Here is a 263,435-nt window from a genome sequence, read left to right as displayed (position 1 = left end):
TCAGGAGTGAGGGAGGGAGGGAGGGAGGCAGGGTGATCAAAGTACTTCAACACTGTTGGTTCAGGCAAGGATATTCCTTAGATACGGATCTTCCGGTATCTTCAGCTTCAGCTTAGACTGGTTCAACTTGATCAGGAAATGCGATGAGTTTTCTGTCACGATCCAACTCTGCTTCTGAGTCTGTCGATAGACTCCTCGGACATCTTTTAGTCGCTGTAGCTTCATTCATTTTTGGTTGTAACACTACAGGAGCTAGAGATATGCCAAACATCTTTCTTAGCCACAGATATCTGCCTAAGTGGGTTTTCAGTGTTCTTAAAAGAACTGCTTTGTTCATCCAAATGTACATGCCATAACCGGTTCTTAGCATCAACAATTGTAAAACACTTTTCCTTGAAGTTCGTAAGTGCTGGCAATATAGCATCAATGATTGGCAAGGAATAGTGGTTCCTCTTTCAGGCTTTGTTCAATGGCTTAGGCCCAGGATCTTCCCATTGGGTTTTACCACTATCAACATAGAAGAAATCCAGTCAGTAGGCACTGTGACAGGTGTTACGATCCCCATTTAAGTTAGTCTTTCAAGTTTCTCTTTTAATTATTGTTTCATTGCAACTGTTACTTTGTGACAAGGTATCTCAAAAGGTTGGTATTTTATCAACTTCCTGATGACGTTTAAAATCAAGCATGCCTTATCCTTCAAACACATCCTTATCTTCTGTTATGGTCTCATCTACTGTGGCCATAGTTGGGACCCGTGAAGATCCGGGGTAGAACAGGTCTTCAGCAACCCATGCTAGCCGCAAAATGCAACTATGCTTGTCGTAAGAGGCGACTAACGGGAACGGGTGGTCAGGCTCGCTGACTTGGTTGATGCATGTCATCGACCCCAATTGTGTGGATCGATGCTCATGATATTAATCACTGGATTGTCTTGTCCAGACTTGATTACTTACAGCCGCAGTCATATAGCTGGAATATTGCTGAGTGCGGCGTGAAACATTAAACCAAACCAAAACAAACCATATTTGGGTTTACCTTTTTACATGCATTTGCATCTTTTGATGAGTTAACAGGCATGATTAACGGTTATTAGTTCCATCTTATTTTGTACAGCTCTGGACACTAGAGAGTCCCCATTTAGTACGATCAGGATCATTTCCACATTGTTTTTCCGTCCATTGTTAAAATTCCTGGCCGAAACACCTCTCTTCCCTACTCTACTCACTCTACTCACTCAGACTTATTGTTGTTGACACATCTTACAGCTCTTTCTCTGAATATCTTTTTATGCAGTGACTCGGGTAAAAAGTTAACTTATGCCCCACAGTCCAAATGCAACTTGTATCACCTATTTTCATCTTTGCAAAGATCTTCTTTGGACACCGTTTGCCGTCTGCACTGATTAGCTGTTCCTTGGTGTCCATGGCTAATATATATATATTGCTCAGCCTCTTGACCACCTGAGTATTTCTGTTCCATCATCATTTGCATGCACCATTTTCTTTTTGTCGATTGCGTTTTTTAGGGAATTGTACAGCAAAGTGGGTTTCCTATCCACATTTAGAACATTTGCAGGACACCGATCTCTTCCAAACACATGTTTTGTTCCACAGAACCTACATACCCACAACCCTTTTGACTGTACTTGTATGCAGTCCTATTCTTTTTTGCAGGTATCACGCCTTGCTTTAGAATCGTATGGTTCTTTGATGGAGCTTTAACCTCCTCAGTTGTGCTGATGGTTTTCAACTGTTGAGCTGCAGTTGCGTGTGCGCGGCACATGTCTATGCAGGACTTCAGTTGTGTATCTTGTAACAAACGCTTCCTTGTGTTGTTGCCACAGATCCCCATTACTGTTTGAACCCCGACGAAGCTTTCTTCACGGTCTTGTTTCACAAGTTTTTGCGAGTGTCCAAAGAACTGTTGCATGGGCGTCCATAGTCTCTCAGAAGACTTCTCTGGATGGTAACAAGTGTACGATTCCGACTATATCATGAGCATTTGAGTGAATTTGGGGTTGAAAACTAAAAGAATATAATACTAGCAATTATAAAACGCGCAAGGTTATTTCGAAGTTTATTTCAGGCCCAACGTTATTGATGATAAATATGATGAGGGTACTGTGGATTAACCTGGTGGCATTTTACTTGCGTTTTCTCTGAACTTAATAACTTCCACAATTCCATAAAAATCCTTACAAAGACAGATATATTGCCGGGCCCAGCAAATGTACCACAAGATCCCCGTCTAAAAGATTAAGCAAGATTTTGAATACCTTAAACGAAGAACTTTCATCTCATTCACATAAAGTCAGTTAATACAAGTGGAGTGAACACCATATGGATTCTCAAAAACTTGATTTTTCTGAAATCTCAGAAAGGAACCAAGTTCATTTATAACAAGAACTTTGATTTTTCTACATTTTCCTCTACTATACCACACGCAAATGTAAGGACAAACTCAATTCCTTGATTCATGGAGCATTTTGACCCTGATCGTGGTGACCATAGGTACAGTTACATCTTCAACGGTTCATGAAAATTTGTCAGATGTGAAAGAAAATGTCATGTGAAGTTTATTGAGAAAACAATAAGTAAAACGATGGACTTCCACAAAGATAAGATCTTCTAGGAAAAATAGACGTTAAAAGATGGTTGTTACCCTGTCTGGCTAAAACAAGGACTGGTCGGCTCGGAGTCAGTGTACTGTGTCAGTGAGGTATTCATGTTAAACTGCAGAATGGTATCTTAGTGAGCTGGCACTATTGATCAGCATAAGTCAGGACAAGTACAAGCAGCCACACACACACAGACACACACACACACGCACGCACACGCACGCACGCACGCACGCACGCACGCACACACATTCAAGCACGTTGCTATATAAGTGCAATAATCTTGGATTAATTTCACCTCACCTCACTCTTAAAATGTCTTGTACATGGTTGCATTCGGGACGTATTCTTACCATAGTATGGAAACGCCATACTGTCAAAGGTTTGCGCAATGAATCTATTGAGAGTGGCTAACAGTGGCTATAGGAGCGTAAATAATTTTTTGCGACGCCCTTGAGATCACCAAAAGATCAAAGCAACCTTTTCAAATGTTATTTTTCTTTAGTTGGAAGAGGCTTGTTGAAATTCTCGGTGTCAGTCAGTGCTGTTTAAACTAAAGGTGCATGTGTTCTTGTTGACAAGGGAGTAGCGTGTTTATTTAACAGTACATAGACTGCCTGGCGCCTAAACTACTCAATGTTATGTAATCAACTTTATGAGAGTGTCTGGTCCTGATACAACGATTGACGCTCTGTGACAATGTGTATTTAAGAGTGAGTGAGTGAGTGAGTATGGTTTTACGCCGCTTTTAGCAATATTCAAGCAATATTACGGCGGGGGACACCAGAAATGGGCTTCACACATTGTACCCATGTCGGGAATCGAACCGGGGTCTTCGGCGTGACGAGCGAACGCTTTAACCACTAGGCTACCCGACCTCCCCTGTGTATTTAAGGAAACATGATGTGAAGGCTTATTAATTTAATCACGCATTTGTTGGTTTGACAGCGTGTGGAAGCTACTTAAAGTGATTATTTTTGTTTATTGTTCGTCTGCAACGTTGAACTCTCATTTGATTGGATGACGTTGAAGGTCAAGGTCACTTGGTGTATAATAGTCAGCCCCAAAGGATTGTATACAAAATATATTGAACATCTGTGATTTGAATTTTATGAAACTGTATATGCATCTGTGTCTGAGAGTGAAGGTCAAGGTCAGTACACCGAAAATGTGTCTAACTTTGTTATGAATGTAGCCTTATATACGGGACTTTCTGGTTCAATGTTGTACAGCTTTGGACACGTGTTTTCCCAAACCGGAAGTGACGTGTAGGTCTGCTGTCACCTGATGTAGTATAGTCCAAACGATTCAAGATGTATGTTGCTGATGGGAAATTTTGGCGAATTCAAGAAAATGTGAGGTTTGGGATGCTTCTGCTTCTGCAAACACTTTCTCGTTATGATTCATCCGTGCATCCCTTCTTAGGCGGCGCCTTGATAGGATCAAGTTTCGGGTTATCTCCATATAACATCAAGCTAACTAGAAGCCAAATTATGAAACATAGTTAAAGTTTCACGAAATTCCGGATTACTTCGTGAATAATGAAACGATTAAGAACTGTTAGTATGGTCTAGATATTCATATTTATAACACAGCCATACTTTGCAACAGGTATGTTTTCGTGTCTGACTGGATAACGTTGAATATCAAGGTCACTCAATGTGAAGTAAACGTCCCAAAACATCTGTGTACACAACATCTTGAATTATTATAATCTCTACGCAGTTCATAGCCAAGACTGAAGGTCAAGGTAACTGAACCGGAAGTGCTTATAAAATTGTTATTGGATTAGCTACATCCATGGGAATTTCTGTGGCCTGGTCAAGTTTTATGTATTTGAATAGAGCAGGCAGATTTTTCAGATGTTTCATTTTAGCTTTCAGTTTTACAGACAGTACTCAGTAGAGTTACACAATCACCAATATACGCCCACTCACATAATAGCACTAGCACCAAATACAGTCACATGCCACAATATGGTCACTGACTAACGTATCACCACATGACATGGTTTCTCATCCGGTATCTGTCCCGGGGGACGCGTCTCACTCTAGCTGTCATTCCTCACTGGGGGTTCCAAAATGTAGTAGCGGGTATGAGAGAGATTGCGATTTTGGATTTGGAATATTATGTATATTCTTGGAACTCAGTGTTTTTGTTTGGAGGATTTCATTATCCAGGTTAGTTTATCTGATTTGTTTTTTTTTATATATTGTATATGGTCTTGTATATATTGTAAGATATATTATGTGGAATTTAATTCATTGAAATGAAAAATGTATCGTATATCATCAATACGGTATGTTATTTAGTTAAATACGGTATTACCAGAATAAACTTTACTCAGGTCACGCCATTCTTTAAAAAGTTGAAATAAAACGTTGAAAAGTTGAAACTGTTCCCATGTGGCCAAACGCCATTACTTCACTGTTTTCATTCTTTTGTGGATACAGTAGATGTTCTGCTTTGGTTGTGCAAAGGGCGAACAACACTTCTCCCAAAGAAAGGTGATTTGACTGACCCTGAAAACTCCCGCCCAATGACTTTTTTGAAAACACAGTTCAAAATATTTACAGAGGGTCTTGCAGATCTTGTGTCATTGACTGCGCTTCCAACATCTTCCCGAGGCAAGTGTGTTAACTGACTATAAAAGTCCAGTTTCCACCCTTGCCGAACTAGGCCGGTATCATGGAGTTACATTTTGGCTGGACTAACGAGTCTATGCATAGTCCAATCAAAATCGCGCAACGAAATCGAAATCCTGTTCGTAAACTCTCATGCAGATTTCGGTCGACTGCAGGATTTGCAAAGCATGTGCACCGCCAACTCGTTGTCAACAAATATTTTCAAAATCTTTTCATGTTCTTAATCAAGTAGCTCACGTGATTTGATGCATATTGTGATGTAAGACCCGTTTTAACACAATGTAGATCTTGATTATCGAGCAGATCGTCCTGACTTGGCGCCGCCATTTTGTTTGAAGCAAATGCAAGTGATATGAGAGGTGGAATCTGATTGGCCCATAGGAGAGGCTTAGAAGGGACATAACTGGTAATAGCCATTGGTGGCGGTACGATCGAGCCCAGGAATTCCAGCCTAGTTCGGCAAGGGTGGAAACTGGACTTTTAAAGTCAGTTAACTCTCTTGCCTCGGGAAGATGGCTTTCAATGACATTTTTTACATGGAGCAGAAAGGAGCCAGAAAGGGATCTTAGGATTGTAATGATCCACTGCTGGTTAAAACAAATGATCCCTGAAGAGACTAAAACTCACCACCATAACCTCTCAGTGTGCTGGATAGACTACAGAAAAGCTTATGATTCTGTATCTCACAAATGGATTTTGAAGTCACTGAAATGTATTGACCTCCCCGAACGGCTACTTGTTTTACTCAAGTCTTTAATGAATTGCTGGTCAACTCAACTTGAGATGTATTCGCAGGGGTAGGTGTTGACTTCGGAACCCATTTCTATTAGATGAAGAATATTTCAGGGCGATTCTTTTTGTCCTTTGTTTTTCTGTTTGTCCCTGAATTCTTTAAGCTTTCTGCTTTGCACAGAGGAAGGTTATCATCCTGGACCTACCCAGTACAGATCTCAACACCTCTTACTCACCTCCTTTACATGGATGACCTTGAACTTCCCGCCAAAAGAGAATCCACACTAGAACAGAGGTTCTCCTTGTCGAGTCCTTTTCTAATGATGTTGGCATGTCCTTTAGACTCGACAGTCTGAAACTTGACAGGGTGCATTTAGAATGGAGAGGATCAGTTGGGGGAGGCTGACTGACTTGTTAAATGTCAGTGTATCCAAATTGTGTAGATCGAGGCTCATGATATCAATCACTGGATTTTCTGGTCCAAACTCGAGTCAAGTTTCAACCTTTGTTATCTTATTACTTTGTTGTTCTTACAGGTACATAGTGTTCCCTGCTTCATAGCATTTATTCACCTAAATATACTTCGAAACGTTGATCCTCATAACAAAGAAGTTGACATCCATAATTTCTCCGCTTAGTGAGCATTTGACGTAGGAAATAGAGAACTATATGCGTAAAGAAATTCTTAGCATTAAACTCCCTGGGCCAAGAGTAACTACTATTCGCCATACACCATACGACCCTGGTCCAAAGGCACTTTCGGTTATCATGGCCCAGCTTAAAAAAACTTTATCTTAATAGAATATTTATACAAGGTATGTAAGGTATGAATACAAACCAAAACAACGCACAATGAATTTTGACAGGCTGTCGTCTGTTCACCAGTGGGAATGTAGGCGTGTAGTTCGCAAGGAGGCTTAGACTGTCTTCGCCTGTGGTGGGCATATGGGAACTACAACAAATTCAGACGTATTTTACGTAACTTTTACACATGCACAGCCATAGGATACTAAATTAAGACTTATTAGCTGAAATATCTTGGGGGGGGGCTGTCGGGAAGCCTAGTGGTTAAAGCGTTCGCTGGTCACGCCGGAGACCCGGGTTCGATTCCCGACATGGGTACAATGTGTGAAGCCCATTTCTGGTGTCCCCCGCCGTGATATTGCTGGAATATTGCTAAAAGCGGCGTAAAACCAAACTCACTCACTGAAATATCTTGGAAATCTGTACCAACGCATGCTGCAGAATTGGGGTCGCATTCATCAATGCCTGTTCCTCAGGGTCTACTGGAATCACTACCGATCAGCAGAATGTGTGCAGACTCTCTGTTCAGCTGTCACATCAACCTGCTCACCGGCATATTGGCCTTGCTGCTATTGTGTACTGATAACATGAACACTCATATCTACATCTCGTAACCTCATTTGTCATTTACACGCGACATGTCCTTGTGTAACTATACCAGATCGTGTGGTTACCCCTCAACTGAATAATGCAATGCTCCACAAAATCTACAAAGTGAACTAATACTTGGATTTCACATTCAACTGACAGTTCGCACTGGGATAGTCCACGGACGTATATTCTATATACGTCTTTGGATAGTCGTATCAACAGATTCCCTTGTCAATTTAAGGTAAGTGTTTGTGAGTGACTTCGGTGAAACCCACGAGCACGGGTATGGTGCTGACAAACCTAGAAACATAATCAGGGCAAACCGGGATTCGAACCCACCATCAAAGGTTTCTGGCGTACCCAAGGGACGCAACTCTGCACACGGCGCCTGAGGGAGAGAACAATTGTTTATCCCCTGATTATCTGATTATCATACACATCAGATACGTTTGTGCGTGTGTTTGCTTATGCGTCTGCGTGTGCGTTTGCGTGTGCGTGACTGCGTGTGCGAACGTGCAATCTTAGGTGAGTGTGAGTGTGACTTCGCTGTACAGAGTTAGGCCCCTTAGTTGTGCTTGGATCTGCAAATTGTGTGGTTTCAAGCAACAGATTTGCTCTGATTTGCTTGGATCTGCTAATTGTGGGGTTTCAAGCTATAGATTGCTCTTATGAACCTTCTGTTTTGTAAACACCATACCCGTGCTCGTGGCTTTCACCAAAGCCGCGAACGCCTCAAACTTGCATCACTTTGGGCTTTCCACCTACATTCAGCTGACACGCCCTGATTTAACTGAAATACTGATCATAAACCCCAGCTAGCCCCACAAAACAATCCGACATCTTTACTGGAAAATGCTTTTTGTCAAAAGTAACATCATCAAGAAGAGACTTCTCAACGCTGCTGTGTTTTAAAAATGTGTACAGGGACCAGACGCCAAACATCGACTCGATCTTGTTTTCTGTTTGACAACTTTTGAAAAAAATCAGCCGCGGACTCAATAAGAAGGATGTTGTTTTAAATTCAAATCTCTCCTACTGTGGGTCACAATAGTCACTGTGTCCTTGAAATGACATGACATAATCTATTATTATATTATCATAACACGTATAGATCGTTATTTCAGACTGAATATTAGGGTCATATTCCACACCTACCACCTGAAACCCATGCTTTCGACCTCATATTGCCCTGTACTTACTACCACGGCACAACGTGCACATGCACGTTACTGTACACGCCCCACGTGTAGGGCACCGATATCTCTACCCGATTACACGAGGACACTGAGTCGGATTGTCAAGTGTACGTTCCACCTAGCACACATATAATAGGATTAAGCCAGGTGTACAGTAAACATGGCACACACGTAAAGCAAACAACATATACACCTGATATCCATACAATTTTTTGTCCATTACCTGTTTACTTTGTATTTGCGTTGAAACCTCCAATCAAGTAAACAACATTACAAACTGAACGACCGCCTCCGTGGTCTAGTGGAGTCGGTTGGTTTGAAAGTCCGGGGCTCGATCATCGGTCGCGTCACACCAAAAGACGTTTAAAGATGGTACTTGTTGTTACCCTATCTGGCCCTATTAAGGGGCTCTAGCGGTAGAACGTCCGTCCGTAGAGTGGAAGGTCCGGGGTTCGATCCCCGGTCCAGTTTACATTTCATACACTGCAAAGTTTCTGGCTTGACAACGCGAGCAACGCGTGCCATAGCCTCATGGCACTCCGTCATATCACATCTTCCCTTGGCAAATGAGTTAACTGACTATAAAAGTCCAGTTTCCACCCTTGCCGAACTAGGCTGGTATTATGGAATTACATTTTGGTTGTGCTAACGAGTCTATGCATAGTCCAATCAAAATCGCGCAACGAAATCGAAATCCGGTTCGTAAACTGTCGTGCTGATTTCGATCGATTGCAGGATTTGCAAAGCATGTGCACCGCCAACTCGTTGTTAACAGATGTTTTCAAAATCTTTTCATGATTTTAATCAAGGTGCTCACGTAATGTGATGCACTTTGCGATGTAAGACCCGTTTTAACACAATATAGATCTTGATTATTGATCAGATTGTATTGACTGGGCGCCGCCATGCACTTTGAATCAAATGCAAGTGATACGAGCGGTGGAATCTGATTGGTCATTGGGAGAGGTTTAGAAGGGACATAACTCGTAATAACCACTGGTGGCGCTCCGATCTAGCCCAGGAATTCCAGCCTAGTTCGGCAAGGGTGAAAAACTGGACTTTTAAAGTCATTTAACTCTCTTACCTCGGGAAGATGTCATAATATCATGAACCTGTCATTAAACTTAACATGTCCAGAAATTAGCACTAATATGTTGTCGAAATGCAGGGTCCAATATAAATCCTTTGTGTTTATCATTGATACCTAAAAACCCATCACAACCTGAACGTCAGAAGTGATGCATTTGGAATTTATTACTTTCAAACTTTCGAGTCGAGAGAACTTCTATATAATTTCGATCTACATCCAGCTATAATCAATGCAGATGATAGGCGACAAAATGCGCCGTTTTTAAGAAGGAATTGTTTGAAAATCATAGTTGAATACTCTAATTTAATCACACGTTGATGTAAAACGTGTGCTTAAAGTACCATTAGTTAATGCTAGTTTGATGGCCTGCCGTCATTAATTCATCAAACAATAAGACTTGAATGAACTATTAGTGTTCAGCGTCCCCATTAGTTAATGAAGGCTTGATGAATCCGGGTCCAGACAAAAAACGGCCAGCTTACATGTCATAGACGGCAACGACGTTTCTCGCTTGACAACGTAACGTGTGCAGCTCTTGGCATTCCGCCACCTCTCGATTTTTTCCGTAACCTACAAGAAGACGAGATGATCACGAAGGAGCCTCGTGGCTTTCTGCTCTACACATTGGTCTAATGGCGGGGAAGGTTCACACGTGGAGTACCGTTCAATTGTCCATCAATGAGTTTTAAACGGCCTCCTTTCAATAATTTACTGAAAATAGACACGGTCACAACTGCAGGGACAGAGCGGACGTATGTATTCACAGGTGATTGATAAACGACAGACAGACTAACAGTATTAGATCACTGGCCTAAACTACAATCATACAAAAGTTTACCTGCATAATCATACTGTACTATTTAACTCTCAAAGAGATTGACTAACGTAATGTGTACACACAACGACAATGTATTGACAATGATTTACCCTATACAAGATCTAGAAGGTACTTTGCTACAGAATGGTCACTCGTTGGGGCAAATGGTGAAGGAATGTTTTCAGAGTTTCTCAGATTGACGTAAGATTTTCCCCAAAGGTGTCAGACATAACATTATTTAGATCAAAAGATTCCCATCAAATCAAAACTTCAATGATGATTTTTGTCCTTATATATATATATATATGTGATTTTACAAAACAACAGGACATAATATAGATGAGTTAAAGTTAATTTTCTCGATGAACAAAATTCAAACATATTACAAAGGAAATTATGTCCTTATCTTAGTTTACAAATTCAAAAAAAAAAAAATCAAAACGTAAAAATGAGCTTCATTAGCTTTGCACAATTTACAAACCAACATAACTATAATTAAAACGTAAAGATGGGCTCCATTAGCTGTCCACACATCCCGCTTCGTGAGTATCTGATATAGAAAACACAGTAATATATTCTTTAAATAGAAAAATACTGCCTTTACTCCCTGAGCCAAGAGTAACCACTGTCCGCCATTTACTATAAGCCCCTCTTCCAAAGATACTTTCGTTATTATGACACATCGTAAAAACATTATCCTAAATATTATATGAATATATGTAAGATATGAATACAACACCCCCAAAACATCATAAAAAACAAAACAAAACACAACTAACTTAAGTGAATGTAGGCGTGTAGTTCCTGTGGAGGCTCAGTACGGCTATGGTGGTCATATTGGAACAACAACAACAACAACAACAACAACAACAACAACAACAACAACAAAAACAACAACTCCATTATTTTGTAAACTCATAGCTCTTTAGACACAACTTCTACATGTGCACAGCTATGAGATACTAAGTTAAGACTTTTTAGCCGAAATGTCTTGGAAATGTTTAAGAACCCATGCTGCAGAAATGGGGCCACAATCGGTTCTGAGAATGCCTAGAATGCTTCGAAGTTCTTCAGGGTCTACTGGAATCACTACCCGATCAGCAGAATGTGTGTGGACTCTCTGATAACCTGTCACAATAACCTGCTCACCGGCATAAAGGCCCCATTGTAGTGTACTGATAACATGGACACACATATCTACATCTCGTAACCTCATTTGTGAGTTACAAGCGACGTGTCCTTGTGTAGCTACACCAGATTGTAACGTTACCCCTTAACTGAATAATGCACTGCTCCACAAAAAAAAACTACAACGCGAACTACAATTTGGATTTCACATTCGACACACAGGTGGCACTGACACTGGGACAGTTGTATGAATAGATTCCCTTATGAAACGACAATTTTAGGTAAGTGTGAATTTGTGAGAGAGAGACATTAGATATATATGTACGTGTGTGAACGTGTAATTGAAAGTACGTGTGGCTGACTTCGTTGTTGTGGCTCCTTAGTTGAAAATCTGTCAATTGTGGGGCTTCAAGCAACAGATTTTCTTTGGTTTGCTTGGATCTGCAAATTGTGTTTTCAAACAACAGACTTGCTCTGATGGTCCTTTTGTTATGTGAACACCATACCCGTGCTCGTGACTTTCACCAAAGTCGCGAACGTTCAAACTTGCATCACTTCGGGCTTTCCACCTACATTAAGCTGACACGCCCTGATTTAACTGAAATACTGTTTAGATCATAAACCCTAGCTCGCTTCACATTACTATCCGACATCTTGATAGAAAATGCTTTTTGTCAAAAGTTACACCATCGAGTAGAGCCTCGGACTCAATAAGAACGATGTTGTTTTAAATCAAACCTCTCCGACTGTGGGTCACAATAGTCACTGCGTCGTATGACCTTGAAATGACATGATATAACCTTTTATTATATTATCATAACTAGTATCGATCGTTATCGCAGACTGCATATTAGGGTCATATTCCACACCTACCACCTGAAGCCCATGCCTTTGACGTCATATTGCCCTGTATCGTGCATGTTAGTGTACAAGTCCCATGTGTAGGGCACCGGTATCTGGACCCGATTACACGAGGACACTGAGTCGATTTGTCAAGTGCGCGTTCCACCTAGCACACAGAATAACCCACAATAGGATGAGGCGAGGTGAAAATGGGTTTAAAGTCGCGTCCAAGATTATTGCGCTTATAGAGCGACGTGCATGCACGTGTATGTGTGTGTGTGGCTGCTTGTACTAGTCAAGACTGATGCCGATTTATAGTGCTAGCACAGATATATATTAGATAAGATATTATGCCGCAGTTTAACATGGATACCCCACTCAGACACAGTATACTGACTCCGAACCGACCAGTCCTTGTTTTAGCCCCTTAATGCCGAATGCCAGACAGGGTAACAACAAGTACCCCGGACCTTCCGCTCTCCGGGCGGACGCTCTACCACTAGACCACGGAGGCGGCCCATAATAGGATGAAGCCAGTGTAGAGTAAAAGTAACAAATGGTACACATGTAGTGAAACCACATATACAGCTGATATCCATACTATTTGTTATCCATTACTTGTTTACTTTGTGTTTTTTTGCGTTGAAACCCCCAATCAAGTAAAGTACACAACCTGAACGTCAGAAGTGATGCACTTGGTATTATTACTTATTGTACCTTTGAGGTGAGAGAACGGTTATTTCCATGTACATCCAGCTTACTCAATGCAGATGACGTGAAACAAAAAAATCGTTTGCTAAAACGGATTTGTGTGAACATTATAATGAAATACCCTTATGAAATGATACGTTGATAAAAAATCGTAAAGTGAAAGTTACATTAGTTAATGATAGTTAAATGATTTGATTGCCGCTGTTAACTAATGAAACAATAAGATCAACCATTAGGGTTCAATAAATCCAACACGAGAACACTGAGTGTTCCGTCAGATTGTCAAGTGCGCGTTCAGCTTAGCACACAGAAGAGCGCACAGATAATTAAATAAAGCCAGGTGTACAGTAAAAATGTCAAATGTCACACAGGTAATGAGTGAGTGAGTGAGTTGGGTTTTACGCCGCTTTTAACAGTAGTCCAGTTACATCACGGCGTGTCAGCTTAATGTGGGAGGAAAGCCCCAAGTGATGCAGGTCTAAGATGTTTACCACTTCGCTGAAATCCACGAGCACGGGTATGGTGCTGACAAACCTAGAAACATAATCGGGGCGAACCTGGATTCGAACCCACAATCATAGGTTTCTGGCGTGCCCAAGGGACGCAACTCTGCACAGCGAATCGTGGCGCCTCAGACGACTTGGCCACCCGTGCCATATATACAGTTGTTATCCCTACTATTTGTTATCTATTACCTGTTGTTGTTGATGTCTGCTGCGTATCACAACATATCATGTTTACACGTCTCATTACATGGTTGTGGGCACTCAAGGTTGATAACGGAGTAAGAACATAAGTTTTTATCCATACAGGTGTAGGTTTTCTTATGGACGTCAGAAGTGATACATGTGGCAGTTATGTTAACAAAACGTTCGAGTCAAGAGAACTGAAACAGTAAACTACGGTTATAACGAACTCAAAGGGACTACTAATTTTAGTTCGTTATAACCGTAGTTCGTTATAAGTACATATACAGCATGACTACAGCAAGTAGTCGGGACCAAAAAGTAAGTTCGTTATATCCGTCAGTTCGTTATAAGCGGGTTCGTTATAACCGTAGTTAACTGTATTTCCATCTACATCTAGAACTGAATGCAGATGACAGCAAACAAAATATGACAAGGATTGGGAATGTTGGGAAATACCCTAATGTAATGGCACGTTGATGGAAATCGTATACTGAAAGAACCGTTTGTTTAAAATAGTTTAATACCAAATTTGTAAACCAATTTTAATGCCGCCATTAACTGATGAAACATTAACGATGTAATGAACCATTTGGGTTTTATGATCCATTAGTTAATGAGGGCTGGAAACAACCGGGTCCAGACAGAAGTCAAAGCTTACATTTCGTTTTCTATCATGTGCATTGAGTTGAACTGGATGTAGATTGAAATAGCTTTTCTCTCGACTCGACTATGTTTCTCGCTCGACAACGTGTGTCGCGTGTGCTACTTGTGCCTTGTGTCATTAACCTTAACATTTCAAGAAATATGAACTTATATGTTGATGAAATACAGGCTCCAACAAAACACTTTGTGTTTATCATGGATACGCCAACAACACGTTTCTCGCTCGACAACGTGTGTCGCGTGTGCTACTTGTGCCTTGTGTCATTAACCTTAACATTTCAAGAAATATGAACTTATATGTTGATGAAATACAGGCTCCAACAAAACACTTTGTGTTTATCATGGATACGCCAACAACACGTTTGTACATCATATACTGAACGTCAGAAGTGATGCATTTGGCATTTGGTACTTTCAAACTTTCGAGTCGAGAGAAAAGCTATTTCAATCTACATCCAGTTCAACTCAATGCACATGATAGAAAACGAAACGTGCCGTTTTCTAAGAAGGAATTGTTTGAAAATTTTAGTGGAATTCTCTAATTTAATCACACATTGACGCTTTACCATTTTTAATGCTTTTTACTGCTTCTCTCACTCCTTGTTCCGTCATCTCACGAGATAACAGTTCTTCCGTGAATGGAAGTTCAGTACATTCATTACACATATGAGTATCTAAAAATCAGATATTGAAATTCTTTTTTTGCCGTCATGCACGCCGGATTAAATACATTCTGAAAACAGGAAAGCCATACAATAGGAGTTATAGAACTGTCTGGTGATTGTTTACGTAACGACTTCTTAAGTATTTTCCAAAACGTTTAACAATCTCCATAATGCGCTGCTAGCTTAATTTCTTCACTCAATTTTATGTCATACAGTTTTTTCTTAAGTTCACAAATCTTTTCAAATTCTGATCTTGCACTTACATATTTGTGTAAGTTCAAATCACACTTGTGATTTCTGAAGTTGTTAAGACATAAATTCTTTCTAGATTTCATATGCTGACACTCACTGTCAAACCAGGCTGGGTGAGATACATGTCGCTTACTGAACCAAGTACAAACAGCACCAGCACTTGTCGCACAACATATCACAATGTCAGTGAGCTTAGTAACTGCTGTGTTAAGGTTATCCTTCAAAATGACTTCAAACTCATTAAACATTTCTCCACTTAATGTATTACCGAGATGGAGGTGGTAGGAAACAACCTGCTCAGGAGGAAGTCTATATTTTGGTACAGGGGTTAATGAGGCAGATACAGTGTTGACATTATTATTTTGTTGAAAAAAGATTACAATCAAATAAAATAGTAATGATGATTTTTGTCCTTATAAATACATGAAGATGTTTGTCCTTATAAATATATGAATATTTTTATCCTTACAAAACAACAGGACACAACATAGATAAGTTAAAGTTAATTTTCTCGATGAACAAAATTAAAATGTATTACAAAGAAAATTATGTCCTTATCTTAATTTACAAACCATCGCTACTATTATCAAACGTAAAGATGGGTTCCATTACCTTTGCACACGTCCCACTTTGTGAGTATCTGATGTAGAAAATACGGTAATATGTTTTTTTCAATAAAGCAATTTGTCCTTTACTCCCTGATCCAAGTGTAACGACTGTCCGCCATTTACTATAAGCCCCTGTTCCAAAGGTACTTTCGTGTATTATGACACATCGTAAAAAAATTACGAGCCATATGTCCTTGTGTAACTATTCCAGATTGTTATCCCTCAACTGAATAATGCACTGCTCCACCAAAAAACTACAACGCGCGCGCGCGAGAGAGAGATGGCATTTCATGTGTCGAGTGAAATATTACGTTTCTCTCATCGAGTGACGTGAGGAAAGGAGATAATTTATCTCCTTTTCTCCCGTCACGAGTAACTATTAATCATATACTTTCTTTGTCGTTATATTCTGGAAAATTAAATTATTTCATAACAAATGGAGAAATGCCCCCGACACAAAGTTCCCCAAGTTCCCCCGAGTGGCTTTTTCAAAATGTCCCCCATTAAAGTTCCAGTAAAGTAAAGTGAAGGTATATACAATTAGCTTTCTACGAATTTGTTTTTCAGGTTTGTTGTTAATCTGTGTCTAATGCTCTTGGCCCAGTTAAAAAAAAAAGAGAGAGAGAGAGAGAGAGAGAGAGAGAGAGAGAGAGAGAGAGAGAGAGAGAGAGAGAGAGAGAGAGAGAATTGTGGGTTCAAACAACAAACTTGCTTTGATGATCCCATTGTTTAGTAAGCAACATACTCGTGGCTTTCACCAACACCATGAACGTCTAAGACTTGCATCTACACGGAGCTGACCTGATTTAACAGAAATACTGATTAGACCATAAAATCTGGCCAGCTCAGCTTTACTGTCCGACTTCTTGATTTTAAATTCATTTTGTCAAAAGTTACACGATCGAGTAGAGATCTAAGTCTTGTTTTCTGTATCATAACTTTTGACTAAAAGAGAACGTCACTTTTTTAAACTCAACTCACCCCTCCTGTGGGTCACAAAGGTCACAGTGACCTACACCTTACCTACAAATGATGTAACTCAGTAATATATTATCATGACGCGTGTTAATCGCTATCGCAGACTGTATATGTGGGTCATACGCCACGCCTACCGCCTGAGACCCATGTGTTCCATCTCATATTGCTCTGTACTTACCAAGGCACGACGTGTACCATACATATTACAGTACAAGTCCCATGTGTAGGGCACAGGTATCTGAACCTGATTACACGATCGCGAGGACACTGAGTGTTTGGTCGGATTGTCAAGTGCACGTTCCTCTTTGATCGTCATCTCTTTGATGGAACTGTGTTCATCTTATACTGGTACACAGTAATGTGGACACCGTTAATACTGCACAGAGGCAAGCCTTATACAGGCTTGGCCTGTATTCGACGATCAACGATTCCCTCCAGTTTAACCGGGACAGGCCCATTTTGACTTACCATTTTCCTTTAATCCATGAGTTAATGAGGGTTTGATACAGGCAATATCAGGGAAAAGTAATAGTCACTTCTGGGACCATAGATGTTTTCTTGCCATGCAATTTAAATTATCAGTAATGTAAGGTAATAGGAAGGGGTTAATGCCTGAGCCTTGTGGAACATCCGGTTGCCGACGCAACACAAAAGCAAGCCCTTTGAGTCACACTCGATCAAAGCTTTAAATATGTCACAGAAAACTACACAAATGAGTTTGTTTTTGAATGCTTCATACACGCGGGTATGTCACCCAAACCCCTTTCATATCACGAGGGCTAAAGCATGGCAAAACATGATGATACAAGTATCGTTAATTCAGTTATTGTTCACAGAATAAGGTCAATCATTCTTGAAGGATGGAGAACACGACTACCCCGTCGTCCAATGGCACAGACGTGGACGACATTCCCCAGTATATCGGCTTCATCTGCTGTGGGATAGCATCCATCATGTTCGGCACTAACTTCGTACCAGTCAAGAAGTTCGAGACTGGTGATGGTAAGCGGGTGGGTGATGTGGACGGATTGGTGGTGGTAAGCGGCTTGGTGATGAGGACGGATCGGTGATGGTAAACGGTTGGGTAGTGAGGACGGTTGAGTGATAGTGAACATATTGGTGATGAGGAAGCGGTTGTGTAATGGTAACCGGATTGGGAGGGGGTGGGTGAAAGTAAGTAATAATGTGGTAAGCGGGTGGGTGATGAGGACGGATCGGTGATGGTAAACGGGTGGGTGGTGAGGACGGATGGGTGATGGTAAGCGGGTGGGTGATGAGGACGGATCGGTGATGGTAAACGGTTTGGTTTTGAGGACGGATGGGTGATGGTAAGCGGGTGGGTGATGAGGACGGATCGGTGATGGTAAACGGGTGGGTGGTGAGGACGGATGGGTGATGGTAAGCGGGTGGGTGATGAGGACGGATCGGTGATGGTAAACGGTTGGGTAGTGAGGACGGATGGGTGATGGTAAGCGGATGTGTGTGAGGCCGGCTGGGTGGTGGTAAGCGGGTGGGTGATGAGGCCGGGTGGGTGATGGTAAGCGGGTGGGTGGTGAGGACGGATGGGTGATAGTAAGTAGTAATGTGGCGAGGATGAGTGGGTGGTGGTTAGCGGATGTGTGTGAGGCCAGGTGGGTGGTGGTTAGCGGATGTGTGTGAGGCGAGGTGGGTGGTGGTTAGCGGGTGAGTGGTGAGGACGGATGGATGATAGTAAATAGTAATGTGGCGAGGATGAGTGGGTGGTGGTTAGCAGATGTGTGTGAGGCCGGGTGGGTGGTGGTAAGCGGGTGAGTGGTGAGGACGGATGGATGATGGTTACTGGATGGGTGGTGAGGACGTGTGGCAGATGGTAAGTAGTAATGTGGTGTGGCCGGGTTGGTGGTGGTTATCTGTTGGGTGTATCAACGTGGCCTAGTTAAGAAACATTACAGCTTATTCAGTGACATCATATTTTATTATTTCAGGAATGTTTTTCCAGTGGGTATTGAGTAATGCCATCATCATCTCGGCTATAGTGGTACAGACGATACGACTGTCACGATTTTACCCCTTCGTCATGATCGGGGGCATCTTATGGGCCACAGGTGAGTGAAGTCCCCAGGCTTACATGTCCCCTCCCTTCGTCATGGTTGATTGTTCCATCTAGCCCACGTTAGAGTAACAGGTTGTTTAATCCGGGTCACGGCTGAGTGACAGACTAACATCAAATCACTGCTTCAGTACAGGGCCAGAAACACGTCTGATTATTTGTTAATTAAAGCTACATGCAATCTCATATTAAAATGAAATCTCAACTCTCGCTTCAGGTACACAAAGATCTGAAGATGTCCCATTTTAGGTCACGACCAACCAATGAAATTATTAACATGAAGTCGACGATAGCAAATGAGAAAGCAGCTTTCTCGAGCTTTAGGCACTGGCTTCACACTGACGAATTTCACTCCAGACTGGGCTAAGAAAACTTCTCGATTCAAAATTTTAAAACTGAACAAAGAAACCTCTGGTATGTCAAATAGATGACCGAGGTTGTATGTCGGTACTTTCGACGAGCTATGGAAATTCTCCTCCGTTTGAAATGTTTATCCCATTGAAGCGAAAGTTAGACGATGATTTTGACGGAATTAGTTGTACAGCCCGTAACAGTCGTTCGGAATGCCTCGTGTTAATCTTTGGGTGGTTGCACGATTAGAAAACACACTTGGACTTTCACTCCCGCGATCTTGTTAGCGAAGCTCTGATTGGTCGGATTGGACGTGGCCTTTGATGGGATGTCCGAAGATTTATGTGTAGCGGTAGACAGAATTAATATATGATTGAAATGAGACTGTGCTAAATATATGCAGGTTATACTAGAACCGCGTACTATATACATTCCCATACCAATTCGTGTCATATCTGGGCTAAATGGAGTATTCCAACTGTTGGATCTGGAATTCCAAATGACTTACTTTGTTGCATGATGGTCAGTACTCTTAAATATATATTCTCCCCCACCCAATGGCGGTGGGGCAAGCTAGTGGTAGCAGTTTGGGCCCATTGCGCGGAAGAACCGGGTTCACTTCCCAACGAGGATACAATGTGTGAATACAAAATTATTAAATTGTCAATGCAAGAGGATAACCAGTGTAAATTCTCCGCCGAAAGAGAATCATTTGGGCGTAAAGGGCAAAATAGCTATGAAAATTAAATACATGGGCCACTGAAAATCAATGATGACATCAGGTGTTCTCGAAGCCCATTGCTGGTGTCCCATTGCCGTGATGTTGCAAAAGGCGACGTGAAACTCTACTCACGCCCTCTCTTCCGCCAGGAAACATCTGTGTCGTCCCCATCGTGAAGACCATCGGTCTTGGTCTCGGTATCTGTGTCTGGGGCTCTGTGCAGTTGCTCGTCGGCTGGGCCAATGGCAGGTGCGTTGTATCTGGAATGGTGCGTCTGGCCGGATACATTTACATTAAATGCTATTTGATCGATAATGACCATGGGTGGCTCAGTGACCAAAGGCGAAGACTCTTGTGCAGAGATGGGTTGGTTAGCAAGCTTCTTGTAAGATATCCCAAGGCGGCTTGTTGAGCATCATACCAAAGGGTTTCACCAGAATGGTAATCGTCCAATGCCGACGTCAATTTGAGCTTCACCCACACGTGATACACCTATAAAAATACTTTCAAAACATTTCTTAACTAGGTGTTGATTTAGGTATGTTTAAACGGTCATAGTCATAGACATCTTTATATAATTTAAACCCTGACATGAACATGTTGCAGGTTCGGGCTGGTGGGCGTCGACGCACAGATCCCCAACAACCTCGTCATGAACTACATCGGGGTGTCTATCTCTCTTGTCAGGTAAAACAGGCAACTCTTGTCTGTATCTACTGCGTGTATAATATATGCATCTCACTATTCTATGGTAAAGAATATCTAAATTATTAATTTATTATAATTGTGTTGATAGAAATGTGGCATCTCATGATCTACTTTATCTAACTGGCGTGGCGTGGCGTGGCGTGGCGTGGCGTGGTATGGCTTGGTGTGATGGTTGGAATCCAGGCCATTCCGTGGTGTTGGTAGGAAGGCAATGGCATGGCGTGGCGTTGCTGTGACGGATGGTAGGTTGTTGTATTGTGTGGGTGTGGATGGAGATGACGACATGGGTGTGTTCTCTGTTGATGCAGGTGGATTTGGGGACATGAATAGGTGTCGAATGTCGGGCAGTAATCGAAGTGGTGGGAACATATCTGTTCATACCGCTGTGGTAATAATAACATTTTTCTCTGCAGTACAGTGATGTACGCTTTTGTCAAGCCAGATATTAAACCTATCACCATGGAAATTACAATACCAGAACCTGACACTGAGTCGGCAGACAGTAAGGTCAGTACATGTGTCGCAGTGAGTGAGTGAGTATTGTTTAGCAATATTCCATCATTATTATTGCAGGGGACACCAGAAATGGGGTTCTCACATCGAACCCATGTGGGCAATCGAGCCCGGGCCTTCAGCGTGACGAGCGAACGCTGTTACCACTATGCTACCCCTCGTGTACTACATGGGTAAAGATACTGCTCCGGTACGATGGGTGGAAAAGTAAAGGGGACTTATCCTCTAAACTACATTTCTTTTCCCATGCGACCCGTGAAGATCCGGGGTAAAATAGGTCTTCAGCAACTTATGCTTGCCGTAAAAGGCGACCATGCTTGTCATAAGAGACGACTAACGGGATCGGATGGTCAGGCTCGCTGATTTGGTTGATGCATGTCATCGTATCCTAATTGCGTGGATCGATGCTCATGATGTTAATCACTGGATTGTCTGGTCCAGGCTCGATTATTTACAGAGCGCCGTCATATAGCTGGAATATTGCTGCGTGCGTCGTTAAACAGCAAAAAGAAAGAAAGAGAAACAAAATTTCCCTATGCGCATGTTTTGTTCTCCTTTGTATCCTAATCGACGTTAATGAATGCTACTCACTGGATTGTCTGGTTGAGAATCGATTATTCACTGGCCACTGTAATACAGCTAGAACATTGCTGAATGCGACATTAGACAACAAATGAAAAAAAGCCTATTGAAACTAAACTGATACGTTCCAGCCAATGATGTGTCGCCAATGAAAACTATTGTATTACTCTTACGATTGTAAGGGTTTTGTGGTTTCCCTTTCAGCTTTTAAAAGGAATCCACGTTACCTCCTTAAATAAATATCTAGCTCAACAAATGATAAATTACGAAGTAATAAGTGTCTCCAAATTACACGTCCTTCAGGGGATCCGAATGGCTCAGCCCAAAGTCGTTGGACTGAATGACATGGAAGAAAATCCACCCGTGAAACCGTCCCCCGGACAGTTATTCTTAGAAAGATGGTCGCCTGCCAAGAAGAAGATCATGTATGTCGAATATTTCCTTTTCGAAACCGTGCACAGTTATAACATATGTATCAGTTTCAAAATATTCAAATAATGATTAATGTATTTACTTGATATTGACGAATCCTTAATTGAGTTCCAGGATGAACAATAAGTGTCCCACTTTCAATAATTTCATACTTAGAATATCAAATCGCAGGACAACATTCAGTTCCCATCTGGATTAATAGGGATAACGCTATCAAAATTTGAGCGGTATATTTCGTCATGTTTCAGAGGGATTATTCTCGCTGCGTTCTCTGGGGTGATGTACGCCTTTCAGTTCATCCCGGCCAGATACACGCAGGAGCATGACAGAGACAACGGCGCCAGCCAGAACTGTGAGGATACCACATGATAAATTCATTGGCATTATTTCTGTTACTCTCAATACGGACTGTTCTTTGCATGACATTAACTGTTGCGTGGATGCTGCTGCTCCAACACTGGAGGAACTCTAGAAGTTTCCAAAGACATTGAACCACAAAGGGGAAATAAACCAAATCCTCAAAAGAAAAACCGGTTCCATATAAACTAAATGAAACAAGGAAAGATATATCATTGATAGAAGTCATTTTGAAATTACGTTACTGAAGGAACAACACGCCCAAAATCAATTTGGAAAAAAAAAAAATACACCACCACGAAACAACAAATTCTAAATTCTAAATCAAATTCTTGATTCTCTGAAGGAAAAGTTAATGGTTTGGCAGAAAAAAGAAAGTTCGACAAGAAACATAATTTCATGAAACAAAATAAACTGTTCAAATCTTACAAAAGCAATTTTACAGGCAATTAAATGGCAGTGATGAAAAAAGACCCACCATTGATTCCAGTGAAAGGTTTTGGAAACAGTTGTGGTTTATACACGGCAACCTCGCGGAACCATGGGTAGAGGATCTTAATGATATTGTACATGAAAAAATAAGGTCACCATTGTTGTGTTTCATTACAAAATGTAAGTCCAAAGCTTGTACGGAGCCAAGGCCTGATGGTATTCGAAACCAGTACTGGAAACTGTTTCTTTGTATCCAAACACCATCACTTCACTGCTTAAATTCTCTTGTGGGTGCAGGGGATGTTCTGCCTTGGTTGTGCAAAGGTCGAACAATGCTTCTCCCAAAGAAAGGTGATTTGACTGTTCCCCAAAACTTCCGCCCTATTAATTGTCTGAATACACAATACAACATATTTATAGGATGTCTTATGATCCTGTATCGTCGTTGATTTTAATGTCACTGGAATGTATTGACCTCCCTTAGCGATTACTAGTTTTACTCAAGTCTTTAATGACTTGCTGGTCAACTCAACTTGAGATGTATTCGCAGGGGCAGGTGATGACTTCGGAACTCATTACTTTTAGAAGAGGAATATTTCAGGGCGATTCATTTAGTCCTTTGCTTTTCTGTTTGTCACTTAATTCTTTAAGCTTTTTTCTTAGTAGAGAGGAAGGTTATCATCCTGGACCTCCTCGGCACAGATCCCAAACACCCCTTACTCACCTCCTTTACATGGATGACTTTAAAGTTATTACCAATGGAGTATCTACACTAAAAACGATTCTCCTTGTCGAGTCCTTTTCTAATGATATTGGCATGTCCTTTGGACTCGACAAATGCAACATTCTTCATCTGAAACGTGACAAGGCAGAAGAGGGAGGATCAGTCAGTTAACTTGGGTGAGGAGTTATTGACCATCTCGTGGAGGGTGAGGCCCATACCTGCTTAAGGTTGCAGGTTAGGGACAAACTCCAGAATGCCCATATCAAAGAAAAACTTTGGGCAGAGTAAAAATGTAGACTTAGAAAATCTGGAGTTCGGGACAGAACGCTCCCTATAAAGTTAAAGCCGCAAATACTTATGCTGTACCCGTCCTTTCATATTCATTTGGTGTTGTGTATTGGACGAGACAAGAAATGCAGGGTAGTGACATCTTCACAGGAAGAATCATGTCCGACAATAGATTCCACCACCCTCGCTCTTCCCTTAATCACTTATATTTCCTAATCGTAATGGTCAGTAATCGTAATGTTGACTGACATTTGGAGAGTACCCGGGTTTGCTGCCAGGAATACAGCCCTTCTGACAATATGTATTATACAGAAGGCTGCAGTGTGGGGAGTAAAAATTATCTCGGTGGGTTTGACAAGGCAGCGCCTACGGTGAGTGGTCCCATTCGTTGTCTGGGCTGCGTGTAGAGGGGGCAAGGGCCTTGAGCTGATGATGAGCCTAACCAGCCTGACTGTGCCAGGATCACCCAAACCCTCTTTGCTACTTTTTAAATTATAGTTTATATTTGTGTCATATGTATATTTGATTATACATCCTTTATTTCTATTTTTGAAGATATTTTTCACCTGGCCTTTTAGAAATTCACATGATATAAGTACGGCGTAAGATATGTACAGTGAACCTCCATCAGTCTGGAAACACTGCCTACCGGACAAATACTGTTAGGAACGTCTAGATATAATTGATTTGTCATTACTACGGACCATTGATATGGAAATGAGATTTCTTTTTAATTACACGGGGATTGTGCAGTGAAGATGAACGGGGTTTCTTAAGAATTGACCTTCACTTTGTGTGAGTTCATTGGAGTATGAACCTTCATGCGTGAGGGCCAAACTGTATGAACGTCGGAGCTTGTGAAAGAACGCACACAAAGTGAAAGTCAATTCTTATATAAAAAAAATTATCACAATTTCATACCTCAAAGGATGTGTTCAAATAATAACACCATTAGATGAGAAAGGTCTGTAAAGAACTACCTCAGTAAGTCAGTCACAATGACAGCGCGTCGTAATACATTTACATCAAGAACAAGACGTCAAAATGGCTGACACGATAAACGTGACGGGAGAATTTCCGAAGTTGTTAATGAACCTGTGGCGGTTACATGTGTTAGTCATCATTGATCAACTGACCGATTATTGAAAGGTGATTAAAGATGCGTCAAACAGACACCAAGGTAAATTCGTAGATTGCTGGACACGGTCACTGTCAGCCTAAACACAGATCGAGTCGATAGTTTGGATGTGCATTGTTTCGTTTGTTGATTAGGATGGGCCGTAGCGAGGAAATTCGTGAACAATCATGCAGTCAAGCTCTCTTACGTTTCTCAATGTATACTGAAATGCTGAGACCAAGATTAAAGGGTCTACATGATCAGAAATAATGCTTATGTATGCTTTCGTGCTAGGGAAATCCCAGGGGTTTCTCCGGGAATGTGGAAGTAGTCCGTCAGTGTTTACGTCATTTCAAGAACACGGTCTCGTGAAAAACGTATGAACGTCAAATTGTGTCGTTCATACACTTATGAACGTCAATTTCGCGGTCATGTGACCGACCTCTTGTCCAATGGAAAAGCCGTATATCGTGTAAACTTCTAATTAAAAAAATATATCGTATTAAAACGAATGATTAACCAGATTTAGACGCAACTCCACCACATGTGTATCGATACCTGTTGGTATAACTCAATACAGTTTGTGACACACCCTTATGTTGGACCCCGTGAGTCCGAAAACCCAGGATCGCGGAGGATTGCCTATGGAAATGGCTTTTATTAACACAATTATACTGTATTAGTATTAAATTCAGTGTGAAAAAGAGGCGGTGTGGTAGCCTAATGGTTAGTGAAAGCGTGAGCTCGTCCTGACATGGGAACAAGGTGTTAAACCAATTTCTGGTGTTCCCCCACAGTGATATTGCTGGATTATTGCTTAAAGCAGCATAAAACCGTACTCACTCACTCAGTGTGAAAGACTAAATTTTCTGAAGTTGAGAAAAGTGATATTTTCATTGCAGTACACTTAACACTTGATATTTCATTGCAGTGAACATAACACTTCATATTTCACTGCAGTGAACATAACACTTTGACGGAACTGTCGTCATACAAGTGCTATCCTCCCCGCAAGTTGTCTCCCTTATCGTTAGTGCCTGGGCCGTACACAAACTGTTGACAAGACAAAATAATGACAGATGGTCATTTATGGATTTTATATCGCTTCTTACTGTTTGTTGTTCTATTCAAAATGTTTCGTTATAAACTGTAAATTTCTCATTCAACTCGTCATTTAGTAAAGCACCATTTTGTTACTTGACCAGTGTGTATTCCTTCGCTTCCAGCAGCGGTCTCGTAGCTTTCAAGAATATTTTTGTAAATTGATCTTGTATATAATCATCTCCAAATGTATAATAAGTAATTTTAGTAACCTCATATATGTTTATTACTTTCGTTTATATTTTGCTTTTGCTTTTTAAGTAGCAATTAAAAGGGGTGTTGAAACGTCCCTGCGTTTTAGGTGGGGAGAATTTACGCATTAAATTTTACATTTTTAATGTAACTACACAAAAGGTATAGGATAAATAGGATATTCTATGTGTCTCGTGAAATATCATATTTCTCTCATCTCATGACGGGAAAAAGGTGAAAATATCTGCTTTCCCCCGTCACTCGAGAGAAACGTGATATTTCACTTGATACATGAAATATACTCTTTAACCTCGACCGCCGTTCGTTACTCCGGACGATTTCATTGGTAACGAGACAGTCCGGATTAACCGGGTTTCACTGTATCGATGTTGTTCACTTACAGCAATCGACTATGTATTCGCTCACTACTGCGGTATCTACCTTACCTCCACCCTCTACTTCATCATCTACACTCTCTTCCGGCGCAACCGGCCCAAGGTGTTCCCCCAGGTGATCGTCCCGGGCATAGTGTCGGGCTTGATGTGGGGGGTTGGCACGGCCTCGTGGTTCATCGCTAACAAGGCTCTGTCAGACCCCGTCTCCTTCCCCATCATCTCTACCGTCCCTATGGGAATCTCTCTTCTGATTGGAATAGTGGCCTTCAAGGAGATCAAGGTGGGTTGATTGACCACAGTCAATAATGTACCTGCTGTGACACGTCGGCTTGTACATAATCGAGTCTGGGCCAGACGAACGAGTGATCGACAGCATCAACCATTAAATTACTCAGATAACAGACCCCCTTGATGGTCACGAAGCCTGACCAGCCTATCCTCTTTTTATGAGATTTTTATGACATGCTGGGGTTACTGGGGGCCTGATCTTCCCCGAAATACGCACGATGCGGGTCGTTTATGTGATTCATAAAGTGAAGATATGCATATAGAAATATATTCACTTGTTATTGATGTTTTTTTAACAATAATAAACATTTACTCATTTCTTTCTCAATATTTGGGATGTACATAAAAATTCAGGCATTTATTTCACAATACTTGAGACGTTCATATACACCTACCCATTTATTCCACAATATTTGAGATGTACATAAACATTCGCACATTTATTTAATAATATTTGGCATGTAGATACTCATCAATAAATTTATTTCACAATAGTTTAGATGAACATAACCATAGCTACAATTTATTTCATTACGTTCGTGATGTACATAAACATTCACACATTTCTTTTACGATACTTCGGATGTACATAGATATTCACAATTTATTTCACAAGGCTTAGGGTTTACATACACATTGATACATTTAATCACAATACTTAGGATGTACATAAACATTCACTCATTTAAATCACAATACATGGGATTTATGTACGAGGGCCATTCAATATATAACCAGCCTAACCTATTTGCTACTGCTCCTCACTTCTTCTTTTTCCACATAATCACCATTGAGGTCTATGCACTTTGTCCAGCGATGTGTGAGAGCTAAAAGCCCGTTGTGATAGAAACCAAGGGGTTGTTCGTGTAACCACCCCTCCACTGCTGTCGTGAGTTCATCATCGGACCGGAAATGACGTCCACGCAGTTCTTTCTTCAAGTTTGGGAAGAAAAAGTCGCTTGGTGCCAGGTCTGGTGAGTAAGGTGGATGAGGCAATACTTTGAGCCCGTTCCGCTTCACTGCGGCAACCGCAAGTCGACAGGTGTGCACTCTGACATTATCATGTTGGAGCAGCACACCTTTTGTGATCTTTCCACGACGTTTGGCAAGAATAGCAGTCCGCAAACGGTCCAGGAGATCGGAGTAGTACTCTCCAGTAATAGTCAGGCCACGTGGCAAGTAGTCAATGAGCAAGACCCCTTTTGTATCCCAAAAGATGGTTGCGATGACTTGCGATGCCAGCCGATGGTTGAGTCTTAAACTTTTTGGGACGGGGTGAAGCAAAGACAGTCCACTGCTTACTCTGTTCTTTGGTTTCTGGGACATAGTGGTGTACCCAGGTTTCATCACCAAGAACAATTCTCTCAATAAAGTTGTCTGCATCCCGACTGCATTGCGTCAAAAGTGCCTGACACATTAACGCACGTACAGCCTTCTGATCATCACTGAGACATTTCGGGACCCATCGGGCAGACAGCTTCCTCATACCCAGATGATCATGCAAAATGGTATGGACACTTCCCTCTGAAATGTCCAAGGCCTTGGCCATTTCTGACACCTTCATTCGCCTGTCTTTGTCTCACAGCTTCACTGGTTTGGTCGTTGGTCACCTCTACGGGCCTGCCAGGGCGTGGCTCATCTTCCAGGTTCACCTGACTCCTCTTAAGTTCTGCAACCCAGAATTTGACCTGTGCATACGAAGGTGCACTGTCACCATAAACATCTGACAATTCATCATGTATCTCCTTTCCCGGTTTCCCTTTTAAGTAGAGGTACCTAATAACAGCCCTGTATTCAACCTTTGACGAAAATTTGGCAGAAATCTACCCTTCCCATCTTTATAGATCACGTGTGTGACTTCAAATACAATTTCCTCAGTGAAACTTTGTCTATGCACGTGACATACATTGGTGCACAGCACGTGACAAGCATGCAACCGTTAAGATCTGATAAATAGCTTAGGCTGGTTATATATTGAATGGCCCTCATAATCATTGATACATATATTTCACAATACTTGGGCTTAATGTAAATATTCACACATATATTTCAGAATACTTGGGATTATATACTCATTGATACATTTATACCACAATACTTGGGATTTATATAATCATTAACACGTTTATTTCACAATACATGGGTTTTATATAAACATGCACACATTTATTTAAGAATACTTGATTTTTATATAATCACTGGCACATTTATTACGCAATACTCAGGCTTTATGTTAACATCCACAGATTTATTTCACAATACTTTGGCTTTATATAAACATTGATACATTTATATCACAATACTTGGGATGTGCATAAACATTCACACATTTAAATCACAATACCTGGGATCGATAGAATCTTTGACACATTTATTTCACAAAACCAAGGCTTTATATAAACATTCACACATTTATTTCACAATACTTGATGTGTACATAAACATTTTTACAGAATACTTTGGATAACATTAACATCCATACATTTCTTTCACAATACTTGGGATGTACATATTAATCATTCACACATTTTGTTCACAGAACTTGTGATAAACATATCACACATAATATACTCAAATCCCAAACTCTCAATGCGACTGTCAGCTGATAGTACATTCTCCACCACTTAGGGGCACACTGTCATGTCTCCTGTTCCAAAATCTGGACAAGGTTGTAGATTCTTCATGGTGAACAGCTGAACAACGATATTTGGGTGGGAGTTCACGAAGGGCAGAGTTATGTCTTGTAACATTAGGGGTCAGAGGGGCTGTAAAGAACAGAGGGGGTGATCCCATGGAACTGCACATCCTGATGGGGGCTACTGGTACTCAATCCTGTAACCATGGGGACATGTGAGACGGGGGCTACATGGATGATGCCATCACGTTTAATGACGTTACACTAGTTACGCAGTAATAGCATGTCAGTCATGACGTCATATTAACTTCTCAATATGGTTCGAATACAGGATTTTCAACTATAACTAAAAATGAAGTGTGATGAAAACCCAAGAAATCCAAACAAAGCAAACAACAAAAAGAAATACAAAACCCAATACCCGAACAATGCAAATACAATCAACGACTCCAAAACCAATAATATCTTGGCATTTACTTCCAAGCATTTAAACCCTATTTGGGTTGTCTTTTTAATTACTTCCAATGGAAATGGCAGTTCTCTTGACTCGAACGTTTTGTTAACATTACTGCCACATCTATCACTTCTGACGTTCATAGAGGCGGTCGGGTAGCCTAGTGGTTAAAGCGTTCGCTCGTCACGCCGAAGACCCGGGTTCGAATCCCGACATGGGTACAATGTGTGAAGCCAATTCCTGGTGTCCCCCGCCGTGACATTGCTGGAATATTGCTAAAACGGCGTAAAACCATGCTCACTCACTCACTACTTCCAAGAGCACCATAAGTGCGAAATGGTGCGATCCCGGCGAAGCGCTCGTAAAAATCTCCAACTTATGCAGCATTCATCTGAATGCCACAAGTTTTACAATAAATGAAAGTCTCCCTTTATCATCACAAAACACACATAGTAACAATATAAGCTTAGCGGGGCAAAAAGCCTCTTTTTGAGACTCGACGTCACTATGTTGGCAAGTGTACATGCTGCGATGTTTTTAATAAACAGAAGTTTAAGTTGCGAAAATACATTTGCTACATCTCTGCCAGAAAGAAGTCCTTTGTACGATTCCGAATATACCATGAGCATGTTTTTGAGTCACTATCAAATAGTGACGATTGTTTGTAAAAAGGTAAGCTTATCCTGCCCCACTGGTGGCTCCCGTCACAAATACAATTGTTCACCTGCAAAATAGGGAATTTTTCTGCAAGATTCGTATGCCGCTCTTAGAAATGGTTTGTTGTGTGTTTTCGATCAATAAAGAGATGGTACATTCAATGAAATAGATCACCTTCTTAGTTTGACCTGACATGTCTTAAAACAACTCGAACAGCATACGTTGTCATTATTATCCCATTCCGTGTTTTGTAGGGTTGTCGCAACATCAGCATCGTTGCCTTCGCAATGACGCTCACCATAGCTGGGGCAGTAGTGGCAGGCCTCTCAAAGACGTGATCCCCAGACAGCCACGTCTGATGTTGGAAGGCATGAATACTCGGACTACAACGAATGACGTGACGCTGCCTGAAGGGGCTGTACGCTCAACACGTTGACAACATTCGGCACATTCTATTACCATTTACACAATCTCATTAAAATCAGATATTAAGATGCTCGGTACCACTATACAAAGATGTGAGGACATCCTATTACAGGTCACATCAGAACCCTCTTTCCCGCTTTGATTACTCAGTGAATTGACTGACAGGAACTCGACATTAGCCAATCAGAGAGAAGCTCTCTCTTCGGCACTAGTTACAAAATGGCGACTTCCATTCCAGACTACACTTATTTTCAGAACTAAATATTTTGACAATTTCAAAATTTGAAAACAGAACAATAGAAAATTCTGGAATGTCTAAGGGATGGCAGAGATTGTATAGCAGAATTTTATGGCTATGGAAAGTCCCTTCCGTTCCAAATGTTTGTCCCATTACAGCTAGTAAATGTCGTTCGGAATGTCTCGAGTTAACCTTTTCAAGGTGGTTACATGACCAGAAAACATATTCTGACTTTAAATTGTTTGATAGGCATTACTTAGAAGTTGACGGATGACAAGATAGACACAATTTTTATGGATAACAACTTCTTTAATACTGTAAAAGGCGACGTTTCGGTATAGATCCTTATACCGTTGTCAAGCAAGACTGAATGAGGGACATAGTGCAGAATATATATAGCAAGTGGAGGATTAACAGTAGAGCATTAACAGTAACAACGAGGGCATACATGAGTGGGATAACATAGGTAGGTGTGACAACAAAGGGATTATGCTATCACAAAACGATGGACAGAAAACACATAGCTAAAAGCCAATGGGGGAATAAAGCCAATAAACAGGTGATTATTGGTTGATGAGTTCATAGTAGGCGGATGGGATGAAATAGCCTTGATCTCTGTTGATTGATGGCTTGTGGCGGCGAATATGGACTGCTTCTGTTAGTTTTCTTTTGGTGAAGTCATGGAGGTTGTTGGCGAGGATTTGGACGTTGTCCCAGTTGATGATGTGATTGGGACAGTTGATGATATGGTCCGAGATGGCTGATTTGCTGTCGGATTTGATGGTGGAGGTTTTATGCTCTTTGATTCTGGTGTTGATTGGGCGGGATGTTTCACCTACGTAAGATTGCCCACAGTTGCAGTCAATTTTGTAAACTACACCTTTAGCCTCTTGGGGTTTAGATGTGTTCCTGCCGTTGGCTCTTAGGAGGGTGTTGAGGGGGTTGGAGCTGGTGAAGTGGGTGTCGATGTTGGCTTGCTGTTTGAGGTGGCGGCTGATGATGTGGGAGGCTTTTCCTGTGAACGGGAGGGCGATGCGGAAGGGCGCTGATTCGGGTTTAAGGGTTGCAGGTCTGGGTGTGGGGTAGAGTACAGAGGCGATGACTTTGTCGACTAGTTTGGCTGGATAATTGTTGAGGTGGGTGAAGACTTGGCGGAGGTGAACGATCTCAGGTTTGGGGTCAGCAGAGGAAAGGTTGATGGCACGTTTGGTAAGGGTGGAGATGATGCCAGTCTTGGTTCTAAGAGGGTGGTTTGAGTTTGTCATCCTCAAACAAGACCAAGACCCAACCCTGCTACTACAACATCTTAACCAACAACACCCCCGAGTACAGTTCACCATCGAAACAGAAAAGGACAACCAACTACCCTTCCTAGATGTCCTCGTCTGTAGAAACTCAGCTAACAGAATCCAAACCAGTGTCTACCGGAAGCCCACCCACACCGACCAGTATATCCACTTCAACTCAAACCACCCTCTTAGAACCAAGACTGGCATCATCTCCACCCTTACCAAACGTGCCATCAACCTTTCCTCTGCTGACCCCAAACCTGAGATCGCTCACCTCCGCCAAGTCTTCACCCACCTCAACAATTATCCAGCCAAACTAGTCGACAAAGTCATCGCCTCTGTACTCTACCCCACACCCAGACCTGCAACCCTTAAACCCGAATCAGCGCCCTTCCGCATCGCCCTCCCGTTCACAGGAAAAGCCTCCCACATCATCAGCCGCCTCCTCAAACAGCAAGCCAACATCGACACCCACTTCACCAGCTCCAACTCCCTCAACACCCTGCTAAGAGCCAACGGCAGGAACACATCTAAACCCCAAGAGGCTAAAGGTGTAGTTTACAAAATTGACTGCAACTGTGGGCAATCTTACGTAGGTGAAACATCCCGCCCAATCAACACCAGAATCAAAGAGCATAAAACCTCCACCATCAAATCCGACAGCAAATCAGCCATCTCGGACCATATCATCAACTGTCCCAATCACATCATCAACTGGGACAACGTCCAAATCCTCGCCAACAACCTCTATGACTTCACCAAAAGAAAACTAACAGAAGCAGTCCATATTCGCCGCCACAAGCCATCAATCAACAGAGATCAAGGCTATTTCATCCCATCCGCCTACTATGAACTCATCAACCAATAATCACCTGTTTATTGGCTTTATTCCCCCATTGGCTTTTAGCTATGTGTTTTCTGTCCATCGTTTTGTGATAGCATAATCCCTTTGTTGTCTCCTCTACCTATGTTATCCCACTCATGTATGCCCTTGTTGTTACTGTTAATCCTCTACTGTTAATCCTAACTTGCTATACATATTCTGCACTATGTCCCTCATTCAGTCTTGCTTGACAACGGTATAAGGATCTATACCGAAACGTCGCCTTTTACAGTATTAAAGAAGTTGTTATCCATAAAAATTGTGTCTATCTTGATATTCTGACTTTCACGTTCGCGATCTCTTAAGCGACGCTCTGATTGGTTGGCTGAAAGGTCATTTTGATCTGACCTGAACACACTGGGATTTCCTCAGATCTTTGCGTAGCGGCAGCGAGAGTGAGTGAGTGAGTGAGTATGGTTTTACGCCGCTTTTAGCAATATTCCAGCAATATCAGAAATGGGCTTCACACATTGTACCTATGTCGGGAATCGAACTCGGGTCTTCGACTTGACGAGCGAACGCTTTAGACACTAGGCTACTCGACCGCCACGCGGTAGCGAGAACTGAGATCTCAGTTTAATGAGATTGCTGTTAATAAGACAATGCAAATAGTGGGAAACTTTCATTTAAAATATAATATCGTGGGCTTCAGAGCAGTTTGTTGTTAAATCGTATGCGAATTTTTATTGAGTCATAAACAGAAAGTTGTTAAATTACTGACAAACTCTTGTTACATCATAAACAGATTGTTATTAAATCGTAAGAGGACTTGTTGCATCACGAAAATATTGATGTTACAGATTGTTGTTACATCACTATCAGTATGTTGTTAAATCACTATCTGTATGTTGTTAAATCACGAACGGACTGTTGTTAAATCGTAATCAGACGCCGAGACGCCGAGACAATGGATTGTTCAAAAGATTCATTGCCTTATATGGTTGTATTTCTCAGTAATGTTGTATTGTTAGAACATTATTCTAACAGTCAGTTTTGAAATCACGATTGATGTTTTATGTATAATACCTCATTGGTTGTGTTAGTGTCAGTGTGATTAATTATTGTTTTCCTTAATATTAGTGTTGCGTTATCCCAGTAATAGAGAGCAATTTATATAACATCTTGACGTCGGACAATTATGATTAAGAAAGTATACTATAGCGTAGGATTATAGCGCCCTTGATCTGCATCTTAACATGCAGACGAATGTAAAATGATACTGGTGTTGAATTTGTGGTTGAATGAATCAAAGGATAATTGTTGAATATGTCAAATGAATAAATATAAGGGATGCTACCTTTTTGTGACGCTTGATTATGAAGACGCCCCCTAACTAATCCCTAAAAGGTTTGACTACAATCTTCTCAAGGAATAGGTGCACGTCCTCAGGGAATAACAAATCCTAAAATGCAACGAAAGGCTCCGATCTTGATAGGTAAGTGGATGTCTTTGTGAGTGAGTGAATATGGTTTTACGCAGTTTTTAGAAATATTCCAGCAATATCACGGCGGGGGACACCAGAAATGGGCTTCACACATTGTCCCCATGTTGGGAATCGAGCCCGGGTCTTCGGCGTGACGAGCGAACGCTTTAACCACTAGGCTACCCGACCGCATCGGATGTCTTTGAGAGGACCTTGAGTAATTCAATGTGCACATGTAATTGTTGTGGTGATAAGTGGTACGCGTTAATGAATGAAGTTGGTTTGCTCTGCCTTTGTAAGTGCTGGCTAAGCCTAACAAACAAGACCAACAATTGTGAAAGTGTTTTTAAGTATTTTTTTTCAACATAGTCTCCTTGCTTTTTGATACACATCTCATGTCGATAGTGAAGCTTTTCCATTGTAGCCAGGGAGACGTTTTCTAAAGTAACCCTAAAAAACCCATTCACAGCAGCTTTGAGGTCATCGTTGTCGTCATAACGCTTTTCCTGAAGGTGTTCTTTCAGTTGAGGAAACAGGTGGAAAACACTTGGTGCCAGATCTGGCGATTACGGAGGGTTAGGAAGCTCTTCGAACCCACATTGTCACAGAGCAGCCTTTGCAAGTCGAGAGGTGTGAGAAGAGGCATTGTCATGAACTCCAGCAGTCAGCATTCCTCGCTGCTTTTCTTTGACATAATTTCTCAGGCTATGAAGCAAATCAGTAGGCACTGGTAATCCTTTGACTTTCTAAGTAATCAAAAAGGATCACATCCTTTGCATCCCAGAATACACTGGCCATGACTTTCTTCACTGATCTTGAAGACTTGAATTTTTTTGGTGTCCATGGACTGACGTTTTGACTCGGGATCATAGTGGTAGACGACCCATGTTTCATCACCCATTACTAATTTCTTTGTGCATTTGACGAAATCCTCCTCAATTAGCTCTCGGTGGATCCATGGCTTAGATATGTGTCTTCCTCAAGTGCAGCAATGGTAATACGTCTATCTGACAATATAAGTTTTTCTGTCCCCTTGATCAAATTATTATTGATAGAAGTTGAGGGACATCCAGACCTAGGGTCATCATCAAGCCTTAACCACAGATGCCCAATGTTCAACAGTGGAATAGCTAGGTGTATTCGTTGGCAATGGTTGTGCCATAAGGCTCATTTGCTCCAGTTAAGTCATCGGGTTAATGATGAACATAACTACAAATCAGAATTGTCCTCTGGGTCCACGCAATCAGTAAATAGTACCGTCACCGTGAACAACTAGTTTGGACCCCAAGGCCTGGCAGGTCCAGGGACAAAGTTGAAGTTGAGGCATAGTCATTCTAAATAAGGAGTTGGTGTCCTAAGTTGGATAACTTGTTTCTAATCCTTTTCCATTTGTGAATATAATATGTTTAAACTAAACTAGTTCTTGATATTTATTACCATTGGTGTGTGTGTGTGTGTGTGTGTGTGTGTGTGTGTGTGTGTGTGTGTGTGTGTGTGTGTGTTTCAAACCAATTGATACATAAGTACAACTTCAAAATAACTAAGTTCCTGTGCACAAAGTTTGTCGGAGAAAAAATGAGTTTAGCATTCTTTTTTTCACATACAACTGTAGAAGGGTCCGGCAGTCTAGACACGCTCCATCCATGAAGCTTCAGCTTCTTCTTTTCTTCTCCTGTTTTAACAATATAGGTGTGAAATTAATATCATGATGGTTGACATATTACACGGTTTTCATATGCATAAACTTTCAATATTTAGTTCTTAGATGTGCAATTATAATACAAAGAATAAAGTGGTAGCACGTGTAGTTTTCACACGTAGACTGTCTGGTATTCCGACTAGATCTACAGCCGCAACTATGACACGAGTATGGATAGCTGTTCGATTTACAATTGTATTTGTTTATCTTATTTCATATATGAGATATCAACATTATGTACAGCCTCTTTAACTACGTTGATAAAGCTTTATCATCCAAAACTGGCTCCTACAGGAGATATCGCTTGCATGAGATGAAATTGCATCACCATGCTTTGTAGACCATTGTGACGTGTTGATATATTTGATATCAAAAGACACTTGGGTGAGATTCTCTATTTAACTACTTTTTGCAGTTTCAATGCTGCTTCTGATTTTCCGCCGTTGAGTGATTGTGGTGTTGAAACCTGAAAGAATATTATACACACTAAACACGCATGGTTTTTTTAAAAGTTTATTTCAGGACCAACGTTATTGATGATATACACTCTTAAAAAAAAAGGTGTTTTGAGAATTCCAATTATCCCCCCCCAGCAACCGTCTTAAAGACAATTCTTATGTTTGATTGCCGTTAATCATGTCATATTTGTTGTGCATTGCGTGAAAACACATCTCAAAATGTTTTTTGTCACCGTTTATCAGCAAAAATGCAAAGGATGCACGGAAATTGCTTTCAGAAAAAGTTTTCAGCACAATGCACGTACAAAGTGTTGGAAACAAGAGTAGAGACACTGACTATAAAAGACCGTACAAAATTCATCAGTTCATTACGAATTTTCTGCCGTGAACGGAGATCGAAAAATGCCTAGATTAACAGCAGCTGACCGAAATATCGCCATTAGACGTTTGGAAGCAGGGGCCCCAGTCTGCCGTTGCAAGACACTTCAACTTCACCAAAGCTCCATATCTCGACTATGGGATCGATATACCCGCACTAATTCGACTCAAGATCATCCCAGAAGTGAAAGGCCAAGAGTGACCACCCCTGCTCAGGATCGGTGCATCCGGTTGCATCACCTTCGTAATCGATTTGCTACAGCAACGGACACTGCAGGACAAGTGCCTGGTATGCGAAGAATTTCCGACCAAACCATCAGAAATCGTCTGAGGGAAGTGGGAATTCGAGCGAGACGACCAAAAGTTGGACCTGTCTTGCGACGTCTACATCGTCAACGACGTGTCCAGTGGTGCAACAGAGTACAGGCATGGGATTTCAGGAACTGGCGACGGGTTTGTTTCAGCGATGAGTCACGATTTCTTCTTCATCGACGGGACGGACGCGTGTCGACGACGTCGACATGAAGGTTTTGCGCCGAACTGCGTTCGACGTGTGGACCTTTTTGGTGGAGGGAGTGTCATGGTATGGGGAGCCATATCCTACATGGGTAGATCACAGTTAGTGGTTGTCCAGGGCAATCTTACAGCAAACCGATACATAGACCAAATTCTGTGTCCTCACCTCCTCCCAACTTTGGACCGCCAGAGGGAGCTGTTCCAACATGACAACGCTCGGCCCCACACAACACGTGCAACAGTCAATTTCTTTGTTAATGAGAACATCAATGTCCTTCCATGGTTGTCCAAATCGCATGATCTCAACCCGATAGAACATTTTTAGGACGAACTTGATCGACGCGTCCGTCAACATCACCACAATCTGGCACAACTCGCCAACGCCTTACAGGAGGAATGGCGAAGAATTCACCACGAAAAAATCCGACGACTTGTGCAATCTGTACCAAAGAGGTGTCGAGCAGTGACAGCTGCAAGAGGTGGTGTGACCAGGTACTGACCATGACGCCCCCTTGTGGCTACACATGTGCAATGACTGAACTGAATTAATGCTGACAATGATGACAATGCTTTTGTCGATCACTTTGTATAATTTCATTTGATTGTGTTCACGCATATTCTGTGTAGATACTTTTACATCCGCTTAATAAGTATCCTTATTTTTTAACTATGCGTTTCTTGATGTATATGATGTATGCGTGTATATGATGAGGGTATTGTGGATGAACCTGATGGCGTTTTACATATATTTTCAACTTTCAAAGCTCCTTAAAAAACGTACACAGAGAGATATATTGCTGGGTCCAGCAAAGGTACCACAACATCCCAGTCAAAAACATTAACCAAGATTTTTAATACAATCAATGAAGGACTTTCTTTACATTCACGTATCAAAGTACTTAATAAACGTGGAATAAACATCAGATGGAGTCTCAAAAACTTGATTTTTCTGAAATCCCAGAAAGGAACCAAGTTCATTCAATGACAACAAATTTGATATTTCAACATTTTACTCGAGTACTATCGCACTCGCAAACTTTAGGACAAACTTCATTCCTCGATTCGTGGGGCATTTTGACCCTCATCGTGGAAGCCAGGTACAGTTACATCTCTATCTTCAAGGGTTCTTGAAAATGTGTCAAATGTGAAAGAAATGTTATGTGTTATGTTTACTGAGAAAACAAGTAGTGAAACGCTGGACTTTTGACAATACAAGATACGATAAACCCAATCCTCTCAAATTAATTCAAACAACGCAAATATACAAGCATTTTAGACACACAAATGTATTACAGCAATTAAAAAGGAGAGGAGCGAAAACACTTTGGCAAGAGACGGACCAGATGCGTAGACTGCCAATCAAGTCGGTTGCAACCAATTAACATCAAGGGTGAATAAACACCGAGAGTGTATCACTAAAATATATGACGTTTAGACTACAATATAGATGATAACATCAAATTATCAACTTGTCTAAATCCACTAAAGTTTTTGTCACTTATGACTGAACTAGGAAATACTGGTTGATCACGGGAAGGTTGGTTATCCACGGAATACTAGAAAAACAGAGTATTGGAATCACTAGTTACTAAGTGCCTAGTCAATCACGTGGAGGTTGGTTATCTACAGATTACTAGCAAAAATAGTTTCACAAACCCTAGCCAGACGAAGTCAGAATCTAGATCGACATAGCCCCGAACCCACTTGCTGACGAAACCTAAGTTTCGACCACGACCACTCCAGTAGCGAGACAATCTTGAACGATTTTACGAAGTCTGGAGGGTGATGATACGAGATCTAGAAAGTCTTTAAATACATTGCGCGCGGACGTCGGAGGTCACATCCTCTCCTAGACAAATACAAATGACGGGGGCGCCTAGCTAACGTAGGCTTCTAAACACGGGGAAATTACAAAGAGAAAACTAACTACTATCTCTACGCTGGAGATGTAGACAGCAAAATAAACCGCTAAACATAAGCTAATCAACGGTATCATGAACATAAATACATGAGACATATCTGAATATAAATATAAATTCACCTAAGTTTGCAAATCATAATTACAAAAACATTTTCAATACAAGAATATGCCAGCAAACATGTAAGAGATAACATGTATCCAGTCAATACATCATTTTCGAGTGTCATTAGAACACAAGAGAATGAAATAGTCGGGCCATTAATTCTCTAACACAAAACGATCTGACTCTATAAGATAGTGAGCAGTGATTGAAATACAGTCGGGAACATAGCGGCACAGGACCGTGACATGGGTAACCACGAACAATGGTGACACTGTGCAAATGTTATTTTTCATAAGTTGGAAGAGGCTTGATGAAATTGTAACTCGGTCAGTTGGTGATAGAAGGAAGGTATATATTTCTTTATTTCACATACTGAAGAGGCCACAGGCCTATAGTACAAGTTGAAGTTGGAAGAGGCTTGATGAAATTGTAACTCGGTCAGTTGGTGATTTCTTAACTTGTAGGTGCATGTGTTGCTGTTGACAAGGGACTTTGGGACAAGGGAGTAGCGTGTTTATCTAACAGTATAGACTGGCTGGCGTCTGGACTACTCGGTGTTATGTAATCAACTTTATGAGAGTGTCAGGTTTGTGAACTTTAATGATTAGACTATTGACACTCTGATATGAGGAAACATGATATGAGGGCTTATTCATTTAATCACGCACTTGTTGGTTTGACAACGTGTGGAAGCATCAAAAAGTGATTATGTTTGTTTATTGTTGGTCTGCAACTCTCATTTGATTGGATGACGTTGAAGTTCAAGGTCACTTGGTTATAATAGACAGCCCCAAAGGGTTGTGTACACAATATATTGAACATCTGTAATTTGAATTTGATGAAACTGTCTGTAGATCTCGTCAACTTTGTTTTCAATGTAGCCTTATATACGGGACTTTCTGGTTCAATGTTGTACAGCATTGGACACGTATTTTTCTCCAGCCGGAAGTGACGTTTAAGGTCTACTGTTACCTGATGTAGTGTAGTCTAAACGATTTAAGATGTATGTTGCTGATGGGAAAGTTTGGGGCATTCAAGAAAACTGTGCGGTTTAGGATGCCTCTGCTTCTGCAAATACCTTCTTGTTATGATTCGTCCATGCAGAGTCTTGGTCAGATCAAATTTTAGGTCACCTAACCAAATCTGATAAAACCAATGAAATCATTTATGTCATTGAATTTTCTGTCCCTTTCGACACTTATGTGATTGACAAGATCTGTACCAACACGTGCTGCAGAATTGGGGCCGCATTAATCAATGCCTGTTCCTCAGGGTCTACTGGAATCAGTACCGATCAGCAGAACGTGTGCAGACTCTCTGTTCAGCTGTCACATCAACCTGCACATTGGCCTTGCTGCTATTGTGTACTGATAACATGGACACTCATATCTATATCTCGTAACCTCGCGACATGCACTTGGGTAACTCTACCAGATTATATGGTTACCCCTCAACTGAATAATGCACTGCTCTACAAAAACTACAAAGTGAACTAACCGACAGGTTGCACAGGGATAGTCGTATGAATAGATTTCCTTGTGAAACGACAATTGTAGGTAAGTGTAAGTGTATGTGTGTTTGTGTGTGTGTGTGTGTGTGTGTGTGTGTGTGTGTGTGTGTGTGAGAGAGAGAGAGAGAGAGAGAGAGAGAGAGAGAGAGAGAGAGAGAGAGAGAGAGAGAGATTGATTATCTAATTATCTGATTATCATACACATAAGGGATGTATGTGCGTGCGTGTTCGAGCGTGCAATCTTAGGTGAGTGTGAGTGACTTCGCTGTACAGAGTGAACACCCTTAGTTGTGCTTGGATCTGTAAATTGTGGGGTTTCAAGCAACAGATTTGCTCTTGTGATCCTTCTGTTTTGTAAACACTATACCCGTGCTCGCGGCTTTCACCAAAATCGCGAGACACCTCATATTCTGTACAATGTTCCTCATTCAGTCTTGCTCGACAACGTTATAAGGATCTATACCTAAACGTCGCCTTTACAATATTGCTTTCCATAAATCGTGTCTACTTTGTCCCTTAGTTGCTTAGACTTGCTTTGATGATCCTTTTGTTTTGTAAGCACAATACTCGTGGCTTTCACCAAAATCGCGAGCGTCTAAAACGTGCATCACTGCGGGCTTTCCACCTACATTAAGCTGACACGCCCTGATTTAACCGAAAGACTGTTAAGATCATAAACCCCAGCTAGCTCAACAAAACTATCCAACATACTTGAAAATGCATTTTGTCACGATCGAATAGAGATTTCTCAATGCTGTTGTGTTCTAAAAACATCAACTCGATCTTGTTTTCTGTTTCATAACTTTTGACAAAAATGAACATCTAGACTCAATAAGAACGCTGTTGTTTTAAACCATAATCACTCCTACTGTGGGTCACAATGGTGACTGCGTCGTATGACCTTAAAATGACATGATATATAGAGGATATTTCATGTGTCGACTGAAATATCATGTTTCTTTCATCGAGTGACTGGGAAAAGGAGATATTTTAAAAATATATATCCTTTTCTCCAATCACGAGGTGAGATAAACATAATATTTAATGAGACACATGGAATATCTTATTTATTAAATACTTTGTGTGTAGCTGTCCACCGGAAAATCTAATTATTTTATTACAAATGTAACACTTTGAAACGTAAATTCTACCTACATAACACAGGGACGGTTCAACAACTCTTGTATTTGTGACTTAAAAAGTTTTTTGGTGTTTGCAAAATTTAAAAAAATATAAATACAAGTATAATAAAATACTTAGGTCACGAAAAATATTTATCATGCATTTAGATATGATTATATAAAAAAATCAACTTTAACAAAAAATATCCTTGAAAACTAGGTGACATGAGGTGAAATGGGGTTTAACATCGCGTCCAAGATTATTGCACTTATATAGCGACGTGCTTGTACGTGTGTGTGTTTGGGTGGCTGCTTGTACTAGTCCGGGCTGATGCCGATTTATAGTGCTAGCTCACTGAGACTCCATGCCGCTGTTTAACATGAATACCCAGACACAGTATACTGACTCCGAGCCGACCAGTCCTCGTTTTAGGCCCTTCATGCCTAGCGCCAGACAGGGTAATAACAAGTACCATCTTTTAACGTCTTTTGGTATGACGCAGCTGGGGATCGAACCCAGGACCTTCCGCTCTCCGGGCGGACGCTCTACCACTAGACCACAGAGGCGTTCTTGAAAACTTAGGAGACCGCTGTTGGAAGCGAAAGAATACACGCTGGTCAAGTAAAAAAAATGGCGCTTTGCCAAACGAACAATCTCGATTGACAAGTTAAATGCGAATTTTACAGTTTATAACGAAAACTTTTCAAACCTTAACAAACGGCAAGATGTGATTTTTATTTAAATAACCATTTGTCATTATTTTGCCTGTGGAACTAACTTAAAAAGGACGTCAACAGTTTGTGTATTGGCTTGACACTTGCGATAAAGGGAGACAATTTAAGGGGAATTTACTCTTGCATGACGATAGTTCCGGCAAATTGTTATGTTCACTGCAGTGAAATATCAAGTGTTATGTTCACTGCAACGAAAATATCACTTTTCTCAACTTCAGAAAACACAGTCTTTCACACTGAAGTATATTATTGTATTCTCATAACTATTATCAATTGTTATCGCATTTATCGACCGTATTTTTGGGTCATATACCATGCTTTCCGCCTTAGGCCCATGTGTTCTACCTAATATTTCCCTGGGCCCCGCTCCACGAAGCAATCTTAGCAAAGGTTATCGTAACTCCCATACTTTAACACTGGCAAACTCAATGCAGATGGCAGGAAACAGAAAGTGCCGTTTGCTTACAAGGAATTGTATGAAAACTATAGTGAAACACCCTTATTTAATGGCAAGCGGATGAAAATCGTATACTGAGTGTACCATCAGTTTAAGATAGTTTCATAACGACTTTGTAAACCAATTTTATGCAGCCATTTAACTAATGAAACATTAACAATGTAATGAACCATTGGGGTTTCGTGAACCAATAAGTTAATGATGGTTTAAAACAACCGGGTCCAGACAAAAGACAAAGCTCATATTAAAACCGCCAGTACATCATAAACTGAAAGTCAGAAGTGATGCATTACTTACTTTCAAACTTTCGAGTCGAGGGAACTGCTATATCAATCTACATTCAGCTCAACTCAATGCAGATGATAGCAAACAGCTGACAAGGAAGTATCTGAAAACAACAGTGGAATATCCTACTTTTATCACACGTTGATGTAAAACATATACTTAAAGGACCACTGGTTAATGAAAGTTTAATGACCTGCCGCCATAAACTAATAAAACACTTGGACGAACCAGTCGTGTTCAATGTTCCCATTAGTTAATGGAGGTTTGGTGTATCCGGGTACAGACAAAATACGGTACACCGACGTTTCTCGCTTGACAACATATGTAACGTGTGCATCTTGTGGCATTCTGTCACCTCTCGCTTATTTCCGTAACCTAAAAGAAGACGAGTTGATCACGAAGGAGCCTCGTGGGTTTCCGCTCCACACATTGCTTGAATGGCAGGTAATGTTCACACGTAGAATATGATGTATTTGTCTATCCATGAGTTATATACGACCTCCTTTCAATAACTTACTGAAGGCTGACACGTATCACAACTACAGAGACAGAGCAAACATGTATTCACAGGTGATTGAAAAACATAGACAGACAAACAATATTTGACCACTGGCCCAAAATACAATCATACAAAAGTTTTCCTGCATGAGCACATTATAATATTTAACTCTGAAAGAGATTGACTTAAGTAATGTGTACACAAAAATGACAATGATTTGCTCCTAGGGCAATGTGTTCCAATACAAAAGGAAACTTGATACTGAATGTTTACTCGTCTGGGCAAATGGTGAAGGAATGTTTCAGAGTTTCTCAGACAGATGTAAAATTTTCCACAAAGGTGTCAGACATAAAATTATTTAGATAAAAAGATTCCCATCAAATAAAAAGGACAATGTCCTTATAAATGTATGATGATTTTACTAAACAACAGCACATAGTACCAAACCACAAGAGCTTAAAGGTGTAGTTTATAAAACTGACTGCAACTATGGACAATCCTACGTAGGTGAAACATGCCGCCCCGTCAACACCAGAATCAAAGAGCACAAAACCTCAACCATCAAATCAGACAGCAAATCAGCCATCACGGACCTTATCATCAACTGCCCCAATCACAACATCAACTGGGAAACGTTCAAGTCCTCTCCAAAAGCCTCCATGACTTCACTGAAAGAAAACTAACAGAAGCAGTCCACATTCGCAGGCCATCAATCAACAGAGATCAAGGCTATTTCATCCCACCCGCCTACTATGAACTCATTGACTTCCCATACTCACCACACCTATGTAAACACATCCTGTACAAATTGCTTCATGTCTCATTGGCTTCCACCTACGTTTTCTCTGTCCATCATATTCTGTACAATGTTCCTCATTCAGTCTTGTTCGACAACGATATAAGGATCTATACCCAAACGTCGCCTTTACAATATTAAAGAAGTTGCTTTCCATAAATCGTGTCTACTTTGTCCCATAGTTGTGCTTGGATCTGCAAATTGTGGATTCAAACAACAGACTTGCTTTCATGATCCTTTTATTTTGTAAGCACCATACTCGTGGCTTTAACCAAAATCGCGAACGTCTAAAACGTGCATCACCGCGGGCTTTCCATCTACATTAAGCTGATACCTCCTGATTTAACAGAAATACTGATTAGACCATAAAACCTAGCCAGCACAGCTTTACTGTCCGACTTCTTGATTACAAAAATACATTTTGTCAAAAGTTACATGATCTAGTTGAGATGCAAGACTTGATTTCTGTTTCATAACTTTATAAGTCTCTAAAAGAACCCCACTCTTTTAAACTCAACTCACCCCTCCAGTGAGTCACAATACTCACAGCGTCGTATGACCTTGCCTACAAATGATGTAACCTGGTAGTATATTATCATGATGCGTATTAATCGTTATCGCAGACTGTATATGTGGGTAATAACCCACGCCTACCGCCTGAGACCCATGTTTTCCACCTCATATTGCCCTGTACTTACCAAGGCACGTTGTGTACACGAGGTCACTGAGTGCATGGTCGGATTGTAAAGTGCACGTTCCACCTTCATCGCCATCTTTTTGATTGAACTGTACAGGTACTCAGTAATGTGGACACCATTAATACTGCATTTAGGCCTTTGAAAGGCTTGTGTCTGTATACGACAATGACAATCAATGTTAACGTGACCTCTCCTTGTACTGTCCAGAGTGTGTCCAGAAATTCTTCGATAATGCCTGTGCTAATATAAAAGAAAAATAAACAGTTTGGATGACAGCTGCCATCGGGTTGAGACGTTCTTTTATACATAGCTATTGGATGTACTTTGCGTGTATTGTAACTGTTTGTTGGCAATTGGAACATCCACAGTATTCGATCTGTTTAAAAGACGGTCGTACAATATTTATGTTACATGAATGGTTATTTGATATTTGACCATGCACATTGAAACATACTGTTTTAAACTTGTCCCCCCTTGAGCATGCCTATTTTTTTATGTTGTGTTAATTACACATAGAGATACTTGATTACCTTTGTATTATACATTGTCGTGTTTGCTACATAAAATTTCCTTTCAAATTGTCCGGCACATGGGAATTTTTTTTTCAGGTAAAACAAGTGAGTGAGTGAATGAGTGAGTTGGCGTCACATTGTCAATATTTCAGTCATATCGTGACAAGACCAAATTTGACATTAATCATATATATTTAAACTGTATACAATTCTATCGTCGAAGGACAGTAAAATGACCAGAAAATCACAGATTTACGTCAAAATAGTTTGAGAGCATGAAAAAATAATGTCACACTAGATCAAAGCTTTAAATATGTCACAGAAAACTACACAAATGAGTTTGTTTTTAAATGCTTCATACACGCGGGTATGTCACCCAAACCCGTTTCATATCACGAGGGCTAAAGCATGGCAAATCATGATGATACAAGTATCGTTAATTCAGTTATTGTTCACAGAATAAGGTCAATCATTCTTGAAGGATGGAGAACACGACTTCCCCGTGGTCCAATGGCACAGACGTGGACGACATTCCCCAGTATGCCGGCTTCATCTGCTGTGGGATAGCGTCCATCTTGTTCGGCACCGAACTCATACCAGTCAAGAAGTTCGAGACGGGTGATGGTAAGCGGGTGGGTGATGAGGACGGATGGGTGATAGTAAGTAGTAATGTGGTGAGGACGGGTGGGTGGTGGTTAGCAGATGTGTGTGAGGCCGGGTGGGTGGTGGTTAGCGGATGTGTGTGAGGCCGGGTGGGTGGTGGTTAGCGGATGTGTGTGAGGCCGGGTGGGTGGTGGTTAGCGGATGTGTGTGAGGCCGGGTGGGTGGTGGTAAGCGGATGTGTGTGAGGCCGGGTGGGTGGTGGTAAGCGGGTGAGTGGTGAGGACGGATGGATGATGGTTTGCGGGTGGGTAGTGAGGACGGATGGGTGGTGGTTAGCGGGTGAGTGGTGAGGACGGATGGATGATGGTTAGCGGGTGGGTAGTGAGGACGGATGGTTGATAGTAAATAGTAATGTGGTGAGGCCGGGTGGGTGGTGGTTAGCGGATGTGTGTGAGGCCGGGTGGGTGGTGGTTAGCGGATGTGTGTGAGGCCGGGTGGGTGGTGGTTAGCGGATGTGTGTGAGGCCGGGTGGGTGGTGGTAAGCGGATGTGTGTGAGGACGGGTGGGTGGTGGTTAGCGGATGTGTGTGTGTGAGGCCGGGTGGGTGGTGGTTAGCGGATGTGTGTGAGGCCGGGTGGGTGGTGGTAAGCGGATGTGTGTGAGGCCGGGTGGGTGGTGGTAAGCGGGTGGGTGATGAGGACGGGTGGGTGATAGTAAGTAGTAATGTGGTGAGGACGGGTGGATGGATGTAACCGAATTGGCAGTGAGGACAGATGAGTGATGGTAAGCTGTTGGTGTATCAACTTAGCCTAGTTCAGAAGCATTACAGCTAATTCAGTGGTTTATTCTTTAACTGATGACATCCTATTTTATTATTTCAGGAATGTTTTTCCAGTGGGTGTTTAGTACTTCCATCATCATCTCGGCTATAGTGATACAGACGATACGGCTGTCACGATTTTACCCCTTCGTCATGATCGGGGGCATCTTATGGGCTACAGGTGAGTGATGTCCCCAGGCTTACATGCCCCTCTCTTCGTCATGGTCGGGGGCATGTTATGGACCACAGGTGAGTGATGTCCCCAGGCTTACATGCCACCTCTCTTCGTCATGGTCGGGGGCATGTTATGGGCTACAGGTGAGTGATGTCACCAGGCTTACATGCCCCCTCTCTTCGTCATGGTCGGAAGCGAAAGTTTGACGATAATTTTGACGGAATCAATCGTACAGCCTGTAACTGTCGTTCGAGATGCCTCGTGTTAACCTTTTGGAGGTTGCACTATTATTCATTTCCGCGATCTTGTTCGCGACGCTCGGATAAAAGGTCGATCGGACGTGACCTGCGATGGGATGTCCTGAGGTCTATGTGTAGCCGAAGCGAGAATGAATATACGATTTTGATGAGACTGAGCTACATGTATCATTTATGCCAAAGCATACATTGCTGTAAATAATTGTTAGGCGAACATGTACATTGGGTATGATTGGTTACTAAGTTCTGCCAAAAATATGCAGGGTATACTAGAACCGCGTACTACATACATTTCTATACCTGTCATATCTGGGCTAAATGGCGAATTCCAGCAGTTCTATCCGGAATTTCAAAATGACTTACTTTTTTGCAAAATGGTCAGTACTCTTAAATACATATTCTGTCCAACCCAATGGCGGTGGGGTAAGCTAGTGGTAACAGTTTGGGCCCATTGCGTGGAAGAACCGGGTTTACTTCCCAACGTTGGTACGATGTGTGAATATAAAGGATTTAATTGTCAATGCAAGAGAATAATCAGTCTAGATTATCCGCTGAAACAGTCTGAAACAATAATGACAGGTGTTCTCGAAGCCCATTGCTGATGTCCCATTGCCGTGATGTTGCAAAAGGCGACGTGAAACTCTACTCACGCCCTCTCTTCCGCCAGGAAACATCTGTGTCGTCCCCATCGTGAAGACCATCGGCCTTGGTCTCGGCATCTGTGTCTGGAGCTCTGTGCAGTTGCTCGTCGGCTGGGCCAATGGCAGGTGCGTTGTATCTGGAATGGTGCGTCTGGCCGGATACATTTACATTAAATGCTATTTGATCGATAATGACCATGGGTGGCTCAGTAACCAAAGGCGACGACTCTTGCTGAGCAGAGATGGGGTGGTTAGTAAACTGCTGGCTTGTACACTATACCCGTGCTCGTGGGATTCACCAGAATAGTACACGTCAAATGCCGTCGTCACTTTGATCTTCACTCCCACAGGATACACCTATAAAACTATATTCAAAACAGTTTTAAACTAGGTGTTGATTTATCGGTATGTTTAAACGGTCATAGCTATCGGTATATAATTTAAACATTCAGATGAACATGTTGCAGGTTCGGGCTGGTGGGCGTCGATGCAGAGATCCCTAACAACCTCGTCATGAACTACGTCGGGGTGGCTATCTCTCTCGTCAGGTAAAGCAGGCAACTCTTGTCTGTATCTACTCCGTGTAAAATATATGTATCAAACTTTTCTATAGTGAAGCATATCTAAATGCATTTATTAATTTATTATAACTGTGATAATAGAAAAGTTGCAACTCGTGATGTAAATTTATCTATGGGTGTGGCGTGCGGTGCGGTGCGGTGCGTGGCGTGGCGTGGCGTGGCGTGGCGTGGCGTGGCGTGGCGTGGCGTGGCGAGATGTAATGATTGGAATCCAGGCAAAGCCGGGGAGTAGGTAGATAGGCAATGGCATGGCGTGGCGTTGCTTTGGTGTGACGGAGTGTAAATAAAGCGACAAAACCCTTTCCGTATCCAATGGAAATCTCTGCTTAAAGCAGAGTCGATTGTACTATTCCGACTATAACATGGGCATGTGTTAATGAATCACTATCAAAATTATACCAGGTGAGCGTATCCTACCCCATCGGTGGCACCCGTCGTTAACACATGCAAAGTCAAGTCAATTGCTCACAACAAATTACGAGAACCTATGGTAAACCGCGGTCTTGTGGAAGGCAGGATGGTTGCATTGGTTGGATGGAGATGACGATGCAGGAGATGGAGATGAGTGTTGAGTGTTGGTTTTGGTGGGTGTTAAGTGTCGATATGGGGGTAGGGTAGGTTGTTGATGTGGTTGTGTACTTCGAATTTATTTATTTCACATACTGAAGAGGCCACAGGCCTATAGTACAAGTTGAAGAATATACAGTTTTATACAATTTATGTACATATCTCACCAGATCACCTCACGTCATTCCCTCTCGCATTTCAACGCAGTCACATAATTTCACACATTCAGTACAATACCATGCCCTGTAATTTCATAATTTCTATATTACCATATCACATCTTGTTATATCATACAACATATTCTATAACATCATATCATATTGTATCATTATTATAAGATCATATTATATAGTATTATTTCATATAACATTATCATAACATACTATACATACCATCGTATCATAAATCACAACTATATTGTATCACATTTCAACATGTCATATCACACAACACATTAGCAATGTCATAGCTTGTCCCATCTTATCTTATCATATCATACCATACAATGCCATGTCATTCCATGCCAATTTATTTCATATCAATCAATCAATATTTATTCAACACTGGAAGACCGCAAGCCATATAATATGTACACTAAAAAAACAGTATTTACACAATTTCTATAATACACATAATATATTGCATCATATCCCCTCATGCTTTATATCACACCACATCAATTCATATCATATCACATCATGTCATGTCACATCATATCATTTCATATACATATAACTATACTTAACCATTTGTAATATCACGTCCCACAATATCATATGACAGCCTAGTAGTTTAATACCATTTCTAACTCTTTTGTTTGTAGTTTATTCAGATGGCAAATATCTATAAATATGTACTTAATGTATATACACAATAGTTTCCTAGTACCAAGCAGCTAAGATTATTCTTTCATAAGGTTCTGTCGGTATAAAGAGGCATAATATATGAACATGGACACATTTTGTAAGATACTTCTTTTTGTGTTTGACAGCAATGTAACAAATTTAATAATATTAGGGTACCTGTAATAATAAGCTTGCAGGTATTTTTCTCTAAGGTGTAAATACACTGGACATACAAGTAAGAAATGAAATTCATCTTCTACTGAGTTTAAACTACTAACGAATGTTTACATAGCGCCCTGTTTCTATTAAAAGGTCGTGAGAAGAACATCTAAAACGTGAAAGAGCCGTTCGAAATTTTTTAACATTAACTTTTGATAAATAATCTTCCATAATTATTTCTGATTTAAACATTTTGTAATAAAAGCATTTGTTTGTTAGAGTCAATGATGCAGTCCAAGATTGTAAATAAATATCCTTTAATCTCTGGGTTAATGAAAGTATAAACATTGGTTTGGAAGCCACAACTGAAAAGTAATTCTCTAACACCTGTAACCCAGTTTCTTTTTCCATTATTATCATAAACTTTCATCATATTATAACACTTTTTTGGCAATCTATATGAGGGCATGTCAATAAGTCTCAGCCAGTATTTAATAACTTTTATATTTCAATATACATAGAGAGGGAATCTTCCACATTCTCAATACACCACCAAGCTTGAAGTGTTTATTTTAACACCTAAATACTTTTTGCAAACATATAAATGAATCCTTTCTATGGCATCAAAGTGCTGTAAACCCCAGACTTCTGCCCCATACAACAAAATGGGGAGTATCTTTATATCAAATATTTAAAAAAAAGATTGATGAGAAATGTTTTCTAAAACTTTCAAACTCTTATGGATACTTACAAAGACCTTTCTTGCTTGTAAAGCAGCTTGATACAAATGTTTATACCATAACAAGTTTCTACTGAAGTAAACACCAAGATATTTATAAAATCCTGTAGTTTCTATTTTTTGTCCCTTGAAGGACCAATATTCTTTACTTGCTAAATGACCTCCATTCTTAAATACCAAAACTTTTGTTTTACTCATGTTAACTGTTAGCTTCCATTTATTGCAGTAACTTTCAAGTTCATTAATTTGACACTGCAGTCCTTTGATTGTTGATGAAAAGAGAGCAATATCATCTGCAAATAAAAGTAAAAATATCTGTGTAATATCTGGATGGAGGTGAACACCATAATTACAGTTGGTATTTATTTGCACAGCCAGTTCATTTATGAAAAAAGTAAAAAGAAATGGGCTTAAGATGCATCCTTGTCTTACTCCTAACTGACTAATAAATGTTTCTGAAATCTCATTATTGTTTCGCACACACACCTTAATATTCTCGTAAATGCTACCCAATAGTTTGTTCATCTTAAAGCTGAGGCCATGTGATCTTAAAAGGTTCCATAGTTTATGTCTCTGCACTGAGTCAAATGCCTTGGCAAAGTCAACGAAGAGCACATAAAGTTTCCCACCCTTGACACTGAGGTATTTGTTAACTAAAACTTGGAGGATAAAAATGTTGTCAATAGTTGAATAGCCCTCTCTAAATCCAGCTTGTTCTTCATTGATTTTGTTGAGGGCATCTGCCCAAAATACTAACCTTTTATTTATTATGTTTGTGAATAGTTTACCAAATATACTTAGCAGTGAAATACCTCTGTAATTGTTTATATTATTTAGATCACCTTGTTTATGTATTGGCACAATTATCCCTATTGACCATGCATCTGGAAATGTTCCATTTTCTAATATAACATTAAATATAAGTTCGAGGTAAGGTACAATGATATCTGAGGAATGTTTAAAAAACTCGGGAATAATCTGATCCTTTCCTGGTGATTTGTTGCATTTAAGATGGTGTATACTCTCTAAAATCTCATCTCTGGTAATATGGGAATCCAGTATATCATTTGCAAACTGAGTATCTGTTTGAGTCTGAGTATTATCTTGTGACTCCTGGAACCGATTTTCAGGGCTCTGATCAGTATCTGTGAAAGTAAATAATTCTTTAAAGTAAATGTACCAATCCTTAATGTTGATATTATTTGTCTTTTGATGTTTGCTTAGACTTTTCAGTTCTGACCAAAATAGTTTAGAGTCATGAATGTTATTTTCTAAGGATTGTTGCTTATCATGTAAATATTCTTGTTTCTTTTCTTTGCACATAGCTATATATTTGTTCCTTATGTTATGATATTCTCTAAGTGAGTCCTTATCTTTACATCTCCTGAATTTATTGCGTGCCCTACATCTTTTCTTTTTAAGACCCTCACATTCTGCATCATACCATTTACACAATTGACTACGCTTTGGATTTCTAACCTTTTTTTGCATGTCTGAGCCCGCTAATTTCAAGGCATCCACTAAGTAATTAATACTTACATCAATATTGGACAATGCTGTATTTACTGATTTATCAAGTAAAACTTGGTCAGAAAAGAGTTGATCTCTAAAATTTTGCGATTTGTCAATATTCCAGACAAACTTGAAAGATTTAGTAGCCTGATCATTCCTTGGGTTTAAGGGTTGGTGTGTTTCAGGTACTTTTAATGTCATAATAACTGGAAGGTGAAATGAATCTGATCGAGATTCTACACCAAAGTCTGCAACATTGTCAAATAATGGAGAAGAGGCTATAATATAGTCAATTACACTGGTACCATTTACACCGATAAAAGTAAAGTCACCGACATTTTTATCTCTACCACATCTTCCATTCATGATATGAATATTCAGAACTGAACATAAATCAGTTAAACATTTTCCAAAGCTGTTTAACACTCTATCTAGAGAAAAGCGTTCAAGATTGAAGTAATCCGATATAAGATCAGCCATGAAGTAATTATGATTTTCAGTATACTCTATTATGTCATCTTCAACAAAGTCATATTTAGTTCCAGTTCTTGCATTGAAGTCACCACCACATAATACATGTACATCATCAAATTCTGATAATATTGTAAGTAGTTTCTCTTGAAAAAGAGTGACACCATTTTTGCAATTAGGACTAAACTTATCATACCATGAGGAACTCTCTGGGTGTATGTACACACAAGCATAAAGCAAATCTAATTCTGTTCCCAAAAGTTGTTTGTCAAACAGTAGGAAAATTGCATTTTCAGAATTTTTTGTCCATTTTACATATTTAGACAATTCTTTCCTAGTCATAACTAAAATGCTACCAGAAAGTCTGCCATAAGATGATAATTTATCTGCCTCTTTGTTAATGATTTCATAATTTTGAAAAACATTACCTAAATTGAGATCCTTACACCATGTTTCCATAATTCCAATGATGTAAAAGTTTTGTACATAGCTACAGAAGTCAGAGTCACTTAATTTACTCCAAATTCCAGAAATATTCCAAAATATAAATTTCACAAGATTTTCCTTATTTACAGGGTGATTGTCAAATAAGTCCACTGATTCTTGATGAAACGTCCTACAATCACTAGAAGTATGTACATTGTCTCTTACTCGGCCCTGACCACACCCCTAGCTCGACTGTCCCCTAGAGGCAGCGTGAGAGTAGGATCTAAGCTGTCGCCTGGGAGGCTTGTTCTGCTGGGTGATATTATCTTGTGAATTCTGTACACTGTCCTCCTCAGGTTCCTCGACGAGCTTATTCCCTTTATAGTAGTATCTAGTGTTTGGGTTCTCACTACGAAGCTTGTACAGTTCCTGTCTCTGTTGGTTTGACAGGTCATTAGCGATTCCTATCCCATTCTGTTTCAGTACACTCCTAAGTTTCACTGAGTGCCACTTGTCTTCCCAGTGACACATGCGCACGATTATAGGCCTGGTTTTATTGGAGTTTTTTGAGGAAATACGGTCTCTCGCCACAAGCGTGGTCAGACCCTTTGTTCTCCTTGCGTCGTTCAAGATTTCCAGCACCTGGTTCTTACTTTCTGTGTAGGTTTCCTTGTGTCCCTCGACCTCAGGTACTCCGTACAACACCATGTTGTTACGTCGACCTCTTCGCTCCTGGTCCTCGACACGAGATTCAAGAACACCAACATACCCCTCCAAATGATCAGTTCTTTCTACGAGTGTATCGATGTCCAGTCGTAAAATCTCTTGTTCCGCTGTACTGTTCTTGACCTCTTTCTTCAGATCTGTTACTTCCGACATCAGATATTCTATATCCTTCTTCATCGAGTGTATATCTTTTGACAGTCTTTCCTCTGATTCCTTTATTTGTCTAATGATAGCCGATTTCATATCCTCTAATTCCTTACCAGCTGGACCTGGGTTCAATTCGACGTCTCCGGCTAGGTGAATCACTGATGGAAAGATAGTCATACCTGGGACGGTAAACAAGTCGAGTGTCTCCTGAATTCGCCATGTAAACAATGCTGACGTCACACATGCTGATTGATCACACACAATTCCTTTCGGACACATAGACGCTGGTGGAATCCATGAAAACTCCAAATTATGCACAATACATCCTAAGAACGATCCAGCACATGCTACTGTGAAAATTAGCCATCCACATAGTAGAATCCTGTAAGCTGTGTCCATGGTCGGTGTCCACTCACAAGTCGGGTCGTAGGGTAACACAGTTCCGATCTGTCTCACACCTTTCGGGGGCACAAATCTTCCGATCCTGGCTCTCCAAACGTCGACTGGGATGCCCATGATGTTCTTATGCAAGTTTCGTCACAGTGTGTCTGTTATTTTTGTAGTAAATATCAATTCTCGGGTGAGCGTGAAATGAGCGTGTATGCTTATCAAGGGAGGTAAAAGTGGTTGTGTACTCTAGAGATGCAGGTGTATTTGGGGACCTGAATAGGTGTCGAGTGTCGGGCAGTAATCGGAGTGTTGGCGTCGTTTGAGGTGTTATTGAAATAGTAAGCAGCTGTACACTATATATACATCACTGTGGTGGGAACAAACCTGTCAATGCCGCTGTTGTAATAATAACATTTTTCTCTGCAGTACAGTGCTGTACGCTTTTGTCAAGCCAGATATTAAACCTATCACCATGGACATAGCAATACCAGCACCTGACGCTGAGTCGGCGGACAGTAAGGTCAGTACATGTGTCGCAGTGAGTGAGTATGGTTTAGTAATATTCCATCAATATTATGGCGGAGGACACCAGAAATTGGCTTCTCAAATTGTACCCATGTGGGGAATCGAAAGGGGCCTTTGGCGTGACGAGTAAACGGTGTTCCCACTATGATACCGCCCGGCCCCAGGTCTTATACATCTATTACGATACTGCTCCTGTACGATGGGTTGAAAAGTAAAGGGGACTTCATCCTCTCAACCACATTACTTTCCCCATGCACCCCCCTATGATTGTTGTAAAAGGCGACTGAATCGATGGTCTGATTTGATGACTTTGATGTTTGCATGCCTTCATATCCCAATCGATTATTATCGATTCTATTCACTGGAATGTCTGGTTGAGAATCGACTTTTCGCAGACCACTTCATATTGCATGAACATTGCTGAATGCGGCATTAGACAACAAAAGAAAACGAATGCCTAATGAAACTACACTGATACGTTACAGCCAATGGTGTGTTGCCGTCCATGATAGGCCCATCAAAACTATTGCATTACTCTTACGACTGTTTGGGTTTTGTGGTTTCCCTTTTAGCTTTTCAAAATAATCCATGTTGCCTCTTTAAATAAATATCTACTTCGAACAAAACATAAATTACGAAATGATATGTGTCTCCAAATTTCACGTCCTTCAGGGGATCCGAATGGCTCAGCTCAAAGTCGTTGAACTGAATGACATGGGAGAAAATCCACCCATGAAACCGTCCCCCGGAGAGTTATTTCTAGAAAGATGGTCGCCTGCCAAGAAGAAGATCATGTATGTTGAATATTTCCTTTTCAAAACCGTGGACATTTATAACATATGTATCAGTTTCAAAATGTTCAAATTATGATTAATGTATTTACCTGATATTGACGAATCTGTAATTGCGTTCCGTGATGAAAAATGGGTGTCCAACTTTAAATAAGGGTAAATTGCGTACTTGGATTATCAAATCGCAGGACAACATTCAGCTCCCATCTGGATTAATAGGGATAACGCTATAATATTTTGATCATGTGCGGTATGTTTTGCCATGTTTCAGTGGGATTATACTCTCTGTGGTTTCCGGGGTGATGTCCGCAGTTCAGTTCATCCCGGCCAGATACACACAGGAGCATTACAGAGACAAAGGCGCCAGTCAGAACTGTGAGGATACCACATGATAAATTCATTGGCATTATTTCTGTTATTCTCAATACGGACTGTTCTTTGCATGACATTAACTGTTGCGTGGATGCTGCTGATCCAACACTGGAGGAACTCTGTAAGTTTCCAAAGGCGTTGAACCACAAAGGGGAAATAATTCAAATCCTCGAAAGAAAAACCGGTTCAATATCAACTAAATGAAACAAGGAAAGATATATCATTGATAGAACTCCTTTTGAAATTACGTTCCTGAGGGAAAATCAATTTGGAAAAACTAAAATCGGAATACACCTCCACAAGACAAGCAAAAAAGAAAATTCTAACAAATTCCCGATTCTCTGAAGGCAAATCTACAGGTTGGACAGAAAGAAAAAGAAGTGGGACAAGAAACACAGTTTCATAAAACAAAATAAACTGTTCCAATCTAACAAAAAGCAATTTTACAGAAAATTAAATGCAGCAAGTGGCAGTGATGAGAAAAAGACCCACCATGGATTCCAATAAAAGGTTTTAGAAACAGTTGTGGTATATACATAAAACAAATAAGGTCACCATTGGTGTGTTTCATTACACCTGATCGCCTGAAAAAAAGTATTTAAGAAGTCCAACTCTACTACGGCGCCAGGGCCAAACGGTATTCGAAACCGGTATTGGAAACTATTTCCTTGTATCAAAACTGCTTAAATTCTCTTTTGGTTTTGGGATGTCCCTCCATGGTTGCGCAAAGGTCGAACAATTCTTATCCCAAAGAAAAGTGATTTGACTGATCCTATTAATTGTCTGAATACACATTGACAAATATTTACGGGGTGTCTTACAGATCTTGTGGCATCGTACTGTGCTTCCAATGACATTATTTACATGGAGCAGAAAGGAGCCAGAGAGGGATGTTGGGGTTGTGAGGATCAATTGCTTGTTCAGAAAATGATCCTTGAAGAGGCTAACATTTACAACTGTAACATCTCGATGTGCTGGATAGACTACAGAAAAGCTTATAATGCTGTACCTCTCAAGTGGAAGTCACGGGAATGAATTGACCTCCCCAAGCGACTACTTGTTTTACACAAGTCTTTAATGTATAGCTGGTCAAATCAACTTGAGATGTAATCGAGGCGGCAGGTGATGACTTCGGAACCCATTTCGACTAGAGGAGGAATATGTCAGGGCGATTCTCTTAGCACTTTGCTTTTCTGTTTGTTACCAAATCCTGTTAAAGGATTTTGCTTAGCAAAGAGGAAAGTTATCATCCTGGACTTCCTCAGCACAGATCCCCGACACCTCTTACTCACCGCCTTTACATGGATGACCTTGAAGTTATTGCCAAAGGGCAATCCACACTGGAAAAAAAATATTTTCCTTCTCAAGTCCTTTTAAAATGATATTGGCATGCCCTTTGGGCTCGACAAATGCAACATTCTTCATCTGAAACAACACACCTGTTCTGGTCCTTTTTGATAAATCCAATTCCAGATTCAGGATAAACATGGTAAATAAGCGGACTTCGCTTTCGAAATGTCACACTTGCATCCCAAGTACCAAGTTGTCCCTATTGTTCTCGGTGCCTTGGGTTTGGTACCTCCCAATCTGTTGACTGACATTGGGAAGTACCCGGGTTTGCTGCCAGGAATACAGCCCTTCTGACAATCTGGGTAATGCAGAAGGCTGCAATGATAGTGGGTCTTCACATTCTCCGAAAAGTTCTGGGTGGGTTTGAGTAAGCAGCGCTTCCTGGGAGAATTCCCATTCGCTGTTCAGGCTGCTTGAAGAGGAGGCAAGGGCCCTGAGCTGATGATGAGCGCCTTACCAGCCTGACTGTGCCAGGATCACCCAAACTCTTTTTGCTGCATTTTTTTATTTGAATCTGTACATAATATACTTTATATTTGTGTCACGTGTATATTTGATTATACATCCTTTGTTTCCATTTTTTAATATACTAGACACCTGGTCTTTTTTAAATTAGAATGATATAAATACGGCATAAGATATATACAGATATACAAACACATAAAGTTAATGCAGTGAAACCCCCGCCAGTCCGGAAACCCTGCCTGTCGGACAAAAACTCTTCAGAATGTTTAGGTAGAATTGATTTGGGATTATTACGGACCAGTGATTCGTTTATAGGACAATAAGATTTCTTTCTAACTACACAGTGACGATGATAACAAGATCTAGACGCAACACTACCACATGTGTCTTGATACCTATTTGTATTACAGACTCAATACACTTTGTGACTACGGTGACACGAGATTATGTTTGACCCCGTTAGAACCCAGGATTGTGCATGATTACCTTTGTAAAGGGCTATTTTACCTCAAATATACTCTATTATTACATGCTTCAGGACCCATGAAGATCCGGGGTAGATCAGGTTTTCAGCAACCCATGCTTGCCGTAAAAGGCGACTATGCTTGTCGTAAAAGGCGACTAACATGTGCAATGAAATCAACAACCGAATTCCGATAAACAAACTACACAAAAGGTATATAATAAATAGGATGTTCCATGTGTCTCGTGAAATATCATGTTCCCCCCCCCCCCCCCCCCCCCCCCCCCCCACTTCCCGCCACTCGAGGAGAGCAATGTGAAATTTCACTCGACACATGGTGGTTCGTTAAACCAGAAATATAACAATCCGGACGAGACAGTCCGGATTAACCGGGTTTCACTTTATCGATGTTGTTCACTTCCAGCAATCGACTATGTGTTCGCTCACTACTGCGGTATCTACCTCACCTCCACCCTCTACTTCATCATCTACGCTCTCTTCCGGCGAAACCGGCCCAAGGTGTTCCCCCGGGTGATCGTCCCTGGCATAGTGTCTAGCTTGATGTGGGGGGTTGGCACGGCCTCGTGGTTCATCGCTAACAAGGCTCTGTCAGACCCCGTCTCCTTCCCCATCATCTCTACCATGTCTATGGGAATCTCTCTTCTGATTGGAATAGTGGCCTTCAAGGAGATCAAGGTGGGTTGATGATGTGAATGAAGTGAATCTTGCTCACCACACACTGTCCTGTTTCCAGTTGCAAAATCTGAGAGAGAGAGAGAGAGAGAGAGAGAGAGAGAGAGAGAGAGAGAGAGAGAGAGTTTGGTGATCCTATGGAACAGTACATCCTGATGGGGGTCTACAGGTATTCAAGGTCAACACAGGGACAAGTGGGACGGGGGTACAGGGATGATGCCGTCATATATAGTGACGATACATTGGTTACGCCGTCGTATCATTTACTTCTCAATATGGTTTTCAATTCAGGCTCTTCCACTGTAACTAAAAAAAGTGTTGATGAAAGGACATTTATTCAGTCGTTTGCGTATACAATTTATTTTACAAAACAAAACTGAAACAACCCAAGAAATCCAAACAAAACAGAACAAAAAGAAACAAAAAAAATCTCAAATCCAAAGAAAGCAAGTACAATCAACGACTCCGAAATCAATACTATCTTGGCATTCCCACCAGGTAAACACCTCCGCATAATTTTATTGTCCACATTACACTGACAGTTTTGTTTGTAATTACTTTCAAGGAGCAACATAAGTGCGAAATCGGTTCCGTCGAAGTGCTCAATGTTACCTCAGCAAGACAAAAAGCCTCCTTTTGAGACACGACGCCATTATTTGGCAAGGGACGTGCACATGTTGCGAGATGTTTTTATTGAACAGAAGTATAAGTTGCGAAAATACATTGTAACTACATCTTTGCTATAAGAACAGTCCTTTGTCCGATTCCGACTATATCATGAGCATGTTTATGAATTACTATCAATGAGTGAGGACACCAGGTGTTTGTAAAAAGGTGTGCGTATCCTGCCCAACCGGTGGCTCGCTTCACAAACACATGCAAATGCAATTATTCATCTGAACAAAAAACCACGGGAACATTTGGTTAAAGTCAAAATAGGGAATTCTCCTGCAGGATTCGTATGCTGCTCTTTGAAAAGTTCTGTTGTGTGTCTCCAAAATAAATCCATCCACAAAGGTACATTTAATGCAATAGATCCCTTATTTTGTTTGACATGACATTCTTAAAAAAACTCAAACAGTATACGTTATTATCAATCTGATCAAAATCAGATATTAGTTCTCGCTACCGCTAAACAAAGATCTGATGACATCCTATTAGGGGTCACGTCAGACCGACCTTGCACGAACTTTGACCGACCAATGGAATAACTGACAAGAAGTCGACATTTGCCAATAAGAAGGCAGTTTTCTCGTGCTTTACGGCACTAGTTTCCAATTGGCGACTACGCTTCGAAACATATTTTGACAAATTATCGATAAAAAAATTGAAACCTTAACAAAAGAACATTCTGGAATGGCTAATAAATGGTCTGGATTGTATTGATTCAGTCGTTAAGCCCGTATCCATCGTTCGACTGTCACTTTCATGATCTGGTAAGCGACGCTCTGATTGGTCGGATGAAAGGTTGTTCTGACGTGACCCCTAATGGGATGTCCTCAGATCCTTGTTTAGCGGTAGCGATAACTAAGATCTGATTTTAATGAGATTGACGTTGTCATAATTGTCACATTACGTGTTTTGTAGGGTCGTCGCAATATCAGCATTGCTGCCTTCGCTATGATGTTCACCATAGCTGGGGCAGTAGTGACAGGCCTCTCAAAGACGTGATCCCCAGACAGCCACGTCTGATGTTGAAAGGCATGAATACTCGGACTACCACAAATGACGTGACGCCGCCTGGGGGGACTGTGGGCTCAATACGCTGACAACATCCGGCACTTTCTACTGACGTTAACACAATCTCATTAAAATCAGTGCTCGGTGCCAGTGTTCAGATCTGGGGACGTTGCAGTTCATGTCACATTAGAACGATCTTTCCAGAACTTTGACCGATCAATGGAATGACGAACAGGAAGTCGACAGTAGCCAGTCTGAAAACAGCTCTTTCTAGCTTTACGGCACTAGTTACAAAATGGCGACTTTCTTTCCAGACTGCTTATTTTACAGTACTACATATTGTGTCCTTTCCGAAATTTGAAAAGTGACCAAAAGAAAATGCTGGAATGTCTAAGGAAAGTCTCTTCCGTTCCAAATGTTTGACCTATTACAGCCCGTAACTGTCGTTCGGAATGTCTCCTGTTAACAATTTCAAGGTTGCATGACTAGAAAACATATTCGGACTTTCACTTTCGCGATCTCATAAGCGACGCTCTGATCGGTTGGCTCAATAGGCGTTCTGATGTGACCTGCATATACTGGCATTTCCTCAGATCTTTGTGTAGCGGCAGTGAGAACTATGATCTTAGTATATTAAGATTGCTGTTTACAAGACAATGTAAATAATAACTTTAATTTAAGTATAATATCGTGGCGTAAAGAAAATGTGGGTCGTTAGAGCAGTTTGTTGTTATATCACGAGCGATTGTTTAATTACTGACAAACTCTTGTTACATCATAAACAGATTGTTGTTAAGTCGGAAGAGGACTTGTTGCATCACGAAAATATGGCTGTTACATCTTGAACTGATGTTACATCACTATCATTATCTTGTTGATGATAAATCACAAACTGGCTGTTGTTAAATCGTAATCACACGCCGAGACGCCGAGACAATGGACTGTTCAAAAGATTAATTGCCTGATATGTTTGTATGTCTCAGTAATGTTGTATTGTTAGAACATTACTCTAACAGTCAGTTTTGAAATCACGACTGATAGCTGTCATTTGTGATGTTTTATGTATAATACCTTATTTACTAGTGTCAGTGTGAATAATTGTTGTGTTTCTTTATATAAGTGGTGCATTATCCCAGGAATATAGAGCAATCTAAGTGACACCATGACGTCAGACCATTATGACGTAACTCAGAAAGAGTACTTTGTCGTAGGATTTTATCGCCTTTGATCTGCATCTTAGCAAGTAGACGAATTTAAAATGATACTGGTGTTAAAGTTGTGGTTGAATGAGTCAAACGATAATTGTGGAATATGTCAAATGAATAAATATAAATGATGCTACTTTTTGTTACGCTTGATTATGAAGCCGACCCCTAATTAGTCCCCAATACGGCTGACTTCATCGATGGTCTCAAGGATTAAATGCATGCACTCGGGGAATCACCCTTCGAAGCTCACCATGAGTCGGGGGCCTGTTTGTATAACAAATACTAGAATACAACGAAAGCTGCGATGTTGTTAGGTAATTGGATGTCTTTGTGAGGTCCTTGGGGAATTCAGTGTGCACATATAATTGTGGTGATCAGTGGTTCGCGTGAGTCAATGTAGTTGTTTTGTTCCGCGAAACATAATGGCCGATCGTGTTGAAGAAAAGAAATATTTGTAGAGGCCGATAAGCCGAAATGATTTTTCTCTGATTTTGTAGAAATAAATAAATGAAAAATGATGACGTTTTTTAATAATTCGCCCCAAACACGAAAATAATCAAATTGTCTTTGCACATGTACCGCGCTTGTCCCCAAGAAGACTAAGGGAGATAACTCTCAGTTTCCCTCAAGCGGAAGTGAAGTACTAATTTCCTAACACATCAAATATAATCAAATGATTACATTGCCAAACAAATTCTTGAAATACCCCTAGCTACTATTGGCAATACGTCAGGTAAGCAAACTACTTTCACCCCCAATGTGTGGTAGAGCGATGGATGTGAGGAGACAAACAAGGGAAGGAGGCAGACCTACAGTAGTTAACTTCACTTCCATGTCTTGCTGTATTCAGAAAAGAAACGTTCCGACTTCCAACGCGTCGTTCGTGGGGCAATACGCTCTAGCTGGGGTAACTTCAAATATAAATAAATTTACTCCAGTTTCCTCTATAGATGACGTATGAGCTGTTTCAGCATATTCAAAATCTGCTCTTTTTATTATCCGTGATTTTCTAAATATTTGTTGGAGTTCTTGGAAGATTCCTAAACGTTGGACACATGCCATTATTGTACTTGTACCAAAACCAGGGAAGGATTCAACTATGCCTTTTTCATATAGACAAATTTCACTAACTTCAACTCTATGTCAAATTATGCCTCTTTGAAAATTGTAGCCCAGGAGGTAGTGCTATTTAGTCCTTTCCTTTTCAATATTGTAACAAATGACTTTTTACCTGATTTACTATTTGCTGATGATAGGTCATTTAGCAGATCGTTTGGAAATTTCAAGTTTTGTCACTGAATCAATTCAGAAATGTTTAGGCATCATTACTGTGTTGTGTTCTCATTAAGGTTCTCAGTCCAAATATGTTGCAATACGGATAACCCGACTTAAAAAACCTTCTGATATAGTACTAACTCTTGGTGACCACAAAACAAAAAATGTACTCTACTTTAAGGCTTAGTGTTTATTTCAACAAAAGACCAACATCCTGTTCTCGCATATCTCTTGTGAACAAATGTATTGAGGTAATAAATACTTTGAGTTCCTTTGTATTTATTTCTTTATAAGTAGCAACTCAAATTTAACATAACTGCACAAATGGTGTACAATTACACTCAGATATGGTTCAATTATTTCTTCCATTATTTGCCAAATATACTGTGTTAATTTCAAGTATTATTGTTGGACTAAAGAAACAAGTTACAGAACTAGAAAATTATTGTGAACAGTGGTAATCAACGGTAATTATGGACAAAACAAAGGTACTTGTTTCCTTGGGGAAATTATTAGAAAATTAAATATGGTTCTATAAACCTCTTTGAGAGGCATTTAGACGTTTGAGTATTAAGCAAGGATAAGATATATGGATGAACCACTTCTTTATTACAATTAGGAGCGACGTTTCGATGTAGGTTCTAACACCATTATGTTGCATGGTTCTATCGACTCTAATTTATGCATATAATTCTGTTGGATGTGGAAAGGGTTTTGTCGCTTTATTTAGCTAAGAATGCTCTACTTCAGAAAGTATCACCTCATACAAACATTGGAGAGTGTATGTTACCAATCACCTCTGTTGGGCAGAGGTAAAAAAAGTATTGACAGGAATACTAAGGTATATCAATATTCCTGGAGATCTAAACCATACTTATACTTTAGAATGTTTGATGTTAAGATAAATCCAATACTTCTATATGGTGCAGAAATCTAGAGACTAAATAATTTTAAACAAATAGAAGGAGTACACTCATTTGCATGTAAGAAATTCTTTGGTGTATAAGCAAATACACGTAACAGCATGATATATGGTGAATGTGGCAGATATGTTTTATAGATTTCACAATATATTGATGTTACTAAATACTGGTTAATAAATATGCCATCCTAAGAGTTACCTGAGGAATACATATATATGATGTTACTATACGAAGAAAAGTGGCGAAGAAATGTGGCAACAAGTTTAAAAGGTATATTGTTTAGGTTGGATATGGTCAAAAACATAATGTAGAATTCTATGTTGAATTTATAAAAGCATTTACTGAAAGATTAATATGTAAATGCTTTTATAAATTCAACCTGGAATTCTACATTCTGTTTTTGACCATATCCAACCTAAACAATATACTTTTTAAACTTGTTGCCACATTTCTTTGCCAATTTATATATATGTACAAAGTTGGTGAAAAGCCCTTCTGCATCAAGTAAATGTAATTACTATGCAATGTTTAAAGTTATTTTTGTACCGATCTCTCTTTAGCTGAGGTGAAAGTAAAGACATTTTGGATAAACTCAACACATTTTCGATGTTCATCGCAAGACTTATTAATTGAAAAAGGAAAGTATATAAATATTAAAAGAGAACTGAGAATTTGCCCACTGTGTAATTTGAAGGCAGTCTAAAATGAGTACCACTTCCTTCTTGCTTGTATGTCCATCTTTTACAATGCTAAGAAATACACACATCAAACAAAATTATTATGTCCACCCATAATATTCATTGTTTGTTAACTAAGCAGTACACACCTCGAAGAAGAATATGTCCATGTTTATTCATTATGCAATGTTACATAGAAAACATATCGCACTTTAGAAAATGTATAACTTTTATATTATTTTGTCTGTAATGTACTATAGGTCTGTGGCCTCTTGAGTACCGAAATAAATGCTTGAAATCTGTAGAAGTATCTTGCCAGAATGATGTTGGGTGTTGAAAGATCATATATGTTATAGCTTTATAAAACATTGATACTATCAAGGCTTGACTATGGCTGTCAGGTATTTATCATGTCTGGCTCAAAATGTCATTATTCTAAACTTGAACACATTCACTCTTCGGCTTATTTGCAAGGGTGCCTTTGCAACGACCCCCACTTTTAGATTTCCAATTTAACTGTAGAAATGCCACAAGGCCTTCGTTGTGAACTCATGTCTCTAAGATATCTGAAACTGAAATCTAAAACCAACTATGATTTAGCTAATTATGTTGTTAATGATTGTTTGTAGTATGTGATTTGCGATTGCCCCTTGGTTAGAACATTCAGAAACTTCCTGCTAGCATGAAGTAATACAGTGCAATCGAGTTGATTCCTCTACATCTTCTGATTCTGCTCATTGGCTGCTGCTGAAATCTGGCTTTGTTATGATCTGAATTGGCTGTATCTCAGGATCCACACATATTTGTACTGGTGCCTCAAAGGATTCGGACGTGGTTCGTATTGCTGGGGCATATTGGATTTCACATGTTGACATTTTAAGTATATTTTGGCTAAATGACCACATCACAGTATTTACTGCTGAAAGTAAAGCTATTCTTCAAGCTCTAAGCTGGGTTAATGAATATGATCATGGGGCAGTTATATTTTCTGACTCCAATGCAGCTGTTGAAGCCATTGAATCTAGTAGCAATGGTTCACGAAGCGACTTTGTTTATGAAATATTTATAAAGTACTCCTGATACAGTGAATCATTGTTTTATTGAATTTCCAGATCACGATTATATTAGACTAAATTTAAGAAATCAACATATTTTACCGTTCAATGTAGTGGGCTGTATTTGACTTAGTGTTTGCATCGGGAACATTTGATATGTCATAGAAGACAAATCATATTTGAACCATATTTCCTATTGCATATTTATGGAAGGAGTACTTACTTTTCAGAAATCAAATAGTCTTTACTTGCAATACTTGAAGCAGATTGGTAAAAAATAATTTTCACCTCACCTCACCTATCATATTTTTATATGGCTGTGTATCTTATTATTAATTGTGTTACATTTTTGTTTCTGTTGAGATTCCGTAGACGCTCAATGCATTGTATTTGGGCAGTGATTTGTCGTCAAGAATGTAGTGGCATTTAATCTTCGCCAGGAAGTTTCTATATTTAGATGCTAGTGCGGTGTGTAAACTTCCGGAGACGGCGAGACTGGTCCCACATTGTTCTATTAGAGCCTTACAGCATTGTCTGGAAAGTTCTGGTGGTTAGTTAGACTGTATATATAGTGGGACAAGTGCGTGCCTGCCTCATCTCTCATACATTTGGTCTCTCACTCACACCCATTTTCATCGCTTTGAAGGTTTCATGTGAGGATCGCTCATCATCCCTGATTCCCTGCGTATCCCATCTTGGAAACTTGACCACTGTCGCTGCTTGGTGAATATATATATTATTGTCACTGTATTTGTGTATTTCATACTGACCACTGCCATCATATTATTTATTGCCATTGAATATTGTACTACCACTCTATTGCTTACTGCCATTGTAATTGCTGTGCAGTAATTTGCGCTGATTTGTAAGCTTAATGAATTTTGTAATATAGTTGTTGATTGTATACCATTTGTTGTTTGTTTGTTGGTTTCCAACAAGGTTCTTTTTCCAGATTAAAATATTGTTTCAATTATGGAATCGACAAGTAACAATATCATATCATATCGTACCATATCATATCCAATCATATTACTTGGAATCAGCATATGTGTAAATAATTTGATTTTACGACTGCTGCGTCTCTACCAATCAAATCACAACTACTGATTACCGTCGTCTGCACATTTGAGCATTACTGAAAATGGCGCCAACAGGAGGCGGGTGGCAGTTTGTGGATTTGTTTTTGTTGGCGTTTTTCGACCGGTATTCCCCAATGTCGACAAAGTGATGTATACCAACGGTCACAACGCAGAACAGCTTTCTAAATGAGGAAATATAGATGAAACGGAGCTATTAGATGTTTATTTCTCATTGAATGTCATGGCCACAAGCCCTGCCGAGTCTGATTAACGGCTTCAAGAATTTTTGCTTCTTGGCAATTAAAGCAGTCATTATTTTTCCTTGTTCCTAGTACACAAAGTGATGCTTGATTGAAGAAACGACGAGGATTTGATGGATAATGTAGCCGCCGACCCTCATCTGTAATGATATCTTACCCAGTCTGTCGACCCTCAAGTTCGTAAGTTCTAATGACATGATGCTGTTTTTAACGGGACTTTTACCTCCACACAATATTGTTAGATTAAGTGGGTTCGTACCCCATTCAGACTGTCTACATGCTGTTTTTCAGAGCTTCTTATCTTGTAGATGTGACACGCGTGACGTTAGGTTATCTCCCCTGCCTGATTGTCGACATATGCGTTGACAGTATGTTAAGATAAGCCATTTATTTTTTAAGCTTTTCTTGAAAATGAGTCAATTTGCGTGTGTTAAAATTGGGTTCTCACGAACTGCTAAACTGATACATATTCATAACAAGGAGCATTGTTCAACTTCTTTATCATTCATACACAACGTTTCAGGATTACTTCTTACCACTTTACCATTATAAATGCTGAAGTTTACAGACAATCAACATAGGTTTTGAATGACTTGATTCAAACTTGCCATGAGTGCCAATTGAGTGAGCTATTCTCCCAATAAGGTACAATGCAAAGCTGTTACGAATAAAGCGAAAAAATGTTATGACAATCATCAGGCATTAGGATGACAACAAAGTAGTCACGGATTAACTAGGATGCTTTATTATATTGTGGCATTTTGTAGAGGTAATGTGTTTTGACACTGATAAATATGTTGAGACACATGTTGATTGAAAAAGGTAATAACAGAAATATCATCTTCTGTTGCATTCCCTTGGATTTGTTTAACAGGAACAGGTACTGATTACGTCAAATATGACTCATCAAAATTATAATAGGATTTTGTTAACGAAAATTGCGCTAAATAAGCTTCGATTCTTGTGTAATGTGTAACGGGGTTATTTCATTTGAATTAGACATTGTATTATTTGGGGCGGTCGGGTAGCCTTGTGGTTAAAGCGTTCGCCCATCACGGCGAAGACCCGGGTTCGATTCCGACATGGGTAAAATGTGTGAAGCCTATTTCTGGTGTCCCCCGCCGTGATATTGCTGGAATATTGCTAACAGCGGCGTAAAACCATACTCACTACCCACTCGTGTATTATTTGAGATGACTGCAAATAAACAGAACCAACTAAGTTGAACCTATTCTAATAGGTTGGCAATATCTTGTTTCCTGATCACACATATTGTCAGCGTCCTGTCACATTACCCACTGAACACATTTTTGGCGGTCCTCGGGGTGACCACGAGTCGAAGCATGATATTTCATCACTTCCAAAGCCGGTCTGAATATCATTCCCTACTTGTGTAATTGTGTTCTTTCTTCTATAGATCACATAAATTTATTGATTAATTTCTGTTAAAGTACATGATATCATAATGCCGTATGCCATCTGTTGCGAAAGTCAAGTGAACACACAGGTCACAAACTATCGGTGGACAAACGTGTCCTTATCAATACAAACTTGTCCAGGAATTGTGTCATGGCTATTTATGTATGAGAGGAAAGACATAACATTAACATAGGCACACAAACTGACATCTAACTCGGTGACCGTTTCCATGTACTCACGTGTGACCTATTGACCTTTCACCTTAACCGTATACTCACGTGTGACCTCTGACCTGGTCACCGAAACCATGTCCTCAAATGTGACCTCTCACCCGGTCAGCGGAGCAATGTCCTTTTGCGTGACCTCTAACCCTGTAGGTTTGGCCTCATGGAGATAATACCAGTGTAACCACCCTCTCCCGATTTCACTCGACTCTACTTCAAGCATTATTTACTTGGAACCAACTGTTCGAGGACCCAACAATAAGAGTATTTATGGAAAAAAGCTTCGGTAAGTCTTATTCGCCTAAAATCTCAGTCTCTGTGATATTGATATACCACAAAAATAAGAGTAATTATGGAAAAAATCTTCGGTAAGTCTTATTCGATATTGATATACCACATACCTCGACAACATACCGTAAAAGGCATTACAATCATACCAAAACATACCACTGACATACATATCATCAGACCAAATACCACTGTCAAACCACACATAACCTTCAGGCTATATGGTACTGACATGTCACAAACAGTCGTCAGACAAAATCTCACTGACATATGACATACACTCATCAGACTACTTGCCACTGACATATAACATACACTCATCAGACTACATACCACTGACATATCACATACAATAATCAGACTACATACCACTGACATATCACATACACTCATCAGACTACATACCACTGACGTATGACATACACTCATCAGACAACATACCCCTGACATATCACATACACTCATCAGACTACATACCACTGACATATCACATACACTCATCAGACTACATACCACTGCCATATCACATACAATAATCAGACTACATGCCACTGACATATCACATACAATAATCAGACTACATGCCACTGACATATCACATACACTCATCAGACTACATGCCACTGACATATCACATACACTCATCAGACTACATACCACTGACATATCACATACACTCATCAGACTACATGCCACTGACATATCACATACACTCATCAGACTACATACCACTGACGTATGACATACACTCATCAGACTACATGCCACTGACATATCACATACACTCATCAGACTACATGCCACTGACATATCACATACACTCATCAGACTACATGCCACTGACATATCACATACACTCATCAGACTACATGCCACTGACATATCACATACACTCATCAGACTACATGCCACTGACATATCACATACAATAATCAGACTACATGCCACTGACATATCACATACAATAATCAGACTACATACCACTGACATATCACATACAATAATCAGACTACATACCACTGACGTATGACATACACTCATCAGACTACATACCACTGACATATCACATACACTCATCAGACTACATGCCACTGACATATCACATACAATAATCAGACTTCATGCCACTGACATATCACATACACTCATCAGACTACATACCACTGACATATCACATACAATAATCAGACTTCATGCCACTGACATATCACATACACTCATCAGACTACATGCCACTGACATATCACATACACTCATCAGACTACATGCCACTGACATATCACATACAATAATCAGAACAAATGCTAATTTGGGGATCAGAACAGCCGTATGCAAAGATGATGTATCGGCTGCTGTTTGTAAACTTCCGGTGTGTAATGTCATGTGACTGATCATGTTGTGCTTTTTCACTTGACTGTAAATGAGGGGCCCGAAATCATGTAACGGTTACAAAAAGGCGCCTGATCGACTAGTCTCGCCCGGCGAGGCATTTATCACTATAATATTAACAAGACTTCGTCATTTGACCATTCAAGTGTTAACAGAAATAAATGTTCTAAAAGGTAAGACTTAATTTGTGTGTATTGGAATTTATATAAGACACGAAATCAGAAATACACCTGAGGGGCTCCAAAACACAGTACACGAGGAAAAATACAATCGGTATATCCTATTGAATCGCCATGCTACATATCACTGTCAATTGACATGTTGTCAACATAACACCTCATACAATTGACAAACCACATACATGTAATCACATAGAGCATCGACATACCAAATTCAACCTTGGAAACTCAAAACTCGCCATGACATCTCTGAAGCCGGGACATAAGTGCAGATATGCATCTATAAAAATGTTTAAGGTATGTGCGCGAAGAATGGGAAATGGGCAGAAATAATGTCTATGTTATGACTTCTAGTTCGGCAACACAGGCCTCAAAGAAACAATTCTGAACACTGTTGTACCGATGTGGTGAGACACGTTTTAAATAACGATACATTATTTCCTTGACAGGTTTCCGTAGTTTCCAGCTGATACATCTACGCACCCAAATCTAACACTGTAATATTTAGGAGCGTCTAGTGTACGAGTTTCAGTCGAGAGAACAAGGGTGCAGCAACGCGTGTGGTAGGAGTGTTGTTTCCCTGTCAGTGCTATACAGCTACTCCATAACCTTCTATTCCACAAGAACCAAGGTCCATAGAAGCAAGAGTGACTCATTCCATTCTCCAGGTGTCTGGGTTGTGGTTGTGTCAGCATTACCACCAGGATGACATTGCGGTTCCTAATACTCTGTGCAGGTAAAGCCGAGTGTCTTCGTCTTATTGAATTATGTTGAGGCAGTCTACAGAAACACAAATTTGCAAGGACATTCACTTACAATATTCCAAACTTTATTCACACCAGGAATGCTTATGATTTAGTTATACTATATACAAGACATAATATTTTCTCCCTGTCACCTACTTTTTGCAATCAACATACGCCACACAGAATCTGCTTTAATACTAAAGACACAACCGTCTTTCCACATACCATCATCATACTATAGAGAATCTGCATTCTACATTCCATCAATACACCACACACAATCGGAATTCCACATACCGTCAACATACTATAGAGAATCTGCATTTTACATTCCATCAACACACCAAACACAATCGGCATACCACATACCATCAACATACTATAAAGAATCTGCATTCTACATTCCATCGATACACCACACACAATCGCCATTCCACAAACCGTCAACATACTATGGAGAATCTGCATATTACATTCCTTCAACACACAATCGCTATTCCACAAACTATCAATATACCAAAAAAGAATCATCGTTCTATCATCAAACAACACACAATCGGCATTCCACATACCATAGACGTACCTTACAGAATGGCCATTCCAAATACTATCAACTTGCTATCGACACACCAATCACAATCGGAGTCTACATACCATCAACATACCAAACAGAATCAACATTATCCTTGCGATCTACACACCAATCACAATCGCCAGTTTACATACCATCAACATACCATACAGAATCGACATTATCCATGACATCAACACACCAATCACAACCGCCAGTTTACATACCATCAACATACCATACAGAATCGACATTATCCATGACATCAACACACCAATCACAATCGCCAGTTTACATACCATCAACATACCTAACGGAATCGACATTATCCATGACATCAACACACCAATCACAGTCGCCAGTTTACATACCATCAACATACCATACAGAATCGACATTATCCATGACATCAACACACCAATCACAATCGCCAGTTTACATACCATCAACATACCTGACGGAATCGACATTATCCATGACATCAACACACCAATCACAATCGCCAGTTTACATACCATCAACATACCTAACGGAATCGACATTATCCATGACATCAACACACCAATCACAATCGCTAGTTTACATACCATGCTTTCAACATGCAACACACGACCGACAAGCTTCGTTCCACCAACATTCTGCATACCATACTCATGGACTCAAACTACAAAGATCAATATTTCAGTGCTCTGTGTGTACAAGGCGTCAGCGGAGGCCAATGCAGCACCCTTGACATGCGGAACATGCAGAGAGGGTAAGGGACTGATGCTCACCTTCTCTTCTCCAGCTTAGTTTCAGGTATACTTGGACACAGGCATAAAGAGCGGCCATTTCCAGTCCATGTCCTACCGTTATAACTGATATGAAATGAATTGTATTGAACTGACAAATTATGTAATTATTCTAATTATGAATAGGAGTGTAACATTTGATCGAATTATCGTTGCATCACAACTGTCCATTACCCAATTGCAACACATCAATGTCAAATCTAAGTTTCAACAGGTGTCATCGATGTCGAACTACACTATCGATAGTATCGAGAGAATATAAACAATATATACATATAATCATGATATTTTCAATTTGTTTTGATCCAGACTACATATTGCTTGAAGAAAGTTCTTATTCATTCAACAAATGTTCATAAATGAGGTCAATAATAGGTGGTACCTACCTTAAAACAGTCATCCTCATTTTGAATGACTTAATAAAACCTGCTTGGAAAGCCAACTGTCGCTAGCCACGTCTCCTTGAAACGTTCAATCATCTGTTCATATGGTTATATTTGATTTTATATGGAAGCGGACTTGGCCAAGTCATCTGAGGAGCCTCAATTCGCAATGCAGAGTTGTATCCCTGAGGCGTAACCTATGATCAAGGGTTCGAATCCCGGTTTACCAAAATGTGTTTCTAGGGTATACGGAACATTGCTCGTGCTCGTGGTTTCACCAGCGTCGAAAACGGCAAAGACTTCCCTGCATACCAAACTAACAGCATGTGACCGTATTTTTTTCAGCCCGGCTCAATGAAAACTTTCCAAAGTATTTGTGTTACGACATTGAAAATAGATATTCAAGTGAGTAGCCACATTTAATTCATCAATTCGTTTTCATTGTTAACATTTTGTTACATTCTGCCATAACTAAAAAAGTAAATACAGTAAACTGCGGTTATAACGAACTCTAATTTTAGTTCGTTAGAACCATAATTCGTTATATGCATAAATAGAGCATAACTACAGCATTTAGTCGGGACTAAAAAGTTAGTTCGTTATATCCGTTAGTTCGTTATAAGCGTGTTCGTTATAACCGTAGTTTACGGTAACTAGAATAGTATTGCAATGAGTATAATGTAAAGTATTCCTTTTGGAATATCTACAAATCTAATTTACTTACATTTTCAGATTTTATAATAATTTGGTTAGAATGATTGTTATTTTTATATTGTAAAGTGAATTATATGTATGATCCATAATTTTATGGAGTTACATTTGACAGTGATCATGTCATCCTTTACTAGCTAGTATTTATAAAGACATACATTTATCTATAAAACGATACCGTGTTACAAACAATATAAACGTGTAATCGATAACGTTACCGTGTCCTGAGACGTCCTTGCAAACAATATAAACATGTTTTCTATAACGGTTCCGTGTCCTGAGACGTCCTTGCAAACAATATAAACATGTTTTCTATAACGGTTCCGTGTCCTGAGACGTCCTTACAAACAATATAAACATGTTTTCTATAACGGTTCCGTGTCCTGAGACGTCCTTACAAACAATATAAACATGTTTTCTATAACGGTTCCGTGTCCAGAGACGTCCTTACAAACAATATAAACATGTTTTCTATAACGGTTCCGTGTCCTGAGACGCCCTTACAAACAATATAAACATGTTTTCTATAACGGTTCCGTGTCCTGAGACGTCCTTACAAACAATATAAACATGTTTTCTATAACGGTTCCGTGTCCTGAGACGCCCTTACAAACAATATAAACATGTTTTCTATAACGGTTCCGTGTCCTGAGACGCCCTTACAAACAATATAAACATGTTTTCTATAACGGTTCCGTGTCCTGAGACGTCCTTACAAACCATATAAACATGTTTTCTATAACGGTTCCGTGTCCTGAGACGTCCTTACAAACAATGGAAAGAAAGTGTTATTTATAACAGTGTCAGGCCTGAAACGTTAACATAAACAATGAAAAAATGTCATACATAACGGTTCCATGTCCTGGTTGTTTATTTCTTCTTTAATGCCAAACTCAGCAATATTCCAGTTATATGACGGCGGTCTGTAAATAATCGAGTTTGGACCAGACAATTCAGCGATTGATATCATGAGCATTCATCTACGCAATTGGGATACAATGACATGCATCAACCACTCGATCCTGTTAGTCGCCTCTTACAACAAGCATGGTCGCCTTTTATGGCAAGCATGGGTTGCTGAAGACCTATTTAACACGCTTCTTCACGGGTCGCTCCATGTCCTGAAATGTCCTGACAAACTATATAAACGTGTTATCCATAACAGTGCCATGCTTTGAAACATCGTTACGAAGGATAAATAGAAGCATAAAATGCTTTCCATAAACATGCGAAATCTCTACTTAAAGGAGATTCCGTTTTACGATTCTGACTATATCATAAGCAAGACATCAATAGTATGTTAGTACAAGTAGTACAACTCCTAGCCAGGTTTGTGACAAGATCAGCTTCGCTTCATTGTAAAATGATGTAATTATCCCTTCTATTGCCATTGTTGTACTGAAATAAATTGTTAGTCATGGCAATGTTGCAATATTGTTAAAAGAGTTGAGAATCATATTTTGGCGTTATCGAGCTGGATTCTGAGTAAGAATATAGGCCCCAATGACCTCACGCTCAGTGACTTGGTTGATTGACTTGGTTGATTGACTTGTTTGATTGACTTGGTTGATTGACTTGGTTGACTGCATGTTATTATATCTCAATTTCGGTGGTCGATACTTATGATGTCAATCACTGGATTTTCCGGTCCAGACTCGATTATTTACATATCGCCGTCATATAACTAGAATATTGCTGAGTGTGGCGTTAAAAAACAATCTTACATTGTTAAAAATCTTTCAGCACTTCGTCAACGGATGTATGTCCTGAGCTCAACAAATCAGTTTGAGGGTAGGTAGACCTCACACAATATACTGATTGTGAAAACATTCATATCAGCAGACACTAGCTCGAATAAATGATACCTTTCATATGAACTGATGACAAAGATACCGATGTGTAAGTGGAAAACATTGCTGACCTGGTGACATTGGTTGTTTGGGCACAAATTCAGTGCTGAGACCGAAAGTTATATGTGAGCACATCCTCGATAACCTAGGGTATAATATTTCCATTCGTTATGATAAAAAGCTTGGACACATTCGCTACCAGTTTCGTTTGGGTAGTTTAGTCATCAGTCCAAACTGCTTTTCAGTGAATGAGTGAGTATGGTTTTACACCACTTTTAGCAATATTTCAGCTATTTCACGGCGTGGGACACCTGAAAATGGGCTTCACACATTGTACCCATGTGGGGAATCGAACCCGGGTCTTCGGCGTGACGAGCCAACGCTTTAACCACTAGGCTACTCCACGGCCTTTCTGCTTTTCAGTATTTTTGGCACAAAATATCTCTCGCAGATGAAAGTTTACATGGATGATTTCTTTTATCGGACTCAAATAAGCTGTCATTGCTGTACAGGTTTTTTGTGTGAAAAATAACACACTGAATATGATCGAGGATCCTGAAAGCCCCGAAACATGTTTTTGTTTGTCTTGTTGCAGCTATATCGAGAGTTTTGGTGAAAGCTTACAAAGAAGTACACAAGTGCCAAAGTAAGTTGTCATGCCAACATTAGAAGCATTAGCAGATAGGGATATTTAACACTTTGATTCGGGGCAGTGTGGTAGACGAACTACGTGATTGTGAGTTTTTAATTCACAAAAAGTTTTCTGGGTTGTAAGACATTGAAACAACTAAACTTAGCAGCCTTTTCAGTTCCCATTCACCTATTACAACAGGTTAGACTGAGATAATTTATGACAGAAGCAGTAAATTATGATGCTTATCACATCGCAGAATGTGTGAGCTTAAGGCCACGTTGTTCAAGCTAGCTTATATGTCAGTGGTCGTAGAATGCACAAACTTGTAAGATGATCTTTCTGAGACCAAAACCATCCTACAAGAGTCTTGTAATAAGGACTTCTTACCTACCAAATCCACATGTGAGGAAACGTCCTTTGGCACACTTGGTGGAACAATTACTTCTTTTGTCGTTGACCTCTTTCGTTTTCAATGACACTCAAATCACAATCATGCGGCCAGAGATCGAACCACCGACCTTGGGCATTAGGTGGTGACATCTACTGATTTTGAATTGTAGCGGATGTATGCGCCTACACGTTGCTGTTCCAAGAAAAACTTCCATTTATATTTGCCAACGTCACCAACAAGGAGGAAATGGAGATCCTATGTAAGTTTACATTGAAGAATGTCTGTTGCCTTCCACTGAAGTAAGTCCTTATTGTGTTGATTGAATTATGTTGCCTTCCACTGAAGTAAGTCCATGTTGTGTTGATTGAATTATGTTGCCTTCCACTGAAGTAAGTCCTTGTTGTGCTGATTGAATTATGTTGCCTTCCACTGAAGTAAGTCCATGTTGTGTTGATTGAATTATGTTGCCTTCCATTGAAGTAAGCCCTTGTTGTGTTGACTGAGTAATCTGCCTTCAAATGTAGAAAGTCTTTTTTGTGCTGAAAGATGTTTTTGTTGAAAGCCGCACTCAGCAATATTCCAGTTATGCGACGGCGGTCTGTAAATAATCGAGTCTGGACCAGACAACCCAGTAATTGACAACACGAGCATCGATATTCGCAATAGGGATACGATGACATGCATGAACATGCATGTGGTGCTGTGGATCAATTCTAACACGGGTCTTGATGGATGCCTGTTGTTTTACACTGCAGTAAATCTGTGTTGTGTTGATGGATGTGTATTGCCTTCCACTGCAGTAAGTCTTTCTTGTGTTGATGGATGCCTGTTGTTTTACACCGAAGTAAATCTGTGTTGTGTTGATGGATGTGTATTGCCTTCCACTGCAGTAAGTCTTTCTTGTGTTGATGGATGCCTGTTGTTTTACACCGTAGTAAATCTGTATTGTGTTGATTGAATTATGTTGCCTTCCACTGAAGTAAGTCCATGTTGTGTTGATTGAATTATGTTGCCTTCCACTGAAGTAAGTCCTTGTTGTGCTGATTGAATTATGTTGCCTTCCACTGAAGTAAGTCCATGTTGTGTTGATTGAATTATGTTGCCTTCCATTGAAGTAAGCCCTTGTTGTGTTGACTGAGTAATCTGCCTTCAAATGTAGAAAGTCTTTTTTGTGCTGAAAGATGTTTTTGTTGAAAGCCGCACTCAGCAATATTCCAGTTATGCGACGGCGGTCTGTAAATAATCGAGTCTGGACCAGACAACCCAGTAATTGACAACACGAGCATCGATATTCGCAATAGGGATACGATGACATGCATGAACATGCATGTGGTGCTGTGGATCAATTCTAACACGGGTCTTGATGGATGCCTGTTGTTTTACACTGCAGTAAATCTGTGTTGTGTTGATGGATGTGTATTGCCTTCCACTGCAGTAAGTCTTTCTTGTGTTGATGGATGCCTGTTGTTTTACACCGAAGTAAATCTGTGTTGTGTTGATGGATGTGTATTGCCTTCCACTGCAGTAAGTCTTTCTTGTGTTGATGGATGCCTGTTGTTTTACACCGTAGTAAATCTGTATTGTGTTGATTGAATTATGTTGCCTTCCACTGAAGTAAGTCCATGTTGTGTTGATTGAATTATGTTGCCTTCCACTGAAGTAAGTCCTTGTTGTGCTGATTGAATTATGTTGCCTTCCACTGAAGTAAGTCCATGTTGTGTTGATTGAATTATGTTGCCTTCCATTGAAGTAAGCCCTTGTTGTGTTGACTGAGTAATCTGCCTTCAAATGTAGAAAGTCTTTTTTGTGCTGAAAGATGTTTTTGTTGAAAGCCGCACTCAGCAATATTCCAGTTATGCGACGGCGGTCTGTAAATAATCGAGTCTGGACCAGACAACCCAGTAATTGACAACACGAGCATCGATATTCGCAATAGGGATACGATGACATGCATGAACATGCATGTGGTGCTGTGGATCAATTCTAACACGGGTCTTGATGGATGCCTGTTGTTTTACACTGCAGTAAATCTGTGTTGTGTTGATGGATGTGTATTGCCTTCCACTGCAGTAAGTCTTTCTTGTGTTGATGGATGCCTGTTGTTTTACACCGAAGTAAATCTGTGTTGTGTTGATGGATGTGTATTGCCTTCCACTGCAGTAAGTCTTTCTTGTGTTGATGGATGCCTGTTGTTTTACACCGTAGTAAATCTGTATTGTGTTGATGGATGTGTATTGCCCTCCACTGCAGTAAGTCTTTCTTGTGTCGATGGATGCCTATTGTTTTACACCGTAGTAAATCTGAGTTGTGTTGATGGATGTGTATTGCCTTCCACTGTAGTAAATCTGTGTTGTGTCGGTGAATGTCTGTTGTCTTCTACTTTATTCAGTTTTTTGTTGTATTCATGAATGCCTGTTGCCTTCCACTGTAGAATGACGTCGTGGTATCGGAGAAAGTCTCTGTGTAATACATGGATATACTGTTGAAAGAGGCATAAAACACAACTCATTCACAACTAAATACTTGATCTTTTCAGGTTTGTCTTACCATAATGCATTCTGCAAGCATTACTTCAACAGTGACAAGCGGGACGCAAGCTCCGATGGTGCGTATATTTGTATGTCAACGTCGTAACTCGGTCCATACTGAACAGGTTTATTAGTCAACGTCGTAGCTCTGTTCACGCTGAACATTTCAAGTAGTGAGCATTGAAGCTCTGTCTATACTGACCTTGTCTATTAGTAAAGGTACAAGCTTTCTCCATGCTGAACTTGTCTATTTGTAAACTTCGTAGCACACACACACACACACACACACACACACACACGCACGCACGCACGCACGCACGCACGCACGCACGCACGCACGCACGCACGCACGCACGCACGCACGCACGCACGCACGCACGCACGCACGCACGAACACACAAGCGCTCACACAATATATATCATAAATATTGCCTTCTTTTTCACTGTATATAAAAGGAGACGAGTGGTCTAAGCCACAAATAGTTGTGTCTATCAGTTACCTCTTCGCAATTAAGCTGTTTAGTCGTGATAATACGTAAAGAAACGCTTAACACCTAATCAATCATTACTTCATTTTCTATTGTGCAGTGAAGGAGATAATTGCGTTTGTCAGTGGACATCCCCCGGAATGTTTACAGAGCATGATAGACTATCATATCCGTAAGTGTTTGTTTCAGCTTGCCTTCTTTGAACTAATGGTAGACGAGTGGCTAAGTCTTCAAAGACTTTGCAATCCACTCTGAGTTACGCCCCTTAGGCGTTCCTGAAGCCTATGGGTTCGAATCCCTGATGATGTATCAAGGTTTGTCAACACCATGTCCTTGCTCGAACCTTTCACCAAACCTGTATCACCTCGGGCTTCTTCCTTTATCAAGATGGACCCGTGAAGATTCCGGGTTAGAATAGGTCTTCAGCAACCCATGCTTGCCGTAAAAGGTGTCTATGCTTGTCGTAAAAGGCGACTAACGGGATCGGGTGGTCAGGATCGCTGACATGGTTGATGCATGTCATCGATCCCAATTGCGTGGATCGATGCTCATGATATTAATCACTGGATTGTCTGGTTCAGACTCGATTATTTACAGACCGCCGTCATATAGCTGGAATATTGCTGAGTGCGGCGTTAAACAACAAACCAACCAATTTATCAAGATGCAAGACGTAACTTAAACCCTGTCCAAAGTGGCATCTAACAAACTCCCTCACTAACACACTTTTACCCTGGCCCCATCACTGTGGTGCTCGTCACGTCGAAAGCCTGGAATCGATTCCTGACGTGGGTTATACTGTGTGAAGCCAAGTCTTGTTATCACCAACCAGAACATGGCTGTCTATATTGCTACACCATACTTACTCATTAATTTGTTGTGGAAACCTACTTTCACGGATGATGTTAAGTTCAAGGATATATTTGGTTTCAATATTATAAATTATGAAATTGACCTTGAACTGTTACAGTATCTTCAATAGCCGTGCAGAACTAGCCATTGTATGTGAATCATTAGAGATGTTTGTTTGTTTGTTGTTTTACGCCGCACTCAGAAATATTCCAGCTAATTGACGCCGGTCTGTAAATAATCGAGTCTGAATCAGACAATCAAGTGATTGACATCATGAGCATCAGTCCACGCAATTGGGATACGATGACATGAATCGACCAAGTCAGCGAGTCTGACCACCCGATCCCGTTAGTCGCCTCTTACGACAAGCATTGGTTGCTGAAGAGCAATTCTAAACCGTCTCTTCACGGGTCATTACAGATGTAATGAATGTTTAGGCACACTGACGTTTTTTTTATACAGCCTCATCAGAGGCAATAATCATGTCAGGATTGTTTTGTGCCCGAGACGAAACCCTATAGAATAAATATGATACTTTGCATTCCTAGCCGAGGTACTTGCAAACATGCAGTTTACCCCGCCACCGACGTATACAACAAAACCAACAGAACATACAACAGACAACGGTCACTTGCCACTAGGGTCCTCTTCAGCAACGCCTCGCACACCAACATCAACAGCTAAAGTGACAGATACGATAACGTCAAATGCACCAACAGCAAAAGCGACAGATGCGGTAACGTCGACTACACCAACAGCAAAAGCGACAGATGCGGTAACGTCGACTACACCAACAGCAAAAGCGACAGATGCGGTAACGTCGACTACACCAACAGCAAAAGCGACAGATGCGGTAACGTCGACTACACCAACAGCAAAAGCGACAGATGCGGTAACGTCGACTGCACCAACAGCAAAACCGACAGATGCGGTAACGTCGAATACACCAACAGCAGCCAAAACAACACCGACACCTCAGTCACGTATGTATACCAACTTTCATCAAAGATCACAGAATTTGCTATCATTTTGTAATCTGAGAACAATTCAAAAGCAATTGTACTCTACTTTCTACCATTTGCAATCGCAACAAATGAGCTCATGTTGTCCTACTAATCGTCTAAATGGTCTTTTATTACTATGGTAACTATTCTCCCAAACTCCGAAACTCCTTCCCCAAACTCCAATCATCATTTTAACTGTGTCATTATATTCCCAAACAATCAGTTACCATCGAAACTATTATCCTATAGCTTTCCCAAGCCACCTTTCACTGTAAGTACTGCCCATATTTTCGACTACAGTCCGTTTGCTGTAAAATAGTACCGATGAAATGCAAAATAGATATAAATCCGAAAGCAACAATTCGTCTTAAATGGCATGAAAGTTATTCATGTGTCCATACCAAATCGTCACCATAATTTCAGACATTGTCATGAAGTAGAGAAAAAGTTGCTTAAAAACTATCATGTCATTGTTGGCTGTTTAATGCCTGGTGTTACAATGGGGTCTGTGCAATTAGCGTAACAGCTGAAGGGCATCATAGAACACAGGGATAGTCTCAAAACTTTTATTCTGAAATATTTTCATTGTCACTGTCACCGTTACTGTCAACTGAAATAATAATTTGACTGACAGTTCCATGATCTAAACCATCTCTTCACAATATGAAGCTATAATTCCGGTCTCAACTTTGTCAGTGCACCACCTCCGATTTACAATAATCATAAACGTGAATTTCATCCTGTACCGTATTGTAATGCTACTCGTATATTGAGCTCGTTCTGTTTATTTTCTTATTTGCATTTGAAATTAACTGAATAACAATACCAAGAACATCACTATCACTGCTTTGAGAATATTTTACAGCTTTTCATTGTATATTCAGTTTAATAACTACAACAGAAAGGTATGCTTCTGATTTAGGGTTTTAATTTGGCAAGATTATATCACAAAAAAGAGAGTAGTAGTTTGACGCAACACGGGCGAATTTCGTGTGCGAATTTAGGTCTGTTCAGTTTACAGGGCAGACCCCCTTGAAACAACAGACATTGAACCACCAACAAATACATGATACTTTGTTAAACATCTTTTTCTACCCCTCATGACAATGTCTGAAATTATGGAGACGAGTTGGTATGGACAGATAAATAACTTTCATGCCATTTAAGGTTTATTGTTGCTTTCGGATATATAATTATTTATTTTGCATTTCATCGGTACGATTTTGCACCATACGGACTATAACCTGATCACAGTTTCAACATCTGGCAATCAGCCAACATGACAGATATTTAAAAAAAAACGGTGTTGGTTTCAGTAACGTGTGCTACATGTACCGACTTTGTCTCATGTACATTCACGCCGACGGAAATAACATGTGGACCAGGGGACCTTTGCATGACAACTGTCATTGACTCCTTGGCAGGAAGCAGAAATGTGATGAAGGGGTGAGTGTAATGATGGCTGTGTGTCTTTTGTATGAGTGAGGAAGTCTGGGGTAGTGATGAAGGGAGTCAGATGTCCTCGGTTAACCGTATCAGGTATCAATCACGTGGCCATGCCACGCGTCTGAGGTCTTGATGACGTCTTGATGACGCAAGGAATGACGTCTGTCAGAGAGTCTTGGATAGGGATGGGTTAGTGAAGTGCGGATAGTCGAGACTGTTTATTCTCTTGCGTTGGCGTTTTATATTATATTTGTTGTTGTTGTTATGAATGTTGCTCAAATTCAGCGTTAAACCAAACTCATCCACCGTTTTGTATTCAGGTGCAAAAGCGTGAACTGGTGTGGCAGAAACTGGTGGTCGCAGACGAGCGATGTAAGCACGTGCCTCGATGTGGATACCAACCTCCACAGCTTTGACCAGAAGTGCATGTATTGCTGTGAGAAGGACAAGTGTAACGCTGGGTCTACGCTGGTGCCAACGAATCTGTACAGGCCTAAACACTAATCTCGGTCACACGTCACAGTCACGTGTCTGGGATACCAGCCTCGCTCTCATTCATTGTAGATTATCATAGTCAACGTGTCATCTGTCATACGTGAAAATATTATAGGTGGGGAAATCAGTGTTGTTATTTAGTTCCTTTCAACAAAATCAGTAAATGCGCTGTCATGTGACTTGATTTCTGGTCCATCACGTGATTGTTCATGTTTGTTCACATGCCGCCATTGTATGGCGGGCGTACTGCAAGGTGTTGCCAGGCAACAAAACACATATTTTTTAGGCAAACTAGGCAAAGTGCTACCGGTATGACATTCTCCCCAAACACATGGTGTCATTACTGATTTTCACCAATTGAGACTCATGCAAGATACATTACGGCCAGCTTGGTGGTTTGTTTGCCGCACTCAAGTAAATAATAGAGTCTGAACCAGACAATCCAGTGACTGGTATCATGAGCATCGATCCATGCAATAAGGATACGATGAAATGCCTCAATCAAGTCAGCAAGCCTGACCATCGCCCCTTTCGACAAGGATGGGTTGCTTGAGATCAATTCAAACCTGAATTAGTAGTGAGTGAGTTGGGTTTAAGGCCGCTTTTAACAGTATTCCAGTTATATCACGGCGTGTCAGCTTAATGAGAGAGGAAAGCCCGAAGTGATCTAGACTTGGAAATATAATCGGGGCGAACCGGGATTCGAACCCACAATCATAGGTTTCTGGCATGCCCAAGGGACGCGACTCTGCACAGCGAATCGCGGCGCCAAAAACGACTGGGCCACCCGTGCTCCCTCTTTGTAGTAATTCCCACCATACATCATTCGGTATGTAACAGTATGCTCGATCATGCGTGAAAAGTCCAAAGTGACGCAGTGTTTCACTTTCAAGAATGAGTATATGAGTTTGACAGACCAAGCTTTTTACAATGGTCAGCCTGTATGTTTCATACCTCATATAGGCAAAACTATCACGTGCCACGCATCACACAAAAGGGACAATTTGAATTTGAATATTTATTTTGCATTAACAAATGGATAAAAATAATTTTCTGACATGATTATAGAAAGGCCAGAGACATAAATAATGTTATTGCGTCTCTCATGGTTCTATTGTTAAACATGTAATGGTTATTCTTCACACATACGGTAAGGAGAATTATTCTCCTCTGATAAATTTATACAAGGGAAGTAATACAATAAACGATAAAACAACTTCTTTTGTATAGGTCTCTAGAAAATATATTATTTGAAAACAATAATTTGGCACAGGAGACACCAACAAACACAATGAAGGCCACGTCAAATTGATGACTCAATTGTCGAGGCCGGTATACATAAACTGACGGCCGAAAGAAAGTATACACCCATGTTGGATGGTGGCTAAAAATGAACAAACAAGGGATGGGGTTAGGGTTAGGAATGGGGATGGGGTTAGGGATGGGTTTAGGGATGGGGTTAGGGTTAGGAATGGGGATGGGGATGGGGTTAGGGATGGGGTTAGGGTTAGGAATTGGGATGGGGTTACGGAAAGGACTGCTTCGAGGAATATATTTTCATTCTCTGAAAGGATGAGCGAAACAATTATTTTCACTCACAACACATCTTTGAACCTGTATTTTGGGTGTAAATCACCACGCTAAACAATCGAAAAAATATCCAGCACTCCCCCGAATATAACATGGTCGGTCCCTTTATGGGAAGACGATGCTCATCATATCATTCATCAGGATCAAGTGAGCACGGTCGCCGGAATGTCTGTCCGACTTCTCTTATCCATTTGTTGGCAACTGAAACAATAAACAGAGATTGTGCGTGTTTTGAAGAACGTACATTCTCATGAAGGAATCAGTCCCCCCATTATCCCGGTGAGAACAACAACATATCTATCACACTTACCCGATGAGAAAGTCCCATTATACTTAAGAACAATATTAGGTTAACATATTTGCCCGATTTATTGTTATGTAGTTTCGACTCGTTTATCCTGATGTGGAAACTATATTAGCTTTTCTTTAATGATCTTGACAAAAACATGTTTACCCCAATTTATACTGGTAAGGAAAAAAATCATATTCCAATTTTACTCCACTTATCCCCGATCAATAAGTGTTCTGACTCCACTTATCCCCGAGTAATAAGTGTACTTACTTCGCTTATCCCTGATAGATAAGTGTACGTATTCCACTTATCCCCGATCCATAATGTACTTACTCCTCTTGCCACGTTAACTAAATGCACTTACACCGATAACTGAATGTATCTTACACCGATAATTGAATGTACTTACTCCACTTATCTCTACTAAAGAAGTGTACTTACTCCACTTATCCCCAATCAATATATATACGTACTCCACTTATCCCCGATAAGTATGTGTACGTATTTCACTTATCCCCGATAAATAAGTGTACTTACTTCACTTGTCACCGATAAATAAGTGTATTTAGTTCACTTGTTCCCGATAAATAAGTGTACTTACCCTTGATCCCCAATTAACACATGGACTTACTTCACTTATCCCCATTAAATAAATGTACTTACTTACTCCACGTATCCTCGATAAATATATGTACGTACCCCTTTTTACCCGATAACTAAATGCACTTCCTCCGATAACTAAATGTACTTACTCCATTTATCCCCGATGAGAACCGGGCATCCGGCGTGTATAGTCCTCAGATCCGGTTTCCCGTTCCGGTGCAGGTTATACCAGAACGCAGCTGCACCCTGCGGAACACACTGGCACGTTAATCTCACCCTGGCATAGAATTTGTGTTTGAGACAAAAAAAACCACACCCATAGCCAGCGCTTTAAGACATGATACAATTATTTTCTCTGAAAGGAGAAGTGGAACACTTTATTTCTCAGAACATCTAGAATGGCCAGTGAAAAGAGTATTGTGTGTAAAAGCCTGTAGACAAATGTTGTCTTCCTAACATTATCACGAGCAAACGAGACCCCACACAGTATCAACTGGTCGATCTCTATGGTTCCCTTGCTACTTCGCGAGAACGTCAAAGCGACAAGCAATCTTATTAAAAATCAGATCTTAGTTCTCGTTTCCGCTCAGGGCTCAGTCACACATTCATGATTTTTACTGCCGTCCTTGATAGGACCGTTACCGATTATAATTTGCCAAAAGTCTGATCAAGATCCTATCATTCGTGGCGAGAAATTCACAAACAATCAGATATTGTTCAGGAAGCGTCCCGATTCAGCCGTTTCCAGTCGTTTCCAGCCGAATTCGTCCCGATTCTCCCGTTCTGTTCTCTTGTGAGCCCTAAACAAAGATCTGGGGACATTCCATTACGGGTCTCTTAGCATCCGACCAATCAAAGCCTCGTTTACCAGATCAGGAAAGTGAGAGTTGGAATGTATTTTCATGCAACCTCCAAAAGGTTAACACGGGGTGTGCCAAACGACAGTTACGTCCTGTACGACTGTACGACTGTATCGTCTATCTCTCGCTTCAATGGGAGACACATTTGAACAGAAGATACGTTGCATAGTCATTGGGAATTACTGCAAGCTGCTTTCTGATTGGTTAATGTCGACTTCTTGTTAGTCATTTTTATTGGTCGGTCAAAGTTCGCGGAAGGTCGTTCTGGCGTGACCTGTAATGTGGTGTCCTCAGATCTTTATTTAGCGTAGCAAGAACTAAGATCTGATTTTAATGAGATTGGGGCAGGGGCACAGGCTTGTTACCTTGGTTACTGGAACACGTGTATTGATGAGAGGGAAGACCGTGGCTCCCCCTGCTGGTACGTCGCTCATCTGTATACAAAATACATAAAAGTGACGGACATACATGCAGCTGCGATATCGTAGCAATATACTATCTCATGTACAAGGGTTGGTTTCAATAAACAATAACGATGTAATAGAATTTGATGCTATATTGAACTGTTTTTTTCACATACCCAGATTATCGTAGACTTATTTATACTCCCTAGTTTCCAAATTACCTTTAAGTACGGCAGATGTTTTGCTTGAATATGTATTTTGTCAGCTGTAAACACCAAGGGGTCGAGGCTACCGTCTCGACCGCTGTTTCTATTTGCATAGTATTGGTGAACAGATGTCGGCTAGTGAAGAGGGGCAGTACAAAGCTACTGTCTTTCAAGAATCCAACCATGTATCATAATCGGGGTGAATCTGGGATCCGAACCCAGCATCAGTATATCCTAGAATGGCTAAGGGACGCATCTCTGCTCATGATCAGAGACTTATGACACAGTCCCAATGCCGTGACTAACGGCAGAAAAAAGCCTATATGTATATATGTCATAGTTGTTTTTTCCCATTCTAGAAAACAGTGGATGTATACCTTGATAGCACAAAACAGTCAGCATATTTGCGAAATATTTATCTGCATGATGATTATATTTTTCACAGCGTCATCACCGCGATAAGGTAAGAGTTTATTAAGGATGAGGCTCACATAGAACAGCCACGTAGCAAGCCGGTCACCAGAATGACGGACTGACGGAGACTTTTCGTATCCCAGCTTCCGGTACATCCGCTGAAATACAACACGTTGAATAAATAAGTTTGTTTGTTGTTTAACGCCGCACTCAGCAATATTCAAGCTATATGACGGCTGTCAATAATCGAGTCTGGACCAGACAATCTAGTGATTGACATCATGAACATCAATCCTCGCAATTGGGATACGATGACATGCATCAACCAAGTCAGCGAGCCTGACCACCCGATCCCATCAGTCGCCTCAAACGACAAGCATCGTCGCCTTTTATGGCAAGCACAGGTTAGTGAAGACCTATTCTAACCCGTATCTTCACGGGTTGAGTAAAAAGGTAAGTGCTTCCTTTCACCGTTAGGTAGTATGTCATGATTGACATACACATTCATATCGTGGACCCTCGATTAGACTCTTGAATTATGTTTTTATCTTTGTTTTAGAAAGAAATCTTTTGTCTGGATCGTGCTCAACAATAAACGTCAGTGCAGCTAAAGTATGTTTTACTTCTGTGAAAAAGAATTAACGTTCAATGATATATTTGTGTTTGAACATTGACCTTATGTTATGACTGTTTTTCGAGTTGATGTCGGTCATATTGGTATTTACATATTTGTGCACGTTTATGAATGCATTGATGCTCGTTACCACTTTCACACATCTGAAATGGGATGTTCAGAAAATGAACATGCTTAAATTCCGCGTGTCCATCATGATGTTTAATGAGGTTAATCAGTACTAGTTTTAAAAGTAGCATTTGTTCCAGAGTCAGATGGGACCCGATGTGCAAAGTGTTCGTATCTTTACGACTGTCGTAACTCTATACTTACGACTGCCGTAGCTCTACGAACACTTGGTGAATTGCAATCCTTGTCAGTTTCATCATGTAACAAATATGAACTCGATATGATACTAAGTACACACGTGAGCAGAAAGCGGTACTCTTTAGTCTAACATAGAATTACGACTGTCGTAGCGCTACGAAAACTTTGTGGATGTTATTACAACGAATATAACCTGATATGCCATAACAAGTAGAGCACATGAACACAAACAGCCGCTTACCACGGAGTCCTCGTGAGGTTCGTAGAGACCTCCCAGACCGTAGTTGACCACCTGCGCAGAAGGCAATAATGAACATGTAAACGTGTGCGCACTGACCTTTACACTTGGAAACGGCAGCGTCAACAGAAAAGGTCAAGACCTTACTGACAATGTTTTTTTTATAAAATATCTGTACAAACCATATGATAAGATCATGACTATGGTTCTATTGCCAGCAGACGAGCTGTTGTACTGATCACGTTACAAAAGGATCAATGTCAATAAACGCCGTCTGTGGATTTGACGTTAGATCTGCCCGGAGAGCGCAAGGTCCGGGGTTCAATCCCCGGCCGCGTCATACCAAAAGACGTTAAAAGATGGTACTTGTTGTTACCCTGTCTGGCGCTCGACATTAAGGGGCTAAACAAGGACTGGTCGGCTCGGAGTCAGTATACTGTGTCTGAGTGGGGTATTCATGTTAAACTGCGGCATGGCATCTCAGTGAGCTAGCACTATAAATCGACATCAGTCCGGACTAGTACAAGCAGCCACACAAACACGAACACACGTACATTCACGTCGCTATATAAGTGCAATAATCTTGGACGCGACGTTAAAATCCCATTTCACCCAGCAGCTCCGATCCGTTTATGATCCTTGGTTCGTCAGAACCAGACCAGAGTTCGTTGTTTTCACTTAAGGAGCATACGCCTACCGCATGCGTCACACTTAAGTTTGGGTATGGTATAATTGAAGTACTTTTAAAGGCAACGTTAAAATCAATTCGCTTGCTGAGTTAGTGTAACAGACAAAACCCTTCCTACCTGAAAAGCCTCGGCGTGACTGTATATCCTTTGAAGTCTCGTGCTTAAACCCGTGAACAACTGAATGCGCCGAGAGAGTCGTGACGTCACTTCCAAGTCATCAAATACCCATGCACTGTTAAAGTAATAGTCAGAGTGGGGCTTTAATAACAACGTAGTGTAATAATCGTATGATCATAACTCAAAACACAACTTAGAAAACATATACATGCAGTGAGAACCCGTGATTTCGGTAGAAGATCCGGCGTAGAATAGGTCTTCAGAAACCAATTCTTGCCGTAAACGGCGACTATGCTTCTCGTAAGAGGCGACTAACGAGATCGGGTGGTCAGGCTCGCTGACCTTGTTGGTGCATGTCATCGTATCCCAATGATGTGGATAGATGCTCATGATGTCAATCACTGAATTGTCTGGTCCCGACTCCAATATTTACAGACCGCCGTCATGTTGTTTGAATATTGCAGAGTGTGGCGTTAAACAACAAACAAATACACAGTATATTATCCATGTTAAGCTGCGTCACGGTGTCACAGTGGGTTAGCACTAGAAAACCGGCAACAGGTCGGATTAGTACAAGACGTTGAGCCCCATTGCATCTCTCTCTCATAAATGAACAAACGGTGTATACAGAATTGTACAATGTGACAACACAATGGTTTGTGGTGTTTGCTATGAATGGTCAAATGACCCTGCTTACATCTCGTCACTGACCTTTGACTTATCCTCTCGTTCATGCCCTCGTGACCTGAACCGTCTGGTTTTCCCAGCAATGACCGCTTCAACTTCAACGAGAACGAGACGAATCATCTTAAATTATTGACCGTATATACGGAGAAATATCGTTCATGCAGAAGCAATATGGCCAATTGTTCGTCTGAAACAGTTAACTCTAGAAAGAGGTTGGGTTGGGGTGGGGTGGGTGGTGATTATGCTTGCACCAATAAGAAGACCTTGCGGTTATGATTTTATGATTTTAAAGATAGTCATCGAATCATATCAAAAGGCAGGAAGACCTAAAGTAACACGTGGCCTACATATAGCAAAAAAATGAAATTCCTTTCCTGTACACGCAACGCACAACACCCCGAAATAAAAGGGAGGTGATTAAGCTTAGACCAATTAGCAGACCTTGTGGTTATGATTTTAAAGATAGTCATCGAGTCATACCATAGGCAGGAAGACCTGAAGAAACACGTGGCCTACATATGGCAAGAAAGGGGCCCCCTTCCTGCACAAGCCGGAGGTACAACTACTTGGTTAAAGGTATACCGCAAAACAAACAATTCATTAGTAAAGATTGTATATTGCCCTGTGTTTTTGTTACCGAAGTCTGCACGTGAGGCGTCTGTGAAAAGTCTGATCAATGACTTCCTTTTAGTAATTCAAAAGCAACTGTGTTTGATGTACAATCATACACAGTTACCGAGTTTACACAATCACTTGGTGTGATTTAGACATATATGCAGCATAACTACAGCAAATAGTCGGGACTAAAAAGTAAGTTCGTTATATCCGCCAGTTCGTTATACCCTAAATCTTTTAAGTATACAAGAGACAAATCTGCTGAGGTTTCTTAACACTGAGACTTTAGGAGTAGTAAATGGTTGTTGAAGTTTATTATAATTTAGAAACTTTACCACTGTCTAAGTTTGTATAACAGACAAACACAAGAAGCGCGTGTATATCTAATCACAAAAGGGTATTGACATAAAAGTCGAGGGATTCCGGGTCCCCAGTAACCTATGCTGGTCGTACGAAGCGACTTAAGGGATCTGATGGTCAGGCAAGCGCGTGCCATACTCAATTATTGACAGGCCGCTGTCAAATAGTTGCCATTTAAAACAAACATCTACACATACCAGCACAAACAAACACATACCAGCCTCATTGATACATTTTTCACTGCGTCTATTTCACTATCGCTGATGACGTCATGGTACATCAAAATGGCAGGGTCGAGGTGAAGCTGTTCAACCTTGACCTTCAAGTAAGGAATGGCTGTCTGTTGATACCAGCAGGCGAGATCGGAAATTTCTCTTGGGCTCTGGGTAACAAAAAATAATTGTGAATGAACACATGAAGCAGACATATAATCAATACCCGAAGTCCGAAGGGGAGTAAAATCTGTGTCGTTTCCATGTTTGTTTTTGTCTTCCTCTAATCTGACTCTAGTTAAATATCACCCTCATGCGTTCGATTACGGAAAAGGCCGCATGGTGACACGCGTCAGTCTCCTGACAGGGTTCCGTCTAATAAAACAGCTAAAATAGACAACTATTCGTGACGTGTGCTTTTGCTAATGGAACAGTTGCTATTTAGAACCGATTTTAATATTTTCAGAACTCTTCAATATAACCCATAGGTTCAAGGGCATCGGTTTAATTACTTCTAGTTACTCCAACTGAGCGATACAGTAGTTGCTTCTTGTTGATTGGCTAGTTCACACCAACTGTGACATTGTTTACATTATTTGCGAAGGGGGCCGTGGAAATCTAATTATCATTTTTCTTTTTTAATTATAGATGATATCTTCCGTCACTGAACATGATCGGAAACCATGGCAACTGAAAATTATCTTCACCTTACGGTCCTGACGACAAAGATCTTCATATGCCGACTGATAAAATCCTCTGACTGGCCGAGCCGTTTTGTTGCTTGGCAACACGGGCAAATGCACATCCCCTTCACCATCATCTTCATCCAGCACTTCATAACCGACTGTAAAGAGGATGTCAGGGGCTGGAAGTGGACAATTTTGATACTTTTTACTATTTCAACAACAAATACGAGTCCATTTATTTCGTTCCCTAAAATATGCTCATAATTATTTTAACACATTTTCATACCTTTGTGACTCTTTTTATCAGATTTCATCACTTAATTAAAAAAACTTTGGAATGAAGTATTGTATATACACATTGCATGGTTTCAAAATAGTAAGTTATATACAGTTGACGGTGTCTAGTGAGTGAGTTTTTAACAGTATTCCAGTTATATCGCGGCGTGTCAGCTTAAAGTGGGAGGAAAGCCCGAAGTGATGCACGGGTATGGTGCTGACAAACCTAGAAACATAATCGGGGTGAACCGGGATTCGAACCCACAATCATAGGTTTCTGGCGTGCCCAAGGGACGCAACTCTGCACAGCGAATCGCGGCGCCTTAGACGACTGGGCCACCCGTGCCCCCTGACGGTGTCTAAACAGGCCTTTGTCTAATACGACATTATACATTGGTCCCAGCAGAGTGTAGTGATAATACCATAAAACAATCTCTGTGTAATTTCTCCTTTCTTGTATTCCACGTTCCGGTAATGTCCAAATTACCAATTAACATAGAAAATACCTCTCAGTAATCCGGCACTTTTCAATCACGATACTTCATTAAGATATTCCACAACTGATTTTATCTGCCCTTCACATACAAAAAGTCATTTGAAGCTTTAGTGAGTGAGTATGGCTTTATACCGCTTCTAGCAATATTCCAGCAATATCACGGCGGGGGGACACCTAGCATTTGCCACGTTGCACTGAAACAGTTAATGCTTTATAAATAAGTTCACTAAATTTTAATTGGTGACATTGTGTGTTCTTTACACGAGTATAAGTCAAATTAGTTGTGAGTCTGGTATTGTTGAATTGAATTCACACAGTTGGATACACCAGCCCTGTAAAGGGCGACAGGGGCAGACTAACAACGATCATTCATAAGTATTCACCCTTCAGACACAACACGTCAAATACAGATTAAAGACGGCTAGTTACTGATGCAAGTACTCTAATCCCTACAAGTCTGCCGGGTGAGTGGGACTTGCGATAAGCACTTTCCTTCGAAAGCTGATCAACTAGAAGCATTCAACGCACATTAAATATAATACATGTTCTGATGACAGTCATATATACTACTGAAAAGAAGTTAAAGAACACCCGATCATTTCATAGCACACTAGTTAATCTGCCAAAGCAGCTTTTCTATAGTATACAAAGATCGGGTGTTCTTTAACTTCTTTTTAGTAGTATACCCGATTATTTTATATTACAATACTAGTAGTTAATCTGTCATGGCAGATTAACTATTAGAAACTGAAGATCGGGTGTTCTTGAACTATTTTTCGGTAGTATACATAGTCTTTTTTGCTACTCTTTTCACGTATTGTTAGGGGCGGTCGGGTAGTCTAGTGGTTAAAGCGTTCGCTCGTCACGCCGGAGACCCGGGTTCGATTCCCGACATGGGTACAATGAGTGAAGCCTATTTCTGGTGTCCCCCGCCGTGATATTGCTGGAATATTGCTAAAAGCGGCGTAAAACCACACTCACTCACATATCGTTATTTCTTTATATTAGAAATTGCAAAAATTGAAGACGGTATTTATACCTTCAGACACCACGTGACCATTGTATCTCTTCGCCTCGATCTGAAATAACGCAAAAGACTATAATGACATAGTTGACCCTCGTGTGCATGTTCTACAAGAGAGATTTGTCTTTACAATACCTGTGCCCAGACACAGAAAAGTTCACGAAAACACAAGAGGCTTAACGCCGTAGACGCGCCAATTGTTCTATTATTAAAAACATCACTTCAGGTGAGATGAGGAAATATGGGGTTTAACGTCGCGTTAAATATTATTTCGCTCTGATGCACACGTGTGTGGCTGCTTGTACTAGTCTGGACTTATGCCGGTATTTATAGTGCTATTTATAGCCCATTGAGATGCCAAGCCACAGTTTAAAATGGATATCCCACATAGACACATTATACTGATCCCGGGCCGACCAGTCCTTGTTTTGTCCCGTTAATGCGAGGCAGTGTAACAACAAGTACCATCGTTTATGGGTATGACGCTGGCAGGGAATCAAACCACCGAGAGTGCATTCTCCGGGAGGACGCTTTATCCACTGCACATGGGATGCGGTCTGTCGTTTCAGGGTAATAATTTCTGCCCTAAAAATGCATATAAATAAAAGCGACGAAACCCTTTCCAAATCATAAGACAACATTTTTCGTTAAAAGCTTGATAACATGACACATGTTTAATTTGCAAGTAGGAGACGAGCGTTATTTAAATGTTCGTTCACCTTTTCTTCCACCTCTCTAAGTCTGTGATGTACGTCTTTCAGCAGCCTTTCTTGATCGCGCATTTCTTCTAGTCTTGTAATGGAGATGTTGAGCCACATCCGGGCATCGTGTGCAGTGTGATGGTGATGCACTTCCTCTCCAAGAACAAAGAGCTCATCTGCATCAAGAGGCGTTGTTTGAGTGTGGAGTAATCTCCCTTTGGCAACGTCATCGGGGTCAAGGTCATAAGTGTGCAACAACTTTGTGAGAGCTATCGCCGACCCTGTGACGTCTTCATGAGAAGGCCACGACGACACGGAGTTGATGGAAGAACGAATCTGCTTGAGAAAACCTTAAAAAATATATTGTAAATTATTATTATTATATGAACCCAAGAATGAAGCACACATAATAAAGATCAATATAAATGTATCGTAGCTTCTGCCAGTGGTACTGAGGATTCGCCTAGTTATTGGGTGAGGGATTCTTTCTTTGGGTAAAGGGAGACGGTTGGCCATGTTGTCTAAGGCGACGAAAGTCTCTGTTCGAAAGTGTAGTCGGTTGGGCGTACGTTTGATTTGATATCAAACATGATACGTTATCCAATACCATAATATAGTGTGACGTTAACATTTTTATTTCGAAAGAATATTTTATGCCAAACATGTTCATTATGACAGTGGGCAATATATCTGGAACATGTAAGGCTATCAAAGATGACTTCTATGTCTTCACACGAATACCTAGGCCCACTTGCACAAAGCGATCTTAGCGCTAAAATGATCGTAACTCCCATACTTTAACAAAGGCTTACGATAGTCTTAGCGCTAAGATCGCTTTGCGCAAGTGGGTCCTGGAGACATTACTGATTTTAAGTGATTCATTCATAGAATATATACCTCTTATTTGCATTTTACCCCCAATGGAATTTGTGTTTCGTAGGACAATGGGGATTTTTCTCCGACGTTGGCGTTTTGTATGTATAAGCGGCCTTGGAGATTAATGTCTCAGTCCTCAGCCATAAATCAAGTCTTGTGCCAGTGGTTGACATATACTCACTTATTGAAGCGTCTCTGATGTCACAGTCCTCGCGCACCCTTGTGGCTCTCTGCCATCCGTCCACAAGGCGCCACAGGAACCGGAAGCCGTTGACGGGATTCTCGAGGTAAGCTGGGTTGTCGCACGCTAGTTGATTCAGGGGGCGCGTGGATGACAAGAACCTGAAAAGTATACCTCTGGCATGATGGAAAGTTGCAGTAACAAACTCGTAGTAATGATAAGCATCGATCTCGGCGTGGATGGTAGTGTGTGAGTGAGTGAGTGAGTGAGTGAGTGAGTGTGTGAGTGAGTGTGTGTGTGTGTGTGTGTGTGTGTGAGAGTGAGTGAGTGAGTGAGTGAGTGAGTGTGATAGAGAGAGACAAGAGGCACACATATTTCCTTGAGGTGTCGGTCCAGACTGTAAACACACATATACTAAAAATGTCTACTAAGATAAGAGGCACACACATTTCCTAAAGGTTTCGGCCCAGACAGAAAACATAAATAGTATGCTAAAAGTGTCGGCCCAAACGGTAGGCACACATAGTATACTAAAGTGCCAGCCCAAACGGTAGGCACACATAGTTTACTAAAAGTGTCGGCCCAAACAGGAGGCACACATAGTATACTAAAAGTGTCGTCCCAAACGGTAGGCACACATAATATATAAAAAAGTGTCGGCCCAAACAGGAGGCACACATAGAATACTAAAAGTGTCGGCCCAAACGGTAGGCTCATATATTATACAAAAATACCGGCCCAATAGGTAGGCACACATAGTATACTTAAAGTGTCGGCCAAAACAGGAGGCACACATAGTTTACTAAAAGTGTCGGCCCAAACGGTAGGGACACATATTGTACTAAAAGTGTCGGCCCAGTCAGTAGCCACACATATTATACTAAAAGTGTCGGCCCAAACAGAGGTGAACATATTCTTCTAAAACTGACCAGACACGTTGTCGAGCATATGCCGCGCTGAACCAGACACGCGGTTGCACCATCATGAGAAGACGAGTGAGTGAGTATGGTTTTACGCCGCTTTTAGCAATATTCCAGCAATATCACGGCGGGGGACACCAGAAATGAGCTTCACACATTGTAACCATGTCGGGAATCGAACCCGGGTTTTCGGCGTCACAAGCGAACGCTTTAACCACTAGGCTACCCGACCGCCCCCATGAGAAGATGATATCAGATCAGTACCTTGAGTGCCGCTTTCAGGCACTTTATATCCCATAAGATCGATGATTTGTATTCGATCTAGGTGTTATTAATAAATCATAACGGAGACAATTTGCGTCATTGATTGTGCATCGAGCGCCCATGGAGAACAGAGTGTTGCGGGACCCGCAATCTTTCGTCCCTCTGTACCATGTGCGTGTGTACGTGCATGCATGCGTGCGTGCGTGCGTGCGTGCGTGCGTGCGTGCGTGTGTGTCTTTGCGATGGTTTGTGTGCGTGAGACGGAGAAGGTTAAGAGCTAATTTTTTGTTACATAAAGAAAAACATTCGTGGTCTGATGTAAATATTCATTACAGGTCATTGCATAGTCAAACCATGTATGAAACTCAGACAATGTCTGTTACTAATTGACCTAATTAAAAATTGCCCGGAGTCTAGTTCCTATCTTAATTGATCCCTCCAATAGAAAGTTTTTTTTATACCTTTGAAGGTAACTCAAGTGCATATCTATCTTGATATAATAGGGTGCCAAGTACTTATTTGATTTGTTTGAAATAAGAACACTGTCTAACCACGTGTAGAAACAAACATGCTTGTTATCCATTTACCATTTATGTAAATTGAATAGAATGATCTTGATATATGCCTATTAATGGATTAACAGAATTAGTTAATATAGATTGTGTAGATAGCCCCCAGACAAAATTGGATGTTGTAATTGGAATGGACCTTTAACATGTACAACACCCGGCGTTGTATAGATATATATCCTTATTCAAAAGCACGCATGCTGCGGTGTAAGCAAACAGTAGCGGCAAAGTCTGTCGCTCCGTGCCAGTATTGGTGCAGCGAATAATGGTAAAACCTTGAACCTGGAATCTATCAGGTAGCATGAGGCCCGCATTTCATCTATATTGATTGCTGTACGATCACACACATTGACAAACTTTAATTAAACCCGACACGGCAATGTTGTGCAAGAAAAGGCAATTAGTTGCCGGAGGCTGCAAACAATGCAAATATAGCCGTGTTTGACCCTCGTCCGAAGGTAAACAGGTTTGTGGTTGTCGTTATATGGCTCCCTTCTTAACTTTGGTTAGGCATAAATAAAAAGAGTAAGGCCTTAATTGATTCATTTCTTCGTGGAACAAAAGCTTTCAGATTAATAAAAAATGTATTTTTGAGGCAATTGTTGAGAAATCGACGTTAAAGTCGTTAACGTCACGTTTTTTTACAAATATTTTGTTAAATACAGTATTAGATTCGAGAAACTTTGAATTCCAAATCATTTTTTCAAACCCATAAATCAGAAGATGAAAATGTTTTTCGTTATCAAACTATATGACACGTTTCGGAACTTCGAAGATGAGAAAAGCGATAGTTACGAATGCAACTAATAAAGACCACGCCTATGCTTTTGCGGATATTTGATACACCCTGTCATGCCATGGCATATGCGCCTAATATGTGGGCAATGTGTTTTCCGTGAGATATTTTAGTTGCTGAAATTGAAATTTCCGAATTGGGCTGAAAATGAAATGAAGCGGATTCGGTTTAGAAAATTGATTTTTTCAAAACCCCACGCATCTTTCCCTTAAACTGGGCGGGCAATGTCTGAGATTCACGTAGAGAGGTGTCGTTCCGATGTAAAGATCTTATTATAACGCGATTGTCACTGATCTACTCAAAAATCGAGGGGACCCTACATATGTTACATATTTGACATAATAAATTCAATAAAACATTTCTTATTCCAATTCGGCATTTTCCATTTAGAAGTTGTACTTTTTGATGAAATCTGTCCTGGCGACCAGCTATACTGTTCCTGATGAATTGATAAAAATGCACACAAATACAACACAAGCCCCGCCCACATATAACTATAGTGCGCTTGTAGGTGTGGCCTAATTGTTTTTTCAGGTTTATTGAAACATAAACGCTTTGTTAGCAAATCAAATGTCATGGAATAACTTTCAATTTATGTATTTTCTGATCAAGGTAACACAACATACTCCACTTAATATTGCCATTGTATTCATTTAGCGCAGCGGAGAATTTAGGTTGAGTGATTGGAAATCGTATTAAACCCTACAAAGCTAGATACTCATTGAAAGAAAATGTCATGAGAGACAAGAATAATAAATTACGTATCTCATAAAGGATGCTTGGTTTTTACTAGCTAACACTTCCACCTTGAAGTTCATCCCACTTACACGCATGGGCAACGTGAGAAGCAGCCCGTGTGGACCGGTTTGGTCACTCATGTGGAACATTTTTGTGGGATTGTGTATAAGATGGCCGTTGCATAAATGGCCATCAGGAGAGGTAAAAGTGTCGGTCCAAGATTATTGCACTCATATAGCATGCAGTGTGTGTGCGTGTGTGTGTGTGTGTGTGTGTGTGTGTGTTTGTGTGCTTGGGTTTAACACAGCGTCCAAGATTATTGCACTTAAAAAGCAAGGTGCATGCAAAAGTGTGTGTGTGTGTGTGTGCTTGGGTTTATCACAGCGTCCAAGATTATTGCACTTAAAAAGCAAGGTGCATGCAAGTGTGTGTGTGTGTGTGTGTGTGTGTATGTGTTTAACGCCGCGTCCAAGATTATTGCACTTAAAAAGCAAGGTGCATGCAAGTGTGTGTGTGTGTGTGTGTGTGTGTGTGTGTGTGTGTGCTCGGGTTTAACACAGCATCCAAGATTATTGCACATTTTAAAGCAAGGTGCATGCAAGTGTGTGCGTGTGTGTGTGTATGTGCGTGTGTGTGTGTATGCGTGCGTGCGTGTGTGTGTGTGTGCTTGGGTTTAACACAGCGTCCAAGATTATTGCACTTAAAAAGCGAGGTGCATGCGCGCGCGCGTGCGTGCGTGCGTGCGTGTGTGTGTGTGTGTGTGTGTGTGTGTGTGTGTGTGTGTGTGTGTGTGTGTTGCTAGTTGTACTAGTCCGGACTGATGCCGATTTAAGTGCTAGCACACTGAGATACCATGCCGCAGTTCAACATGAATACCCTACTCAGACACAGTATAGACGATTAGTCCTTGTTTTAACCCCTTAATGTCGAGCGCCAGACAGGACAACAACAAGTACCATCTTTAAAAGTCTTCTGGTTTGATGCAGCCTGGGATCGAACCGTCGACCTTCTGCCCTTAGGGCAGACACTCTTTCCACTAGACCACGGAGGCGGTCTTATGGTGAGTGAGTGAGTTTGGCTAAATGCTTAAGAAAGGTCTTACGAGAAATCTTTGGGTAACACCCACGAGCAAAGGTATGGCGTTGACAAAAAATAATCAGGGCAAATCTCGGATTCGAACTCACGAACGTAGATTTCCAGCAAGCTTTGATTTGGAGGGGGTAAATTTCGCACATCGAAATGCAGCGCCTTAGGCGACAAAGCTTCACGTGCCCATCTCTTCCGTTAAATGATCCGTGTGTTGACAAGTGGTATGTGGTAAAGGATACGCCAGGGATATGGATTCCACAGGCAACACAGGAACAATCAGAACATAAGATAAAACACACGAGCCTGGCCAGAAGACAAAACAGTTTTTGTTGAGCTCACAGTTATCTCCGCCACGCCAAGTTGGCTTGTTTCTGCCGAAGAAACTGTTTTTGTTTTTCGGTTCCTTAGAGGAGAAGCAGAACAACATTAAAATTTGATTTGCGCTCAATCGTATTTGTAAGCCTGTTGTTGCACCATTGTCTGGTATTGTAGACCCGTGGCGGAGACGCGCACCACGCGTACTGCTAGTGTGTACACGGATTGCAGACTCGTCAATTACTACCATTGATTCCTGGCTGTCTAATGGATAGAGTGCTTGCTTATTATGCCAAGTGCTAGAGGTATCCGGGTATGTGATGCTTCAAAAGACAACTATAGACACAAGCAGTTGACTGAGTGTAGTTGGTTCGTGGACAAGTTCGTGGTAGCATTGAGAACACGAGGTGTAAGAAATCCATGTGCTGCTAGATATATAAGCCGTACAAATAGATGGTCTTTCCTTCAATATTATAATAAATACGTGAATAAAAAAGGTAAAGGAGTTGTATTTTGCAAGATGGTGTCTAGTCACTGAATGGTTTACTTTATGTATAGATGCAGAATGGTATACACGTTATCAGGCAATTTTTTATTTAAACATATACTTGAAATTCCTTCCTATGCGATGCAGCGAAACGAAGTTTTTTTCAAATCTTAGCCTTCGTATTTTTCTTAACTTCATATTGTACTTTGCTCACTTAATGTTATAATCAAGAACACAACACACAACAACCTCTTTTTCTTTCTAACGGAGGATGTGTATCGGATAAGGGCACGGGTGGCCCAGTCGTCTAAGGCGCCGCGATTCGCTGTGCAGAGTTGCGTCCCTTGGGTTCACCAGAAACCTATGATTGTGGGTCCGAATCCCGGTTCGCCCCGATTATGTTTCTAAGTTTGTCAGCACCAGACCCGTGCTCGTGGGTTTCACCGAAGTGGTAAACGTCTTAGACCTGCATCACTTCGGGCTTTCCTCCCACATTAAGCTGACACGCCGTGATATAACTGGAATACTGTTAAAAGCGGCGTTAAACACAAACTCACTCACTCACTCAATAAAAGGGACAAAACCATTTCCATAATCATAAGAAAGCTCTACTAACTGAGTCCAATGTACTATTCCGACTATATCATCAACATGTGTTTATAAATCACTGTCAGATAGTGATGATTCCAGGTGTTCGCGAAAAGGTGAGCGTATCCTGCCCAAAACACCTGATTGTCTTTTAAGTAATTCATAGTGACATCACTAAAACAGTGAAAACCTGTTCATCAAAGGCGTAACCATTACCCTTGTTTGAGAAGAAAACGGCAAAAGGATTATTAACTCTGACAAAATCGCGAAGGGTTAACAGTTCATGGTGTCATTACTGATCATCATCTTAACCACGTATGTTATTAAGGGTTAATGGAAGCTTATTGCACATACAGGTGCCAATTGTCAGATATCATAACGAATGGTCACGTGGATAGGTACAAGTGGATTGCTTTCGGAGGGTAAGTATCGGAGGATGAGTTTGTGTTAGTGGATGGGTATCGGTGATGAGTATCGGTTAATGGATATCGGTGATGGGTATCGGTCGATGGGTATCGGTGATGGTTATCGGTGATGGGTATCGGCGATGGTTATCGGTGATGGGTATCGGTTGATGGGTATCGGTGATGGTTATCGGTGCTGGGTCTCGGTTGATGGGTATCGGTGATGGTTATCGGTGATGGGTATCGGTGATGGGTATCGGTTGATGGGTATCGGTGATGGTTATCGGTGCTGGGTCTCGGTTGATGGGTATCGGTGATGGTTATCGGTGATGGGTATCGGTGATGGGTATCTGTGGATGGTTATCGGTGGATAGATATCGGTGATGGGTGTCGGTGGATGGGTATCAATGGATAGATATAGATGATGAGTATCGGTGGATGTTATCAGTGGATGGATATCGGTGATGGGTATCGGTGGATGGTTATCGGTGGATGGGTATCGGTGGATGGATATAGGTGATGGGTATCGGTGGATGTTATCAGTGGATGGATATCGGTGATGGGTATCGGTGGATGGTTATCGGTGGATGGGTATCGGTGGATGGATATAGGTGATGGGTATCGGTGGATGGTTATCGGTGGATGGGTATCGGTGGATGGATATAGGTGATGGGTATCGGTGGATGTTATCAGTGGATGGATATCGGTGATGGGTATCGGTGGATGGTTATCGGTGATGGGTATCGGTGGATGGTTATCGGTGGATGGGTATCGGTGGATGGATATAGGTGATGGGTATCGGTGGATGTTATCAGTGGATGGTTATCGGTGATGGGTATCGGTGGATGGTTATCGGTGGATGGGTATCGGTGGATGGATATAGGTGATGGGTATCGGTGGATGGTTATCGGTGGATGGGTATCGGTGGATGGATATAGGTGATGGGTATCAGTGGATGTTATCAGTGGATGGATATCGGTGATGGGTATCGGTGGATGGTTATCGGTGGATGGGTATCGGTGGATGGATATAGGTGATGGGTATCGGTGAATGTTATCAGTGGATAGATATAGGTGATGGGTATCGGTGATCGGTATTGGTGGATGGTTATCGGTGGATTGGTATCGGTGGATGGATATCGGTGATGGGTATTGATGGACGTTATCGGTGGATGGGTATCGGTGATGGGTATCGGTGGATGTTATCGGTGGATAGATATCGGTGAATGGGTATCGGAGGATGGGTGTCAGTGGATTGGTAACGGATGATGGGTATCGGTGGAGGGATAACATGGGATTGGTAACGGAGGATGTAAATTGGTAAATGTGTAGTGAGTAATGGGTAACGGTGGATTGGTAACGGAGAATGTGTACCACAAGATGTGTTTTGGAGGATGGTAACAGGGATGGGTTTTGAATATTTGCCAGTATGTGAAACTCAGAGACTCCTTCTGTACAAAATATATTGATATTTTACATATTGTTCTTCGGGGGATTCTATGAATATGCATTATGGTAAGTTTGATGGTGCGTGATTGAACTTAAAATCTAACGTACATCAGCATACAGAAAGCACTTTACACAAAGATGTTTAGTCGTAAATATACATGAGCCACAGAACGTGGCGCAGAATGTTTTCAGAACAAGCGAGCTTGCTTCATTTAAGTTTGAAAGAAAAAGTGTGTGAATTAATATCCAACTTGAATATTGTGTGACATTGTAACATACCGCTGCAATGCAAGGGTAATGAGTAAATAACACAAGGGTGCCAGGTCGGCTCACAATAACGTCTTTTCATTAACGCAGAGCTGCTTTATGTCGCTATGGGCCACAAGCCGACGTATTGACACCGCGATCACGCAATCCTGATTCTGAGAGTGGCAGCTCCATGCACACACAATTCCGTTCTTTGTAGAAGCCCCACAGTAGCCGGCTTTAATAAGGAAATAAATAATGCCCTGATGCAGTATATGCAGGCCACCAGTTGCCCTGGGTAACTGACATGGAGCCAGGAATACCTGGCCGATTCCAACCTTTCCCAGCTATCAAATAAATAAAGCAACAAAACCCTTTCGATATTCATAAGAAATCTTTGCCAAAAGCAGAATAGGTTGTACGATTTCTACTATATGATGAGCATGTGTCTATGAATCACTATCAAATATTGATGATGCCAAGTCATCCGAATATACACCCTTCATCAATATCCGACACTACATGATAGACTCGTGATACGACTAACGAAGACGTTCTAACAGACGCCATTCCTCGTTAGCCAAGACTACCTAATCGCCCCAGTTTTACTACCCAAGACTACCCCCACACGGCTAATCAAGGCGTTGTGACAGGCATCATTATCACTACCCAAGACTACCAGATAGACCCCTTGTACGGCGAATCAAGATTTTCTGACACCTTTTCTCGCTGTACAAAACTATTTTACGGGCCTCTATCACTACACAGTATACGCCCCTTATTGCTATCCAAGGCTATCTGATAGACCATTTTCACGGTAAACATAGACTTTCTGACAGAGATCTTTCATCCCCATCTAAGACTACCTGACACCCCCCTTATCACAGTCCAAGACTACTTGACAGGAGCCAAGAATTTCTGACAGATCCTCTTCATACTCAAACACGCCCTTCATCACAACCTAAAACTTTCTGAAAGACATCCTTCATCTCTACCCCGAACTTTCTGACAGACACTCTTCAACTCTACCCAAAACTTTCTGACAGACATCCTTCATCTCTACCCAAGACTATCTGGTAGACAAGCTTCATCACTACCCAAGACTATCTGAGATACACCATTCATCACTACCCAAGACTATCTGAGGGACAGTCTTCATCACTACCCAAGACTATCTGGTAGATATGCTCCATCACTACCCAAGACTATCTGAGAGACCTCGTTCATCACTACCCAAGACTATCTGAGAGACACCATTCATCACTACCCAAGACTATCTGGTAGACACTCTTCATCACTACCCAAGACTATCTGGTAGATATGCTCCATCACTACCCAAGACTATCTGAGGGACAGTCTTCATCACTACACAAGACTATCTGAGAGACATCGTTCATCATTACCCAAGACTATCTGAGAGACATGCTTCATCACTACCCAAGACTATCTGAGAGACACTCTTCATCCCTACCCAAAACTATCTGAGAGACATCCCTCATCTCTACCCAAACCTTTCTGAGAGACACCTTTCATCACTACCCAAGACTATCTGGTAGACATGCTTCATCACTACCCAAGACTATCTGGTAGACATCCTTCATCCCTACCCAAGACTATATGGTAGACATCCTTCATCCCTACCCAAGACTATCTGAGGGACAGTCTTCATCACTACCCAAGACTATCTGGTAGACATGCTTCATCACTACCCAAGACTATCTGAGAGACTCTCTTCATCACTACCCAAGACTATCTGAGAGACACTCTTCATCACTACCCAAGACTATCTGAGAGACACTCTTCATCACTACCCAAGACTATCTGAGAGACACTCTTCATCTCTACCTACGACTACCTGAGAGACATCCTTCATCCCTACCCAAGACTATCTGAGGGACAGTCTTCATCACTACCCAAGACTATCTGAGAGACTCTCTTCATCACAACCCAAGACTATCTGAGAGACACTCTTCATCCCTACCCAAGACTATCTGAGAGACACTCTTCATCCCTACCCAAAACTATCTGAGAGACATCCCTCATCTCTACCCAAACCTTTCTGAGAGACACCTTTCATCACTACCCAAGACTATCTGGTAGACATGCTTCATCACTACCCAAGACTATCTGGTAGACATCCTTCATCCCTACCCAAGACTATCTGAGGGACAGTCTTCATCACTACCCAAGACTATCTGGTAGACATGCTTCATCACTACCCAAGACTATCTGAGAGACACTCTTCATCACTACCCAAGACTATCTGAGAGACACTCTTCATCTCTACCTACGACTACCTGAGAGACATCCTTCATCCCTACCCAAGACTATCTAAGAGACAGTCTTCATCACTACCCAAGACTATCTGAGAGACATCGTTCATCACTATTCAAGATTTCGGTGGACAGACACCGGTGATGGGTATCCGTGGATAGATATCGGTGGATGGATATCGGTGGATGGGCATCAGTGGATGGGCATCGGTGGATGGGCATCGGTGAATGGATGTCGGCAAATGGGTACCAGGGGACTGGTAACGGAGGATGTGTTAACGGAGTATGTAAATTGGTAAATGTGTTATGAGTGATGGGTAACGGTGGCAGGGTAACGGAGGATGTAAATTGGTAAATGTGTAATGAGTGATGGGTAACGGAGGATGTAAATTGGTAAATGTATTATGATCCAAGAGAGTTTTCTGAGAAACACCCTTCATCCTGAAACATGCCCAGAGTACCCGTTTCCTCACACAGCTCTCCAAGACTCCCTAAAACAGGCCGAAACAGGCGGATGCCTTACATGGCTAAGACATCGACTTCTCGAGACATTATCAGTTCAACATACGATCAGGGAGTGGAGTGTTAACGATAATCTGATTACAAACAATTTCATTTTGCATTTCAAGCTGCCTAACAGTTATTTTTTTTATAACATATCAGAATTCTTTTACAAAAACTGCATGTTATAAATTGAAAATCATTTAAGAAACGGCAGCTCGCACAAAATGGTCATTATCTGATTCTAATACTATTTTTTTTGCATGGGTAATCTTGCGCCAAATGAGAATTGGAAATCATCTTCCTTTGCGAGAGGGACACAGTTTATCGATAAATACTTTAACCTGGTAATCACTGAGTTATGGATATATCGAGTTATTGAATCTGTGTATTGTGTGCACCCTAGAACGTCCAGTTAAATACATTGTCAGCGGAGAAGGAGCTGGTGTGTCATGATGTGAAATAATTTAGATAGAACATCAATACTGGAGACAAGCGAGCGCAACACGGCCCGGATGAAACGCACACGGTACGCAAACTCGATACTCGCTCCTGAAATTCGCAGGCATCGTACCATTGTACATTCCCCGGCATTTATGGAATTTATCAATTATAATATCCGATTTTGTTGATTATCGCTTTTGAAATCGATTCCGGGACAATGGTAACCTGTCTACCATAACTGCAGCAAAGCATCCCCCCTTGTTCGGCGTGGATCAGCCATTTCAACAAACAAACCGCTTTTAGCGATGGCTAATGGAATTGGTTATACACAATGCAAGCGGGATTTCACTGCTACTTCAATCCTCGCACTATTAAGATAGACACTAAATAAGCCGCGTTTTTGTTTATAAAATCTGTTAATAATCTTGTCTCTGTAAATAACTTCCACAATAAATTTTGAACGAGTTTTAGTTCCTTTTAAAAAAAATAAATTAAAAAATACATTTCAACCTCAGTGAGTTAAGGTTGGTCTGCGACTCATCGGAATGACGTGCGACCGCCTCGGTGATCTAGTGGTAGAGCGTCTGTCCGAAGAGCGGAAGGTGGAGGTTCGATCCCGGCCGGATCATACCAAAATACGTTAAAAGATGGTACTTCTTGTTACCCTGTCTAAAACATGGACTGGTCCTCTCGGAGTCAGTGTACTGTGCCTGAGTAGGGTATTCATGTTAAACTGCGGCATGGTATCTCAGTGGGCTAGCTATATAAAATAAAATTAGTCTGGATCAGTACGAGCACACACACACACACACACACACACACACACACACACACACACACACACACACACACACACACACACACACACACACACACACACACACACACACACACACACACACACACGTGTGTGGGGAAACGAACCCGGATCTTCGGCGTGACTGGCGAATGTTTTACCCAGTAAACTACCCTAGAAATCCTTTAACGTCTCGTTCAAGATTATTTTACTCATGAATGAACGTGTTCATTGTGATAAGGTGATTTCCAAATCGAAACGCAAAGATTTACCAAGAAATAAGTTCGTGCAGGACAAGTTTGTGAATTCAGTAAATGTCAACATACGATGAATAATACGGACACAAACAGTTTTACGTTTTATCACAAAAGGCAGTACAATTGGTCAAATAAGTGCCCGCAGTGCCCAACAGTCCTTATAACTTGTGTCAGTCCACAACCAAACATAACCACCTACACATGATCGAGCCGATACAGTATAAAATGCAATGGAATTATTCGTATATTTTGTGTAAGGATGAAACTTATACATTCATATTCATACCGGTTAAAAAATGTAGACAAATAAAATTTAAATATTTTAATTATAAAACATTTTAAAAAAATAAAAAATTCGCAGAATTATCGCAGTTATGTGACACCAACAGAAGATCAATTTTACTCAACCCCACTGTGATATAATGTACCAGAAACAGCAGTCTGATTCGTTATGAATATTCAGCAAATCGACGACAATTAAACATAAGCGACATTAATAAACATAACTGCTAATGCGGCATAAAGAAATATTCATTCTCACTTCCATAAACAGAGGTAATATGATAACAGCGTCCCCAATAATCACATTAATAATAAGTATGATCAATAAGGATGACAATTCCCTGAGAGCGAATAAATATTTGATTGTCAGTAGCAAGCAGTAGTTCCGCTAAGGTTTGTACAGTCAGAATAACTGGCTGTGTGGCATTGTTAATTGAGATAAGGCATCACTAAATCATTAAATCATTGAACATTAATACTCCAAGCAATGAAAAGAAATATAGAAATGCCATACAAATGCCATACAAATGTACATATATATCCAGCTGGACGGGAACAGTGAAGGCGATAGTAATCCAAGCTACATAAACATGATTATCTTTCAATACACCGGTACACAACTCGGAGATTCTTACTTCAATAGGATTATCTGTCGTTCACAGACCGGATAGGCGCTACCCGTATACTCTGACATCAGTACGATTATCTGACAATTCACCAATACACAGCCCCGATAGACGCTACCCGCATACCCTTACATCAATAGGATAATCTGACAATACACCAATACACAGCCCCGATAGACGCTACCCGCATACCCTTACATCAATAGGATAATCTGACAATACACCAATACACAGCCCCGATAGACGCTACCCGCATACCCTTACATCAATAGGATTATCTGACAATACACCAATACACAGCCCCGATAGACGCTACCCGCATACCCTTACATCAATAGGATAATCTGACAATACACCAATACACAGCCCCGATAGACGCTACCCGCATACCCTTACATCAATAGGATAATCTGACAATTCACCAATACACAGCCCCGATAGACGCTACCCGCATACCCTTACATCAATAGGATAATCTGACAATACACCAATACACAGCCCCGATAGACGCTACCCGCATACCCTTACATCAATAGGATTATCTGACAATACACTAATACACAGCCATGATAGACGCTACACACACACGCACGCACGCACGCACGCATGCACGCACGCACGCACGCACGCACGAATGCATGCATGAATGCACTTCGCTATATAAGTGCAATAATCTTGGACGCGTCGTTAAACTCCATTTCACCTCACCTTACCACCTTAAATGTTAAAATAAACAACACTAAGAAAGCCACTATATTGTCTATTAATTAAATTGACGTGCATATTACGTTAAAGTAATGACTATACCAATATCAATGCTGTATGAGTACCTTGAAGAGGGTTTACAGTATTAAAAAGGAGAAATTAGAAAATGATGAAACGGACGACGTAGTTTAATGATTCTTGTTGGTCAACTGGAAATGTCGAATATAATTGTTGAGGACAAATTTGAAATATTAGCATTAAAGTTATTAGATCTGTTTCAATAGTAACTTGCCGTTTTAATATAATCTCACACTAAAAGGTTTTTGACGTGGTAAAATGTATAAATATGACAAAAATGTTCAAAAAAAGTTTAAAAAAAACCCCAACCCTGCAGACTGTGCCAAAATGTGTCCCAAGATGAATTCTTTTACCATACGTTTGTGATGATTTTTATCTACATCTCATCAGAAAATCAAAGTCTTACTCTTGTTCAAATAATCAGGAAGCCTCTATAATTAGGATTTTATTACATATTTTAGCTTTATCTATATATTTAGTGTTGTCATCAGTAAAAAACAAGTGTTAAATAAAATGAAGTCTCGTTCTCATTTGGGAGAAGCCCTGCACTTTGTAAGAACATCCCATACCCCACCAACATCTTTATCTCCACATGTCGTATGTGTGCTTTACAATTGAACAGTGATGCTTGTCTCATATTTGTTGCACATACTTTATCTCAACATTATATTTAATTCCCTAACTATCAATACTAAACGTTTCAGGGGGTATCAACAACAACATTTGCTCTTCATAATCATTGACATTCATATTTGCTACAGGAATATACTTATTATATTATATATGCTTGTGCTACTGCGGGTCAGTTTACAACATAAAGAGTGAATAATTTCTGAATTAAACCGGATTCAAACTGAAAATTGCTATACGTAATAAAAAAAATACTATAATGTGGTACCGTTTTAATATATGGAATTAACTTTAAATTAGTCTCGGCTTGACGTAAATTCGGAATGTTTCCTAAATTGATTTAATCACTCCATAATCTTTTACTTTTACAACGTATGAAACCAAACATAAATGTCTCGGTTGACACATCTAATATCCTATATCATGTGAATATCTCTCATTTGAATTCATATGTTCTTCAAGACCGTTAATCATTTCTTAACCATCAACATCGAAAATAAACAGATAGGGATTTCAACTGCTGATAGATAAATACTATACGTCTCATTAAGCCAGCCAGTTTATATAAGATTATCCAGGTAAATGGGTTTCTGTACTAATCAATAAGGAGTATGAAAGATAAGAGAACTTAAACAGACGTGTCAAAATCTGGAAGTTACAATTTCAGAATTGTCCGGATTAACCAGGTTAATATATTCGAGCTGGAAATATATCAACAGCGTGGTGTCACTTGAAACAACGTCCTTACCTTTTGATGTTGTGTAATCCCGGGTCTTCTGGCCGACTGTCAAGATACCTATCACACGCATCAATCAGTTTCTTCTCGATACGTGGCAACAACTTCAGTTTGGCCACCGACGTGTAAACCTCCCCTGCCCCCACGGGGAACACGTACACACCAACGACCCCCATCATTAGGAACAAGAGTTCTGCGGGAACAGCCATCCTCAACTCCCTCCACGAATCTGTGTGATGATTCTCGCCTAGGCTGGAGGACTAAGCCCTCTCTCTATGGCTCAGTACGTGAACCATCCCCATCAGAACCTGCGTTTCCAGTTGTGTAAGTTCTTGCTCGTCTTACACGCTGTTATCAGAGGGGGGTTATTTTTGGCGTCGGGGAATGGTTTTAGAATAAAGCACTGAGACACAGGGTAATATTTTACAGCGTATTTTTCGACGAGTAAATGTTGTGTGAAAATGGTTTTTTGTTGAATTACCACTCGGCAATAAAAGTAGAACGGAAGCGTTAGAGGTGTCAAATTTCACCCCCTCAGTCTCAACGACGATAGATTGGGGGTTTATAGGCCACTGACTGCTTTGCTCTTAAACACTGCGCAGTGTGGCTCCAGGGACACAAAACCTGGCTATACAGCTCCCCCTTCCAAGTGCCTACAGTGTCAGCTTGTCTACACGCTCCAACACCGCTGTGCTGCGCAACGTCTCCCGTAGCACTTTGAAACTCGTAGCACCTTGCGTGACTTCTCGGCAAGTGAGAAGTCGCGTGTCGAATCTCAGCGTTATGAAGTGTTCCTATTTATGGATTACTTGTACCCTTTGTGTCAGAGCTAGCAACCTTGTTTCTCGTACCCCTGGCACGTATTCCGAGCCCGTTTAGCGCATATTTCGGGACTTGAAATAGATCCTTCTCAATTCCGTTTACCGCATATTCAGGCACTTGCAACGTATCCTTCTCGAGCCCGTTTAGCGCATATTCCGTCACTTGTAACGTATCCTACTCAAGCCCGTTTAACTCATATTCCGGCACTTGCAACGTATCCTTCTCAAGTCCGTTTAACTCATATTCCTGCACTTGCAACGTATCCTTCTCAAGCCCGTGTATCTCATATTCCGGCACTTGCAACGTATCCTTCTCAAGTCCGTTTAACTCATATTCCGGCACTTGCAACGTATCCTTCTCAGGCCTGCGAACGCATATTCCGACACTTGCAATGTATCCCTCTCAACGTTGTTTAGCGCATTTTCCAGCACTTGCATGCATTCTTCTCAACGCTGTAACAAGCACGCTGTTGGTAACGGTGCGACTCGCCGTCAACTGTTTGCAATATGACTGCATCCCACTCCAAGCCAATTAAGACTCTACGCTTGAGTTCGTGATTTTGCAACAGATGACATGAGTAGTGACCAAGCATGGCATGGCGTCTCTGGTTGATCATCACACTTGACATTTAAACGAGAGAACGTTTGCACACGCATCCGTTCAAGCCACGATATAATGAGGTCCTGTAAATTACTTCATTATAAACTGACTTCGATGTTTCAGTGTAACCGACTTTATAACACCAGTATCTTACTAATTTGGCCAAATAAATCTGGAATTGCACGCATTCTGCATAACACGTGTCCACTGTAACTTACAGTACGTACATTGCGTGTCCATTGTGACGTATAATATCCACAATGCGTGTCCAGTGTAAAATGCATCATCTACAATGCGTGTCCGTTGTACATTTAAGATGTAACGTTCTGTCGTGTAATGTTTACGATACATTTATAAAACACATTATGTGTGTGTGACACTGTACGTATGATGTAACATGTATCAAGCACAGTGCCTTTTCGATTTATCATTTATTACGAAAGGTGCCTGCCCGCTTTATCACCGTACGTGTCTGATTTATCACTAATAACGCACAGTGCATGTTTGATTTATCACTTAAAACACAAAGTACGTGTCTGATGTAACGTGTATCAAGCACAGTGCCTTTTCGATTTATCATTTATTACGAAAGGTACCTGTCCGCTTTATCTCCTTCAACGCAACGTACGTGTCTGATTTATCACTTGTAACGCACAGTGCCTGTTTGGTTTATCACTACGAACGCAAGGTACGTGTCTGATTTATCACTTATAACGCATAGAGCGTGTTTGATTTATCACCATCAAAGCAAAGTAGTGTCTGATTTATCACTTATAACGCACAGTGCGTGTTTGATTTATCACTAACAACGCAAGGTACGTGTCTGATTTATCACTTATAACGCACAGTGCATATTTGATTTATCAATAACAACGCAACGTACATGTCTGATTTATCAGTTATAACGCACAGGGCGTGTTTTCTTTATCACTAACAACCCAAGGTACGTGTCTGATTTAAAACTAATAACGCATATTACGACCCATCGTACGTGACCAGTTTATTTTTTTAACACACAGTAATTGACCTGTCTGATATACGACTCATGGCATGTGTCCGGTCTAACTTAAAAGGTACACAATACGTGACCGGCCTAAATTATACGAAACACAGCACATGACCAGTTAAGCGGTTGTGACACACATCACGTGACAGGTTTAACGTACATGACACAGTACGTGTCAGGGTTGATGTCTATCTCCAGTTTGACACGTGTTAATCAAAGAATTAGCCCGCTTCAATGTGTAAGACACATACAATACGTGTCCATTAACACACATAATCCACATAAGTGTCCGTAATAACAAATGTACCATAAGGTAAGATCCATTAAAACGAAAGTGACACTACTTTTTCACGTATACAGTGTTTCCGATACGAATCTTCTTTTAGTCTTGTTCCATAGTACAATAATTAGATATGATTCTTGTCAAGGAAACTAATATAGTTCACAAACTGTAATGAACACTTGATTCCAGTAATCGTATTTACACACGTTAGATGCCTCTTCGCTAAGTTCAGTGAACTTTCCTCTCGAAGACGCCATATCACATTTCTTCAGTTTTTCATTTTAAAGTTTTCCAGACCTTATACTGCACTTAAGTCCAGAACACATAGCTTTTGACCTGAACGTGGCATAGTATCAGATGAAAAATGCATGCGTTCTGAATCACTTCTTTCGCCTTCTTCTGGGAATAACCAAAGCTTGCAACTCAACTTGCGACTTTGTGGTGGTAGATTCCCTCGGTACGTGATACAGCAATAATTGAAATGACATCAATAAGCCAGTGAAGCATCAAACTCAGTGATGCTGTCCATTGATCAGAGACACAACAGGGACCAAAGTAGCAATTGTGGTTTTTCACAGATCACATGAATATCCCTGGAACAATCAACGCCGATACTTCACAAAATGTACCTTTATCCTGCTAAGGTTAACCCGATTGTTATAAGAAGATTTAACAGAGACCCATCAATTCGACCAGGCGCGGCTCCATGTAATATATACACGTATTCCATTTTGTGTTGATATATTTCAAATGGTAAATGTTAGATAGATTAATATGTACTTCTGGTTGACAAAGGGTTCCGTAAGAATCTCTTAGATATATTAATATCTTGAGAAAGGCCGTCGGGCGATTGTTCCATGTTTTCGTTAAGCTGTTGACAATGAAATCTCCCCTCACACAACGGCTGTGCTAGGCTGTCTGAGATTACAGCAAAGAGGCGGCTCTTCCGGTAGTGTCGCATCGATCTACTAAGCACCCATCAAGCAATGCACTAGTGTCATTACTGAACAAGTCAACAGATTTTAGAAAATCAATTAAAGCCGATAAACGTTTATTAACATGCATCCCACGACACAGTCAAAGCATTACGTCCCTCAAAGTGGTTGTTTGACCGTGCTTCACGCATCACTACCCGAATTCACCCGAAGCCCATTCGGTATTTGTCGGAATTGATCGGGACAACACGATGGTTGATAAACCGACTTGGACAATTGAGGCTGTCAGAAACAATCATAGGGCAGATAAGTAGGACATAATGTGTTTTGGGGGCTCCAGAGACACGCGATCCATGGACTCACTGTTGACATGTTGCTAAGGCTACTACTGATGAAATACTGTCGGAACACACGACCCATAGCATTAATTATGTAGCGTCACAGAGCAGGTAGTTATCACTCCCATGATGTTTTACTGATGAATTAAACGAACACCTATCGGTAAGAACTATTGTTTATTGATTAAACTACATCCTGTATGAAGTATATGGTAATATTTGAATTGACGGTGTTTGATTAATCAACGTTTGACGTTTATTCGAAAGTAGAGTACCCAATACAGTTAATACACAGTACATGTTCAACACATGCGATTAGTTGTGATCTCTTCTGATCAGTGGACTAGAGGTGAGGTGGGGTTTAACGTTGCGTTCAAGATTGTTGCAATTAAAGCGACGTTCATGCACGTGTATGTGTGTGTGTGTGTGTGTGTGTGTGTGTGTGTCTGTGTGTGACTGCTTGTACTAGCCCACTGAGATACCATGCCGTAGTTAACATGAATACCCCACTCAGACATAGTATACTGACTCCGAGCCGACCAGTCCTTGCTTTAGCACCTTAATGCCGAGTGCCAGACAGGGTAACAACAAGTACCATCTTTTAACGTCTTTTGGTATGACGCGGCCGGGGATCGAACCCCGAACCTTCCTCTAGACCAGGGAGGTGGTCTGACAACAATTCGATGGACAGAGTTGTATCCCTTATTATGCGTGGCGGAAACCTGTGTTCGAATCCCAGGTTCGTTTGATTCTGTCTTTTTTCAGCACCATACCTATAAGAGGGGTGGTAGGGTAGCTCAGCGGTCAAGGAGTCACATCAAAGTCCCGGGTTCGATTCCAAAAAAGATACAAGGTATGAAGCCAATTGACTTCGGCCTTCCACAGCCAAACTATCCAACTTCACTGGACCATTGGGACGGTCGGGTAGCCTAGTGGTTAAAGCGTTCGCTCGTCACGCCGAAGACCCGGGTTCGATTCCCGACATGGGTACTATGTGTGAAGCCCATTTCTGGCGTCCCCCACCGTGATATTGCTGGAATATTGCTAAAAGCGGCGTAAAACCAAACTCACTGGACCGTTGAAGGTTTTTCAGATGATGTTACAGGTGTATAGACCCGCTGCCAATTATAATACCATACAGTTTGTAACACGAAAACAGTGCAGAACTGTGACAGTTATTTTATCGATTCCGTGTTATGGATATGATAACGAATTAAGAAATGATATCAAATACGTATGACATTAGCGTATTTCAATACACTATAATACTATGATGGTTTGACACTTTCGTATGCAAACCGTCACAATATCTAGAATTAGCCTTGGGGAATTAGCTCGGGATCGGGCACCACCTTCAAAGAAACCAAACAAAGTGTCTATGGCCAGCTCCTTTATTGGGGATTTCTCGACAGTCATTTCACATTTAAAATAAGAAATATTTTTACATATAAAGTACAAAGTCATATAGAACATTTACAGTTTCCATAAAAGAAGCAGTTATCACAATAGTGCGTGATATTAAACAATGATTATACATAAGAGTGTAAATGTCATGATATACAAATGTATCATGGGCTTAGTGATAAAATAACCAATTACAAATAACAATATTAAAGTCAGTCTACAAAGATACCTGTGAACAAAGCTTACATGATCTTATGTGATACTTATTTTCAGCCACTCCTAATTATGATTACGCCTTGCTAAATGGGACTGCCATAAGGTATGTCTTATTTACGTATAAACCTAGTTAAACCCAATATCGGTATCGAATGTACGCAGATTTAAACATAAATAACAACATGCGTTGGCTGTACGTCTGAGCAAATATCATTCATTGTTTTATGCTGGTATATGTTATACTTGAAGGCCATATCTATAATTCATCTAAACTACCGGAACAAACAAACTATATCTGATAGCATCCACATACACTGAGTTAACGGGCCCATTAACAAATGTCCATTCACATTACTGAATGGTAGAATATATGGATATATGTACATTTTAGGCATTGCTCGTAACGTAGACATGTTTGCTGAAGCTGTGTTACAAATGTATTATGCTCAGACCTATGTAAATACAAGAGAGTTACCTATCTTATTTGTACATCGCTAACAGATTAGCTAAATGATTACATGGATATTATTACTGATTTTAGCTCTGGCTTAGTTGTGCTATTAGCATAAATATGTGTGATGTGAATACATCATATATTAGCTACAGAAATTAACGTTTTCTGCCAGGCTAGATCCATCAAATAACTCATATAAAAATTATTTAAAACAGTCTGGATTCTGTTTATGAACAAGTAATACATGCAATGTATGGTTCATCATAGAATCCTTACATTAAAAGATATGTACATACCTCGTGTGATATAAAAGGTCTGATCAAAGTGAAATAGTTCGTCTGCATTTACGCGACATTTTCACATATACAAAATAACTGAATCACACTAAAATATCAATAAGCAGATAAAATACACAGCTTGCTACCACGACACCCGAATGTTAACATCTTATTTCCGACTCGGAACATGTTTGATATTCAATATATGCTATACTGTGGAGTTAATACTTAAACGATAGTTTTGTCTAAACCTAACGCACGTATATTTGACAGATAAGTCCGTTAAATAGATACAACTCACTTAATATATTTGCACTTATACACGGTCAATAACATAAGATTAAACACCTTTACAGCTGGTAATATTGCTCCATATACGATACAAATTATAAAACAATTTAACTTATAACTTTAGAGAAATAGTAAGGTGAACATGACTTACCTTCAAAGAAACCAAACAAAGTGTCTATGGCCAGCTCCTTTATTGGGGATTTCTCGACAGTGAGGTACCCCCGGGGCTAGCCAGTATATATACTCTAGACACCTTGAATGGTCACGAATTTACTGCATGTTCAATTATCAGCTTGATAAGAAAATTTGAGTTCGTGCGCCGAGAATAGGGATTAAGGCTTGCCTAAGAAGTTTGACCAAGTGATGTCCACATAAGTTGAATAATAATTGATGAAGTAGTCCGAAAATATTGATATGAGTTGGACGTATCAGCAAACGTGTGACAAGCGCTCATTGCGATAGAGGCTGAGACACGTACAGATAGATAATACTGACCATGCTCCAAGGATGTTATGTAATTTTCTAGATAGCTGCGACCTTCACATGTGAGACTGATTGAAAACAGCACCTTACATTTAACTTAATATAACACAATAAAGACTATTACCACAGTTAACTATTACATAAATATTGAGGAAAACATGACCAATTTTACAACTATGACAATACCCCTAGGCGTCGTGGAGCTTTTGTCCTCAAAAGCTTCAAGATTGAGAACGTACACAATATGACAATCAATCAAATAAACAAAACACAATATCAATCATGAAAAATGAATACACTAGCTGAAACAAATGATACATGATGCATTGCTCAAATATTGCTGCCCACACACTAAAATGATTGCACTGAGGTAGGTGGTTCAAGAATCGTATACAAATTATTGTGGACAAGTAGGAGGTAGGCGCTGAAAGGTTGCTTGAAGATCTTTTGGAGTTGACGAGCATTGAAGTACGAAATCCTAATGGTATTGGGAATAGTGATGGAGGTTTTAGTAAGCTGGTTAGTTACAATGAAGCCTGGCCAGTTAACAGAGAGGGTGGGGAAGAAGTAACCAGCAATGTGGAGGTTTTCCACAGTTAAGGGTGATTGAATATCCCAGTAAGAAGGACAGAGTGTCAGAGATATGACTGGGATTGCCACACATTCAGAACCTGATGTGAGTTCAAGAACTAGACCATTCCGAGGACCTGAACGCTGTTGATAGAGAAGAAGAAGAAGGATAGAAGCAATAGCTAAGGTTATAAGGCCTAGGAGAATAGAAACATGGTAGTCAGCAAGATCAGTAAGGACAAAGCTAGCTGTACCTGAATTGGGTGGAGTGTGATCATTATAATTAAGAGCAGGAGGTAACACAGCTTTAACAGGGCCAACACAGGTTACAAGTGTAAGCGCTGCTGAGAGTGTGCGGATTTTGAAGAACATACAACAAACCAGTATAATGGCGACACCTGAAACAGCAGCAGCTGTGACAGCAAGAACAGAACTAGTGTCAAGCCAGGAAGTTTGAATGGGAATTTGGCCATCTATAAGGGGTTCTGCAATTGTTTTGAAAATAGTTTTATCTTTCTTTGCACTTTCTGCAATGAGCTTCAAACTAAGATGAGCTTTATTGTCGTTAGCCAAAATAGTTGAATATTCATGTGAATATATGTTAAAATTTGGAATGGTAAAGTTAACATTTGTCTTAAAATGGGTATCTCCAGCAATGGTAGAGAGGACAGATGAATCAAAGAAATGCTGAAGCAGAGCCAGGTTGACAGGATACAGATGGGTGATGTGTTTGGTAGTGTTATCACAGGACCCAAAGGATGCTGGATAGAAGAATTCCTCAGTCGACAGTGAACAGTAACAAGGAGCGACGATCACACAAAATGTACAACCAGGAATCATACGATGACTATTAGGACAGTGAAGTTTCAGAAAGGGAATGCGATAGACAAGAACATGAGAGGCATCAACAGGAATGAGCTGGGGAGGTTGAGGCTTAGTTATGTAACGGAAATCACAGAGCGTTTTAACTGCAATTTTGTCATTTTGGAATAATGCCAGAGGACAGGAAGGTTTAGTAAACGATTGAAGAGCTATATGAAAAGGACAGTGCAGGATATTTTCATCCCCATTGCATGAAGCTAAAGTGGAACTATCCAAGTTAACATAATGTTGAGTTTCCTGAGAAAGTGCAAGATAATCAGGCATATCCAACAGTTGAGTTGTATGAGCAGATGTACCATTGATAGGAAGAGGCAGGGAGATAATTTTATACAATTGGAGGGAGTGAATGATAGAGGAAATTGGAAACTTTATAGAAATAAAAACGTAGGATTTAGCACGAGCATATATGAATTTGGCATTAGAGTAGTAGAAGGCAGGTGTTGTTTGCAAAAGTCTAAAGCTTGGATATTTTTTTGAGAGAAGGGTACTGAGATGATGAATTGTTTGTTGCAAGATTTGGGGAGGAATAAGAAGGGGTGATAATTTATTCTTGGCGAGATCAAGAATACCTAATTTAAGTTCCTCCAGTTGGTGTTCAACAATATATGCTTTCTGTATCTGATCTATCAAGAGAGAAGTTAATGTAACAAATGTGGATTGAATGGATTTAACATTTTGCTCCATAGCACGGGCTGTTAAACGGATGGCCTCATGATTTGCTTTTACACCTTTGATAGCATTTTTAAATCTGGTATCAACTAGCTTCATAAAGGAGGACAAATGTTCTGAGTGCTGTTGTAGAGTATGTGCAACATTAATATCCTGTTTGGTGAGGGCATTTATATGTTGGGCTAAAATATTAACATCATTTGTTGTGGCTGTTCCAAACAATGTTTTTGATAAGGAACCAACAAAACTTAGAACAGCACGCTTTGTACGGGTTGATGAAGGAGTTTTTGATTCAGGAATTAATTGCATTAGTTGTTGTCGTGTTTCAGTTAGTTGTGAAACACATTTCGTTTTAATTACATTTAAATGCATTTGTATTTGATTGAGGAGAGCACATGTACTATTGCCCTGATGGCAGCCGCTCCTTGTGGGAATGCCTGGTACTGCTGGGATTTTAACCTCATAGGTGTGGACCCAGTATTCTGTAGCGAAGTGAACTTTTGAGGTTGGCTGGTACACAATTCCATAATTAAGACGTTGTACAGGACTGGCACAAAAAACTGGATGGGCGAAGACTGTCAGAAGCCATAGTATCATCAGACTCCACGTAGACCCTTAGAGAAACGAAATAGGAAACCATAAGAAAGATGACCTGGAGATGCAAAATGCCTGCAGAACATTAGCAAATCCTAGCACTTAAAGAACGCAGACATTATTTTGACTGCAAGGGGGGGTGGCCAATCAAAATCCATGGTTACCAGAGGGAAATACCCCAAGAGAATAAGGAGACTTAGAACTAATAGATTACTTGAAGTACTTGTGCCCATGCCTGCGTCTATGCCCAGACATTGTTTTGTGCTTATGATAGTGTTCAGTGAGATCTTGGCTTAGATTGGAAGCCGGTTCCCATGTGGTACCAGAATACCCTTTCCATTTGATTTGGTAGTGTTTGATATTGTTGATCCATTTGCATCGAATTATGCGATCTACAGGGAAGGTTTGCCTGTCATTTGTGTTGGCATTGTGTCTCTGAGACTGGATAGGTGTATCAGATGGAGAGGAGGTGGGTGACGTATTGCCTTGATCAATGATATTTGACTGTGAGGGCACCATGTTTGTATCATCAAGATCATGTGGTGGATTTGTGGTGACCTGGGGCTCTGGGGAGGAGGACCTAGACTCATGATCAGCTTCAGGGCGTTCTGCATCATGTTGCATGTCAGCATTTTCAGCACGCTCAGTGTATGTTTTCAATCTGTCAGCATGTATCAAGGACTTGTGGACTTTGCCAGTGTGAGAATGCTGAAGTTTGAAAGTGTGGTTTGGACCAAGTGCAGTGATAGTGTAAGGACCAGACCATTTGAGGGACAATTTGGGAGAATGGCCTTTCTTCACAGTAGGATCTGTCATCAATACTCTGTCACCAACTGAGAAGGACGGAGGCTTGGCTTTGAGATCCTGTCGGTCTTTATTTAGTTCCTGACTGATTTGCATATTATCCTTGGCAATGGATTTGGCTACCTTCAGATTTTCCAACAGGGTGCGGAGATGGCTTTCTGCAGTTTTACCTATGGTGGGTTTTGGAAGTAAGGCAGTGTCAACAGGAAGATGCATTTCCTTACCAAAGAGAAGATAGTGAGGAGAATAGCCAGTGGAGTGACATGGTGTTGAACGCATAGCCATCATGACACAGGGAATAAGCTCTGCCCAATTGGATTGGTCAGCCTTTACGTAGGCTCTGAGAGCTTGCTCAATGGTGCTGTTGCGGCGCTCACACATACCATTGGTGCGGGGATGATAGCTAGATGTGTAATGGTGCTTGATGTCAAGCAGCTCACAAAGTGCGTTTACGAGCTTTGAAGTGAACTGACGACCTCTGTCAGAAAGAAGGGTACGAGGGGCACCATAACGAGTAATAACTTCGTTGAAGAGAATTTTGGCAACCTCAGAAGCATCTTGAGAACGCATTGGAAAGTGATTTCTGGGCAAGCTCTGCCTGGTGACGGACCTCCTGTAGATTGGTGGGCTCTTTGTTGTATACCCACTGACGAATGTTGGATCGAAGGCCATTTACAGCTACGGCCACAATGACAGATGCCGGCAGCTTCAGGTGGATGGTTGCTGTCTCGACCCGGGTGATGAAGGTGTTGATGGATTCCTCCTGTTCCTGGGCCAACTGTAATAGACTGACATCAAAGGCTGCTGATTTCATAAATCTTTTGGTGAAGGCTTCTTTCACCTTAGTTATATCTAGTCTGTCACCTTCAGGGAGATTTTGATACCACAGCTTGGCTGCACCCTCTAGATAAAATGGTATGAGTTGACATTTCTTCACATCATTATAAGAGAAGAAATTTGAAAAATTAACAAAGTCATCCCACCACGTTTGGGCATTCTCAGTTCCTGAAAACTGTGGCAGTTTGATGTGCGGCATGGGTGTTGACATCTGGCTGATGGAGGGTATAGATGAAGATGTTGATGTAGATGGGGAGGCTGCTGTTGTTGAAGAGATTGATGTAGTTGTAGCGGGTGACACAAGGATCGGCGTAGACGGTGACTGCGAGACTGGAGCTTGATGAAGCAAACTGGTCAGGAGGGACCTTGGCTCAGGCCTGCGCAGCTTCTCTCGGTAGTTTGAAGGGGTGTATCCGGTCATCTAGAATTTAGGTCCACCATTTGTGATGGTTTGACACTTTCGTATGCAAACCGTCACAATATCTAGAATTAGCCTTGGGGAATTAGCTCGGGATCGGGCACCACCTTCAAAGAAACCAAACAAAGTGTCTATGGCCAGCTCCTTTATTGGGGATTTCTCGACAGTCATTTCACATTTAAAATAAGAAATATTTTTACATATAAAGTACAAAGTCATATAGAACATTTACAGTTTCCATAAAAGAAGCAGTTATCACAATAGTGCGTGATATTAAACAATGATTATACATAAGAGTGTAAATGTCATGATATACAAATGTATCATGGGCTTAGTGATAAAATAACCAATTACAAATAACAATATTAAAGTCAGTCTACAAAGATACCTGTGAACAAAGCTTACATGATCTTATGTGATACTTATTTTCAGCCACTCCTAATTATGATTACGCCTTGCTAAATGGGACTGCCATAAGGTATGTCTTATTTACGTATAAACCTAGTTAAACCCAATATCGGTATCGAATGTACGCAGATTTAAACATAAATAACAACATGCGTTGGCTGTACGTCTGAGCAAATATCATTCATTGTTTTATGCTGGTATATGTTATACTTGAAGGCCATATCTATAATTCATCTAAACTACCGGAACAAACAAACTATATCTGATAGCATCCACATACACTGAGTTAACGGGCCCATTAACAAATGTCCATTCACATTACTGAATGGTAGAATATATGGATATATGTACATTTTAGGCATTGCTCGTAACGTAGACATGTTTGCTGAAGCTGTGTTACAAATGTATTATGCTCAGACCTATGTAAATACAAGAGAGTTACCTATCTTATTTGTACATCGCTAACAGATTAGCTAAATGATTACATGGATATTATTACTGATTTTAGCTCTGGCTTAGCTGTGCTATTAGCATAAATATGTGTGATGTGAATACATCATATATTAGCTACAGAAATTAACGTTTTCTGCCAGGCTAGATCCATCAAATAACTCATATAAAAATTATTTAAAACAGTCTGGATTCTGTTTATGAACAAGTAATACATGCAATGTATGGTTCATCATAGAATCCTTACATTAAAAGATATGTACATACCTCGTGTGATATAAAAGGTCTGATCAAAGTGAAATAGTTCGTCTGCATTTACGCGACATTTTCACATATACAAAATAACTGAATCACACTAAAATATCAATAAGCAGATAAAATACACAGCTTGCTACCACGACACCCGAATGTTAACATCTTATTTCCGACTCGGAACATGTTTGATATTCAATATATGCTATACTGTGGAGTTAATACTTAAACGATAGTTTTGTCTAAACCTAACGCACGTATATTTGACAGATAAGTCCGTTAAATAGATACAACTCACTTAATATATTTGCACTTATACACGGTCAATAACATAAGATTAAACACCTTTACAGCTGGTAATATTGCTCCATATACGATACAAATTATAAAACAATTTAACTTATAACTTTAGAGAAATAGTAAGGTGAACATGACTTACCTTCAAAGAAACCAAACAAAGTGTCTATGGCCAGCTCCTTTATTGGGGATTTCTCGACAGTGAGGTACCCCCGGGGCTAGCCAGTATATATACTCTAGACACCTTGAATGGTCACGAATTTACTGCATGTTCAATTATCAGCTTGATAAGAAAATTTGAGTTCGTGCGCCGAGAATAGGGATTAAGGCTTGCCTAAGAAGTTTGACCAAGTGATGTCCACATAAGTTGAATAATAATTGATGAAGTAGTCCGAAAATATTGATATGAGTTGGACGTATCAGCAAACGTGTGACAAGCGCTCATTGCGATAGAGGCTGAGACACGTACAGATAGATAATACTGACCATGCTCCAAGGATGTTATGTAATTTTCTAGATAGCTGCGACCTTCACATGTGAGACTGATTGAAAACAGCACCTTACATTTAACTTAATATAACACAATAAAGACTATTACCACAGTTAACTATTACATAAATATTGAGGAAAACATGACCAATTTTACAACTATGACAATACAATTTAATGTAAATAGGAAATAGCATTCTCAATGTCTAATCATCCAACTCGTTACAATCCGCTAATCTCATTCCTAAACAACATTGATATTTTTCCAGTTTCTTCCAGTAATCAGTAAAATGACGGCTTGTAGTTTCTGCTGAAAAAACGTCGTGCCGGTGTTTGACGTATGTCAAAATGTCACCAATCGCCACTTAATCAGAATACTCATTTTTGTACTGAACAAATATCTTGGTATAATGATAGTGTGTTACGCCTGTTTACGCCCTTTTACGTCAGTTTGAACATCATCTAAATGTGGGAGGAAGGGCGCGGGTCTCAGGCGACTTTCACTCAGATGAAAATCACGAGCACGGGTAGGGTGATGACAAACCAAAAATTAAAATCAGAGCAAAATTTTGGATTCGAATACTCATTCATAGTTCTGGCACGCATAAAGCCCTGTACAACGAATTGCAGCGCATGAGGCGCCCGTGCAACCCGTGCTCCGTCTTTGGAAACAAAAAAAAAACATATAAAAAATTATATTAATTTTCTCGATTTACTTTTCATGCAAACATGTAAAAGAAATAAAAAAATCAAGTGGCTTGAATGTCGGATGTAGTCCGGACAAACATTGGTAAATTCTAATTTGGACAAACCCGTCCATGGTGTTTGCAAAGGGACGTGTTCTTGTGTTCTGGATTTAGTAATACGATTCAATTCGGTATCGATAGGAACTGCACATTTACTTGATTGAAAGTACTTTAGCTGCGGGGTTTATTTACCAAAAACATGCGCACCATCAATACACGGTAATGGTGTCGTCCGCGACCACATCACGACTCCGGGTAATGGGGCTCCATGTCTGCGGATGTGCTGTCAGATCGATACCCGCGTGCTGCACGGGCAATGAGTGTCAGTAAGGGTTAATGAGTGTACCTGTTACCCGAAACCTCCCCATGGATATGTCACAGGGGATTATTGACTAATTTAGGTCTGATAGATACGGGTGTGCATCCTCGATCACGCAGTGTACTATAGCCCCATTATACGATTAAAAACAATAAGTGACGCCTGTTTGTGTCTTATGACTGAGTGCATGTTGTGTCTGAAGTGTGCGCGATGTCTATATCTCTGTTGTGTCAATGCAGCTGTTGTTCGCCTTATGTGCGCGTGTTGCCCGTGTACCTGCTGTGTCTAATGTGTGCATGGTGGGTGCCCATGTGTCTGTTTTGTGTCTGATGTGGCGCCCATGAATCTGTTGTGCCCTACGTGCCCCTTACCTGTTGTGTCTGCTGCGGGCGTGACGTCCATACACATGTTGTGTCTGCTGCGTGCGTGATGTCCATACATATGTTGTATCTGCTGCTTGCGTGATGTCCATATATATGTAGTTTCTGCTGCGTGCGTGATGTCCATACATATGTTGTGTCTCCTGAGTGCGTGATGTCCGTGTATATGTTGTGTCTGCTGCGTGCGTGATGTCTACGCACCTGTTGTGTCTTGATGTGTTCGTGACGTCCATACATATAATGTGTCTGCTGCTTGCGTGATGTCCATACATATGTTGTGTATGTTGCGTGTGTGATGTCCATACATATGTTGTGTCTGCTGCGTGCGTGATTTCGATACTTATGTTGTGTCTGGTGCGTGCGTGATGTCCATACAAATGTTGTGTCTGCTACGCGTGTGATGTCCATACATATGTTGTATCTGCTCTGCGCGTGATGTCCATATATATGTTGCGTCTGTTGCGTGCGTGATGTCCATACATATGTTGTGTCTGCCATGTGCGTGATATCCATACATACACAACTGCCTAGAAGTTCATTCCCCTAACACGCGTTGAGAACGCGTGTAACACGCATGTGACACGGGTGCTCAACGGGTTGCACACGGGTTGAGCACCCGTTGGACACGGGTGTGCAACGGGTGTGCAGCGCGTGTGCAACCCGTTGCGCACGCGTCGGTCACTCGTTGCACACGCTTGTGCCACGCGTGTAACACGGGACCGGGTTCCAGTTGAAGATGACAAATGTATCAAATGAATAGTGAGATAAAACAAAACAGTGAGATGTGAATTTTGAGTTAATGAGCGGTCATTGAGCTGTGTTCACCAGACCATAAATACAAGGTCGGCCGTCTTAATTAGTGTTCGGTTGCCACGGGACGACAGAACATCCCGCCATTGCCGAGGTCAAGAGCTGAGGTGGACCTTCCAGATCAGTGGACAGCGACACAAGATGGAAGAAGATTCCTGTTGTTTGCTGACGGAGAGGACGACACCCCTTCAGTACCTGGATGCAGTTGGTCCACTGATGATGAACAAGTGAAAATGACTGATGATCGTAAATGACAATGACATAACATTTGAACAAAAAAATGTGAAATCTACCCAGCTTTCTTTCTTGTTACATGGGTGATACCATTTTACTTTATCAAGGGTACAGGGTACTTATTGCTGATGCAACCAGCCATAACGAGTGTTGTTTTAACGGGTCTGCGTTTTGGCAGGTCTACGTTTTGGGAGGATACCATATCGCCGTTGGTGAAAAGCTTCAGATCGGAATGCAATTCATCTCCCACAGCGATAGAATCACAGAGTGGACACTGGATGGTATGTTCAGCCATCGACAAGTTTCAACGGGTAATCTCTGGTCAGAAATTCTGATTTTAATATTGGGAGAAATATTGATTTCGAGAGCAGTAGATATTTCTCAAATGAAGGTTGATTCTTCAGGTAATACGACCTTTGGATTTCCGCTTGGGCTCACCAGCTGCCGTGAGTCGATTTGCTTGCTAACGCAACCGAGCGTGACAAGAGACTGGGCTACCAGTCTGAAAGGACAGCGTAATAAACTTACGCATTTTGGAAAACTGATTGGTTTCCCGTGATCTATGAAGATTTCGACAAAGGGCGCATGGTAATTAATTTCTTCAGCCTAAACAAACAGACAAATAACGGCGAAAGCTCATCGGATGTCGTTATTTGGAAACACCCCTGATGGTTACAGTTTAATAATAAAAAAGTATCACTGCAGTGAAAGCATTTTCGGATTTCGGATTGAGTGGAAGATACAATTCCTACTCCCTTGTTGTCATCCACGTTTTCTGGTATAACCCTACACTTGTGTATTTGTCGTAATTCACTTGCTGCTCAGTTAATGAATTTATAACATGTATACTTAGTTGTAGCACCACTCAGATTACCCGAAAAAGGTTCCCATTTTGTATTTCTTGTACCTGGGGTAATTATTCAATCCAGGTTTGAAGTGAGGTGGAATGTGTGTTATGTAATATGCACGTGGCAGCCCAGCAAGAGATGCATGATCAGTTGCTTTACTTTTTTTTTGTAAATCAACTGATCATTCCCAGCCATCAAAGGATCAACAGGAAATACGTTGATTGATTAATTACTGTTATCTTGCACAGTGGATATGTCAAAAGTAAGTGTTTACATTTGAGGGTTGGTTTACTAAACCTAGGGAATACACTCATATCATATCATATTATATGTATATATAATAAACTTATGATAATAAACTAATGATAAAATCTACTATTAATATATATGTAATATATATTCCAAATATTGTTTCCAAATACAGAGACATTTGACATCGAAAATAGTTGTCACGTGGGCTTTCTCAGCTGACTTGGCACCTATGTGAAACAATTGAAACAGTCTGAGTGATTAGTTGAGAAACGAACACGGGGGTTAAAATATCCCTATTAAAGTATTTGATTCTTACAGAGACATTTGACATCGAATAAGTTTCTTTGTACAGCTGCAGACGCGATGGATATTGTCCCTTTATGTTGATATTCACGGATACATTATAACTTTGGTAGGTTGTAATAATGATATTTGCATTTTGTTTTCATTCATTCGCTGCAGCTTTGAACAGAATCATTCTTGTTCCTTTCCGTTTTGGTTGGGAAGTTCTTAAATGCGCGATAGACGTTGTTTTCACAAGTATTTCCTTTTGTAAGAGTGTATAATGTTACAGTCAATGTGTAAAATATGATTCACTTAGGCAATTTATAAAATATCTAAATATTTCAGTCATTTTACAAATTGACTGAACAATCTGTCCATTTATTTAACAGACTGACTAAAAACGATTAAGACGACCAAAATGGCTTAAACACATCACAATATATTACTAATGCTAAGAAAAGAAGTCAAACAATACAGAACTGTACTTGGTGATGGTATTAAACATAAACAAATATTTGGAATTCGTTATCATATTAATACAGATGGACATATTTTTCAGTCAATTTGTAAAAAACCTGAATATTTAGGCGTTTTATAAATTTCCTTAGTGAAATATGTTTACATTTTGAGTTTTAACATATACACACTGTAAAATAAGCAATGCTCAGATGAAATGTTTACTTTGTGTTGCAAATCAAAATAATGTACACGAAGATCGCACAATTACCAAGCAAGTGACCTATCAAAACTTCATCACCATTATCGATGCTCCCCACAAATATACCTACATTTCCAAAACTGTTTTTCATTTTTGTTGATAAATGTGACCATACGTCCTACTACTATCAATAAGAATGCACTTACGAATGGCGAGCACAGTTCGCGAGCAAGTTTCTGCTATATCATTCGATGGGAAAATACAGTAATGTAAAGGCAACAACCACTCCCGCGGAATTGCTTTAGATCAGTTCTCCTTTGTACGTTGAAATACTATATATTGTGAATGCCAAAATGATGTATCAAGGATCAAGTAGAAGATACACTGACAGTAGCGCTGGGAGTTTATTCATCAGACCCCTGAAAATAACACTGCTGTATTTTATTATTTATTTTAGATGACGCAGTCAAAGCTCACTGTTTACTTCTCCTGGCGGCCATTATGGAACGGCCAGCTAAAACACAGCCCCGCGCTTACGTCTACAGGTCTCTTCCTGTAGTACGGTAATTAGTATTCTCTCCCTCAAGTGTATCCTCAATGATATAACCCACTCTCAGTAATTAAATGCTGCTCTTTTCCAGCGTCATGGACCTGAGACAAAGAGTCCCAGCCATCATAAAGTAATTAGTGTCCAATATAAACAATGCTCAGCCAAACCTCATCACTGAAAGTCGTACTACAGACGGTAAATGTCAAATCACAATAAAAGCATTTCAATGGCAATAACATTTTCCAGGACCATGTATTCTCTTAACACCATCGCATTTAGAAGCAATGGTCGTATAAAACAAGACAGATCTATTTAATCACAACAGTCCTCATGTTATTCCCACATCTAAAAAGGAGACATTAGCAAATACATGTGTATTATCATTTTTCGTCAGGATAACAGAAGTTTCTCTCCTTGTTACCACCTTCAAGTTCAGCTTTACATGGGTCCTCCTTTGGTCAATAGTTTGTTCCCCCTCTAATGAGAGTGTCACGCGTTGCACACGAGTGACGAACGGGGTGCACACGGGTTGCGTAACGCGGTGCCCATGCGTGTAAGGGGAATGAACTTCTAGGCAGTAGTGTATGTTATGTCTGCTGCGTGCGCGACATGCATCTGTTGTGTTGCTGGTGTGTTTATGATATATATGCATCTGTTGTGTTGCTGGTGTGTTTATAATATATATGCATCTGTTGTGTTGCTGGTGTGTTTATGATATATAAGCATCTGTTGTGTTCCTGGTGTGTTTATGATATATATGGATCTGTTGTGTTGCTGGTGTGTTTATGATATATATGCATCTGTTGTGTTGCTGTTGTGTTTATGATATATATGCATCTGTTGTGTTGCTGTTGTGTTTATGATATATATGCATCTGTTGTGTTGCTGGTGTGTTTAGGATATATATGCATCTGTTGTGTTGCTGGTGTGTTTAGGATATATATGCATCTGTTGTGTTGCTGGTGTGTTTAGGATATATATGCATCTGTTGTGTTGCTGGTGTGTTTATGATATATATGGATCTGTTGTGTTGCTGGTGTGTTTAGGATATATATGCATCTGTTGTGTTGCTGGTGTGTTTATGATATATATGGATCTGTTGTGTTGCTGGTGTGTTTAGGATATATATGCATCTGTTGTGTTGCTGGTGTGTTTATGATATATATGGATCTGTTGTGTTGCTGGTGTGTTTAGGATATATATGCATCTGTTGTGTTCCTGGTGTGCAATGAGTCCATGCATCTGTTGTGTTCCTGGTGTGTGCATGATATATATGCACCTGTTGATTGACTAACGTGTGCCTGTTATCAGAGTCGCCTCAGACGGGGATCGGATGGTGCAATGTGTAACTTGGTAGAGTGTTTATCATCGTACCCCGACACTGAGTGGCTTTGGCCATGGCTGTAACCATCTCCCCCCTCCCCCCTCCGGGACCAGAAGTGATTTGTGACATAGCAGGAATAATGAATACTACAGCTAACCAGCATTTACTCCCTCAGTATTACACAACATTACTGTTTACTAGCCAGTGAGTCCGTGGATGCTGGTGTGCAGGGCAGTCTACGTATAGAATACTACAGGAATACACAAGGGCATGTATATCATGGGATCTTGATAGGAGAAACTAGTGGTTGATGCGAAGAGCATCGATTCATTCTGTCGTGATGTGAATAGACACATTTAGCATAGAGTGCTTGAGTGGGTCGGGTTTAACGACGCTTTGAGAAGTATTTCAGTAAATATCACGGCGTGTGAGATTAATATGGGAGGAAATTTGATATATGTCTCAGACATTTACCACACCATGCCTGTGGTGCTGACAAACCTAGAAACATCATCAGAAATAATCTTGGATTCGAACCCATGATTATAGATTTAAGACATGCCTGAAGCATGCAACAGCGTCCCACGTTTAGATATATATGTTGATAGTGATACGATAACAATAGACATGGTCTTATTCATTAATATCATGTTATACTTTTCCAACATTGACTATGGCTTTCAACAGCAAACCTTTTCAAACCATAATGTTCAAGGTTTGTCAGACGATCTTAATGTTTAGAGACGAGGTGCCAGTGATAATATCATACATTTTGTGACACACAAAAAAGTGCAGTCCTGTGACAATTAGTTTATCGATTCCGTTTAATCCGTCTGGTGAACTCTCCTCTTTCTCCCTCCTTTAAGCTCTCGATACCGATGTCAATACACTGACCGGTGTTCTCTGGAAGTGTTGCCCACTAACTGTGTCAAGAGTTTATGAACAAGTGGACTTTAGAACATGAAGTATTTGAGAGGCATTTAGTAGTTGTTAGAACATGAATACATGACACTTTTTTATGCATAACAAGTTAATTCTTTGTACCGATGTTTCAGATCTTTTTTGGCCTATATCATTGGCTTCGTCATTATATTGTTATCTTTGTACATTAATCCTATATCAGAAGCTTCGTCATCACATTGTTATCTTTGTACATTAACACTATATCATTGGCTTCGTCATTATATTGTTATTATTGTATATTAATCCTATATAATTGGCTTAGTCATTATATTGTAATCTTTGTACATTAATCCTATATCATTGGCTTCGTCATCACATTGTTATCTTTGTACATTAACACTATATCATTGGCTTGGTCATTATGTTGTTATTATTGTATATTAAATTAATCCTATATAATTGGCTTAGTCATTATATTGTAATCTTTGTACATTAATCCTATATCAGAGGCTTAGTCATTATATTGTTATCTTTGTACATTAACACTATATCATTGGCTTCGTCATTATATTGTTATTATTGTATATTAATCCTTTATAATTGGCTTAGTCATTATATTGTAATCTTTGTACATTAATCCTATATAATTGGCTTAGTCATGATATTGTTATCTTTGTACATTCATACTATATCATTGGCTTCGTCATCACATTGTAATCTTTGTACATTAATCCTATATCAGAAGCTTCGTCATCACATTGTTATCTTTGTACATTAATACTATATCATTGGCTTCGTCATCACATTGTTATCTTTGTACATTCATACTATATCATTGGCTTCGTCATCACATTGTTATCTTTGTACATAAATCCTATATCATTGGCTTTGTCATTATATTGTTATCTTTTTACATTAATACTATATCATTGGCTCTGTCATCATATTGTTATCTTTGTACATTAACACTATATCATTGGCTTCGTCATTATATTGTTATTATTGTATATTAATCCTATATAATTGGCTTAGTCATTATATTGTAATCTTTGTACATTAATCCTATATCAGAGGCTTAGTCATTATATTGTTATCTTTGTACATTAACACTATATCATTGGCTTCGTCATTATATTGTTATTATTGTATATTAATCCTTTATAATTGGCTTAGTCATTATATTGTAATCTTTGTACATTAATCCTATATAATTGGCTTAGTCATGATATTGTTATCTTTGTACATTCATACTATATCATTGGCTTCGTCATCACATTGTAATCTTTGTACATTAATCCTATATCAGAAGCTTCGTCATCACATTGTTATCTTTGTACATTAATACTATATCATTGGCTTCGTCATCACATTGTTATCTTTGTACATTCATACTATATCATTGGCTTCGTCATTGTATTGTTATCTTTGTACATAAATCCTATATCATTGGCTTTGTCATTATATTGTTATCTTTTTACATTAATACTATATCATTGGCTCCGTCATCATATTGTTATCTTTGTACATTAACACTATATCATTGGCTTCGTCATTATATTGTTATTATTGTATATTAATCCTATATAATTGGCTTAATCATTATATTGTAATCTTTGTACATTAATCCGATATCAGAGGCTTAGTCATTATATTGTTATCTTTGTTCATTAACACTATATCATTGGCTTCGTCATCACGTTGTTATCGTTGTACATTAACACTATATCATTGGCTTGGTCATTATATTGTTATTTTTGTATATTAAATTAATCCTATATAATTGGCTTAGCCATTGTATTGTTATCTTTGTACATTAATACTATATCATTGGCTTCGTCATTATATTGTTATTATTGTATATTCTACCATGAATTTGGAATTTACTCGATTCTGATTGGTCAATCAGAGGCTATTAAATCACAATAAACCCCCTCTGATTGAAACAGCTGGTTTGACGGCCGCATCACCGTGGAAGCTAATATTCATAGAATAGTACTATTTTCAGTCATTGTCGGTAGGCATATTTAAATAATTATATCTAAAATTACAGGTTACAAAATGCACAGATGCGGTTACTACAAGATTCAAAGAATGTGTGGCAATACATTTCGTGCAGAAAAACACGACATAAATCAACAAAGGGAATGTATTTACATTTTGGAGACAACAGAGAGCTTGGAATTTTGGCGCTTTTCTATATACGACTGTGATGTCATATCATGACGTCATAATAGTGACTTGCGATGTGGAGCGAAAGCCTTGCAAAGCTTGCTTTGTTTTCTTTAGGGATGCCCACCTCATGTTAGCTTACCAAGTTGCTGTGGTTATATATGCTTTCAATGCCTAAACTTACCCATCTCAAAATCAGAAATTAAAAGCGTAAACAAGCAAAAAAATCACCCAAAAATGGCATAACCTTTATCTAAACTCAAATAGCCAAATCAAAAAAGTACTCAGCAAACCACTAACCAAACCAAAAATTCTCCATCCATCCAAAAAATCGACAGAGTAATAACTAAACTCCAAACAGGACACACCAACCTAAATAAACATCTAAAAAAAATTAAAAACATACTACAGGTAACTGGCCACACTGCAACCCCAGAACACGCACTCATCCACTGCACACACTACCTAACACATCGAACCGCATTACAAACCACCCTCAAACTAAACAAGGCTCTCACTCTAGAAGCAATACTAAACCCACAAAATAAACTAGAAAACTTCAAGGCCTTAGGCGTATTCTTAATCAAAACGGCACTAATAAAACGCATCTAAAAACACTATAATCTAACAAATCAAAATTACATAAACAAACAAACATCCACCATACCCAGCTCCCTTAGTTCTCCTCCCCAACCCCATCGGCATCTATTCCAAATCTCAAAATTCCAAAATTTTATATAAGCAACCCCTAAAGCCCCCTCTTGGATTGCACAGACCACTTTCGCCCCTTTCGGAAACACATTAAATGGCCTGGCCGGGACCGTGTGCGAAATACGCATCAGTCGGAAAGCGCACGCTAAATCTCCAAAGTAAGTAAGTAAGTAAGTTAAGCTAAGTTAGATTAAACCACAGGCCAATGTGTGATGTACTGACAGACATGTTGTTGACATCAAACCTTCACTGTGATTAAACAATGTAACATTTTTATACATTAGGTCATTTTCTAAAATTACATTGTGTTTTCATAGCTTTCAGCCATGGTAGCTGTGCCAATTTACCTTGTCAGAGGGGTACACAAAGTACGTGATCTAGACCACTAGAGTTCGGACTTACATTTTGTGGAAGCCTCGGTGGCTGAGTGGGCTAGAACGCTGACTTGCTGTGCTGGTGATTAGGTGCCTGACTCTGGGAGTGTGGGTCGAATCCCGGATTGGACTCTACCCCAAAAAGTATTAGAAGCTGTACTTTATTTAGAAAGTGTTATCACAAATATGACAATTATTAAACCTTCACTGGTTCTTATAATCTTTTAAACACAGTGGGTGTGTATGTGACATCGGATTTACGTTTATTGTGGCAAGCTGTGTTCGTGTAGAACATTCTTATCAATCTGATTAAAGGCCCAGTTACATAATATATTACGACCTTAACAACGCTACGAATACACAAATGTAAATGCTCTTGGTTTAGTCGTAGCGCTATGAGAGCCCAGTGCAATTTCACCTCTGGTATCTTGTAATAGGCATTAGGACAATATCTTAATAGAAGATATTGTATTTTGAAATTATATTTTTAGTATGGTGAGTTGAGGTGAAATGTTTTTTTTCGTCGCGTCCAAGATTATGGCACTTATATAGCGACGTGCATGCAAGTGTGTGTGTGGCTGCTTGTACTAGTCCGGACTGATGCCGATTTATAGTGCTAGCTAACTGAGATACCATGCCGCAGTTTAACATGAATACTCTACTCAGACACAGTATACTGACTCCGAGCCGAACTGTCCTTGTTTTAGCCCCTTAATGCCGAGCGCCAGACAGGGTAGTAACAACAAGTACCATATTTTAACGTCTTTTGGTATGACGCGGCCGGGGATCGAACCCCGGACCTTCCGCTCTCCGGGCGAACGCTCTACCACTAGACCACGGAGGAGGTGTATATTATTAGTAAATGTAGTAGAAATAGTAGTGGTAATAGTAATAGTAGTAGTAGTTACCAGTAGTAGTGGTTGCAGCAGCAGTAGTAGTAGTAGCAGCAGCAGCAGCAGCAGTAGTAGTAGTAGTGGTAGCAGCAGTGTAGTAGTGTTGAAAGCGAAAGGACGATTCGGTCCCAGTGTGAAAACTAGCTCCTCACTTAAAATCCAATTGGCAGATTTGTCATAAACATAAATGTGACAGTCACAGATGATTTTATGGTTGGTTTGTGTTAAGGTTTCAGGGCAAATTAAATCAGAACATGAAATAATGATTTCGAACAAGTTACAGATTTATGTAATTAGCTAACCAACTAAGCAAATGCTTATTAATTAATAATGAAACTGATAAACAAATTTAAAATTAACATATGAAACTCCCTGCAATTTATATGCATGCAATTTCCCGATTCAGACATAAAGTGTGACAGTGCCCGTTGAAGTGCTTCTTAAAATATAAGCATACTGAAAGAGAATGCGTTCTCTTTCTCAAGCACTTCGCTCCTCAAATCTAGCCTGGCCTTGTCGTGGCCTGGGCATTCAATTAAAAATGTTTCATTATCTCGGGAGTATTTTCATTGCAAGTTATTGTATTGCTCTGGTAAGAGTTACTTCCCCTGTACCGCAATGACGTTTGTATTTTTTGTGTTTAATAATCTATATAACGGTGATATGTGCGCAATCGAGTCTGGACCAGACAATTCAGTGATTGATATTATGAGCAACGATCCACGAGGTCGGGGTAAGATGACACAGTGAACCTCACCACAAACATTCCAACCTGGGGATCATCTAGTTTCAAAACAGGGAATCGTGGTCTGGTGAACATTTGAGTGGGATGAGCTAAGATTTGTTTGTTTGTTTGTCTGTTGTTTAACGCCGCAATCAGCAATATTCCAGCTATATGACGGCGGTCTGTAAATAATCGAGACTGGACCACACAATCCAATGATTGATATCATGAACATCGATCCATACAATTGGGATCGATGACAGGCATCAACCAAGTCAGCGAGCCTGACCACCCGATCCCGTTAGTCGTCTCTTACGACAAGTATAGTCGCCTTTCACGGCAAGTATGGGTTGACGAAGACCAATTCTTCACGGGTCGGGATAAGCTGAGACCGTCACCGTCACGCTGTTTGGACCAACATATAGGGTGGTGGGGTAGTCTAGTTGTTAAAGCGTCATACCAAAAGACGTTAAAAGATGACACTTGTTGTTACCCTGTCTGGCGCTCGGCATTAAGGGGCTAAAACTGGTCGGCTCGAAGTCAGTATACTGTGTCTGTGTGGGGTATTCATGTTAAACTGCGGCATGGTATCTCAGTGTGCTAGCACTATAAATCGGCATAAGTCCGGACTAGTACAAGCAGCCACACACACGTGCATGCACCTCGCTATATAAGTGCAATAATCTTGGACGCGACGTTAAACCCAATTTCACCTCACGTTACAGTGAACACTGAACAGGCCTAGGTGAGCGTATCCTGACCCCCCTTATAATAAACATATGAAATAAACAAAGCAATATAAAACTTATATATATATATATAACTTTCTGCAAAATTTGAAATAACCCCAGGACACAACAACCCAAAGAGCAGATTCTAAATGTCTTCTGAATAATCTCACGCTGTTCCCTGTGCACCTACTTCAGTATAGACGGTGTCTGTTTACCAACTGATATGTCACATTATATCTACATGGACATATCTACAGTAAACACAGTTCTTGCCTACGTCGCTGTCTTATCTTTATGGCGTGCTGGTGATTCACATACAGGGGTGTCTTTCCTGGAGGTGGTCACCCACGTTCGCAACTTTTCATGTGACAGGACATCTGATGGGTAACCTACACATAATATACTGTTGTTGTTACTTATTTGTTTTTTTGTTATTACTTCATTTGACGAGTGGTCAGGTGGCTGCTAAACTAACGTTATTTGACCAATGTAATTTGACGTTCTTAGATTCTTAACGAAATGGAATTCTAGATATTACTTGAGGTGAGGTAAAATGGGGTTTAACGTCGCGTCCAAGATTATTGCACTTATAAAGCGACGTGCATGCACGTGTTTTTGTGTGGCTGCTTGTACTCGTCCGGACTGATGCCGATTTAGCGCTAGCCCACTGAGATACCATGCCACAGTTAACAAAAATACCCCACACAGACACAGTATACTGACTCCGAGTCGACCAGTCCTTGTGATTGACATCATGAACATCGATCCATGCAATTGGGATACGATGACATGCATCAACCAATTCAGCGAGCCTGATGACCTTCCTATCCCGTTAGTCGCCTCTTACGAGAAGCATAGTCGCCTTTTACTGCAAGCATGAGTTGCTGAAGACCTATTCCTATAGACGGGTAATTTAAACGACAGAACACACATATATGTTGGTAGACGTTTATTACACAACTTACATCGACTTTCATTTCATATTATAGCGTATGCTTGTATAAAAATGTTTGGTAAGATATTTGGTGCCTTTATATGGATAACTAAAATATAAAATATATGACATATACTATTTCATTTTACGTGTACGTGTAATATTCACATTAATTACTCCAAAGTCGATAGGCCATCGAGTTTTATTCTGGAAGGCGACGGTTCTACATGCATTGGTAATAAAAATGCACACAGGTAGAAGTTATCCGCAAACTGACATTTCCGCTCCATTTTATGGAGTTTTTCGACATACATAACGACATTACTGGAGACAAGACCTTTGAATTCTGCGCAAAGGCGCGATACATTTACAGTTGATGTTTAACAGGGGCGGTCGGGTAGCCTAGTGGTTAAAGCGTTCGCTCGTCACGCCGAAGATCCATTTCTGGTGTCCCCCGCCGTGATATTGCTGGAATATTGCTAAAAGCGGCGTAAAACCATACTCACTCACTGATGTTTAAAACTTTATATCAGTGTATGGACACCGTACATAGACGTCTTTGATATGTTGAACTGGTGTACGCAACTTGGCTTCCAAAATGAAAAGTGTCGAATGCTAATGTTAAGTTTATGCTGATATTCATAGCTGCCGGAAGTGACGTGGTAATAACATCACTGTTCTCGTGCTTGTCTGGAACGTGATCTCGCGGGCCTCTCCTGCGAATGCTTTGTTTGACGAGATTTGTCCTTGTTGACCTTATCCTTGCTGGACTTCTCCTTGTCTGATGACAGTCCACGGCCTTTGCCCTTTCGCAGGCTCTGGGGTCGGCTCTCAGGTTCATCCTTGACCACAAGCCGGGCTACAGAGCAGAGAAAGTCATTGGCTTTATCGAAATATAACCTCCATTGTAGTAATAAATTGTCGCTGACAGCAGGCTTATTATTTTGTTCATTCTGTCACAATTGTCACCCACAACCTAATGTAAACCCAAATGCAGTAAGTCACGTTATGGTGTCTCCATATTGGAAAAGATGGTGAGATACGGCTAACTTATTGTTATATACCACATTTGCAGTATCATCATATATCACAGTTCCAATATTGTGGAAGTTAAAATGATGGTTTCATATAAAATGCAACACAAACGAGTATATTTGAAAAAAAGAATCTGAAACCAAATGAGTTTTTTAATAAAACATCATCGGGCTGTTTGAATTAATGAGAAAATAATGATGTGGAATAATATACTAAATCGGAAAAATACTTTCACAAGTCAACATTATACATGCGTATTTTGGTTATATATAATTTCAAGATGAAGCAAGCGTAGGGGACAGACCAGTTAACAGTTATGTTTATCTGAACGGGGAAGTCAAAGATGTGTTTGGCCAGACCAACCAACACTCGCAGGCACGCACGCTCACCAACACACCCACATGAATACCCCCGTCACACACCATAAATGGACGTTTTGTGTCTTGTCGCTTCAATTAAATTTTGCCAGTATGTTCTGGAATATATAACTCTTATTTACTAAAAAGTGCCAGTCAGCCGCGTTTCGCAAATCCCTATCTCACATGCCCAGAAGGGTTTCAGTGAGTATCGAAACTGTTGGACGTAAACGTGATATTTATGTTAACTTATGTTACCATGGCTGCCAGCACCATACCCCTGCTCGTGCGTTTCAACAAAGCGGTAAATGTCAAACACCCGCATCAGTTTGGGATTTTCTCCGACATCAAGCTGACACATTGTGATATTATTACGTTAAACCCAACTCCCTCACCTAGGATTTTGTGTGCGGTTTTGTTTGTTGTTTAACGCCGCACTCATCATTATTCCAGCTATATGACAGTGGTCTGGAAATAATCGAGTCTGGACCAGACAATCCAGTGATTGACATCATGAGCATCGATCCCCAGATTTGGGATACGATGACATGCATCAACCAAGTCAGCGAGCAGACCACCCGGTCCCGTTAGTCGCCTCTTACGACAAACATAGTGGCCTTTTACGGCAAGGATGGGTTGCTATTCTACCCCGGATCTTCACGGGTCCCTTACCTAGGAACTCCTCCGTGATGGCCTCTTCGTCCTTCAGTAGGGGTGTGTAGCGGGGGTAGGGGTGTTCCGTACCTGCATCACAAACACATACATGGGGAGACTAGTCAAGACAAAATACACCTGAACTCATACACATTTAGATCTATAAAAGCACAAGAGCACATTTTATCTGATTGTAAGTGTCCTCAAAGCAGAACAAAGTAAAGATAAGCCAAAATGTTGTCTTCACAGCAGATGGACCTCCTTTTCGGAAAGATAACATGGTGAGAATTGTTTCCCAGTGCCTTATTCCTGACTGGACTGAGATTGGAATCAAATCATTGTCCATTTAATGTCGTTGAGGCTTACAAGGTGATTGTGTGTCCGCGTTCCCCGGAAGGATGAATCGATGCTCAAGTTATCGTCCACTTATGTGCCGGTTCGAGACCCGATTGCTTTGAGAATTAAATTAATATGGCTTCCCTGTATAGGTTCGCTGTGTTCGCACCCTTCACCGTGATGTTGCTAGTCAGTGTGTTGTTAAAACCATTCATTCACTAACTGAATATTGTATAACAGTATATCTAACATGAGTACACAGGTATCCTAATAGTTTTGTTCCCCTTGTTTCATACAAGTATGCAACGTTTGCACTGATTGTGTTTTTTGGTTTGCCAGAACCAAACCCTTGCGTGATTAACGTCAAAGACCTGCACTTCTTCGAGCTTTCCTCGCACATCAAGGGACCCGTGAAGATCCGGGGTAGAATAGGTCTTCAGCCATAAAAGGCGACTATGCTTGTCGTAAGAGGCGACATACGGGATCGGGCCCCGGGGTGGTCAGGCTCGCTGACTTAGTTGATGCATGTCATCGTATCCCAATTGCATGGATCGATGCTCATGATGTCAATCACTGGATTGTCTGGTCCAGACACGGTTATTTTTCAGACCGACGTCATATAGCTGAAATGTTGCTGATTGCAGCGTTAAACCACAAACAAACAAATCACACATCAAGGTGACACGACAGGAACCCAGTCAACTCACCGTCCACTCGGAGCAACACGAGCGTCTCACGTTCCCCCAGCACTTCATTAGCGTATCTGTTGTGTGCGTCACGGAGGTACTTGATGTTCCCACACTCGTCTGACAGCTCGATGTCCTCCGCTACTGGATTATACATACATCATCAATCAGATTTATTTTGGTAAGGGGCACGCCAGAAACTTATGATTGTGGGTTCGACTCCCGGTTCGCCCCGATTATGTTTCTAGGTTTGTCAGCACCATACCCGTGCTCGTGGGTTTCACCGAAGTGGTAAACGTCTGAGACCTGCATCACTTCGGACTTTCCTCCCACATTAAGCTGACACGCTGCGATATAACTGGAATACTGTTAAAAGCGGCGTTAAAACCCAACTCACTCACTATTTTGGTAAAACTGATGAATACAACTGTATTCCAGAAGATGGTCCTGATAGATATTTGAACAACTATTTATAGAAAACGGATCCAATCAACGTGAACCTGTTATGCCCAGAGCTGAAACTAACCATATAAAATTGAGTACACAAACTTAATTTCGTTAATCCCACATACTCATTAATCCGACACAATCATGTGCAACCAACGATGTCGGATTAACGAGACTTGACTGTATGTTATATTTTGACCTTCATGTCGTTTATCACAGATGTGTATGCTTTGTTGTCAAGATACATTTTCACGGCCTTTTATGTAGCTTAAAACGGGGACCAAGTACATAATTGTCAAAATCTCTGCCCGTCGCACATATGACGCATTCGTCACCACTCGCCCCTTTCCGTAACTCGCTATTCGGCTTGTCCCGGTATAACACGAGTTGGTCACGAATGACATATAACGGTGCCACCAGTGGGGAAGTATACGCTCAGCTTTCCGCGAACACGACTTCATGCAAATGATGCTGTCGGAATTGTAAGAGATAGCTTTTAGCAGAGACTGCTTATGATTATGGAAATGGTTCTGTCGCTTTTATTTGCATGAAAAGAAATGGTGATATTTGAAAAAGAATCCAGTTTAGAAATTCCTTAACACAATTGATGGGACCTCAATATGGTTGATCTTCACAGGGCATCCTTTTGACGTCAATACTGGTATCTATGTCTTTTTGGTTTTCACCGACATGGGTACAATGAGTGAAGCCTATTTCTGGTGACCCCGATGAGATATTGCTGGAACATGGCTAAAAGCGGCTTAAAACAACACTCACTCACTTTTTGGTTTCTGTTTCCCTGTTCAATTATTTTTACATTTCATGAATCTTAAGATCTACGTACCAGGATCTCCACAGGTGCATTTGTCTCTGATGCTCCTCAGCAAAGTGCTGCTCCGACAGTTGGGGTTGAAGATGTGCTGTTGTCGATCTGAGAGCAAGAAGTCAACATTTCTATATAAGCACATAAACACTGGGTTTTCGGCCACATGGGACCTATTCACAATTCGATCTTATCGTTACGACTGTCGAAAGTCTATGTTAAAAAAAAGTGAGTTACGGTAATCGGAGCGCTGAGATCGCTTTGGGGAAGTGGACCCTGGATGAAAAGCGGAACCTGTGAGTTTTGTTTTATGACGCTTTTAGTGAAACAGGTCTTAGGCATGTACCACTTTGGTGTCCTCCACGACCACGGGTCTGGTGCTGACAACCCTAGTATCATATAACTATGAAATCGAACCCAAGACTATAGGATCCTGGTGAGACTAAGGTACGCAACTGTGCACTGCGTATGACGGCCGGTCATTGGCCCTCATAATACTAACCAGGACACGGATTAATCAGAAAACGCATGCTCGAGTAAGTGACACATTTTGACACGTAAAGTGACTGGGAAGGGGTATTGGTGTTATGTGTGTCTAGAGCAGCCAGTAAATTTTGTCCACTCGGAATACACTTTGGTTTTTATCAGTGTGAAATGATAGAACACCGTTTCCATACTGCTTGTATCGACCTGTGTATTGTGTAATGTATTCCAGGTAATTTGGTCTATTACGATAGACACTTCAGTTGAACGAAGGCCTAATCTCAAGTAAAATAAATCTCACGAATGCCTGTTTGAAAAGGAAAGGCCACACGCACACGAATCTGAAAACGAGTATCCTAGAAACGCCAAATCCGATGAAAATAGATAGGGGTTTAAACTGCTAATCAATTCAACAAATATAGTATACGTGTAGTGAAAGGATTAACTCTTCAGCTGTCTTGACGAATTCACATAACAAGGGGTATAATATCTCACTGCACATGTATTGCGGACATTTACACAGCGTAGGTGCTAATGAAGACAGGTTGAAAACGTTTCGGTCACTTTTCTCCTTACGTAATACACTGGACTATAATTTCAAAGTCACGCACTCTGACAATATCAACAGAACACTGTGTGCTCAGCCACTACTTCTTATCAGACCTGGGCTCCTGTGAATCATGTAAAGGACAGGAAGCTTAGGTAATGGTTCGTAAGTGAGTTGATTTTAACGCTGCTTTGAACATTATTCCAGCTCTATCACAGCGTATCAGCATAATGTGGGATGATCATGTTTGTTTTGTTTGTTTGTTTGTTGTTTACTCCGCACTCAGTAATATTCCAGCTATATGACGGCAGTCTGTAAATAATCGAGTCTGGATCAGACAATCCAGTGATTGACATCATGAGCATCGATCCACGCAATTGGGATTCGATGACATGCACCAACCAAGTCAGCGAGCCTGTCCACCCGATCCCGTTAGTCTCCTTTTCCTGCAAGCATAGTTACCTTTGAGGATGACTAGGAACAGGTCAGGGCGAGTAATTCAAATGACGGAACACATGAAGTATACAGGGCGAGTAATTTAAGACAAGAAGAGTATTTTAAATAACGGAACACGTGCGGTAATGGACAGGGCAAGTATTTCAATTTACGGAATACAGGTAAAGGACACATGAGGGTAAAAAGATTGGGCGAGTAATTCAAAAACGGAAAACGTGAAGTAAAGGACAGGGCGAGTAATATAAATGATAGAACACATAAGGTAAAATGATTGGGCGAGTAATTCAAAAACGGAAAACGTGAAGTAAAGGACAGGGCGAGTAATATACATGATAGAACACATAAGGTAATAGGATAGGGCGAGTAATTAAAAAACCGGAAAATATGAAGTAAAGGAGAGGGCGAGTAATATAAATGATAGAACACATAATGTAATAGGATAGGGCGAGTAATTAAAAAAACGGAAAATATGAAGTAAAGGAGAGGGCGAATAATATAAATGATAGAACACATAAGGTAATAGGATAGGGCGAGTAATTAAAAAAACGGAAAATATGAAGTAAAGGAGAGGGCGAGTAATATAAATGATAGAACACATAAGGTAATAGGATAGGGCGAGTAATTAAAAAAAAGGAAAATATGAAGTAAAGGAGAGGGCGAGTAATATAAATGATAGAACACATAAGGTAATAGGATAGGGCGAGTAATTAAAAAAACGGAAAATATGAAGTAAAGGAGAGGGCGAATAATTTAGATGACCGAACACTTGAGGTAATCATGTAAAGTGAGTGAGTATGGTTTTACGCCGCTTTTAGCAATATCCCAGCAATATCACGGCGGGGGACACCAGAAATGGGCTTCACACATTGTACCCATGTCGGGAATCGAACCCGGGTCTTCGGCGTGACGAGCGAACACTTTAACCACTAGGCTACCCGACCGCCCTAATCATGTAAAGGATGAGACGAAATGACGGATCACCTGACATGGCTCCTGAGGTAAATAACAGGGCGACTTAGGTAAAGGACAGGGCGACCAGAGTAAAGGACAGGGCGACTGAGGTAAAGGACAGGGCGACTAAGGTACAGGACAGGGCGACTAAGGGGAAGGACAGGGCGACTAAGGTAAAGGACAGGGCGACCAGTGTAAACGACAGGGCGACTAAGGTGAAGGACAGGGCGACTCAGGTAAAGGACAGGGCTACCAGTGTAAAGGACAGGGCGACTAAGGTAAAGGACAGGGCGACTCAGGTAAAGGACAGGGCTACCAGTGTAAAGGACAGGGCGACTAAGGTAAAGGACAGGGCGACTCAGGTAAAGGACAGGGCGACCAGTGTAAAGGACAGGTCGACTAAGGTGAAGGACAGGGCGACTCAGGTAAAGGACAGGACAACTAAGGTGAAGGACAGGGCGACTAAGGTAAATAACAGGGTGACTAAGGTGAAGGACAGTGGCGTCTAAGGTGAAGGATAGGGCGAATGAGGTAAATAACAGGGCGACTAAGGTACAGGACAGGGCGACTAAGGTGGAGGACAGGGCGACTAAGGTAAATAACAGGGTGACTAAGGTGAAGGACAGTGGCGATTAAGGTGAAGGACAGGGCGACCAGTGTAAAGGACAGGTCGACTAAGGTGAAGGACAGGGCGACTAAGGTGAAGAACAGGGTGACTAAGGTGAAGAACAGGGTGACTAAGGTGAAGAACAGGGCGACTAAGGGGAAGGACAGGGTGACTAAGGTAAATAACAGGGTGACTAAGGTGAAGGACAGTGGCGATTAAGGTGAAGGACAGGGCGACCAGTGTAAAGGACAGGTCGACTAAGGTGAAGGACAGGGTGACTAAGGTGAAGAACAGGGTGACTAAGGTGAAGAACAGGGAGACTAAGGTGAAGGACAGGGGCGACTAAGGTGAAGGACAGGGTGACTAAGGTGAAGGACAGGGCGACCAGTGTAAAGGACAGGTCGACTAAGGTGAACGACAGGGCGACTAAGGTAAATAACAGGGCGACTAAGGTACAGGACAGTGGCGACTAAGGTGAAGGACAGGGCGACTAAGGTGAAGAACAGGGCGACTAAGGTGAAGGACAGGGTGACTAAGGTGAAGGACAGGGCGACCAGTGTAAAGGACAGGTCGACTAAGGTGAACGACAGGGCGACTAAGGTAAATAACAGGGCGACTAAGGTACAGGACAGTGGCGACTAAGGTGAAGGACAGGGCGACTAAGGTGAAGAACAGGGAGACTAAGGTGAAGGACAGGGGCGACTAAGGTGAAGGACAGGGCGACTAAGGGGAAGGACAGTGGCGACTAAGGTGAAGGACAGGTTGACTAAGGTGAAGGACATGGCGATTAAGGTGAAGGGCATGGCGATTGACGTAAAGGGCAGGGTGACTAAGGTGAAGGACATGGCGATTAAGGTAAAGGGCATGTCGATTGACGTAAAGGGCAGGGTGACTAAGGTGAAGGACAGGGTGACTAAGGTAACGGACAGGAAATTTGGAGTAGGTCTTCAAGGGAAACACGGCAGGGCGTGAAGGTGACGACAGAAGAGGACAGAGTGTCTGAGGAAAGGAAAAAGAAGATTGAAGAAAAAAGGAGTGATTGATCTAGGCTGTTGTAATTTTCTGGGTAAAACATTTAATGTTTACATACAGTGTGGAGTAAATTCCCGTTAATAACGTATGATTTCTTACGGTACATTGTGAAATTGTTAAATTGGTCAGTTGAACACTTCGATCGGCTCTCCGCACTTCGTGGTTTTATTGACCATTTCAATTTCATCGGATCCTCGTGGTCTAATTATACCCACGCACAAAGGAATAGAGCATAGAATCATTTTTATATTATGTATCCAGAGCACGAGATAAACAAGGCATATAACGATATGCAGCTGGCGTTTAGATTGATACAAACTGGATATAGCCTTTGATAAACACAGCTGAGTTCGGTAAACAGTCAACACAATACTTGTACAGAGCCAGTATTAATAGGAAATCAGTGCGAATAGGTACAACATATTCACCAGGAAATTACTACCTGTGTCGTAAACAGCTGAATAATATGAACATAATAGCCCGGCAGGGCTTTGTCAATTATATGTGTTTAAGGGAACGACTTGCTGTCGAGGCTCGCCCAATGGTAGCATTGTGTCCATGTCGGTCTTTCAGATCCGACAAGAGATCGACAGTATGTGTTTTCAGCAAGGGTCAACAGTGTGTATGGTGAGATATATGACAGTTTGAATAGTGGCACAGTTAACTTCATCCTGTCTCAAGACAGAGGTTAACCAAGGTTGCTCGCGCGCCTCACAATTGAATGTGTATTCATGTTATTATCAATGCAAGAAGAAAAACGTGTAACCAACTTGGCAAATACGTTTTGTCCTGGTTGACGTAAGGCTTCTGTGATAATAGTACTGAGTTGTATCGTAATGGTTCTACACTCGCCCACGTACTGCTATTACCACCACTGCTACTACTTCCACTACCACCATCACCACTACTACACTACTCACCCGTGGAGATCCGAGTAGAAAAGGTCTTCAGCAACCTATGCTTCCCGTAAAGGCGACTATGCTTGTCGTAAGACGCGATTACAGGATCGGGTGGTCGGGCTCGCTGACTTGGTTCATGCATGTCATCGTATCCCAATTGCGTGGATCGATGCTCATGATGTCAATCACTGTATTGTCTGGTCCAGACAGGATTATTTTCAGACCGCCGTCATATAGCTGGAATAATGCTGAGTGCGCGGCAACCATAAACAAACAAACTATAGAACTTTTCTTGTCGTAGGAGGCGACTCGACCTACGCAATTGGAATACGGTGACAATCAGTCAAGTCAGCAGGCCTGACCACCCGAGCCCGTTAATCGACTCTTACAAGCATGGGATGCTTCAGATCAAATCTGACCCGGATCTAAACGGGGGTCGGCGTATGGAGATAATATCTAGGCTAAACGCGTGTCTGAGAAGGTCTGAGCCTTACTTTGGGTTGATGGAGTTGGTTGCTACTTATTTTTTCACATACTCCCCTCTGATGTCCATTCACAACGATGCTGGAGTACCTGGACCCCACTGGCGTATAAGGTGTCCTGCTGGTGGTGTAAAAATTTCACCCACAGCAGACTTAACGTCACCGTCACCGAGGGCGAAATCGGACGCGCTCGTTAAATATCATCATCATCATCATCGTCGTCGTCGTCACCGTCATTTGCATCATGCTTGCCAGACAGTTCTTTCTTCAAGTTTGGTAAAATGTTGAAATCTGACGGTGCCAAATCTGGTGAATGCGGATGTCATGTATTGCAGCCATGGCGACAACAGACTTGTGCATAGGTGCATTTTTCACTAGTAACAACACGACTTTAGGGACCGACCATTTGATATTGTGCTTCATACTGTTCAGATACAAAATTAAATTGTCTGTTATCATAAATACATTTTTCAAGATGTTTAAAAAATATATATATATTTAGGCTCATTGTTCAGCTTAAAAAAGTGCTCTTATAGCTGTAGCCGAAAACTATCTAATCTTCATACAAAGTCGTAGATCCCCAGAACAGATATTGCTTTCTTCTTCGGCGGAGATGTTTACACTCTTGAGTGTTGTTTTGTCTCTGGCTGATAGAGGTGAACCTAAGACTCATCCATGGTTACAAATCGCTCAACAATATCAGCTGGGTCTGTTTCAAAATGACGTAATTTCTCACCAGAGAAGATGAACCTGGAGCGTTTCTGACCAGGAGTCAGAAACCTTGGAGCCAGGCGTAACCAATTCATTCCTCAGAACGTTCTTGACCCGTGAAGATCCGGGGTAGAATAGGTCTTCAGCAACCCATGCTTGCCGAAAAGAGGACTATGCTTGTCGTAAAAGGCGACTAACAGGGTCGGGTGGTCAGGCTCGCTGACTTGGTTGATGCATGCCATCGAACCCAATTGCGTGGATCGATGATCATGATGTCAATCACTGGATTGTCTTGTCCAGACTCGATTATTTACAGGCCGCCGTCATATAGCTGGAATATTGCTGAGTGCAGCGTTAAACAACAAACAAACAAACAAACATCAGAATGCTCTGCACTCTTTCATGAGCGGGGCCTACTGTATTGGCCATGTGACGTGTAGTGAGTCGATCATCCTCAATCAATTATATTTAAAGATCTCCCTGTTCTTGGTTTATCTTCGAGGTATTCTCCTCACCTTTGAACTCCGCTGCCCACCCCTAACGTTGGCAAAGGAAGGAACACCATCTCCAAAAGTTAACACCATGTCCGCATGGCCGGCTGTTGGAGTATTTAACTTGGAGATACCTGATAACAGCGCGGTAGCCAAATAAGTCCATTTTCATTAACAGAGAATAATAGTCACTTGCATGCCTGCAGAAATATGCTGCCTGGTTGTGCATTTTGTTTAATTGCAGCCCGTAAGCAAGGAAAGCATCGTTCTTAATACTGCAAACGGGTAAGCCTGTACTATATCCGTCGTGTTAAGAACATTATAGCCACCCCGTATATTAAACTGTAAATGTATTATAATAATATACGCAGTTAAATAGTTAGCGTGACATACATCAGAAAGCCTATTTTGCCTATTGAATGAAATGTGTTTAGTAACGCAATCGCCTTACAGTGATTACGGACGATTGGAGCCGCTTAAAGGTTTCACAAACAATTACACTAATGGCTTCAGTTAGTTAAGTAGAGTTTGTACAATATTATTCACATTGAAAAAGGTTTAGCGCCACTCCTGCATATTCATATAAACTGCCGGGCAAAAGAAAGTATACACTTGAAAATACACACTCTGCTTATTACGTTGAGCTGTAAACTTGCGCAGCTCGCAGCATTTTGTAAACATTTACAGATGCGGTTGATCTTACTGTAACAAATGTGTCAGATGGCATGGCACAGTATTTTGTAACATATATCAGTGAACAACCAACGCTGTTTTAGTGAGTGAGCTGGCTTTAACGCCGCTTTCATCATTCTTCCAGTCATAGTGTCAGCTTGATGTGGGATGAAAGCCCAGTGAAGCAGATGTTAGACATTTACCATCTTAGTATAAAACAACAAGGTATGGTGTTGGCAAACCTAGGAATGTGATTAGGGATTATCGGGGATCTAAAAAGATGATTCGGCGTAACAACTCAGAAAAAAATATAACAAATCATGACAACCCTGGTCTTAAGTGTTTAATATGTCATATTTATGTGGTGAATTCTGAAAATTATTTAGGGTTACGAGGGTTAGGTTAGGGAAACTGATTTTTCTCTCTCAAGTAACCAATTCTTCGACATTAGGAAACGAATAACAGTTCTTTTACTTTAATTAATATTTAATGAAAAGGAATTTCGGTAGGTCAGAATAAATAAACATGTAAATTATGTTGTTTATATCTGACAATTTCATAGCTGAACAGGGTACAAGGCTTTGTAGAGTTGCGTCCCTTGGGCCGATCAGACACCTATGATGGTGGGTTCGAATTCCGGTTCGCCCCAATTATGTTTCTTGGTTTGTCAGTGCCATACCCATGCTCAAGGGTTTCACCAAATTGAAAACCGTCTGAAACCTGCATCACTTCGGTCTTTCCTCCCACATTAAGCTGACACGCTGCGGTATAACTGGAATACTGTTCAAAGCGGCGTTAATCCAGACTCACGCACTCATAGCTGAACAATTGTACAAAACGACGTCTAATTGAAAATATGATTTCAGAGATGAGGAATAATTTCATTTGACAATATAATGTTCAATAAAAACTCATTGAGTACCGTGACATTGCATTTCAGTACATCGAACTTACCGTAAACAATTCAGAAATTTTCAAACATTCTGTCATGAAGTTGAGCTCTTTGTAGTCAAACTCAATGTAAACAAGTACACAGACTAAATTGCATCGATAGCTCTGGTTTTGTTAAGAACATGGACACTTCTCCCTCAACAAATACATTATGAAAGTACTTACCTCCGTAGCGCACAATGACATACATATTGCCAATTCACAAATGCTTGGGTAAAATTCACAGTAGAGGTATATATAATCCAGAATGAGTGTCGTATATCCTCTGTGAATAACGAAAATGTTGTGCTAGAATCACTACTGCATTTGTCGTCTGCTGCAATTGTCGTCTGCTACCCACCTGGACCGTCACCAAGCTTGTTACGTGCACCGCGGTCCGTGTTAGTATCTCCGCACATACCCCCTAACTGTTGTCATTGTGACACGCCACTCGTAAACCGCTTTCAGTTGTCCTATATTAGCCCATTCACGCTCTCCAACTAAAGCGCTTTCAGTTTAATCCTCGTTAATCGCTCAGTGCCAGTCGACCCTTCACTGTGAGGTCTACCCGGGTTGACGTGACGGGTAGCGTGGACGGTAAACCTGCTACTCAAGTCAGGTCTACAACTTATGCCGATTATATGTTCGGGCAAGGGCAAGACACCTGGTTCGTCTGGGTATGCTAATACACTTTATATATACCCTGCATTGGCTTGGATGTATCAATATACTGTTTATATCCCATGTTGTGAAAACTACATACGCTGTTTATTGCCTTTGTTGTGTGTATACTTAAGGTTGTCGTATATACGCAGTTAAAACCTATTTCATCAGAATTTAATATAATTCTATTCAAGTATTTAGAACCATATATTTGCAAATATATGAAATCGCTAAAACGCTGTCGTATCAACGTTGGTGGTTTGTGGAAACTAAGAGATTGGATTTAAATAATTGTCGCGAGGATATTCTCCGATAGAATAGGTCGTACACAATACTTATAGCAATGTCGAATTAAGGGGATCGGGTTGGGTGGTGTCGGGTAGGGTGGGGGATAAATACTATTAAAAAACCATGACAAACGACCAGCGACTAACGAGATCGGGTATTCAGGGTCGCTAACTTGGTTGATGCATGTCCTCGTATCCCAATTGCGTGGACCGATGCTCATGATATCATTCACTGGATTGGCTGGTCCAGACTGGGTTATATAACTAGAATATTGCGGCGTTAAACAAAAAATAATCATAATTTTTTTTAATGTTAAACCATATACCTCTTTTCAACATTTGAGGGATGCTAGCACTACCCGCGACATATGCCCAAACGTAGAACCTCTGTTAAATTTGGTTATAAAATTTGCCACTTCTAAATATGGCAATTGCAATTTGGAGACACCTGAAAGTGTGGAAGACTACCTTATTAAATGCTCTGGGTATAATAACATCAGACAACATCTCAGAAGAGCTGTCTTTGAAGTTATTGACGTAACTTGACGTGTGGCCTTGGATGGAAATCACAAAGTAAATGCACAACAATTTAGGTTTAATGTGATTATAACTAATCAATGCGTGGGCGTTTCTTGGAGTTACCGAAACTGATGTTAAGCAATCTTGGTAATGTACATGTAATCTTTAACATGGGTTCATTGTGAACAAAAGTAAAATATGTATGCCCTTTGCACCTCAATGTTGTACTTGCACAATCACAAATTCTAGGGACAGTCCTAATGTTTCTTCGACGTAGGACAGGCCATAGACATCATACTCCTGATGGAATCATTGTAGTTTTGTAGTGATTAATAATGACAAAACATATTCACAAAGTCTGTATGACTAGAGGGGTGACTTCAAGTTTCCAATGGTCAACTTTCCTTGCGGTAAAAGGCGACTATGCTTGTCGTAAGAGGCGACTTACGGGATCGTGGGTCAGGCTCGCTGACTTGGTTGATATATGTCATCGATCTCAATTGCGTGGATCGATGCTCATAACATGAATCACTGGAATGTCTGGTCCAGACTCGATTATTTACAGACCGCCGTCACATAGCTGGAATATTGCTGAGTGCGGCGTTAAACAACAAACCAACCAACCAAATCATTTCTAAAATGTTGCTTTTAGGATCTCAACTCCGCAATCTGCTTAGCAAGTAACAGAAGCTGTTCTATATGTCAGATAATTTTGTGATTACATTGTCATGTGCACTAAACAGGCTCCACCAGTGGAAGACGTGAACTCATTGCTGATAAGGAATGAATTGTGCATGTGCAATCTGTTTATCAGATAACATTTAAAACGTTTCTCACTTTCAGATTTGTTTGCATGAATATTATTCTCGAACACCATTTATTTAGCATCCAATGTTCATCGGTCCAAATGACTCCTTAATGTGTTTGTTTGTTTATGGTTTAACGCCGCACTCAGCCATATTCCAGCTACATGATGGCACTAATAATCGAGTCACAAACAATTCAGTGATTGACATCATGAACAGCGAACGTAGCACCTGAGTTACGATGACATGCATCAACCAAGTCACCCAGCCTGACCACCACCCCTTCTGACAAGCAAATTCGCCTCTTACGACAAGAATGGGTTGCCGAGGACTTGTTATAACCCGGATCTTTGCGAGTATCTTAATATGTGAATGACTTTCTCAAATGTCGGTCAACCTGACAGAGCCAACCTTTGAGAATGAGGTTGACACCAGGACAGATCTGTTTTCTGGTTTTGTGCAGTTATACTGTTACCAACTGCACACCGAACCCGTTCATTCTGCATGACAAATGCGGGACAGGTTGTCCTATCTCGTAAACATCTGGTTAGTCAGATTACAATGATTCGCGAGTGTTTTATTGAATTATTGAATCTATTCCCTCCATTTTCTTTGGAACATGCTTCTGTACGACTACGACTAAGGTTGGGGTTCTTTATTAACCTTTTAGTGTTCAGAGTTCCTGATTATTTGATGACATTCTGTTTTCAATTTTCAGATCACCATGTTGTGGCTCCTTTTTGTAGTCTGTGTAGGATTCACCACGGCCGACAGGTAGGGCTTGTTTAGAAAGTAATCTTTAATGAGTATTACCACTTTCAGCAGAATATCAATAAGCGTCTGAATTTTATAACTGACTCATATGGACTAAAATGAATTCATCAAGCAAATTCATATGTTTCAAAGGCAGCGTCTTCATTAATATATATTAAGTAACCTTATTTACTATATACAATGGGGGGCAAGGGTGGCCCAGTCGTCTAAGGCGCCGCGATTCGCTGTACAGAGTTGCGTCCCTTGGCACGCCAGAAACCTAGGATTGTAGGTTCGAATCCCGCTTCGCCCCGATCATGTTTCTAGGTTTGTCAGCACCATATCCATGCTCGTTGGTTTCACCGAAGTGGTAAACGTCTGAGACCTGCATCACTTCGGGCTTTCCTTCCACATTAAGCTGACACGCCGCGATATAACTGGAATACTGTTAAAAGGGGCGTTAAATACAACTCACTCACTACTATATACATGTAAACATATATGTAATGAAAAGTCAACGCCACAGAATAATCAGTATCTTTTAACAAATGGTACACTTTTACTGTTCCTCTAGTTCTGGAGGTTCGTATCTGATAACGTCCTCCAAGTATCTGCAACGTGGGATGCCCTTCAACGTCAGCATTGACATCCTCAACACCACCAACAACGTCCATGTGCAAGTGGAAACTGCAACGCATATGGAACGACTACACCAACTCTTTTAGAATTCCCGTAGTGATGGCTAATGGGGACTTTACTGAAGGTAAAATATAATACTGAGATAATTGTGATTGACTCTCGTGTAGCACTTCTAGTGTATCTTTAGCTAACCTGACTAAACGTGAGCTCGTATCATGACGTGTTTGTCCGCAAGCGTTGTCCGTTATCGGTCGTCTGTCGTCAGTACCCCCAGAGAGCCACTGCCCTTATAAAGCTGAAACGTCATCCCCTTGTGCCAACAAATGATGAAACCTATAAGTCTCTTCTTTGTAGGTGTTATCCCGGGGTACTGTTGACATCACTGATCAAGTTACTGTTGGCGGGCAGAATCCTGTCCACTTCAATGTCCCCATCTCTGCCCTAATGGCCCCAACAGCTCACATCATCGCCTACTACATCAAGGCATCGGGGGAGGTTGTTGCCAACATCTTAGTTTCAGTGTTGGTCAACGCTGATCCTAGTGTCATCTGTTAACCTCCTGGCTGTCGACCAAAGTGTTCTTCTTCTCAAGTCCGGCAATGACATCACCACAGATAAGGTTAGAGCTCATTTCCTTTTGCACCTCACGCCTGTTCGCCATCCTTAATCGTATCCTTAATCGTATCGTCGGCGTACATTTAACTGAGCCTAGCTTTCGTATTTCTTTTCAGCTCGGGAGGACATAATTCGCTATTATGGCACTCCTGCGGCTGTGAGTTTGTGGCCGTCTCAGGATGAGGAGTCCGACAGTGTATGTAGATTTACATGCCCACCCTATAAGTTCTTCCGTCTAGTATAGCTGATTTGTTGCACATTAAGTCTGCCCAGTCCCTATAATAAACTGTGATTCGTTTTCTTTGCAAAAGTATCCCGTATTTCTGTCTGACCTGACTTCCTTTGTCCCTCCCTCCACCCCCTCGATGTGTAGCGTTCCCTGGCTGTGTCCCCTTCCCGTTGTCCCGACCCCCTGAGCGTCTTCACTCCGTTCTGGGCCCGCCCTATCTACGGTGAGACGCTCCCCGCCCCCGTCACCATCAACCACGCTGATTACTACCCTGCCCCAAGTGACGATGATGACAGTGACTACTGGGTGTACGAGGACGAGGACGACCACAGCTTTGTGGATGACAGAGAGATTCATCCCTTTAGAAAGGCGCTGACGAGAGCGGCTGCCTTCTTTAGGAAGATCTTCTCTTAGACTCCTTTATCCTTTTAATGTCTGAATGTGTGCAAGTGAGTGAATGAATAAGCAGGTTTGTATGTATGTGTGCGTTTGTGTGAGAGTAAATATGAGATTGAATGAGCATGCGTGTGTGTGTGTGTGTGAGAAAGAGAGAGAGAGAGAGAGAGAGAGAGAGAGAGAGAGAGAGAGAGAGAGAGAGAGAGAGAGAGAGAGAGAGACTGAATGAATCGCAATATTGGCATCTGCCCAAATCCCAGGGTTTCCGAACATGAGACATAAATTCATATGGATATTGTTAAAAAGTGAATGTTGTCCCTATATTGCTGTGCTGCTGTGTCCCAGTTTCATGATCTGCACTTAGCAGAAGATTTCTAAGTAGGTGGGGTTACCTTAAGATCAGACACTTCTAAATGTTTATGTGGCGACAATTGTGACACGGGATATTCTCTGAGGACAGCTCTCTGACACTTTGTTATCTGGAATAATTTTTTTATTCCAATATAATAGCTCATCGTTTCTAATGTAACAATAATAATTGTGGCTTCCTTTTAAAGGAGTGCGAATCGAGAATTGCCTTCTCTAAAACACAAGTGTCGCCACATGGGATATATTACGAGCACTTCACCCAACTAATAGCAGTAGTCGGACAAGGGATTGAGAGTGATCTCCCTTCGCTCCAGTCAATATTGGATTCCACTCGTCTCATCATTGAGGCTTTACAGGAGTCGACCTCACTGCTGTTCCTTTGGCCCGTGGTCTTCAGATATTGCAGAGGGCATGCTTTTATACATAGGCCGAGGCCAGGCGCAAGTAGAAAGCCTATACTGACACCTACTCGTATGCAAGAGTAGATTGATGTATATATATATGACGTAATATTCGTATCTTGCATTCTACAATAATACCTAAATAATACAAGGAGACTGAATTCTACCTCTGTATGTCCACATCAGCGTTTTTAAAATGGGACGGTCAATAGGATTTCTCTGACTGTTAGTGTGTGGGTGGCTAGGATTTTTTCAGAAAATAAATATATTGTCTCCGAAATTGATTGAAAACTAATTAGGCTTCCATCTGTTGGACAAAAAGAACATGTCAGCCACCAAAAATACGTTGTTGCAAGGTGGGATTTTGAAAAATGTTTTATTTAGGCTCATAATTTTAGCTGATTTTGCATTTGAAGCTGAAAAATATCTAGTCTCCATACAAAATCCAAGGTCGCCCACTCCCCCTTCCAACAGAACATGAAATGGTCGGCCCCTTAGGTCTAGTATAGTAATAACCAATATGCTTGTCATTTATCTTTCTCTCCTATTAGCTATTTTCTGTGGTCATCGTGTTTCCAGATTAGAAATCAAACCAAATAAGAACTGTCGCTGCACACGTTGGTATTTACCAGTACCATTTAACTTTTATTTTATCCCTGTAGGCTAGGGAATAATTCCCCAATCCCACTTGGATTATCAGAGATGGGCATTCTTACTAGCCTGCTAGCCCGTGTCAGTCTGTCGAATGTAAAAGGTATTGTGAAGGCTGGTATAATAGAGGGTCGTTATATGGTATCGCTATTCGGCCTAGCAAACGTTTAAGGTTAATGTCTACAAGAGATGATCCATATCAAAGTGAACAAAATTCACCCTGTTTCGAGTAATGGAGGCGCGAAAAACACCCAGTTTCACCTGCACAATGTTTTGAAACTGATGTAGGCAACGTTTCAGTTGTAAGATACAACTTAATCCCGGTGTTCAGACGAAATAAACCCGGCAGTTTTCACCCTTGGCAATGCCATTAGGCTTTACCACGCCGGAAGCTGGCGATGAGCCTCGTTCTGACTCCTCGAACTCCGTAACGTAGTTACCGTTGCCGTTATCGACGTCCCTTCTGTTTTCAACAGAAAAACGATCGCTTTTGCTCCGCTGACCTCTACGTTTCGCTCACTGCTGTATCATTCCAAGTGTGTCTTCTTCCAAGATGAATACAAGGCTTCACATTCAAGGTATTTAAGATCACAATTATTCCACTTAACAGTATTAACATGCTAAATTAGACGTGAAATTGGTCGTTGTTAAGCAGCAGTATCGGGACTGAAGATGGCGGCCGCCATTTGCAATTGTCATAACTGAAAATGTTAGATTGTAAACTTGGCATGTGGTTCTCAGATGAAACCTGTTCGTACATTATAGCGTCGGGCGATGTTGTACAGATGTAAGATAACCCGTTTTCCGTGAAAGGGAGCTGTTTGGCCCATTTTATTGGTTAAATGTCGTCTTGCAGCACAGCCTGTAACCCTACATACACTTGGACTTCGAGGTGTCAAAGGGCCGAGGTCGAGTGTCATACTGTAGCTGTCAGAAGTCATGAATTGTGATTTTTTGAACGTAGCCGTCGGCGTACATTTAACTGAGGCTAGCTTTCGTTTTTCTTTTTCAGCTCGGGAGGACATAATTCGCTATTATGGCACTCCTGCAGCTGTGAGTTTGTGGCCGTCTCAGGATGAGGAGTCCGACTGTGTATGTAGTTTTACTTGCCCACCCTATAAGTTCTTCCGTCTAGTATAGCTGATTTGTTGCACATTAAGTCTGCCCAGTCCCTATAATAAAGTGTGATTCGTTTTCTATGCAAAAGTATCCCGTATTTCTGTCTGACTTGACTTCCTTTGTCCCTCCCTCCACCCCTCGATGTGTAGCGTTCCCTGGCTGTGTCCCCTTCCCGTTGTCCCGACCCCCTGAGCGTCTTCACTCCGTTCTGGGCCCGCCCTGTCTACGGTGAGACGCTCCCCGCCCGTGTCACCATCAACCACGCCGCTTACTATCCTGCCCCAAGTGACGACGATGACAGTGACTACTGGGTGTACGAGGACGACGACGATCACAGCTTTGTGGATGACAGAGAGATTCATCCCCTTAGAAAGGCGCTGACGAGAGCGGCTGCCTTCTTTAGGAAGATCTTCTCTTAGACTCCTTATCCTTTTAATGTCTGAATGTGTGCAAGTGAGTGAATGTATGTATGTATGTATGTATGTATGTATGTATGTATGTATGTATGTATGTATGTATGTATGTATGTATGTATGTATGTATGTGTGCGTTTGTGTGAGTGTAAATATAAGTTTGAATGACCATGCATGTGTGTGTATGTATATGTGTGTGAGAAAGAGAGACTGAGTGAATATGTATGTTTGTGTGTGTGTGTAATGTGTGCGTGTGTGTGAGAGTAAATGAAATATTGAATTGGCATGTCTGTCTGTTTCTGTCTGTATGCATGTATGTGTGTGTATTTGCGTGTGAGTGTGAGAGAGTGAATGAGCATGTATGCATAATAATGTGTGTTTGTATGTTTGTATGTATGAGAGGGAGAGTGTATGTATGTTAGAGGTGAGAGTTAGAGTAAATGAACGAGCATACATGTATGAGAGAGAGAGAGAGAGAGAGAGAGAGAGAGAGAGAGAGAGAGAGAGAGAGAGAGAGAGAGAGAGAGAGAGACTACCATTCCATATACCCGCTCTTAGCGTATTTTTGGCGTATTTTTAGGCTCACTGTTTTGGCCCGACCTTCAGTTTCCTTTCGGCAAACCTCTTGGTTTATTAGCATGGCACAAGACCATACTTTCTATACAATTTTGGCCCGTTTTTGGATCTCCCTTGAGGCATATTACTTTCGACTTTCGGTCATCTGAATAAATGTTTCTGTAATGTATACACAAGTCGTCTGTTTTCTCTACAGTGTTTCTTCCTTACAGCTAATAATATATGGGCGACAGCAGCATCGCAATATTGGCCAAATCCTCAAGATTTCCGAACATGTGACATAAATTCATATGGATATTGTTAAAAAGTGAATGCTGCCTCTATATTGCTGTGCTGCTGTGTCCCAATTTCATGATCTGCACTTAGCAGAAGATTTCTAAATAGGTGGGGTTACCTTAAGATCAGACACTTCTAAATGTTTATGTGGCGACAATTGTGACACGGGCTATTCTCTGAGGACAGCTCTCTGATACTTTGTTATCTGGAATAAATTTTATATTCCAATATAATAGCTAATCGTTTCTAATGTAACAATAATCGTGGCTTCCTTTTAAAGGAGTGCGAATCGAGAATTGCCTTTCTTCTCTAAAACACAAGTGTCGCCACATGGGATATATTACGAGCACTTCACCCAACTAATAGCAGTAGTCGGACAAGGGGTTGAGAGTGATCTCCCTTCGCCTCAGTCAATATTGGATTCCACTCGTCTCCTCACCTCACTGCTTGTCTTTTGGCCCGTGGTCTTCAGAAATTGCAGAGGGCATGCTTTTATACATAGGCCGAGGCCAGGCGCAAGTAGAAAGCCTATATTGACACCTACTCGTATGCAAGAGTAGATTAATATATATATATATGACGTAATATTCGTATCTGGCATTCTACAAAAATACCTAAATGATACAAGGGGTCTGAATTCTACCCCTGTACGTCCACATCAAGGTTTCCAAAATGGGACGGTCAATAGGATTTCTCTGACTGTGAGTGTGTGGGTGGCTAGGATTTTTTCAGAAAAAAAATATATTGTCTCCAAAGTTGATTGAAAACTAATTAGGCTTCCATATGTTGGACAAAAAGAACATGTCGGCCACCAAAAATGCGTTGTTGCAAGGTGGGTTTTTGAAAAATGTTTTATTTAGGCTCATTCTTTATAACTGATTTTGCATTTGCAGCTGAAAAATATCTAGTCTCCATACAAAATCCAACGTCGCCCACTCCCCCTTCCAAAGGAACATGAAATGGTCGGCCCCTCAGGCCTAGTGTAGTAAAAACCAATATGCTTGTCATTTATCTTTCTCTCCTATTAGCTATTTTCTGTGGTCATCGTGTTTCCAGATTAGAAATCAAACCAAATAAGAACTGTCGCTGCACACGTTGGAAAATACCAGTACCATTTAACTTTTATTTTATCCCTGTAGGATAGGGAATAATTCCCAAATCCCACATGGATTATCAGAGATGTGCATTCTTACTAGCCTGCTAGCCCGTGTCAGTTTGTCGAATGTAAAAGGTATTGTGAAGGTTAGTATAATAGAGGGTCGTTATGTGGTATCGCTATTCGGCCTAGCAAACGTTTAAGGTTAATGTCCATATCAAAGTGAACAAAATTCACCCTGTTTTGAGTAATGGAGGCACGAAAAACACCTAGTTTCACCTGCACATTTTTTTCAAACTCTGAACTGATGTAGGCAACGTTTCAGTTGTAAGATACAACTTAATCCCGGTGTTCAGACGAAATAAACCCGGCAGTTTTCACCCTTGGCAATGCCATTAGGCTTTACCACGCCGGAAGCTGGCGATGAGCCTCGTTCTGACTCCTCGAACTCCGTAACGTAGTTACCGTTGCCGTTATCGACGTCCCTTCTGTTTTCAACAGAAAAACGATCGCTTTTGCTCCGCTGACCTCTACGTTTCGCTCACTGCTGTATCATTCCAAGTGTGTCTTCTTCCAAGATGAATACAAGGCTTCACATTCAAGGTATTTAAGATCACAATTATTCCACTTAACAGTATTAACATGCTAAATTAGACGTGAAATTGGTCGTTGTTAGGCAGCAGTATCGGGACTGAAGATGGCGGCCGCCATTTGCAATTGTCATAACTGAAAATGTTAGATTGTAAACTTGGCATGTGGTTCTCAGATGAAACCTGTTCGTACATTATAGCGTCGGGCGATGTTGTACAGATGTAAGATAACCCGTTTTCCGTGAAAGGGAGCTGTTTGGCCCATTTTATTGGTTAAATGTCGTCTTGCAGCACAGCCTGTAACCCTACATACACTTGGACTTCGAGGTGTCAAAGGGCCGAGGTCGAGTGGGATACTGTAGCTGTCAGAAGTCATGAATTGTGATTTTTTGAACGTAGCCGTCGGCGTACATTTAACTGAGGCTAGCTTTCGTTTTTCTTTTTCAGCTCGGGAGGACATAATTCGCTATTATGGCACTCCTGCGGCTGTGAGTTTGTGGCCGTCTCAGGATGAGGAGTCCGACTGTGTATGTAGTTTTACTTGCCCACCCTATAAGTTCTTCCGTCTAGTATAGCTGATTTGTTGCACATTAAGTCTGCCCAGTCCCTATAATAAAGTGTGATTCGTTTTCTATGCAAAATTATCCCGTATTTCTGTCTGACTTGACTTCCATTGTCCCTCCCTCCACCCCTCGATGTGTAGCGTTCCCTGGCTGTGTCCCCTTCCCGTTGTCCCGACCCCCTGAGCGTCTTCACTCCGTTCTGGGCCCGCCCTGTCTACGGTGAGACGCTCCCCGCCCCTGTCACCATCAACCACGCCGCTTACTATCCTGCCCCAAGTGACGACGATGACAGTGACTACTGGGTGTACGAGGACGACGACGACCACAGCTTTGTGGATGACAGAGAGATTCATCCCCTTAGAAAGGCGCTGACGAGAGCGGCTGCCTTCTTTAGGAAGATCTTCTCTTAGACTCCTTATCCTTTTAATGTCTGAATGTGTGCAAGTGAGTGAATGAATGAGCAGGTATGTATGTATGTATGTATGTATGTATGTATGTATGTATGTATGTATGTATGTATGTATGTATGTATGTATGTATGTATGTATGTATGTATGTATGTATGTATGTGTGCGTTTGTGTGAGTGTAAATATAAGTTTGAATGAACATGCATGTGTGTGTATGTATATGTGTGTGAGAAAGAGAGACTGAATGAATATGTATGTTTGTGTGTGTGTGTAATGTGTGCGTGTGTGTGAGAGTAAATGAAAGATTGAATTGGCATGTCTGTCTGTTTCTGTCTGTATGCATGTATGTGTGTGTATTTGCGTGTGAGTGTGAGAGAGTGAATGAGCATGTATGCATAATAATGTGTGTATGTATGTTTGTATTTATGAGAGGGAGAGTGTATGTATGTTAGAGGTGAGAGTTAGAGTAAATGAACGAGCATACATGTATGAGAGAGAGAGAGAGAGAGAGAGGAGAGAGAGAGAGAGAGAGAGAGAGAGAGAGAGAGAGAGAGAGAGAGAGAGAGAGAGAGAGAGAGAGAGAGAGAGGGACTACCATTCCATATACCCGCTCTTAGCGTATTTTTGGCGTATTTTTAGGCTCACTGTTTTGGCCCGACCTTCAGTTTCCTTTCGGCAAACCTCTTGGTTTATTAGCATGGCACAAGACCATACTTTCTATACAATTTTGGCCCGTTTTTGGATCTCCCTTGAGGCATATTACTTTCGACTTTCGGTCATCTGAATAAATGTTTCTGTAATGTATACACAAGTCGTCTGTTTTCTCTACAGTGTTTCTTCCTTACAGCTAATAATATATGGGCGACAGCAGCATCGCAATATTGGCCAAATCCTCAAGATTTCCGAACATGTGACATAAATTCATATGGATATTGTTAAAAAGTGAATGCTGCCTCTATATTGCTGTGCTGCTGTGTCCCAGTTTCATGATCTGCACTTAGCAGAAGATTTCTAAATAGGTGGGGTTACCTTAAGATCAGACACTTCTAAATGTTTATGTGGCGACAATTGTGACACGGGATATTCTCTGAGGACAGCTCTCTGATACTTTGTTATCTGGAATAAATTTTATATTCCAATATAATAGCTAATCGTTTCTAATGTAACAATAATCGTGGCTTCCTTTTAAAGGAGTGCGAATCGAGAATTGCCTTTCTTCTCTAAAACACAAGTGTCGCCACATGGGATATATTACGAGCACTTCACCCAACTAATAGCAGTAGTCGGACAAGGGGTTGAGAGTGATCTCCCTTCGCCTCAGTCAATATTGGATTCCACTCGTCTCATCACCTCACTGCTTGTCTTTTGGCCCGTGGTCTTCAGAAATTGCAGAGGGCATGCTTTTATACATAGGCCGAGGCCAGGCGCAAGTAGAAAGCCTATATTGACACCTACTCGTATGCAAGAGTAGATTAATATATATATATGACGTAATATTCGTATCTGGCATTCTACAAAAATACCTAAATGATACAAGGGGTCTGAATTCTACCCCTGTACGTCCACATCAAGGTTTCCAAAATGAGACGGTCAATAGGATTTCTCTGACTGTGAGTGTGTGGGTGGCTAGGATTTTTTCAGAAAAAAAATATATTGTCTCCAAAGTTGATTGAAAACTAATTAGGCTTCCATATGTTGGACAAAAAGAACATGTCGGCCACCAAAAATACGTTGTTGCAAGGTGGGTTTTTGAAAAATGTTTTATTTAAGCTCATTGTTTATAACTGATTTTGCATTTGCAGCTGAAAAATATCTAGTCTCCATACAAAATCCAACGTCGCCCACTCCCCCTTCCAAACGAACATGAAATGGTCGGCCCCTCAGGCCTAGTGTAGTGAAAACCAATATGCTTGTCATTTATCTTTCTCTCCTATTAGCTATTTTCTGTGGTCATCGTGTTTCCAGATTAGAAATCAAACCAAATAAGAACTGTCGCTGCACACGTTGGAAAATACCAGTACCATTTAACTTTTATTTTATCCCTGTAGGATAGGGAATAATTCCCAAATCCCACATGGATTATCAGAGATGTGCATTCTTACTAGCCTGCTAGCCCGTGTCAGTTTGTCGAATGTAAAAGGTATTGTGAAGGTTAGTATAATAGAGGGTCGTTATGTGGTATCGCTATTCGGCCTAGCAAACGTTTAAGGTTAATGTCCATATCAAAGTGAACAAAATTCACCCTGTTTCGAGTAATGGAGGCACGAAAAACACCTAGTTTCACCTGCACATTTTTTTTAACTATGAACTGATGTAGGCAACGTTTCAGTTGTAAGATACAACTTAATCCCGGTGTTCAGACGAAATAAACCCGGCAGTTTTCACCCTTGGCAATGCCATTAGGCTTTACCACGCCGGAAGCTGGCGATGAGCCTCGTTCTGACTCCTCGAACTCCGTAACGTAGTTACCGTTGCCGTTATCGACGTCCCTTCTGTTTTCAACAGAAAAACGATCGCTTTTGCTCCGCTGACCTCTACGTTTCGCTCACTGCTGTATCATTCCAAGTGTGTCTTCTTCCAAGATGAATACAAGGCTTCACATTCAAGGTATTTAAGATCACAATTATTCCACTTAACAGTATTAACATGCTAAATTAGACGTGAAATTGGTCGTTGTTAGGCAGCAGTATCGGGACTGAAGATGGCGGCCGCCATTTGCAATTGTCATAACTGAAAATGTTAGATTGTAAACTTGACATGTGGTTCTCAGATGAAACCTGTTCGTACATTATAGCGTCGGGCGATGTTGTACAGATGTAAGATAACCCGTTTTCCGTGAAAGGGAGCTGTTTGGCCCATTTTATTGGTTAAATGTCGTCTTGCAGCACAGCCTGTAACCCTACATACACTTGAACTTCGAGGTGTCAAAGGGCCGAGGTCGAGTGTCATACTGTAGCTGTCAGAAGTCATGAATTGTGATTTTTTGAACGTAGCCGTCGGCGTACATTTAACTGAGGCTAGCTTTCGTTTTTCTTTTTCAGCTCGGGAGGACATAATTCGCTATTATGGCACTCCTGCGGCTGTGAGTTTGTGGCCGTCTCAGGATGAGGAGTCCGACTGTGTATGTAGTTTTACTTGCCCACCCTATAAGTTCTTCCGTCTAGTATAGCTGATTTGTTGCACATTAGGTCTGCCCAGTCCCTATAATAAAGTGTGATTCGTTTTCTATGCAAAATTATCCCGTATTTCTGTCTGACTTGACTTCCTTTGTCCCTCCCTCCACCCCTCGATGTGTAGCGTTCCCTGGCTGTGTCCCCTTCCCGTTGTCCCGACCCCCTGAGCGTCTTCACTCCGTTCTGGGCCCGCCCTGTCTACGGTGAGACGCTCCCCGCCCCTGTCACCATCAACCACGCCGCTTACTATCCTGCCCCAAGTGACGACGATGACAGTGACTACTGGGTGTACGAGGACGACGACGACCACAGCTTTGTGGATGACAGAGAGATTCATCCCCTTAGAAAGGCGCTGACGAGAGCGGCTGCCTTCTTTAGGAAGATCTTCTCTTAGACTCCTTATCCTTTTAATGTCTGAATGTGTGCAAGTGAGTGAATGAATGAGCAGGTATGTATGTATGTATGTATGTATGTATGTATGTATGTATGTATGTATGTATGTATGTATGTATGTATGTATGTATGTATGTATGTATGTATGTATGTATGTATGTATGTGTGCGTTTGTGTGAGTGTAAATATAAGTTTGAATGAACATGCATGTGTGTGTATGTATATGTGTGTGAGAAAGAGAGACTGAATGAATATGTATGTTTGTGTGTGTGTGTGTAATGTGTGCGTGTGTGTGAGAGTAAATGAAAGATTGAATTGGCATGTCTGTCTGTTTCTGTCTGTATGCATGTATGTGTGTGTATTTGCGTGTGATTGTGAGAGAGTGAATGAGCATGTATGCATAATAATGTGTGTATGTATGTTTGTATGTATGAGAGGGAGAGTGTATGTATGTTAGAGGTGAGAGTTAGAGTAAATGAACGAGCATACATGTATGAGAGAGAGAGAGAGAGAGAGAGAGAGAGAGAGAGAGAGAGAGAGAGAGAGAGAGAGAGAGAGAGAGAGAGAGAGAGAGAGAGAGAGAGAGAGGACTACCATTCCATATACCCGCTCTTAGCGTATTTTTGGCGTATTTTTAGGCTCACTGTTTTGGCCCGACCTTCAGTTTCCTTTCGGCAAACCTCTTGGTTTATTAGCATGGCACAAGACCATACTTTCTATACAAATTTGGCCCGTTTTTGGATCTCCTTTGAGGCATATTACTTTCGACTTTCGGTCATCTGAATAAATGTTTCTGTAATGTATACACAAGTCGTCTGTTTTCTCTACAGTGTTTCTTCCTTACAGCTAATAATATATGGGCGACAGCAGCATCGCAATATTGGCCAAATCCTCAAGATTTCCGAACATGTGACATAAATTCATATGGATATTGTTAAAAAGTGAATGCTGCCTCTATATTGCTGTGCTGCTGTGTCCCAGTTTCATGATCTGCACTTAGCAGAAGATTTCTAAATAGGTGGGGTTACCTTAAGATCAGACACTTCTAAATGTTTATGTGGCGACAATTGTGACACGGGATATTCTCTGAGGACAGCTCTCTGATACTTTGTTATCTGGAATAAATTTTATATTCCAATATAATAGCTAATCGTTTCTAATGTAACAATAATCGTGGCTTCCTTTTAAAGGAGTGCGAATCGAGAATTGCCTTTCTTCTCTAAAACACAAGTGTCGCCACATGGGATATATTACGAGCACTTCACCCAACTAATAGCAGTAGTCGGACAAGGGGTTGAGAGTGATCTCCCTTCGCCTCAGTCAATATTGGATTCCACTCGTCTCATCACCTCACTGCTTGTCTTTTGGCCCGTGGTCTTCAGAAATTGCAGAGGGCATGCTTTTATACATAGGCCGAGGCCAGGCGCAAGTAGAAAGCCTATATTGACACCTACTCGTATGCAAGAGTAGATTAATATATATATATGACGTAATATTCGTATCTGGCATTCTACAAAAATACCTAAATGATACAAGGGGTCTGAATTCTACCCCTGTACGTCCACATCAAGGTTTCCAAAATGGGACGGTCAATAGGATTTCTCTGACTGTGAGTATGTGGGTGGCTAGGATTTTTTCAGAAAAAAAATATATTGTCTCCAAAGTTGATTGAAAACTAATTAGGCTTCCATATGTTGGACAAAAAGAACATGTCGGCCACCAAAAATACGTTGTTGCAAGGTGGGTTTTTGAAAAATGTTTTATTTAGGCTCATTGTTTATAACTGATTTTGCATTTGCAGCTGAAAAATATCTAGTCTCCATACAAAATCCAACGTCGCCCACTCCCCCTTCCAAACGAACATGAAATGGTCGGCCCCTCAGGCCTAGTGTAGTAAAAACCAATATGCTTGTCATTTATCTTTCTCTCCTATTAGCTATTTTCTGTGGTCATCGTGTTTCCAGATTAGAAATCAAACCAAATAAGAACTGTCGCTGCACACGTTGGAAAATACCAGTACCATTTAACTTTTATTTTATCCCTGTAGGATAGGGAATAATTCCCAAATCCCACATGGATTATCAGAGATGTGCATTCTTACTAGCCTGCTAGCCCGTGTCAGTTTGTCGAATGTAAAAGGTATTGTGAAGGTTAGTATAATAGAGGGTCGTTATGTGGTATCGCTATTCGGCCTAGCAAACGTTTAAGGTTAATGTCCATATCAAAGTGAACAAAATTCACCCTGTTTCGAGTAATGGAGGCACGAAAAACACCTAGTTTCACCTGCACATTTTTTTTAACTATGAACTGATGTAGGCAACGTTTCAGTTGTAAGATACAACTTAATCCCGGTGTTCAGACGAAATAAACCCGGCAGTTTTCACCCTTGGCAATGCCATTAGGCTTTACCACGCCGGAAGCTGGCGATGAGCCTCGTTCTGACTCCTCGAACTCCGTAACGTAGTTACCGTTGCCGTTATCGACGTCCCTTCTGTTTTCAACAGAAAAACGATCGCTTTTGCTCCGCTGACCTCTACGTTTCGCTCACTGCTGTATCATTCCAAGTGTGTCTTCTTCCAAGATGAATACAAGGCTTCACATTCAAGGTATTTAAGATCACAATTATTCCACTTAACAGTATTAAGATGCTAAATTAGACGTGAAATTGGTCGTTGTTAGGCAGCAGTATCGGGACTGAAGATGGCGGCCGCCATTTGCAATTGTCATAACTGAAAATGTTAGATTGTAAACTTGACATGTGGTTCTCAGATGAAACCTGTTCGTACATTATAGCGTCGGGCGATGTTGTACAGATGTAAGATAACCCGTTTTCCGTGAAAGGGAGCTGTTTGGCCCATTTTATTGGTTAAATGTCGTCTTGCAGCACAGCCTGTAACCCTACATACACTTGGACTTCGAGGTGTCAAAGGGCCGAGGTCGAGTGTCATACTGTAGCTGTCAGAAGTCATGAATTGTGATTTTTTGAACGTAGCCGTCGGCGTACATTTAACTGAGGCTAGCTTTCGTTTTTCTTTTTCAGCTCGGGAGGACATAATTCGCTATTATGGCACTCCTGCGGCTGTGAGTTTGTGGCCGTCTCAGGATGAGGAGTCCGACTGTGTATGTAGTTTTACTTGCCCACCCTATAAGTTCTTCCGTCTAGTATAGCTGATTTGTTGCACATTAAGTCTGCCCAGTCCCTATAATAAAGTGTGATTCGTTTTCTATGCAAAATTATCCCGTATTTCTGTCTGACTTGACTTCCTTTGTCCCTCCCTCCACCCCTCGATGTGTAGCGTTCCCTGGCTGTGTCCCCTTCCCGTTGTCCCGACCCCCTGAGCGTCTTCACTCCGTTCTGGGCCCGCCCTGTCTACGGTGAGACGCTCCCCGCCCCTGTCACCATCAACCACGCCGCTTACTATCCTGCCCCAAGTGACGACGATGACAGTGACTACTGGGTGTACGAGGACGACGACGACCACAGCTTTGTGGATGACAGAGAGATTCATCCCCTTAGAAAGGCGCTGACGAGAGCGGCTGCCTTCTTTAGGAAGATCTTCTCTTAGACTCCTTATCCTTTTAATGTCTGAATGTGTGCAAGTGAGTGAATGAATGAGCAGGTATGTATGTATGTATGTATGTATGTATGTATGTATGTATGTATGTATGTATGTATGTATGTATGTATGTATGTATGTATGTATGTATGTGTGCGTTTGTGTGAGTGTAAATATAAGTTTGAATAAACATGCATGTGTGTGTATGTATATGTGTGTGAGAAAGAGAGACTGAATGAATATGTATGTTTGTGTGTGTGTGTAATGTGTGCGTGTGTGTGAGAGTAAATGAAAGATTGAATTGGCGTGTCTGTCTGTATGCATGTATGTGTGTGTATTTGCGTGTGAGTGTGAGAGAGTGAATGAGCATGTATGCATAATAATGTGTGTATGTATGTTTGTATGTGTGAGAGGGAGAGTGTATGTATGTTAGAGGTGAGAGTAAGAGTAAATGAACGAGCATACATGTATGAGAGAGAGAGAGAGAGACTACCATTCCATATACCCGCTCTTAGCGTATTTTTGGCGTATTTTTAGGCTCACTGTTTTGGCCCGACCTTCAGTTTCCTTTCGGCAAACCTCTTGGTTTATTAGCATGGCACAAGACCATACTTTCTATACAATTTTGGCCCGTTTTTGGATCTCCCTTGAGGCATATTACTTTCGACTTTCGGTCATCTGAATAAATGTTTCTGTAATGTATACACAAGTCGTCTGTTTTCTCTACAGTGTTTCTTCCTTACAGCTAATAATATATGGGCGACAGCAGCATCGCAATATTGGCCAAATCCTCAAGATTTCCGAACATGTGACATAAATTCATATGGATATTGTTAAAAAGTGAATGCTGCCTCTATATTGCTGTGCTGCTGTGTCCCAATTTCATGATCTGCACTTAGCAGAAGATTTCTAAATAGGTGGGGTTACCTTAAGATCAGACACTTCTAAATGTTTATGTGGCGACAATTGTGACACGGGATATTCTCTGAGGACAGCTCTCTGATACTTTGTTATCTGGAATAAATTTTATATTCCAATATAATAGCTAATCGTTTCTAATGTAACAATAATCGTGGCTTCCTTTTAAAGGAGTGCGAATCGAGAATTGCCTTTCTTCTCTAAAACACAAGTGTCGCCACATGGGATATATTACGAGCACTTCACCCAACTAATAGCAGTAGTCGGACAAGGGGTTGAGAGTGATCTCCCTTCGCCTCAGTCAATATTGGATTCCACTCGTCTCATCACCTCACTGCTTGTCTTTTGGCCCGTGGTCTTCAGAAATTGCAGAGGGCATGCTTTTATACATAGGCCGAGGCCAGGCGCAAGTAGAAAGCCTATATTGACACCTACTCGTATGCAAGAGTAGATTAATATATATATATGACGTAATATTCGTATCTGGCATTCTACAAAAATACCTAAATGATACAAGGGGTCTGAATTCTACCCCTGTACGTCCACATCAAGGTTTCCAAAATGGGACGGTCAATAGGATTTCTCTGACTGTGAGTGTGTGGGTGGCTAGGATTTTTTCAGAAAAAAAATATATTGTCTCCAAAGTTGATTGAAAACTAATTAGGCTTCCATATGTTGGACAAAAAGAACATGTCGGCCACCAAAAATTCGTTGTTGCAAGGTGGGTTTTTGAACAATGTTTTATTTAGGCTCATTGTTTATAACTGATTTTGCATTTGCAGCTGAAAAATATCTAGTCTCCATACAAAATCCAACGTCGCCCACTCCCCCTTCCAAACGAACATGAAATGGTCGGCCCCTCAGGCCTAGTGTAGTAAAAACCAATATGCTTGTCATTTATCTTTCTCTCCTATTAGCTATTTTCTGTGGTCATCGTGTTTCCAGATTAGAAATCAAACCAAATAAGAACTGTCGCTGCACACGTTGGAAAATACCAGTACCATTTAACTTTTATTTTATCTCTGTAGGATAGGGAATAATTCCCAAATCCCACATGGATTATCAGAGATGTGCATTCTTACTAGCCTGCTAGCCCGTGTCAGTTTGTCGAATGTAAAAGGTATTGTGAAGGTTAGTATAATAGAGGGTCGTTATATGGTATCGCTATTCGGCCTAGCAAACGTTTAAGGTTAATGTCCATATCAAAGTGAACAAAATTCACCCTGTTTCGAGTAATGGAGGCACGAAAAACACCTAGTTTCACCTGCACATTTTTTTTAACTCTGAACTGATGTAGGCAACGTTTCAGTTGTAAGATACAACTTAATCCCGGTGTTCAGACGAAATAAACCCGGCAGTTTTCACCCTTGGCAATGCCATTAGGCTTTACCACGCCGGAAGCTGGCGATGAGCCTAGTTCTGACTCCTCGAACTCCGTAACGTAGTTACCGTTGCCGTTATCGACGTCCCTTCTGTTTTCAACAGAAAAACGATCGCTTTTGCTCCGCTGACCTCTACGTTTCGCTCACTGCTGTATCATTCCAAGTGTGTCTTCTTCCAAGATGAATACAAGGCTTCACATTCAAGGTATTTAAGATCACAATTATTCCACTTAACAGTATTAAGATGCTAAATTAGACGTGAAATTGGTCGTTGTTAGGCAGCAGTATCGGGACTGAAGATGGCGGCCGCCATTTGCAATTGTCATAACTGAAAATGTTAGATTGTAAACTTGACATGTGGTTCTCAGATGAAACCTGTTCGTACATTATAGCGTCGGGCGATGTTGTACAGATGTAAGATAACCCGTTTTCCGTGAAAGGGAGCTGTTTGGCCCATTTTATTGGTTAAATGTCGTCTTGCAGCACAGCCTGTAACCCTACATACACTTGGACTTCGAGGTGTCAAAGGGCCGAGGTCGAGTGGGATACTGTAGCTGTCAGAAGTCATGAATTGTGATTTTTTGAACGTAGCCGTCGGCGTACATTTAACTGAGGCTAGCTTTCGTTTTTCTTTTTCAGCTCGGGAGGATATAATTCGCTATTATGGCACTCCTGCGGCTGTGAGTTTGTGGCCGTCTCAGGATGAGGAGTCCGACTGTGTATGTAGTTTTACTTGCCCACCCTATAAGTTCTTCCGTCTAGTATAGCTGATTTGTTGCACATTAAGTCTGCCCAGTCCCTATAATAAAGTGTGATTCGTTTTCTATGCAAAATTATCCCGTATTTCTGTCTGACTTGACTTCCTTTGTCCCTCCCTCCACCCCTCGATGTGTAGCGTTCCCTGGCTGTGTCCCCTTCCCGTTGTCCCGACCCCCTGAGCGTCTTCACTCCGTTCTGGGCCCGCCCTGTCTACGGTGAGACGCTCCCCGCCCCTGTCACCATCAACCACGCCGCTTACTATCCTGCCCCAAGTGACGACGATGACAGTGACTACTGGGTGTACGAGGACGACGACGACCACAGCTTTGTGGATGACAGAGAGATTCATCCCCTTAGAAAGGCGCTGACGAGAGCGGCTGCCTTCTTTAGGAAGATCTTCTCTTAGACTCCTTATCCTTTTAATGTCTGAATGTGTGCAAGTGAGTGAATGAATGAGCAGGTATGTATGTATGTATGTATGTATGTATGTATGTATGTATGTATGTATGTATGTATGTATGTATGTATGTATGTATGTATGTATGTATGTATGTGTGCGTTTGTGTGAGTGTAAATATAAGTTTGAATGAACATGCATGTGTGTGTATGTATATGTGTGTGAGAAAGAGAGACTGAATGAATATGTATGTTTGTGTGTGTGTGTAATGTGTGCGTGTGTGTGAGAGTAAATGAAAGATTGAATTGGCATGTCTGTCTGTTTCTGTCTGTATGCATGTATGTGTGTGTATTTGCGTGTGAGTGTGAGAGAGTGAATGAGCATGTATGCATAATAATGTGTGTATGTATGTTTGTATGTGTGAGAGGGAGAGTGTATGTATGTTAGAGGTGAGAGTTAGAGTAAATGAACGAGCATACATGTATGAGAGAGAGAGAGAGACTACCATTCCATATACCCGCTCTTAGCGTATTTTTGGCGTATTTTTAGGCTCACTGTTTTGGCCCGACCTTCAGTTTCCTTTCGGCAAACCTCTTGGTTTATTAGCATGGCACAAGACCATACTTTCTATACAATTTTGGCCCGTTTTTGGATCTCCTTTGAGGCATATTACTTTCGACTTTCGGTCATCTGAATAAATGTTTCTGTAATGTATACACAAGTCGTCTGTTTTCTCTACAGTGTTTCTTCCTTACAGCTAATAATATATGGGCGACAGCAGCATCGCAATATTGGCCAAATCCTCAAGATTTCCGAACATGTGACATAAATTCATATGGATATTGTTAAAAAGTGAATGCTGCCTCTATATTGCTGTGCTGCTGTGTCCCAATTTCATGATCTGCACTTAGCAGAAGATTTCTAAATAGGTGGGGTTACCTTAAGATCAGACACTTCTAAATGTTTATGTGGCGACAATTGTGACACGGGATATTCTCTGAGGACAGCTCTCTGATACTTTGTTATCTGGAATAAATTTTATATTCCAATATAATAGCTAATCGTTTCTAATGTAACAATAATCGTGGCTTCCTTTTAAAGGAGTGCGAATCGAGAATTGCCTTTCTTCTCTAAAACACAAGTGTCGCCACATGGGATATATTACGAGCACTTCACCCAACTAATAGCAGTAGTCGGACAAGGGGTTGAGAGTGATCTCCCTTCGCCTCAGTCAATATTGGATTCCACTCGTCTCATCACCTCACTGCTTGTCTTTTGGCCCGTGGTCTTCAGAAATTGCAGAGGGCATGCTTTTATACATAGGCCGAGGCCAGGCGCAAGTAGAAAGCCTATATTGACAACTACTCGTATGCAAGAGTAGATTAATATATATATATGACGTAATATTCGTATCTGGCATTCTACAAAAATACCTAAATGATACAAGGGGTCTGAATTCTACCCCTGTACGTCCACATCAAGGTTTCCAAAATGGGACGGTCAATAGGATTTCTCTGACTGTGAGTGTGTGGGTGGCTAGGATTTTTTCAGAAAAAAAATATATTGTCTCCAAAGTTGATTGAAAACTAATTAGGCTTCCATATGTTGGACAAAAAGAACATGTCGGCCACCAAAAATACGTTGTTGCAAGGTGGGTTTTTGAAAAATGTTTTATTTAGGCTCATTGTTTATAACTGATTTTGCATTTGCAGCTGAAAAATATCTAGTCTCCATACAAAATCCAACGTCGCCCACTCCCCCTTCCAAACGAACATGAAATGGTCGGCCCCTCAGGCCTAGTGTAGTAAAAACCAATATGCTTGTCATTTATCTTTCTCTCCTATTAGCTATTTTCTGTGGTCATCGTGTTTCCAGATTAGAAATCAAACCAAATAAGAACTGTCGCTGCACACGTTGGAAAATACCAGTACCATTTAACTTTTATTTTATCTCTGTAGGATAGGGAATAATTCCCAAATCCCACATGGATTATCAGAGATGTGCATTCTTACTAGCCTGCTAGCCCGTGTCAGTTTGTCGAATGTAAAAGGTATTGTGAAGGTTAGTATAATAGAGGGTCGTTATGTGGTATCGCTATTCGGCCTAGCAAACGTTTAAAGTTAATGTCCATATCAAAGTGAACAAAATTCACCCTGTTTCGAGTAATGGAGGCACGAAAAACACCTAGTTTCACCTGCACATATTTTTCAAACTCTGAACTGATGTAGGCAACGTTTCAGTTGTAAGATACAACTTAATCCCGGTGTTCAGACGAAATAAACCCGGCAGTTTTCACCCTTGGCAATGCCATTAGGCTTTATCACGCCGGAAGCTGGCGATGAGCCTCGTTCTGACTCCTCGAACTCCGTAACGTAGTTACCGTTGCCGTTATCGACGTCCCTTCTGTTTTCAACAGAAAAACGATCGCTTTTGCTCCGCTGACCTCTACGTTTCGCTCACTGCTGTATCATTCCAAGTGTGTCTTCTTCCAAGATGAATACAAGGCTTCAAATTCAAGGTATTTAAGATCACAATTATTCCACTTAACAGTATTAAGATGCTAAATTAGACGTGAAATTGGTCGTTGTTAGGCAGCAGTATCGGGACTGAAGATGGCGGCCGCCATTTGCAATTGTCATAACTGAAAATGTTAGATTGTAAACTTGACATGTGGTTCTCAGATGAAACCTGTTCGTACATTATAGCGTCGGGCGATGTTGTACAGATGTAAGATAACCCGTTTTCCGTGAAAGGGAGCTGTTTGGCCCATTTTATTGGTTAAATGTCGTCTTGCAGCACAGCCTGTAACCCTACATACACTTGGACTTCGAGGTGTCAAAGGGCCGAGGTCGAGTGTCATACTGTAGCTGTCAGAAGTCATGAATTGTGATTTTTTGAACGTAGCCGTCGGCGTACATTTAACTGAGGCTAGCTTTCGTTTTTCTTTTTCAGCTCGGGAGGACATAATTCGCTATTATGGCACTCCTGCGGCTGTGAGTTTGTGGCCGTCTCAGGATGAGGAGTCCGACTGTGTATGTAGTTTTACTTGCCCACCCTATAAGTTCTTCCGTCTAGTATAGCTGATTTGTTGCACATTAAGTCTGCCCAGTCCCTATAATAAAGTGTGATTCGTTTTCTATGCAAAAGTATCCCGTATTTCTGTCTGACTTGACTTCCTTTGTCCCTCCCTCCACCCCTCGATGTGTAGCGTTCCCTGGCTGTGTCCCCTTCCCGTTGTCCCGACCCCCTGAGCGTCTTCACTCCGTTCTGGGCCCGCCCTGTCTACGGTGAGACGCTCCCCGCCCCCGTCACCATCAACCACGCCGCTTACTATCCTGCCCCAAGTGACGACGATGACAGTGACTACTGGGTGTACGAGGACGACGACGACCACAGCTTTGTGGATGACAGAGAGATTCATCCCCTTAGAAAGGCGCTGACGAGAGCGGCTGCCTTCTTTAGGAAGATCTTCTCTTAGACTCCTTATCCTTTTAATGTCTGAATGTGTGCAAGTGAGTGAATGAATGAGCAGGTATGTATGTATGTATGTATGTATGTATGTATGTATGTATGTATGTATGTATGTATGTATGTATGTATGTATGTATGTATGTATGTATGTATGTATGTATGTATGTATGTTTGCGTTTGTGTGAGTGTAAATATAAGTTTGAATGAACATGCATGTGTGTGTATGTATATGTTTGTGAGAAAGAGAGACTGAATGAATATGTATGTTTGTGTGTGTGTGTAATGTGTGCGTGTGTGTGAGAGTAAATGAAAGATTGAATTGGCATGTCTGTCTGTTTCTGTCTGTATGCATGTATGTGTGTGTATTTGCGTGTGAGTGTGAGAGAGTGAATGAGCATGTATGCATAATAATGTGTGTATGTATGTTTGTATGTATGAGAGGGAGAGTGTATGTATGTTAGAGGTGAGAGTTAGAGTAAATGAACGAGCATACATGTATGAGAGAGAGAGAGAGAGGGAGAGAGAGAGAGAGAGAGAGAGAGAGAGAGAGAGAGAGAGAGAGAGAGAGAGAGAGAGAGAGAGAGAGAGAGACTACCATTCCATATACCCGCTCTTAGCGTATTTTTGGCGTATTTTTAGGCTCACTGTTTTGGCCCGACCTTCAGTTTCCTTTCGGCAAACCTCTTGGTTTATTAGCATGGCACAAGACCATACTTTCTATACAATTTTGGCCCGTTTTTGGATCTCCTTTGAGGCATATTACTTTCGACTTTCGGTCATCTGAATAAATGTTTCTGTAATGTATACACAAGTCGTCTGTTTTCTCTACAGTGTTTCTTCCTTACAGCTAATAATATATGGGCGACAGCAGCATCGCAATATTGGCCAAATCCTCAAGATTTCCGAACATGTGACATAAATTCATATGGATATTGTTAAAAAGTGAATGCTGCCTCTATATTGCTGTGCTGCTGTGTCCCAGTTTCATGATCTGCACTTAGCAGAAGATTTCTAAATAGGTGGGGTTACCTTAAGATCAGACACTTCTAAATGTTTATGTGGCGACAATTGTGACACGGGATATTCTCTGAGGACAGCTCTCTGATACTTTGTTATCTGGAATAAATTTTATATTCCAATATAATAGCTAATCGTTTCTAATGTAACAATAATCGTGGCTTCCTTTTAAAGGAGTGCGAATCGAGAATTGCCTTTCTTCTCTAAAACACAAGTGTCGCCACATGGGATATATTACGAGCACTTCACCCAACTAATAGCAGTAGTCGGACAAGGGGTTGAGAGTGATCTCCCTTCGCCTCAGTCAATATTGGATTCCACTCGTCTCATCACCTCACTGCTTGTCTTTTGGCCCGTGGTCTTCAGAAATTGCAGAGGGCATGCTTTTATACATAGGCCGAGGCCAGGCGCAAGTAGAAAGCCTATATTGACACCTACTCGTATGCAAGAGTAGATTAATATATATATATGACGTAATATTCGTATCTGGCATTCTACAAAAATACCTAAATGATACAAGGGGTCTGAATTCTACCCCTGTACGTCCACATCAAGGTTTCCAAAATGGGACGGTCAATAGGATTTCTCTGACTGTGAGTGTGTGGGTGGCTAGGATTTTTTCAGAAAAAAAATATATTGTCTCCAAAGTTGATTGAAAACTAATTAGGCTTCCATATGTTGGACAAAAAGAACATGTCGGCCACCAAAAATACGTTGTTGCAAGGTGGGTTTTTGAAAAATGTTTTATTTAGGCTCATTGTTTATAACTGATTTTGCATTTGCAGCTGAAAAATATCTAGTCTCCATACAAAATCCAACGTCGCCCACTCCCCCTTCCAAACGAACATGAAATGGTCGGCCCCTCAGGCCTAGTGTAGTAAAAACCAATATGCTTGTCATTTATCTTTCTCTCCTATTAGCTGTTTTCTGTGGTCATCGTGTTTCCAGATTAGAAATCAAACCAAATAAGAACTGTCGCTGCACACGTTGGAAAATACCAGTACCATTTAACTTTTATTTTATCCCTGTAGGATAGGGAATAATTCCCAAATCCCACATGGATTATCAGAGATGTGCATTCTTACTAGCCTGCTAGCCCGTGTCAGTTTGTCGAATGTAAAAGGTATTGTGAAGGTTAGTATAATAGAGGGTCGTTATGTGGTATCGCTATTCGGCCTAGCAAACGTTTAAGGTTAATGTCCATATCAAAGTGAACAAAATTCACCCTGTTTCGAGTAATGGAGGCACGAAAAACACCTAGTTTCACCTGCACATTTTTTTTAACTATGAACTGATGTAGGCAACGTTTCAGTTGTAAGATACAACTTAATCCCGGTGTTCAGACGAAATAAACCCGGCAGTTTTCACCCTTGGCAATGCCATTAGGCTTTACCACGCCGGAAGCTGGCGATGAGCCTCGTTCTGACTCCTCGAACTCCGTAACGTAGTTACCGTTGCCGTTATCGACGTCCCTTCTGTTTTCAACAGAAAAACGATCGCTTTTGCTCCGCTGACCTCTACGTTTCGCTCACTGCTGTATCATTCCAAGTGTGTCTTCTTCCAAGATGAATACAAGGCTTCACATTCAAGGTATTTAAGATCACAATTATTCCACTTAACAGTATTAACATGCTAAATTAGACGTGAAATTGGTCGTTGTTAGGCAGCAGTATCGGGACTGAAGATGGCGGCCGCCATTTGCAATTGTCATAACTGAAAATGTTAGATTGTAAACTTGACATGTGGTTCTCAGATGAAACCTGTTCGTACATTATAGCGTCGGGCGATGTTGTACAGATGTAAGATAACCCGTTTTCCGTGAAAGGGAGCTGTTTGGCCCATTTTATTGGTTAAATGTCGTCTTGCAGCACAGCCTGTAACCCTACATACACTTGGACTTCGAGGTGTCAAAGGGCCGAGGTCGAGTGTCATACTGTAGCTGTCAGAAGTCATGAATTGTGATTTTTTGAACGTAGCCGTCGGCGTACATTTAACTGAGGCTAGCTTTCGTTTTTCTTTTTCAGCTCGGGAGGACATAATTCGCTATTATGGCACTCCTGCGGCTGTGAGTTTGTGGCCGTCTCAGGATGAGGAGTCCGACTGTGTATGTAGTTTTACTTGCCCACCCTATAAGTTCTTCCGTCTAGTATAGCTGATTTGTTGCACATTAAGTCTGCCCAGTCCCTATAATAAAGTGTGATTCGTTTTCTATGCAAAATTATCCCGTATTTCTGTCTGACTTGACTTCCTTTGTCCCTCCCTCCACCCCTCGATGTGTAGCGTTCCCTGGCTGTGTCCCCTTCCCGTTGTCCCGACCCCCTGAGCGTCTTCACTCCGTTCTGGGCCCGCCCTGTCTACGGTGAGACGCTCCCCGCCCCTGTCACCATCAACCACGCCGCTTACTATCCTGCCCCAAGTGACGACGATGACAGTGACTACTGGGTGTACGAGGACGACGACGACCACAGCTTTGTGGATGACAGAGAGATTCATCCCCTTAGAAAGGCGCTGACGAGAGCGGCTGCCTTCTTTAGGAAGATCTTCTCTTAGACTCCTTATCCTTTTAATGTCTGAATGTGTGCAAGTGAGTGAATGAATGAGCATGTATGTATGTATGTATGTATGTATGTATGTATGTATGTATGTATGTATGTATGTATGTATGTATGTATGTATGTATGTATGTATGTATGTATGTGTGCGTTTGTGTGAGTGTAAATATAAGTTTGAATGAACATGCATGTGTGTGTATGTATATGTTTGTGAGAAAGAGAGACTGAATGAATATGTATGTTTGTGTGTGTGTGTAATGTGTGCGTGTGTGTGAGAGTAAATGAAAGATTGAATTGGCATGTCTGTCTGTTTCTGTCTGTATGCATGTATGTGTGTGTATTTGCGTGTGAGTGTGAGAGAGTGAATGAGCATGTATGCATAATAATGTGTGTATGTATGTTTGTATGTATGAGAGGGAGAGTGTATGTATGTTAGAGGTGAGAGTTAGAGTAAATGAACGAGCATACATGTATGAGAGAGAGAGAGGGAGAGAGAGAGAGAGAGAGAGAGAGAGAGAGAGAGAGAGAGAGAGAGAGAGAGAGAGAGAGAGAGAGAGAGAGAGAGAGAGAGAGAGAGAGAGGGACTACCATTCCATATACCCGCTCTTAGCGTATTTTTGGCGTATTTTTAGGCTCACTGTTTTGGCCCGACCTTCAGTTTCCTTTCGGCAAACCTCTTGGTTTATTAGCATGGCACAAGACCATACTTTCTATACAATTTTGGCCCGTTTTTGGATCTCCTTTGAGGCATATTACTTTCGACTTTCGGTCATCTGAATAAATGTTTCTGTAATGTATACACAAGTCGTCTGTTTTCTCTACAGTGTTTCTTCCTTACAGCTAATAATATATGGGCGACAGCAGCATCGCAATATTGGCCAAATCCTCAAGATTTCCGAACATGTGACATAAATTCATATGGATATTGTTAAAAAGTGAATGCTGCCTCTATATTGCTGTGCTGCTGTGTCCCAGTTTCATGATCTGCACTTAGCAGAAGATTTCTAAATAGGTGGGGTTACCTTAAGATCAGACACTTCTAAATGTTTATGTGGCGACAATTGTGACACGGGATATTCTCTGAGGACAGCTCTCTGATACTTTGTTATCTGGAATAAATTTTATATTCCAATATAATAGCTAATCGTTTCTAATGTAACAATAATCGTGGCTTCCTTTTAAAGGAGTGCGAATCGAGAATTGCCTTTCTTCTCTAAAACACAAGTGTCGCCACATGGGATATATTACGAGCACTTCACCCAACTAATAGCAGTAGTCGGACAAGGGGTTGAGAGTGATCTCCCTTCGCCTCAGTCAATATTGGATTCCACTCGTCTCATCACCTCACTGCTTGTCTTTTGGCCCGTGGTCTTCAGAAATTGCAGAGGGCATGCTTTTATACATAGGCCGAGGCCAGGCGCAAGTAGAAAGCCTATATTGACACCTACTCGTATGCAAGAGTAGATTAATATATATATATGACGTAATATTCGTATCTGGCATTCTACAAAAATACCTAAATGATACAAGGGGTCTGAATTCTACCCCTGTACGTCCACATCAAGGTTTCCAAAATGGGACGGTCAATAGGATTTCTCTGACTGTGAGTGTGTGGGTGGCTAGGATTTTTTCAGAAAAAAAATATATTGTCTCCAAAGTTGATTGAAAACTAATTAGGCTTCCATATGTTGGACAAAAAGAACATGTCGGCCACCAAAAATACGTTGTTGCAAGGTGGGTTTTTGAAAAATGTTTTATTTAGGCTCATTGTTTATAACTGATTTTGCATTTGCAGCTGAAAAATATCTAGTCTCCATACAAAATCCAACGTCGCCCACTCCCCCTTCCAAAGGAACATGAAATGGTCGGCCCCTCAGGCCTAGTGTAGTAAAAACCAATATGCTTGTCATTTATCTTTCTCTCCTATTAGCTATTTTCTGTGGTCATCGTGTTTCCAGATTAGAAATCAAACCAAATAAGAACTGTCGCTGCACACGTTGGAAAATACCAGTACCATTTAACTTTTATTTTATCCCTGTAGGATAGGGAATAATTCCCAAATCCCACATGGATTATCAGAGATGTGCATTCTTACTAGCCTGCTAGCCCGTGTCAGTTTGTCGAATGTAAAAGGTATTGTGAAGGTTAGTATAATAGAGGGTCGTTATGTGGTATCGCTATTCGGCCTAGCAAACGTTTAAGGTTAATGTCCATATCAAAGTGAACAAAATTCACCCTGTTTCGAGTAATGGAGGCACGAAAAACACCTAGTTTCACCTGCACATTTTTTTTAACTATGAACTGATGTAGGCAACGTTTCAGTTGTAAGATACAACTTAATCCCGGTGTTCAGACGAAATAAACCCGGCAGTTTTCACCCTTGGCAATGCCATTAGGCTTTACCACGCCGGAAGCTGGCGATGAGCCTCGTTCTGACTCCTCGAACTCCGTAACGTAGTTACCGTTGCCGTTATCGACGTCCCTTCTGTTTTCAACAGAAAAACGATCGCTTTTGCTCCGCTGACCTCTACGTTTCGCTCACTGCTGTATCATTCCAAGTGTGTCTTCTTCCAAGATGAATACAAGGCTTCACATTCAAGGTATTTAAGATCACAATTATTCCACTTAACAGTATTAACATGCTAAATTAGACGTGAAATTGGTCGTTGTTAGGCAGCAGTATCGGGACTGAAGATGGCGGCCGCCATTTGCAATTGTCATAACTGAAAATGTTAGATTGTAAACTTGACATGTGGTTCTCAGATGAAACCTGTTCGTACATTATAGCGTCGGGCGATGTTGTACAGATGTAAGATAACCCGTTTTCCGTGAAAGGGAGCTGTTTGGCCCATTTTATTGGTTAAATGTCGTCTTGCAGCACAGCCTGTAACCCTACATACACTTGGACTTCGAGGTGTCAAAGGGCCGAGGTCGAGTGTCATACTGTAGCTGTCAGAAGTCATGAATTGTGATTTTTTGAACGTAGCCGTCGGCGTACATTTAACTGAGGCTAGCTTTCGTTTTTCTTTTTCAGCTCGGGAGGACATAATTCGCTATTATGGCACTCCTGCGGCTGTGAGTTTGTGGCCGTCTCAGGATGAGGAGTCCGACTGTGTATGTAGTTTTACTTGCCCACCCTATAAGTTCTTCCGTCTAGTATAGCTGATTTGTTGCACATTAAGTCTGCCCAGTCCCTATAATAAAGTGTGATTCGTTTTCTATGCAAAATTATCCCGTATTTCTGTCTGACTTGACTTCCTTTGTCCCTCCCTCCACCCCTCGATGTGTAGCGTTCCCTGGCTGTGTCCCCTTCCCGTTGTCCCGACCCCCTGAGCGTCTTCACTCCGTTCTGGGCCCGCCCTGTCTACGGTGAGACGCTCCCCGCCCCTGTCACCATCAACCACGCCGCTTACTATCCTGCCCCAAGTGACGACGATGACAGTGACTACTGGGTGTACGAGGACGACGACGACCACAGCTTTGTGGATGACAGAGAGATTCATCCCCTTAGAAAGGCGCTGACGAGAGCGGCTGCCTTCTTTAGGAAGATCTTCTCTTAGACTCCTTATCCTTTTAATGTCTGAATGTGTGCAAGTGAGTGAATGAATGAGCAGGTATGTATGTATGTATGTATGTATGTATGTATGTATGTATGTATGTATGTATGTATGTATGTATGTATGTATGTATGTATGTATGTATGTATGTATGTATGTATGTGTGCGTTTGTGTGAGTGTAAATATAAGTTTGAATGAACATGCATGTGTGTGTATGTATATGTGTGTGAGAAAGAGAGACTGAATGAATATGTATGTTTGTGTGTGTGTGTAATGTGTGCGTGTGTGTGAGAGTAAATGAAAGATTGAATTGGCATGTCTGTCTGTTTCTGTCTGTATGCATGTATGTGTGTGTATTTGCGTGTGAGTGTGAGAGAGTGAATGAGCATGTATGCATAATAATGTGTGTATGTATGTTTGTATGTATGAGAGGGAGAGTGTATGTATGTTAGAGGTGAGAGTTAGAGTAAATGAACGAGCATACATGTATGAGAGAGAGAGAGAGAGAGAGGGAGAGAGAGAGAGAGAGAGAGAGAGAGAGAGAGAGAGAGAGAGAGAGAGAGAGAGAGAGAGAGAGAGAGGGACTACCATTCCATATACCCGCTCTTAGCGTATTTTTGGCGTATTTTTAGGCTCACTGTTTTGGCCCGACCTTCAGTTTCCTTTCGGCAAACCTCTTGGTTTATTAGCATGGCACAAGACCATACTTTCTATACAATTTTGGCCCGTTTTTGGATCTCCTTTGAGGCATATTACTTTCGACTTTCGGTCATCTGAATAAATGTTTCTGTAATGTATACACAAGTCGTCTGTTTTCTCTACAGTGTTTCTTCCTTACAGCTAATAATATATGGGCGACAGCAGCATCGCAATATTGGCCAAATCCTCAAGATTTCCGAACATGTGACATAAATTCATATGGATATTGTTAAAAAGTGAATGCTGCCTCTATATTGCTGTGCTGCTGTGTCCCAGTTTCATGATCTGCACTTAGCAGAAGATTTCTAAATAGGTGGGGTTACCTTAAGATCAGACACTTCTAAATGTTTATGTGGCGACAATTGTGACACGGGATATTCTCTGAGGACAGCTCTCTGATACTTTGTTATCTGGAATAAATTTTATATTCCAATATAATAGCTAATCGTTTCTAATGTAACAATAATCGTGGCTTCCTTTTAAAGGAGTGCGAATCGAGAATTGCCTTTCTTCTCTAAAACACAAGTGTCGCCACATGGGATATATTACGAGCACTTCACCCAACTAATAGCAGTAGTCGGACAAGGGGTTGAGAGTGATCTCCCTTCGCCTCAGTCAATATTGGATTCCACTCGTCTCATCACCTCACTGCTTGTCTTTTGGCCCGTGGTCTTCAGAAATTGCAGAGGGCATGCTTTTATACATAGGCCGAGGCCAGGCGCAAGTAGAAAGCCTATATTGACACCTACTCGTATGCAAGAGTAGATTAATATATATATATGACGTAATATTCGTATCTGGCATTCTACAAAAATACCTAAATGATACAAGGGGTCTGAATTCTACCCCTGTACGTCCACATCAAGGTTTCCAAAATGGGACGGTCAATAGGATTTCTCTGACTGTGAGTGTGTGGGTGGCTAGGATTTTTTCAGAAAAAAAATATATTGTCTCCAAAGTTGATTGAAAACTAATTAGGCTTCCATCTGTTGGACAAAAAGAACATGTCGGCCACCAAAAATACGTTGTTGCAAGGTGGGTTTTTGAAAAATGTTTTATTTAGGCTCATTGTTTATAACTGATTTTGCATTTGCAGCTGAAAAATATCTAGTCTCCATACAAAATCCAACGTCGCCCACTCCCCCTTCCAAAGGAACATGAAATGGTCGGCCCCTCAGGCCTAGTGTAGTAAAAACCAATATGCTTGTCATTTATCTTTCTCTCCTATTAGCTATTTTCTGTGGTCATCGTGTTTCCAGATTAGAAATCAAACCAAATAAGAACTGTCGCTGCACACGTTGGAAAATACCAGTACCATTTAACTTTTATTTTATCCCTGTAGGATAGGGAATAATTCCCAAATCCCACATGGATTATCAGAGATGTGCATTCTTACTAGCCTGCTAGCCCGTGTCAGTTTGTCGAATGTAAAAGGTATTGTGAAGGTTAGTATAATAGAGGGTCGTTATGTGGTATCGCTATTCGGCCTAGCAAACGTTTAAGGTTAATGTCCATATCAAAGTGAACAAAATTCACCCTGTTTCGAGTAATGGAGGCACGAAAAACACCTAGTTTCACCTGCACATTTTTTTTAACTATGAACTGATGTAGGCAACGTTTCAGTTGTAAGATACAACTTAATCCCGGTGTTCAGACGAAATAAACCCGGCAGTTTTCACCCTTGGCAATGCCATTAGGCTTTACCACGCCGGAAGCTGGCGATGAGCCTCGTTCTGACTCCTCGAACTCCGTAACGTAGTTACCGTTGCCGTTATCGACGTCCCTTCTGTTTTCAACAGAAAAACGATCGCTTTTGCTCCGCTGACCTCTACGTTTCGCTCACTGCTGTATCATTCCAAGTGTGTCTTCTTCCAAGATGAATACAAGGCTTCACATTCAAGGTATTTAAGATCACAATTATTCCACTTAACAGTATTAACATGCTAAATTAGACGTGAAATTGGTCGTTGTTAGGCAGCAGTATCGGGACTGAAGATGGCGGCCGCCATTTGCAATTGTCATAACTGAAAATGTTAGATTGTAAACTTGACATGTGGTTCTCAGATGAAACCTGTTCGTACATTATAGCGTCGGGCGATGTTGTACAGATGTAAGATAACCCGTTTTCCGTGAAAGGGAGCTGTTTGGCCCATTTTATTGGTTAAATGTCGTCTTGCAGCACAGCCTGTAACCCTACATACACTTGGACTTCGAGGTGTCAAAGGGCCGAGGTCGAGTGTCATACTGTAGCTGTCAGAAGTCATGAATTGTGATTTTTTGAACGTAGCCGTCGGCGTACATTTAACTGAGGCTAGCTTTCGTTTTTCTTTTTCAGCTCGGGAGGACATAATTCGCTATTATGGCACTCCTGCGGCTGTGAGTTTGTGGCCGTCTCAGGATGAGGAGTCCGACTGTGTATGTAGTTTTACTTGCCCACCCTATAAGTTCTTCCGTCTAGTATAGCTGATTTGTTGCACATTAAGTCTGCCCAGTCCCTATAATAAAGTGTGATTCGTTTTCTATGCAAAAGTATCCCGTATTTCTGTCTGACTTGACTTCCTTTGTCCCTCCCTCCACCCCTCGATGTGTAGCGTTCCCTGGCTGTGTCCCCTTCCCGTTGTCCCGACCCCCTGAGCGTCTTCACTCCGTTCTGGGCCCGCCCTGTCTACGGTGAGACGCTCCCCGCCCCTGTCACCATCAACCACGCCGCTTACTATCCTGCCCCAAGTGACGACGATGACAGTGACTACTGGGTGTACGAGGACGACGACGACCACAGCTTTGTGGATGACAGAGAGATTCATCCCCTTAGAAAGGCGCTGACGAGAGCGGCTGCCTTCTTTAGGAAGATCTTCTCTTAGACTCCTTATCCTTTTAATGTCTGAATGTGTGCAAGTGAGTGAATGAATGAGCAGGTATGTATGTATGTATGTATGTATGTATGTATGTATGTATGTATGTATGTATGTATGTATGTATGTATGTATGTATGTATGTATGTATGTATGTATGTATGTATGTATGTATGTATGTATGTGTGCGTTTGTGTGAGTGTAAATATAAGTTTGAATGAACATGCATGTGTGTGTATGTATATGTGTGTGAGAAAGAGAGACTGAATGAATATGTATGTTTGTGTGTGTGTGTAATGTGTGAGTGTGTGTGAGAGTAAATGAAAGATTGAATTGGCATGTCTGTCTGTTTCTGTCTGTATGCATGTATGTGTGTGTATTTGCGTGTGAGTGTGAGAGAGTGAATGGGCATGTATGCATAATAATGTGTGTATGTATGTTTGTATGTGTGAGAGGGAGAGTGTATGTATGTTAGAGGTGAGAGTTAGAGTAAATGAACGAGCATACATGTATGAGAGAGAGAGAGAGAGAGAGAGAGAGAGAGAGAGAGAGAGAGAGAGAGAGAGAGAGAGAGAGAGAGAGAGAGAGAGAGAGAGAGAGAGAGAGGGACTACCATTCCATATACCCGCTCTTAGCGTATTTTTGGCGTATTTTTAGGCTCACTGTTTTGGCCCGACCTTCAGTTTCCTTTCGGCAAACCTCTTGGTTTATTAGCATGGCACAAGACCATACTTTCTATACAATTTTGGCCCGTTTTTGGATCTCCCTTGAGGCATATTACTTTCGACTTTCGGTCATCTGAATAAATGTTTCTGTAATGTATACACAAGTCGTCTGTTTTCTCTACAGTGTTTCTTCCTTACAGCTAATAATATATGGGCGACAGCAGCATCGCAATATTGGCCAAATCCTCAAGATTTCCGAACATGTGACATAAATTCATATGGATATTGTTAAAAAGTGAATGCTGCCTCTATATTGCTGTGCTGCTGTGTCCCAATTTCATGATCTGCACTTAGCAGAAGATTTCTAAATAGGTGGGGTTACCTTAAGATCAGACACTTCTAAATGTTTATGTGGCGACAATTGTGACACGGGATATTCTCTGAGGACAGCTCTCTGATACTTTGTTATCTGGAATAAATTTTATATTCCAATATAATAGCTAATCGTTTCTAATGTAACAATAATCGTGGCTTCCTTTTAAAGGAGTGCGAATCGAGAATTGCCTTTCTTCTCTAAAACACAAGTGTCGCCACATGGGATATATTACGAGCACTTCACCCAACTAATAGCAGTAGTCGGACAAGGGGTTGAGAGTGATCTCCCTTCGCCTCAGTCAATATTGGATTCCACTCGTCTCATCACCTCACTGCTTGTCTTTTGGCCCGTGGTCTTCAGAAATTGCAGAGGGCATGCTTTTATACATAGGCCGAGGCCAGGCGCAAGTAGAAAGCCTATATTGACACCTACTCGTATGCAAGAGTAGATTAATATATATATATGACGTAATATTCGTATCTGGCATTCTACAAAAATACCTAAATGATACAAGGGGTCTGAATTCTACCCCTGTACGTCCACATCAAGGTTTCCAAAATGGGACGGTCAATAGGATTTCTCTGACTGTGAGTGTGTGGGTGGCTAGGATTTTTTCAGAAAAAAAATATATTGTCTCCAAAGTTGATTGAAAACTAATTAGGCTTCCATATGTTGGACAAAAAGAACATGTCGGCCACCAAAAATACGTTGTTGCAAGGTGGGTTGTTGAAAAATGTTTTATTTAGGCTCATTGTTTATAACTGATTTTGCATTTGTAGCTGAAAAATATCTAGTCTCCATACAAAATCCAACGTCGCCCACTCCCCCTTCCAAACGAACATGAAATGGTCGGCCCCTCAGGCCTAGTGTAGTAAAAACCAATATGCTTGTCATTTATCTTTCTCTCCTATTAGCTATTTTCTGTGGTCATCGTGTTTCCAGATTAGAAATCAAACCAAATAAGAACTGTCGCTGCACACGTTGGAAAATACCAGTACCATTTAACTTTTATTTTATCCCTGTAGGATAGGGAATAATTCCCAAATCCCACATGGATTATCAGAGATGTGCATTCTTACTAGCCTGCTAGCCCGTGTCAGTTTGTCGAATGTAAAAGGTATTGTGAAGGTTAGTATAATAGAGGGTCGTTATGTGGTATCGCTATTCGGCCTAGCAAACGTTTAAGGTTAATGTCCATATCAAAGTGAACAAAATTCACCCTGTTTCGAGTAATGGAGGCACGAAAAACACCTAGTTTCACCTGCACATTTTTTTCAAACTCTGAACTGATGTAGGCAACGTTTCAGTTGTAAGATACAACTTAATCCCGGTGTTCAGACGAAATAAACCCGGCAGTTTTCACCCTTGGCAATGCCATTAGGCTTTACCACGCCGGAAGCTGGCGATGAGCCTCGTTCTGACTCCTCGAACTCCGTAACGTAGTTACCGTTGCCGTTATCGACGTCCCTTCTGTTTTCAACAGAAAAACGATCGCTTTTGCTCCGCTGACCTCTACGTTTCGCTCACTGCTGTATCATTCCAAGTGTGTCTTCTTCCAAGATGAATACAAGGCTTCAAATTCAAGGTATTTAAGATCACAATTATTCCACTTAACAGTATTAACATGCTAAATTAGACGTGAAATTGGTCGTTGTTAGGCAGCAGTATCGGGACTGAAGATGGCGGCCGCCATTTGCAATTGTCATAACTGAAAATGTTAGATTGTAAACTTGACATGTGGTTCTCAGATGAAACCTGTTCGTACATTATAGCGTCGGGCAATGTTGTACAGATGTAAGATAACCCGTTTTCCGTGAAAGGGAGCTGTTTGGCCCATTTTATTGGTTAAATGTCGTCTTGCAGCACAGCCTGTAACCCTACATACACTTGGACTTCGAGGTGTCAAAGGGCCGAGGTCGAGTGTCATACTGTAGCTGTCAGAAGTCATGAATTGTGATTTTTTGAACGTAGCCGTCGGCGTACATTTAACTGAGGCTAGCTTTCGTTTTTCTTTTTCAGCTCGGGAGGACATAATTCGCTATTATGGCACTCCTGCGGCTGTGAGTTTGTGGCCGTCTCAGGATGAGGAGTCCGACTGTGTATGTAGTTTTACTTGCCCACCCTATAAGTTCTTCCGTCTAGTATAGCTGATTTGTTGCACATTAAGTCTGCCCAGTCCCTATAATAAAGTGTGATTCGTTTTCTATGCAAAAGTATCCCGTATTTCTGTCTGACTTGACTTCCTTTGTCCCTCCCTCCACCCCTCGATGTGTAGCGTTCCCTGGCTGTGTCCCCTTCCCGTTGTCCCGACCCCCTGAGCGTCTTCACTCCGTTCTGGGCCCGCCCTGTCTACGGTGAGACGCTCCCCGCCCCTGTCACCATCAACCACGCCGCTTACTATCCTGCCCCAAGTGACGACGATGACAGTGACTACTGGGTGTACGAGGACGACGACGACCACAGCTTTGTGGATGACAGAGAGATTCATCCCCTTAGAAAGGCGCTGACGAGAGCGGCTGCCTTCTTTAGGAAGATCTTCTCTTAGACTCCTTATCCTTTTAATGTCTGAATGTGTGCAAGTGAGTGAATGAATGAGCAGGTATGTATGTATGTATGTATGTATGTATGTATGTATGTATGTATGTATGTGTGCGTTTGTGTGAGTGTAAATATAAGTTTGAATGAACATGCATGTGTGTGTATGTATATGTGTGTGAGAAAGAGAGACTGAATGAATATGTATGTTTGTGTGTGTGTGTAATGTGTGCGTGTGTGTGAGAGTAAATGAAAGATTGAATTGGCATGTCTGTCTGTTTCTGTCTGTATGCATGTATGTGTGTGTATTTGCGTGTGAGTGTGAGAGAGTGAATGAGCATGTATGCATAATAATGTGTGTATGTATGTTTGTATGTATGAGAGGGAGAGTGTATGTATGTTAGAGGTGAGAGTTAGAGTAAATGAACGAGCATACATGTATGAGAGAGAGAGAGAGAGAGAGAGAGAGAGAGAGAGAGAGAGAGAGAGAGAGAGAGAGAGAGAGATAGAGAGAGACTACCATTCCATATACCCGCTCTTAGCGTATTTTTGGCGTATTTTTAGGCTCACTGTTTTGGCCCGACCTTCAGTTTCCTTTCGGCAAACCTCTTGGTTTATTAGCATGGCACAAGACCATACTTTCTATACAATTTTGGCCCGTTTTTGGATCTCCCTTGAGGCATATTACTTTCGACTTTCGGTCATCTGAATAAATGTTTCTGTAATGTATACACAAGTCGTCTGTTTTCTCTACAGTGTTTCTTCCTTACAGCTAATAATATATGGGCGACAGCAGCATCGCAATATTGGCCAAATCCTCAAGATTTCCGAACATGTGACATAAATTCATATGGATATTGTTAAAAAGTGAATGCTGCCTCTATATTGCTGTGCTGCTGTGTCCCAATTTCATGATCTGCACTTAGCAGAAGATTTCTAAATAGGTGGGGTTACCTTAAGATCAGACACTTCTAAATGTTTATGTGGCGACAATTGTGACACGGGATATTCTCTGAGGACAGCTCTCTGATACTTTGTTATCTGGAATAAATTTTATATTCCAATATAATAGCTAATCGTTTCTAATGTAACAATAATCGTGGCTTCCTTTTAAAGGAGTGCGAATCGAGAATTGCCTTTCTTCTCTAAAACACAAGTGTCGCCACATGGGATATATTACGAGCACTTCACCCAACTAATAGCAGTAGTCGGACAAGGGGTTGAGAGTGATCTCCCTTCGCCTCAGTCAATATTGGATTCCACTCGTCTCATCACCTCACTGCTTGTCTTTTGGCCCGTGGTCTTCAGAAATTGCAGAGGGCATGCTTTTATACATAGGCCGAGGCCAGGCGCAAGTAGAAAGCCTATATTGACACCTACTCGTATGCAAGAGTAGATTAATATATATATATGACGTAATATTCGTATCTGGCATTCTACAAAAATACCTAAATGATACAAGGGGTCTGAATTCTACCCCTGTACGTCCACATCAAGGTTTCCAAAATGGGACGGTCAATAGGATTTCTCTGACTGTGAGTGTGTGGGTGGCTAGGATTTTTTCAGAAAAAAAATATATTGTCTCCAAAGTTGATTGAAAACTAATTAGGCTTCCATATGTTGGACAAAAAGAACATGTCGGCCACCAAAAATACGTTGTTGCAAGGTGGGTTTTTGAAAAATGTTTTATTTAGGCTCATTGTTTATAACTGATTTTGCATTTGCAGCTGAAAAATATCTAGTCTCCATACAAAATCCAACGTCGCCCACTCCCCCTTCCAAAGGAACATGAAATGGTCGGCCCCTCAGGCCTAGTGTAGTAAAAACCAATATGCTTGTCATTTATCTTTCTCTCCTATTAGCTATTTTCTGTGGTCATCGTGTTTCCAGATTAGAAATCAAACCAAATAAGAACTGTCGCTGCACACGTTGGAAAATACCAGTACCATTTAACTTTTATTTTATCTCTGTAGGATAGGGAATAATTCCCAAATCCCACATGGATTATCAGAGATGTGCATTCTTACTAGCCTGCTAGCCCGTGTCAGTTTGTCGAATGTAAAAGGTATTGTGAAGGTTAGTATAATAGAGGGTCGTTATGTGGTATCGCTATTCGGCCTAGCAAACGTTTAAGGTTAATGTCCATATCAAAGTGAACAAAATTCACCCTGTTTCGAGTAATGGAGGCACGAAAAACACCTAGTTTCACCTGCACATATTTTTCAAACTCTGAACTGATGTAGGCAACGTTTCAGTTGTAAGATACAACTTAATCCCGGTGTTCAGACGAAATAAACCCGGCAGTTTTCACCCTTGGCAATGCCATTAGGCTTTACCACGCCGGAAGCTGGCGATGAGCCTCGTTCTGACTCCTCGAACTCCGTAACGTAGTTACCGTTGCCGTTATCGACGTCCCTTCTGTTTTCAACAGAAAAACGATCGCTTTTGCTCCGCTGACCTCTACGTTTCGCTCACTGCTGTATCATTCCAAGTGTGTCTTCTTCCAAGATGAATACAAGGCTTCAAATTCAAGGTATTTAAGATCACAATTATTCCACTTAACAGTATTAACATGCTAAATTAGACGTGAAATTGGTCGTTGTTAGGCAGCAGTATCGGGACTGAAGATGGCGGCCGCCATTTGCAATTGTCATAACTGAAAATGTTAGATTGTAAACTTGACATGTGGTTCTCAGATGAAACCTGTTCGTACATTATAGCGTCGGGCAATGTTGTACAGATGTAAGATAACCCGTTTTCCGTGAAAGGGAGCTGTTTGGCCCATTTTATTGGTTAAATGTCGTCTTGCAGCACAGCCTGTAACCCTACATACACTTGGACTTCGAGGTGTCAAAGGGCCGAGGTCGAGTGTCATACTGTAGCTGTCAGAAGTCATGAATTGTGATTTTTTGAACGTAGCCGTCGGCGTACATTTAACTGAGGCTAGCTTTCGTTTTTCTTTTTCAGCTCGGGAGGACATAATTCGCTATTATGGCACTCCTGCGGCTGTGAGTTTGTGGCCGTCTCAGGATGAGGAGTCCGACTGTGTATGTAGTTTTACTTGCCCACCCTATAAGTTCTTCCGTCTAGTATAGCTGATTTGTTGCACATTAAGTCTGCCCAGTCCCTATAATAAAGTGTGATTCGTTTTCTATGCAAAAGTATCCCGTATTTCTGTCTGACTTGACTTCCTTTGTCCCTCCCTCCACCCCTCGATGTGTAGCGTTCCCTGGCTGTGTCCCCTTCCCGTTGTCCCGACCCCCTGAGCGTCTTCACTCCGTTCTGGGCCCGCCCTGTCTACGGTGAGACGCTCCCCGCCCCCGTCACCATCAACCACGCCGCTTACTATCCTGCCCCAAGTGACGACGATGACAGTGACTACTGGGTGTACGAGGACGACGACGACCACAGCTTTGTGGATGACAGAGAGATTCATCCCCTTAGAAAGGCGCTGACGAGAGCGGCTGCCTTCTTTAGGAAGATCTTCTCTTAGACTCCTTATCCTTTTAATGTCTGAATGTGTGCAAGTGAGTGAATGAATGAGCAGGTATGTATGTATGTATGTATGTATGTATGTATGTATGTATGTATGTATGTATGTATGTATGTATGTATGTATGTATGTGTGCGTTTGTGTGAGTGTAAATATAAGTTTGAATGAACATGCATGTGTGTGTATGTATATGTGTGTGAGAAAGAGAGACTGAATGAATATGTATGTTTGTGTGTGTGTGTAATGTGTGCGTGTGTGTGAGAGTAAATGAAAGATTGAATTGGCATGTCTGTCTGTTTCTGTCTGTATGCATGTATGTGTGTGTATTTGCGTGTGAGTGTGAGAGAGTGAATGAGCATGTATGCATAATAATGTGTGTATGTATGTTTGTATGTATGAGAGGGAGAGTGTATGTATGTTAGAGGTGAGAGTTAGAGTAAATGAACGAGCATACATGTATGAGAGAGAGAGAGAGAGAGAGAGAGAGAGAGAGAGAGAGAGAGAGAGAGAGAGAGAGAGAGAGAGAGAGAGAGAGAGAGAGAGAGAGACTACCATTCAATATACCCGCTCTTAGCGTATTTTTGGCGTATTTTTAGGCTCACTGTTTTGGCCCGACCTTCAGTTTCCGTTCGGCAAACCTCTTGGTTTATTAGCATGGCACAAGACCATACTTTCTATACAATTTTGGCCCGTTTTTGGATCTCCCTTGAGGCATATTACTTTCGACTTTCGGTCATCTGAATAAATGTTTCTGTAATGTATACACAAGTCGTCTGTTTTCTCTACAGTGTTTCTTCCTTACAGCTAATAATATATGGGCGACAGCAGCATCGCAATATTGGCCAAATCCTCAAGATTTCCGAACATGTGACATAAATTCATATGGATATTGTTAAAAAGTGAATGCTGCCTCTATATTGCTGTGCTGCTGTGTCCCAGTTTCATGATCTGCACTTAGCAGAAGATTTCTAAATAGGTGGGGTTACCTTAAGATCAGACACTTCTAAATGTTTATGTGGGCGACAATTGTGACACGGGATATTCTCTGAGGACAGCTCTCTGATACTTTGTTATCTGGAATAAATTTTATATTCCAATATAATAGCTAATCGTTTCTAATGTAACAATAAACGTGGCTTCCTTTTAAAGGAGTGCGAATCGAGAATTGCCTTTCTTCTCTAAAACACAAGTGTCGCCACATGGGATATATTACGAGCACTTCACCCAACTAATAGCAGTAGTCGGACAAGGGGTTGAGAGTGATCTCCCTTCGCCTCAGTCAATATTGGATTCCACTCGTCTCATCACCTCACTGCTTGTCTTTTGGCCCGTGGTCTTCAGAAATTGCAGAGGGCATGCTTTTATACATAGGCCGAGGCCAGGCGCAAGTAGAAAGCCTATATTGATACCTACTCGTATGCAAGAGTAGATTAATATATATATATGACGTAATATTCGTATCTGGCATTCTACAAAAATACCTAAATGATACAAGGGGTCTGAATTCTACCCCTGTACGTCCACATCAAGGTTTCCAAAATGGGACGGTCAATAGGATTTCTCTGACTGTGAGTGTGTGGGTGGCTAGGATTTTTTCAGAAAAAAAATATATTGTCTCCAAAGTTGATTGAAAACTAATTAGGCTTCCATATGTTGGACAAAAAGAACATGTCGGCCACCAAAAATACGTTGTTGCAAGGTGGGTTTTTGAACAATGTTTTATTTAGGCTCATTGTTTATAACTGATTTTGCATTTGCAGCTGAAAAATATCTAGTCTCCATACAAAATCCAACGTCGCCCACTCCCCCTTCCAAACGAACATGAAATGGTCGGCCCCTCAGGCCTAGTGTAGTAAAAACCAATATGCTTGTCATTTATCTTTCTCTCCTATTAGCTATTTTCTGTGGTCATCGTGTTTCCAGATTAGAAATCAAACCAAATAAGAACTGTCGCTGCACACGTTGGAAAATACCAGTACCATTTAACTTTTATTTTATCCCTGTAGGATAGGGAATAATTCCCAAATCCCACATGGATTATCAGAGATGTGCATTCTTACTAGCCTGCTAGCCCGTGTCAGTTTGTCGAATGTAAAAGGTATTGTGAAGGTTAGTATAATAGAGGGTCGTTATGTGGTATCGCTATTCGGCCTAGCAAACGTTTAAGGTTAATGTCCATATCAAAGTGAACAAAATTCACCCTGTTTCGAGTAATGGAGGCACGAAAAACACCTAGTTTCACCTGCACATTTTTTTCAAACTCTGAACTGATGTAGGCAACGTTTCAGTTGTAAGATACAACTTAATCCCGGTGTTCAGACGAAATAAACCCGGCAGTTTTCACCCTTGGCAATGCCATTAGGCTTTACCACGCCGAAAGCTGGCGATGAGCCTCGTTCTGACTCCTCGAACTCCGTAACGTAGTTACCGTTGCCGTTATCGACGTCCCTTCTGTTTTCAACAGAAAAACGATCGCTTTTGCTCCGCTGACCTCTACGTTTCGCTCACTGCTGTATCATTCCAAGTGTGTCTTCTTCCAAGATGAATACAAGGCTTCACATTCAAGGTATTTAAGATCACAATTATTCCACTTAACAGTATTAACATGCTAAATTAGACGTGAAATTGGTCGTTGTTAGGCAGCAGTATCGGGACTGAAGATGGCGGCCGCCATTTGCAATTGTCATAACTGAAAATGTTAGATTGTAAACTTGACATGTGGTTCTCAGATGAAACCTGTTCGTACATTATAGCGTCGGGCGATGTTGTACAGATGTAAGATAACCCGTTTTCCGTGAAAGGGAGCTGTTTGGCCCATTTTATTGGTTAAATGTCGTCTTGCAGCACAGCCTGTAACCCTACATACACTTGGACTTCGAGGTGTCAAAGGGCCGAGGTCGAGTGTCATACTGTAGCTGTCAGAAGTCATGAATTGTGATTTTTTGAACGTAGCCGTCGGCGTACATTTAACTGAGGCTAGCTTTCGTTTTTCTTTTTCAGCTCGGGAGGACATAATTCGCTATTATGGCACTCCTGCGGCTGTGAGTTTGTGGCCGTCTCAGGATGAGGAGTCCGACTGTGTATGTAGTTTTACTTGCCCACCCTATAAGTTCTTCCGTCTAGTATAGCTGATTTGTTGCACATTAAGTCTGCCCAGTCCCTATAATAAAGTGTGATTCGTTTTCTATGCAAAAGTATCCCGTATTTCTGTCTGACTTGACTTCCTTTGTCCCTCCCTCCACCCCTCGATGTGTAGCGTTCCCTGGCTGTGTCCCCTTCCCGTTGTCCCGACCCCCTGAGCGTCTTCACTCCGTTCTGGGCCCGCCCTGTCTACGGTGAGACGCTCCCCGCCCCTGTCACCATCAACCACGCCGCTTACTATCCTGCCCCAAGTGACGACGATGACAGTGACTACTGGGTGTACGAGGACGACGACGACCACAGCTTTGTGGATGACAGAGAGATTCATCCCCTTAGAAAGGCGCTGACGAGAGCGGCTGCCTTCTTTAGGAAGATCTTCTCTTAGACTCCTTATCCTTTTAATGTCTGAATGTGTGCAAGTGAGTGAATGAATGAGCAGGTATGTATGTATGTATGTATGTATGTATGTATGTATGTATGTATGTATGTATGTATGTATGTATGTATGTATGTATGTATGTATGTATGTATGTATGTATGTATGTGTGTGTTTGTGTGAGTGTAAATATAAGTTTGAATGAACATGCATGTGTGTGTATGTATATGTGTGTGAGAAAGAGAGACTGAATGAATATGTATGTTTGTGTGTGTGTGTAATGTGTGAGTGTGTGTGAGAGTAAATGAAAGATTGAATTGGCATGTCTGTCTGTTTCTGTCTGTATGCATGTATGTGTGTGTATTTGCGTGTGAGTGTGAGAGAGTGAATGGGCATGTATGCATAATAATGTGTGTATGTATGTTTGTATGTATGAGAGGGAGAGTGTATGTATGTTAGAGGTGAGAGTTAGAGTAAATGAACGAGCATACATGTATGAGAGAGAGAGAGAGAGAGAGAGAGAGAGAGAGAGAGAGAGAGAGAGAGAGAGAGAGAGAGAGAGAGAGGGACTACCATTCCATATACCCGCTCTTAGCGTATTTTTGGCGTATTTTTAGGCTCACCTTTTTGGCCCGACCTTCAGTTTCCTTTCGGCAAACCTCTTGGTTTATTAGCATGGCACAAGACCATACTTTCTATACAATTTTGGCCCGTTTTTGGATCTCCCTTGAGGCATATTACTTTCGACTTTCGGTCATCTGAATAAATGTTTCTGTAATGTATACACAAGTCGTCTGTTTTCTCTACAGTGTTTCTTCCTTACAGCTAATAATATATGGGCGACAGCAGCATCGCAATATTGGCCAAATCCTCAAGATTTCCGAACATGTGACATAAATTCATATGGATATTGTTAAAAAGTGAATGCTGCCTCTATATTGCTGTGCTGCTGTGTCCCAATTTCATGATCTGCACTTAGCAGAAGATTTCTAAATAGGTGGGGTTACCTTAAGATCAGACACTTCTAAATGTTTATGTGGCGACAATTGTGACACGGGATATTCTCTGAGGACAGCTCTCTGATACTTTGTTATCTGGAATAAATTTTATATTCCAATATAATAGCTAATCGTTTCTAATGTAACAATAATCGTGGCTTCCTTTTAAAGGAGTGCGAATCGAGAATTGCCTTTCTTCTCTAAAACACAAGTGTCGCCACATGGGATATATTACGAGCACTTCACCCAACTAATAGCAGTAGTCGGACAAGGGGTTGAGAGTGATCTCCCTTCGCCTCAGTCAATATTGGATTCCACTCGTCTCATCACCTCACTGCTTGTCTTTTGGCCCGTGGTCTTCAGAAATTGCAGAGGGCATGCTTTTATACATAGGCCGAGGCCAGGCGCAAGTAGAAAGCCTATATTGATACCTACTCGTATGCAAGAGTAGATTAATATATATATATGACGTAATATTCGTATCTGGCATTCTACAAAAATACCTAAATGATACAAGGGGTCTGAATTCTACCCCTGTACGTCCACATCAAGGTTTCCAAAATGGGACGGTCAATAGGATTTCTCTGGCTGTGAGTGTGTGGGTGGCTAGGATTTTTTCAGAAAAAAAATATATTGTCTCCAAAGTTGATTGAAAACTAATTAGGCTTCCATATGTTGGACAAAAAGAACATGTCGGCCACCAAAAATACGTTGTTGCAAGGTGGGTTGTTGAAAAATGTTTTATTTAGGCTCATTGTTTATAACTGATTTTGCATTTGTAGCTGAAAACTATCTAGTCTCCATACAAAATCCAACGTCGCCCACTCCCCCTTCCAAACGAACATGAAATGGTCGGCCCCTCAGGCCTAGTGTAGTAAAAACCAATATGCTTGTCATTTATCTTTCTCTCCTATTAGCTATTTTCTGTGGTCATCGTGTTTCCAGATTAGAAATCAAACCAAATAAGAACTGTCGCTGCACACGTTGGAAAATACCAGTACCATTTAACTTTTATTTTATCCCTGTAGGATAGGGAATAATTCCCAAATCCCACATGGATTATCAGAGATGTGCATTCTTACTAGCCTGCTAGCCCGTGTCAGTTTGTCGAATGTAAAAGGTATTGTGAAGGTTAGTATAATAGAGGGTCGTTATGTGGTATCGCTATTCGGCCTAGCAAACGTTTAAGGTTAATGTCCATATCAAAGTGAACAAAATTCACCCTGTTTCGAGTAATGGAGGCACGAAAAACACCTAGTTTCACCTGCACATTTTTTTCAAACTCTGAACTGATGTAGACAACGTTTCAGTTGTAAGATACAACTTAATCCCGGTGTTCAGACGAAATAAACCCGGCAGTTTTCACCCTTGGCAATGCCATTAGGCTTTACCACGCCGGAAGCTGGCGATGAGCCTCGTTCTGACTCCTCGAACTCCGTAACGTAGTTACCGTTGCCGTTATCGACGTCCCTTCTGTTTTCAACAGAAAAACGATCGCTTTTGCTCCGCTGACCTCTACGTTTCGCTCACTGCTGTATCATTCCAAGTGTGTCTTCTTCCAAGATGAATACAAGGCTTCAAATTCAAGGTATTTAAGATCACAATTATTCCACTTAACAGTATTAACATGCTAAATTAGACGTGAAATTGGTCGTTGTTAGGCAGCAGTATCGGGACTGAAGATGGCGGCCGCCATTTGCAATTGTCATAACTGAAAATGTTAGATTGTAAACTTGACATGTAGTTCTCAGATGAAACCTGTTCGTACATTATAGCGTCGGGCGATGTTGTACAGATGTAAGATAACCCGTTTTCCGTGAAAGGGAGCTGTTTGGCCCATTTTATTGGTTAAATGTCGTCTTGCAGCACAGCCTGTAACCCTACATACACTTGGACTTCGAGGTGTCAAAGGGCCGAGGTCGAGTGGGATACTGTAGCTGTCAGAAGTCATGAATTGTGATTTTTTGAACGTAGCCGTCGGCGTACATTTAACTGAGGCTAGCTTTCGTTTTTCTTTTTCAGCTCGGGAGGACATAATTCGCTATTATGGCACTCCTGCGGCTGTGAGTTTGTGGCCGTCTCAGGATGAGGAGTCCGACTGTGTATGTAGTTTTACTTGCCCACCCTATAAGTTCTTCCGTCTAGTATAGCTGATTTGTTGCACATTAAGTCTGCCCAGTCCCTATAATAAAGTGTGATTCGTTTTCTATGCAAAATTATCCCGTATTTCTGTCTGACTTGACTTCCTTTGTCCCTCCCTCCACCCCTCGATGTGTAGCGTTCCCTGGCTGTGTCCCCTTCCCGTTGTCCCGACCCCCTGAGCGTCTTCACTCCGTTCTGGGCCCGCCCTGTCTACGGTGAGACGCTCCCCGCCCCTGTCACCATCAACCACGCCGCTTACTATCCTGCCCCAAGTGACGACGATGACAGTGACTACTGGGTGTACGAGGACGACGACGACCACAGCTTTGTGGATGACAGAGAGATTCATCCCCTTAGAAAGGCGCTGACGAGAGCGGCTGCCTTCTTTAGGAAGATCTTCTCTTAGACTCCTTATCCTTTTAATGTCTGAATGTGTGCAAGTGAGTGAATGAATGAGCAGGTATGTATGTATGTATGTATGTATGTATGTATGTATGTATGTATGTATGTATGTATGTATGTATGTATGTATGTATGTATGTATGTATGTATGTATGTATGTGTGCGTTTGTGTGAGTGTAAATATAAGTTTGAATGAACATGCATGTGTGTGTATGTATATGTGTGTGAGAAAGAGAGACTGAATGAATATGTATGTTTGTGTGTGTGTGTGTGTAATGTGTGCGTTTGTGTGAGAGTAAATGAAAGATTGAATTGGCATGTCTGTCTGTTTCTGTCTGTATGCATGTATGTGTGTGTATTTGTGTGTGAGTGTGTGTGTGTATTGTGTGAGTGTGTGTGAGAGTAAATGAAAGATTGAATTGGCATGTCTGTCTGTCTGTCTGTATGCATGTATGTGTGTGTATTTGCGTGTGAGTGTGAGAGAGTGAATGAGCATGTATGCATAATAATGTGTGTATGTATGTTTGTATGTATGAGAGGGAGAGTGTATGTATGTTAGAGGTGAGAGTTAGAGTAAATGAACGAGCATACATGTATGAGAGAGAGAGAGAGAGAGAGAGAGAGAGAGAGAGAGAGAGAGAGAGAGAGAGAGAGAGAGAGAGAGAGAGAGAGAGAGAGAGAGACTACCATTCCATATACCCGCTCTTAGCGTATTTTTGGCGTATTTTTAGGCTCACTGTTTTGGCCCGACCTTCAGTTTCCTTTCGGCAAACCTCTTGGTTTATTAGCATGGCACAAGACCATACTTTCTATACAATTTTGGCCCGTTTTTGGATCTCCCTTGAGGCATATTACTTTCGACTTTCGGTCATCTGAATAAATGTTTCTGTAATGTATACACAAGTCGTCTGTTTTCTCTACAGTGTTTCTTCCTTACAGCTAATAATATATGGGCGACAGCAGCATCGCAATATTGGCCAAATCCTCAAGATTTCCGAACATGTGACATAAATTCATATGGATATTGTTAAAAAGTGAATGCTGCCTCTATATTGCTGTGCTGCTGTGTCCCAATTTCATGATCTGCACTTAGCAGAAGATTTCTAAATAGGTGGGGTTACCTTAAGATCAGACACTTCTAAATGTTTATGTGGCGACAATTGTGACACGGGATATTCTCTGAGGACAGCTCTCTGATACTTTGTTATCTGGAATAAATTTTATATTCCAATATAATAGCTAATCGTTTCTAATGTAACAATAATCGTGGCTTCCTTTTAAAGGAGTGCGAATCGAGAATTGCCTTTCTTCTCTAAAACACAAGTGTCGTCACATGGGATATATTACGAGCACTTCACCCAACTAATAGCAGTAGTCGGACAAGGGGTTGAGAGTGATCTCCCTTCGCCTCAGTCAATATTGGATTCCACTCGTCTCATCACCTCACTGCTTGTCTTTTGGCCCGTGGTCTTCAGAAATTGCAGAGGGCATGCTTTTATACATAGGCCGAGGCCAGGCGCAAGTAGAAAGCCTATATTGATACCTACTCGTATGCAAGAGTAGATTAATATATATATATGACGTAATATTCGTATCTGGCATTCTACAAAAATACCTAAATGATACAAGGGGTCTGAATTCTACCCCTGTACGTCCACATCAAGGTTTCCAAAATGGGACGGTCAATAGGATTTCTCTGACTGTGAGTGTGTGGGTGGCTAGGATTTTTTCAGAAAAAAAATATATTGTCTCCAAAGTTGATTGAAAACTAATTAGGCTTCCATATGTTGGACAAAAAGAACATGTCGGCCACCAAAAATACGTTGTTGCTAGGTGGGTTTTTGAAAAATGTTTTATTTAGGCTCATTGTTTATAACTGATTTTGCATTTGTAACTGAAAAATATCTAGTCTCCATACAAAATTCAACGTCGCCCACTCCCCCTTCCAAACGAACATGAAATGGTCGGCCCCTCAGGCCTAGTGTAGTAAAAACCAATATGCTTGTCATTTATCTTTCTCTCCTATTAGCTATTTTCTGTGGTCATCGTGTTTCCAGATTAGAAATCAAACCAAATAAGAACTGTCGCTGCACACGTTGGAAAATACCAGTACCATTTAACTTTTATTTTATCCCTGTAGGATAGGGAATAATTCCCAAATCCCACATGGATTATCAGAGATGTGCATTCTTACTAGCCTGCTAGCCCGTGTCAGTTTGTCGAATGTAAAAGGTATTGTGAAGGTTAGTATAATAGAGGGTCGTTATGTGGTATCGCTATTCGGCCTAGCAAACGTTTAAGGTTAATGTCCATATCAAAGTGAACAAAATTCACCCTGTTTCGAGTAATGGAGGCACGAAAAACACCTAGTTTCACCTGCACATTTTTTTTTGAACTCTGAACTGATGTAGGCAACGTTTCAGTTGTAAGATACAACTTAATCCCGGTGTTCAGACGAAATAAACCCGGCAGTTTTCACCCTTGGCAATGCCATTAGGCTTTACCACGCCGGAAGCTGGCGATGAGCCTCGTTCTGACTCCTCGAACTCCGTAACGTAGTTACCGTTGCCGTTATCGACGTCCCTTCTGTTTTCAACAGAAAAACGATCGCTTTTGCTCCGCTGACCTCTACGTTTCGCTCACTGCTGTATCATTCCAAGTGTGTCTTCTTCCAAGATGAATACAAGGCTTCACATTCAAGGTATTTAAGATCACAATTATTCCACTTAACAGTATTAACATGCTAAATTAGACGTGAAATTGGTCGTTGTTAGGCAGCAGTATCGGGACTGAAGATGGCGGCCGCCATTTGCAATTGTCATAACTGAAAATGTTAGATTGTAAACTTGACATGTGGTTCTCAGATGAAACCTGTTCGTACATTATAGCGTCGGGCGATGTTGTACAGATGTAAGATAACCCGTTTTCCGTGAAAGGGAGCTGTTTGGCCCATTTTATTGGTTAAATGTCGTCTTGCAGCACAGCCTGTAACCCTACATACACTTGGACTTCGAGGTGTCAAAGGGCCGAGGTCGAGTGTCATACTGTAGCTGTCAGAAGTCATGAATTGTGATTTTTTGAACGTAGCCGTCGGCGTACATTTAACTGAGGCTAGCTTTCGTTTTTCTTTTTCAGCTCGGGAGGACATAATTCGCTATTATGGCACTCCTGCGGCTGTGAGTTTGTGGCCGTCTCAGGATGAGGAGTCCGACTGTGTATGTAGTTTTACTTGCCCACCCTATAAGTTCTTCCGTCTAGTATAGCTGATTTGTTGCACATTAAGTCTGCCCAGTCCCTATAATAAAGTGTGATTCGTTTTCTATGCAAAAGTATCCCGTATTTCTGTCTGACTTGACTTCCTTTGTCCCTCCCTCCACCCCTCGATGTGTAGCGTTCCCTGGCTGTGTCCCCTTCCCGTTGTCCCGACCCCCTGAGCGTCTTATATGTTAGAGATGAGAGTTGGAGTGAATGAACGAGCCTACATGTAAGTGTGTATGAGAGAGAGAGAGAGAGAGAGAGAGAGAGAGAGAGAGAGAGAGAGAGAGAGAGAGAGAGAGAGAGAGAGAGAGAGAGAGTACCATTCCAGCGTATTTTTGGCGTATTTTTAGGCTCACAGATTTGTCCCAACTTTCAGTTTCCTTGTATATCACACAGTGTATATCACAGTAGGTATTGTGTCTGCAACAGGCGTATTTCCTTTCAATGTATAACAAATGTCACCAGTAATGTGTTTAATGGTGTAAACGGGCTTTAAAATCACACACCGGCCCAAATAAACGCTGAGTGGAGGCCATTCTTGGCATCAATATGTGTTGTAAGCACTTTGTTTATTGATGAAAACAACCCTGAACAGCATTCCAGTTATATCATGTCATATCAATGTGGGAGCAAAGACCGAAGTGACGCATGTCTCAGACGTTTCCCACTTTAGTGAAACCCACGAGCACGGGGTATGGTGCTGACAAAACTAAAAACATAATCAGGGTGAACCGGTATTCGAACCCACGATCAGAGAACTCTGGACAGCGAATTGTGGGGCATCAGACGACTGGATTAGGAGATTATAAGTCAAATTAAATTAAAATAGGTTGTTAAAGATATCACCAACGTTGTCACTATTAATGAGATCTTGCAAATGTTAAAAAGCATGACCATTCATCATTTCTCTTATCAATGGGATCAAAGTGGTAAATGACCTGCATCAATTCGGGCTTTCCTTCCACATCAACCTGAACCATTGGGAGATAACTAAACGCGATAATAAATGAAAGTCTTTCACTGATAAACTCTGATGGATGTCTTTTTCAAGTTTATCAACACATCCAAAACACTGTAATCTAATTCCAACTCCAAAGAATGCACACCTTGATTCAAAAGGGGCTGCCAGTATTTCAAGTATCTTTGAATATTGATGTCGTTATCCGTGTTTACATTATGAACAAATTTCACAAATCTTCCATTAGATATTCTACATTCCGTTTGTGTAAACGCACTTAAGTATGGACCTGAAGAATTCGTTGTTATGTAAAATCAGCTATCTTGATCACTCATAAAAAGTGGAATTTGATGTTTGCAGGCATTAAATAAAAACCTCAATAAGTCAAATTTGATTATTTCAGCCATCTGGATGACTCGTCAAATGAGTAAGTCGAATGTAATGTTTGCAGCAATATTGGTGATTCGTCAAATGAATAAGTCGAATGTGATGTTTGCAGCAATACTGCTGACTCGTCAAATGTTTGCTGACTTGTCAAATGAATTATTCATCAAATTGATATGTTTAATTGGATGTTTGCAGCAATTTTGCTGACTCGCCAAATGAATAAGTCGAATGTATTGTTTGCAGCATTCTTGCTGATTCGGCAAATGAATAAGTCGAATGTGATGTTTGCAGCAATCTTGCTGATTCGGCAAATGAATAAGTCGAATGTTTGCAGCAATATTGCTGTCTCGTCAAATGAGTAAGTCGAATGTAATGTTTGCAGCAATATTGCTGACTCGCCAAATGAATAAGTCGAATGTAATGTTTGCAGCAATCTTGCTGATTCGGCAAATGAATAAGTTGAATGTGATGTTTGCAGCAATATTGCTGACTCGTCAAATGAATAAGTCGAATGTTTGCAGCAATATTGCTGTCTCGTCAAATGAATAAGTCGAATGTGATGTTTGTAGCAATTTTGCTGACTCGTCAAATGAATAAGTCGAATGTGATGTTTACAGCGACTTTGTTGACTCGTCAAATGAATAAGTCGAATGTGATGTTTGTAGCAATTTTGCTGACTCGTCAAATGAATAAGTCGAATGTGATGTTTGCAGCAATATTGCTGACTCGTCAAATGAATAAGTCGAATGTATTGTTTGCAGCAATATTGCTGACTCGTCAAATGAATAGGTCGAATGTGATGTTTGCAGCAATATTGATGACTCGTCAAATGAATAAGTCGAATTTTGTGTGAACTTATAAAATTCTCAGCATAGCTGTGTATGCTACACATCAGATGTCCTGTGACACTGAGTAGGTGTGAAGGTGGGTGACCACCACCAGGAACGACGTCCCTATCTGTGAATCGCCAGCACGCCATAAAGATAAGACACCCACAAGAACTGTAGATAAGTCCTTGGTATATATAGTGTGACAGCAGTTGGTAAGCAGGCAAACCGTCTCTCCTGAAGTGGGTGCACACAAACAAAAGGTAAGATAATAAGAAAACATAAAGAAGGAAAAGCTGTTCATTTGGCTACTTCTAATCTGAAAGAGATTTCACATGTTTCAGAAAGTTAAAAAGTTTACAGACACCAGACAAGTGACATAAACGTGTTGTACTTCACAAATGTGTGAGGACTTTATGAGTCTGAAAACATCGATTCCCATGTTGCTGGTTATCTAAACCTTTTTATGTTGTCTGGGTTTATAAGCCATACCTGTAAGGGTCTGTTAGCATAGTGTATGATAGTGGACGTTAACTAACAGAGAAACTTTCACCTTTGGGATGAAATATACAATTGAATTTTTCTATTGATTGATGAATACACACTACGTTTTGAATAAGTTGCTGGTTATTGTTCACCAAAAATATCTAAAATTCTGTATTTTAATGTACCTGAACATCTTACAAGGATGACCAAATATGCTTGTCTTATCATATGAACGCTGAATTTGGGACATTGTGTAATAATTTACGAGAACAGATAGCGGATTTATACTTGCAAAAATACAGCTTGTTTCTCATAGTGTACTTACACGTCTCCGTGCATATTCACCATGTTGACATTGCTAGGTAAGTAGTTGTGTTTTTACTTTGTTTCAGGATGCTGTGGTTACTTTTCTTTGTCGGCGTGGGAATCACAACTGCAGATGACAGGTAGTGGGGGCTATCATGTTGGCATTTTTGGTGTGGTTAAAATGTCAAAACACGGGTGTGCACAGTGTGTAAATCGGATTTAGGCAAAGTGTACACACAAGCTTTTGCGTTAACATCTCCATTACCGCAAAATAAATTGAAATCAATACTTAAATAACTTTATGTAAGCTTTATGATATATGACTAATCCGTAACGTTCTTGTAGCTCTGGCGGTTCCTATCTCATAACGTCCTCCAAGTATCTGCAACGGGGGATGCCCTTCAACGTCAGCATCGACATCCTCAACACCACCAACAACGTCCATGTACAAGTGGAACTGCAACGCATATGGAACAACTACACCAATTCTTTTAGGATCCCCGTAATGATGGCTAAAGGGGACTTTACTAAAGGTAAAACATCATTTTGAGCTAATTATAATTGATTTTTTGTGTAGTACTCCAAGTGTACTTTAAGCTCACCTGAGATCATGTCATGACCTGCTTGTCCGCAAGCGTTGTCAGTCATCAGTCATCTATCACCCCTCTCGCCAGAAAGCCACTGCACTCATGAAGCTGAAGCTTCACACACTTGTTCCAACCAATGATAAAACCGAAATTTGATCAAGAGGTTGTGATCCGATTTTCAACATGGACGCTGTGGCAGCCATATTGAAAAAAACATAATTGTTACCATTACTCAGCCATTTCTATTCAAAATGAAATGAAATTTGGTACATGTATGTAAACCCAGGGGCAAAAGAAAGTGTTTAGGAAATTGAAAATTGAAAGAACTGTTGTTAAATTTGATTGTGTCAATTTAACCATCACTCAATCCTGCAACAGTTTGTACAAAGTAATTCTGTGGCTGGGTAATTTTGTGCAAAAATAAGTTTGTGACTGGTAACATATTTGAAATGTAAATTTGTGCCGTCAAATCAAATGTATTGGTTTTCAAAAATGTCATGTCAAAGATACCCATCATCAGTTTTATATTATGTATATTAAGTTTTTGTTTTCAAATTATTTAAAAAAAAGAAAGCTATGTATTATTTGAGTGTTGAATAAGCGTCAGTGCAGTTCATTTTTGGATACACAATATAATATCACTAACTTAAGATATTTTCAATTGAAAATGAAACATATGATAAAGCGAGAAGTGTAGTTTCTTTTGCTCCTTAGTTCATATAGTTTGTAGTGGGACTCAAGATCTGTTCCGTTTTACACTGTCTTAACGTATTAATACGTTGATTTCACCTTTGCACTTTGACCATGCTTCTAAATCTTCTAGACTGCAAATATATCTCCTGAAACTGACTGAGGAAGCTAAACTTGAGCAATTTGTTGGTTTGTCGAAATCATTATGATGTCATTGTTAGTTTTTATCTGTAAAATTCACATGTTAAAAACAGCTGTATTCTCAAGAAGTATTAGGTTTACAATGCTGAACTTCTTTGTGGAAGGTATATAACGTCAGTATACACACAAACAAACAAAGTGAAAACATAATTTGTCCCCTCCCACCCCCACCCCGCCACCCCCGTAGAATCGGTGGAAATCGTGCTACTAATCAACATAAATATTTGTCTCCATAATAGGTGTTATAAAACAATATGAAAATGATTTTGGTGCTGACTAAGAATCGTTGTTGATACGTTGTAGTAACTTCATATTATCAATTATATATAATTAGTTGTTTAAACTGTTGGCTTAATAAGAACAAGAAATGTGAAAGTAGGATGTGTATAAAAGATCTACAAATTTATTTCAGAATGGAAAATAAATATCAGGCCTTAACTATGACGATGTTTTGAAAAAATAGAATTATAATTTCTCAGCACTTTTACCACCATTGCATTTCAGGAACTACTGGAACGATATCCCTGAATGTAAGTATTTTTAAATCTTTCAGTGTTTATCAGGTAGATCTGTGGTCTCGTTCGGGCATAGATAAGTACCACTACACAACTCTATCAGTCCAACCTGTTCTAAATATAATTACCATGACTTCTGGGTATATTCTTGAAAATCAGTGGGGTTTCCACTCCAATGACACACATGATAAAAACACACACTCACGTAAATACACAGACATGCAGACAGATACACACACAGACACACACCATCACCCACACTTATATAATGCATTTCACAGTACATTTGGTGCACATACTGGTAATAACAACTGTTTTTCAAAGTCACAACCCTCATGTCACTTTAAAAAGACATAGATAAATGGTACTAATCTTTAAGCATAAGGGGGGCATATTATACCATCGACATTTTCTGTATAATCAGTGACAGCGATTGAAGCGAAATAATATGTTTTTCTGAAGCTTCATATTCGCGTGCAGATAATTCTGTATATTTTGTCTTCAGGTGCCACGGGACATCACTGATGGAAGTTATGTTCTCCATGTCCGGGGAAGCGGGACTCTCCAGTTTGAACGAGAAATGTCAATCACACTCCGTTCCAAGTATATTTCTGTTATGGTACAAACTGACAAGGCAATCTACAAGCCTGGACAGATGGGTGAGCTGAAAATAGATGTAACCTTTATGTGATGATGAAGTTATTTGTTTCTTTGTTTATTTCAAGTTACACTTAAGTAATTTTACTCCAACATGGAACTGAAGAAGCCTTCCTTTTTCTTTGGCTTGATGTTTAATATTCATTATCTCAGTTGTTTGTACTGGGCAGTCATGTATATAGCAAGGTACATTTCCAAAACACCAGTAAGAATGTCTCGGGACATGTAGTTAAATCAGTGATTAATTTCCTATGCTTCAGTGCATTTCCGAGCGTTTGGCGTGTACCCCAGTTTGCAGATGTACACAGGGACTTTCGACATATCCCTTGTGGTAAGTTTGTCATTCAAAACCATAACTGACACGACCTATATAAGCATTCAATACAATAACAAATCAATGTAACTACAATCTATAACAAGTTATTGTTTTTGAACATTCGGGAATATTTTATTCAAAATATACCATTATGTAAGTGAATTGTTAGTGCTTATTGAGAAAGTCCCTTTTTTCATTTACATATGAACATTTATAGTACCAGTTCTATGTAGACCCTTGATATTCGCTTCAGGATCCTAACAATAACATCCTGAAGGAGTGGACGGCTCTCCATGACACTTCTGGGGTTGTGGCTGGGGAGTTCCAGTTGGCAGATCAGACTGTTCTGGGAGACTGGGCTCTACGAGTCTCACCAGCGGTTGGTTATAGTCTTTCATATATAGATCAACATTATTTTGTTATTTAGATATTATTTAACGATATATTCCTATATGTTTTCTTATAAACAATGTGTTCTAGAAATGCGACATCTATATTGAACAATTTAATAACCCTGCTGTAACATGAACCCTTGCATAAATGATCTTGCACCTTAAAATTTGTGATCGGCTAATCTTGGAGTGGTTTGTCCTTTCAAATTTGAAACGTTCTTAGAAGTTCGTCCCCCCAACCGAAGAAAATACTGTCCCCCTAATGTGGTAAAATTAAGTTTGTCCACAACATCTCCGTATTGGTGTTCCTTCCCACCTTGGTTATTTTGCATACCAGTTTATCTCTCGAAAATGACATATATATTTAAATTTGCTTTTTTTATTCAGGAGCAAGTAAGCGTAACCTCTAAAGCCTTTACAGTTGCCGAATACCGTAAGTATGAATGTAGTGTTCACTTCTAGCTTAACGTTTCGAAATAATGATTGATTGTGGGACAGTTCATAGTAGCAATACAAAGAACTTATGATCTACATAGCTAAGCAAAGGTCAAATAATGTTTCCCTTAACTCCACTTCAGACAGAACTTGTATGTCAGATAAGATAAAAGATATCCATGTGTGTGTATCAAAACTAATTTTTATGTTCAAGCTTGTAGTTTCAAATAAAAAATCCTCCAAGTTGCAGTGTGGTCATTGTGCATTCTATCACGCTTTAGTATACCGATCCATCACTAGACAATTTGATTTATGCAGTGGGAAAAAGCATCCTACTGATCCTGACTGACATCCCAACTGATACGCCTGATGATAAAGTTTAATAAGACCATTTTCTTGTTTTAGAACTGCCACGCTTTGAAGTAAAAATTGATCTGCCTTCCTTCGCCCTCACATCCGATATAAAGTTATCTGGAACAGTGAAAGCAAAGTAAGTTTACTATTCAGATCGCCATTTGGATAACTCGTTTTCAAACTACAACACATTATGGTTTTAGTATTGCTCCATGTATGCGCTGAGTTATTCATTTGGGTAGTTTAATCTGATGCGACTGACATAAACATACCCATTCCATTTCTACATTGAAACACTATCATGCATGTATTTCTACACTAGGTACACCTTCGGCAAGCCAGTGAAGGGTATGGTGGAGTTACACACACACATGAACGTCGCTAACGACTACTGTGGAAAACCTCCCAAATATGTTGAACTTGCATTTCCCGTAGGTAGACAAACTATAGGATTACCAACTCCTCTTTCTAATAAATAACTTTATTGGGAATGTTTAAATGAATTCACTGCTTCGCTTCTGAAGTGAGTGATTCATTTTGCCATTTGCCTGTGATGAAAAGTATGTATGGCATATCCAATTCAAAGTCAAAGTAAGTAAATGTAAAACATAAAAAAATGAAAATAATCTACTTATTTTTAAATGAAATGCTCAAAATACCTGCACAACTGATTAATGTAGTATTAAGAGACGCACATCTAAATTGTGCACACATCTTCTAAAAAATAAAACGTTTTCTCGACAAGATACAAACATGTATGATATATTGTTCGATATGGACAGATTGACGGGGAAGCCAAATTTGACATTCCTATTGCTGACATCAAACGTCTCCAGCGCAATCTGATTGAACAAACTGTCGTCGTTGTCGCCATCGTGAAGGAGGAGTTGACGGGCGTGAAATTGAACGGGTCGAGCTCGGTCAAGTACCACCAATACCCCCACAAGATTGAAGTCCTCAACTCAAGCCCTAAAACATTCTCACCCAAACTTCCTTATACGGCCTATGTGAGTTGAAATATGATGACATGTCTACAAATCAAACGATTTTGACTTGTAAGCGTTTTGATAGTTCTACACGTAACTCGTGCTATATACAATTTATTGGATTTAACGCTACAGGTCAAGGTCTCCCAACAAGACGGCCGCCCTGTGACTGACATCAGCAGCCCTGTGGGGGTGTACACATGTGTCACATACCGTATTGCCCAAGATGACCAGTCCGAGTTCTCCTGTTCATCCTTTACTGGCAACTACGGCCTGCCTCCCAAAAACTACACCATCCCTGCCTCTGGCATCATCCCTGTGGACATGCGTATCCCCGAGAACACCACCAGTATTGACGTCAAGGTTGGATATGAATCGATTAATACTTTTAAATAATTACATTCTTCATAAAATTAATAGTCCGAACTTCGAAACTTGTCAAATTGAGATAGATGTATAAGACGTGTAGACAATTGATAACCATTTTAACACCTCCATGGTAAACTAGATTGTTTAGTCGTGAGGAAGAATGGCCGGTAGCTGATCTGACCGTTCATTGTTAATTGAAGGACTTTTTCCATCGCCCTTAGATCCAAATCAGTTCACAACATTTTTCATTCCAGGTTCACTATATGGAGATATCCGACACTCTCAGAGTACAGCGGAAGGACTCCCTCAGTGACAACTTCATGCAACTCAAACTCACCAGCAAGGCACTCAGAGTAGGCAAGATTGCACTATTTGTCATGTAACATATGTACAAGGATGATTATCACTGAGGCTTTGACGATTTTTTGAAGTTGTTGTTCTGTTTCCTCGAAAACATGTGATTCGTAAAGATATGTACTGTTGCTAAATTTGTTTCAGGCGGGTCAGACGGCTAGGTTTAGCATCGAGTTGACAGAAGATGTACCCTTCATAACGTACGAGGTAATCTGCTTGTACACCATGTGCCATGTATACCAATGACATGAATTTATCCACAAACATTCACATAGACGTGAACAGTTATAATTGAGTGAGTGAGTGGGTTTAATGCCGCTTTAACAGTATTCCAGTTATATCACGGTGTGACAGCTTAATGTGGGAGGAAAGCCCGAAGTGCAGCAGGTCTCAGCGTTTACCACTTCGGTGAAACCCAGGGGTATGGTGCTGACAAACCTACAAACATGGGATTCGAACCCACAATCATAGGTTTCTGGCTTAGTCCAAGGGAAAGTTATAAGAAAATTTTATATATCACATTAAGCTTGAACCACCTTTTACGCCCATTAGGGAAAAAAACCCATGACACTCAAATGCAGATACAATTTTCTTTGTAGGTGTTATCCCGGGGTACTGTTGACATCACTGATCAAGTTACTGTTGACGGACAGAATCCTGTCCACTTCAATGTTCCCATCTCTGCCATAATGGCCCCAACAGCTCACATCATCGCCTACTACGTCAAGGCATCAGGGGAGGTTGTTGCTGACAGTCTTAGTTTCAGTGTTGATGATGTCTTTGACAACAAGGTAAAATGTAGTTGATATATTTATCAGATTTTCAATATGGAGCCTGAGTTAGCACATATTTTCCACATCTTAACATCAATTGATACGCTATTTCAGGTGTCCATTGCCTTCAGCAGGAACGACTCTAAGCCACATGACAACATTGATGTGTTGGTCAGCGCTGATCCCATGTCATCTGTCAATCTCCTTGCTGTCGACCAAAGTGTTCTTCTTCTCAAGTCCGGCAATGACATCACCACAGATAAGGTCAGAGCATATTTCTTTTCGCACTTCACAGGACAACACTGTATGTCAGACAAAGTGAATCCAGCAATACTATCAGGTCAGCGGGTGACATGGATGCGTCTCTCATATCTGTCACGTTAAATATCCTTATTCATTAAAATATTTGTCATATTAAAATCACATAAATGTTTATGGATGAATGCCTATCAGATTGAATATCAATGACTACCCTATACAAACCAGTAACACATTCAAATGCCATCATATACGAATAACACTGCTCATTGGATGCAATATGAACATATGTATATTTTAAATTTTAAATTAAGAATTCATGCAGCCCTTTTTCCATGATTGACCATGATTGATCTAGTCAAAGTCTCTCTTGGAGTTTTGCGTGTCTGTTAAAAGTCAGATTTTCTGCTTCTAGGATTTCTTGTGGCATATTGTTCAATAGCAATGGACAAACATGTTGAAATTATATATCGCCATATATGTCTGTTTTGGAAAAATTTAGAAAAAACAACTTCTGACCGATGTCAGCTCAATGTGCTGATAAACGTTGTAAACGTTGTCATAACGGCAGTCGGATCATGAGACCTTCGGGACGCAACTTTTTTCACACGGGATGAAATTTACCAAGACCAGTGTGTTCCACTTGTATCCTTATGAATCAGCGCAAACATAGAAGGAAGAAAGATACATTAACTCTTCCTGTGGAAGACAATTTTACTTTTAAGAAATTTAAAATTTCTCACTTTTTAATTGGCCATGAATTGCTTTCTGTGTCACGTACAGGTTCTGGATGAACTGAAGACATACAGCTCTGGACAAACTGATGGAGAATTCTCACCGGAAGTATTTGCCATTTCTAGTAGCGCTACACGCTCTGCTGACGTCTTCTCGGTAGGTGATCTTGTTTACTAACTGAAATTATTTCTCCATATGTATGCTTTAAATTGTCTCTCGCAACTTGTCTTATCACATTTATGTCCTTATATATGTAATGTTATCAGTGCGTTGCATATCTGTCAGTTTATTTGCTGACTTTATTCATGTTTAATCTGTGACAGAACCTGGAGTATCACCTTTTCAACATATAATTTAATTATAAAATAAGCCTCTACTTCTTGAACCTGCATCAGAAAGCTGTTTTGCAAATGATCAAATCTGTGTTATAATGACATTCTGTGAACCTTTAGAGATTTGATGGAATAATATTATTAAGAGGGGTCAGTCTGAATATATATTTTGTAATTCTTGAGTAGCAGTGAAATTATCATAAGCCAGATTATGAAAGCCGTGAAAAGATTTGATAATAGAACTTATTTGAAACTTTGATTCATCCAATTATAAGAATTATTAAAACCGTATGATATAACAGTAGCACTCATAAAAAGGTGCTAAATAAATATTTGTTTTGCCTCAGGACGCAGGACTTAACGTAATCACTGATGCCAAATACTACCATTACTACCATAAGGACATCCACTTTTGTAAGTATGTTTCATCATTAATGCATGCACACTCAATCACTCATCATTTGAAAGAATCAAACACGATGAACAAAAACGCTTTTTTCAATTATTACAGGAGCAACAAAAATTAAATAAAAGTTGACCCAAGCGCTCAGAGTTTACAGAACAGCGATGTTAGGTAGGCAACTATTTAGAAATATGTGCACGATTTGAATGAGTTTATAGTGATGGCATGTCAGCTTAACATGGACCAACTCAAATTGGTGTAAGTCGTAGACATTATCCCCAAGATGAAACCCATAAGGATTGACATGGTACTGACGAGTCGGTGATCAGAATCAGGGCGAATAAATAATAAGCAAGTCGAGTATGCATCAAAATATTAAGTTCCTTGTATATTAGTTTCCGTTTTAGTCACGTTAGTCACACATGTTGTGACGTATATTTGAGGCAACATTGTTCCTCGATATTTTCTTTGTCTTATGTATATATATAATGGAGTCTGAGTCTGTCAAACCAGTGATTGCTTGATCTCCAAAGTATGTTTTATCATTGTCTGTTTTACGTTTACAGTCCCAACTGCTTCACCAGGATATGCATTGGGTAAGTCTGATATATTTGGATCTTATTAAATTTAATGTTTAAATCCCTACCATATGTATTTCATTGTGGTATTTATCTTAACATTTTGTACGTCCAAAATAGTACGAATTGCTGGACTTCCTCATTGATAACAACAATGTCAAATTTGGAGGTAAATGTTGAGACAAGATGTAGGATGTTCGTGCTTATCTGTTTCTTTATGAATCTGAATTTCTGCTTGGATTGGCTAAGTCAAAACAAGATAAGTTGACGAAGAAGTTTAACTTTTGCTTTAAGTATCTCGATTGGCGACAGTGTCATAGAGGCACGCAATCGTGTGGTTACACAGGATTCAGCTTTAGCCTCGATCGTAACATCATTCACGTCTGCAAACTGGCATACTACAATATTAGAAATATTGGCCTTATCAGGAAATTGCAATGCTCTCCTGTATGGGTTGCCAAAATACCTGATCATAAAATTCAACGTGTTCAAAACGTAGCTGCCAGAGTGATAACACGTGTGTTCGAACATCTTCCTCTTGTACTGATGGACTACACTGGTTCCAGATCGCAAAACGCACCTAATTCAAATATTTGTGTTAGTATACAAAGCACTTCATGACATCGATCCACCTTAAATCAGTGAATTGATACAACGATATCAACCAGTAAAATCATTCAGGTCTGGTAACAGTCAGCTCCTGTCTATGCCCCAATCCAGAAATATGTCACTTGGTGACCGACGCTTTGCAAAGGCCGGTCCAACGCTTTGGAACTGTTAAAACCCTATTTGTTCCAATCCACCTGCAACTCTCTGTTTGACCTCCTCCCGACTCATGATAAAAGCGCCTTTGCTCAAACGTTGCTTGATCAAGGTTACAACATTCAAGGCTTCAGTAAAGCTTTCAAATAGTTTTATGCATGTGGAGGACATTTCCAAAACATGACACATGACATTTTGTCTTGTACCTTATGTGCCCATGTATTTGAAGATTTGCCTGTGCATGTGTTTGTTACGGGTGCAACCGGTGGGGCAGGCTACGCTCACCTTTTTGCGAACAGCTGGTGTGATCACTGTTTGATAGTCATATATAAACACAAGCTCATTGAAGTCGAAATCCTAAAATCGACTCTGTTTTGGACATAAATCCTCATGATTATTGAAAGGATATTGTCGCTTGGAGTCATCTTCCTCAAATTCCCAAATGCCTATTAAAGGCTTAAAAAACAGATACATTATAGAATATTGAAATCTTAGGAGGGATGTCATATGGCCTCACAGCAGGATCGGTATCAGGTCAGAAGGTCAAGGAGGTGGAGAGGGTCAGACAGGAATTCCCTGAGACCTGGCTATGGATCAATAAGACTGTTGGGTAAGAAATTGTAATGATTTTTAGATCCACACACGTAACTGTTATACACTCCCGTCATCAAACCAATACGTGATCAATTGAAAAGAAAGATAAAGTTCCACGTGGTACATAAAAATAGGAACAGGCAAATTCAATCTACTGGTAATTCCCTACCTTGTACATTTGTCCATATTATCCACTGAATATTTTTTTAAACAATTGAATCTTTGTTCACCACGTGTATGTACTTTGTCTGTATATACACGCAATTCTTATGTCTTCGTGGTGTCAACATTTCACTTTTTAGATTCATTTGAGCATGCTCTTTCACAGAGCGGTAGAGGTCATTTCCAAATGCGGCGCATCTGTGACCAAAATGGTGTCAATTCTCCATGTTGACATGTACTCTGTTCTCCCTTGTGTTTTAGGGTGAACATTTGACTTTTGCATGTGTTTATAACAGGTGCGTCTTTTCATCTACAACTCACCTTGTTTGTCCAGATCTGACGGTAAAGCCAACATCAGTACTACCGTGCCTGACACTATCACCTCCTGGGTCGCCAGCGCCTTTGCTGTCAACTCTGCCACAGGACTTGGTGTAGCCCCAACAACCACAAAGGTTCAATGATGAATTTATACTTGGCCTCCCCTCAAAACTAAATTACGACTGAAGTCATACTGCTCGTGCAGAAATTGTAGAGTCAGTACGACAAAATATTTCACGAATTCCCCATGCCAGTACATTTGTTTTCACACAACATGAAACAGAAATACAATGTTTTGTTAATTACGGATTTCTAGTTCAGCCTTTATTTGTGTTATTTTCATTCTTCAGGTGCGTGTCATGTTGAAAGATGTTAAATGAAATTGTGATCCTGGAAATAATTCGGACTCACTCCGTATGAATATTTTTCTTGATGTGTAACTTGTTTTCTCAATCCCAAATTTGAAAAGTAACGTGCCAAATATCCTAGCATAAAAGGCCTCATTAACTCATTTCATATCTAAAAACACACAATGTTTATGGTCTAAGCCTGACTTTAACGTTTCATTTCTTCAGCTGCGTGTCTTCAGTCCCTTCTTCGTGAGCCTTTCCATGCCTGCCTCCGTTTTGCGTGGAGAACAGGTCGTTATTCAAGCCAGTATCTTCAACTACCTGCCCAGTGACGTGGACGTGAGTGTCGCTTTAAATCAGTCACAATGAAGACATTTTCAACTACAAACTACATGTGACTAAATTATTCACACCTGAGTGCACGTGCCTTACGTTACCTATCGGGGAAAGGATATTGGTACAACTATTTTCAGTACCTCACCCTGAGCATTATAATTTCTGCTTTGTTGACTGAATCATGCCAATATTTGTTGTTTTCATTATTTGCGAATCGGTCCATAGCAAGATGACGTCTTATCAACGCACTGTCGCTAGGAATTAAATATAACGCCATCCATTGCTCCTGAAGACGTTCCAGCAATGGTGTGACTGAGGGAGTGTCTTCATTTTCATCCTCAGTTTTCTCAGAAGTCAACTCGGAATTATGGAATATCTGCTTCTTATGTTGAAAGTTCGACAACAACACCTAAATTAATTCACTTGGCACCGATAATCCGTTTTCCTACAATTACCTGAAATTTCAGTAATTGTAAAAATATGTCCATTAGGTTGTGGTATCGTTGCCAACATCATCGGACTATGTCAACGTGGCTGTTGACAGTACCGGTAAAACCACCAAGGAATCAAAGGACCAGACACAGTATATCACAGTAGGTGTTGTGTGTGCAACAGGCGCATTTCCTTTCAATGTATAACAAATGTAACCAGTAAGGTGTTATACAGTTCTGTAAACGGGCTTTAGAATCAAATACCGGCCCAAACAAACGCTGAGTGGAGGCCATAATAAGATGTGTGAAATGTCAATCCGTATAAGAGAGCGTCACTTACATGATACATTGCCTTACTTGATCAAACAGATTTCAATAAATGCTCGTTGTAAACTCAAGGACCGTTCATTTGGTCCTGTCTTGACAGAGATCCGTGTTAGCCCGAGTCCGGTTTAGACAGATTACACATTAGTAGTGATTCTAATGTTCACACGTTAATTGTAGTGGTTAACACACATGCACTCTTGAAATACCCCTCGTTCGCACCAGGTGAAATCTAACGAGCCCCAGACTGTGTACTTCCCCATCATTCCATCATCTCTGGGAGCTATCGACATCGAGGTGTCAGCACGAACAACACTAGCTGCTGATGCTGTCAGGAGACAGCTCAATGTCCAGGTAACATTTTAAGTAGTTTTAGGGATATGTACATATGTTATGTTGTGTTTCATTCGTTTGGCTGAAAGTGCAAGGAAATTGAATTTAGTTGTTGTTGCGAATATCGAGTGGTGACATTCTTTTTATAGAAGACATGTGGAGGACGTTTCCAAATTTGACGCAAATTTTTGTCAGTGACGAAAATGATGTCTGATGCAATTCCCTATTTCGACTTGTACAATATGTTCTCGTGTTTTTTTTCAGGTGAAAAATTGACTTGCCTTTGCATGTGTGTGTGACAGGTGCCACATGTGGGGCAGGATACGCTCCCCTTTCGCGCACACTCGACTGGCAGAGATTTCTTTTGAATATGGAAAGAGTTTTTTTGCTATGATTAAATAAAAAAATATATACTAGTATTGATATGTGCATTGTTCCATATGAAAAGTTTACAGTTTATATGTATTTTCTAATCACAGGCAGAAGGCATCCCCAAAGAATACAACACACCTGTCTTCATTGATCTGACATCAGGTGGTGCTGACTTCAACCAAAAGGTGGCACTGTCACTACCATCAGAGACAGTGACTGGGTCAGAGAAAGTCAGGGTCAAAGTGACAGGTATTCTACTTTAGTGACAGTTGTATCGAATAAATCTGGATGCGGGAAGCTATTTTAAGTGCACTGACGTAAGAATTTAAGCAGCTTAAATAAGACCTTACCCATTGCCTGTGTTCCAGGTGACCTGATCGGTACCAGTCTCGACAACCTGGAGAACCTTCTGGCTCTACCAACCGGATGTGGTGAACAGAATATGATGACCTTTGCCCCGGATGTATATGTTGCTGATTACCTTTACACAACCAAACAAATGTCTCCCGCACTGGAGTCGAAGATCATGAGCTATCTGGAGCTAGGTAAAAATTAAATTTATGAATAAATTATTGCTAAATACTCTGGTACCCAACGACGTATCTGTGATCTTTCTGTCTCCCGTTAAAGTTCCATTTCTCAAGACCATTATTACCTTCAGGCTACCAGAGAGAGCTGACCTATCAGAGAGATGACGGGTCCTTCAGTCCTTTCGGAAACAGAGATGAGGCAGGACATATGTGGTGAGTTTTAAGAGTCTCCCTCTTCAGACCATACTCTATGAATAGAGACATTCATTATGAAGAATCGCACAAAACTTGGCCTAATACATGCTTGCTTCAATTTTTCGAAGGCTGACGGCATTTGTAGCCCGCAGCTTCCATCAAGCCAGGCCATACATTTTTGTGGGTAATCAGACTTTGGGAAGATCTCTGGACTGGATGTCAAAGAGGCAGAATTTGGATGGATCCTTCAATGAGCCTGGGCTTGTGTTTGACAGACAGATGCAGGTACTGACATGACATTATTAGATACTGATAGCTCCATATTAATATGAACAATAACATGCATCTGCTGGTCTATGTCTCGTTTGTGAAGGTCGCGCTTCTTCTGTTTCCTCAGAGCTCAAAAGCCTCTCTGACATCCATGGTGCTTCTGGCCTTCTTGGAGAATCAGGACATGGGCGGATATGGCGTAAGTTTAATAAGTTTAATGTAAGTTCAATATAGAGATTTGAAATACGAAAACGGGCATATAGTAACAGTCCTGTTTCCTATTCTGTGTTATACCTGAAACAAGACTTTATGAAGCAACCAAGACAAACATCGATGTATAAGGCCCTGGCAAGTTAATTATTTGTTTGGATTTATGTGTTAGGTTTGGTGGATATGAAGTGCAGGTTTATCAACTTGAAATACTAAAATGGACTGGTTTCATAAGATAGGATGAGCGTCAGTAAACAGTCCTGTTTTTCTGGTCCTTGTTGTCTGGAACAAGACTTTTTTAACAAACCAAGACAAACATCGACGTAAAAGGCCACAACAAATTCCTTCCAAGAGCTCTTGTAATATTTTAACCGTATTTTTAAGAAAACAATTGACTGTGCCTCCAATTTGAGTGTAATAATATATTAAATGCAAATATATATTAGAGTTCATAGAGAGTTAATTTATTTGTTTTTTCCGGACAGGTAATTTTTGTGGAAAATAATATTTTGATCATTTGGCTTTCATAAGTCACACCTGACCATGTTCCGAATATAAGAAATCAATTTGGTATCTCGCCTAATAGTGTCTAGAAACAGTGACATGACAAAAGGTTCAAATAGTTTTATGTCTCCCCATACACAGATTGGTCAGTACACATTAGGAAATGCCACCGTGAATGCCACGAATTACCTGGAGTCAGTGGCTCCCTCTATCACGGACCCCTTCACTCTCGCCATTGTCAGCTACGCCTTGTCAGAGGCAGGGAGTTCGGTAGCAGATGTCACATTTAGTAATCTCAATGCAGCAGCAATGGTTCAAGGTAAACATTGTAATTGTGTTTACTGGTAACGACAATAATTGAACAAAAGTTACATTTAACTGTGCAACACATAAAATAATTTTAGTGTAATGTGGCGGTCTTTGCTAGATTCTTACATGCTCATTATACACTGAACCGTAATCATCAGGTACTCTGAAACACTGGACGGAACCAACAACTGCCTCCTCAACGTACTACACGAACTGGATTCCTCCACATACACCCGCCCAGCCAATCGACATCCAGACAACAGCGTATGGCCTTCTCGCATCCTCTGCACGTGGTGACCTCAAAGGAGGTCTTCCTATAACTAACTGGCTGAGCTCACAGAGGAACCCGTATGGTGGCTTCTCTTCAACGCAGGTCAGTGTGGAACCATGGGAAGTCAATGGATTTATGTTCAAGCAGCATTACGCAAATCAACTCTATTACTAAGATCCTCGTAAATTAAGTTCAGTTTTCGGAAGAGGGCACATGACGGGCCGATTTAGCTCAAAGCCTTCCACGAGGCCCTGGATTTGCACATGCTGATATTCATTGTTAATATATGCTCATGACATTTCGAAACTCAATAAATGACATAATGTAAATTCAGAATAATACATCAATGGTCACTTAACAAAGGAAGCTAAAAGGACATATTTACTGACCCACAGTACATTCCTATTAAGAAGCAAAATACATCCCTTGTAAGTGTTGTTTGAAAAAAAGTAAAATTATTTCAAATTGTACAGTGATTTTGAGTGTTGACATAAATTCAAGTTTGTTATAACAATATCGATTCTCATGTATCACAGGATACAATGGTAGCACTTCACGCCCTCACTGACTATGCACGTCGCGCACACACTTCCGGTTTCCATGTTGAGATTGACATCAAAAGTGGAAGTGACAACCAGCACTTGTCTGTGGCTGACAGCAACGCCCTCGTTCTGCAATCAAAAGAGGTACGATTCGAAACCGGCTCATGGATACATAAAACCCTGTAAACTGATGACATTCTTATCCTTGGAATTGTCTTCCATAAATTGTGCAACCAATATGGAACAGAGGTAACTTTAAATGGCTCATGTTTGTAATCTAATGTTCTGTTGTAAAGTTTATCTAATGGTTTGTCTCCAGTTGGCGAAGTTCCCTAAGGAGGTGTCCATCACGGCAACTGGTAAAGGTGTCGCATATGCCGAGGTAAGTATCACACAATGGATATAGCATACTACTCTGACTATAAAATGAGACAATAGCTGAATATGATTCATCATATATTGAATACTGATTATATCAAATAAAATAACAAAATCATTCTAACCATACATAATATATTTCAGTATTTGACTGTTAACTTTCCTTTTCTAGGTTGATGTGTTCTTCAACGTTGAGGCTGAGATCGGCAACCCATCCTTTGACGTCAACACCGTGCTGCTTGATGACACAATCAACAACTTCAGACTGATGACCTGCACCAAGTGAGAACACATATGTTACTTGTTCCGTTATCTGTTATTAATGATATCTGTTTTAGCCTTGACATATTATGGTACTTAAATCATAAAAGTGACAAAAATACTTTGATAATTTTGAAATGAACTTGAATGGGATATAAAATTGAGAAAATATGACATATGAGTTCTTTTTTCCCCCTTCAAGATGGCTAAAGGATGGATCCAGTGGAATGACCGTGATGGAGATATCTATCCCATCAGGCTTTGATCCGGATATGACGTCAGTCGGGAACGTTGCAGGTCTGAAGAGATTGGAAAGACGTGGTAGAAATGTTGTTGTATACTTTGATGAGGTGGGTTTATGACGTTTTGACATCAGTCTCAAGAGTGTTCAATTAGCAGTTATATTATATTGTTTTACCCATAGATTTACTGACAAGTAGAATGAAATATAATAGTGTATATGTTACAGTCAGACTGTGACTTCAGTCATTTCGTGAAATGACTACTAGGGTCAGTCATTTATTTCTAGTCATTTCATGAAATGAGAGAAGCTGTGCGTCTGTTTGTATCTGACTACATTCAACAGTCAAAAAGCGTAATATATCTCAGATCAAATAATACTCGCTAATTACTTCAATTAGAACGATCTTTTTACTTTGGTGAATTTTCTCATAAACTATCATAAAACATTATGTGGCTTCCGCTCACTTGAAAACCTTCATTTTGATATCAGTTTAATTAGTAGTTCTAGTCATAGTTTTACTTACATGTAGAATGAAACCTTATCGTGTTTGCACATACATTTCATTTCCTCTTTCTAAGATCGGCACAACGTCCATCTGCTTTGACATCCTGTCCACCAGAACTGGCATGGTGACGAACAACCAGCCCAGCTACGTCACTGTCTACGATTACTATCAGCCAAGTGAGTATGGAAGTCATGCATTCAGTGTTGATAATGCTGCTCTCAGTAACTTTAAGTTGTTGTGTGACTATACTTTTTGTTATTCTGTATATTCTTCGTTGTAGGTAACCAAGGTGCAACTTTCTACGAGACTCGCAGCCTCAAGCAAGCCACAATTTGTGATGTGTGTGACAAGTGTTGCAAGCAGGTCTGTGAATGAATATTATTTTACATTTTCAATAAATGACTTCTCAAACAGCCATAACTAAAAATAATTCTATACATTTCAGTTAATAATTTTCTTTTTTTTGTTTGTTTAGTAAAAATGTTATTGTGATCCTTTTTGTATCATGAGGCCTACTGGATTATATTTTCAGATATGAAGACATAATGGACAATGGCAAAAACACAGCCAATGAAATCAGTGTATAAAATGTGAATAAATAATGCAAACGATACTCTTGTGTGTCATATATTTCAAATGATGGCAGAACAATTGAAGGTACGTAAATCCCCACCTTGTGTTTGGACCTTGTTTTCGGAGTGGTTGCTTACATTTGTAGTCACAAGAAACCATCTATACTAAACCGCAAAATAAACGTCACCATGTATAGATATATGAGAAACCTTATTTGTCCAAACACTGTAAACATACTTTGAGAAATTTTAAAAAGATGAAACTTGGCAAAACTGATCATCAAGGTTGAAATTAAAGTGTCAAATGTTCTTAAAGTGAAACACAACACTAGTCTCTGAGAAAATGGCATCACAAGTCAGGATCTCGTGTGTCCGCATGTGGATTGATGACTGCCGTGCAACGTCGATACATGTACATGGAATGGATGAGGCGGTTGATGAAGGCCATAGGCACTTAAGCCCACTCTCTGAGGAACGCCTGACGCAGTTCAACTGCAGTTGTCGGCCTTGGTCAGACGTCATTCAGCCGTCTTTGAATCTCGCCCCACAAGTGCTCAATGGTCTTTAAATCGGGACTGAGCGCAGGCCAGTGCATGGTTCTGATGCCATTCTGCTGGAGGAAGTCCCTTGTTGCTCTCTCAGTGTGGGCACGGGCGTTATCATGCTGAAACTCGTGGTTGCGGCGATGTGCCAAATGAGTAATGGTGTGTGGTCTCCAGACTTGATCAATTTATCCGAGCTGTTGTGACACCATTGCCTCGCCCTGGACCGATGTTCTGGAAGACCACTGGGCCCACGCTCTGTTCAAGACCAATTCCACCCAACACAATGATGCTCGGACCACCCCTAGAGTCTCTCTCACCAACACAAGCATCCGAATAATGTTCCCTGTGGCGTCACCAGACACTCTCTCTGCCATCTGGTGTTGAGTTACAGTAACGGCTCTCGTCTGAGAAGAGGACTCTTCTCCACTGCTGGTGGCGCCAATGTTGGTGCTGTGTTGCCCACTGAAGACGGGCTCGTCAATCGTCGACGCACGGTGTTCGCACTAATGTGTCGCTTGTTTGTCCACATGTTCTGTCGAGCAGTTTCCGCAGCAGTTACAAAGCGATCTTGAAGATGCTGTCGCACAATCTTACGATCCCGACGTCGGGTGTTGACCCTTGGTCTTGCACTACGTGGTCGGTCATCTGTCGTCTTGGTGGTCTGGTACCGTTGCTGGAGCCTGTATATGGTCCTTACGTTGACTTGAAATGCATTGGCTACTTGCCGGGCGGTTTGTGAAGCGTTTGGGCGATCGGTTTTATTCTCATCTGCTTTGTTTTTTTATCATCCAATTTCATTTTTAGAAATTTGGACAAAAATTAGACAGATATTTAAATGACAACTTTTCATGCAATGTTACTTGGGTTGACGTTTCTTTTGCGGTTCAGTATATAATTATGTATGTATGACAAAAGGGATGACTTCAATGTTCCCTTAATCAACTTCCCCTTTACGTCGAGGGATATTCAGCAGTTCCAGCCTTTGGTGTCTGTATTCCATAACTTTTGAGGAACACTTGAACACACTCCTTCTTCGATGGACCGCCTCCGTGGTCTAATGGTAGAGCGTCCGCCCGGAGAGCGGAAGATCCGGGCTTCGATCCCCAGCCGCGTCATACCAAAAGACGTTAAAAGATGGAACTTATTGTTACCCTGTCTGGCGCTCGGCATTCAGGGGCTAAAACAAGGACTGGTCGGCTCGGATTCAGTATACTGTGTGTGAGTGGGGTATTCATGTTAAACTGCGGCATGGTATCTCAGTGTGCTAGAACTATAAATCGGCATCAGTACAAGCAGCCACACACACACACACACACACACACACACACACACACACACACACACACACACAAACACGTTCATGCATGTCGCTATACAAGTGCAATAATCTTGGACGCGACGTTAAACCCCATTTCACCTCACCTCACCTTCTTCGATGATTCCAAGGAGCGTCATATGGTAGACATGTGGATGAGATTTCCAAATTGACCCATCAGCGACAGAAATGGTGTCTGATGGTAAATTACCATCTGGTATTAGAGATATTAAAAATTAATATGCAAAAGTGTTTTGGTCACTCTGAATCTTTATGCACAGATTTAAATATGAAACAGATGAGGCTGTTTCACTGGTTTCTTTTTAAGGGACTTTCTTGTTGCACCCTAGAACACGAATTAAGTCTTTTCTTGCCCCAGGAACATGACTTTAACTCAGAATCAGATTGAATGTTGCGTTGATTGACACCATGTTATAACAGTACGTTCCTGCACGCGTTTGTCTGAGAAATGACCGCGTGACGCAAGATAGGAATACTGATTATATTGTGTGGAGTAACGACAGACTATTGTTTTTGTGATCCGCGGAAACGAACTTTGAAAACAACTGACGTTTCCACCTGAGTTGAAATAAAGATTTCACAAGATAAACGTTCTGTCATAAGCGTAAATTGCGTAAAGGCAATATTAGGGCATATATCATTGCATCCACGTGAGAAATCGAGCCCGTGTCTTCAGCGTGATGAGCGAGTACCTCCGTTTGGTGACAAAACTTGAGATAGAGGTGTGTTACGTGGTATGTCTTTAATATTAATGATATTCATTCTTCACTTGTACGTCTGTGCACGATCAGAACTGTGAGTGAATGTTTTTTAAGGCCAAGTTTAACATATTCTCCTGAACCACACGAAACTTCAATAATAACATCTAAAACACAACACATATATACACTTGAACGGCTGTGCGGTACACGGCAGTTTATTTACGAAGCACAACACGCAACACACCACAGTGATATCATCACTTCACTCCATATACCATTATTACATATGATGCAACATAGCATATATAATATAACATATCGAAACATACATAAATATACTGATGGTAACAGTGGCTGAAGACCGACACGAAAAATCTTTGATTAGAACTTTTGTTAATACTAAAGGCTCTGGAACCGTGTTCTCCCTACGAATGCAACAGCACCTGTAACTGGGGAGTATTCAGTATTTGAATTACATTTCACACACGTCATACATACTTTAACAGAAACAGATTATGCACAATATTTTTATTTTACTCATCAAACATGAATGACAGACACCCATTACAGCAGTATTATAATGGTTCTGCTAACCGAACATTTCCAAGACCAAGTATTCTAAAGGCTCTGCAGCCTACACGTATATTGTGTAGCCAATGAACTGCAAACATATATACAAAGTATTCTTAAGGCTCTGCAGCCACAATACACATGTGATGGTAAAAACAATTATACCAATGAGTATTTTTACAGCTCCCCAGCATCATCAACATACATGGCCTGTCAACAGCGACACGTGACCATAACAGAATGTGGCCTCACCGCCACACGTCAACATCTCAAACGAAATGCCTCAAACACGTGAAAAACATATATGAACGATATAATAAAGAAAACATATGTCAAAAATCAATAAATTTACATGTTGTTAATTGAACTGCCGTGAGATCAAGCGAGAGAGGCGACAACATAACACCCAACACTTAAATACCCCTAAATTTCAGCGCCATCTACTGGCATAGTTACCACCCTTGATTATAGAGCGTTCCACTAGGAGAAAGTAGTTTCCCTCTTATTCAATACTTCAAACGAGGGAAACATCATTTTCTCTTACTCATTGCGTTTTCAAAACTGACTGGGTAGAAAGGAAGTTAATTATTATATATTGTTTTTAGTTGGTTACAATTCTTTAAAAGTAGAATGACTCAAGGCCAAAGGAAAAAAAAGAATTCTCCAACATTGCCCTAGAAAAACGGGTAAAGAAGCACCAATTTTAGGGGTTCGCTGGTCCTGAGAAACAAGGACTTATTGTTGTGAGAATTACAATACCGCTGTTATCAACAGACTAGCTATATCATTGAAAAAGTGACAGAACGTATGAACGCATGGTTTCAGCATCACAGATTCTGACCACCCGTTTCGCAATTAGACTGAAGTGCTTGAAACCTCATCTAACCCGGAATCACCACAGGGATATCAATATGTTTTGTGATAGTTTTGTATTATCCCGATGCCACTTAATCAGCTTCATAGAAGTGAATTTCGCCTGTTTATTTGGTCTTCTGGAAACCTGCTCATCATGGCTCCATTTTGTGAAAAGTCCAAAGTAATGCAGATCGTTGACGTTCACCACGTTGACCAAACCCACGAGCACGGTTATGATATCGACAAAACTCGAAACAAATCTCGAATTCGAAGCCACGATCATAGCTTTCTGGCACGCCAACCTCTGACGCAACTCTGTAAAGATAATTGCAGAGCCTTAAAGGACAAATGACGATTATAGTTTGTCCTAAATTTCATTCATTTGTGTCATCAATGGAATGCTGAAATGAGTTTTACATGGGTATTTCCCACCACTTCTATATTGATTTGAATACGTGGCAGTATGATAACCCCAAAGGGCAAGAACGTTGTAGATTAGACTTTCTTGAACGTGTATTATAACATGGCTAATTTGTAGGTTGCAGCTAATATATTCAAAGTATGTTATATGCTATAAGCATGAATGTGTTACAAGCATACAATAATATATGAATGTTTATTACAGTTTTCAGCGTTTAGGATACATGTATATAACTTACAAAGATAAACGGTTTCTTCCTCAAACAACATATTAAATTAAAAGCAAACACATTATTTTCAAGTACTACAATTATCAAATATTTTTTATTCTCGCTATTCTGATCAATACTCACTAAACAAATCACAACATCTCTGACCTTTGACACGAACTGAGAGATTATTAAACTCATGTACTGGCTTCCTCACCTGAGGATGTTTGAGTGACATTTGGACGTTGGATATGTAAGTGAAAACCAGAAGTGATGCAGGTCTCAGCCACTTTGTTTAAAGCCATGAGGGTGGGTATGGGGCCGTTGAGCCTAGAAACATAATAGAGGCGAACCGAGATTCGAACCCACAATCATAGATTTCTTGTGTGCCCAGGGGACGCAACACTGCACAACGAATTGTGGCGTCTTAAACGAATGCGACACTCGAGATCTATACGAGATAAATAGATAATATAACAAAAGAAAGAGTAATTCAATTAACAACTTGGATTCATTTAGATGTTTTTGTGATGATAACAATGAAAGTTAAGGTCATAATGTCAAGATCAAATGTCCGATGACGGAAGTTAACACTGAATGTAACTAATTAAGATTTTCACTGCCAGATAAGGGAAATAAATGATTATGGTAAACAGTCAAAATACATCCTAATTACAATGATAAGATTTATTGACTGAATAAGAAGATTTTTTTATGTACTCTTACCCATATTGCCTTATTATATATCTTAAATTAGGTAGTAATACGTTTCTTAGGCTGTGTGAGCGAATAGTGAGTGAGTGAATTGGGTTTAATGCCGCCCTGAACAGTATTTCAGTGTTATCATGTCATGTCATATTGATGTGGGAGGAAAGACCGAAGTCATGCATGTCGCAGACGTTTCCCACTTTAGTGAAACCCACGAGCACGGGGTATGGTGCGGACAAAACTAAAAACATAATCAGGGTGAACCGGTATTCGAACCCACGATCAGAAAACTCTGGACAGCGAATTGTGGGGCATCATACGACTGGATTAGGTGCTTATAAGTCAAAGTCAATTAAGATAGGTTGTTAAAGATATTACCCAAGTTGTCACTATTAATGAGATCTTGCAAATGTTAAAAAACATGACCGTTCATCATTTCTCTTATCAATGGGATCAAAGTGGTAAATGACCTGCATCAATTCGGGCTTTCCTTACACATCAACCTGAACCATTGGGAGATAACTACACGCGATGACAAATGAAAGTCTTTCACTGATCACTCTAATGGATGTCTTTTTCAAGTTTATCAACACATCCAAAACACTGTAATCTAATTCCAACTCCAAAGAATGCACATCTTGATTCAAAAGGGGCTGCCAGTATTTCAAGTACCTTTGAATATTGATGTCGTTATCCGTGTTTACATTAAGAACAAATTTCACAAATCTTCCATTAGATATTCTACATTCCGTTTGTGTAAACGCACTTAAGTATGGACCTGAAGAATTCGTTGTTATGTAAAATCAGCTATCTTGATCACTCATAAAAAGTGGAATTTGATGTTTGCAGGCATTAAATAAAAACCTCATATAAATAAGTCAAATTTGATTATTTCAGCCATCTGGATGACTCGTCAAATGAGTAAGTCGAATGTAATGTTTGCAGCAATATTGGTGATTCGTCAAATGTTTGCTGACTCGTCAAATGAATAAGTCGAATGTTTGCAGCAATATTGCTGACTCGTCAAATGAATAAGTCGAATTTTGTGTGAACTTATAAAATTCGCAGCATAGCCGTGTATGCTACACATCATATGTCCTGTGACACTGAGTAGGTGTGAAGGTGGGTGACCACCACCAGGAACGACGTCCGTATCTGTGAATCGCCAGCACGCCATAAAGATAAGACACCCACAAGAACTGTAGATAAGTCCTTGATATATATAGTGTGACATCAGTTGGTAAGCAGGCAAACAGTCTCTCCTGAAGTGGGTGCACACAAACAAAAGGTAAGATAATAAGAAAACATAAAGAAGGAAAAGCTGTTAATATGGCTACTTCTAATCTGAAAGAGATTTCACATGTTTCAGAAAGTTAAAAAGTTTACAGACACCAGACAAGTGACATATACGTGTTGTACTTCACAAATGTGTGAGAACTTTATGAGTCTGAAAACATGGATTCCCATGTTGCTGGTTATCTAAACCTTTGTAAGTTGTCTGTGTTTATAAGCCATACCTGTAAGGGTCTATTAGCATAGTGTATGACAGTGGACGTTAACTAACAGAGGAAATTTCACCTTTGGGATAAAAAATACAATTAAATGTTTCTATTGATTGAAGAATGAACACTACGTTTTGAATAAGATGCTGGTTATCGTTCAGCATCACTATCCAAATTTCTGTATTTTAATGTACCTGAACGTCTTAAAAAGGTGACCGAATAAGCCTTTTTTATCACATGAACACTGAAATTGGGGCATTGTGTAATAATTTACGAGAACAGATAGCGGATTAATACTACCAAAAATACAGCTTGTTTCTCATAGTGTACTTACACGTCTCCTTGCATATTGGCCATGTTGACATTACATTATCGCTAGGTAAGTAGCTGTGATTTTACTTTGTTTTAGGATGCTGTGGTTACTTTTCTTTGTCGGCGTGGGAATCACCACTGCAGATGACAGGTAGTGGTGGCTATCATGTTGGCATTTTTGGTGTGGTTTAAATGTAAAAACACGGTTGTGCACAGTGTGTAAATCGGATTTAGGCAAAGTGTACACACAAGCTTTTGCGTTTACATCTCCATTACCGCAAAATAAATTGAAATCAATACTTAAATAACTTTGTGTAAGCTTTATGATATATGACTAGTCCGTAACCTTCTTGTAGCTCTGGCGGTTCCTATCTGATAACGTCCTCCAAGTATCTGCAACGTGGGATGCCCTTCAACGTCAGCATCGACATCCTCAACACCACCAACAACGTCCATGTACAAGTGGAACTTCAACGCATATGGAACAACTACACCAATTCTTTTAGGATCCCCGTGATGACGTCTAAAGGGGACTTTACTAAAGGTAAAACATCATTCTGAGCTAATTATAATTGATTTTTTGTGTAGTACTCCAAGTGTACTTTCAGCTCACCTGAGATCATGTCATGACCTGCTTGTCCGCAAGCGTTGTCAGTCATCAGTCATCTATCACCCCTCTCCCCAGAAAGCCACAGCACTCATGAAGCTGAAGCTTCACACACTTGTTCCAACCAATCATAAAACCGAAATTTGATCAAGAGGTTGTGATCCGATTTTCAACATGGACGCTGTGGCAGCCATATTGAAAAAAACATAATTGTTACCATTACTCAGCCATTTCTATTCAAAATGAAATGAAATTTGGTACATGTATGTAAACCCAGGGGCAAAAGAAAGTGTTTAGGAAATTGAAAATTGAAAGAACTGTTGTTAAATTTGATTGTGTCAATTTAACCATCACTCAATCCTGCAACAGTTTGTACAAAGTAATTCTGTGGCTGGGTAATTTTATATATAATATATATAATATATAATATCACTAACTTAAGATATTTTCAATTGAAAATGAAACATATGATAAAGCGAGAAGTGTAGTTTCTTTTGCTCCTAAGTTCATATAGTTTGTAGTGGGACTCAAGATCTGTTCCGTTTTACACTGTCTTAAAGTATTAATACGTTGATTTCACCTTTGCACTTTGACCATGCTTCTAAATCTTCTAGACTGCAAATATATCTCCTGAAACTGACTGAGGAAGCTAAACTTGAGCAATTTGTTGGTTTGTCGAAATCATTATGATGTCATTGTTAGTTTTTATCTGTAAAATTCACATGTTACAAACAGCTGTATTCTCAAGAAGTATTAGGTTTACAATGCTGAACTTCTTTGTGGAAGGCATATAACGTCAGTATACACACAAACAAACAAAGTGAAAACATAATTTGTCCCCCCCCCCCCCCCCCACACACACCCGTAGAATCGGTGGAAATCGTGCTACTAATCAACATAAATATTTGTCTCCATAATAGGTGTTATAAAACAATATGAAAATGATTTTGGTGCTGACTAAGAATCGTTGTTGATACGTCGTAGTAACTTCATATTATCAATTAGTTGTTTAAACTGTTGACTTAATAAGAACAAGAAATGTGAAAGTGAAAGTAGGATGTGTATAAAAGATCTACAAATTTATTTCAGAATGGAAAATAAATATCAGGCCTTAACTATGACGATGTTTCGAAAAAATAGAATTATAATTTCTCAGCACTTTTACCTCCATTGCATTTCAGGAACTACTGGAACGATATCCCTGAATGTAAGTATTTTTAAATCTTTCAGTGTTTATCACAACTCTATCAGTCCAACCTGTTCTAAATATAATTACCATGACTTCTGGGTATATTCTTGAAAATCAGTGGGGTTTCCACTCCAATGACACACATGATAAAAACACACACTCACGTAAATACACAGACATACAGACAGATACACACACAGACACACACCATCACCCACACTTATATAATGCATTTCACAGTACATTTGGTGCACATACTGGTAATAACAACTGTTTTTCAAAGTCACAATCCTCATGTCACTTTAAAAAGACAAAGACAAATGGTACTAATCTTTAACATAAGCATAAGGGGGGCATATTATACCATCGACATTTTCTGTATAATCAGTGACAGCGATTGAAGCGAAATAATATGTTTTTCTGAAGCTTCATATTCGCGTGCAGATAATTCTGTATATTTTGCCTTCAGGTGCCACGGGACATCACTGATGGAAGTTATGTTCTCCATGTCCGGGGAAGCGGGGCTCTCCAGTTTGAACGAGAAATGTCAATCACACTCCGTTCCAAGTATATTTCTGTTATGGTACAGACTGACAAGGCAATGTACAAACCAGGACAGATGGGTGAGCTGAAAATAGATGTAGCCTTTATGTGATGATGAAGTTATTTGTTTCTTTGTTTATTTCAAATTACACTTAAGTAATTTTACTCCAACATGGAACTGAAAAAGCCTTCCCTTTTCTTTGGCTTGATGTTTAATATACATTATCTCAGTTGTTTGTACTGGGCAGTCATGTATATAGCAATCTACATTTCCGAAACATCAGTAAGTAATGTTTCAGGCCATGTAGTTAAATCAGTAATAAATGTCCTATGCTTCAGTGCATTTCCGAGCGTTTGGCGTGTACCCCAGTTTGCAGGTGTACACAGGGACTTTCGACATATCCCTTGTGGTAAGTTTGTCATTCAAAACCATAACTGACACGTCCTATATAAGGGCTCAATACAATTACAAATCAATGTAACCATAAACTATAACACGTTATTGTATTGAACATTCGGGAACATTTTATTAAAAATATACCATTATGTAAGTGAATTGTTAGTGCTTATTGAGAAAGTCCCTTTTTTCATTTTCATATGAACATTTACAGTACCCGTTCTATGTAGAGCCTTGATATTCGCTTCAGGATCCTAACAATAACATCCTGAAGGAGTGGACGGCTCTCCATGACACTTCTGGGGTTATGTCTGGGGAGTTCCAGTTGGCAGATCAGACTGTTCTGGGAGACTGGGCTCTACGAGTCTCACCAGCGGTTGGTTATAGTTTTTCATATATAGATCAACATTATTTTGTTATTCCTATATGTCTTCTGATAAACAAAGTGTTCTAGAAATGCGACATCTATGTTGAACAATTTAATAACCCTGCTGTAACATGAACCCTTGCATAAATGATCTTGCGCCTTATAATTTGTGAATGGTTAATCCTTTCAAATTTGAAACGTTCTTGGGAAGTTCGTCCTTCCAACCGAAGAAAATACTGTCCCTCTAATGTGGTAAAATTATGTTTGTCCACAACATCCCCACCTTTCCCACCTTGGTTATTTTGCCGTACCGGAAAAATAGACTCACGTGTTGTGAGCAAATGCACAGCTTACAGAAACTCGAATCGCGTTACCAATCGCCTATCAACGCACCCTAAGTTTTTGACGTCTATGAACCACTCCCCTAGAAAAAAACCTTTTTTGTCATACGTTTGGTTCCAAAGTGGTCCCAAACTAGGATACCAGAATGTAAAATCGTGTGGCACCTGTCGTTTGACTGACACCATCAACATATCCAGAACTGATTGTCTGAGGATTTGTAAATTAAATCCAATGGTCTCTCAAACACACTCTGAAAAAGCCTCTAAGTGTCACATATTAAATTCTGAAGGAATCCAAGGTTGTCCCTTACCTATTCCAGAAGGTGACTGATATGGAAATGTGTTGGCACACGGAAGAAGAAAATCTCTCATAACTGACACACCAACTTCTTCAGTATCGACAATGCAATACCGTGCTGAAAATTATGACAGTGTACATGTTCTTTGTGTTCCTTTTCATTTATTCTACATACCAGTTTATCTCTCGAAAATGACATATATATTTAAATTTGCTTTTTTTATTCAGGAGCAAATAAGCGTAACCTCTAAAGCCTTTACGGTTGCCGAATACCGTAAGTATGAATGTAGTGTTCACTTCTAGTGTAACGTTTCGAAATAATGATTGATTGTGGGACAGTTCATAGTAGCAATACAAAGATCTTATGATCTACAGAGCTAAGCAAAGGTCAAATGATGTTTCCCTAAACTCGACCATATATCCATGTGTGTGTATCAAAAACTATTTTTTATATTTCAGCTTGTAGTTTCAAACAAAAAATCCTACAAGTTGCAGTGTGGTCATTGTGCATTCTATTACGCTGTAGTTTACCGATCCATCGCTAGATAATTTGATATATGCAGTGGAAAAAACATCCTACTGATCATGACTGACATCCCAACTGATACGCCTGATGATAAAGCTTAATAAGACCATTTTCTTGTTTTAGAACTGCCACGTTTTGAAGTAAAAATTGATCTGCCTTCCTTCGCCCTCACATCCGATATAAAGTTATCTGGAACAGTGAAAGCAAAGTAAGTTTACTATTCAGATCACATTATGGTTTTAGTATTCATTTGGGTAGTTTAATCTGATGCGCCTGACATAAACATACCCATTCCATTTCTACATTGAAACACTATCATGCATGTATTTCTTCACTAGGTACACCTTCGGCAAGCCAGTGAAGGGTATGGTGGAGTTACACACACACATGAACGTCGCTAACGACTACTGTGGAAAACCTCCCAAATATGTTGAACTTGCATTTCCCGTAGGTAGACAAACTATAGGATTACCCAAATCCTCTTTCTAATAATAACTTTATTGGGAATGTTTAAATGAATTCACTGCTTCGCTTCTGAAGTGCGTGATTCATTTTGCCATTTGTCTGTAATGAATAGTACGTATGGCATATCCAATTCAAAGTCAAAGTAAGTAAATGTAAAAGATAAAAAATGAAAATATTCTACTTATTTTTAAATGAAATGCTCAAAATACCTGCACAACTGATTAATGTAGTATTAAGAGACAGCACATCTAAATTGTGCACACAACTTTACGGCAAAAAATAAAACGTTTTCTCGACAAGATACAAGCATGTATGATATATTTTGCTTGTTCGATATGGACAGATTGACGGGGAAGCCAAATTTGACATTCCTATTGCTGACATCAAACGTCTCCAGCGCAATCTGATTGAACAAACTGTCGTCGTTGTCGCCATCGTGAAGGAGGAGTTGACGGGCGTGAAATTGAACGGGTCGAGCTCGGTCAAGTACCACCAATACCCCCACAAGATTGAAGTCCTCAACTCAAGCCCCAAAACATTCTCACCCAAACTTCCTTATACGGCCTTTGTGAGTTGAAATATGATGACATGTCTACAAAACAAACGATTTTGACTTGTAAGCGTTTTGATAGTTCTACACGTAACTCGTGCTATATACAATTTACTGGATTTAACGCTACAGGTCAAGGTCTCCCAACAAGACGGCCGCCCTGTGACTGACATCAGCAACCCTGTGGGGGTGTACACATGTGTCACATACCGTATTGTCCAAGATGACCAGTCCGAGTTCTCCTGCTCATCTTTCAATGGCAACTACGGCCTGCCTCCCAAAAACTACACCATCCCTGCCTCTGGCATCATCCCTGTGGACATGCGTATCCCCGAGAACACCACCAGTATTGACGTCAAGGTTGGATATGAAACGATTAATTCTCTTAAATAATTACATTCTTCATAAAAGTAATAGTCCGAACTTGAGATAGATGTAGAAGACAATTGCATGTGTGTATATTATGTTTTAAAATATCACCATAACTGATTGCACATACAAGCGTGTCCACAGGTCTAAGTTCATAACAAGAAGGGAGTCAATGAAGAAATGTTATTAAATGTTTTTGAAGAAGACCCAAGTACAATAACATAGGCTTCAAAAGTTTAATTTTAGTGGGTGTTGATAACCATTTTAACACCTACATGGTAAAACTAGATTGTTTTGTCGTGAGGAGGAATAGTCTCCAGTAGCTGATCTGATCATTCATTGTGTATTGAAGGACTTTTTTCATCGCCCTCAGATCCAAACCAGTTCACAACATTTTTCATTCCAGGTTCACTATATGGAGATATCCGACACTCTCAGAGTACAGCGGAAGGACTCCCTCAGTGACAACTTCATGCAACTCAAACTCACCAGCAAGGCACTCAGAGTAGGCAAGATTGCACTATTAGCATGCGTGGATTTGTCATGTAACATATGTACAAGGATGATTATCACTGAGGCTTTGACGATTTCTTGAAGTTGTTGTTCTGTTTCCTCGAAAACATGTGATTCGTAAAGATATGTACTGTTGCTAACTTTGTTTCAGGCGGGTCAGACGGCTACGTTTAGCATCGAGTTGACAGAAGATGTACCCTTCATAACGTACGAGGTAATTTGCTTGTACAGCACGATGCAACTTACAGAGCATGCACCATGTGCCATGTATACCAATGACATGAATTTATCCACAAACATTCACATAAACGTGAACAGTTATAATTGAGTGAGTGAGTGGGTTTAATGCCGCTTTAACAGTATTCCAGTTATATCACGGTGTGACAGCTTAATGTGGGAGGAAAGCCCGAAGTGCAGCAGGTCTCAGCGTTTACCACTTCGGTGAAACCCACGGGTATGGTGCTGATAAACCTACAAACATGGGATTCGAACCCACAATCATAGGTTTCTGGCTTGTCCAAGGGAAAGTTATGAGAAAATTATATATATCACATTAAACTTGAACCACCTTTTACGACCATTAGGGAAAAAACCCATGACACTCAAATGCAGATACAATTTTCTTTGTAGGTGTTATCCCGGGGTACTGTTGACATCACTGATCAAGTTACTGTTGGCGGACAGAATCCTGTCCACTTCAATGTCCCCATCTCTGCCATAATGGCCCCAACAGCTCACATCATCGCCTACTACGTCAAGGCATCAGGGGAGGTTGTTGCTGACAGTCTTAGTTTCAGTGTTGATGATGTCTTTGACAACAAGGTAAAATGTAGTTGATATATGTATCAGATTTTCAATATGGAGCCTGAGTTAGCACATATTTTCCACATCTTAACATCAATTGATACGCTATTTCAGGTGTCCATTGCCTTCAGCAGGAACGACTCTAAGCCACATGACAACATTGATGTGTTGGTCAGCGCTGATCCCATGTCATCTGTCAATCTCCTTGCTGTCGACCAAAGTGTTCTTCTTCTCAAGTCCGGCAATGACATCACCACAGATAAGGTCAGAGCATATTTCTTTTCGCACTTCACGGGACAACACTGTATGTCAGACAAAGTGAATCCAGCAATACTATCAGGTCAGCGGGGGGGAGGAAAGCTTCTCTCATATCTGTCACGTTAAATATCACCGGGAGAGGTAAAATGAGTGGTCAGTGCCTTATTCATTGATACATTTGTCATATAAAAATCACATAAATGTACATGGATGAATGCCTATCAGATTGAATGACTACCCTATACAAACCAGTAACACATTCAAATGCCATCATATACGAATAACACTGCTCATTAGATGCAATATGAACGTATGTATATTTTAAATTTAAATTTTAAATTAAGAATTCGTATAGCGCATTTTCCATGATTGACCATGATTGATCTAGTCAAAGTCTCTCTTGAAGTTTTGCGTGTCTGTTAAAAGTCAGATTTTCTGCTTCTAGAATTTCTTGTGGCAGATTGTTCCATAGCAATGGACAAACATGTTGAAATTATCTATCGCCATATATGTCTGTTTTGGAATAATTTAGAAAAAACAACTTCTGACCGATGTCAGCTCAATGTGCTGATAAACGTTGTAAACGTTGACATAAGGGCTGTCGGATCATGAGACCTTCGGGACGCAACCTTTTTCATATGGGATGAAATTTACCAAGACCATTGTGTTCCACTTGTATCCTTATGGATCAGCGCAAACATAGAAGGAAGAAAGATGCATTAACTCTTCCTGTGGAATTTAAAATTTCTCACTTTTTAATTGGCCATGAATTGCTTCCTGTGTCACGTACAGGTTCTGGATGAACTGAAGACATACAACTCTGGACAAACCGATGGAGAATTCTCACCGGAAGTATTTGCCATTTCTAGTAGCGCTACACGCTCAGCTGACGTCTTCTCGGTAGGTGATCTTGTTTACTAACTGAAATTATTTCTCCATATGTATGGTTTAAATTGTCTCTCGCAACTTGTCTTATCACATTTATGTTCTTATATATCTAATGTTATCAAATGTTCAAATCTGTGTTATTAGGACATTCTCAGTGAACCTTTAGAGATTTGATGGGATAATATCATTAAGATCACTCTCTCTTTTTTTTTTTTTTAATTCTTGAGTAGCAGTGAAATAACCATATGCCAGATTAATGGAGCCGTGAAAAGATTTAATAATAGAACCTATTTGAAACTTTGATTCATCCAATTATAAGAATTATTATAACAGTATGATATAACAGAAGCACTCATAAAAAGGTGCTAAATAAACATTTGTCTTGCCTCAGGACGCAGGACTTAACGTAATCACTGATGCCAAATACTACCATTACTACCATAAGGACATCCACTTTTGTAAGTATGTTTCATCATTAATGCATGCACACTCAATCACTCATAATTTGGAAGAATCAAACACAATGAACAAAAACGCTTGTTCAATTATTAAAGGAGCAGCAAATTTTAAACAGCGATGTTAGGTAGGCAGCTATTTGGAAATATGTGCACCATTTGAATGAGTTTAGAGTGATGGCATGTCAGCTTAACATGGACCATTATCCCCAAGATGAAACCCATAAGGATTGACATGGTACTGACGAATCGGTGATCAGAATCAGGGCGAATAAATAACAAGCAAGTCGAGTATGCATCAAAATATTAAAGTTCCTTGTATATTAGTTTCCGTTTTAGTCACGTTAGTCACACATGTTGTGACGTATATTTGTGGCAACATTGTTCCTCGATATTTTGTTTGTCTTGTTTTATGGTGCCATGTATATAATGGAGTCTGAGTATGTCAAACCATTGCGTGATTGCTTGATCTCCAAAGTAGGTTTTATCATTGTCTGTTTTACGTTTACAGTCCCAACTGCTTCACCAGGATATGCATTTGGTAAGTCTGATATATTTGGACATTATTAAATTTAATGTTTAAATCCCTACCATATGTATTTCATTGTCGCATTTATCTTAACACATATATGATATGTTTTTATTAAATCTCAGGACAAAAGTTTTAGTTACAAAGGAATGATGCTTTCTTTCAAATTAAACAAATAAAAAAGAAGTCATTGTCACATGATCAGAGACATGAAGGAACAAGAAGTAGCCTCGAAATGTTGTTACAATTAATGAAGAAATTTTCAACGTCTTTCCGCTTTGCACGCCTCTATCAAACATGACAAACTTCAAATTTCATTCCTCATCCTGATGGTTATGATAAAAAACAAGATGATCATAGATATTGATACATATCTACATGTATCTGTAGATGTTCAGGACAATTTGTCAGAAATGAAAGCAAATGTCATCTGAAGTTTACTGAGAGGTTCGTGCTTATCTGTTTCTGTATGAATCTGAATTTCTGCTTGGCTTGGCTAAGTCAAAACAAGATAAGTTGATGAAGAAGTTTAACTTTTGCTTTAAGTATCTCGATTGGCGACAGGGTTACACAGGATTCTGCTCTGCTGATTAAGCCTCGATGGTAACATCATTCACGTCTGCAAACTGGCATACTACAATATCGGAAATTTTGGGCTTATCAGGAATCACATCAATCCACGCGTGGCTGCAGCTCTCATTCAGGCTTTCGTTATACTAGATTATTGCAATGCTCTCCTGTATGGGTTACCAAAATACCAGATGGTAAAAATTCAACGTGTTCAAAACGTAGCTTCCAGAGTGATACAACGTGCTAGAAGTACGAACATCTTCCTCTTGTACTGATTTACAACACAAAACGCAAAACGCACAGAATTCAAATATTTGTGTTAGTATACAAAGCACTTCATGACATCGGTCCACCTTACATCAGTGAATTGATAGAGCAATATCAACTAGTAAGATCATTCAGGTCTGGTAACAGTCAGCTCCTGTCTATGCCCCAAACCAGAAATATGTCACTTGGTGACCGATGCTTTGCAAAGGCCGGTCCAAAGCTTTGGAACAATATTCCCGTTAACATCAAAAGTTGTGAACAAATTCAAGGGACTGTTAAAAACCAACTAGTATTTGTTCAAATCCGCCTGACCTCCTCCAGACTCATGCAAAAGCGTCCTTGAGTAGATCTGATCTGGAAAAGGTCTCAATCCAGTGTTTACAATTCACAACTTTGAGGTACAATCGAGCATGCTCTTTCAACGAAGATTTAAAAGAGCGTCATGCCTTTCGTGCTCAAACGTTGCTTGATCAAGGTTACAACATTCAAGGCTTCAGTAAAGCTTTCAAATAGTTTTAAGCACGTAGAGGACATTTCCAAAACATGACGCATCAGTGACAAATATAATGTCCAATGCAAATCCCTATTTTGTCTTGTACCAAATGTGCCTATGTATTTCCGGTGAACACTTTAGACTTGCCTGTGCATGTTTTTGTTACGGGTGCCACCGTTGGGGCAGGCTGCGCTCACCTTTTTGCGAACAGCTGGTGTCATCACTGTTTGATAGTCATTTATAGCACATTCTCATTATAGTCGAAATCCTAAAATCGACTCTGTTTTGGACCTGAATTCTAATGGTTATTGAAAGGATGTTGTCGCTTGGATTTATGTTCCTCCAATTGCTAAATGCCTTTCAAGGCTTAAAACACAGACACATTATAGAATGTTGAAATCTGTCTATTTCCAGGAGGGATGCCACATGCCATCATAGCAGGATCGGTATCAGGTCAGAAGGTCAAAGAGGTGGAGAGGGTCAGACAGGAATTCCCTGAGACCTGGCTATGGATCAATAAGACCGTTGGGTAAGAAATTGTAATGATTTTTATATCCATACATGGAACTGTTATACACTCCCGTCATCAAACCAATACGTGATCAATCGGAAAGAAAGATACGGTTCCACGTGGTACATAAAATAGGAACAGGCAAATTCAATCTACTGGTTATTCCCTACCTTGTACATTTGTCCATATTATCCACTGAATCATTTTTTTCAAACAATAGAATCTTTGTTCACCAGGTGTTTGTACTTTGGTGTCAACATTTCACTTTTTAGATTCATTTGAGATGTCCTTTCAAAGAAGATTTAAAAGAGCGTCATACAACTCTTGCTCAAAAGTTGTTTGTTCAGGGTTACAGCATTCACGGTCTTGCTTTCAAACCGATTTACTGTAGAGGTCATTTCCAAATGCGACGCATATGTGACCAAAATGCTGTCAATTCTCCATTTTGACATGTACTCTATGTTCCCTTGTGTTTTAGGGTGAACATTGGACTTTTGCATGTGTTTAAAACGGGTGCGTCTTTAAATCTACAAATCAGCTTGTTGTCTGTTTTTCCAGATCTGATGGTAAAGCCAACATCAGTACTACCGTGCCTGACACTATCACCTCCTGGATCGCCAGCGCCTTTGCTGTCAACTCTGCCACAGGACTTGGTGTAGCCCCAACAACCACAAAGGTTCATTGATGAATTTATACTGGGCCTCGCCTCAAAACCAAATTACGTGCTCGTGCAGAAATTGTAGAGTCACTATGACAAAATATTTCATGAATTCCCCATGCCAATACACTTGTTTTCACACATCATGAAACAGAATACATGTTTTTTCTAGTTCAGCATTTATGTGTGTCATTTCATTCTTCAGGTGCATGTCATGTTGAAAAATGTTGTTAAATGAAATTTTGATCCCGGAAATTTTTCGGACTTTTCACTCCGCATGAATATTTTCCTTAATGTGTACCTTGTCTTCTCAATCCCAAATTTGAAAAGCAAAGTGCCAAATATCCTAGCATAAAAGGCCTCATGAACTCATTTCATATCTAAAAACACACAATGTTTATAGTCTAAGCCTAACTTTAACTTTTCATTTCTTCAGCTGCGTGTCTTCAGTCCTTTCTTCGTGAGCCTTTCCATGCCTTCTTCCGTTTTGCGTGGAGAACAGGTCGTTATTCAAGCCAGTATCTTCAACTACCTGCCCAGTGACGTGAACGTGAGTGTCACATTAAATCATATACTATGTAGACATTTTCAACTACAAACTACATGTGATTAAGTTATTCACAAATGAGCGCACCTGCATTATTTTAGCGATCGGTACAAGAATACTGTTAACATCCTGTCCAGTGACGCGTACGTGAGGTTTTTTTAATTATTGTTTGCGAGGCGGTCCAAAACAAGGTGACGTATTATCAACGCAGTGCCTTACATATGGCGTCACCCATTGTTCCTGAAGACGTCCCAACAATATTTTGACTGAGCTGATGTCTTTTATCTTCATTTTCAACGACAAAACATGCAACTTGGAATAACAGATAATCGGCCCCTCATGTTGAAAGTTTATCAACAATTAATTCACTTGGCACCGATAATCGGTTATGTCTCGTAGATTTATGCTCTCTAACAATTACCTGAAAATACAGTAATAGTAATATTGCTCAACCACCATGAATATGTTTAATAGGTTGTGGTGTCATTGCCAACATCATCGGACTATGTCAACGTTGCTGTTGACAGTACCGGTAAAACCACCAAGGAATCAAAGGACCAGACACAGTATGTCACAGTAGGTGTTGTGCAACAGTCGTATTTACTTTCAATCTTTAACAGATGGTACCATTTAAGGTGTTACACTCTTTTGTACACGGGATTAAGAATCAAATATCGGTCTACATATACGCCGAGTGGAGGCCAGTCCTGGCATGAATCCATGTTGTAAGCACATTGCGTATTGGTGGAATCCGCTTACCAGACGCACGAATGACATGTGTGAAATGTTAATTACATGATAAATGGTCCTACTGCCACAAAGTAGTACCCGGAGCTAAGAAAGTCCGGATAAGACAGATTTCACGTATTGATAACTGCAGGTTGTCCTTAGACCGTACATTTGGTCCGGCATTGACTTTGATCCGGTTCAAGATTCCACTGAAGCTAGTATTGTAATGTTCGCATGTTATATGTACTGGTTAACACACATACACTCTCTAAATACCCCTCGTTCCCACCAGGTGAAATCCAACGAGCCCCAGACTGTGTACTTCCCCATCATTCCATCATCTCTGGGAGCTATCGACATCGAGGTGTCAGCACGAACAACACTAGCTGCTGATGCTGTCAGGAAACAGCTCAACGTCCAGGTAAAACCAGTTTGGTTGTATTGGGGATATATACTAGTACTCTCTCTCACTCTCTCTCACTCTCTCTCTCTCTCTCTCTCTCTCTCTCTCTCTCTCTGTGTATGGATATGAATGTTTCATTCATTCGTATTGCTGAACAACATCAATCGGGACATGCACAATTTAAGAAATTCGGATAACTTTTACAAATCATTGTGAAATCTTGGGTTCAAGCCTTTTTGCTTTAGTTATTAAATGTACATAAACACATATCAAATACCTTGTACGAAAAAAGCGTCTACAGTTATAAACTTGTTCATCTATTTCATCATGTTTGAAGTCTAAATTTTGCAAGTGTAAGAAAGAAAACACCAAGTCTGATATTCTTCATACCACCTAGACGTCAAATATAAAATCTGAACATTCCAAGTGAAATCGGCCGTTATTCTGTCTCATCCTTTCATGATTGTATTTCGTTCCATAATAATTGCTTGGAATCCGGAATCCCCTTGATTTCCTGATGTAGCCATCTCTTGTGACTAGTAATTGGGTGCTGACCGCCTCCGTGGTTTTGTGGTGGATTGTCTGCCCGGAGAGAGGAATGTCGAGGGTCCGAATTTAGATGGTACTTGTTTATACCCTGACTGGAAAAAAATGTACTTGTTGTTACACTGTGTACCCTTGGGTTGAAAGTTGTTTCAATAAAGAATGTATATTGATATATTCATTGGTCATTGTGGAAAGTTTACAGTTTATAATACTTTCTAATCCCAGGCAGAAGGCATCCCCAAAGAATACAACACACATGTCTTCATGGATCTGACATCAGGTGGTGCTGACTTCAACCAAAAGGTGGCACTGTCACTACCATCAGAGACTGTGACTGGATCAGAGAAAGTCAGGGTCAAAGTGACAGGTATTCTACTTTAGTGACAGTTGTATTGACTTAATCTGATGTGTTTTATTAGAAGTGGGCGGATTGAAAACCTAAGCGATTTTATATTAAAGTACAGTGACGTAACAGTTTAAGTAACATAAAATATGACATTACCATTGCTTGTGTTCCAGGTGACCTGATCGGTACCAGTCTCGACAACCTGGAGAACCTTCTGGCTCTACCAACCGGATGTGGTGAACAGAACATGATGACCTTTGCCCCGGATGTATATGTTGCTGATTACCTTTACACAACCAAACAAATGTCTCCCGCACTGGAGTCGAAGATCATGAGCTATCTGGAGCTAGGTAAGAATATAAATTTATGAATGAATGATTGTTAAATACTCCGGTAGCCAAAGATGCATTTGTGATCTTTCTGTCTCCTCTCAAAGTTCCATTTCTCAAAACATTTATTACCTTCAGGCTACCAGAGAGAGCTGACCTATCAGAGAAACGATGGGTCCTTCAGTCCCTTCGGAAACAGAGATGAGGCAGGACACATGTGGTGAGTTTTAAGAGTCTCCCTCTGACAGAAGCTGCTCAATGAGTAGTAAAACATTCATCTGAAAAATCACACAAAACTTAATCTTACACATTGCTTGCTTCATTTTTTCAAAGGCTGACGGCATTTGTAACACGCAGCTTCCATCAAGCCAGGCCATACATTTTTGTAGGCAATCAGACTTTGGGAAGGTCTCTGGGCTGGATGGCACAGAGGCAGAATTTGGATGGATCCTTCAATGAGCCTGGGCTTGTGTTTGACAGACAGATGCAGGTACTGACATGACATTATTAGATACTGTTAGCTCCATATTAATATATACACTAACATGCATCCGCTGGTCTATGTCTCGTTTGTGAAGGTAGCGCTTCTTCTGTTTCCTCAGAGCTCCAAAGCCTCTCTGACATCCATGGTGCTACTGGCCTTCTTGGAGAATCAAGACATGGGCGGATATGGAGTAAGTGCAGGTTTATCAATATAGAGACTTGAAATACGAAAACGGACATATTTCATAGCATGGGATCGGTGTCAGTAAAAAGGCCTGTTTCCTATTCTGTGTTATACCTGAAACAAGACTTCATGAAGCAACCAAGAGAAACATCGATGTATAAGGCCCCGACAAATGAATTATTTGTTTGGATTTATTTGTTAGGTTAGGTTTGTTAGCTTTCGTACATTTCTGTTCGATTATTTCAGTGGGACTGTCTTAGTGAGAACATGATACACTATTCCTCCTAGTTGATGTATGTCACTGGCCGAATGTAATAACATGTGAAATGCGATTAGATATTTAAAGTTTATTTGTTTGCTTTTTCGGAAATGTAATTTTGTAGAAAAGTAATATTTTGATCATTTGGCTTTCATAAAAAATATCCCCATGATTCCGAATATGATTAAATTCGGTATGGCCTGATCCTGTCTTGTTCTCGTGTTTCTGCAGGGGAACAATTGACCTGCCTTGACATGTGTTTGTGACGGGTGCATCAGATGGGGCAGGATATGCCCAACTTTTAGCGAACACTTGGTATCATCACTATTTAATAGTGATTCATAAAGATATGCTCATCATATAGTCGGAATAGTAACATTGACTTCTTTCTTATTAATAGGGAACTTTTATTTATTGAAACAGTGACATTAAAAAGGATCAAAATAGTTTTATGACTTTCCCTACCCAGATCGGACAGTACACGTTAGGAAATGCCACCGTGAATGCCACGAACTACCTGGAGTCAGTGGCTCCCTCCATCACGGACCCCTTCACTCTCGCCATTGTCAGCTACGCCTTGTCAGAGGCAGGGAGTTCGGTAGCAGATGTCACATTTAATAAACTCAATGCAGCAGCAGTGGTTCAAGGTAAATATCGTAATTGTGTTAACTGGTAACGACAGCAATTAAACAACAGTTACATTTGACTTCATATTATACTGAATAATAATAGTGGTGTACAAAGTGTGAACTCTGGCGATCTAAGCTACATTCTTGCATGCTAAAATACACCTGAATGTAATCATCAGGTACTCTGAAACACTGGACGGAACCAACAACAACCTCCTCATCTTACTACACGAACTGGACTCCTCCACATACACGCGCCCAGCCAATCGACATTCAGACAACAGCGTATGGCCTTCTAGCATCTTCTGCACGTGGTGACCTCAAAGGAGGTCTTCCTATAACTAACTGGCTGAATTCACAGAGGAACCCGTATGGTGGTTTCTCTTCAACACAGGTCAGTGTGTAATCAGGACAGTCAAAGGATATATATTAAGCACCATCACACAAAGCCACCTTATTTCTCGTGAAGCTAAGTTAGGTTTTTGTACAAGCTAATATAATTATGTATGCCTAAAAAATTTCAATTTTGTGCATCTCTTGTCAGTGTTCTTTAACGTAAAATATAGGTATTTCAAATTGTATGACGATTTTTAAAACAATGCTGATGCTCGTGTATTACAGGACACCATGGTGGCACTGCACGCCCTCACTGACTATGCCCGTCGTGCACACACTTCCGGTTTCCATGTTGAGGTTGACATCAAGAGCGGAAGTGACAACCAGCACATGTCTGTGACTGACAACAACGCCCTCGTACTGCAATCAAGAGAAGTACGATTCGAAACCGGCTCATAGATATATAAAACCAATAAACTGCTGATATTAAAGTTCATTCTCCTGAAATAAAACGAATTGTCTTCCATAAATTGCGCAAACCACATGGAACAGAGGTAACATTATATTAATGGCTCATGTTTGTAATCGAAGGCTCTGTTTTTAAGTTTATCTTATGATTTGTCTCCAGTTTACGAGGTTCCCTAAGGAGGTGTCCATCACGGCAACTGGTAAAGGTGTCGCATATGCCGAGGTAAGTATCACACACTGGATATAGCATACTGCTCTGACTATAACGTGAGACAATGGCTGAATCTCATTGCTCATAAACTGAATACAGAATATATCAAATCAGATGGCAAACTACCTCTGACGATATATGAGATATTTGACTGTTTACTTTCCTTTTCTAGGTTGATGTGTTCTTCAACGTTGAGGCTGAGATTGGCGACCCATCCTTTGACATAAACACGGTGCTGCTTGATGACACCATCAACAATTTTAGACTGATGACCTGCACCAAGTGAGAACACATTTAAAAATACTTTCAGTTATCGAAGTGATATTTGTTATTAATGAAACCTCATTTTGCCTTGGCAAAGCAATACTTTGACGATTTTCAAATTTCTTTGAAAGGGGTTTAGAAAGGGATGAGAAAGAAATCTGTTCGGCTGATATGTGATTGAGCAAACATGACATCAGTTATATTATTTCCCTTCAAGATGGCTGAAGGATGGATCCAGTGGAATGACCGTGATGGAGATATCTATCCCATCAGGCTTTGATCCGGATATGACGTCAGTCGGGAACGTTGCAGGTCTGAAGAGATTGGAAAGACGTGGTAGAAATGTTGTTGTCTACTTTGATGAGGTGAGTTTATGACGGTTTTAACAATTCAATTAGTAGTTATATTATATTGTTTTACCCATAGATTTACTTACATGTAGAATGAAATCTCAAAGTGGACTTGTAGGGTAAGTCATTTCATTAAATGACTGAAATGTGAGAGTATTTTTTTCATTACCCGACTGCTACCATCAGTCAAATAGCGTAATCCATATCTGTTCAAACAACACCTGTTCATTACTGATCCATTCACTTTGGCCAATTTTCTCATCCATTGTTACAAAAAGAATTTGTGGCTTCCACTCACTTAAAACCCCACATTTATATATCAGTTCATAGACTCGCAGTAGCTATAATGTAGTGTTGTATCCATAGTTTTACATACATGTAGAATGAAACCTAATCGCGTTTGCACATACATTTCATTTCCTCTTTCTAAGATCGGCACAACTTCCATCTGCTTTGACATCCTGTCCACCAGAACTGGCATGGTGACTAACAACCAGCCCAGCTACGTTACTGTCTACGATTACTATCAGCCGAGTGAGTATGAAAGTCATGCATTCAGTGTTGATAATGTTGCTCTCAGTAACTTTAAATTGTTTTGTTGCTACTTCTTGTACGTGAATTTACCAGAGGCAAGGCGGTAACACTAAAATGATCTTGCAGATTTTTATTCTGAAAAGTTTGTTGTATATGAAATTATCTGATTTTGTTATTCTGTACATCCTTCTTTGCAGGTAACCAAGGTGCCACTTTCTACGAGACTCGCAGTCTCAAACAAGCCACAATTTGTGATGTGTGTGACAAATGCTGCACCTAGGTCCGTGAATGAGTTTTCGTTTCCATTAACATATTCTTTTACACATGATCCGTGAAGATTCCGGGGTAGAATAGGTCTTCAGCAACCCATGCTTGCCGTAAAAGGTGACTATGCTTGTCGTAAAAGGCGACTAACGGGATCGGGTGGTCAGGCTCGCTGACTTGGTTGATGCATGTCATCGATCCCAATTGCGCGGATAGATGCTCATGATATTAATCACTAGATTGTTTGGTCCAGACTCGATTAATTACAGACCGCCGTCATATAGCTGGAATATTGTCCAGTGCGGCGTAAAATAACCAACCAACCAACCAACCAATCTTTTACACATTTGAATGTTCAGTAAGTGACTTCTCAAATTGCCATTTTATAAATGAAATCTATGAATTTAAATTAAAGTGTTTCGCATTCCTTTTTTTGTTTGTTTTGCAAGTACTGCTATTGGGATCATTTTGTATTATGAGGTCAATTGCATACTCTTTTCAGATATGAAGACATACTGGACAATGGAAAAGACAGCCAATGCAATTGTTGTATAATATGTGAATAAATAATGCAAACGTCACTCATGTGTGTTATCTATTTCAAATGATAAAGAACAATTGAAGTCGAAAGGTACAGAAATCCCCACCTTGTTTTTGGACTTTGTGGTTGGAGTGGTTGGTGTAAAGATTCAGACTGACAGTCTACAATGCGGTGTTTTTGTATAACAGGGATGAGTTCAACGTTCCCATACTCAACTTTCCCTTTTTGTCGAGTGATATTCCAGGAGTTCCAGCCTTTGGTGTCTACATTTGATAACTTTTAAGGTACAATCGAAGATTTTTCGAAGATTTCAAACAGGTTCATATGGTAGACATGTGGACATGTAGATGACATTTCCAAATTGACCCATCAGTAACAGAAATGGTAAATTATCATTTGGCATTTGAGATATTACAAACTATATGCAAAGTCGTCCTAAATATTCAGAATGTTAAGTTAACATGTAAAAATGCCCTCCACGTTAACCTTAAATGGTTTTGTTATTTTGGTCCGGGGTAAAAAACTTAGAAACAACTTACGTTTCATGTGAGTTGAAATAAAATGTCTTTTGCCTAAATTGTTGCTGTCGTATTGTTGAGTATTGCGTCTGTTGGATTGCTTTCAAAGATAACAGTTTGGGTTATATATAATAATACAATGTTGAAACCTGCATCAATTGTTGGTTAGTCCTGATCTTGAGCATGTGATGTTGAGTTAGGCAATTTGAATTGATTTGAGACTGAAGTACATGGAACATTATTTTACCTGGAATAACCACAGGGATATCATTATGTTTTGTGATAGTGTCGTATCGTCCTGGGTACCACTTAATCAGCGTGGTGTCCAAGAAGTGAATTGTGGTTGCTTAAGTCTTTATTGTGTTTATCAGAGTCATCTACGTGAGGATACTTACTCATCATGACTACCCTTGGTCTTTACAAACTCGAACACCCCATTGAACAGAACTTAAGAACATGGCATGTCTGCTTGATGTAGGTGGAAAGCCGGAAGTGATGCAGATCTTTAACATTTATCACTTTGGCGAAACTCACGAGCACGGATATGATAATAACAAACCTAGACAGATGACAAGGACGAATTTCAGATTCGAACCCACGTTCATAGGTTTCTGGCACTTCTAAAGGACGCAACTCTGTACAGATATAATTATGTGACAGTATGATCACGACAGCCGCAAATGCTTGGCGTTGCGAATATAATAAAAAAAAATTATATTATCTTTTCTGGAACGCAAATGTAGTTGGTAATTCGAATATATCCACAAGATGTTAGTTATTATGTAAAATATCTATTACCCCGGTATGCAAAAATAACTGATTCCCCCATGAATTACAAGAAAACAATACTATATATATTTTTCTGGATATTATTATAGACATAATTGTACAAATAACTTGCAGCTACTACATTTATCAAATATGTGTTATTATCGTTATTGTGATTACTGCTCACTTAACAAATCAGAGCATCTGCTTTGACCTTTGACACGAACTGAAAGATTATTACAACCATTTACTATCTTTTCCTCATGAAGATCTTTGAGGGACATTTAGAAGTTGGATCTGTGAGTGAGTGACTGACAAAAGACAGAGGTGATGCAGGTCACAGACATTTACCACTTTGGTTAAACACACAAGCACAGGAATGGTGCTGACAAACCTAGAAACATAATCGGGGCGAACCGGGATGCGAACCCACAATTATAGGTTCCTGGCGTTTACAAGGGGCGCACCTCTTCACAATGAATTGTCTAGACGACTGGGCCACCGGTGCCCCTACCTGGATGTGTCACTAAGACGATAGAGCATGGATTGGCATTTCTTCACCACCTTAAGTGAATTTATGAAATAGATAAAATAACAAAAGAAAAAGAAAAACAACACCCGATGATTCCATTAACAACTTGGATGTTTTGATGACAACACTAAGACAATGAAAGTAAAAACGTCACAATGCATGGTCAAATGTCCGATAACACTAAACTTAACACTAAAACCAATTAAGATTTGAACTAATAAAAGAAGGGAAATTAACGATTACGGTAAAGTGTCAATATATGATATAATTACACTGATTAATATTGAACAAGAAGAATTGTGTATGTATACAAACCCATGTCGCTTTCATATATACTGAGTCTTAAATTAGGTAGTAAGTACGTTCGTAAGCTTGTGATATGGGCTGATAACCCAAAGTCAATTCTGACAGGCTGTTGATGGTGTTACCAACGCAAATGCAGGGCTGCGTGTCACTGAATGTTAAAGAGATCTTGCAAAACACGATCATACAACTTTCATCATCAACAATGGGGCCATAGTGGGACAGGACCTGCATCATTTCGGAATGTCCTGCCACATCACAATGAACCACCGTAAGATAGCCAAAAGCGGTGAGAACTGAAACGCATTCACTCTCACTAATGAAGGCTTTTTTAAAGTTTATCAATACACCCACAACCTAGTTATCTATTTCCAACTTCAAAGAATTCAAACCTTGATTCAATGAGAACTCTCTGTATTTAAAGAGCTCATTGATATCGGTCATTATCCGTGTTTACATCATGAACAAATTTCATAAAAAATTCAATTAGAGAGTCTACATTCCCTAGGCCTTTAAATGAAAAAACTCACTTAAAGTGCAAGTATCGTGAAAAATAGTAATAGAAATTTTGACATTATTGTGTAGGCAGTATTATGAACAATATGATGGCCGAGAAAAAACGGTGTGAATTTGTAAGCGATGTTGCGCTTAATACGTATTTAGAGGTCTGTATTTGTAACAGCCAAAATGAATCTTAAAAAGCGCTGACGAGTAGGGGTGTCTTAATAAGCACGGCCAGCTAGGCACGCAAGCTGTATATTATACATGTATTATACTGGTGTGGAGTCCATGTATGTCAAGTGTATAGCTAGTGGGGTCGTGTCAAGTTACCTTTATTTAACATGAATTATATAATTTTAACTTTGCAAAATATTTTCTTTTTGATTTTAGGACCTGGGCTCTCCCACCCCTTTCCCCATACGTGCCCTTATAAAGATAATCATCGATTGATCTTTGTAGACAATTACCCAGAACCTTATTGTCTCACCTTCAGTCACACTCATCTCACAACTGCAATAGAGTCTTGCATAGTGAATGCCATCAGTCAGTCCAGGTATCATAATTCACTCAGCCATGTGTACAGTGAAATGTGACAAGTTAGCAAGTGATACGGATTCACAGAGTCGATGACATGTCGATTCTTCTTTGTTGTTCTATTTTAAGACTGCAACATGACATTCTGATTAAGAAAAAAATAAACATTTTATATTAGTATGCTTGACTTAATTCACCAAAATAGTATTTGTGTTTTCTTTCTAGTTTCTTCTTAGAGTTTCCCTTTTGAAGCTATTTTGGTTACTTTCAGGATACCAGCGGGAATTGACCTTCCAGAGATATGTTGGTTCGTACAGTCCTTTCGGAAACCGCGATGAGGCAGGATACCTGTGATGAGTAATGGCAGTCCTTTCCAACAAAGGTTTATTCGGATACAAACTCCAGTTGCTCGTTATGCATTCCATTTGATTTATAGTCCTCCTGGCTATTTCTCAAATAGATTTGATTCTAACAAACAAGCTTGTTTTATGTTCATCAGGCTGACTGCATTCGTTGCTCGCAGTTTCCATCAGGCCAGACCCTACATCTTCATGGGCAACCAGACTCTAGGAAGGGCACTCAGCTGGATGGCAGACAGGCAGAATGTGGATGGGTCCTTCAATGAGCCTGGACTTGTGTTCGACAGACAGATGCAGGTACTTGCATTACTACCTCTTCACGCAAGTTGTTTCCAGGTTGAAATTGCAGGACAGAGACAGAGTACAGTGCATATGAATGGTGTATGTCCTCAACAAATGTTTGCTTTGTTTTCTCAGAGCTCCAAAGCCTCTCTAACAGCCATGGTCCTGGTGGCCTTCTTGGAGAACCAGGACATGGGCGGATATGGAGTGAGTGCAGTCTTGGCAATAATAATAAACTTGAATATACAAATGAGTTGACGTGTTTTATGTTAAAATACATTAATTGTCCTGTTCGTCAGTGTTTGTTTTACCCACTCAAAACAGAACAATCTTGAGCAAGCAATGGCCATACGTACATGTAAGTGTGTACGGGTATAAAGCAGTTAAGCTATGAACTCTGCCGGATCTATACACAGGAATATCATCATCCAGTGTCACTGTAATATTTCAACTCTCAACGCAACAGACGTTATTAGCAGTGGGTCTTGTTGAAAAGTCGGCTGATCTGTCAACGATATCTGTCCACGTTGTCTAGGACTGCAACAGAATACACGCCATCAGAAAGGTCTTTCATTGCCTTATGATAGAAACGGTCAGATGAAGACGCCCTGTGTTTTAGTAATGAGGTTTTTTCCTAGCGAGATGATGAATTCATTGTACGTTTGGTCTTCCCATCATACTGTCAATAACGCAGGAGGTTCTCACAACCAGAGCGTCAAAGAGCTGGACGAAACAGAAATTGAGCAAGGCTGACTAATAATGAAGCTTAAATACATTCCAACTAGAACAAACATGCTCATTAACTTTTTGTATGCAAAAGTACCTGAAATATATTGGGGGACTCTACAAAGCTGGACATTTGCACATAGAACATATACTCAAAACACCACCGTGGGGATCCAGGGTAAAATTACTCCCCAGCAACATGCCGATAGGAGCCGACTAAGATAAAGCGGATGGTTAGACTTGGCTGATTACATGTCATCATGCGCTGATGGCATGTATTGTAGCTCGGGCTATTAGTCACTGGCTTAGTGGGCCTCGACAAATACAATTTTAGCAGTAAACATTTACTCGCACGACAAAGGATGATGACATGTGTGACAAAATGATATGGTTGTGTTTTATTATCTCATGCCTAAAAACAGTTCAACTTAAATTGATTTTTGTGGCCAATTTTGCAATGTTCAACAAATTCGAACATGCGTTCTTAAAGTGTTTCAGAATAGATTTGTAAATGACAAACACTACTGGCCAGGCAATTCTAGGAGGCAATATGAAAGTGTAACCAGTGGTGACCAGAACTAAATGTAGCATTCCAATCTGACTGAAACAACGCGCGTCTATTCCACACAGGGACTTTGGGCTTTAAATGGAAGAGATACTTTAGGAAAAAAATGAAATATTTATATTATTTTTATTTATTATAATACTATATTTATTTTATTTTATTTCTGAGTTCAAAAGTTCTGAAGTCACCTGAGAGGATATGAATCCAACCCTTGGGCCCCTTCCAGAGCAGAAGGGGCGATCGGGTAGCCTAGTGGTTAAAACGTTCGCTCGTCACGCCGAAGACACCGGGTTTGATTCCCGACATGGGTACAATGTGTGAAGCCCATTTCTGGTATCCCCCGCCTTGGTATTGCTGGAATATTGCTAAAAGCGGCGTAAAACCATACTCACACTCTCACTCCAGGGCAGAAGTTATAAAATGCCCCTTAGGTTGTTGTCAAAATATCGATTGGTTCGGCTTTCTCTTTGGCAGTTTATATATCGGCATCAGTATCCACACCCAAATACTTCTTCCCACCTGCACAATACAGACATATGCTTGGTATGTGTTTGGGAACAACATTAGATCGCCCATGGTTTATTTATGAGCTGTCAACTTTGGACTTCGAAGACTGGATACGGATTTTATACGTAGCTCGATGTGGTACAAGACGCGAGGAGCGTTTCGTGTATACACGAACTTATATCCTTGTCATAATAACAATATCAGATGAAAAAGTTGCGGGAGACGAAGGTCATTAGGCCGTAGGCCGTCGTCAGTATGTCGATTGGTTCAGTTTCACTTCGGCCTTTTTCTCATTGGCATAAGTATTCACATCCCAATACTTCTTACCACCTGCACAATACAGACATATGCTTGGAATGTGTTTGGAAACTACTTTGGATCACCTATGGTATATTTATGAGCTGTCAACTTTGGTTCAGGACTTTTGTTTCAAGAATTTTATACGTAGTTCGATGTAATACAAGATGTGATAAGCATTTCGTGAGTACACAAACCTATCCTTGTAAAAAAAAAATAGGTGAAAAGGCGTCAAGACCAAAGAGAACATTGGTTTCCCGTTTAATTCTGAACTTCAATGAACGTTTATGCTATACATTAATTGATAAGTCAAACACGTCGTTTCGGTTAAGTAAGGTCAGCCTCAATACTTGATATACGATGACAAATGTCTCGACCATGAATTATGATTATTATCATCTACAGATAATATATACCGACGTAAATAGTAGACTTCTTGATGGAAAGAGTAAATATATAGTTAAGCTTGAAGACGTGAAGACTCCTTGGAGCCCAGTGGAAGCGAATGTTCACTCTTGTTTTAAGACACTTTCTTGATCTTGCAGAAGCCTCTCCCAGAGTACCTGCTCTCGGCATATGTGTTGACAGCTAGGGGGCACGGGGCCAAATGCCGAAACTCTTGTCTCTCCAGGTACGTCACAGCTTTCTGCTGTATGCCCTGGTGACGTGAGCTGTTTACCTGTAGTACATTTTCATTGTGATCCGTGTAAAGAGAGATAACCTATGGTCTCACCTGGGGGTAACACCTGTCACACACATTACATATGGTTGCCTTCTTGAGACTACGGTTTCGGTAGAATGTGGCACCTTGGTTTCCTGAGAGAGACATACCAATCACTCATCAACTTTAATTTGGATATCAATAACAGTTATGTTTTACTTAGACAGCGGACCTAACATACCAAAACATGTCATTTATCCATGTGTCATTGTACCTACCTACCAAATATTTTATTGCATTTCTCAATTAAATTTCCAGGTGTATACTGCAACAGGGATCAGCATTTCTAATTTCAGTATATGGCTAGTCTCCTAAAAATACAGTTAATGTATAAAAAGCTCATGATCACGTCGCTTCACATACATGCAGAACTTAACGTCCACTTACAATGTGGCTTGGAATCTGAAACTATTTAGCACAACATTCCAAAACGTTTTCAGAATATTAATGATTTTCCTTTTAACAGGCACAGGGGAGAACGAGTCAAGATTTCATTATTAGTAAACCAATATTAGGAAGAGATATTAATGGATAGTTAAGAACACCAGTCAGAAAGTGCATTGTAAACTCTTGTTTTGTGTACTTCACACCCAAGTGTCATACGTATCATGGATAGTGTGCCTGTTGTTCCTGAAATGCAAAATATAAAAGTGAGTCACTATATTTATTGTTATGTAGCTTTGAGCGGTATTTTATTTTTTCACAGTATATCGCCTTAATGTTTAGGAAAGTTACCCATTAATGCAGGTCATAATTGAGTACAGCTTTGGTTAAATTAACGGTTGTGGTGCGGGCAAGCCAGAGATAATAATCAGGGGGAATGTAAGATAAGCACAAGTGTGGTGACGCGAAATGTAATTTTGAATCAAAGATCCTTCCATTCACCTTTAGTCCTCTTTCAACCGTTATACATGTGCTGGTTTAGTTGTTCCACACACGATGCACCTCGACCTGGGGATGAACAACATCGGTGGTGTTCAGGATGTCGATGCTGACGTTAAAGGGCATCCAACGTTGCATGTATTTGAAGGTTGCTACAAGGTAGGAGTCACAGTAACTAGATGAGAGATGAATCTACACGCCAACGAAACCATGACATCTAAAGTATATGTTGAGTGTGTGCTGAGTCTTACTCTATTCTGTTATATCTTAGTGTAAATATTTACTTGTTTTATTCAACAGACGCCGATGTGAACCTAACATGTTTTTGATGAGCCTTCCATATCTGACACAGTGAGTAAACTTTCTTGAACGCAGATTTGAACACTATTTCAATAATATCAGGGCGTGTCAGCTTAATGTGTGAGGACAGCGCAGCTTGATGCAGGTCTTAGTCGTTTATCATTATGGTTGAAACCACGAGATCGGGTAAGATGCTGACCAACCGAGAAATTATGAAAACCTTAGTTTGTAAACGATATAAGACATAATCGTTTCCAGTAATAGAAACAAGAGGAATTCGTCTTTTCAAACTTATTGAAGATTGAACTAAAGTGTGTCTAATGTGTACTTCCCTCCTTAGTTTGTTCCCCAACGATATTAATTCTAAAGTTATTTCAGACACTACTCTGAACCTTCAAAGCCGCGTGTCTGTAGGGTGACAGAGGATCGACCTTCGTCCTGGTTCTATTGGCGTCTTATCAGTGTCATAACATGTGTGTTGGTTTTTTCACAGTGTGAGTAACATTTGGGGACGCCCACCATAACGCCGACTCGTTACGATTTGACAATGATACTTGTACCTTATATACGTTGTCAAGGAGAAAGGCTCCATATCATATTCAAAATCACTTGTTTACCTCAATAGAGCTACTGGGGCGTGAAGTAACCTCGTGGTTATAGCGGTGACACCGCAGGGCATGGTTTGATTCTCCCCATAGATACAATGCGTGAAGCACATTTCTGGTGCCCCCGCTGTGATATTGCTGGAACAATGTTAAATGCACTCACTCACTCACCCACTCACTCACTCACTCAAAAAGCACAGTGCATTGCAGCGTCTTGACACTGGGTCACGTTCCCACATTACAGATAACAATACCTCAAATTACTAATTGGGGAGCACCTGTTAATGCATAAGCCAGGCACATGCATTGAATGTCTTATCTACATGATTATACAAGTTGAAATATAACTCACAACTCCTGTGAAAAACCACTAGGTAGTGAAGATTGTAGTTGTGTAGGTTTCAAGAAAATAACGGTTTCCCAAGAAAGATAGTATATAGATCTCACTTCCCACACACACATATATACTACTCAAAATTTGATAAGGATCACTAGGTGATATGTGTGTAAGTTACCACAAACATAACAAAAGTCATGACTCTGACACAGAAACGTGTTTAATCATGTTATGAATGAAAATTCATGAACGGCATGAACTTGTATCAATATGGAATGTTTGAAATCTGCAAACACCAAAAGGCATTTCATTAAAAAATGTGAACAGCAAACAAGAGAAAGAATTACACAGTTATGAGGGATAGTCCACCATTACACTTAGTCGATGAAGTGTCAATATCGAGTATGACCTCCCCTTGCATCAATGACGGCCTTACAACGTCGAGATATGCTGCCAATAAGCACCCGGATGTTCCCAATGGGAAGGTTGTTCCACTCTTCCACGAGGGCATGTCCGAGCTCTGCCAAAGTCGTGGGTTGTGCTCTACGGCGTGAAAGGGCAACCTGCAGCATGTTCCAGACATGCTCAATCGGGTTCAAGTCCGGCGAGCGCGCTGGCCAATCCATGCGGACAATTGTCTCCTGCTCAAGGTACTGCTCAACCACCCTGGCGCGATGAGGACGGGCGTTATCATCCATCAGGATGAACTCAGGGCCAACAGCACCAGCGTAGGGTCTGACGTACACATCGAGGATCTCATCCCGGTACCTCACCCCCGTCATTGTTCCTCTCTCCAGGACATGAAGATCTGTCCTTCCATCTCTGTTGATTCCACCCCAGACCATGATGGAACCACCACCATAACGGTCATGTTCACTGATGTTGGCATCATGGAAACGTTCACGTTGTCGTCGCCACACCCGCTGCCTCCTGTCTGTAAAGTCCAAACAATACCTGGACTCATCGGTGAACAGAACTGGAACCCAATCGTTCCGTGTCCAAGTGACATGATCTTCAGCCCATTCCAATCGCTCCCGCCGGTGTCGAACAGTCAGGGGGATTCGGACACGTGCCCTTCTCGAGTAGAGACCTGCATTGTGAAGACGAATCCGTATCGTCTGAGTGGACACATTCACCCCCGAGGCGTTCAGGAGGTCGTTACGTAGGCTGGTTGCTGTCCAGAAGGGATGACGTCGTGCCTGAAGA

The 263,435-nt window shown here is 40.6% G+C and overlaps 19 protein-coding genes, 1 non-coding gene and 1 pseudogene across 25 annotated transcripts; 15 read left to right on the top strand and 6 right to left on the bottom strand.

Annotated features, from left to right (window-relative positions):
• The first annotated feature begins 7,557 nt into the window (after nucleotides 1–7,557).
• On the top strand, nucleotides 7,558–32,131 carry LOC139449787 (transmembrane protein 144-like). Of its 2 annotated transcripts, none has more exons than XM_071231317.1 (10): nucleotides 7,558–7,630; nucleotides 17,866–18,031; nucleotides 18,994–19,113; nucleotides 20,340–20,439; nucleotides 20,797–20,877; nucleotides 21,312–21,405; nucleotides 22,297–22,418; nucleotides 22,674–22,777; nucleotides 27,040–27,311; nucleotides 31,320–32,131. In XM_071231317.1, exons 2-10 carry the CDS (start codon nucleotides 17,890–17,892, stop codon nucleotides 31,401–31,403), a joined length of 1,119 nt encoding a protein of 372 aa, XP_071087418.1. In that variant the 5' UTR covers nucleotides 7,558–7,630; nucleotides 17,866–17,889; the 3' UTR covers nucleotides 31,404–32,131. The 2 variants fall into 2 exon arrangements, with proteins under 2 accessions (XP_071087418.1, XP_071087417.1); XM_071231316.1 differs by lacking the exon at nucleotides 7,558–7,630 and adding an exon at nucleotides 11,752–11,901.
• A 9,753-nt stretch (nucleotides 32,132–41,884) lies between these two features.
• Nucleotides 41,885–69,018, top strand: LOC139449729 (transmembrane protein 144-like). 3 transcript variants are annotated; one of them, XM_071231250.1, is made up of 10 exons: nucleotides 41,885–41,955; nucleotides 47,471–47,636; nucleotides 48,497–48,616; nucleotides 49,535–49,634; nucleotides 49,976–50,056; nucleotides 56,498–56,591; nucleotides 57,269–57,390; nucleotides 57,659–57,762; nucleotides 60,462–60,733; nucleotides 68,960–69,018. In XM_071231250.1, exons 2-10 carry the CDS (start codon nucleotides 47,495–47,497, stop codon nucleotides 68,969–68,971), a joined length of 1,047 nt encoding a protein of 348 aa, XP_071087351.1. In that variant the 5' UTR covers nucleotides 41,885–41,955; nucleotides 47,471–47,494; the 3' UTR covers nucleotides 68,972–69,018. The 3 variants fall into 3 exon arrangements, with proteins under 3 accessions (XP_071087351.1, XP_071087349.1, XP_071087350.1); XM_071231248.1 differs by lacking the exon at nucleotides 68,960–69,018 and adding an exon at nucleotides 62,318–65,078; XM_071231249.1 differs by lacking the exon at nucleotides 68,960–69,018 and adding an exon at nucleotides 62,318–65,078 and having other exon boundaries at nucleotides 41,892–41,955; nucleotides 47,458–47,636.
• Trnas-gga (transfer RNA serine (anticodon GGA)) lies at nucleotides 43,526–43,600 on the bottom strand. Its single transcript has one exon. It is a non-coding gene; the product is annotated as a tRNA-Ser (tRNA).
• On the bottom strand, nucleotides 51,365–53,090 carry LOC139450668 (uncharacterized; annotated as a pseudogene).
• A 3,884-nt stretch (nucleotides 69,019–72,902) lies between the features above and the next one.
• Nucleotides 72,903–85,403, top strand: LOC139449728 (salivary glue protein Sgs-3-like). The gene is made up of 11 exons (XM_071231247.1): nucleotides 72,903–73,122; nucleotides 74,389–74,457; nucleotides 75,223–75,282; nucleotides 77,332–77,379; nucleotides 78,034–78,084; nucleotides 78,633–78,722; nucleotides 81,000–81,068; nucleotides 81,580–81,651; nucleotides 82,880–83,314; nucleotides 84,652–84,781; nucleotides 85,102–85,403. Exons 1-11 carry the CDS (start codon nucleotides 73,092–73,094, stop codon nucleotides 85,283–85,285), a joined length of 1,239 nt encoding a protein of 412 aa, XP_071087348.1. The 5' UTR covers nucleotides 72,903–73,091; the 3' UTR covers nucleotides 85,286–85,403.
• Nucleotides 85,404–86,756: 1,353 nt separating this feature from the next.
• On the bottom strand, nucleotides 86,757–113,500 carry LOC139449999 (prolyl 4-hydroxylase subunit alpha-1-like). The gene is made up of 13 exons (XM_071231609.1): nucleotides 112,948–113,500; nucleotides 97,744–97,904; nucleotides 96,705–97,036; nucleotides 96,001–96,040; nucleotides 94,211–94,368; nucleotides 93,509–93,673; nucleotides 92,341–92,411; nucleotides 91,630–91,744; nucleotides 90,827–90,877; nucleotides 89,723–89,803; nucleotides 88,987–89,055; nucleotides 87,911–88,007; nucleotides 86,757–87,067 (listed from the first exon to the last, which is right to left on the bottom strand). Exons 1-13 carry the CDS (start codon nucleotides 113,142–113,144, stop codon nucleotides 86,997–86,999), a joined length of 1,608 nt encoding a protein of 535 aa, XP_071087710.1. The 5' UTR covers nucleotides 113,145–113,500; the 3' UTR covers nucleotides 86,757–86,996.
• Nucleotides 113,501–120,396: 6,896 nt separating this feature from the next.
• On the bottom strand, nucleotides 120,397–123,780 carry LOC139451061 (uncharacterized). The gene is made up of 2 exons (XM_071232861.1): nucleotides 123,246–123,780; nucleotides 120,397–122,648 (listed from the first exon to the last, which is right to left on the bottom strand). Exons 1-2 carry the CDS (start codon nucleotides 123,778–123,780, stop codon nucleotides 120,397–120,399), a joined length of 2,787 nt encoding a protein of 928 aa, XP_071088962.1.
• Nucleotides 123,781–124,111: 331 nt separating this feature from the next.
• LOC139451059 (uncharacterized) lies at nucleotides 124,112–124,822 on the bottom strand. The gene has a single exon (XM_071232860.1). It carries the CDS (start codon nucleotides 124,820–124,822, stop codon nucleotides 124,112–124,114), a length of 711 nt encoding a protein of 236 aa, XP_071088961.1.
• Nucleotides 124,823–140,569: 15,747 nt separating this feature from the next.
• Nucleotides 140,570–153,649, bottom strand: LOC139450042 (uncharacterized protein CXorf65 homolog). 2 transcript variants are annotated; one of them, XM_071231675.1, is made up of 5 exons: nucleotides 153,345–153,649; nucleotides 144,919–145,005; nucleotides 143,649–143,768; nucleotides 142,624–142,695; nucleotides 140,570–141,419 (listed from the first exon to the last, which is right to left on the bottom strand). In XM_071231675.1, exons 1-5 carry the CDS (start codon nucleotides 153,367–153,369, stop codon nucleotides 141,232–141,234), a joined length of 492 nt encoding a protein of 163 aa, XP_071087776.1. In that variant the 5' UTR covers nucleotides 153,370–153,649; the 3' UTR covers nucleotides 140,570–141,231. The 2 variants fall into 2 exon arrangements, with proteins under 2 accessions (XP_071087776.1, XP_071087775.1); XM_071231674.1 differs by having other exon boundaries at nucleotides 143,649–143,771; nucleotides 153,345–153,645.
• Nucleotides 153,650–159,781: 6,132 nt separating this feature from the next.
• On the top strand, nucleotides 159,782–161,024 carry LOC139449910 (uncharacterized). The gene is made up of 3 exons (XM_071231511.1): nucleotides 159,782–160,064; nucleotides 160,499–160,578; nucleotides 160,755–161,024. The coding sequence occupies exons 1-3, from the start codon at nucleotides 160,040–160,042 to the stop codon at nucleotides 161,022–161,024; spliced, it is 375 nt and encodes a 124-aa protein (XP_071087612.1). The 5' UTR covers nucleotides 159,782–160,039.
• A 2,906-nt stretch (nucleotides 161,025–163,930) lies between these two features.
• LOC139449909 (uncharacterized) lies at nucleotides 163,931–167,190 on the top strand. 2 transcript variants are annotated; one of them, XM_071231510.1, is made up of 2 exons: nucleotides 163,931–164,083; nucleotides 164,260–164,908. In XM_071231510.1, exons 1-2 carry the CDS (start codon nucleotides 163,931–163,933, stop codon nucleotides 164,527–164,529), a joined length of 423 nt encoding a protein of 140 aa, XP_071087611.1. In that variant the 3' UTR covers nucleotides 164,530–164,908. The 2 variants fall into 2 exon arrangements, 1 of the variants encoding a protein (XP_071087611.1); XR_011652200.1 differs by lacking the exon at nucleotides 164,260–164,908 and adding an exon at nucleotides 167,033–167,190 and having other exon boundaries at nucleotides 164,009–164,083.
• Nucleotides 167,191–167,495: 305 nt separating this feature from the next.
• On the top strand, nucleotides 167,496–168,361 carry LOC139449912 (uncharacterized). Its single transcript, XM_071231512.1, has 2 exons — nucleotides 167,496–167,648; nucleotides 167,825–168,361. The coding sequence occupies exons 1-2, from the start codon at nucleotides 167,496–167,498 to the stop codon at nucleotides 168,092–168,094; spliced, it is 423 nt and encodes a 140-aa protein (XP_071087613.1). The 3' UTR covers nucleotides 168,095–168,361.
• Nucleotides 168,362–170,867: 2,506 nt separating this feature from the next.
• On the top strand, nucleotides 170,868–171,713 carry LOC139450541 (uncharacterized). Its single transcript, XM_071232284.1, has 2 exons — nucleotides 170,868–171,213; nucleotides 171,390–171,713. The coding sequence occupies exons 1-2, from the start codon at nucleotides 171,061–171,063 to the stop codon at nucleotides 171,657–171,659; spliced, it is 423 nt and encodes a 140-aa protein (XP_071088385.1). The 5' UTR covers nucleotides 170,868–171,060; the 3' UTR covers nucleotides 171,660–171,713.
• A 5,886-nt stretch (nucleotides 171,714–177,599) lies between these two features.
• Nucleotides 177,600–178,697, top strand: LOC139450671 (uncharacterized). The gene is made up of 3 exons (XM_071232469.1): nucleotides 177,600–177,624; nucleotides 178,059–178,138; nucleotides 178,315–178,697. The coding sequence occupies exons 1-3, from the start codon at nucleotides 177,600–177,602 to the stop codon at nucleotides 178,582–178,584; spliced, it is 375 nt and encodes a 124-aa protein (XP_071088570.1). The 3' UTR covers nucleotides 178,585–178,697.
• Nucleotides 178,698–181,352: 2,655 nt separating this feature from the next.
• Nucleotides 181,353–182,189, top strand: LOC139450547 (uncharacterized). The gene is made up of 2 exons (XM_071232287.1): nucleotides 181,353–181,698; nucleotides 181,875–182,189. The coding sequence occupies exons 1-2, from the start codon at nucleotides 181,546–181,548 to the stop codon at nucleotides 182,142–182,144; spliced, it is 423 nt and encodes a 140-aa protein (XP_071088388.1). The 5' UTR covers nucleotides 181,353–181,545; the 3' UTR covers nucleotides 182,145–182,189.
• A 2,725-nt stretch (nucleotides 182,190–184,914) lies between these two features.
• Nucleotides 184,915–186,204, top strand: LOC139450402 (uncharacterized). The gene is made up of 2 exons (XM_071232093.1): nucleotides 184,915–185,260; nucleotides 185,437–186,204. The coding sequence occupies exons 1-2, from the start codon at nucleotides 185,108–185,110 to the stop codon at nucleotides 185,704–185,706; spliced, it is 423 nt and encodes a 140-aa protein (XP_071088194.1). The 5' UTR covers nucleotides 184,915–185,107; the 3' UTR covers nucleotides 185,707–186,204.
• Nucleotides 186,205–188,472: 2,268 nt separating this feature from the next.
• Nucleotides 188,473–189,642, top strand: LOC139450516 (uncharacterized). Its single transcript, XM_071232248.1, has 2 exons — nucleotides 188,473–188,818; nucleotides 188,995–189,642. Exons 1-2 carry the CDS (start codon nucleotides 188,666–188,668, stop codon nucleotides 189,262–189,264), a joined length of 423 nt encoding a protein of 140 aa, XP_071088349.1. The 5' UTR covers nucleotides 188,473–188,665; the 3' UTR covers nucleotides 189,265–189,642.
• A 5,697-nt stretch (nucleotides 189,643–195,339) lies between these two features.
• Nucleotides 195,340–196,813, top strand: LOC139450544 (uncharacterized). The gene is made up of 3 exons (XM_071232285.1): nucleotides 195,340–195,364; nucleotides 195,799–195,878; nucleotides 196,055–196,813. The coding sequence occupies exons 1-3, from the start codon at nucleotides 195,340–195,342 to the stop codon at nucleotides 196,322–196,324; spliced, it is 375 nt and encodes a 124-aa protein (XP_071088386.1). The 3' UTR covers nucleotides 196,325–196,813.
• Nucleotides 196,814–199,058: 2,245 nt separating this feature from the next.
• LOC139450638 (uncharacterized) lies at nucleotides 199,059–199,896 on the top strand. Its single transcript, XM_071232423.1, has 2 exons — nucleotides 199,059–199,404; nucleotides 199,581–199,896. Exons 1-2 carry the CDS (start codon nucleotides 199,252–199,254, stop codon nucleotides 199,848–199,850), a joined length of 423 nt encoding a protein of 140 aa, XP_071088524.1. The 5' UTR covers nucleotides 199,059–199,251; the 3' UTR covers nucleotides 199,851–199,896.
• Nucleotides 199,897–209,027: 9,131 nt separating this feature from the next.
• On the top strand, nucleotides 209,028–227,354 carry LOC139449395 (CD109 antigen-like). The gene is made up of 38 exons (XM_071230762.1): nucleotides 209,028–209,076; nucleotides 209,692–209,745; nucleotides 209,951–210,138; nucleotides 211,588–211,613; nucleotides 212,104–212,257; nucleotides 212,516–212,586; nucleotides 212,825–212,950; nucleotides 213,351–213,396; nucleotides 213,804–213,888; nucleotides 214,075–214,183; nucleotides 214,535–214,759; nucleotides 214,874–215,101; nucleotides 215,362–215,460; nucleotides 215,606–215,668; nucleotides 216,061–216,252; nucleotides 216,349–216,498; nucleotides 217,276–217,383; nucleotides 217,907–217,973; nucleotides 218,529–218,558; nucleotides 219,798–219,912; nucleotides 220,393–220,510; nucleotides 220,952–221,065; nucleotides 221,554–221,655; nucleotides 222,043–222,171; nucleotides 222,630–222,771; nucleotides 222,891–223,067; nucleotides 223,184–223,265; nucleotides 223,376–223,532; nucleotides 223,645–223,716; nucleotides 224,373–224,550; nucleotides 224,699–224,913; nucleotides 225,348–225,497; nucleotides 225,673–225,735; nucleotides 225,904–226,013; nucleotides 226,195–226,342; nucleotides 226,815–226,917; nucleotides 227,022–227,104; nucleotides 227,274–227,354. Exons 2-38 carry the CDS (start codon nucleotides 209,693–209,695, stop codon nucleotides 227,277–227,279), a joined length of 4,284 nt encoding a protein of 1,427 aa, XP_071086863.1. The 5' UTR covers nucleotides 209,028–209,076; nucleotide 209,692; the 3' UTR covers nucleotides 227,280–227,354.
• Nucleotides 227,355–233,869: 6,515 nt separating this feature from the next.
• LOC139449396 (CD109 antigen-like) lies at nucleotides 233,870–253,531 on the top strand. The gene is made up of 38 exons (XM_071230763.1): nucleotides 233,870–233,945; nucleotides 234,569–234,622; nucleotides 234,828–235,015; nucleotides 236,260–236,285; nucleotides 236,737–236,890; nucleotides 237,150–237,220; nucleotides 237,458–237,583; nucleotides 238,442–238,487; nucleotides 238,863–238,947; nucleotides 239,078–239,186; nucleotides 239,548–239,772; nucleotides 239,887–240,114; nucleotides 240,530–240,628; nucleotides 240,788–240,850; nucleotides 241,267–241,458; nucleotides 241,555–241,704; nucleotides 242,491–242,598; nucleotides 242,978–243,044; nucleotides 243,553–243,582; nucleotides 245,315–245,429; nucleotides 245,970–246,087; nucleotides 246,506–246,619; nucleotides 247,091–247,192; nucleotides 247,638–247,766; nucleotides 248,520–248,661; nucleotides 248,814–248,990; nucleotides 249,108–249,189; nucleotides 249,303–249,459; nucleotides 249,572–249,643; nucleotides 250,365–250,542; nucleotides 250,704–250,918; nucleotides 251,146–251,295; nucleotides 251,489–251,551; nucleotides 251,712–251,821; nucleotides 252,021–252,168; nucleotides 252,585–252,687; nucleotides 252,885–252,967; nucleotides 253,454–253,531. The coding sequence occupies exons 2-37, from the start codon at nucleotides 234,570–234,572 to the stop codon at nucleotides 252,965–252,967; spliced, it is 4,278 nt and encodes a 1,425-aa protein (XP_071086864.1). The 5' UTR covers nucleotides 233,870–233,945; nucleotide 234,569; the 3' UTR covers nucleotides 253,454–253,531.
• The last annotated feature ends 9,904 nt before the right edge of the window (nucleotides 253,532–263,435 follow it).

This window comes from Haliotis cracherodii, unplaced genomic scaffold (assembly GCF_022045235.1).
Source record: "Haliotis cracherodii isolate W230 unplaced genomic scaffold, xgHalCrac1.p SCAF_8, whole genome shotgun sequence".
NCBI classification, from domain to species: domain Eukaryota; kingdom Metazoa; phylum Mollusca; class Gastropoda; order Lepetellida; family Haliotidae; genus Haliotis; species Haliotis cracherodii.
The sequence above is the reverse complement of the archived record's forward strand: the minus strand, read 5'-3'. Positions and strand labels throughout refer to the sequence as shown.

Coding starts and splice junctions, on each gene's coding strand:
- LOC139449728 (XM_071231247.1), top strand. CDS start 73,092: ATGACATTGCGGTTCCTAATACTCTGTGCAG. Junction 77,380..78,033: donor CTCAACAAATCAGTTTGAGG/GTAGGTAGACCT, acceptor GTCTTGTTGCAG/CTATATCGAGAGTTTTGGTG. Junction 83,315..84,651: donor AACACCGACACCTCAGTCAC/GTATGTATACCA, acceptor TGTTGGTTTCAG/TAACGTGTGCTACATGTACC.
- LOC139450671 (XM_071232469.1), top strand. CDS start 177,600: ATGAATACAAGGCTTCAAATTCAAG. Junction 177,625..178,058: donor TACAAGGCTTCAAATTCAAG/GTATTTAAGATC, acceptor TTTCTTTTTCAG/CTCGGGAGGACATAATTCGC. Junction 178,139..178,314: donor AGGATGAGGAGTCCGACTGT/GTATGTAGTTTT, acceptor CTCGATGTGTAG/CGTTCCCTGGCTGTGTCCCC.
- LOC139451059 (XM_071232860.1), bottom strand. CDS start 124,822: ATGACCGGATACACCCCTTCAAACTACCGAGAGAAGCTGCGCAGGCCT.
- LOC139449909 (XM_071231510.1), top strand. CDS start 163,931: ATGAATTGTGATTTTTTGAACGTAGCCGTCGGCGTACATTTAACTGAG. Junction 164,084..164,259: donor AGGATGAGGAGTCCGACTGT/GTATGTAGTTTT, acceptor CTCGATGTGTAG/CGTTCCCTGGCTGTGTCCCC.
- LOC139449999 (XM_071231609.1), bottom strand. CDS start 113,144: ATGGCTGTTCCCGCAGAACTCTTGTTCCTAATGATGGGGGTCGTTGGT. Junction 89,804..90,826: donor AACCTCACGAGGACTCCGTG/GTAAGCGGCTGT, acceptor GTTGTATTTCAG/CGGATGTACCGGAAGCTGGG. Junction 89,056..89,722: donor TTGCTACGTGGCTGTTCTAT/GTGAGCCTCATC, acceptor TTTTGTATACAG/ATGAGCGACGTACCAGCAGG.
- LOC139451061 (XM_071232861.1), bottom strand. CDS start 123,780: ATGCATCTTCCTGTTGACACTGCCTTACTTCCAAAACCCACCATAGGT. Junction 122,649..123,245: donor GTCAAATATCATTGATCAAG/GCAATACGTCAC, acceptor ACTTCGCTACAG/AATACTGGGTCCACACCTAT.
- LOC139449395 (XM_071230762.1), top strand. CDS start 209,693: ATGCTGTGGTTACTTTTCTTTGTCGGCGTGGGAATCACAACTGCAGAT. Junction 214,760..214,873: donor AACTTCCTTATACGGCCTAT/GTGAGTTGAAAT, acceptor TTAACGCTACAG/GTCAAGGTCTCCCAACAAGA. Junction 223,068..223,183: donor CATGAGCTATCTGGAGCTAG/GTAAAAATTAAA, acceptor TATTACCTTCAG/GCTACCAGAGAGAGCTGACC.
- LOC139450544 (XM_071232285.1), top strand. CDS start 195,340: ATGAATACAAGGCTTCAAATTCAAG. Junction 195,365..195,798: donor TACAAGGCTTCAAATTCAAG/GTATTTAAGATC, acceptor TTTCTTTTTCAG/CTCGGGAGGACATAATTCGC. Junction 195,879..196,054: donor AGGATGAGGAGTCCGACTGT/GTATGTAGTTTT, acceptor CTCGATGTGTAG/CGTTCCCTGGCTGTGTCCCC.
- LOC139449912 (XM_071231512.1), top strand. CDS start 167,496: ATGAATTGTGATTTTTTGAACGTAGCCGTCGGCGTACATTTAACTGAG. Junction 167,649..167,824: donor AGGATGAGGAGTCCGACTGT/GTATGTAGTTTT, acceptor CTCGATGTGTAG/CGTTCCCTGGCTGTGTCCCC.
- LOC139449787 (XM_071231317.1), top strand. CDS start 17,890: ATGGAGAACACGACTACCCCGTCGTCCAATGGCACAGACGTGGACGAC. Junction 20,878..21,311: donor GTGTCTATCTCTCTTGTCAG/GTAAAACAGGCA, acceptor TTTTCTCTGCAG/TACAGTGATGTACGCTTTTG. Junction 22,419..22,673: donor CCTGCCAAGAAGAAGATCAT/GTATGTCGAATA, acceptor GTCATGTTTCAG/AGGGATTATTCTCGCTGCGT.
- LOC139450516 (XM_071232248.1), top strand. CDS start 188,666: ATGAATTGTGATTTTTTGAACGTAGCCGTCGGCGTACATTTAACTGAG. Junction 188,819..188,994: donor AGGATGAGGAGTCCGACTGT/GTATGTAGTTTT, acceptor CTCGATGTGTAG/CGTTCCCTGGCTGTGTCCCC.
- LOC139450402 (XM_071232093.1), top strand. CDS start 185,108: ATGAATTGTGATTTTTTGAACGTAGCCGTCGGCGTACATTTAACTGAG. Junction 185,261..185,436: donor AGGATGAGGAGTCCGACTGT/GTATGTAGTTTT, acceptor CTCGATGTGTAG/CGTTCCCTGGCTGTGTCCCC.
- LOC139449729 (XM_071231248.1), top strand. CDS start 47,495: ATGGAGAACACGACTTCCCCGTGGTCCAATGGCACAGACGTGGACGAC. Junction 48,617..49,534: donor GGGCATCTTATGGGCTACAG/GTGAGTGATGTC, acceptor CTCTTCCGCCAG/GAAACATCTGTGTCGTCCCC. Junction 57,763..60,461: donor CAAAGGCGCCAGTCAGAACT/GTGAGGATACCA, acceptor GTTCACTTCCAG/CAATCGACTATGTGTTCGCT.
- LOC139450042 (XM_071231674.1), bottom strand. CDS start 153,369: ATGTATGTCATTGTGCGCTACGGAG. Junction 143,772..144,918: donor ATGCACCTGTGGAGATCCTG/GTACGTAGATCT, acceptor TGTATAATCCAG/TAGCGGAGGACATCGAGCTG. Junction 142,696..143,648: donor CGTGTTGCTCCGAGTGGACG/GTGAGTTGACTG, acceptor TTTGTGATGCAG/GTACGGAACACCCCTACCCC.
- LOC139450547 (XM_071232287.1), top strand. CDS start 181,546: ATGAATTGTGATTTTTTGAACGTAGCCGTCGGCGTACATTTAACTGAG. Junction 181,699..181,874: donor AGGATGAGGAGTCCGACTGT/GTATGTAGTTTT, acceptor CTCGATGTGTAG/CGTTCCCTGGCTGTGTCCCC.
- LOC139449910 (XM_071231511.1), top strand. CDS start 160,040: ATGAATACAAGGCTTCACATTCAAG. Junction 160,065..160,498: donor TACAAGGCTTCACATTCAAG/GTATTTAAGATC, acceptor TTTCTTTTTCAG/CTCGGGAGGACATAATTCGC. Junction 160,579..160,754: donor AGGATGAGGAGTCCGACTGT/GTATGTAGTTTT, acceptor CTCGATGTGTAG/CGTTCCCTGGCTGTGTCCCC.
- LOC139450541 (XM_071232284.1), top strand. CDS start 171,061: ATGAATTGTGATTTTTTGAACGTAGCCGTCGGCGTACATTTAACTGAG. Junction 171,214..171,389: donor AGGATGAGGAGTCCGACTGT/GTATGTAGTTTT, acceptor CTCGATGTGTAG/CGTTCCCTGGCTGTGTCCCC.
- LOC139449396 (XM_071230763.1), top strand. CDS start 234,570: ATGCTGTGGTTACTTTTCTTTGTCGGCGTGGGAATCACCACTGCAGAT. Junction 241,459..241,554: donor ATGATGTCTTTGACAACAAG/GTAAAATGTAGT, acceptor ACGCTATTTCAG/GTGTCCATTGCCTTCAGCAG. Junction 250,919..251,145: donor GTGGTTTCTCTTCAACACAG/GTCAGTGTGTAA, acceptor CGTGTATTACAG/GACACCATGGTGGCACTGCA.
- LOC139450638 (XM_071232423.1), top strand. CDS start 199,252: ATGAATTGTGATTTTTTGAACGTAGCCGTCGGCGTACATTTAACTGAG. Junction 199,405..199,580: donor AGGATGAGGAGTCCGACTGT/GTATGTAGTTTT, acceptor CTCGATGTGTAG/CGTTCCCTGGCTGTGTCCCC.